General features: G+C 39.5%; 2 protein-coding genes, 1 long non-coding RNA gene and 3 pseudogenes across 3 annotated transcripts; 3 read left to right on the forward strand and 3 right to left on the reverse strand.

Moving 5' to 3' along the window:
- Nucleotides 1-4023: 4023 nt before the first annotated feature.
- Nucleotides 4024-12865, reverse strand: LOC129152100 (40S ribosomal protein SA-like). The gene is made up of 2 exons (XM_054729351.1): nt 12714-12865; nt 4024-4945 (listed from the first exon to the last, which is right to left on the reverse strand). The coding sequence occupies exons 1-2, from the start codon at nt 12863-12865 to the stop codon at nt 4024-4026; spliced, it is 1074 nt and encodes a 357-aa protein (XP_054585326.1).
- A 9500-nt stretch (nt 12866-22365) lies between these two features.
- On the forward strand, nt 22366-243369 carry LOC129152101 (atherin-like). The gene is made up of 4 exons (XM_054729352.1): nt 22366-22405; nt 22684-23029; nt 110415-110453; nt 243287-243369. Exons 1-4 carry the CDS (start codon nt 22366-22368, stop codon nt 243339-243341), a joined length of 480 nt encoding a protein of 159 aa, XP_054585327.1. The 3' UTR covers nt 243342-243369.
- Nucleotides 58546-59501, forward strand: LOC129152015 (40S ribosomal protein S2-like; annotated as a pseudogene).
- Nucleotides 77489-78088, reverse strand: LOC103289620 (60S ribosomal protein L15-like; annotated as a pseudogene).
- Nucleotides 132118-132284, reverse strand: LOC114232958 (U2 spliceosomal RNA; annotated as a pseudogene).
- LOC129152017 (uncharacterized) lies at nt 153794-170197 on the forward strand. The gene is made up of 4 exons (XR_008558732.1): nt 153794-153855; nt 162277-162357; nt 164069-164144; nt 169723-170197. It is a non-coding gene; the product is annotated as an uncharacterized LOC129152017 (long non-coding RNA).
- Nucleotides 243370-243793: the final 424 nt, after the last annotated feature.

Genomic DNA, 243793 nt, shown 5'->3' on the forward strand with positions numbered 1-243793 from the left:
GAAGCATTAACTTTTAGCACCTGGTCTTTCCTAATACAAGTATTAATATCTAAAATGACTCTCATAACATCACTATTGTTGTATCCTATAAGCTTTGTTATATACTGTTTTAATTTTTGAACATATTGAATATAGTAAAAATAACTGTTTAAATGTGATTTTCTGCTAATTCTAACATCTATGTCAGCTCTACTTCATTTCCAGTTGAGTTATTTTCTTCAATATTGGTTGTATTTTCCTGCTTCTTTGCATGCCTGATAATTTTTTACTGTGTCAGACATTATGAATTTTACCTTTTTGTGGGCTGGATACTTTTCTATTCCTATAAACATTTCTGAGATTCATTCTGAGATGCAGGTAACTTCCTTGGAAACAGTTTGATCCTTTCTAGTCCCGCTTTTATAATTTGTTGGGCAGGACCAGAGAGCTGTGTTTAGTCTAGGGCTAATTATTTCCCATTTCTGAGGCAAGACCCTTTTGAATACTCTTCCTCTTATCTCAGAAATTATGTGGTTTTCTAGTATGGAAGTTGGAAGCAGACACTATTCCCAGTCCTGAATGAGCAACAGGTACTATTCCCTTTAATCCTTTTTGGGTGATTGTGTCAGGGTTCTCCAGAGAATTAGAACCAATAGAATGCATATATGTATTATTTCATGCAATACAATAATATAGTGTACAAAATGATATAATAATAGCAGGACCAATATAATATATATGTCATATTATATATAATATTATTATAAGGAATTATAATTATCATTGTATTGCTTAATTATATTATTACTAGAGGCCCGGTGCACGAATTCGTGCACGGGTGGGGTCTCTCGGCCTGGCCAGCGATTGGGGCTGATGGGGCTGTTTCGCCTAGTCTGGGGGGAGGGCCGCAGGAGGTTGGCGGGCCAGCCCCAATCAGGGCCAATCGGGCAGCCAGCCAGGGGGAGGGACTGTGGGAGGTTGGCTGTGGGAGCGCACTGACCACCAGGGGGCAGCTACTGCATTCAGCGTCTGCCGCCTGGTGGTCAGTGTGCATCATAGCAACCAGTCAATCGGTTGTTCAGTTTCTTAGGCTTTTACATATATAGACTAGAGGCCCAGTGCACGAAATTCGTGCACTGGGGGGAGGGGGAGTCCCTTAGCCCAGTCTGCACCCTCTTGCAGTCCGGGAGCCCTCGGGGGATGTCCTAAGCCATCAGTTGGACATCCTTAGCACTGCTGCAGAGGACAGAGAGGCTTCTGCTACTGCCACTGCCCTCGCCAGCTGAGAGCCTGACTCAGGGCTTCTGGCTAAGCGATGCTCCCTCTGTGGGAGTGCACTGACCACCAGGGGGCAGCTTCTGCATTGAGCACCTGCCCCCTGGTGGTCAGTGTGCGTCATAGTGACCAGTCATTCCTCCGTTTGGTCGATTTACATATTGGCCTTTAATTATATAGGATATTACACTAGAAGCCCAGCACACGAAATTGTGTGGCCCCACCCACCTGCACGGCCTCGCCTTGCTCACAGCCCCACCCACCCGCGCCGGTCTTTGGTCGTTAAGGTGTTAGGGCCACAGGACTTTTATAATATAGATAATTATATTATTATAAAGCATTGGCTCATGTGATGATGGAGGCTGAGAAGTCTCAAGGTCTGTAGTCAGCAAGCTGGAGACCAGGAGGTCAATGGTGTAAGTTCCAATCTGAATGCTGGCAGGTGGAAACCCAACAAAAGGCCACGTTTAAGTTTAAGTCCAAAGGTAGGAGAAGACCAAGGTCCCAGCTTCAAAGGCAGTCCGATGAGAGGAATTCCCCCTTATGTGGGGAAGGCCAGCCTTTTTCTACTCAGGCCTTCAAATGATTATGCGATGTCATGGCCATTAGGGAGGGGCATCTGCTTCACTCAGTCTACCATTTCAAAAGTGAATGTCACCCAGAAACACCCTCACAGACACATCCAGAACAATGTTTGATTAAATAGCTGGTCACTCCAGTGGCCCAGTCAAGTGGACACATAAAATTAACCATCACAATGGTTCCTTTCCTACCCTCCTATAGTTTCCTCACATACAAGCACTGGCCAGTGCTCTCAAGAACCCTTGATGGAGACCTTCTGCAGATTTCTAGGGTATTCTGTACATCTCTCGCCTCCCCAGAACTTGATTCTGTGAATGCTAGCCACGTTGGTCTCTCTCCCTGGACTTTCAGCTTTGTCTCTTCAATTCTAATGGCCTCGGTCTGGGTCTCCCCTCCCTGTACCACAGATTAGAAATGCTCTCAAGACAGAAAACTGGGACAATCAATGGCCCCGCTGGATTCCCATCTCTCAAGGTTCACTGTTTTAAGTTGCCTGATGTTCAATGTTTTGAAAACTGTTTCCTATATTTTATCAGTTTTATTATTTTTTTGGTTGTGTTAGGTGAGAGGATAAATTCAGTAAATGTTACTCCAAGCTCCAAAGCAGAAACCTCTGCAGTGTTCTAGCTTTTATTTTCAAGTGTCCAGTATGATATTTTTTTCTTTAGCCAGAATTATTTAGAAGTGTGTTTTAAAAATTCATTTATTATTTTTAAATTAATTTTTAAACTTCAAACAGAAAACCTATTTTTTATGGTACTTCATCATTAATTTTGTTGATTTTTGCTTTTTGGCTTAATACAGGATTAATTTTTATAAATGTTCCATGTGAATTAGAGGAGACTGGGTATTCTCTAATCTTCTATATAGAATTATATATACAGTCATTAAATTCAGCCTCATTAATTGTGTTGTTAAGATTCTTTATCACTGTTGAATTTTTGACAGCCACTTCTATAAAGAGTTGAGACAAATGTCTTGAGATTTCTCATAAAAACAGTTGGATTTATCAATTTGTACCTGTAATTCTATCAAATTTTATTACTTTTCTGTGGATATTTTATTATACACTAAATATTTAATTATGCTATCTCTTCTTCGTGAATTGCACCTCTAATCATTATATAGTAACAATATTTTTTTCTTAACAATGCTTTTGCTATTAAAGCCTATATCAAAACTGTCTGATGGAAATATTCTGTGAGATATAATGTACTTTTCCAATTTTCTATTGGCTGCATTATAAAGGTAAAAGAAACAGGTAACATCAATTTTAATAATATACTTACTTAACTTAATATATTAAAAATATTAATTTCCCTGGCCTGATAGCTCAGTTGGTTAGAGCATCATCCTGATGCACTGAGGTTGTGGGTTCGATCCCCAGTCAGGGCACACACAAGAATCAACCAATGAGTGAATAAGTAAGTGGGACAACGAATCAATGTTTCTTTCTCTCTCTGCCTTCCTTTCTCTCTCAAATCAATAAAAATTATTTGATTTATTATTCATTCACAAAAAATATTTATTTGCTATACAGGCATAATTTTACGTGACCTCTGTGAGGCATTCGATACTGTTTGCAAAACTTTTTCTTTTGAAACTGTTTTAAGAGACGAATCCTTCCCAACATCAGCCTCTCTGTAAGTGGTTTTCCTCTTAGCACTGGTTCTGCTTGTAGGTCTCCTTCACTGGCTGATTTCTTTCTCTCCATCATAATTCTCAGAGATTCATTCTGGGCACCCTCTTATCACTCTATTCTGTTTCCTTGCATGGGCTTATTGAACCCCAAAGTTACAGCTACCACCTATATAATGTTTGCAATTCTCACCTCTCTTCTGAACTCCAGGCTTAGTACTTTACGGACATCTCCACCTGGAGTTCCCACTAGCATATAATCTCATCAAATAGAGTTTCTCCATTTTCAGCCACTCCAGAATTTCAATGTTGATTTTAACTGACAGTTTTCTTCCCCAGCCACAGCTAATGCAGCATGTCCACTTTCCTTTATTTCCATTCTTACTGCTACTCCCTTAGTTTAGGTTCTCATCAATTCTTAAGGCTTTCAATAACTGCCAAACTGATTGTCCTCTCTCCAGTATCTCCTCAATCTCCGCAGCCATGTCATTACTTTCCTTAAAATTACTCAGCAGCTTTCCATCACAGAGATAATATAACATAAACCTGTTAGCATCCTATCCCACCAGGCTGAGCACTCCAGTCTTCAGTAGGAAATTGCTGAATGGGTACAGAGGGCACCTGCACGCCTTCAGACCAGTCTGCAACCTCAGGCTGAGCAGCAGTGAACTCAGGAGCAGGAGCAGTCCATTCACCCTGAAATTCCTCCTTGGTCACAGCCTTTTCAGCAGCGGCCTGCTCTTCCTTTTCAATCTCCTCAGGATCTCTGTAGAAGTATAGATCAGGCATGACTTCCCACGGGTGTTCACGGGAGATGGTGCCACGCATGCGTAGTACTTCCCGGGCCAGCATCCACCACATCAGACCCACTGAGTGAGCCCCCTTGTTGTTGCAAGGGATGGCAATGTCCACATAGCGCAGAGGAGAGTCTGTGTTACACAGAGCGATGGTGGGCAGGTTAACATAAGACGCCTCTGTGAGAGGCTGGTGGTCAGCCCTGGGGTCAGTAACCACCAGAAGTCTTGGCTCCCGGAAGGCTGCCTGGATCTGGTTGGTGAAGGTTCCAGGAGTGAAGCGCCTGGCAATAGGAGTGGCTCCAGTGGCAGCAGCAAACTTCAGCACAGCTCGCTGGCCAGTATTCCTGGACGATATGACACTGACGTCAGCTGGGTTTTCGATGGCAACAATGGCCCGGGCTGCCAGCAGAAGCTTCTCCCAGGTCCTCTTCAGATTGATGATGTAGATGCCATCGCTTTTCCTTTTGTAGATGTACTGCTCCATTTGGAAGTCAAGGTTGGTGCCACCTAAGTGGGTTCCTGCTGCAAGGAATTTGAGGACGTCCCCCTCCTTCATTTGCAGGACATCAAGGGTCTCCGGACATTGTGAAAAGTTTCCCTTTAAGTTACGTGGGAACCGAGAACAACGCCATATGGAACCCTCCCTGGGTAGCGCGGAAAGCCAACTTGTGATTCTTTAAACACGTCATATTGCATTCTCCCTATGTCTACCTGCTTCGTTGAGTCTACACTTTGTTGAGTGAGAAGGATCAGCAATGTTCTGGCTAAGAGGAGGAGAAAGATTTCAAGTTTAGCTGGTAGAAATGGAAGCACTATATTCTATAATTTCAAGAGAAACTGAAGGTCAGCTAGAACATGAGAGAGAGCAGCCTTATGGAGAGGAAGGCAAAACAAGGAGAGGAAATAGAACTATTCAAGTTTCATTGTCCATTATCCAATCCTGGTTGACCTGGCAATAGGATCATCATGTTACGGTAATTACAGCATAATAAGAAAACCAAAATGCAAATAAAATAAACAGTAATAGGGACCTTGCACTAGTTAGCATTTTTGAAAGTCTGGGGATGATTTTGGGATGAGACTTCGCTGTAAACAAAGAATGAGTCATGAAGGAGAAGAAAATGTTTTATGTATATACAGGATTAACTTCATCCTGTGCTCGCAAAAGCTTTCTGGTAACACACACCTGTGTTTTCCCCACTGTTTTTGGTTTCAGAGTCAGTGGAAACTAATAAAGTATGTGGTGCCCGGCTGGCGAGGCTTAGTGGTTGAGCATCGACCTATTGACCAGGAGGTTGCAGTTCGATTCCCAGGTGGTGGGCTTGGTCCCCAGTGTGGGGTGTGCAGGAGGCAGCTAATTGATAATTCTCTCTTATCATTGATGTTTCTACCCCCCTTCCTATCTAAAATTAATACAAATATATTTAAAAATTATGTGGTAATAAATGTCTATCATAATCCATTCGTGTGTTTCTATTTAGAAGGAAACCTCAGAAATCAAGATCCTAGACTGGAGAAATGGTAGATACTATCTACCATGCATTTGAAACAACCTAGGCCAGTGGTTGGCAAACTCATTAGTCAACAGAGCCAAATATCAACAGTACAACGATTGAAATTTCTTTTGAGAGCCAAATTTTTTAAGCTTAAACTTCTTCTAACGCCATTTCTTCAAAATAGACTCACCCAGGCTGTGGTATTTTGTGGAAGAGCCACACTCAAGGGGCCAAAGAGCCTGCATGTGGCTCGTGAGCCGCCGTTTGCCGACCACTGACCTAGGCAGTTAGCTCATTGTTTTGCTCTTCCTGTCCTTACCATTACTAAGCAAGGAGGGGATGGAGAGGTGGAGAGGGCAGAAAGCTTTTTTATGTACCACATGGTATCACCTCCAATACACTGTTAAACTGGGGGAAAAAGATACTGTACATGAATATACTATGTTAGCTTTTGTTTAATAAATGGGAAAAATATGAATACATGTGAAATCTTACCATTTGCGATAACATGGATGGACCTGGAGGGTACTATGCTAAGTGAATTAAACCAGACAGAGAAAGACATATACGATACGATTTCACTAATATATGGAATTTAAAGAACAAAATAAATGAACAAACAAAATTTAAAACAGACTCATAAACAGAGAGAGCAGACTGATGGTTGTCAGAGTGAAGGAGTGTTGGGGGACTGGTGGAAATAGGTAAAGGAATTGAAAAGTACAAATTGGTGATTACAAAGTAGTCATGGGGATGTAAAGTACAGCATAGGGAATATGGTCAATAGTATTGCAATAACTATGTATGGAAATATTGGGGGGAACACTTTGGAAAGTATATGATTGTTTAACCACCAGTTTATATACCTAATACTAATTAAAAAATAATATTGAATGTAAACTATAAAAAAAATAAAATAAAAGTTTTCAAAAAAAGAATATATTGGAGTATTTGCTAATCCTATATAATAAAAGGCTAATATGCAAATTGACCAAACAGTGGAACGACCAGTCACTGTGATGCGCACTGACCACCAGGGGGCAGATGCTCAACGCAGGAGCTGCCCCCGATGGTCCGTGCGCTCCCACAGGGAAGCACCGCTCAGCCAGAAGCTGGGCTCACGGCTGGCAAGTACAGTGGCAGTGGCGGGAGCCTCTCCCACCTCTGTGGCAGTGGTAAGGACCCCTTGGCAGACATCCTTCAAGGGTTCCCAGACTGCTAAAGGGCGCAGGCTGGGCTGAAGGGACACCCCCCACACCCGAGTGCACAAATGTTGTGCACCATGCCTCTAGTATTTGTATAACAACACTGAAGAGTTACATAATGACCTAATTAATATAATTTCCTATGATTGGGAAACATGGTGAGTAAGCACTTTACAAAGATTATTAGGCTAATTATCAGAAGAACATTATGAGGTAAGAGTTACTAGATTTTTGTTCTGTAGGTAAGGACCCTGAGGCTTAGGGAGGGTAAATACCTGGCCCAGGTCACATTGATAGTACCCAATGGTGAGGGTGGTCATAAACTTGGACAGTCTGACTCCAGAGCTTATGACCTCACCATTGTATTATCACATTTTATACTTATCTTAATTGGGCTCTTATCTCACTTTGTTATAACTGTACAATTTTGGCACCCCTGGTGCTCTCTTTATTCTCTGCAAACTAACTCAGTGCCTGGATTTTTGCCTAAAACGAGATGTTTATTGGATAAGTGAATAAATTAGTTTTAAGCTGAAGTAGAAGTTGATGAGCTTTAGTGGCTCTTTGCATATCTATAATAATGAAAGCATGATACGCAAATGGACCAGACTGCCAAACAGTGGAATGACCATCTGGACGACCTTCAGGACGACCTTCTGGATGAAGCCGGGGCTGTGAGGGCCATGGCAGCTGGGGCTGCGAGGGCCTACTCTTGCACGAATTTCATGTATCAGGCCTCTAGTTCAATATAATCTTGTTGTTTGATTCCTTTCTATGTTGCCTATCAGGAATATCTATCTAATGTGACACATTGCTGTGAATTCCACAGTTTTGACAGTCATGCATTCCTGTACTATGTAGTTGAGAAGTAATTTTTTATTCTATCACTAAGTTTGTCAAGGAAAATTTATGAAAGATAAGTATTGAGTGCCTAGCTTGTAGCAGGCTCTGTCCTGGGCACTGGCTGTACAAAGATATTAGAAACCGGATTGTAAGAAACGCATAGTCCAGAGCAGAAGTCTGGGGAAGTGTCCCCAGTAATCACACTTTTACAATAGAGGTAGAGGAATACACACGTCACCAGAGAGCTGGGAGGAAGGACAGCTCTCTCCGACTGGGAGTGGCGCATTCTGGAAGACTTCCCAGAGGAGGTGGCAGTGACTGAGTTTGAAAGGATTCAGTAAAACCGACAGTAAGGAGTAAACAGAGAGGTATATCCAGGCAATAGTTTTAATAACAGGAACTTGATGTCAAGAGGACTAAGTCAAGGCAAGCCCATATACAATTTTGAGAAAAGACTTCTCTCAGAAGAATTCTAATAATGTATACGTGGACCAGTCAAGTAAGGTAGTCTGGAGAATGGGGATTTAGTAATTGTGTGCAAAGAGAAGCATATGTGTGGGTGCACATAGGCAAGCCTAGATGAATGTGCAAGACGAGAGAAGAAAGGAAGTTATGTTTAATAGGAAACTAAGTCTTATTTCCGATCACATCTTTGTTTTCTGAAATTCTTAGCAGTAATTGCAGTAATTGTGACTAGGCCAGTCCCCTTTGCGTTGGCTTAGGCACAAGAATTCCTTTCACTGACTCCAGAGTAATATCCTCATTATTACGCATTATTCAGTGACCAGAAAAATTTAACACTCTTCAAAATTAATTATTTTTTACCCAAGGGAATTGTAGCCCTTGTGATTTTATCAGGCTAAATAAATATATGACCAAATATATTCGTAGCATCTCTTTCTAATTCTGAAACTTCTTTAAAAACAGGGAGGTCTGAAGGCTTGTCCTTCAGGGTCTCCAGAGGCCCAGAGGCCAAAGCAAAATTTCTCCCAGTGCTCCAGGAAGTGACCAGGTGGGGCTCCAGGAAAAAAAGGTCCTGAAAGAGGACTGAGTCAAATCACTCAATTAAAAACAAAGCCAAAAACCCAAACCCTACAACTGCTTTAATTTTAATTTATAAAAACCATCCCCCCATTTTTAAAAAATTCAATTACTTTGCTTTACAATTAAGCAATAAGTAGGAAAATAAATTACAGATTAATTAAATTCCAGACAAGTTTAATTAAAGGGTTAAAAAATTAAGACAAACTTAGAAATGTTACCCAACTCTAATTAGAAGAGCCGTAAGAGTCTACAGAGGAATAATAATAATAAAAAAAGTTGTATTTTACATCTTCACTACTAATTAAGTGGGCAAAAAGGGGGGATTATATTTAAGGATGAGAAGTTGGGGAAAAATATATCAGAGTTGAGTAAAATCAGGTTTTTATATCTTCTTTACCGTTAGTGAATTGAATTTAAAACTCTCTTAATTGAACATCTGGTAGCCGTGGGCAATTCTGGGCAGGCAGTACATAGATCTTTATGTTGAATACACAATGCTTTCTTGGCACATATTAAAGGGAAAATACTAGCCTCTTGGATGTCTCATTAAACAAGGTCATGGGGAAGTACATTACAGGGCTTCTTTTTATGAGGAATAGGTTTTACTTTCATTTAACAATGAAACGGTACTGATGATTCAGGATGGGTGTGATTTGTGTTTGGCAGTCAGAGTGGTTGGCTAAAGAGTACATTTCCATCCCAAAGCTATATGTGTCCTCTGGTACCACTCCCTTGCAAGGCTGGCATCGCTGATGTGAAGATAGCCATTGCCCCCACTCCAGAAAAGAGCTGGGAGAAAGTAACTGGATTTTAGGGCCCCAAGGTCCTTGGGAGGGAGGAGATTGGGGGTTGTCTATCTGGCCTGTTTACTGTATGCGTGTGACTACAGCTGCTAGCCTGAGAGTACATGGAGCCCAGCAACCCCACAGGCATGATTTTCTCTTCTGTGAGCCCACCCATCAGTCTTTAGCTCTGTCTGTGTCAGCACCCCCAGGTCTCCTGACCACTTATAATTGCTCTCAGTCACTCTGATTAAAAGGTACAATTTTTGCTGCCTGAAAGCATGGGTTTTCATGAGGAAGCCTGAGATGAGAGCTGTCAGGACACCTTACCCTAGAGCAGCATTTCCCCGACCTCGGCACTACTGACACTGGGAGCCAGATGACTCTGTGGAGGGGTGTCCTGTGCACTGTAGGATGTTCAGCAGCACTCCTGGTCTCCGCTCATTAAATGCCAGTTGTGACAATAAAAAATGTCTCCAGACATTGCCAAATGTGTCCTGGGGAACAAATAGCCCCCATTGAGGACCACTGCCTGAGACCCATGTCCCATCAGGAGAAATTTCTGCCTCTGGTAAGTCTGAAGAGTACTAACTAGTATATCGTCTCTCTCTTCTTTGTTCACTCCGTGACCTAAGAGGAGTATGGAATCCTCTCTAACTGAACTGCACACCCCTCAAGACTAAAGGGAACTGAAGCCAGCCTCCAACAGGGGGCTCCTAATTGTTTTTTCGCCAGTTTAACAAATTTCAGCTGGTGTCACCCAATAACTTGTCAGTTTCTCTTGTAATGATTTTGCGGCTCAGACTCCATCATTCTTTCCTTATACTTTTGTTCAAAGACAGAACCTCAAAAAAATGTTCAGGTCTCTGGGTTACTAGGAAGGAAGACATTTTTGTTGTTGTTGTTAATCCTCATCTGAGGATATTTTTTTCCATTAATTCTTAGAGTGCAAGGGAGGGAGGGAGGGAGGGAACTGGGAGAGAATAAACTTGTGCTGCTTTAGGCCCTCTAGTTTGCAGTAATGTGTTCCAGCAGCCATAGGAAGCTAATACACCAAGCTCAGATCAGCATGACACGCCCCCACTTCCCCATGTGGAAGCTTTCGACAGGGCTGACTACAGAGGTAAATGGAGGTCCATCTCCCAAGGAATCACATCACCTACACTTGTACATTAGAGCCGCATTTCTTTAGGTTTTAAAGAGTTTCAGGACTATCTATTCAAATTGCAGGCCCTCTGACAGGCTCTGTGCCGTAGTAGTTACTGGGTGTAGCCCCAGGCTGGGCATACCATGGGTACTTCCTCCTAAATGTTACTGGTTGACTGCCAGCTGTGCACAGGGCACCATGACAACAGGACCTAGAGTTGGGAGACGGGGCGGGGAGCGGGGGGGAGGGGGGCAGGTGGAAGGGAGTTGTCTGGGAGTATGCAGAGTGTCTGGCCAAGCCTACTTCTTCGGTTCCCTGCGTTCCTCCAAGTTCATCCTAGGACTAGATACGCGTCATCTCACCAAGGCCCTGGAAGGACATTTTTGTTGCTGTTGCAGGGGAAGCTCCATGATCTGTCATTTCTGACTCCACCATTAGTCCTGTTAGCCACAGGGATCCACTAATGCATCAAACACAACCTGTGTCTTCTTGGACCTTCTTTGGCCTAATTGTCCCTGGCAGCTGACAGCCATTTCCCCCGGCTTTCACCAGGAGTCCACGGTGATCATAATAATCATGAGACCACTGATCCCTGTATCTCTAGTTACTAAGCGATAATGAAAAGTTGGTACTATTATAATATCTTCTTATGCATAAGTTAACTGAGGGTTAGAGAGAAACTATTTTAACCCAAATCTCACAGGTGATCAGTGATGGAGCCCAGATTCAAACCAGGGTCCGCCGGATGCCAAAGGCTTTCTCTTCTGTTACATTGTTTCTGACCACAAAAAAAATGTGCCCCAAATACTTAGCATAGTGGTTGGCATATGGTAAGGTCTTAATTAATGTTCGCTTTTATTCTTATCGTTGTGTCTGTGGCTACAGCTGCCAGCCTGCGTGTCCATGGAGCCCAGCAGCCCCACAGGCGTGGAGATAGCCCCTTTGGCCTTTCCATGCCCTTTGTCCCCGGAGAGCTTCAAAGTCACACAGACGCTCTTTGGCTTCTTCATCTCCATCTTCCCACATATCTCATTGTTTCCAGAAATGGGAAAATAAAGGAACCACAGTCAAAGGGGAACGAGTGGGGGAAATATATGCACGGCGAGCCTCTCCTAGATTGAGCCCCTCTTTATCTCGCATCCTGCCCAGTGGATTCCCTTTCTTCCTCCCTTTATAGGCCCCTATGTAGACCTCTATGCCTGCACTGATACCACCCCAGAAGCCTCCACATCCTCACCTTCAAACACACACCTGCTGCTGTCTGAGAAGCAGGGTAGCTGAAGGGTGGTGGGATTTGGGGAGAAAGTGAGAGATCCCTCTCCTTAAAATACATTTTTTTCTCATTTTCTTCTCCCATATTGGCACTAGAACACCTCAGCATTGGCATAACTTAGGAAGGTAATGGGATGTGAGAACACGTAAAATTTGAATTGGGGCAAAATGTTCTTGTTATAATGTTGTAAACAGGTCTCTGAGAGCTCTGAGCAGGTGAGGCAAGCATGTAACACACATGGTCCTTTACCCTTATTTCTGACTTGTGACAGGCATCACATTGATCATGGCACCTTCTCCATTGACCCCAGACCAATCAATTTGATATAACATATTAGGGGACAATCATTGGTAATGGAATGCCTTTGAAGATGGGTTGCTTCCTAAGTTGTGAATCCACTTAGCAATTCCTGAATTTCTACCCACCTGTTAATGCCCAGGTCCCATCCTGTTCATTTGGGGAAGACTTCCCTACCCATACTGATATTTGTCTCCCCTGTATTCCTTTCCTTTGATATCGATATAGCCAGGGCAGGATCCAGATTTCATGGGAACAAAAGCTTACCAACAGCGTTGTAATATTTTCTATATAGAAAATGGAAAGATAATTCAACTTTCCCTCTAGTTGACTTAAATTTGTTTAGAAAGTTTACTTTGGCTTCATACTAACTATTGATAATGCCACATAAAATTTCAGGGTGTTCTGTACTTTGGGAAAACCATGATCAATTTTCTGCCGTGTATAATCAGAAATAGTCCCATGTTTGATGGCATTGGTTGACCAGATTGTGTTCAGTGTTCTCATGTCATCAAGTTTAGTTCTAGGAAGGATGCATCTAAATATCTGAAAGGGTTGCGGCTGACCCATTACACTGTGGCAAAGGAAACTTGGCAGCTCCCTTGGAGCACCAACTTAGGAATGTTCCTTTCTGAGCACTGTGGTCAGGATCCCCTCAGTGTGAGCGAAGCCACGTTCCCTCTGAAGCAGGAACCAGGCTTGTAGACGTGTGCCCAGAATCAGCTCTTACCCAGAAAGTTGGAGGCAGAGCTGGACTAGAACCAGGTGTACATACTCCAGGCCTCTCGCACGCTCTCCCATCGCTTTAGAAAGCTCAGGACACTCTGGCTATTTAAAAAAAAAATACTTCTAGGACTCAGCCCTTTCACTACATCTAGTAAAATACCTGTGAGAATTTAAAAATATAGTTTTTAATTAATGAATGAACAAATGGACAAGTGAGTGAATGAAAAACACACAACCAAGCTTCTCCAAAAAATTTGTTTGCTCTTTTTTCTATCACGGTGTATGTACTTCGATGGCTCATTTAACTGAATTTCAGGCTTATCTTTTTGTCTGCTTGGATTAAAGTTGTGGTGAAATCATAGAATGTTAGCATTGGGAGAGATCCTAAAGATCACATAGTTCAATTCTTTTTCATTTTTAATGGAGAGGGAAACTGAAAATGAAAATGTTTTAGTTATCGTGTAGGGCCTCAGAGTAGCTCTTCTAAACCCTGATCCCAACCTCTGACACAGCTATACTCTTTAGTATTTCAAAACAAATGCTTATTGCTTCCTTTTAACAGGCTCAGAATTCAGAATCCTTTCACCTGCCTTGAAATCAATCATTTCCACATTTTCCTGCCCTCCTTTACTTTTATTTAAGACGTGTGTTCAACATCATGGGCATGCAAAGGAACATGGTCCGTACGCTTAAAGAATTTATAATCCAGTTAAGAGGAGGAACACCTAAGTGATCTTTATCACGGCAGGACATAATTATGGGGAAATTCCTGTTGATTTCCCCTGAACTCAGTGTGAAATAAAAGTTCTTTCCCCTTTGGACGGTAATTTTTTTATTTTAATGAGCCCTTTGAAGAATTTGTTCAGCAAGGCTGTTTATCTAAACAATAGAATTTTAGTCACATAAAAATGGGACTGTTACTTTGAAGGTTAGTGCTCTTTAAATGGAGCAGAACGTTGTATTTGGTCATTGAACTAACTGGCCACACATAGTTGGTGTATTTTGTTTTTGTATGTTTTGGGGGTTAAAAGTTAAGAGATGTGGCTGGAACAACACCAGCCAAATGCTTCCCCAGCCAACTTCTATGACACCTCCCATGAGAAATAGCCTCAGCCAGTCCTGGGAAGAGGTAAAAATGTGATGAAGAGTTGTTACAAAACATTCATTCAGCTGATATGTATAAATACTTCTTGGATTCTTACTATACGCCAAGTATTACTGACGATTCTGATGATAAGGCTGTGAATAAGAGGAATAGTGGTCCCTGCTTCTATAGAGCTTACATTCTAGTGCAGCAGACAGGCAATGAACAATAGACTAGAAAACTTGCATAGTAATGAGTGCTATGCTGAGGAAAAAATAGTTGATGAGAAAGCATAGACTGGAGGATCAGGGAAGTCTTCTGGGGAAAAGTGTCCTTGAGGCTGAGACCTATCTGACAAGAGGGAGGTGCCTGAGAAAGACTTGGAGGAAGAGCAACGAAGATGCTATAGTCAGAAGGAGCATGGAGTGGAGCGGCTGTGAGGCCATAAGGGTCTGGGCAGTCTCAGAAACAGGGCCCGGGTTGTGTGGCTGGGGCCTGCAGAAGGGTGATAGGGCAGGGGGTGAGGTCAGAGAGGCATGCAGGAGCCAGACCACATAAGTAAAAAGTTTGGTTTTTACTCCTAAGGCAGTAAAAGCCACTGAAGGGTTTTGAGCAGGGAAGTCATGTGATCTAATTTACATAAAAAACATTGTTATACCCTGGAGAGACGGAATTATATGGCCTGGAAAGCCTAAAATATTTACTCTCTGACCATTTACAGAAAAAGTTTGCTGACCTCCGATCTAGATTGTAATGAAGAGGAGGAGGAATGTAAGAGATGAACTATATCTGTGCATTCAGAGAAATATTCATGGCACATCATACACTGTATTTTTCAAGTGCTCTGCCAAAGAAAAGGCCCCAGCTGTAAAGAGGTGATTCATAGAAAGAGGCAATTGAAATAAATTTCAAATGTCATTGTCACATAAGCCAACGAATAATATCATGCAACATTTATGTAGTGTCTCTATATTTCCATTCTATTCATCAATAATTTTATTAAAGTAATCCACTATGGATTTATGAATTCAGTGTAAGAGAGGGTAAGTAATGGAAAAGATACATATCAATAAGTTGGAAGAGCCATAAAAAAAATACAGAACTCAGCCAGGGAGTCAAACAACATTAATTTAACATTAATAATATGCTAGTCCAATGCCAGGAGCTGGGACACGCAATGGTAAACATGAATGTCACTGTCGCTTGCCCTCGCCGTGTGGTTCAGTTGGTTGGACACCATCCCATGCACCGAAAGCTTGCCTCAGGGGTTGCCAGCTTGATCCCCAGTTGGGGGTGTGTAAGAGGCAGCCAATTGGTGTTTCTTTCATTGATGTTTTTCTCTCTGCCTCTATTTCTAAAAAAAAAAAATCAATAATAATTTTTAAAAAACATTAAAAAAATTAAAAAGAAAGTCACCACCCCTGCTTTCCTTGGGCTTGGAGTTTCATGTTTCCTTATGGGCAAGACCTGCAGGACTGTGTGTAAGTACCTTTGTATGAATAAAGAAAGACCTTTTCTCTTTTTTTCAAGACACTTTATCTCCGTCTGTAGGAAACACTAAAAAATATATTGATTTTCTTAGGGCCTTAATTGCTATCTGCCGAAAATGTTAATATAAATCTTCAAATCCACTCTAACTGTGATGTGAATGGTGCTTTGATAAGAGACCTTTTTGCAGTATAGAAACGTGTTTAGTTATATGTGCAAGCACCAAAGATATATGTTCAGAAGAAAAACGATGATACTATAAAGAAGAACAGCACTGCGCTGAGAGATTATGAAGATTGCTTCTCTAGTTATCATTTTTTACAGTACTAAGTCAGTGATCCATAATTATGGTTATAGCAGTATCCTGAGAGTGTACACAAGAATTTCATATGCTCTCCAAAACTTTCAATGTGAAATTTAAGCAAGCTTTATACTGTAATTGAAAGTGTGGGCAAGGGGAAGAGGGTGGCAAAATAAAGTGGTCAGATATAGGGCATCCAATGACCAGAAAGTTTGGGTACTTTCTAAGGGTGCATTTGAGGGGAGTGTTGGGGAGTTGTGTTGATGTGTTTTTATTTTAATTAAATCTAACTTATTTATTTTCTTCTTGATTTGAATTTAGAAACTCAGACTTGAAGTCCAAGGTCCTATATCACATAGTGGTGTACAGTTAGAATTCCTAGGCACAGAAGTCCCACTTAAGGCCATAGAAACAGCTCTATAAAGCACAAAGACAGAATCAGGCAATTCCACTGGAGCTGGGAGCAAAGCATGCACGGGCTAGGTCAAGAGCTTGTGATTATTTTTTCCCTGAGTTTGGGACAAAGATGAAAACATATGTGAACTGAGAGGCTGGTTCTGGTTTAGCAGAATAAGAATGGGGAAGAGTAAAGGAAGCAAGAGGGAACTAGGAGTGTGTAGGAAGAAAATATTTTATTGAAAATCTGTTTTTCTTTATTCTTCCAATTCTTGTCTTAAGAAGTCACTTTCTTTTATTCCTTCCCACCATGTCTTAAATTCTATGCCAATAAACAAAATTAAGTCTTTCCTTTTTCGTTCATAAGCACACTAACTAGAGTCAACACAGTTCATTTCACTGGGAATGTAGGCAAGGGTAATAAAGTCAGCTTTTCCTTATTAATATGTGACTGAGTTACCAATTTCTTTCCCATTGCTAATTAGTTCTGCTTTATGGTAACCCTTTAAGTGTATTTTTTGAGGCTGATAGTACTATTATTCATGTTACCATCACTTTATATGTTTTTGAAGTCCCAGACTAAAGTGAGTAAGAGGAATTGGTGAAAAGTTATTGTAATCAAAATGGAGATAAAGTAGAACACATACTGATCTTTTCTCTTTTGTAACTTTGCTATGAAGTTGATTATTATTATTATGGTCATTTTGCTATGAAGTTTATTATCCCATTTCATAAACTACTTTGTGATTGGGTTTTAAAAGTCACTAATTAGTTGTCTCAAATAGGTTGAGTCAGACAGTGTTTCTTTTTCCATAGCAGATATCAGAATAATCTAAATTTCCTTTCAACTGTTTAAGAAATTTAAAGAATAAATTAATAGAAGTAGACACTAAAATAAGTTATTTAACCATATTTTACATGGGATTACAAAACTTACTCAATATATAAACATTACACTCTCATTCCAGTTGACCTTGATAAAAATATTGCTAAGCCATCATTTCTATTGTATATTTAGAAGTATGAGTTTCTACCCACTTGAGGCCATAAATGGGGAGAAAGGCCAAAAGCCACAGAGAGAAAACATTTTGGTTCAACTTTGTGCTTGGTGAGCTGTTTTCCCTCATAAAATTTACAAATTAAGGGAGATATTTCTATATACAGTCACAGTCCCCATGAGTAGTGGTAACCAAATATATATTTCTCTTATTCGAGAAATGCTCTTACATTGCTTATTTTATTAAACAAACACATATTCATTAATCATAATCTCCTGAAATGTTCTCACAGGTGAAAACTTTCTGTATTAACTCTTGTTTCTTTGTTTATTGCAGATTTTATAGACACCATGAAAGGAATTAGCTTTTCCCTCTTGCTAATGGTCAGGTGGAAAATTCCTACTGCTTAAACATAATAATGAGTTACAGACTAAGTTGGGTAGATACTACTCTGGCAAAATTGAAGTGTCTAATTGAAGTTGTGGAGAAATACAAATGTAGAAGCAGAGTGAGGGGAAAAGAGGAAAGTTCATTCAGTCCTCCTTCTACTGGTAGTTCTTAAGATAACATTAGGTGGCTTAAGAACAGGGCATTAAATAATATTGCATTATGTAATAAGATACTTCCTTTCTGTCCCTTTTCAATCCTTCCGTAACGCTGAGGAGAAAGTACACATCTAGTGCCACTGTTTGTGCCTCCTTAATGTGTGCTAAGAACAAAGAGACAGTCTCAGGTGGAATACAGAATAAAACAAAGAATTCACCGATTTTGTTTGCATCATATCTGCTTAGTGCAAGTGAATATGATTTTCCATGGACATGTAAGATAATGTTTCTTTTAACAATAAATGTGTTTAGGTAAAAAGTAAGTTAATTTAAATAAAGAAGAAGAAAAGGTAAATTGCAAATATGACAAATATTGTGAAGAGGCTGAGTTTGGGATATTAGAGTCCTCTATATAGATTAAGTTATCTTCACCCAGACTTCTTCTAGTCTTCTTTTTGTTATCTTCCCTCTCTCCCCCTCTGTTCTTTGCTACCCTCTATCATTCAACAAAATGTAGTGAGCCAGAATAAAATGTGCCTCGCCTTGTGCTGGGCACTGTGAACCCAGAAATACAAAGATTACATCATCTTTGCTTTCAACCTGCTCAGTCTCACTGGAGACACAGATATGCAAACAATTACTCCACAGTGAGAAATGTGATGTGTGTGCAAGGTTTGGTGTAACCCAGAGGAGGGATAGCCATGCGGGAAGCAAGAGAGGTGTCAGGTTTCGACCTTGGGAGTCAGTCCTATGAAATTTGGTCCAAGTTCATAAATATACCCTTAATTTACTCAGCAAACCTCTATTGAGCCAGGTATTGCATTAGATATTGGGTATTTGGATGGAAAAAGATACAGTTGAAGCTTCAAGAAGCTTTTGATTTCAAGGGGAGACAGACAAGAAGAGCAATGGTTATGCTAGTATAGGTTTATATTCTTTATCTGAAACCCCTGGAGGCAGATGTGTTTCATAATTCTGAATTCTTAGGACATTAATATGGTGCACACACTGTATATTACATAACCCTTGTAAAACTGTCTGGGGAAGTACCCCATAATTAAAACCTATCAGTATTCACACTAAATGGAATAAACACTATACAAAGCCCACATCAATTTCATTTAAGTTGTTTGTTTTTGTAATTTTTAAGACTTCTAAATTGCAGAAAACTGTGGACCTATTCTTTAAAATAATTAGAAGTGTGCTGTAGGGTACTTTTGAAGGACAAAGAAAGGGCAATGAACCACACTTTAACAGAAAAGCGGTCAGGGAAGGTTTCCATAAAGATGTATTTTCTGAATGAAGTCTTGCTGGGTGAATAGGAGTCCACTCCACAGAGATGGTGGAGGAGGCAGAGGACTGGAGAATGGGGAGAGGGCTTTCTAGGCAGTAGGAACAGCCCATAGGAAGGCAACGGCCTTGGTGTTCAGGGGATGGGGGGGAACTGCAAGTAATTCAGAACCGCCGTGTGTATGGTGTGCCTGAGACAAGTGGAGAAGAACATGGAAATGCTGATGGAGAACAGTTGAGATCAGGTGGAAGAGTGGACAGGGACCCTTGCTCAGTTTAACCTTTATCCTGAAAGATAAAGAGAGTTACTAAAAGATTTTTAACAGTGTGTAGTTATGTGAGTAGATTTGAAATATAGAAGAATCATAATACTGGATGAGAGAGCTAATGCACTGTACCAAATTAAGAGGTGATTGTAATTGCTTGGATAGGAGATTATGAGAAAATGCATGTTGCTGTGGTTTGGAATATAGTAATTTCTCAATAAATTGTAGCAATTAGAAGGTCAAAGATGGGGCTGGAGTGGGGATGAATAAGAAAGAATGTTAAAGATATTCTAAGGAATGATTTTGGACTAAGTATTGATTGGACTAGGAGGGAGTGGGGCACAGTCTCCTCTCTTTCATGACCTTCAGGCCTCTTCCTCTGGCTTGGAGGTCTGTGTTGCTTGGCATTCCATTTGGACATGAAATGCGGGTTTGAGACACAGGGAAATTGTCTTAGTTGGAGTCATTATGTGATAGCCAAAGCCTTAACGTGGATGAGATCACAAAGACAATGCATTGTATGAGAAATCTTTCTAGACTCAGGTCACAATCCTAGAAAATACGGGGAAGAGAAAGTCACTGACAGCCATGTTACGTGCCCTTGAAGGTCAACTGAGATAAGGTCTGGAAAAATCCGTAATGGATGTGTCCAATAGGAGGTCAGCTGCTATTTGAGAAGAACAGTTTTAATAGGGGGGAGGGGCAGAAGCCCAATTCCTATGAAGAATGGAGTGTGCATGTGGGAAAGTCTGTGTTGACTGCTATCCTTTTTAGATACTTGGCTGTGAAAGGAGAAACAGAAGGACAGAACTAGAGGCAGTCCTGGGCTACGGGCTGCACGGGCAGGTTTTTGGTTTAGTTTTAGATTTTCAAGGTAGACGCGGTGCTGCCAGATGCCCCGTTCTGACTTGTAGTCAGCTTTTTTGGTTGTGTTGCAGCCTGTCTCTGGAGGGAACGCGTCGTTAACCTGAACACAAGTGTTTCTCAGAAACAGCCGGCCAGACAAGCGCTGGGCTGGAATAGCTCCGCAGGAAAGCATGTCTTTCTGGGCCGTCTCCCAGGTGCTGCTTCTTGTGCTGCCTTCCCGTAGAGCTTTTGCACTTTCCTCCCTCTATTGTCTACCGGACTGGCTGTTTGCCACTTGTTTAAGGCTGGGCTTATGGCTGCCTAAGTGCCACGGAGCTGGCTTGTAAAATACCTGTATTTGCGTAGGATTTACTAAGGTGATTCTCTCCCCAGCCACCCCACCTCTTCTTGTAGCCTGTAGGGTCCACTTCACACTTCATTTAGCTCAACCAATGCCTCTGAGTGGCCAAGGGGATACAGCGCCAGGCTAGGCACAGTGGAGGCTGAAGTCAGGACATTTGCCCCCGTGGACCTTATAATCCAAGGGGTGCAACTGTATTGTAAGTAATGATAACAGTGGTACTTAAACTTTAGAGAAGTAGATCTCTTTGAAAAGCTGTTGAAAACTGTGTATCTCCTCCCCATGAAAGAGCACACAGAATTTAATATAAAATTTCTGCCTTTTTGGTGTGTGTTTTTTTTTTTTTTTTGGCTTGTTAAATTCTGAAGTAGTTTAGAAAACTCAAATCAAGGAATACCCAAACTGTAGAGCCATTAGTCCTCTAAGAGTGACCTCAGCTAAATGAAGGTTTCTGAGACTCAATTTCCAGATTGTGCTGCCTGCCTTGCAAAGGTTTTGTGAGGACCAAATGAGATAATATGAGCCCAACACAGAGCTGATGCCCAATAAGTGTTATTTTAGCTTTATGATATTATGAAGTAAGCTAGGTGTTAAATTGCAGGCACAGCTAACTCACTGGTCTCTGCTTTGGGAGTTATTCTGCCTTTGGTGGCCTCTAGTTGACTAAACCATTGTTGGCCGTGTTCCATATTTCAGTCGTTTCCTCTCTACTTCTAGAATTTCTGCTTTATCTATTCCCATTTGAGCAATTGCTATCTTTTTTTTAAATGAAATTTGGAAAAAAACAAAACACCTTACATATAGTTGCTTAAAAAGGAAACTGGACTCCTACCATGAATAGAAAACATGCGTTCACTTGAAAGTAACAGTAACAATAAACAGTGAAACTGAACAATAAAAACTTAACAGTGCTATAAATTCTAGTTAGATGCCAGTGCCTACCTAGGGTTTTGAGCCTGGAGCTTGCTCCTTGAGAAAAAGGAGGTTTAGTGTTTGAGAGAGAGAGAGAGTACTTTCTTCTTGTAATTAGAATTGAAAGAGAATTGAAAAGGGAATAACTTGCACTAGCTGGTTTGGCTCAGTGGATAGAGCATCAGCCTGCGGACTGAAGGGTCCTGGGTTCGATTCTGGTCAAGGGCACATGCCCAGGTTTCCAGCTTGATCCCCAGTAGGGGACATGCAGGAGGCAGCCAATCAATGATTCTTATCATTGATCTCTCTCTCTCTTCTCTCTCTCTCCTTTCCTCTCTGAAAATCAATAAGAATACTAAAAAAGGAAAAAAAGAAAAGGGAATAACATCTAGCCAATGTGATTCGCTGTCATTTAACGCCCCAGCCCTACTCCATGGACCGACTAAAGGCATCTCCCATGACCTCAGTGAGAGGCTCTCCCTTGGGGAGACACCATGTGAAGGGTAGTTACCTTCCTCCCCACCCCTTCCTGAAGAGTAAATTCTGTGGGGCAGCAGCCTGAATCCAACGGTCCCTCCGCCTCGGCCTGGACTGGAGTTCCGCAAAGCCTTGTCATTTGAGCTCCTGGAAACAAGGACACCCAGAGGTCCTGCCCCCTGGTTCCTTGCTGGAGCAGGCTCAGTGTCTACCTCACACCCCAGATGGCTCCAGGGTTTTATTTTTTATTGGGACAGGTAGCCAAAGGCAATCCAGGTGCTGCTGGACATCGGTGGGGTGGCAGGGACGCTCTCAGCATGGTTCCGAAACTGTGCGCCTGGCGAACGCTGCTTCTACGTAGATTGCACACTACAGATGAATAATAAAAAAAGCAAAAGCAAAGTTGTCCAAGATGATTGTATTCACTTACGCTTGAACAAGCCTCGATTAGTCCACTAATCAGCGATGATGATGATTATTTTGTTATCCTGGAGGTGGCTAACTCGGCAGACCGCAGGGAACTGGACTTGCCCTCCCTCCCCTCCGGGAGCCACCTCCCTCCCCCCCCTTCCCCAGGTGAGGCCACCCGCCCCTGAGCCCTGCCCCTCCTCCCCGCCCCGGATCGGACCCCCGAGCGCCGGCCGATTGGGCAGCCAGCGAGGGCTCCCGGGCCGCCGCGCCCCTACCTGCGCCGGGCCCGCCCCCCGCGCACCGGCCCGGGCGGGCACCTGGCGGCCGCTGCGGGCCCGGCAGGGGGAGGAGACGGCGCGCGGGGCGGGCGGCGCGGGGCCGCGCTAGGCGTTCCCGAGCCGCAGCCGAACTTTTTCCCCCAAGAAGTCCCGCGCGTTTGGGGGCCGGAGGCACGAGGCGGGGAGGGGAGAGCGGAATTCCTGGAAGGAGCAGCCGCCGCCGCTGCCCCACAACATGGCCTCCTCCACCTCTTCTGCAGCCGGCGCCGAGGGCACCCTTCCTCCTGCGCAGGTGAGCGCCCCGCCGGCCCCCTACCTGTGGCTTCCTGCCCCGCGGCTGGGCGCGGGGCATCGGGCGCGCGCGGCCGGCCCGGGCGGAGGGGGGTCTCGGAAGCCGTGGCGGCGCCGTGGAGCTGCCTGGAACCCTGTCTTTCTCGGGGTGCCGGGCGGCGCGGAGAAGGCGAGCGGAGGGGGGGGACCCGATCGCTGCGGCTGGTGCGGGTCCCGCGGCGCCGGAGGGCGCTGGACTGAAGTTGCAGCTCCGGGTGGAGGCGGGAGCTCCTGATCTGCCCCAGCGCCCCAGCATCCCCTCCGGATAGAGGAGGGAGGGCCCGCGGACTTGTGCCTTCGAAACGGGTGTCTGGCAGAAGAAAAGCGTGGCCCAAGGCTCGGGGCGTCCTCACCTCCGTCTCCGCTCTGGGGGCTGCTCTGTTCTTGGCTCGTCCCGGTAACTCCGTGCCAGGCGGAACCTTTCGTAAGGACGGGACCCAAGCCGGCTGCATGTGGGGCGGGGAGGAAGGCAATCACCTGGTCCTGAAAGTTACCTTCAGTTAGGCTTCTTCTTTTTGATGGTGAATCGAGATACTTCATTGAACCCAAATGAGAGTGTAAGATCTAAACACGGGGGCACAGAAAAAGAGCAGGCCAGTGCGGATGCAGTGGCAGTGCCGGGGGGGGGGGGTGGCTTGCAGTGGGTTTACCTTCTCCCCTAATCTTCTAGCTCCTTCCCTAGGCATGCAAGAAAACACACACACGAAGTTAAAACCAGGTGCGTGATGTGCAGAGTCGCAGCTTTAAGATAAATCTCCTTCCTTCCACCGCCCGCCCCCCTCACTCCCCAGCAGACGGCCACCTTTAAGCCCAGAGGCGTTTAGTAGCAATTTCGCAGCTGCCACTGTGTGTATAATAGAGGATAATTGGTTTAAAACACTCGCGTATGTTTGCATGTGCATAGAATGTCTAGGAAGGCGAATGCAAGAGACAGCAGTTGTCCTTGGGGAGGGACCTGGGACCAGTGGGAGGGAGGCTTACTTTTTCACATATCTTCTTTTCTTTTCTTTTTAAACCTTGTGTGTGATACATATTTTAGAAAAAAAAAAGAGAAATATTACTTCTTAAAAAATGAGGCAAGTTTGAGAAACCTTGAAAAAGAGTAGTTTACCTAGTTTTACATAATATAGAATTGCCCTTCAAACACACAAATCTCCTAGCCCAGACCACGTATTTCCTTTAGCTGTCATCTAAAAATCCTTGGGGAATCAAGGGGAAGTCTTCAAAAGGAGACTCGAGTTGGAATACACTGTTACAAAGTCAGTGGGTAGGGTCTTATTGCCACCTTGATGCTGTTTTAATGTTGCTTGTTTGAGAATGTGTGGCTTGTTTAATTTAGGAAGAGACCACTTTCTCTTTAAAAGCAGGCTTCAGGAGCCAGTCATCCTAGGGTTATACCAGAGCTTATTCCAGCAGGAATAGGCCATCGCAGGTGGGCTCTAGTGGGAAGACTACAGGGAGACAGGCTCGGAGTGGACCCCGATTGCTGCCCTTAGCAGTTCAGACATCCTTATAATCTGCTGACCTGGGCTCAAAAGGGTTCATCTTTAAGGAAGCAAATCTTAATATGGAAAGTGAATGTTAAGTTAAAACCATAGCTATAAAACAAAAAGTGAAATAAAGCAGTTTATTGGCTACCTTTAATCAGTTACGAATATCTAGAAGGCCGGTTTAATTCTTAAATCAGAGGAGGATAAGTGAATTGTGAATCTGGACTGTAGTTACTAGTAGATGGTTATTTATGATGGGCCATTTAAGATGGTTCTCAGTGTTCTTTTTGTAAAAGCATAAACAAATATCTATTTCATAATCTGCACAACAATGTGTTAGGCTCCATAGCAGAGAATGCAGTTCAATGTCCCTAAGACAGTATCAAGACCAGTGGTGTGTTTTGGAATCCAAGGCAACATTGTGGATTCTGAACTTGTTTGCATTTTTGTGGCGGCAGTTACATGAGAACAGTGGTTTTCCTTTATTTAGTATTACATTTTTTTTCTCTTTCACATTGTTAATGGGTTTACAGAGCAAGTGTGTGTACTCAATTCTAAAATAATATTTTGGTATTTGAAAAGAATGTAATTGTTTTGAACTCTCAAGGGTTGTTCCTAGTTGATGTCCAATTAGTAACTTCTTTATTTAAAAGTTACCCATTTTTTAAATGCACAAAGTATTTGAATATTTTTTGTATAATGTGTTACTATAATGATAGGAAATCATTATAATCCGAATTGGAGGTCATGAAAATTCTAGCCTATAGAAATGGCAATTTTACTTTTTAAAGGTAAACTAAACACCTGAAATCAGAAATACCAACTTCCTGATACATTTACACAAGAACAATTCCGAGTTAATGAATTTTAATTAGAATGTTTAATCTTGGTACAATGTCTCCAAACTTGGTAAAGTCTACCCTTCTGGAAAGATCAAGGTTACTGATGACCTAACCAGATCGGAAGAAACCTTTCTCTGTTGGTGTTGACTGTGCTCTTGTTCACATAACTGAACCTGTGGAGCTTGCAGATGTGAATAGCAATGAGATGTTGGGTTAATGCTAAGGTACCAGAGACAATAGGTCCATTTAATTGCTTTTTCATTTTCATGCCAACATATAAAAACCGCATAAATTTTTAAAATTGCCTTCTATTTATGATATAATTTCAAAGTTATTTTGATATTGTCTTGTTTCTATTAGACTTTTTTTTGTGTGTGTGTGTGCACGAGAAGCCCAGCTGTGGCTAGTTATAGACCGAAAGTTCTATTAAAGTTAAGTGCAATGTCTGTTTGAGTATCTTTTTCCTGACTGGACCCTAAAGGATATGGTAACATCTTCAAAATCTGTATTCATGGTTGAAATACACTCTGGACACTTATCCCAGTGCATTTGAAAGAGGGAAAACTGTATCTTCCAATGGGTTTGTCTGTTCAATAGGACATAGATTTTTCTAGGAACCAATCAGGCTCCTGTTGACCACAGGAGTGAGATCAGTAGCCCCCAAATAGAACCAATTTTTTGATGTTTTATATAAATTACTCCTGAACTTTCTCTCTTGGGAAGATCTGTATAGAGAAATTAGTAAGTATCTTTTTCTCTCTTTTTTAAAAGATATGTTTTATTGATTTTTAGAAAGAGAGGAAGGGACAGGGATAGAGATAGAAACATCGATGAGAGAGAAACATCATCTATTGGCTGCCTTCTGCACACCGCTTACTGGGGATCAAGCCCACAACCGGGGCATGTGCCCTGACTGAGAATGGAACCAGTGACCAGTTGGTTCCTGGGTTGATGCTCAACCTCTGAACCACACCAGCCTGGCTGTAAGTATCTGTGTGGACAGGAAGAAAACACATGAAAGTTACGTGTTTTCAGATCTGAGTAGATGGTACTACTTAGTACATTATCAGGTACTTCTCAGAATAAACTGTCTTTAGTATTTGATAATGTCTATTAATAGAAATAGCTAAGTGAACTCATGTTTGGAATTAAAGGTTTAAAATGTGAAAGAGCCTAACTGTTTTGGCTTGGTGGATAGAGCGTCAGCCTGCGGACTGAAGGGTCCCAGGTTCAGTTCTGGTCAAGGACATGTACCTTGGTTGCAGGCATGTCCCCAGTGGGGAGTGTGCAGGAGGCAGCTGATTGATGTTTCTCTCTCATTGATGTTTCTGACTCTCTGTCCCTCTCCCTTCCTCTGTGTAAAAAAAATCAATAAAATATATTTTTTAGAAATGTGAGAGAAATTATGTTGGCATGTCTTTCTTAGATGATGCTTAGTTACTGCTATTTCCAGGTAATATTAAAGGAAGGGAAATAATGAAAAAAATGTCCCTAACATACATTGTTTCCTGGGTAGGTCATGAATATTTGGGCTTGGCCTGGTAGAGGAAAGAGGCAGAATGGAAATTAACAGCCATTGTAGAATAAAGAACTGTGTTGCTGATTTGGAAAGGTTATTTCCCAAAGTGTTTAACTACGATGATTCATTAGTAGCGATTTTGTGCCTCCAGCATTGAACTACATTTCTGCACTGTGCAACTTCTCTGGGTATGCCACGGCGGGATGCCAAGGCTCTGCCATGCAAGGGTGGCACTTTTCTTTCCCCCCCTTTTCCCAGGTCATGGCATTTTATATGAAATCTGGCAAAAAAGGAGCTTGGTGACTGCAACCTTTGCCTTTAGCATCAAATACAGGGCTTGACATACAGTAGGCCCTCAAGTAGTATTTGTTGAAGGAATGATGGAGTAAATGATGAGAAGATTTAGAAGCAGCTTTAACCATTCGAACGAGAACTTTTGAGCTCCTTTCATGAGAAAGGAAGTCCCAGTTATACAGAGTCTTGGTTTTTACTCTCACGATGTTCATTATCCAAGTCACACGGAGTTTACATAGTACAAGACTCACAGCGAGTCGGCACCAGACGTTTTTCCATGCCTAGAACTTCGGTACCCTTTAATCATGTGCCTCAAATCTAGTGTGGGCCTTACTATATAATCAAGGAGGGGAAATGCAGACTAAAGCACCTAAGAATTTAAGGAGAGGTGCATCAGGAAGCAGAGAGACCTATACTTCCTAATTTCCATACTGAAAAGTACCACGGAATAAAAACATGGGCAAAAAGGCTCCGAGAACTGTCTGGAAAGTTGCTCTAATTATTATTTTTAATGGTAGCCTAATATTTCCACTGTGGATAGACCATAATTTATTTACTAATTTCCCTGTTAATAAACATTTACCTTGTGGCTAATGTTTAGCCCCTACAAACAATGCTACAAATGAGCATCCTTGTGCATTAAAAGGGCAAGGATGCCCTTTTAATACCCCCCAGTGGGGTAGAGAAGACATATAAGTCTTTAAAAATAGCAGCCATAATTTTGTAGGCCTCTCATGGTAGAGGCTGTATATTCAAAACATACTGTAGGGTAGGTGTTAGTACCCACTCCATTTTATACGTGAAGAAACTGAGCTTCAAGAAGGCTATGCAAGTTGCAATTTGGCAAGAGCTGAAACTGGATTTGAACCCCTCTCTGCTTGAGTAATGGCGGTGAGATCAGAAGGCCAAGGATGGAATTCCTATTCTTTGACTAAACTAGCTCTGTAACCTCAGACTCTTACCATCTCTTGCGCTACAGTTTCTCCATGGAAAAAGGAGGGAGTTGGAATACACTGTTACTAAGGTTATTCCAGCTAAGACAGTCTATGATTTAAAAAAAAAAAAAGTAAATGCTAGGTATAGATAATTTGTAATAAAGTGGTACGTTTTCTTGTTTCTTAGAAGCATCCCTACCCCCCTCATATTTTGGCATTCCTGATGTTAGGATAATTTTCCAAATGTTGGGGAAATTTTAAGTTTATTTTATATTGTTTATTTTAAATGATTTATTTTTCTCTGAAAACCTGATTTTAAAGAAATTGTGCTTTTTTGCAATTAATGATATCTTACAGCGTAAGAAATTTATCAGTTTTAAGGGGAAATAGCAAGAGGACATCTCGGTGAGTTTGGGCTGGTAAGTGAACACTCATCAAAGACAAAGGATTTAAATGGGATGTAAAAGAATAGGGACACTTTACAAAGTAGATAGAGAGCAGGTGGGATAATTGCGTGACTTCTGTGGGTCCTTTAGGTCTGTCTGTTCTTTCTTTAATTTTCCCTCCCTTCCTCCCTCCTCCCCTTCCTTCCTTCCTTCTTTCCTTTCCTTCCTTCCTTCCTTTTTTCCTTTGAGACATGATCAATGTTATGCTGGTTAACTGGCTCTCAAAAAAATGCCTAATTTTAGCGTTTTTATAGCATTTTCCATTTCTGTGCTGTGATGTAAGGATTCTGGTTACCAATTCCATTAGGAGTTTGGGGGAAGGGTTCCCCCTATACCAGCAGTGCTCCTGTACCAGCTGGGTGTTCTGCCATTCAACTCAGTTCTGACACAGCATCAGATCCCACAGGTTATGGGCTCAGTCCCACAAGACTGGCCTGTGTCCCCCTCTTTTCCCCACTCTGGATGCCCGTCACAATCCCAGGTCTATCTGACCAACTGGCTGTAAATGGAGGTTCCAATGACCTTCTCCTTTGGTTCAATTGATTTGCTAGAGTGACTCACAGAATTCAGAGAAATATTTTACTTACTGGATTACTGGTTTGTTATAAAAGGATATAACTCAGGACTGGCCAGATGGAAGAGATGCATGGGCAAGGTATGGGGTAAGGGGTGCAGAGCTTACACGCCACTCTCCCCAAATCTCTATGTGTTCACCAAACTGAAAGTTCCCCTCACCCAGTCCTTTGGGTTTTTATGGGGACTTTATTACATAGCTATGATTGATTAAGCCATTAGCTTTTAGTGACTGATTCAAATTCCAGTCTCCCCCCACCCCTTCCCCCGCCCCAAGGCCCTGGAGGTTAGGGGGTGGGGCTGGTTCTGGTTACCAGCCTCCATTCTTAGGTCTGGTCCAAAAGTCACCTCATTAACATAACAAGACACCTATACTGATTTCATCACTTGGGAAATTCCAAGGGTTTTAAGATCTCTGTGCCAGGAGAGGTTGAAGGCCAACTATATATTTCTTATTATAAATCACAGTATCACAAAATACTTCCATCGTGGCTGATTTCAAACTGCCAATGGGAGGTGAACCTATGGAGTTGGGAAGAGACGCCCATTATTGGCTTTCTTGCAAGCTGGGATTAGCTGATTCCAGCACACCACTTACATACACTGAGATGCACCGCAGTTTTTCAGTTGAAACCAGAATTTGTTTATCTAAGATATATTTGGCACTTACCAGATAGCAGGTACACATGGGAAGCACAGATAAGTAAGAACTAGTTTTTACTCTCCCAAATGTCATAGTCTAGTGAGCTGGTTAAATGAACTTTTAAGTAAAGAAAGGAATCTAGTGCTGAGAATGGTTGATTAGCTCTCTCTTTTATTCCACTCAGAACTAAAGACATAGCAATTAGATCCTCAGCGATCTGGATGAGAAAAGAGAGAACTGAAGTTTGTAACTGAATTATTAGATTTAGAATGGTGGAGCAGGATTTTTTTTTCTTTTTACTTTTTAAAAATTTCTTTATTGATTAAGGTATTACATATGAGTCCTCATCCCTCCATTAACCCTCCAACCGCCCCACCCCCCACACTCATGCCCTCACCCCCCTGGTGTTCGTGTCCATTGGTTAGGCTTATATTCATGTATACAAGTCCTTTGGTTGATCTCTCCTCCTTACCCCACACTCCCCTACCTTCCCTCTGAGGTTTGACGTTCTGATCGATGCTTCTCTATCTCTGGATCTGTCCCTGTTCATCAGTTTATATTGTTCATTGTATCCCATAAATGAGTGAGATCATGTGGTATTTATCTTTCTCTGACTGGCTTATTTCACTTAGCATCATGCTCTCCAGTTCCATCCATGCTGTTGCAAATGATAAGAATTCCTTCTTTTTTACCGCAGCATAGTATTCCATTGTGTAGATGTACCACAGTTTTCTAATCCACTCATCTGCTGATGGGCACTTACGCTGTTTCCAAATCTTAGCTATGGTGAATTGTGCTGCTATGAACATAGGGGTGCATATATCCTTTCTGATTGGTGTTTCTAGCTTCTTGGGGTATATTCCTAGAAGTGGGATCGCAGGGTCAAATGGGAGTTGCATTGGAGCAGGATTTTTAAAAGCCTGTTTCTATGGAGGTCAAGTAAAGTATGATAGATTTTTCTTCCCCTTCTGTATGTGTTGGTGTGTGTGCATGATTTTTAATCACCTTTATTGAAGTACTAGAGGCCCGGTGCGTGGATTTGTGCACCAGTGGGGTCCCTTGGCCTGGCCTGAACCCTCCTGCAATCTGGGACCACTCAGGGGATGTCAGACTATGGGTTTTGGCTCGATCCCCGCAGGCCAGGCCAAGGGACCCCACCGGTGCATGAATCTGTGCACCGGGCCTCTAGTATGCATATAAGATCTTTGGTTAATCTCTTCCTCTCCTCCCCCTCCCCTCTACCCTCTGAGCTTCATTAGTCTGTTCCATGTTTCCATGCCTGTGCATTGAGTGCCTGCCCCCTGGTGGTCAGTGCGCGTTATAGCTTACGGTCGACCGGTAGTTTAGGCTTTTATATATATAATTTATACACAATAAAATTCACTAAATTTAAGGGTACAGCTCTACCAGTTTTACAAATGTTATACCCCATCACAACAGAATATTTATTATCCTAAGTTCCCTTATGTTCTTTCCCAACTCCCTCCAACCCATCAGGAAACCACTGTTCTGCTTTCTCTCGCCATAGATTAGTTTTGTATATTTTTCTTTTGTGCCTGCCTTCTTTCTCTCAGCATAATGATTTTGTTATTTATCCATGCTGTTTTAAATATTAATATATATTTTTTCTTTTTATTGCTGAGTAATATTTCACTGTATGAATGGACTAAGGATTGTTCATCCATTCATCATACATTTTGAATTGTTTTCAGCTTTTGGCTATTATAAATAAAGCTGCTCTCAACATTTGTATATATGTCTTTTATTGACACATATATGCCCCCCTTCCTTTTGAGGGGAGCATAGATACCTAGGAGTAGAATTGTAGCATCTAAAGGTAGTGTGTGGGTAACTGTACAAGAAACTATTCATGTCTTACCTCCCATGAGGTAATGGTCTCATATCAGAATAGGAGGAAAGAGAAAGTATATTGGGGAGGTTTTGTTCCTTTGGCATGTACGAATATGAGAATTTTTGGAAATACAATTTTAACTCTGGATGAAGGTGGATATTGGAAAAAATGATGTTAGGTAAGACTTTACAAGCTTGTAAAAGAAAGTATAGTTGTAAAGACAAAACCATGAGTGTTTTTTTTTAACAGTTTTATTGAGATATAATTTATATACATAAAATTAAGCCAATAAAGTGAATAACTCAATAAATTTAGGTATGATAGAGTTGGAAAACCATCACCACAATCTGATTTTAGAACATTTCTATTATCTTCAAAGAGGTAGTTAATTTCAGTAAAAAACCATGGTTTTAAAGTTAGGAAGACCGATGTTTTAGTCTGAGCTTTACTAGTTAGCAACTGTATTACCTTGGAAAGCTAAATCTCAATTTCCACACCTTTGAAATAGAGATGAGGACATTTCCTTTACAACACTTTCATGAGAACTATAAATAATGCACAGGAAGCACTTGGCAATAATAAATGTTAAATAAATGGTAGTGTTTATTGTTGAACTGTGCCTGCATCTTTGTAATTTTTGAGATATTTTGTTTGTATTCTTATAGCTTCTACAATAGTGTGCCCTTTACTAAAGATATCTTGAAGCATATCCTTTTAAAGGAAATTAAGTAGAATGGAAAGAGGAAGTACTCTAAAATACTCAGGTTTTCTGGTTCTACCATTTAATTGCTCCATTGGGCAAATCACTTTACTGTGTCTGTTTTCTCATGAGGAACTAGAGTAATAACATCCACCTTGCAGGATTGTTTTGAGTGTTTGAGGAAATATACAGGACATGTTGACATGTTGATATAGTAGTTGCTCAACACATTGGAACTGTTATTCTATGCCATCAGGAGCTACCACCTTCAAAGTAGTTACATCAGGAATAAAGTTTATGTACAGCCCTGGCCAGTGTAGCTTGGTTGGTTGAGCATCATCCTGTGCACTGGAATGTTGCCGATTAGATTCTCGGTCAGGGCACATGCCCAAGTTGTGGGTTTGGTTACTGGTCGGGGTGCATACAAGAGGCAACCTATTGATGTTTCTCTCTCACATGGATGTTTCTCTCTCTCTCTCTCCCTCTCTCTCTCAAATCAATAAAAACATATTTAAAAAAATTATGTACAAAATTTCAAGGCCTAGATGGAAATTTTGCTTATGTACCATGTGTACATTTGCTGTACAAATTTTTATATTTTAGTACTAGTGCAATGCTCCATACATAGTCCTTACTAACATATTTGATTAAATAAATGCAGAGATGAGTAAAAAAAGAAGAAAAAGATTTTTTTTCCCATTCTGTTCCAATCTCCATGAATATTTAGGTATCTGGGAGGAAGTTTCATTTGCTAAGCTTCAGGTTTATTCACTTACCTTCTCTCATTTGGCAGGTTGGGGGTGGAGTGAGGTGGAGAAAAATTAGAAATGATCCTAAGGACAAAAATTACAACAATAATTGCCTACATTTGTAAACACCTATTTATATATTTTAAAGTACTTTCATGTTATTTCTTTATATTTATTTCTTATGATAAGCATATCAGGCAATTGGAGTAAACAGTCTCATTTTGGTGAAAGGAAAGCTAGGTTCAGAGGTGAGCTTGTTCATGGTTCTTATGGAGCTAATAAGTGGCAAAGCCAAATGAGGGAATAAATAGGTAAATGTGTGTGTGTGTCTTGTGAGCATAGACTGGGGCACCTTTTCTGGAAAGCAGTCTGGCATTACTTAAGCAAATTAACTAGTTGCTTACTCTCTGACCCAACCACTCCATTCCTACAGGTGAACACGGGAATGTGTCCCACAGGCTGCCCAGGAAGATGTGTCCAGTTATTCACTGTTGGGTTACGAGTGGGGGAGAGGAGGTATCTGGGTGACCATTTCTTGGGGGAGGCAGAGATAGAATGGTGGATGCACATCAAGCAGTTGTCTATAGTTAAAAGCAACAGATTAGCCCTGACCGGTTTGGCTCAGTGGTTAGAGCATCACCCTGTGGACTGAAGGGTCCCAGGTTCAATTCCGGTCAAGGGCGTGTACCTTGGTTGCGGGCACATCCCCAGTAGGGGGTGTGCAGGAGGCAGCTGATTGATATTTCTAACTCTCTATCCCTCTCCCTTCCTCTCTGTAAAAAAAAATCAATAAAATATATTTTTAAAAAGCAACAGATTAGATAAAAGCAACATGAATGGATCTTAAGAATATAGTGCTTGGTGACAAATGTAAGAGTGTGGGGTACATGTATTCTTTATGTGAATTAAAAATTCATAAACCTAGCACAGTACACATCTTGTAAGAACCCGTACATTAAGTACTCATTAAGCACATTAGAATGGCTGCCTGTGGGGCCCAGTGCATGGGAGTAGGTTATGGATATAAAAAGGAATAAATAATTAAGGAACAAAATGATAACGTGCCACGTACCAGTAAATATGGCTACCTCAACCTTCTGAATGGTGATGTTAAAAAACAAAACAAAATAACACACTGTTACCTGATATAGTTTGAATACCTTTTATTGATCAGCTCTGTTACTACTACGTTTAACCAGAGACCCTGACGTCATTATATATGGTGAAAGATGTTCCATGTGAAATAAAGTTTGGAGTGGTTTCTCAAGACTCAAGTTAAATTTTGCACAGAAAGCAACATCTTTTTTTTTTTTTTAAGATTTTTAGTACGGTACACTTGAGTTTGTACAATTTAAACATGAAGTTCCTTTAAATGTTTATGTTTTGGATAATAGACACGTGTCATGCAGTACTATTAAGTTTTTACGGAATTAAAATGCAATCTACTAAATATTTAACCCTTTGCACTTGCTTGCTTTTTCTCGATTCCTGCTACCGATGCTAACCGTGTTGAGTCACACTCGACATCTGAGTGCAAAAGGTTAATTCTAAAATGATAAACTATCCTTATCATTCATAGATTCACAAGGTGCTCAGTATCCTATTATATCTAGAAACTAGAGGCCCAGTGCATGAAATTCGTGCACGGGGCGGGGGGCTGTCCCTCAGCCCAACCTGCACCCTCTCCAATCTGGGCCCCCTAGAGGGATGTCTGACTACCCGTTTAGGCCCGATTCCAACATCCCTCTCACAATTCAGGACTGCTGGCTCCCAACTGCTTGCCTGCCTGCCTTCCTGATTGCCCCTAACCGCTTCTGCGTGCCAGCCTGATCACCCCCTAACCACTCCCCTGCCAGCCTGATTGATGCCTAACTGCTCCCCTGCCAGCCTGTTTGCCCCCAACTTCCCTCCTCTCCCAGTCTGGTCACCCCTAACTGCCCTCCCCTTCAGGCTTGATTGCCCCCAACTGCCCTCCCTTGCAAGCCTGGTCCCTCCCAACTGCCCTCCTCTGCTGGCCATCTTGTGGTGGACATCTTGTGTCCACATGGGGGCAGCCATCTTGTGTGTTGGAGTGATGGTCAATCTGCATATTACTCTTTTATTAGATAGGATAGAGGCCTGGTGCATGGGTGGGGTCCAGCTGGTTTTCCCTGAAGGGTGTCCCGGATCAGGGTGGGGGTTCCCTTGGGGTGTGGGGAGGCCTCGGCGAGGGGCATGTGGTGGTTTGCAGGCCGGCCACACTCCCCAGCGACCCAAGCGGAGGCCCTGGTATCTGGGATTTATCTTCTACAATTGAAACTTTGTAGTCTGGAGCAGAGCCAAGCCTTCTGCTCACTCCGTGGTGGCAGCCATTTCTGTTGGAATTTATTTATCTTCTATAATTGAAACTTTGTAGCCTTAAGCAGAGGTCAAAGCAGGCCAGGGCTGCAGAAGCTTGGCTTCCTCCATCGCTGGGGGCAACCCTAGCCTCCTGCTCTCTCTAGCTCCGTGGCTGCTGCCATTTCTGTTGGGATTTATGTATCTTCTATAATTGAAACTTTGTAGCCTTAAGCGGAGGCCTGGGCCGGCCAGGGTGTGTGGAAAACTTGGTTTCCTCCATTGCCAGGGAAACCCAAGCCTCCCTCCTGCTCTCTCTGTGGCTGCAGCCATCTTGGATGGGTTAATTTGCATACTCACTCCTGATTGGCTGGTGGGCATGGCTTGTGGGTATAGTGGAGTGATGGTTAATTTGCATATTTCTCTTTTATTAGATAGGATAGTTGTCTGCATGTATATTCTCCTTAAAGGATCTAAATGTGTGATTATTTTTTGCAGATATATCCCCTTCTATTGTCTTATTTGCTTTCCAAGTTAAAATTGAAGTATAACACCCCATTTTCTTTGTGAGTGTGTGTGTTTTTTGTTTGTTTGTTTTTTGGCATAAGACCATGCAGATTTACTGAGTTGCAGTTCTAGAGGTTAGAATTCCACAAAGGTTGGCAGAGCTTTGTTCTGGAGGCCCCCGGGGAGAGCCCTGTTCTTTACCTTTCCAGCTTCTAGAGTCTGCCTGTGTTTCTTGGCTCTTGGCCCCATGTCATTCTGACTTCTGCTTTGATCATCATTTTGAATAGATTGCCTTTTAATTTACCTTCCCTTTCTACTTACTATTTGTGATCCTTCTGAAATGATAGTTATATAAGATGGTTATAATTATCTTTTGCACATATTGTACATTTCTGTAACAGCAACTACCCTGCCCATTTAAAAGAGTCCCAATAGTTAAATTCAGCTGAACATTATCAACTTTGGAAAGTATTCATCCATCTCTTCTGTGGAGATGCTGCTGGTGGTATTCAGTAGGCACACTCTGCTGGGACAAGAAGGTCACGGAATTATTTTAATGACAGGTATAGAAGTTGAAGAGAAACTGATTACACCCTTAGTGATCCCAGGGCCCACCTGTTTGTGAGTGTTGTGCTGACCAGAGATTCAGGTTCACCTGTGACATGCAGAGGAAGGCCTGGCTCTTGTGTAAGAGTTTCCGTCTGCAGAACCGTGCAATAAAATGTTGGCAACAAAGGCTTGATTTTAACGTTGTGTTTCATCTTTCTCAACAACCTAAACAAAATAGTGGGGAAAGGGAAGCTTTGCTATCTAGTTGAAGGGATGCAGACAGAGTCAGATATGTGAAAATGTTATTCATAAGTGTGATTCTGAACTGTTCTGCAATTTAGTTTCCTCGTCTACAAAATGAGGATAATGGTATGTCTCCTTTATGCCTCTCAGAGGATCAAATTGTATGATTAGGTAATTTATTGAATTCAAATTGCTTAGTGCATTATGAATATATTGGTGTGGTTATTTTACATATTATTCTTTAAATGTACTGTTCTCTTCCAGGATGATAGCTTTTCTACTGAACTAATATAGCATCTTCCAGTAATATCTCTGGTGATTGGACATTTTACAGTTGATTTATTAAGATTGGGAGTTTTAGTATCTCTTTGAGGTTTTGGCAACTTTTAATCTTATTAAAGTTTTAGGTATGCTAGAAAACTGTGCTCTTTTCATTTACTGGAACCAACAGAGAAGGTCTTAAGCAGTCATTAAAATCTCCTTGCATCTCCATGATTATTGCAATTTGCAAAGTGTGATTGGATTGCAACAGGGTGTGAAATGGCATGGCTTAGATTGGTGTGAATGTCCAATTAAATCCCCATTGAATCTCTCAATGTGTGGAACTCATGAGCCTAAAATTCTACAGGTGTTTGAAGAATCAGTGTAATGAATTGCTCTCTGAGTTGGAAAAATTTGAGTTCAGTCTGTTATTTAGAATGTGTACACACTTGGGCATATCTTTACTTCCAGAGTATCCTCCTAACTGGTAAGCTTTCTGCCTGCTTCAAGATTCTCTATGCTCTGAGATCCAAACTGTGGTGAGGCTGTCAAACAAAATTAGTACATACCATTTTGTAGAACCTCTGAGTGAGCTACTTCTAAGCTGTAGATTTGTCCAGAAACTGATGAAGATTCTGGAGGTTTGAGTAAATAACTAAAGTACATTTACATGGATTTCTGAAGAAGCCTTTTATCTGTGATCATTGCTTAACCTGAGTCATTAGTGAGGCTTTCTCCCCCTTTCATGTAACGAGGTACAAATACTTTCAATTCTGCCCACACATGGCTTTTGAATCCAACCATCTCTCCCACTCTATGCCACTGATTTGATATTGATTACTATCTTTCACCTGGGCCATTTGAACATTTGCCTAAATTGTGTCCTTGCTTCTATAGACAGCTGATCTCCCACATATCTTTACAAAACAAAATTATGATACAATTCCTCTGTTTAAAAACCTTTTATTGATACCCATTATAAGTAAGGTAAAGTCCAAACATCTTAGGGTTGTGCAGGTCTTTTACCATCTTGTCCTAGTACAACTTACCATTATTACTCTTAGTTTTTTTTCTGAAACATCTGATCTTGTGACCATGCTATACTTATTTCTCCAACCTTTCCCCAAATGGACTATGCCTTTGCATTCTTCCATGTCTTCTATATGTTTTCTCTTGCTAGTATGTGCTATTCTCATTTTTCCTGGAAAAATCCCTGCAACTCCTTTAATACCTAGTTCAAATATCCCCTCTTCTAAGAAACCTTCCTAGACTTCTGCAGGTCATGACAGTCTTCTATAGTTTTAGCACTTCAAGTACATTTGACTTTCATGGCATTTGTCTCAATTTATTGGAATTATTAATTTCTTTGTTTTCCTTAACTAACGAGACAGTGGGATTCTTAGAGTGCGTAGTTATTCCTTTTCTCCATTTTCTTGTCTGCCTCCCCCGACCTAGGATCTAGTATACCTAATATGGCTGTTGAACAAAAAGATACTCAGCAGTTGAACAGTGTTTGCCAACATGGTCTCCTGTACAACAGTGTTGAAATTACTTTGACCTTCGAAAGTATTTATATTTAAGTAAGATGTAGATATATGATATTAGAAATACATCAGAAATTTGGCAAAGGTATGCATATATGATAATATCTAATACTATTTTATCTTGTTAAAGCAAAAAATCATGCAAATGTCACTCATTTGATGTCAGTCTCTCAGTCCCTTAATAACTTTCACTCAAACTAATACTTTCTGTAGAGTAGTAATGAAGGTGAAGTGCTTTTAGAGTCAGACTCTGTTGTATGAAGCAATTGTTACTTAAAAATGGGTTTTACTAGTGATCAGTTGGATGTCAGTGGGGAATAACACTACAGAGAGGCCCATGAAAGTGAAAAAGATTTATTACGTTTATTTGAGCCCAAGGCATGAGCATATCACATTGGTGTGTTTGAATGTCCCTAGGTCACAGTAAGCGGAGGGCAAGAAAGGGAACTTGTGGTAGGGATCAGCCTTATCACACAGGTATGCTTGAGTGGAGTATTCACAGACTGTGGGAATTTTGAGGCATCAAAAGAAAAAAAAAGAAGTTTAAACTTTGCAATCCACAGACAAATCTGCATTTCCATCACTAGAGCTCGTTGACTTGTATATCTTAGTTTTCTTATCTGGAAAATGGGCATAATAATAGCACTAAGCTACCATTGGGTTGTTGCAAGCACAAAATTGTAAAGCTCAGTGTTTGGCCCTAGCTGGTTTGGTTGGATAGAGCATCAGCCTGTGGACTGAGGGTCTTGGATTCGATTCCAGTCAAGGGCACATGCCCAGGTTGCAGGTTCGATTCCTAATAGGGGGTGTCCAGGAGGCAGCCGATCATTGATGTTCTTCCTTCCTCTCTGAAATCAATAAAAATATATTTAAAGCTCAGTGCTTGGTTTCATAGAAAGTTCTTTTTATTTCTCAGTTAAAAGGTTTCTTATATATGTATTGTTTTTACTGCACAAGTAATGCATGTTTAATATAGAGATGTCAGTCACTATGCTCCTGAACCTTTTTATAACATGGCACACTGGGGTCAAAGGACCAGGCTGCTGCCAGATGAAGGTGTTGCTATGAGCCTGCAGCCATAATAGACTCTTTCACATTTCCATAAAGATTGAAGATATAATAACCATCAATTCCAAGATCATGAAGGGCTGATAATATGTTTCTAGGAGTGGAACATGCACTAAGGATGTGGACATTTTCATATCCTTTTATTTTTGTGACAGCCAAATCTTCCTTCCAACGATAGGTTATACCAACTTATATCTCACCATTTCCCGAACTCCCCACAGCACAGTATTATCACTTTTTTTCTTTACTGTTCTTACTGTGATTGGCGAAAAGTGGACTTACTTTGTTGTTATACATTTTTGATCAATGTAAAAGTAAAATATGGAATACTAGCTTTAAAAATATCCTCAAGGGACAAACTGATGGTTGCCAGATAGGAGGAGTGTTATGGGTTAGTTAGGTGAAAACGGTGAAGGGATTAAGAAATACAAATTGGCAGTTACAAAACAGTCATGGGGAGGTAAAGTACAGCATAGAGAATATAGTCAAGGATACTGTAATAACTGTATGTTGTCAGGTGGATACAAGACTCATTGGGGGCATTACTTTGTAAGTTATATAAATGTATAACCATTATGCTGTATACCTGACACTAATATAATATTGAATGGCAACTGTAATTGGAAAAAAATAAACAAAATAAACATACATATGTGAAATAAAATCCTCAAGGAATAAAGTGCAGAGACTAATATCTAACAGCCTATAAATCACTCACTGGCTAAGAAGGTATTGTTGATCTCTGGTCTTTTGTCCTAGGAGCTCAGCTACTCACATTACATCATATACCTTGTGTTTCTGATGACAGTGTATATTCTGTTATTAAGTTGAGATTCATCATGGAAGTCTCCATTCTGAAAAACTTTCCCTTTAATATTGTTGAATGTAAATAGTGAGGGTATATAGAGGATAACCCACGACTTGAGTTGAGGGTTGAGCCTTATGTTTCCGGCCAGAAATCCAAAGAATTGTCCTTCCTTTGTTAGAAATGTTCTCCCTTAGCAATATTCAATTGCATGTTTACTTTGGAAATATAAAGTTTGTTTCTCCAAATGCTTACTTTCTTTAGGAGATGCTACACTTATTTGCAGCAATTACTTTTTTTTACACTTTTTTTTTATTTTCCCTTACTCAGCTTTTCTTAAGTGATTGCAAAAAAAAAAAATTAGGAAATTCAGCACTTAGATTATTCAAATTTCTTGTATTTTGGTTTTAAAATAAACATTTAGTGGCATGTTGTATTAATGAGTCTTGAGAGCTTATCATTTTGATGTCATATTCATGTCTTTTAATAGGTGCACAAAAAAACCTTGAATGCATGAATATGTATTATATGTAGCAATAATGTATGGTCCTTCAGAGGAGAATATGAGATTTCTAACTTACCATCTGAAGAAAATTTTCTAATGTTGCAGTTAGATTTGCTTTAATCTGTGTGTACACTTTTCTAGTTTTTCTTGCACAAGACATAGTCTTTTGTTAAGGAATAGAGCCAAGCTAATTTGGTCAACATGACCGAATTCAAATCAGGACCTTACTGTCTTTTGGCCAAAAGTCATTGCAAAGCTTAAATAAAATAGAAACAAAGGAAAAGAAAAAAGGAAAATCACCTAAACAAATCATAACATTCATGCAAGGACAGAGGTGCAAATATACAAACGCTATCAGTGAAGAATACATTTTTGTAAACTGTCAATAAACTATTTAAGTGTAGTGTCTAAATAACTGTTCTGGCCTTGGAAAGAAATCCAAACAGAAAGTCCCCAGAATTTGCCCTCTTGCTATTAGCAAACACCCTTCACCCCTCCTGTCTCTGTGCTTTTGTTCACAAATTATTCTCTGTGTCTTCTACCCACCCTTGTTTACCTAGGAGGGGTCTCCTGTACTTGATGCTCAGTCTTTGAATATCACCTCTTTTGTTAAAGCTTCTTGCATTTGTGACTGGGTCACCACCAGATGTTATGTGTGTTTTCAGAGCTTTGCGTGCCTTTGTGTCTTATAACCTTTAATTTATCTGACACTGACACACCTCTTTTTGCCAGGCACTCTGCTTGGTACTGGATTTGAAAATGGCAAATAAAGTACCATCTTTGCTCAAGTACCAAGTTAAAACAAATGAAAAGACTTTATTTTCTAGAGCAGTTTTAGGTTTACAGAAAAATGGAGTAGATAGTATAAACTCTATTCACAGATTCCCCCATCATTAACATCTTGCATTAACATGGTACATTTGTTACAATTAATGGCTAAATATTGATACGTGATTATTAACTAAAACCTATATTAGTGTTCACTTTTTGTGCAGTGCAGTTCTATGAGTTTTAAGAAATGTATAATGTCTGTATCTCTTCAGAGCAGTATTATACTAAAAATCCCCCATGCTCCATTTATATATCCATCTCCTCTCCTCCAACCTCCTGGAAACCAACTTTTTTTTTTTATAATATATTTTTATTGATTTCAGAGAGGGAGAGGGAGAGTCAGAAACATCAATGAAGAGAGAGAATCACTGATTGGCTGGCCCCTGCATGCCCCCTGCCCGGAATTGAGCCTGCAACCCGGGCATGTGCCATTGACCAGAATGGGACTTTTCAGTCCGCAGGCTGATGCTCTATCCACTGAGCCAGACCAGCCAGGGACCACCAATCTTTTATTGTCTACTAGAGGCCGGTGCACAAATTTGTGCACAGGTGGAGTCCCTCATTCTAGCCAGTGATCGAGGCCTATTGGGGGGCCGGCCAGCCAGGGGAAGGGATCCCAGGAGAGTAACTGGCTGGCCCCCCAATTGGGGCCTACTGGGGGCGCCAGCCGGGCAGGGGGGCGTGGGAGGTTGGCTGGCCAGGGGGTAGGGGCCGCGGGAGGTTGGCTGTGGGAGCACACTGAACACCAGGGGGGCAGCTCCTGTGTTGAGTGTCTGCCCCCTGGTGGTCAGTGTGCATCGTAGTGACTGGTCGTTCCGGTCGTTGTGGTCATTTGGTCATAATGGTCGCTTAGGCTTTTATATATATAGATAGATAGTTTTGTCTTTTCCAGAATGTCATAGAGTTAGAACCAAGCAGTATGTATCCTTTTCAGACTAGATTTTTTTTCACTTACCAATATGCATTTATGGGCCCTCTATATCTTTTCATGGCTTTATAGCACCTTTCTTTCTAATGCTAAATGATATTCTATTATATGGATTCACCACAGTTTATCCCTTCTCCTACTGAAGAACAACATGGTTGCTTCCAAGTTTTGGCAAGTATAAATAAAGCTGCTAGATTCATTCTTATGTAGCTTTTTGTCTAGATATAGTTTTTAACTTATTTGAGTAAATGCCAAGGAGCACAATTGCTGGATCAGATGGTAAGACTATATTTAGCTTTGGAAGAAACTACCACTGTCTTTCAAAGTGGTTGTAACCACTTTGCGTTTCTACCAGCAGTGTATGAGAGTTGCTGTTGATTCTTTGGTGTTTTCTATATAACCATTCATGTCATCTGTACACACAGACAATAGCTATGAGTTTCAGTGCAATGTTGTGAGTACTGAGAATGGTCATCCCTGCCTTTTTCCTGATCTGATGGAGAAAGTGTCTATTTCTCACTGTTAAGAATGATGTTAGCTGTAGGTTTTTTTTGTAGATTTAAAAATCAAGTCTAAGAAGTTCTCATCTGTTTTTAGTTTGCTGACATTTTTATCATGAATACGTGTTGGCTATTTTAAATGCTTTTTTTGCAACTATTGATATGAACCAGCCTTGCATACCTGGAATAAAGCTCACTTGGTTAAGATATATAATTCTTTTTTATACATTATTGGATTTGATTTGCTAATATTTTGTTGAGGTATATATATATATATATATATATATATATATATATATATATTCACAAGAGATATTGATGGATTTATAGTTTTCCTATAATTGTAATGTCTTTTTTCTGGTTTTGGTATTGGGTTAATGCTGTCCTCAAAAAATGGGGTAAGAAATATTCCCTTTGTTTATATTTTCTTGAAGAGTTGTAGAAAACTGATATAATTTTTTTCTCAAATGTTTGTAGATGTCAATAGTGAACTAATCTGGAAGGTTATAAATTATTTATATCTGTGAAGGTTATTATTTATTGATTCAATTTTCATGAGCATACATTGTATCATTTCTTTTGTCTAAATTTGTTAAGGTGTGTTTCATGGCTCAAAATGTGACTTATCTTGGTAAATATTTCATGTGACCTTGAAAAGAATGTGTGTTCTCATGTTGTTGAGTGAAGCATTCTACAAATAGCAATTAGATCCAGTTGTTTAATAGTGCTGTTTAGTTCAACTGTGTCCTTACTGATTTTTTGCCTGCTGGATCTGTCAATTTCTGATAAAGGAGTATTGAAGTTTCTGCTATAATAATGGATTCATCTATTTCTCCTTATAGTTCTAGCAGTTTTGCTTCACATATTTTGATGTTTTGTTAATAGATGTATACACATTAATGATTGTTATGTCTTTTTGGAATATTAACTTTTCAAATTATTATGTAAGGCTTTTCTCTTTTATAATTCTCATCCGAATTTATTGGTTTTTTAAACATTTATTTTACAGAGAGAGGAAAGAAGAGAGAGGTATGTGAGAGAGAAACATGTATCTGTCCAGTTTATCCAACACCATTTATTGAATAAACTGTTTTTATCCCAATGCATATTCTTTCCACTTGGTCATATATCAATTGATCATATAGGCATGGGATTATTTCTGGGTTTTCTATTCTGTTCCATTGATCTCTGTGTCTGTTTTTATGCCAGTACCATGCAGCTTTGATTACTATAGTCTTTCAGTGTAGTTATTTCTCAAGATTGCTGTAACTATTCATTGTCTTTAGTGATTCCATATAAATTTTAGGATTATTTGTTCTTGTTCTATGAAAAATGATATTGGCATTTTAATAAAGATTGCACTGATGTATGGCTTGCTTTTGGTAGTATGAGCATTTTAACAATGTTAATTCTTCCTATTCATGAGCATCATAGATGCTTCCACTTATTTGTATCTTTTTCAGTTTCTTCAGTGTCATGTACTTTTCTAAATTCAGGTCTTTTACTGTTTTGGTTAAAATTATTCCTAGATATTTTTTGATGCAGTTTTTAAATGGGATTATTTCCTTAATTTCACTTTCTGATAGTTTGTTTTTGGTGTATAAAAATGCAACCAATTTCTGATAATTTTATATTCTGTTACTTGACTGAATTCATTGATCAGTTTTAATACTTTTTTTTGGTGGATTCTTTAGGGCTCCTTCTATGTAATATCATGCAATCAACAAAGAGTAATAGTTTTCCCATTTGGATGCCTTTTATTTCATTTCTTGTCTGATTGCTGTAGTGAGGGCTTCCAGTGCTACGTTGAATAAAAGTGATGGTAGTGGACATACCTGTCTTGTTCCTGATCTCAAGGAAAACTCTTTGAGCTTTTCACCATTGAGTATGATGTTATCTGTAGATTTGTCATATATGACCTTGATTATGTTGAGGTATGTTCCCTCTATTCCCACTTTTTTAATGCTCACCCAAGGATATGTTTATTGATTTTAGAGAGAGGAAGGAAGAGAGAGAGAAAGGAGAGAGAAACATCTATGTGAGAGAGAAGCATCGATCAGCTGCCTCCCATATGCACCCTGACCAGGGATTGAACCCATAACCTAGGATGTGCCTTGAGGGGAATTGAACCCACAACTCTTTGGTGTATGGGACAGTGCTCTAACTGAGCCACCTGGTCAGGACTCCCTCTAGTCCCACTTTGCTGAAAGTTTTATCATAAATGGATGCTGGAATTTTCAGTGTTTTTTTTATTTTATTTTAATTTTTTTTCTTTAAATATTTCATTCCACCCTCTTCTTGGTTGTATGGTTTCTGAAGAGAAATTTACTGTGACCTTCAAGATGTTTCTTAACCTTTCTTTTCCCCCTTAAGTGAGACCAGAAGCCTAGGGCATGCTGGACTTCAGTCTTTCTTTTCCTCAGAAATCCAAGTCAGTTAGGCTCTGGCAAATTTCCCTTTAGAGCCAACTTTTGCTAAGGGAAACAGCTCTGAGTGTATTTCAAAATTGCTACCTGCCCCCTCTCCCTGCCAGAAACATGGGAAGTATTTTCTTCAGTCTTTACCTTGAGAATCTGGTGGGGTTCCTGGAGGTGAAAATCATGAAGGGTAGGGACCCTCCTTAGACTGGGACCCCTGGAGTTTTAAACTCTCAAGCCTGTCCACACGGACCCTTTAGCAATTGGTAATCACAGCCTAAGTGTTTCCTACTGACACTGGCTTCAGAGTTGGCCTTCTGCTCCAGGAAGCTGTGATTCTCTGTATTTGCTGCTCTCCAATTTTGGGAGGGTTGACTTGTCTTATAACATCAGTTCTTTGATGGGTCTTAAAAAGTGCTTGATTTTTATTTTTTTCACTTTTTTCTTGTTTTGAGGACTGGAATGATAGCTTCCAAACTCTCTCCATGTGCAACCATTAACTGGAAGTACCCCTATTGTTTTTAATATTTGTCTTATGTGTTGGAACTCTTAAGAAGGTAGAAAAATATTAAAATTTTTAAAATAAATAAGTTGTACTTGGGTTTGGCAAAAATCATGATAGTTGGTGTTCTCAGCATAGTAGTTAGCATATATTAGCAACTTATTTGGGATTGGAATTGAATGAAAACATTCAAATATAAAATGCTCTTTTAAAATCATTCTTGAATAATTGTTATTTAAGCTTATCCCAAGGTACTTTTAGAGTGGTTCCTAATACAGGTAATAAATATCATAGAAAATAAGGTAACTCTTCGGTACAGGCTTACTGGGCATAGGAGTCAGATGTGCTCTGCCTTGGTTGAGGCAGTGGGTTAAGGCCGAGAATGGTAGGAGTGAACAGATAAACTGAGCTACCATGATCACTTTTGTCTAATTTGTTCTTCATGTACCCAATTTATCAGATGAGGAATGATCATGCAAGACTTAGTTTGATGGAGGAGTGATCTATAACTCTGTCAGCATGATGTTGAGTCTTCAGTAGAGTTTATGTATCTGAGAATGAAGGCTTTACTCTTAGCAGCTGGATGTGTGAGTATTGACAGATCGATCTTAGGGGACTGTTTAAGTTTTTTAAAGTATTTTATTCTGGCTATGTGACCTAGAACCCCAAGGTGTGAACCTGGCTATTTTTTACCTAGATTAGAAGTACTAGAAGATAAAAGTAAGCATGTGACACGGAGCCATTTGATAAGGTTCCCAGGTTATGGTTATCTCATTTTGTTCCACCTTTCTTCTCTGTACAGAATTTGGGCAGCTACTTTGCTAAGGGACACTTTTAGTGTAGGGTCCACCAAGTGACTTTATTTTGTGTATTGTTTTTCTGGCATCTCCTGGGTTCCTTGAATGCAGCTTTTCCTGTCTTGTGTTCTTTCCAAGGAAAGAACATAATTATCTAGATATTTAAATTCCTGACTCCAAGTGACAAAGGTAATTTTTAAAACGAGCTCATTTAAATTTGCTACATTCCCCTCATTTTCTTAAAAAATGATAAGAACTCACATTTATTGAGAGTTTACTATGTACCAGCTGTGGTTTTAAGATCATTAATTGTATTAAATCATTTGATTCTATCAACATTGCTACAAGATAGGTACAGGGGAGAGCAAATGTGGGCTTATAGTTGTGAATACACAAAACACAGTTTACTCATGTGTTATCTACACTAATAAAAGAGAAAGATGCAAATTGACCATAACTTCACGATGCCCACCAGCCAATCAGGAGTGAGTATGCAAATTAACTCAACAGAAATGTCGGGTTAATGTGCATACACAGGTGCTGAGCGGATGGGGCGGAATGCTTGCATCATCACCATGGCAACGACGTAGGCGTTCCGCACTGCCCCAGCTGCTCTGGGCCTCTGGGCAGCATGGGAAGGCGGAAAGGCGGCTCTGGCTGGAGCGAAGGCAGGGAAAGGAAGGCCCATTCTTGCACAAATCTTCGTGCATTAGGCCTCTAGTTATTTATAAATTATTTTATCATTTATTTGTATTACTGTAAATCTACTTTTGCCCACCCCTGTATAATTTTTGATCCCATTTTATGGATGAGGGAGTAGAAGACTAGAAAAATTAGAGCAATGGGTTAAAGTGTTAAAGTCTCCAAACTAAACTAAGTTTTTCCTTGATGTAATAAGACAGATTCAGAAAATAATGAAAAAAAGTAACATTCTCCCTATGTGATTCAGTATTTATAAGCCCTTTCCTTCTGTTTCACTGGCATTGAAGAAATTACTTGACTGTTAAATTTATGCATAAAATGCAGCAATGCATCATTCATCACACATAAGTAGCCTTTATAGAGTACATGTACATGTGCATCATATTGTTCAGTGAGTAGCATATATGTGCACAAAAATTACTTATAAATAGTAACTATTTGTTAAAATTCAGACGTCCTATTATGTACAGGGACAGAATTTTTTAAATAACTGTTTGGATTTATTTTTAGATTAACCTATCCCAGAGAGAGTTCCTCATTTTTTCTCTCTTGGATGCCTCATTCTTCCTCACATACACAGCACTTTCTTTCATCTACCTAAACAAGAAAAAAACAATAGACCTTAAATGTCCCCCACCCCCATTTAAAAAAAATGCTATGTTTTACAATTATTTGGCACTGCTCATCACTGCTGATACAGCACTACCTGGGAGTAGGGGAGATAAGGGAGCGGAAGGAGGTGTAGATGTGTGCACATTGTGGGCTCTGAGGGAGTGACCGTTTATGCTGCAGATGGGACTCAGTGCTGCTGAAGTTTTATTCTCTCCACCCATAGCCCTCTGTTTCCTTGAGTCACATACATTTTAAAAATGAACATTCTTATTTTTTTTTTATGATTAAACTAACATTTATTGTGGAAAGTATAGAAAGTCTCGGCCAAGAGAAAAGTAATCCTGTCACTCAGAAGACCACAGGCCTTCTTGAAGGAGTGGTGTACACTCGCTGAACACTTTCTCACTATTCACTCGCTCAGCTGCTTCGGCCTGCAGGCTCTCTCCCAGGCCTGTCTTCTTAGTGTCGGGGAGGAACAACCTTTCCTCTGCCCGCAAGGTTCTTCTGGCTGGTCTAGGAATCACGTCGACATGAGGCAGATTGGCAAGAGAAAATAACCAAAGTTAATACATGCATCTGTATGGGAACCCCGCATACATGAGAGAGTCAGAGACCCCCCAGGCAGGAGAGGTTCAGAGACAGGAAGGCGGTTGAGGTATGTCAGACATCCTGAGTTAGGGATGAGGTAATGCACCTGGGGACCTTCAAAGGGTCATTGCCGGATGATAAGGAGAACTCACCTTTAGTAAATAGAAGTTTGCTCTGCCCGAGAGTCAAAAGAAGTTACCTCTGATAGGCTTTTATTAGGAGCAAGGCCCCTGATTCAAGTTCTTCTAGGTAGCTAAAGGGAGGGCCAGAGTGTCTCTTGAATCTGAATCGAATACTACCTTTAGCTCAAAGTTATCTGCATACCACCGAGCCACATCTTGGGATGGCTCGTTCTGCACCCCTGCAGTTGTGAGGATATTACTACTGTCTATACTGCAGCTCCCTCATCTGCAAGGGTGGGGTAACGATGTGTCCTCATAGTGTCACTGTGAGCGTGAAATGATGGGATGCATAGAAAGCATTAAAAATAGCGTCTAGGAGCGTAAGCTCTAAATCAGTGCTGGCAAACACAGTGCTGCCATCAGGAAGATGGAATGTCTGCCCAGTGGTGCTAACTTGTGTCATTATCTCCAATTGCAAAGGCCAGTTTCTGCCCGACTCTACCTTTTGCAGTTCGACTCATTCTTCAGGGCTTACCTAAAATGCATTCTCCTCCGTGAGTTGCCGTTTTGAACAGTCCTTCCCGTGGAGCTTTTTCCACCTTCGTTGTTACACCTCCGGCATTCTGAAAACATGGAATGCATTGAATTATAATCCTCTTTTGTGTTTTGACTGGCAGCAAAGGAACTTGGGACAGATGGGAAATTAAGCTGTGGCTGGTTATTGGAATTCTGTACATGACCAAGGCTTGGCAAGGTTAGAGTTAAATATGATACAACTTCTGGGATGGAGTTAGTGACTGGGAAAGAAACACCATTAGCAAAATGTACAATTGCTAGCTTTTCTAAAAACTCATAATATGCACAGAAACTATTGTGTAATCAACTTGAATATCATTTAAGTGGCACTTAAAATTTTATAATCAGGTCTAGTCATGTCTGGGTGTATTAGAACTGTGCTCTGTGGAGTCTCAGGAAAATTTGCTATGCTGGCCCAGATCGAGATACCTGCAGTCCTGTCACGTTCTAATGTTTAACATGCCCTCTTTTAAGTGTAGGTTTTTCTAGTAACTTTAGAGGATTCAAATAGCAAAAGTGAAATAATTTAATGTAGCCTGATAATAATTGCATATTAGAGCCTCTGTCTAAAGTAGATTTTAATGATCCAAATTGTTATTCATAATACTGATACTGACTAGAAGGATAGGGGTTATAGTGTTGGTTTGTTTTTAAAAGTGACATATTAAATATTGATCATGAGCTCCTAGAACTCATAATGAAGGAATACTTACATATGTGAACATCTATATATTATTATTAGGTGTGAAGCTTATATAAGTACTAGAGGCCCGATGCGGGAAATTTGTGTAAGAGGCTCGGCCTTCCAGCCCCGGCTTCGTCTGGACAGTCGTTCTCTTCTTTGGTCTAATTAGCATATTAGCTCTTTATTATATAGAATATATATATATATATATATACACACACACATATATATTTATATATATATTCACACTCAAAAATATTTACTCCTATAAGTAGTGTCTTCATTTATGTCTCTCCAGTACCACAAGAGTTTTTATTTGCTTTGGTTTCAAATATATAGTCAAACTGTTTAAATATTTCAGTGAGTAACAAGTACAAACTAGTTTACAGACCTGAGTGTATTGTGCTGTAAGTATTTATTATGCGCTCTATAAGCTATTTGATTTGATTTTGTCAATTAAGTGTAGTAAAACCAAACAGTGTGTCCACCAGAATCAATGGTAGTAATTGTGACATTTTGAGAATAAGTTCATAGAAAAAAAATGCATGATTTGCTGTCCATGAACATCTAGTGTTTTAGTAAACCAATTATCGCCTACTACATTCTAAATTATGAGAAAGAGTGAAGCAGTGTTCAGACTCTCGCAGAGTCCCAAAATCAGAGCCTCTATAGAAAACAGAACTGGGAAGATAGTAACGATACCAGAGAGGAGACACTCTTGTGCTCCGTGACAGCGCCGGTGATGGCTTTGGCCTGTGGCATGTGCTTGTACAGGTGCTTGCTCCAAGGGATGTTTTGTGTTTTGTGTTTCCATATTTTGTGGGGGAAATGCCTGTGTAGTTGTTAACTGCACACCCCGTCTTGCTTCCCCAAATGAAAATGAGTTTGAAGTCTGAGTGGAGTAATAACTGATGCATCTGGATTCCTTCTTTCATTCACACTCATTTCCTCCGGTGACCTTTGTACTTCCTCCTTGTGGAGTTCCTTTGTTGGAAAAGGTCAGGAGGACAACGTTATTAAAATTCTTTAGATCTCTCTCTCTTCACCAGCATAACCTATTGCTTTTTCGAGGCTATTTTTCTTTTGCGTTTCAGAATAAAGGGTGTTTACTCTAAAAGCTGTTTTTTTGGTCCTTGTTTTTTGTGTAACTACACTAAACTTCTCTCAGAGTTTAGGCTTATGCTGATTGCTGCTATTTATGCAGGCTAAGTAGTCAGCACTGATTAAAATGCATTGTGGGGCTCAGGTATTTTTTTTATTCCATCTGGTATTAAATTGAGATACTGTCCAAAGAGAAACAAATATTGATGTGAAATGAATTGATAAAACACTGTAATGGACATTTGCCAAATATAGTCACTAAAACTTCTTAACAGTACAATGTTTACTTTTTATTTAATCTCTATATTTGTAGGCTTACACTTGTTTTGATAATTCAAAAGTTAATTTTTGGAGAGGCAGTAAGATGTAGGGGTTGAGAGCATAGGCCCTGGAATCAGACTGTCTGGGATTCAAGCCAGGCTCTGTCACGTGTTAGTTCTGTGACTGAACATGTCAGTTACTTAACGTTGCTAATCCTCAAGAAAATGGAGATGATAGTACTCTACTTTTTATCCATTGTTGTTATTTTAAATTTTTACAATATCTTCCACTTCCTTGGGATTCACTGGTCTGCAGATTAGATCCCAAAACCAGCGCTGATTTGGAGCTTTGCTTGGACCTCACAAAAACTCATATGAGAAATGTCAACCTTTATTGGTGAACAGCAGTCAGATATTAAAGAAAATACCTGCCCTACAATTATATGGAGAGAATGATATTAATGTGTGATAATTATTGGCACTTAGGGTTTCTGAGTATTCACTCCTAGAAGTACTTAATGCACCTGCCATTTTTTTTTTTTATAACTTAGAAGGCATGTTTACAATGTGTTTTCTGCATGTACCTGATTTCCAGTGTATTTTCCTTTTTCTTCACCTCCTCATGTCAGTCTGAGGTTATCTCACACTGCAAGGAAGCCATACCTAACACACTCCTTGGACCCGTTTTAACTATCATCTTCCCATGAGTAAATGAGTTCAAATGATGTTGTAACCACCCTCCCCGCGCCAAACTCATTCTTTTCTTCTATGGATCAGTTTGTCTGATGGCAGGATAATGAGTGCATGTTTCTCTTGCTGGACTTTGTTTTTGATGGCTTTTCAAGGTTAGTCTCTGCCTTGTTCCTGTGGGTCAGAGTCTCCTATATATTGTTTTGCATCTACATTCATGGATTTCTTTGCTACGGGACACATTTGGTAAGTAAGTTTATGGCAAGGGTCAGCAAACTTGCTGCAAAGGGCCAGATAGTAAATATTTAGGCTTTGTGGGCCGTAGGGTTTTTGCCACAATGATCCAGCCAAAGACAGTGCACATAGATAATACATAAATTGATGAGTGTGCCTTGTTTCAATAGAGTTTTATTGTGGACACTGAAATTTGAATTTTAAATAATTTTTGTGAGTCATAAAATAGTCTTCTTTTTTATTATTTCCCACATTTAATAAAAATGTGAACCCATTTTTGGCTTATTTGGCTAAACAAAGCCAGACAGATTTTGTGCATGCATTGTTATATGGGCACCCTGGTCTGGTATACAGTAGTAGAAAGGTATCCAAAAATAGTACACATTTTTACTATGACTATTTGCTCCTTTAAAGTGCTTTACTTTATAAATAGGTAGTAAAAGTATAAGACATGGCGTTCTGGTTATTTATTGTTTTGTAAAAAATTCTTAAACAAAATTGCTTAAAGCATTTTTCTTTTTAATCTCTCCTGGTTCTCCTGGTAGACTTGGTTCTGCTCTCTTGGAATTTCTTCTGCAGACAGTGGCTGGGCCTGGGCTGGAGTCACCAACTGCACTGTATTGCCAGGATGACTGGCTCAGGTGGCTGACTATTGATGTTGATGCTGGCTTAGAAGGGCCTAGAGCTCAGTCTACTCATGGCCCTTCATGAAATCTGGGCTTCTCAGTGTAGCAACAGGGAGTGACCGAAGAGCAAATGTTCCAGGAGACCCAGGTGGAAGTTGCCAGCCTTTTCATGACCTGCCCTAAGAAGTTTCACAGTATCAGTTCCACCATATCCTGTGGATCAGGAGCAAGTGTGAGGGCCAACCCCAATAGAAGGGCCTATACAAGGGCATGAACACCGAAAGCTGTTGATCATTGGAGGGCTATCTGTAAAGACTAGATCCCACATGAGGGATTATTCACCACTAAATCCAAAATAGTGTTTACCTTTGGAGAAGGTATGGAGTAGTGGACAGAGGGAGAAATGTAATTGAGGAAACATACCTAATGTAGATACATACCTATTGGTTCTGTTATTTCTTATACTTTTTGGTGTCTTTGAAATATTTCAAAATAAAATTACAGTATATATTTTAAAAAATGTTCAGCAAAAATAAAGTTGCTATCTGGAGGTAGAAACCAAAACCTTTGATTAGTTTAAGAATATTTTAAAAATTTATTATAATTACAGTTTATATTCAATATTATTTTGTGTTATTTTCAGGTTTGATTAGTTTTTTTTGTTGTTGTTGTTAATTGTCACCCAATGATATTTTTTCCATTGATTTTTAGAGAGAGTGGAAGGGATGGGGTGAGGGAAGAGAGAGAGAAATATCAATGTGAGAGAGACACATTGACAGGTTGCCTTCCAAATATGCCCCAACCGGGGCTGGGATCGAACCTGCAACCCAGGTATGTGCCCTTGACCTGGAATCGAACCCATGACCCTTCTATATACAGGCTGACATTCTAACCACTGAGCAACACTGGCCAGGGCTGATTATTATAATTTTTTTAAAAATATTTTTTATTGATTTCAGAGAGGAAGGGAAGAGAGATATAGAAACATCAATGATGAGAGAGAATCATTGATCGGCTGCCTCTGCACGCCCCACACACATGTGTCCTGACCAGGAATTGAACCTTTACTTCCTAGTTCATAGGTTGATGTTCAACTGAGCCATGCCTGCTGGGAAAATATAGGAATATTTAAAAAAAAAAATTTTTTTTAAGGATTCTAAAAATATCCACACATTGTGATTGGTTGATGTATCTCTTGACCTTTAATCTATTGATTTCTCCTTCTCTTTTTCTTTTTCAATTATTTGTTAAAGAAGCTAAGTCCTTTGCTGATTGCATCCCTATGATATCATTGAATGTGTTCTTTTATTTCCTGTAAACTGGTGGTTGGATTTAGAAGCTCTATAAGATTCAGATTTTTTTAAAATATTTTTTTGGAAGAACTTAATAGGTTGTGTTATGTTCTTCTGTGTGCAGGCAAACTAATGAATGCTTGGTTGTCTGCTTATTGAGGAAAAATGCATAGATCCACTAATATTTAGGAAGTGCAAAATAGTATTCTGATTCTAGAATTCATTCTTCTCTTCTAAATCTATCATTTATTTTATTTTATTAGCAGAAATACTCCCATAAAGAAAAAAATCCTTCCATCTACTATTTGCTTTTCATTTGATACAGTTCATAAAGGAAGTTTTCAAAATAACAAGTTAATTTATTTATCTCCTCCTATCTAACATCTGTGTCTCTTTTTTATTTTATTTCATGAAGAATTAATTTCATAAGGCCTTGAAATGATTAAAGTAGAATACCAAATAATTACTCTTTTGATTTATCTCATAGTACAGCCATTCACCACTTAAGGAAGGCAATACATTCTGAGAAATGCATCCTTAGGTTATTTTGTCCTTGTCCAAACATCATGTGCACTTACACAAACCTAGATAAGTATCGCTTACTGCACACCTAGGCCAGCGATTTTCAACTGGTGTGCTGCAAGAATTTTTAAAACATGCAGTACCTGACTATTTAGTCAGTGGCACTGACCTCTTTTCCCTTAGATTGTCAAATAAAAAAATGACAACAGCCAACACAACAATAGCCGTCCAGTGTGAAAGAATCAAAAATTATACCTATTTCTTTTATGTCAAATTGGGGAAAAAAATAATATATTTTTTGGTGTGCTGCAGAATTTCAGTAGTTAGCTTTTGTGTGCCACGAGATGGGAAGGCTGAAAACCGCTGACCTAGGCTACAGGGGATAGCCTATTGCTTGTAGGCTACAAGCCTGTACAGCAGCATGTAACTGTACAAACCAATACAAGATTAAATCAAACACGAGAGAGAAAGATGCAATCAAGCCACACTGGAAACAGGAGATGCGAGAAGCTGCTGATGGCATAGCATTACAATGTGCTTTACAGCAAACTTTTTTTTTGTAAGTAGGAAAGTACACTCTAAAATAATGATAAATAGTATAGCAAATATATAAACCAGTAACATGGTTGTTTATTATCACTATCAAGTATTACATAATGCACATAGACTGTATGTGCTGTACTTTTATAGGCCTGGCAAATGCAGAAGGTTTGTTGACATGAGCATTACCACAAACACGTGAGTAATGTGTTGTGCTCTGATGTTATGTTATGACGGCTGTGAAGTCACTAGATGATAGGAATTTTTCAGCTCCATTATAATCTTCTGGGACCACCATGGTATCTGCAGTCTGCTAGTGACTGAAATGCAGAAGTTTTGCAGCGCATGACTGTATACACTCAACAGCCTCAAAATAGCAGTGCCAGTATTAAAATCAACCACATGATTACTGTAAAATGTGTCCCCCCCACATTTTTTTTTTTTTTGTCTTGGTGCATATCTCACTTTGGATATACAAATTACTTGTTTTAAAATCATTTGGCATAGTCTCTATAGCGGCCACACATATAAGTTTATTTGCTTCATTTTATTCTTGGCTTTTAGGAATTCTTGCTTTAAAATTTAATTGAATTTTATAATTATGTAAATTATTTGTCTTCCTTCCCCCTATTCCTTTTTGTTTTTTTCCTTTAAGGAACCATTTTAAAGTTTATGGTTTAACCGTTTGATTATTTTTAATAAGCCATTTTTGGTAAATATTCACATACACATTTCCATTTCTTTTATTAGAAAAATGATAAGTGTATTATACACATCTTACTTTTCTTTGTACTTAACGAGGCGTCTCTGACATTACTTCAGAACTGTGGAGAACTCTGTTCTGTTAGTGTACCATCATTTTAGTTGGTTTGTCATCCCTCGACGGACATTTGAATTATTTCCAGTTTTTTTTGCCATTTTATATAATCCTGTCATGAATTGCCTTGTTTTTTCTTTTCTTCTTTTTTTTTTGCCAGTATATGTCTTTTCATGCTTTTGCTGGTGTATCTTTGAGATAAATGTCTTAAATGAGATTGATGGGTCAAAGTGTAAATGCATATGTGATTTTGTTGAATAGTAACAAATTCCCTTTCATAGAGGCTGTACTATTTTGCATTAGCACCGGTGTATCGCAGCCTCACCACAAAGTATGTCATTAAACGTTACTTTTACCAATTAAGTGGGTAAAAAGTCACTAATTGGCATAGTTTTGATTTTTATTTCTCTTACAAGGAATATTGAGCTTTTAAAATTTGATTAAGAGTTATTTTCCCTTATTTTTCAGTCAATTGTTTATTTCACAAGCCCACTTTCTGTATTATTATTGGTCCTTTTTTCTCTATTTTAAAGAAATTCTTTATATGTAACTGATATTCCCTTAGTGATAGAAAGTGTAAATATTTTCCCCATTTTGTCATTTTACTTATCTTGTGATTTCTCTTGTCAATTTGGTCTATTTTTTTTCTTTCCTCTTTAGTAATTAAGTTTATCTGTCTTATTGCTTTGAGGGTATGAGTCCATAATTAGAAAAGTTTTCTCCATTCTTTGGTTATAGAGAAACTGACTCAGGTTTTCTTCTAGTATTTATATGGTTTCATATTTTTACATATAAGTTTCTGATCCATTTGGAGTTTATCTTAGTATATGGTATGAGGAATGGATCCAATTATATATTTTTTTCTATTTAGTTATTAAAATATCACCCCTCAATGAGAGCTTGTCTTTATTAAATATTGCATTTACATTTGTAAATGAAAGTAGATCTTGATTTTATGTTTTGCTCGATTGGTCTACTTATTCATGAGTCAATATCCGGACTTTTTAAATATTAGAGACTTCATAATTTTTTTTAATATCTGGTACAGCTAGTCACCCCCGAACCATCTTCTGTTGGATCTTGCTTCGTATGTTTGTTTTTTCAAATGGAAATCATAATTGACTCCAGGGGGCAAATGGTATTTTTATTGAGCTTGTTTTAAATTAATAAATTAACTTAGAGCTGACATCTTTGAGATGTTGAGTCTTACCATGTTGAGTCTTCCATTTCCAACTCAAGTCTACTTTTGTGATTACGTGAAAACTTTAATTTATGAGACATCTCATGAAACTTACTGTATTAAGCAGAAAAATTGAGAATTATTAGTTTAATAAGTTGTATTTTCTCTGTGTTGGAATTATGTTTGTCATTAATATTATTTACAGTAGATATTTTATATTTGTATTCAGATTCTTTATTTCAATTAACTTTTAAAAAAATAAATCTTTAATTGTTGAAAGTATTACATATGTCCCCTATTTCCCCCCATTGACTCCTTCTTGCCTGCCCCCATGCCCCACCGCAGCCTTTACCACCCTATTGTCTGTGTCATGGGTTATGCATATATGCATACAAGTTATTTGGTTGATCTCTTCCCACCCACCCACTCAATTAACGTCTAATGCACCTATCTTTAGGAAGCAAAAAGCTTTATACCCTGGTCCAGTAAAAGAAGAAGAACAATAACAACAACAAAACAAAACAACAAAGGTTGCCTGTGCGAAGGAGTGGGCATGGGAAAGAGAGGGAACTGTACAGAACCCTAGGCTGTGATGTGGGTGGTGTCCACACTTAAGCACAATATTTATATGAACTTCTAACCTTGTAGTCTTTGTAGCCCTTCAAAGAATTAAAAAAAACTATTTGCCTCTTTGTACATTTTTTAGTTGACAGCTAACATTTAAACTGTTGTAAATAGTGTGATTTCTTGTAGATGGCAAATATTGTCATTTAAAAATGATACCATTACATCATTCTTTTAAATGTAGCCAATGAAATTGAAACACCATTGCAATTTTAAGACATCTGGTCATCCATTAAAATATAAACAAAAAATATAAACAAGATCTTTAATAGCCGCACTTTACATTATCCCTTTTTTTCTTCTCCTTGAATGTGCATTTCCTTCCCCTTCCTGCAGAGAATTACATGGTAATGAAGTACATTTTTATGCTAAATTGCTTGTTTTATCAATCACTACGTCATATTTCCTGGCAATAAAAATGTATATACAATTAAAATAATAATTTAAAAAGTTCCTGTGTCCATAAGGCTTTATTTAGGTGTTAAGAAAATTTCTACTGGGCTTCTTTTCCGACGAAACACCGAATGGCGGATGACGCCGGTGCTGCGGGAGGGCCCGGAGGTCCGGGGGGGGGGGGGGGGCCCGGGGGCCCCAGAATAGGAGGTCGCCGCGGCTTCCGTGGAGGATTTGGCAGCGGCATCCGGGGCCGGGGGTGGGGGCCGGGGTCGGGGCAGGGGCCGAGGCCGCGGAGCTCGTGGAGGCAAGGCCGAGGACAAGGAGTGGATCCCTGTCACCAAGCTGGGCCGCCTGGTCAAGGACATGAAGATCAAATCCCTAGAGGAAATCTATCTATTCTCCTTGCCCATCAAGGAATCTGAGATCATTGACTTTTTCTTGGGGGCATCCCTCGAGGATGAGGTGTTAAAGATCATGCCTGTGCAAAAGCAGACACGTGCTGGCCAGAGGACCCGGTTCAAGGCTTTTGTCGCCATTGGGGACTACAATGGACATGTTGGTCTGGGTGTTAAGTGCTCAAAGGAAGTAGCCGCTGCCATCCATCATCCTGGCCAAGCTCTCCATTGTGCCCTTGCGGCGAGGCTACTGGGGAAACCAGCTCGGCAAGCCCCACACGGTTCCCTGCAAGGTGACTGGCCGCTGTGGCTCTGTGCTGCTGCGGCTCATCCCCGCCCCCAGGGGTACGGGCATTGTCTCGGCCCCTGTGCCCAAGAAGTTGCTGATGATGGCTGGTACTGATGACTGCTACACCTCCGCCAGGGGCTGCACTGCCACCCTGGGCAACTTCGCCGAGGCCACCTTTGATGCCATCTCTAAGACCTACAGCTATCTCACCCCGGATCTCTGGACAGAGACTGTGTTCACCAAGTCTCCCCATCAGGAATTCACTGACCATCTTGTAAAGACCCACACCAGAGTGTCTGTGCAGAGGACCCAGGCTCCAGCTGTGGCCACCACATAATTTTATACAAGAAAAATAAAGTGATGATAAAAGAAAGAAAGAAAGAAAGAAAGAAAGAAAGAAAAAAGAAAGAAAGAAAGAAAGAAAGAAAATTTCTACTGGATTAAGTTACTATTATAAATATTAGCAGAATAAAATTTATTTAAGCAGTACAAATGTATTAAAATATTTGAGAATCATGTTTTTTTAAAAGCTCAATTTATTAGAAATTCAGTATGTCTTATTGTTTGAATATTACCAGAATAAAACAGGGTTCAGCAACAATTTTACTCCTATTTTTGTTTTGATAGCTGCAATCTTGAGAAACGTGGTTCACATGAGTAATAAATGGTAATAAAAGGAGTTTTATTATAACAGTGTCATCCAGTTCTTTTACCTGCTTCTGTATCACATGCCACGCTCACATAGCAACCTAATATCAGCAATTACTTTTAAGGCTCAGCTGGCAATTGGAGTATGCCCTTCTCTGGTTTTGTTCAAAGCAGAGGCCTGGAAAACAACTGCATTGCCAAAAAAATGTGTTAATCAGACAGTAGAGTCACTTTCTCCAATGGACTGCAGTAAAATTCCAGCTGCCCTTGTATTTGGAACCCCAGTGATGGTTATACCCTGGGGCCGTGTAGTTTCAGAGTTGGAAAGAGGTTTGCCTTTTTTTTTTTTTGTAAACTGGGAGGAGAGGGGGTGCTATGAGGAGAGAAAAGGAAGAAGAAGAGGAGAAGAACTGGTGCTCTCACATATGTTTAGGCAGATTAGATCAATTGTAAGAGAGTCAAAATGGAAATCAAGAATCTAGTCATTAATATATATATTAGAGGCCCAGTGCACGAAATTGTGCACAGGTGCGGTCCTTGGGCCTGGCCGACGATCAAAGCGCGAGCATCTGGCATGGATGGCAGGTCCTAGCTGACCTCTGGGCCATGGGCAGCACCTGGGCCCTTGGGCCCCTGCGCACCCCCCCTCTGCCTGAGTCATGGCTCCTGAGTCCCCACGCGGAGGTGCGGTGAGCACGGCCAGACACTGCGGGCTGGGGCACAGCATGGGCCTCTGGGCTGCCCACTGGCACCACACAGAAGCCAGGAGGGCAGCGCGCTCTCTCCTGGGCGGCCTCACAAACTGGCTCCTGCACGAACCCATGGGGATGGGGAGCCCGACCAGCCCCTGTGGTCCCCGCGGCTGCAGCCCGGCTCACCTGGAAGAGGCCATGCGGGTGTGGGGTGGGCTCCTTGCGGGCGCCTGGCACCTGAGTGCAGGGGCTTCCCCAGTGCAGAGCCCTGGTGTCCCGGGGGAGGGTAGCAGGGAGAGTGAGAGCGAGCTCAGTGGACACCCCACATTCCCACTGCACCTCCATTCCTGTCACCCCCGCCCCCAGGTAGCTGGCGAGAGGTCACAGCCCCCGGCCCAGGTGCCACAGGGGTTGGTCTCCACCACCCATCCCCAGTTCCCTGTCACAGCCCATGGCCCAGCCCCGATCACGCGATCAGGGCCTGCTGGCCACTGGTCGCCGTCTGCGGGGTGATCGGTTGGGGCCGGGCCCCCTGCTGCTGCTGCTGGTCACTGTCTGTGGGGCAATCAGCGGGGCAATCAGGCCCCCACTTGCACCCACCTTGACCTGGCGCCACCTGCTCACCTGCTCCCCCATCCTGCTGTGGTCCCGCTCTTGTCGGGGCCCATCGGGGCCAGCAGTGCCTCCACCGCTGCCTGTTGCCAGCATTGCGTGGCCGACACCCGCCATGTTCCACACCCCCCCCCGCGGTGGTCAGCGCACATCATAGCGAGCAGTCGAATTCCCGGTCGAATGACTGCCCAAGGGGACAATTTGCCTATTAGGCTTTTATTATATAGCATAAATATCCTTGTTTCCGTTTGTCATCCTGAACCTCGTGGAGGGCACGTAGCCCCAGTTTGAAGACCCCCATTCTAGGTATCCCAGGAGAGGAGGGCCAGTACCTTGGCCTACATTGATTTCATCTAATAAAAGGAAGCACCACAGCTGGAGGTCAGCAGAGGCAGTGCTGCCATGCCCAGGCCAACTTATGCCAGAACTGCTTATGTAGGGGCGATGCCCGGTGTATTGACGTGGTCTTCACAAGATGTTTTTCACAAGGTAATATGTGGTCAGGCAAAGCAAAACAGAAACCCTTAACATCAACAGACACTTCACCCAAGAAGATAAACAGTTGGCTATTGAAGTTTCCCCCCCAGCTTCATTGAAGTATAGTTGGAAAAAGAAAAATTGTATATATTTAAGGTGTATGACATGATTTGATGGGTATGCACATCTTTCACTTCACCAGATAGTGCCAGATTGCTTTCCAAAGTACTAGAACTAAATAAGAGTATAGCCCCTGCCCCCAATCACTCAAGTATGTATACAAGATGACATTTCTCCATATATTTTCAATCCTTAAAATTGTGAGGTTTTAAAATTTTTGTCAGTTTTTGGTTAATGAAATGAATCTCATTGTGGTTTTAATTTGCTACATTTCCCTGATTTCAGATGAGGTTGAAATATTTTTATATGTTTATTGGCCTTTTCAGTTTCCTCTTTTATAAATTGCCTCATTATATTCTTGACACTTTTTTTTTTTTTAATGATAAGGTTCTTTATGTTTTTTTTTTCATTGATTTCTTGGCCATCTATCTATATTCAGGATCTGCATTCTTTCTGTTTGGCTTGCACACAAGCTTTTTCAGTCTGGCATTTACTTAAATATTTTTTTTTCTTTTGCTTAAATATTTTTTATAATGTCTCTCGATAAGTAGAAGTTTAACATTTAATTTGGTTAAGTTTTTTTTTTTTCTTTATGGTCTGTGCTTTTTAAATCCAGCTTAGGAAATTCTTTCTTACCGGAAATTCACAGATATATTCTCAATTTCCTTCTAAAAGTATTAAACTTCTTTCTTTTTGACATTTTATTCTTTAACCCACCAGGGAGGGATTTTTGTTGATGGAGTAAAGTTGGGATACCATTGTATATATGTATATTTTTCCTATTGGCTACTCTTATTTGGTTTTTCCTCATTTATTTTAATTCTGTTTGGTCACATAGCAAATTTCTATATATGTACACTGAGTGACCAGATTATTATGATTTCTGAATGCATAATAATCTGGCCACTCAGTGTATATATTTGGGTCTGTTTCTGGGCTTTCTGCCTGGTTTCGTTAGTCTGTTTATTCCTGTTTCAATTCATACTAGAGGCCCAATGCACAAAATTCGTGCAAGAGTAGGCCTTCGCAGCCCTGGCAGCCCCGGCTCCATCTGGAAGGTTGCGCGGGCTGTCGTTCTGCTGTTCGGCCATTTGGTCGATTTGCATATTACGCTTTTATTATTATAGATTGTCTTAAATACTATGGCTTAGTAAATATTCTTAATATCTTAGGGCAAACTCTCCTAATTTAAAATGATCTTAGCTATTCATGCATGCTCTTCTACAAAATTTGATATAATTTTGCCGATTTTCATGAAAAAATATATTTTCATTTTGATTGGAATTGTTTTGAATTTAATTTGGGGATAATTAATAATGCTATTAGATTTTATCATCTATGAGATAATTTTTACTTAGGATATATTTTGCTTTATTTATATGATGTTTGGTCTATAATTTTATTTAATCTATATTTTTAAAATGTTGTTTATATATTGCTTTCCATTTATATGTTTGGAGCAGATGTGTTAACTGGTGGGTTTATGTCTTTATTCGAAGCTTCTGTTCTTTCTTTACATATTCTTCAGAGATCTCATTGGCTTTCAGAGTCCAACATACACCTCCATGCAAATGAATCTTTAGTCTCTCTTCATAGTTTATCTAGTCCTGCTCTTAATTCCCTAGGTCATCATTCTAGGCACTTACTGTCCATTCCCATTTTCAATGACAAATAACATTATATTCTAAAACATATCACCAATGCTTTTTAGATGAGCTGAAGTTTTGCCATGCTTCTCTTCATTAGTGTGGATTATTTCTATAAAATAAACATGCAGTAGATCTTTAGCAAATGCTAATGACTTAAGATTGACTATACTTTAAAGCCTCTTAGACTAAAGTTGTTACAGTTACAAGGTCTATTATCAAGGGAAATAAAACAATTTCGACATAAAATGTTGTTGGCCATTTTGCCTTTACGTTGGTTTTGGAAAGGGTGTTTGGTTATTCTGCATCATACACAGATTAGACTTTCAGACCCATCTCTGAATTTTTATATTAAAGAAAAATACAAACAATATACTTAAGACTGTAATTTGTATGTCTATTCCTCAAGATGATAGAACTTCTTTTGTGTTCTTTTCAAGGCAGCTGTGGCTTATCTAAGTGGATGGAGCTGCTGCATTTCTCTGTAAGGACTTGAGAGCAATCTTGCCAAGAAAAATCTAAATTATTTAAAACACACTCTCACTCTGGAATGTTAACACGCATTTTCTAATAATGGATGGAGGGGCATTAAAAACCATGCTACATCTTTTAATGTCTTGAACTTTTTGTTCTGGCAGTACTCTGCCAGGAGAATAATCCTATGTAATAAAAGCCTAATGTGCTAAGTGTCCGGTTGTCCGGTCATCCGTTCAACCAATCAAACCAATCAAAGCATAATATGCTAATGATATGCTAAGGACACTCAACTGCTTACTATGACGTGCACTGACCACCAGGGGGCAGGCGCTCAATGCAGGAGCTGCCCCCTGGTGATCAATGTGCTCCAACAGAGGGAGCACTGCTCAGCCAGAAGCCCAGCTTATGGCTGGCAAGCACAGCTGCAGTGGTGGGAACCTCTCCCACCTCCATGGCAGCGCTAAAGATGTCCGACTGATGGCTTAGGCCCACTCCCCGTGGGCCTAAGTGGGAGCGGGTCTAAGCTGTCAGTCAGACATCCCTTGAGGTCTCCTGGACTGCGAGAGGGCGCAGACTGGGCTGAGGGACCCCCCACCTCCAGTGCACTAATTTCGTGCACAGCACTGCTAGTAGTATAATAAAGAGGATGAGTCTTAACCAACAGTAAAGATTATCATGTTTATCAAACTGCTTCCCTCTGTTCCAAGAGAGTGATTGTTAGTTCACTCTTTCTTTTATATTTTTTTAATCAGCTTCAAATTTAAATTCTCTCTTTATTTAATACTTTTTATTTTTTGCTGTGTCCATGACTGCACGTTTATTTTAACCCCGCATCATGGCTTGATACATAGTTCTATTGTTTAGCATTGACTACACAAATACACAAGCGAAAGTAATTCAGGTCACATATCTTAAACATATCCATAGGGAGTTAGGGTATTTCCATGAATGTTAAAGAGAAAGTCTATTTGAGATAAGTGTGTCATGTTTTATTTTTCCTAATGAAAGCAATGTCTCTGTGATTGCAGTGACATGGGACCAGAAGACCTGGCAGGCAGTTCTGGTTTGGCCACTTTTATTCTCTGAGCCTCAAGATATTACTTTGGGAAATGAGTCTGGTGCTTATGGAAACTACATAAAGAAATGGCTGTAAAGGAGTTTGGAAAAGTACAAAAGGAGAGCAGTCTGGTAGATTTTGCCCTTCATAAGTTCCAAACGCACTTCTGATAGCTTTCTGGTTTTTAAGGTGAAGTTGGGAAAGGTACACTGTGTGTTTCTAAAAGGAAACCCCGCTTGTGAAATATCTTCAGAGTGAACTTCAGGAGCACGTTTCTAGCTCATCCTCCCTTTTGGGGATAAGGACGATGGTAAGGGTGATATTGTTGCAATTAGCCCCCCTTTAATTAGCCAGATTTATGCTGTTGGTTTGGCTTCTCCTACTACTCTGTCCTTGCCAAAATGGCCTGTGCTTGGTTCCATGAAGTAGGAGCTACTTATTCCCTTTTTATAGATGAGAAAACTGAGGCATGGAGAGATGAACATTCTGCCCCAGAAAGTGGTGGAGCCAGAATTCCAACCAGGAAGTCTGAGCCCAGAATTCTGGCTCTTAAACATTGCCCCCTACTGTGTCTTATCACTAGGGAAGATGAGTTCAATTTTGATCATGCTTAGTTTGAGGTACCTTCAAGACATGCAATTGAAGAGATGTAGTGGTTTGGGGTTTAGAAAAGACATGGATTTGGGGGACATATTCCTGTACTTGGTAAATAAACTGTGAAAGGAAGAGGAGGTTGAGTAAGAAGAGGAGGAGAAGGTCTCTTGGGAATACCATTTCTAAAAAACTGAGATTAGGCAAGAATAGAGTTAAGAAGAAAAATCAGGAGAATATGGGCTAGATATTTAGTGACATCTTCAGGGGGGTAACTGGTTTTAAAAGGACTTCAGTACCCCTTCACACTCCTTCCATGACTTTGAGCCACTGGCCATGCTAGCACTTACTGCCTTGAGGACACTCGCATCTTCTACTGTGCTGTGCCATTTCTGCTCAGGCCCCATTACCGGGATCTTTCATCTCAAAGTTCGATGTCTGCCCTGTCCCATGCATCACTTTGGGTGTGTTAGCACGCATGCAGACTGTGGCACTCATTCATCAGTTCATTGCCTTCCCTAGTTGTATAATGCAAAGACTGTGATTTGTTTTTGCATGTGTGTATATGGGAGGAGGGGGTTGTGGGTTGGATTTTATTTTATTTCATTATTTTATATACATATATTTTAGAGAGAGAAGGAGAGAGGGAGAAAGAGAGAGAAACATATATGTGAGAGAGAAACATCAATCAGTTGCCTCCCGCACATACCCCTACTGGGGATCGAACCTGCAACCTGGGTATGTGCCCTGACCAGGAATTGAACTCATGAGCTTTTGGTGCACAGGACGACCCTCAACCAACTGAGCCACATGGCTAGTGCTGTATTTTAACTCTATATCAGGCTGGGGACCCTAAAGTTCCCTATCTGGAACACTCTCCTTACCAACTTTCTCTCCTGTTCCCCAAACCCTGTGCTCTGTGATCTCCACCCTTGCTTTTCAGTTTAAATTATCTTCTGTGATCAGCAAACCAACCCTTTAAAACCTAGTCTTTAGACGCCATCCTCTCATTAACCTATTTCCGTGTCCGAGTCCCAACACTGGGTTAGGCCAGTGGTTGGCTTATTCCTTTATTTTCTTGTTCTGGGCCTCAGACTTTATGGGAAAAAAAACACAGAACATTGATTCAGCCTCCCAAAAACCTTTTTTTATATTTATGAAACTTTGAAGTCCTAATCATGTCTTTAATTTTGTTTTAATATTCAATGATCCATAAATGAATAATTTACACACATATTGAATAAAGCAGAATAAAAGAATAAATGTTTGTTAATAGCCTGATAGCATTACTCGTGATAGCTTTTGTAGATTTAATTTAGCAATAATGTTGAATATATATTCTAGTAAATGAAGCATTTTGTAAATTAAATATTTTTAAGTATATATTTTTTAATTCCAAGGAGAAGAAAGCCACATTCAGTGTTTAAGCTACATAATAAGATGTTTTGTGCTCTGCTTAAATATATCCTCTATGTATACTTAGGCACAGTGGTTCTAAGGCTACTCTAGACATTCTCATTTTTATTCTTCTGACTCAATGTTTTGAAATTTTGCCCACTAGATTGTTTCTTACATAATCATCTGTTTTCCCATTTTTTCTCCATGATAAAGTCAATATAACTGTCAGCATGAGAGATCTTGTTTCGCTAAGCTGCCAATTTAATACACACAAAAGCCTTATCAATTTACTTTCTTGTTAGGTTCTGCAACCTTAATATATTTTAAAATACAATTTCTCCATCATGGTTTTTGAAATATTAAAATGAACTCTCAGAGCTATTTGTGTTGATGGAGAGTAAGACATTATTCTGCAGTGACACTGCTTTTTTCTCAGCCTGTGCTTTCCATCACTTGTTCTCCATCTGGGAGGAGAAAACCACTGGCTCACAGATAACTGCCTCATTTCCATTTCTTTGCTAACTTAGTGTGGTCAAGTACTGTCTGTAAGTAGGGCAGTTGGAGTGGGTTTGGAGAGCTGGGATGCAATCTAGCTTCTGTGACAAAGGACCAGTAGAAGTCTAGCAGAGTCTGGCATTTGGAAGGAGTATTGTGCTTCATCGTGTAAGGAAAAACTCGCAGTGTTTGGTGTCTTTTTTCTTTCTTTTTCTTTTTTGGTAGCTGGGAAAGGATTAGTTTGGAAGTCAGTCTCTAGGTGTGGTTGTGAGAAACAGCTTGGAATTTGAGAGTCTCTGCAGACCAAACTTAATGCTTGATTGAAAAGACTGATGCTTTCATCCTTCATAAATATTTTCAAATCCTCCATAACTATTCCCAAACCTGAGGCATTCAGATATTCCAAATATACTTTTTCTTGAACACTGAAATGGTAAGGTTACAACTTGGTAAGCTGCTTATTTGAGTAGGAAAACAAAATAAAATATTTAAAATTAGTTTTTAAAACTTACTTCACTGCAGCCTCCAAACCAAAGATTTTCTTTGCTTGGTAAATTTTAAACATTTAAATGACACGATGTATGCCAATGTCTTTGGACAGTAACGTGTACCGATTGAAGTCTACTACTAGAAGTGATCTTTTTACTTCCATGTAACTGGAAATACTTTATAGTCGCTCTATTCTTTTTTTGTCTTAGCTTCTCCTCCATGTGAACGCCTCACTGTGTGTGTCTCATTATACAGGGTGGGACAAAGTAGGTTTACAGTTGTTCAAACAGAAAATAATACAATAATTAATAATAAAATTATAAGATTAAACTCTGTGTTTTGTGTACTCACAACTGCAATCCCACTTTCCCTCCACCCTGTAATGGAGTGAGTAAATTCTTTGAAGGAACAAGATAGAATGCTGCTGCTTCTTTGATCTAATCTGTTTAGGGGTTTTGCAGATCGTTTTCTCTGGACTATCTAACTTCCCCATTACACGCAGGGCTCCTGGTCTCAGCCAGCCTCTGCCCTGGGAGCCTGTCCTCCGCCGTGAGGAAGCATCACAGTGGCACCACTTAACCTGCAGACACTTTCGAATGGATCAAGGATTACAGGGCTGTATTCTTCGTCACCTTTAGTTCTCAACATTTTATACACTCTCTAGTTTTTCCTTTTTCAACATGACACTGACAGAATCATCCTCATTAATGATTCTATAATATGTGTTATAGCTTGAAATTTGGAATTTATCTTAGTGTTTTATAACTGATGAGTATTATTTTTACGGTAGAAATACAGAGATGGATTCTACAACAAATAGACTTGTTGCTATGTGTCATGAACATAGGTTAAGGAAAATATGTACTAGTATTATAGAAGTGAATTCATAACTCTGTTAGCATATACCTGTAATGATTTAAAGAAAATGTAGATTAATAAGCTTGTATGTGACAGTGATGGTCTAATCCATATTTTAAAATTTAATAAGCTTTGAACACACATGCGTTTAAGCTGATTTCTATTACTTTCATTCTGTTTTTATTGATAAAGGATAAAATATTTTTAAATTGCTTGTAAGAATTATCTGCTGTTAGTTTAATTTTTTAAAAAAAATTATTTTAAAATTGAACAGCAGTCCTAGCCGGTTTGGTTCAGTGGATAGAAAATTGGCCCTTGGACTGAAGGGTCCTGGGTTTGATTCTGGTCAAGGGCATGTACCTCGGTTGCAGGCTTGATCCCTGGCTCCAGTCAGGGGTGTGTACGGGAGGCAACCGATTGTCATGTCCCTCTCACATCAATGTTTTTCTCTCTCTGTCTCTTCCCCTCCCTTCCACTCTCTCTAAAAATCAATGGGAAAATATCCCTGGATGAAGACTAACAACAATAACAACATAATTGAACATCAACTATTTTGCTTTGCTATAGCATTTTCACTTATTTTATTGGCTCTTTTATTATATTCTTTATAAAAAATAATCCTTACCTTTTAAAAATATGTATTTTATTGATTTCAGAGAGGAAGAGAGAGGGAAAGAGAGATTGAAACATCAATGATGAGAGAGAATCATTGATTGGCTGCCTCCTGCACACTCCCCACTGGGGACCGAGCTTGAAACCCAGGAATGCGTCCTTAACCGGAATTGAACCTGGGACCCTTCAATTCACAGGTCGATGCTCTATTCACTGAGCCAAACTGGCTAGCGCTAACTAATCCTTACTTTTTGTGTTAGTCATTATTTTTCAAATTTCCAGTGTACAGATGAAGTAAAAAAAAAAAAAAGAAGAAATATTCTGTTTTTTAGTTGCACTTATGTTTAAATATATAAATGGTGCAATTTAACTTTTATATTACTGTTTCAAATATGGACTCTGTTTTACCAATTCTCCCCCGCCCCCCATTATCTTAATGTTTCAACAACTTTTTTGTTGGCTATGTTCATGGGTACGTTGACCACAAATGTATAGAGAAATGTGATGACTAATTGACCTTTCATATCCTTATGATTTCTTACCATTTTTTGGGGACTGGAGTTCCATTTGATATCTAAAGATAGCTATGGACCTTTTCTTGAGAAAAATACATATTTATAAACACAAAATTTAATATACATTTCTAGACATTTTATCCACTCTGGCTTAAGAACTGCTGTCTAATTTTAGAAATTAAGTACCCAAATTTAGACTATGTTATTTAGTATATGTTATTTCCCCATTTCTACAGACTACTTTGCATTCATTTGAAAAATATTAATTATCAAATTTGTGCATGTTATAGAATTTCTGTGCTGAGAAGAAGCCAGGAATTTAATTATCAAGGAAACAAAAATTTATATTGTCTGCTGTACAAATTTAGAGAAGGACAAATTGTGTGGGCTGAAATGTTTTTGGGTACATTGGGTTGAATTAGGCTTAAGAAGTTAGGGAAGACAGGTGGAAGAAAATGGGTCATGCTATCTGTAGACTAAAGCAGTGTTTTTCAGACTCAAGCAATGTAATGACTCATTTTAAAAGGAAAAATAATTATTGTGGCCTGTCAGTGTTGACTTCTTTTTTTTTGAAATGTGATATTACTTAAATATGCAAAAGCACATTTCTGCTTATGACTCTTATGCAACTGTCAAACTCAGAACTGTTCTACACATCCCACACAAACAAGATGACACAAACAATGATAAGGGTATGTTGCTGCTGAAGTGCCACTTCCAACAGAAATGTGGAACTGGTCACCAGCCATTATGGCGTAGGTTCTTTTGAATTCAACATGCCCATGCTACTAGGACTTAAATGTATGGTTTATGCTTTTTTTAAAAAAATTAGCTCAAAAATATTTAAAGTAGTACTCTCTGATGTCAACTTGATTGTGAACATAAAATGGGCATAGTATTCAGTTACAAGACAGTTATTCAGATGATTCAGAAGGTCTTTGTATTAATTTTTAAAAGATTATAATTGGCATGGTGATTTGAAACAGACATTTCTGGGATGGTAGAAACTTCTTATATCTCGATTTGGGTATTATTTTCATGGGTGCACACTTTTATCAAAACTCATCAAATTATAATTCACTATATGTAAATTTTACCTTGATAAAGAACAATTTATAATTGGAATAAAAACAAAATTTTAAAAAATTTGCAAGAATTCTCATATTCTGAGAATAGGTCCATGGACTTGGACTTTGGGACCCACCATCAAGGACTCTCCTGGTCACCAAACAACATTTATGACTATGTACACTTTGGTCCAGACCCCTATGCTATTTTCTACTAGGTGAATAGAATTTGCCCGTGCATAAGCAGTGAAGACGCTGTGTGCCCAGAGTACAGACAGTCTCAGCAGTGTGACTTACACCAACAAGTCCCTTCAGTCATCTTGATTCCAACTCAGCCTTCGAATTCTCTAATACTCCTCTGAGAAGTCTTCATTCCACCTTTGTAGCCACATGGGAGAAGTGAGAGGAGGGTAACCTGAATAATACAGAAGGAAAGGGAACCAAGAAAGTAGCAATCAAAGGAAGGTTAGAATTTATTAAATGATTTGTCTTCAAAATTTTTATTTTCACATTGAACACTTGTGAGAGAAGTCAACATTTTTAAAGTTTAATAAGCAGAGATCAAAATTAGTTAGACCCCTGATCCTGTGAGTTATTTCCTGTTCTTGTGGTTTTTCAGCTTGTTGAGGAGGAGGGTTGTGACCTTATAATCTCTCATGAGTGCCTTTTTCTTCTATGCCTATTAAAAAAAATTTTTTTAGAGCGAAACATGCTTGCAGCACAAGTTTTAAAAATTTCAAGTTATTTTACCATCCTTTCACATGAGCTCTTCCAAGTTTTTAGATAGGCAGTCCTCAGAAAAATCCAGGGTAATCTAAGACCCAAGCTTCTATTGATTCATTCCTGAAGGTTGCATCATGGTCTCATATGGCTGCTACAGCTCTAGCATTATATACTTGCTCTATACAAGAAGAAGAAGGAAAGTCAAGGACAAAATAGGGACCTCTTCCCAGCTAATCAGTTCTTAAATAGCCATCATAGAAGTCCCACTCCACATAGACCTAATTGTCCAGAACTGAGTCTTATAGACTTCAAGAAAGAGTGTAAAATTTATTTTGGGTGAAGAATATCCAACTAAATATCATGTCCCTCTTACTCAGTAGGAGAAAAAATGGATTTTGGGTCAGGCAACCAACAACCTGTGTGACAAATGGAAAGCCACCAAAGGGTTTAAAACCAGGGAACAACATGATGCTTTATAAAAGAATACTCTGAGCATGTTTTCCTATGTCTCTTGGCCTTCCTTATGTCCTCTTTCGAAAAGTATCTATTTAGATCCGTTGCCCATTTTTTTATTGGGTTGTTTATCTCCCTTCTATTAAGTTGTATGAGTTCCCTGTAAATGTTGGAGATTAAACCCTTATTGGAGATAACATTGGCAAATATGTTCTCCCCATGCAGTGGGCTTTCTTGTTGTTTTGTTGATGGTTTCTTTTGCTGTGCAGAGCTTTTTATTTTGATGTAGTCCCATTTGTTTATTTTCTCTTTATTTCCATTGCCCTAGGAGCTGTATCAGTGAAGATATTGCTTCGGCATATGTCTGATATTTTGCTGCCTGTGGATTTCTCTAAGATTTTTATGGTTTCCCATCTTATGTTTAAGTCCTTCATCCATTTTGAGTTTATTTCTTGTGTATGGTGTAAGTTGGTGGTCTAGTTTCATTTTTTTGCATGTATCTGTCCCAATTTTCCCAACACCATTTATTGAAGAGACTGTCTTGACTCCATTGTATGCTCTTGCCTCCTTTGTCAAATATTAATTGAGCATAGTGGTTTGGGTCAATTTCTGGGTTCTGTATTCTATTCCATTGGTCCAGATGTCTGTTCGTGTGCCAGTACCGGGCAGTTTTGAGAACAGTGGCTTTGTAATACAGCTTGATATCTGGTATTGAGATCCCTCCTATTTTGTTCTTCTTTCTCAGGATTGCTGCAGCTACTTGGGGTCTTTTTTTATTCCAGGTGAACTTTTGGATAGTTCGTTCTAGGTCTGTGAAATATGCCGTTGGTATTTTAATGGGGAGTGCATTGAATCTATAGATTGCTTTGGGTAATATGGACATTTTAATGATGTTGATTCTGCTCAAAGTCACTAATCATCCGAGAGATGCAAATCAAAACGATAATGCGGTACCATCTCACAACTGTCAGCATGGCTATCATCAACAAATCAACAAATGACAAGTGCTGGCAAGGATACACTCGTACCATTTGCAACAGCATGGATGGACCTGGAGAGCATTATGCTAAGCGAAATAAGTCAGTCAGAGAAAGATAAATATCACATGATCTCATTCATTTGTGGAATATAATGAACAACATAAACTGATGAACAAAAACAGATCCAGAGACAGAAGCATCGATCAGACTGTTAAACCTCAGAGGGGAGGTAGGGGAGGGTGGGGGTAAGATCACCCAAAGACTTATATGCATGCATATAAGCATAACCCATGGACACAGACACCAGAGTGGGGGGTGAGGGCATGAGTGGGAGGGTGGGGGGGGGGTAAGGAAGGGCTAAGGACACATATGTAATACCTTAATCAATAAAGAAAATTTAAAAAGAGAGAATATAATTAAAAAAATAAAAAGAGAGAATACTCTGGCCCTTGTGGAAAATTGCTTATGAGAGGGAAACAGTGGAAGCAGGGAGGCCAGTAAGGAGTCTGTTGAGGAGTTCAAGGACTAGATAATGGGCTTGGACTAGGTGGGTGGCAGTAGTGGTAGAGTGGATAGATCTAGGCTAGATGTCAGAGTTCAGATCTACAGGTCTTGGTAACAAGGGAGGTGTGAAGGAAGAGGAGGATTCAAGAATGAACTCCAGGTTTTCTAGTTGAGTAACTCTGAGGATGATGGTGCAATTTATGGAGATGAGGAAGAGAATGAGTTTGTAGGGAAAATGAGGAGGTTAGTTTTAAGTATGTTAGGGTTGCGATATCTATGGGAGGTTTTGAGTAAGCAGTTCGATATATATATTTCAGGAGTTCAGAGAGGAGGTCAGAGTCTATCCATTGGGTTTGTAGTTTTAGGGATGTTTACCATCACCCAGGGAAGGTTTAGAAAGGGACGGGACTCCCAAGGGGCACTAACATTTAGAATTTTATAGGGAAGGACATGTCAACAGAAGAAAGTGGAGAGGCCAAGGAAAACCACGGGGTGCCATATTTTGGAAACCTGGAAAGGCAGGGCTTTAGGGTGACATGCTCTAATTGCCCAAGGCTGCTGAGAGGCTGAATAAAATACAGCCGGGAAGATATCCAATAGACCTGGAAATCTGGAGGTCACTGTGCTCTTTATACAGATGTTTCAGTGGAGTGGTGGGGATAGATGCAGGCGTGGAGTGGGGACCAATAGCACCCACCTGCTGTATATAGGCTGCAAGCCTCTGAAAAGCGAAGCGTACCTCAGGAAACCCCAAATCCTCAGTGGATAATTGGAGGAGGTAGGATGGAGCCCATACAAGGAGTTTAAGCTGCTGCCTGCTGGTGTGTGGCTGCAGGATAGCTTTGGGGACAAAAGAACAGTTTATCAACTTATTGAACATTCACCTTTTGTGCCAACAATCGTCAGGCGTGGACATGATTGTGAGGAAACGGTTCCAGAAAAGTGTTCTTCTCTGCTCGAAGCTCACAAGTACAACAGATTCTACCAGGACCTGGAAGGAGGAAAGCCTGTTGGACGTGCATGTGGCAACAACACAAATCTGATCAGTGTGGCTCCTTGAAACCAGGAAATCATAAGCAAAGAAATTGTTGACCCTCCCTTCCCCCCGAAGATACAGCAATGTGATTTCTTGTGTTTAAAGAGTTTTTAAAGAATCTTGGGCCAAACTTTCCTGATGGGAACAAGCTGAGCCTGGCTGATGTGCCTGCCTCTGCATTGAAACCGTGTTTTACAGCGGAAGGTCCTCCGTGTTCTCCTCCCATTTCTTCTCTGCAGCAGGAGTGAGTAATAATATCCCTGTAATTAAAAAATGTCTGGCACCTGGAAGCCAGAAGTGCCCACCCCCTGCTGTCAGTGATGTAAAAACAGTCCTCCAGCTCTTTATATTGTGAAGCTAGTACTTATTTATATCTGTGAGTTGGTCGGCCTCTGTGGGTTGCTGTGTCCCTTAAGTACTATAATCAATGCCACACTGCAGTGGTCCCCAGTCCTATGAATAGTCACTTCCTAAGTAGTTCTTTCATTTCAGGGACACCTTGTCTACTCAGAATCTTAATTTTGTTATGAGTAATTGGGAGAGGAGGCAGGCCAGACTTGAAGTTAAACCCTTCATCTGGTGAGTTATTTATGGCTTCTGGGGACAGTCCATCGTGCTGGGAAGGAGAGTGAGAATTTACGTTCCCTGAGCTTCCTTCTTCCTCTTTTCACAAAGTGAAGTAGGGTTACAGGCCACGGAGCAGGTCTGCACACAATCCCTAATGCAGGGGTCTTCAAAGTGTGATCCCTAGACCATCATCAGTGCCACCTAGAATCATTAGAAATGCAGTTTTATTCACTAACCCAAACCTGTTGTATTCAAACTGTCGGGTGGTTCCCAGCAGTGTGCGCTTGAGCAAGCCCTCTGTGATTCTGTCACAAGCGTAACACTGAGAAGCACTCCCCTATCAGGAAGGAGAGAGATTCAGGGCCATTCCAGAATAGAAGAAAAAATACAAATTAATGGGGATAACACTGGACCTATGGTTGACTATATTACGGAGCAGTACAAATCTATAGGTTTGAACTCTCTCTCCGAGGCCTTGGAGATGTCCCATCTATCCATGTACTCACTGGAAAGGAGGGAAGGGAAAAGGGAGGGAGTCATGCTGGGAATGTGAATTGGAGTGGAAGAAATAGAGGCAGCTTGTGTAAGAGGTTAGATTGTAATGGGAAACAGAAAAATGACAGGGTTGTAAAGCATAAAAATATACATACAAGGTGTTTCCAGGAGATGGTCCACTTTCCTGTATCTAAGACTTTGAGGTGTCTTTACAGATTGAGGACTTTAATTTTTATGACATTTTTTTTCATATTACTGCTTTGGTTTACTTTTTTAAAACTCAAAAAATGGTAAGAATCATTCTTTGCAGCAAAAATTTGCTTTGAACATGCTAATGTGTTATTGAATTCAACAATATCTCTAACATTTATTTAAAATTTGTGGTTAAGAACATTCTTGTGTGACTATAATGCTCAGGAGGGGACCTTTCTACATCCTCTGAGTAGGAAATGGAATTCCTTTTTATCTCTGACATCTGGCTCATCCTTGGTGGGGTGGTCCTCCCTCCCCTTACCCATAATGTATGGTAACCACACAATAGGATGTGTGTCCTATTTCCATGGCTGTGACCAGATCTGAACCCCACTCCAGTTCTGCAGGGGCATATAACAAATGGTGCTGCAGCGTTTTTTGGCTTTCTTTTTTTGGTTGGGAGGAGAGGAGGGATGCATATCCTAAAAGCATTTTCAAAGTGCATAGGTAATGACATGAGATCTCGAAAGATCTTAATAACTTACCAAAGAAAAAATAAATTGGCAAATGTACATTTAAAAAATTTTGAAAGTGGACTTTGATTTTATACCCAGAAATTCAGTCCACAGCTAATAAGACATGTGAAGAATATGAATTCTTTAAAAATATGCAAAAGCAAACTTGTTTTATTGCTAAAATAATATGGCATTTTATATCTCTGCATCTCAGTGTGAGTAGTGTTATTGCACCCTCACCTTCCTGCCTTTGATTTCCTGAGTGTAACTCTTGTGTTAAGAGCACATCCATCACTTTCATGTGCAGCATAGATGATTTAATTTTTTTCTTTATGCAAATTTTTACAAAATTAAGGAGAAACTGGGGGAGGTTTGCCAGATTTAGCAAATAAGAATACAGATTTCCCAGTTAAATTCAGTTAAATAATACTTTTTATTTGTTTGTGTTTGTTTTTTAGTATAAGTATGTCCCAGGTGATATTTGGGACATATTTTCATTAAAAATTTATTCATTGTTTATCTGAGATTTAAGTTTAACATGGTTCACTGTATTTTATCTGACAACCCTAAATTGGTAATAACTCCAAAATTATAACTTCTGAGCATTATAGTCATTCAAAATTACCCAGCTATTAACTAAATTGCCTCAGATAAGAATATCTATACCTGGATATTCTTGGGTTATATCTTATATCTGTGGGCTATGTACAGTTTTAAGTCACTCTGGAGGAGATCCCAACCTCCTCCTCAAGAAATCACATCAGAATGCAGTGAATGTGAGCTATAGACTTATAGGGATAATCTTGAAGACATCCTACCTTTCTTTTCCAGTGTAATTTTTAAATAGGTTATACACGCACATTTCTTTTTTCCTCTCATAGGTTTTCCAAATTTATAATAAGTGACCTTTTGGTGCATTAAAAAAAATTGTGATGAAATACACATAACTTAAATTTTATCACCTTAACTATTTTTTAATAGTCTTCAAACATTATTGCACTTTAACCTTCATAATGTGACAATGCATGCATGAAACGATCTGCAGACTAGTTTTAACAAATCAAAGAACACTTTTAAGCAGACGTGACTGTCCTAAATTGTGTATTAGGTAAGAATTTTACAAACATTGCTTATATTAGCGGTAATGCTGGAGCTGGAGAGTATTGCACCTTCTCCAAGCTGCACATTGAGAACCACCAATAGTATGGTGGGACTTGTGGCCCTTCCCAGGGGCCTGCAGATGTGGGCCCTTGCATCTTCCTGTGCTTGTGGACTGGTTTGGTGATCCACTGGGTGTCAGGATTTCTTCTGAGAGCCTTAGGGAATGGATCAATGAAGATAACCTCAAAGAATTTGTATGTGGAATCTTCACCAACCCAGTAAGAATTCAGGACTCTTAGAGCCCCACAGTGGCATCCAGCACGCTCCTCGGCAACAGACTGAAGACTTCAGGCAAACTTTAGTGGTTAACCCCATGATGGACAGGCTTGCCGTAGGTCGCACCCTCAGAACAGAGTTTGCGGCCACCACGGTGCACACGAATCTGATATATGACATAACCTTGCTTGGCCTGGTACCCCAGCCTGCTCGCTTTGTCAGGGCAGATGTGGAGCACAGTCAGCTGGCGGTACTGCCAACAGTGCAGCCTGAGAAGGAAGCGCATTACATCCGACTGCTTCTTCCTCCATAGCTCCTGGATGTACTTGTAAGCGCCCATCTTGGTTTACCTGATGTTTGGGGCTAGATGGAAAGGAAGAGCCTTTCTCCTACCTCATCTTAACTATTTTTAAGTGTATAGTTCCAGGGCAATAAGTAGTTTTACATTCTTGTACAAATATTATCAACATTCATCTTCAGAACTCTTTTCATATTGCAAAACAGAAACTCTACCCAGTAAATAGTAACTCTTTTGACCCCTCCCTCCAGCTGCTGACTCCACCTCCTCTAGTCAGTGATCTCTGTTCCCAGGTTTGACTGGCAGCAAGCACCTTCCCTACATCCCCCGGATTTCCTGTCCATGTGCCCATCTTTCCCGTTGTCCACTCCCTTCCCCCAGTAATCTGCAGGGAATGGACTGGTGGTTCCCTGGGGAGTGTAAAGTTGCAGCTTCCTGGTGAAGCTGCCCAGATGGCCATGCTTATAATGTTTGGTCTCACTTTTGCACCTTTCCTGTTATTAATAACCAGCTAATTACAACTGTATCACTATGATTGTCTTAAGGCTTATTATTTTTTAAATGAATTGCATATCTACACTAATAAAAGAGAATGATGCAAATTGACCATACCTCATGATGCCCACCAGCCAATCAGGAGTGGTTATGCAAATTAACCCAACAAAGATGGCGGGTTAATTTGCATACACAGGTGCTGAGCTGCCAGGGGCGTTCCACACTGCCCCAGCTGCTCAGGGCCTCTGGGCAGCGTGGGAAGGTGGGAAGGTGGCTCCGGGGCCAGAGCGGAAAGGCGGTGCTGGCAGCCAGGGAAAGGCAGGCCCATTCTTGCATGAATCTTCCTGCATCGGGCTTCTAGTTGGATATAAAAGTAATTTAAATTTCTCATACTCAGTTCTCTTGTATTCTGCTCATCAGCATTTGGCATCTGTGGACTTGGAAAATATTTCAACTTCTTGAACGTTATCATATTTGTGGCATGAACCAAATATCTCTGCAACAGCATTTGAAAATATTTATAGCTACCTTATTTATGGAGGTCCCTGTGGGAATTTTGAGTTTTATGCTTTTAAGTGGATCCTGGAGTCAATGATTTTTTAGATTTTAGGTCTGTCTGAATTCCTGAGCATGCTACTAACCATTTGGCCTGCAGGGGTTACTTTTAAGCTAATTTATTCTGGTTTCTCTCTGTGTTTTGAGACTTTAAATGGCTAACTTTGCATGAAACAAGCTTACACTAGGACCATCTGGTGTATCAAGGTGACCGATTCTCAACTCATTTGATTAAATGTTTCCTTCTCGAATGCTCTCTCTTAAATATGTACACACATATATGCCTTTACCTGGATATCTTGGGCTGTATCTTAGATTTAACACAAGGTCATTGTTTCGCAGTTGTTGGCTCCTTGTCTCACAAAAGGTGATGACAACTTGTCATTTCAGGTACAATTATAAAATCATGCCATAATAAAACCTCTTTTGTACTTCGCCCTAATTTGCCAGTATTAGTACAAGAAATTCGACACGAAATTCTTCTCATTTATTAATCCCAAACATCAAGGTCCAAAATCCTTGGAAGCGCTGGATTGGATTTTAGGCTGAGTTCCTGTCAGGGTTTGTGCTGCTTCCTTCCTATGGCTGCCCTCCTCCCTGATGGTGCCATGGGAAGCTGGGTGTGTGAGCGTTAGTCTGCACTTCTGTTCCTAGCAGGGCGGTTTGTTTGACCTCATGAGCCAGGCAGGGTACAGTGGGGAAGAGCACTACGTTAAAAGGCAGATGACCCAAGATATATTTGGTTTTAAGTAGGCCCTCAATTTCTCTTCATTTCCTTATTTTAAATTGTAGTGTTTGCCTGTTCCAGCTACCTCACTGCCTACTATTGCAAGGATAAATAAGATATGATTTGTGAAGGCTCTTTGTAAATTCAAAAGCCTTCTCCAAAGGAAAAATGGGTTCATGTACCACATATTTAAGTTGAAAGAATTAAAATAATTGACGTTCAATAGGATTTTTACTGCTTCAAGGTGTTTTTACCAATAGGTCCCATTTGATCAGTTTAACACCTTGTGAAGTAGGAAGAACTGCTGATAATATCAGACCTATACTGGGAGAAAGGACACTGGAAGGTTTGGTCCCCTTGCCGAAGTCAGGACACCCAGGGTTAAAGCCCCTGGGTTTCTCTCCAGCCCTGGTTCACTGTCACCACCGGCACTTTCCCTTCATGCTCCCGAACAGGAATAATAAATTCATCACTTGACAGTTTCCTGTTATCCCCTTTCAGCTGAGCCCTGTGACACAGGGGAAGGTAGAGCTGTGTGGTTTGTAGCAAGAGACAAGGAGCTCAGGGACCAGTAGGTTCAAACTAGGAGCCATTAGAGTGGACTCTGTCTCTGCTTCTCCCGGTGACCGTTCCAGGGAAATCAGTAGCCCAGTAATTTCTTGAGTAAGAATTTTAAACTTCCCAGTGGCTAAGAATATAAACCTAGGAAGGGCTTAATGGCAGCAATCTGATTTGGGGTGGGGAGCATGTGTGTTATTTGCAAAGCAAACACATTAATTTTGGGTTGCTCATTTATTTTGGGGTGACTTGCTGGGGGGAGTTGCTGGAAGGAGGAGGGGGACAGGAAGGCTTGGCAGTACCACAGACTCTTACATCTACAGTGTCCTTCAGGAGGTTTCAAGGACCTTATGTCAGGCTTATTTGCATATCTCATGATGTCCTACACAGGTGTTCTGTAAATACCTGAGTGACCAAATGAATAAAACATGGAGGAAAGTCCTGCAATAGTTTATCTGAAGAGCCGGTTTAGTAGTGGGATGTATTCTAAATATGTTCATTCATTTAACAAATATTATTTTGAGCACCAGCTATATACTAGATACTGTTCTAGGGGCTCAGGATAATGTAGAAATAAAACAGGCCCCTATCTTGGGGTTTGTGTTTATATTTTAGGTTAGAAAACATAGATGGAAACATTTGGAGGGAATTAATTAGTTGAGGTGTATATTCTAATTACAATTTGCTTGAGGAGATTGTCATTATACTTTATATATGTACTAGAGGCCCAGTGCATGAAAACTCATGCACTGGATGGGGGGGTCCCTCAGCCCGGCCTGCCCCTCTCACAGTCTGGGAGCCCTCAGGAGTGGGAGGCGACTGGGCAATCAGGGGAAGGCAATGACCATCACACCTCTGCTGCTGCCATTGCCAGCAGTGCAAGCCTCAGCCAGCCCTGGTTACCTGAGCCTCGGGCGACCCTGGGCAGCTGGGCAGCCGCCATCAGAGGATTGCCTGCACCTCGGGCTGGCCCTGGGTGGCTGAAGGGCTGAGGGGAGTGGGGGACTCTGGAGGCATGCCTGCCACCCCAGTGGGGCTGAGGGGACTGGGTTCCACCATCTTGTGGCTGTGGGTGCCGCCATATTTGAAGGCAGGGCAGTCAATTAGCATATTCTCTCCTTATTGGCTGTGGGCGCCGCCATATTTGTGATGGTGTGAGGGTCAATTAGCATATTCCCTCTTTATTAGATAGGATGTTAATTAATTAATTAAAGCATATGTATGAAGTGATGACAGTCATGAGTGTGTGTATATAAATATATATGTGTCTTTACTAGTAACATAGATTGATAAGATTTGGTTCTAGGAATAATTCAGCTTTAATTTTTTCAAATTTTTTGTCAGAAAGATTGATAATGGATATGTTATGTTTTTCTATGATCTTGTGTCTTTAAAAATTTTTTTAAATCCATTTTTAGAGAGAGAGAAAGGGAGAGGGAGAGAAACATCGATGTGAGCGAAACATCCATCAGCTGCCTCCTACACACACTCTACTGGGGATCAAGCCCACAACCTGGGATGTGCCCTGCCTGGAATTGAACTGGCAACCTTTTGGTGCACAGGACAACACCTAACCAACTGAGCCACACTATCCAGGGATCCTGTCTTTAAAAAAAAAATCTTTTTACTGCATAACAAATATATTCCTCAGATGTGAATTAAGCAGACACTAATATAACTTTATATTTCAATATATCATTGGAACAGTTAAAAACATTTTGGATTCCTTCTCATTGCAGGACAATCCCACAATTAGAATGGACTAGCATGTCATCACTTTTCTCACACTTTTATTTTTTTCTTCATTTTTCTCAAAATAAGCTAAAAAAAACCCCCAACAACAATAGGTGAAAAGAATGTTCATAATTTCCTGAATTTGTTTATAATTCATATTCTTTTAGGATATCTTCTAATTGATTTCATCCAAAAATTCCACTGGATTGATATAAGATAGTCTCTTTAGCCTTGGTTCCTACTCTTTTTTTTTTTTAAGGTTTTTTTATTGATTTTTAGAGAGAGAGACACACATCGACATTAGAGCAAAGCATCAATTGGCTGCCTCCTGCATACTCCACACTGGGGACTGAGCCTGCAACCTAGGTATATACCCGGACCAGGAACTGAAACATCAACCTTTTGGTGGATGGGATGACACTCCAACCAATTGAGCAACCTGGCCAGGCTCCACCAAAGTTTATTTTTGACTCATACGTTCTGAATAGTATGACAGGAGATTTCTACGCATTCTAGACACCGAGGGACCCAGGTTGATGGGGACTTTATCTGGACATGTGCTTCCATGCAGGAAAGGAAGGGAAGGTGACAAATCATGAACTCTCCTTTAAAGCTTCCATCTGAAGGTGACACAATACAGTAGCTGAAACAAGTCCTATAGCCACACCTAACTGCAAAGGGAACAGGATGATGCAATCCTATCGAGAAACTAGATGGAAGATAAATGGAATATTTGTGAACAGCTCAAGAAATCTCATGTGGGATATATCAGATAAAACATGAAACAGCATGAAAACTATAAACTCCAGTTGTTCAGTCTGAAGCTGGAATGGGGTGGCTAGAAACCCTCCCCGAAGGCACCCTAGGGGTCTCCTAGAGCTCCATAGGTTATACTAGTAGTCGGAAAGCCTCTGCTCTAAAGAAAACCACCAGCCTAACAATTGGGAGACCTAGACCTCGGTTTCAAAGGTGTGTACCAAAAATGGATCTAGCTCAATGGGTTGCACATCACATCGTCATTTTGGGAGCAATTCATTGACCTTGTTGAACTCTTATATGAATCATTACCCTTGGCATTTAATCTTAAGAAACTTATCTAGGGTATTATGGAAAATACTATTACTATAAAAATATTGATGTTATCTATGCTTCAGTAGGTTAAATGAGTACTATGGTAAAAAGGTTACACTGGTAAAAGAACTTTGGATAGTGCTCTTAAAATATATATATTTTTATTTTTTGTCAGTGCATTCTTTATAGCTTTACTTAGATTAAAAAAGGTATATAAAGTGCACATAATTAATGTATACAATTTGGTGAATTTGCATATAGGTGTACACTCATGTTACCATCACCACAATTCAGGGAATAAATATATCCATCACCTCCAAAAGCTTTTTGTGTGTCCTCTGTTATTGCTGTTGATTGTGGTAAGAGCATTTAACATGAGACCTAGCCTATTCACAAGAGTTTAACTGCAAATAATTTATTGTTAAATAGAGGCAGTATGCTGTGCATTGGATTTCTAGAACTCACTCCTCTTGTATAACTGTAACTCTGTACTTCTTAATCTACATATTGGGGTTGGTGGTGATATGGATGGTATTTTGATGGCAGGGCTCACCCATGCCCCAATTCTGGCTTGCTCTCTGCTCTTCTTCCCCGTAGAGTTCCTGGGATAGCCCATGTCAGAAAGTTGACAATCTGAGAAGCAAGGATCCATCTCTTAATAACTGGGAGACTGTGTTGGACTAGCTTGAATCTGTGCCTTGGGACCAGCAGGGTTAGTTGGCAGTTCGGCACAGAAAGTTAACCAGGAATGTCCATTTCTCAAGAAGAATGCTGAGTCCCGATGCACAGAACCAACCAGAGAGACGTGGGAACATGGCTTTGTACCTTGTTCAGGTACACACACCCCTGCCTGGTTGGTTATGATTACCCTGGGCCAATATAATTAACAAGTTCTCCTGGGTTGGGGAAAGCAGGGTCAGGTTGAGCTTGGAAATAACGATGGGAGGTATATCTAGTGGGGGAGGAGGAGCAGGAGTACCTCCCAACAAAAACTTTAAGAAACTCTCCCCCAAAGGCAAACTATTTCTTTCTTTTAAATTTCTAAAACCTGCTTTCAGTGAAATGGGGAAAGGGTTTCCTTTATCTGTGATATGTAATGAGCTTGACATATTTTTGTCCCATAATTTGTTACCTTGTGCAACTGATCATTACGACAGTAGTAGAGATATTTTTCCTCCCTTTCAGAGTCCACATAGTACTGCTATAAACTTGTGATGACAAGCAGGGTTTTATTGTGGTTTTTTTTTAAATTCTCACTGAGGATATGTTCATTGATTTTAGAGAGAGAGGAGAGAGGAAGGGGGGGAGAGAGAGAGAGAGAGAGAGAGAGAGAGAGAGAGAGAGAGATGTGAGAGAGAAACATCAATCAATTGCCTTATATATGCACCTCACTGGGGATCAAACCCACAACCTAGGTATGTGCCCTGACTGAGAACTGAACCACAAACCTTTTTGGTGCACTAGACAACCAACAGAATCTGGATGTTTTTTGTTAAAATTTTTAACTGCTTTTGGACAGTATGAATTTGGAAATGTATTAAACTGAGCTTCTTTTGTAACCTATACATGTTTGTATTATGTTTAAATTTTGTTACATGACATTTATCAGATATTTTACTGTCCCAATTATTAGGCAATGGAGTTGTCTAGTGATAACTCTAAAAAATTGTTTTAAAAATTCAGAGAACAGCCAGTAGATGGCAGCATGGTGTTATCCTTGAAATCTCTGCAAAAATCACTGTATTGCAGCTGCAATTTGGCATTATTAAGGGAAAATGACTTCATACTTCATTTAGAAAAACTACACTTTTAAAAATCCTCACCAGACGTTATGTTTTTATTGACTTGAGAGAGAGAGAGAGAGAGAGAGAGAGAGAGAGAGAGAGAGAGAAATATCAATCAATTGCCTCCTGTATCTCCTGTATGTACCCCGACTGGGGATCGAACCCACCACCCAGGTATGTGCCCTGACCAGGACTCGAACACCCAACCTTTTGCAATATGAAATGATGCTCCAACCAACTGAGCCACCTGGTCAGGGCTAGAAAAACTATATTTTAACCAACAAGCAAAGAGCTTCTAAGTGAGTTCTGAGCAAGCAATTTCTTTCTCACTTTTGATCAGTATGATATTATTTTAGGTATATGTGTTAGGTATGTGTTGCATTCTGAGGCTAGGAATGACATCTTGTACCTCTATCTCTTTTATCTCTTTCCACAATGCTCAGCACAATAGTGTTAGGCATGTAATTGTGTAACTACCTGATGAGGAGTGTGTTAACTCAAAAATGATTATAAAGTTTTACTCGAATGCTTTCTATTAAAAATATAACCCTACAACATCCTATATAGTCTGTAAAGACTCACATACGTGCCACACATACAGATACACCCCGTGACCATGCTGCGTCATGTCACTGGATATTGAAAACTTCACTGTGTGAGCTCTGCTTCTACCTCATGTCTCCTCAGCCAAACTCAATAAAAGGGCCGTCTCCTTGCCCGTGTCTATGCTTCTTACCTCCACTGACTCTGCCATCAGTTTGGCATTTGCCCTCATCCTGTCTTCAAAACTGCTCTTGCTAAGGTTACCAGGGATCTCCACGGTGCTAAATCCAAGGGACACACTCCCTGGCTCTCAGCGACTTCCCACACGGGGCCCCTGCTCTTCCATTTTCCTATTTGCCATTCCTCCTTCAGCAGCAACTGCTTAGTGTTCATTAAATTCCTCCTCCTCTTCTGTCTGAGCTAAATGTTGAGGTTCCTGAGGTCACAGTCAACTCTGACATCCTGCCTTCATGTTCCTCAGTCAAACCACCTACCTCTCTTGTCACTATGGCTCCCACCCGAGGCCAAGACACAAGGCCTTTGCGTCTGCATCACCCAGCCTCCTTCAACTGATTTTCTTCTGTCCAGACTACCTTCCCTCCAATCCCTTCTCATTTCTTCAGAAAGCTTTCAAAAGCAGTCTCACTCCTCCTAGTGGAAACACTCCCAAGGCTCTTTATTGCTTTTAAGAATAAAGGCTCAAACCCCATCACCTCACTGTGTATTCTCACCCCACCTGTCTTTTCAGCTCATTCCTGAGCCATTCCTCTTTGCTCGGTGCGCTCCAGCCGCAATAGCCTGCCTATTTCCACCGAAGCCTCGGCTACCTGCCTGCAGACACTGAGCGTGTTCTGTTCTCTGCCAGGTTCTCTCTTTGGGGCCCCGCTTAGTGTGACTTGAATGCCTTTTCCTCAAGAACTCCTCCCCTCTTCCCACAGACCACATCAGGCCTTCCTCCTGTGACAAGTTCTCATTTCATGTGGCATTTATTTCTGGACCTTTATCACAACTCTCTTCATGAAATTTTATATAGTCACGTGTTCCTTCCTAGATTTCAAGCTCTTGTTACCTGGTTCTCTGTTGTATCCTGGTTCTTAGCAGAGTTCCTGGAACAGACCGGGCTAGTATAAACATGATAAGCATGTAATAAATGCTCCGGGAACTTCGGGAACATTTCACTTTTAATTTCTAAAGCTTAGCTTTTCGTTGTCATAGATTACATATCAACTTATTAGACCGATAAGGTTGGTAAGAATGTTGTTACTAGAAACTTGTTTAAAATTATTCATGTCAAAATGAACTTTTTAGAATACCAAGTGTATTATTAAGAAGCAGTACAGTGAGTTTTTATTGGGGGTGGGTGTTAAATATCAATATTTTAAAATTTTTTATTTTGTTTTGTGTTTTTTGTAATTGTCCATCACTGTGGGCAGTATTAATTAGATAATAAAAGATTTCAAATTGCATCAAGAAAACCTCATTAGAAAAAGGGCCATTTTAATTGTATTTAATATATATGACAATTCTATACATCCTGGCTATATTTCCAGATGTATTCTAAAATAAAATGAAAAAGGCATCAAGATATTTGTATAAAAGCCCCACCATTTTAAAAGTAAATACAATTTTAGTCCTAATCAATCTTGTAGACCACAATTACTTCTAAAAATATACCCACGTTTTATGTCTAAATTTGAACACCAAGGAGAAGCAGCAATGACTCATCATTATTACTTTAAAAAAAGCACACTAAAACCAGCAGTAATCCAGGCCTGAATCTGAGAGCTCTTTCACACTAAATCAGCTTCCTTGGATAGCTTTCTTACTGATTTTAAAGTTGTCTGTCGGTGTAATAGTATAGAGTACCTCCCTGCTGCATTACTCACAATGAGATTTTTTGTAAGATCCATGATCTCTTCTACTTTCTAATCTAGTAGAAGAGGAAGGGAGTGGGGGAAGAGGATCCTTGTGTGGCTCAAGGAGAATTATTTGCCAAGAATAAGAACCCTGTTCTGATGATTGCACTCACAAATCTCTGCTACATTTCCCCCCCATAGGAGACCTTTGGTACTTTTAAAGATAATTATTGCTTCCTTTGGTTCAGAGAATAACTCCAAACCCTCTGGCTTCTGTTGAGTAGCATATTTAATATTCACTTAGAAATCTCTATAATCTAGAGAAAAAAATCATCATGGCTCTATAAAGGAAATTTTAAAAAACTTGTTTCGTGCTCCATGAAAGCATTTTAATGATGAGTAGAAATATATTTTAAAGATTGAAATAACATTTAAAAGAGTCTACCTTGTCTATTTATTGGTTTTTGGAAGATACTATGCTCTCCTTACATTTAATGCCATTGTGTACGTCGTAGAGGTGGTTTATTTCCTCCGGAAGCTTATTTCAAGAGATTGGCCAGGCCTGATAATCCAGTGCCAGCATGCTGGGCACAGACAAAACCGAGAAAAGGGAAGTCATTTTATATTTAATACTCTTTTCTCAAAAGAAAAATACAGAGAAGCAAAACAGAAGATAGTTGAAATAACTCTTTTACATGATTTTTTATTAGTCAGGGTTCTTTTGGTTTCCTCTGGCAGAATCGAGGGGTGGGGGACACTGATTACTCTGCCAGAGTTGTGGGCCCTCCAATTGAAAGCTCTACCATGTGAGGAAGGATGGTTTCCAGAGGGAAAATGGGGGCTCTCTTCCCAGATCCAGGCAGGATTGAGAGACAGAAGCAAGCTGGAGCCAGGGCACCATTTTTATTAACATTTAGTAGGTGCTTGTTGAAGAAAAAATTGCAAATACAGAAAAGTATTTTCTGGGAAAAGACAGATTTGTAATCTCATCATCTAGAGAAAAAAAAACATTTGAAAATATTACGTGTGTGTGTGTGTGTGTGTGTGTGTGTGTGTGTTAAGCAGTCACTTATAATTTAAAGCAGATTAAACGCCATACACAAAAATAAACTCAAAATGGATACAGGACTTAAACATAAGACGGGAAACCATAAAAATACTAGAGCAATCCACAGGCAGCAAAATCTCAGACATATGCCAAAAGAAATTCTTCACTGACACTGCCCCTAGGGCAATGGAAGCTAAAGAGAAAATTAACAAATGGGACTACATCAAAATAAAAAGCTTTTTCACAGCAAAAGAAACCATCAACAAAACAACAAGAAGGCCCACGGCATGGGAGAACATATTTGCAAATGGCATCACTGATAAAGGTTTAATCTCCAACATCTACAGGCAGCTTATACAACTTAATAAAAGGAAGATAAATGATCCAATAAAAAAATGGGCAACAGACCTAAATAGAAGCTTTTCAAAAGAAGACAGAAGGAAGGCCAAGAGACACATGAAAACATGCTCAACGTCACTAATTATCCGAGAGATGCAAATCAAAACAACAATGCGGTACCATCTCACACCTGTCAGAAAGGCTATCATCAACAAATCAACAAACGACAGGTGTTGGCGAGGATGCGGAGAAAAAGGAACCCTCGTACACTGCTGGTGGGAATGCAGACTGGTGCAGCCACTGTGGAGAACAGTATGGAGTTTCCTCAAAAAACTGAAAATGGAACTCCCATTTGACCCAGTAATCCCACTCCTGGGAATATATCCGAAGAAACTAGAAACACCAATCAGAAAGGATATATGCACCCCTATGTTCATAGCAGCACAATTCACCATAGCTAAGATTTGGAAACAGCCTAGGTGCCCGTCAGCAGATGACTGGATCAGAAAACTGTGGTACATCTACACAATGGAATACTATGCTGCCATAAAAAAGAAGGAATTCTCATCATTTGCAGCAACCTGGATGGAATTGGAGAACATTATGTTAAGTGAAATAAGCCAGTCAATGAAAGAAAAATACCACATGATCTCACTCATTTATGGATAATAAAGAACATTATAAACTTGAACAAAAAGATAGATACAGAGAGAGTAAAGCATCAAACAGACTGTCAAATTACAGGGGGAAGGTTAGGGAAAGGTGGGGGAGATAAGAGATCAATCAAAGGACTTGTATGCATGCATATAAGCATAACCAATGGATGCAAAACTCTGGGGGGGTGAGGGCATATATGGGAGTGGGATGGGGGTGGCAATGGTAAGATATGTACACATATAATACCTTAATAATTTAAAGCAGATTAAAGTATTTAAAAGTTAACTCTTATATCCCCATCATATTCACCACTCTGGGCATTCTTCATTCCTTTGATTAGATCTAAATTTCAATTTTTTAGAGAAGATCTAATGGTGATGAATTCTCAGCCCTCGGCCTCTTCCTTCCTTCCTTTCTTTTATCTTTTTTTGATCTAAAAACATCTTTATTTTATCTTGACTTTTGAATGTTATTTTAGCTGAATATTGACTTTCATGTTAATAATTTTCTCCTTTCAAAACTTTGAAGCTAACATTACACTGTCTTTTGTTGGCTTAGTTTCTGACCAGAAGTCACTTCCATTCTTATTTTTGTGTCTTTGTGATTAATATGGCTTTTTACCTCTGGTTGCTTTTAGAATTTTCTCTTTATCACTTTATAATTATCAGCAATTTGGTTATGATGTGTCTCTCTCTGTGTGTTTTTTTTTAATGTTATTCTATTTAAGATTCATTGAGTTTCTAAAATCTATAGACTTACAGTTTTCATAAAATTTGGAAAAAATTTGAGCCATTATTTCTTTAAATATTTTGTATTTCTCTCTTGGAACTCGAGTTATACGTATGCTAGATGACTTGACATGGTCTCACTGGCCACTGATGTTTTGTTTATTTTTTCAATCTTTTCTCTCTCTATGCTTCATTTTGGATAGTTGCTATTTCTGTCTTCAAGTTCTTTGATCTTTTCTGCAATGTCTAATTTGCTATTAATAGCATATTTTTTACTCTAGAAGCCATCCAGCATATTTTCATTTGTATAAATTCCATCTGGGCCTTTATATATTTTTCCATTTTTCTCTTTATTATGGTTAAATTTTCCTTCATGTCTTTGAGAATATTTATAATATTTACAATAGCTTTGTTAACTTTTATTTATTTATTTATTTATTTATTTATTGTATTTTCTCCGCCATTTCTAGGTTTGTTTCTATTGATAGATTTTTTTGTTGTTGTTAATGAGTCATATTTTTCTACTACTTTGTATGCCTGGTAATTTTTTATTAGCTCTCAGACATTCAGAATTTTACATTGTTGACTATTGGATATTGTTGTATTTTTAAAAGAAAGGGTTGATTTTTTTTGTTCTGTTATGCAGTGCAGTAACTGGCAGATTAGTTTAATCTTTTGAGGCTGCTATTAAGCTTTGTTAGAGTGGGTCCAGAGTAGCCTTTATTCTTGGGCTAATTTAATCCCAACTACGAAGGCATGACACTCCTGAGGACTCTACCCAATGCCTCATGTATTTACAAGGTCTCTTTACTCTGATAGGAGCACGAAGTATTTCTAGTTCTGTGTAAGCTCTAGGAATTTTTTATCCTGTTGGTTCTTCCTTCCACCTCATAGAGTTTTGCCCCAGGCATATACATATCTGTATTCATTAAAGAGTCAGCGAACCTCCATGCCGATCTCTGAAGCCTGTTGTGTAGCTCCCCCTTCTCTTGTACTCATGCCACAAATTCTGTCTAGTTCCTATAGTTGGCAAGACAGCTATGCTGTATTTGGGTTTTCTCTTCCTGAACTTGGGCTGAAAGTACCCCCAGTGACTGAGTTGGGACAGTTGTAAGGCTGAACTCTTCTTTTCCCTTCATTCGGGTTACATTTCAGCCTGATTATTTTCTAACATTTGAAAAATACTGTTTTATATATTCCATCCAGTTTATAGAAGAAAGGGAATTCCTATGGCAAGTTAATCCTTTAAGTGTAGAAGCAGAAATAAAAAATTTTACATATTTGAGTTCATTTTGTAAGTGTATATGTCATTTAATATTTTATCATAAAATTTCCCCCAGGTTATTGGGTAAAATGACCTACTATTCCATCCTAATGATGATCCATAATTTATTTAACTCCTCCTTTATTTTTGGGATATTACACTTGTTTCAAGTTTTCCACTATTTCAAAGAAGGCTATGTTAAACATTCTTATATGTTCAGTTATATATTTGTGATATATTTGTTGAGGTGGAATTATTGGGTTGAAAAATTTAAGAATGTTAATATCCTACAAATATACTTTCTGGAAAGGTAGTACCAATTTCCCATTGATATTTGTGTGAGAGTGTTCACTTTGCTACACCCTCAACAACACTCTGTATTTCATTCTTTGTGTGAACACATATTGAATGCAATTACAGTGTGAGATCAATTGGATGGAAGAATAAAGCATAGCCCTTTCCCCAAAGGGCTCATAGGTGAGTGATAGAGAGGGACCATAAACTCATCACCAGAGTATGATAAATTTTGAAAGGGTGATAAGTTTTGCCTAAGAAGAACCCATGAAGGTGAAGTTTTTATTAAATAGTTGAGGATAAGCATTTTGTAATAAGGTCAAAGAGAGTAAAATGTTAGAAGGGTGAATAGGAGCGGAGGAGAAGGGAAAGGAAGAGATTAACCAAAGAACATAAATGGGTATATGCACAACTCATGGACACAGACAATAGTGTAGGGAAGGCCTGGAGTGGATTGGGCGTTGGGTGGGATGGGGGCAAAAGGGAGAAAATGGGTGACATTGGTAATACAGTCAACAATATAAAAAGGAGTGGCCCTAATTGTTATACTTCTAGCTTTTCAAATTCTATAGAGTTTTTCATTAGATATGTTTGCTGCTCTCACATTTGTTTTGTGGATGTTGTTTTGTTAATCCTTATCTGAGGATATATTTTTCATTGATTTTTAGAGAGAATGGAAGGGAGAGAGAGAAACATTGATGTGAGAGGCACACATCGGATTGGTTGCCTTTGCACATGCCCCAACCAGGGCTGGGAATCGAGCCTGCAACTGAGGTACATGCCCTTGACCTGAATTGAACCTGGGACCCTTCAGTCCGCAGGCCAATGCGCTCTCCACTTAGCCAAATGGGCTAGGGCTGCTCTCACATTTTTATTGACTGTTTCTAATATGATTTGTGCTGGGACTCCAGTTCCTGGAATTTATTAAAATTACAGAAAAATCAGGAGGTGGTAGAATCTGAGGACGCCTGAGAAAGACCACCCTCTCTGGTGGGTGGACAGAATTGGCATAACCACCATTTTGAATGATGAGAGGTGTTTCTACCAAGACTGTACCTGTATGTGTGGAATAGAGTGGAGAGGTGAAGAGAATGGAACATGCTTCCTGTGTGAGCCCTGGGTTATTTGTATTTAGGAAAGCCTGAGCTCCCCAAATTATAAAACTTTGTTAATATTCAAATGATCACACTTGTTACTGGTTGATTTTTCTACTCAGGCTGTAAATCATTAATTAAAATTGTGTGGGTTTTTTTTTTTTTTTTTAAGAAATTTGGAATACTTGATAATCCCGTACTATTTTCCTTTTTTTGTTGAATTATGTACTTTTAGAAATTTTAACCCAACAAAACAAATCCCAAACAAAAACAGCCAAAGTAATTTCAAAGATTCTTTAGTTGTAAAGAATTATAGCTTGTTATACAAAATGAGTGAATAAATTGCAGATAACCACTCCTCATTAAAGTAGTTATAATTGAACTTGATACAGACAGATGCACATCTCTTATTTAGATTGGAGCACTAGAGTGTATTCAAGTTCCATGAGACTCATGTTCTATTTTTTTGCTCATTTTATGTTGAATTATGTCCTCCTTTGTATTTGACCCCCAGGCAGTAAGCATTGGCAACATTTGTTAGGCAAAAACAATAGCCAACCGTCAGTGAAAAGCATGGGTGATTCAACTCAAGAGAAAATGAACACTTGAAAGTTAGAAAAAGGTAGAATCATATCTGTGTGCTTCAGATGACATGGACTTTTAGGATATTGGTCTGCCAATGAGTTTTTATACCATACTAGAGGCCCAGTGCATAAATTCGTGCACGGGTAGGGTCCCTAGCAGCTGCTGGCTGCCGGCCGGGACCTCCCTTCCCCTGGCTGCCTGCTGCCACTGCCGGCCAGGGCCTCCCTTCCCCTGGATGCTGGCCAGGGCCTCCCTTTGCACCCACCTTGGCCTGGCACCACCTGCTCACCTGCTCCACCATCCTGCCACAGTCCCACTCTTGTCGGGGCCCATTGGAGCAGGCAATGCCTCCACTGCCTCCCGCTGCCAGTGCTGTGTCGCCAACGCTCACCATGTTCTGCGCTGCCCCCTGGTGGTCAGTGCATGTCTAACTCTCGGTCAGTCGAACGCCCACCCGTAGGGACAATTTGCACATTAGCCTTTTATTATATGGGATTGTATGTTTATAAATATCACCTACAGTTCCCCAGAAAAGCACAGAGCTAGAACATCATTGCCTCTCACCATCATAGCTCAGTTACTTTTTCCTTATTCCGGTTCATTGGATTGGCCAGCTAAAATTTAAAGCAATAGATTATGACCATGTTTTGGGTTGTATTCAGATATGTACATTTGTTTTGATTTGCTTAAAAGTTTATGCCCATTTCATAAGTTTACATGCTTTGAAATTCTCTAGTCACTAGTATTTCCTTTGCATTAATAAGTTTTTTATTTTAACACATTATGTGATTCATTGTATTTGCAAAAAAAATACACATACACAACAACAAAAAACAACAACTTCCCCCCCCCCTCAAAAAAAACCCTCCAGCAATCTATCATTAGAAAATAAATTATTCCTAGCCATAGGATAGAACTTAAAAATACTTTTGAGTCTTTGTGATTTCCCTTTTTTTTTCTGTTTGGGAGAATATATTATCAGCATTTATTTTATGTGCAGTTATTGCATGAAATCAAATAGCTTAAGCTTTTCTGTATTTGGTTCTTTCACTGGTCATACTAATGATTATTTCAAAATGATGTTATTATGACTGCATTCTTTTGCATACCTGTTAAAACTGGATTTAATCTAGGTAGAAATCTCATTTGATTTTGTTGCTGATAAACCCAATGTGAATAATATTAAACTTCTAAATATAATTTTTATTTGAATTTATTAAATTGATCTTAGTGTTGAATCTATATACACTATTTTTTATCATGATATATTACCCTCTACTTGCTTTCCCCCCTTTAATAGACTGGATGATTTGTCTTGAAATAAGTAATAAAGATTATAATCTCAAAATAAAATTCCCATAGCTTAATTTGATATAATAATAAAATTTAACTATCACAGCAACATTATGTAGCCTTTAACGAAAATATACTGTCTTAAACATTATCCTTTTTCTAAGCCTTTTATTATCTTTTCCTTTTGTTAACAGTAGAGGTTTTTAAAAATCAAATGTTTTGAACTCTATTGAATTGTAATATAGAATTTTAAATACTATATGTAAACGTCTTGTAAATAAATTAGAAGAAATTGAAATAAATTGAAGGGTTACTATCTTACTGGTTATAAGAACAATTTGGCTTTCATCTAAATGAATATGCAGTGTATGAATATAAAGAAATATAACACTAAGTTTAAATGGTGTTTTAAAAAAAGAAAGCTCGCCTTATTTGAGTTGAACATCTAATCTTGTAGATACAGAGTCTGAAGTGGGCAGTTGGTGGCGGGGGACTGGCTGTGGGGAAGCCTGACATCACTGAAGGCTGGCCCAGCCCTCCCCAAGGACCTGTTCCATCCTGATGTTTGCAGTTAGATTCATGGCCAAAACTAGGCTCTGAAGCACTTGATGTTATCTAGGTATGAATGTGTATTACCCCATTAATTTAAACAGTTTTGAAATGTATATATTAATTTTCAATAGCTTTATCAAAAACTAATTCAACACCGAAAGATAAAAAATTAGACTTATAGTCCCCAAAATATGCACAGGATTTATCTCTGGATGGTAGACTTAGAGGTAATTGTAATTTTCTCTAAACTTTTCTATATTTTCCAAAATTTCTTCAGTGAATCTGTATTAGTTTTTATCACAGGAGAGATAATTACTTCAAAGTGTATTTACTTAGATATATTCTTTCCTATGTTTTCTTTCAATATCATACAGTTACGATTAGCCTAAATCCACTTAAAAAATTTTTTTTATTGATTTCAGAGAGGAAGGGAGAAGGAGAGAGAGATAGAAACATCAGTGATGAGAGAGAATCAATGATTGGCTGCCACCTGCATGCCCCCTACTGGGGATCTAGCCCACAACCTGGGCATGTGCCCTTGACCAGAATCCAACCCAGGACCCTTCAGTCCACAGGCCGACGCTCTATTCACTGAGCCAAACTGCCTAGGGCCTAAATCCACTTTTACAATTTTGATATATATAATGATTTTACAATTTTTGTGTATAATTTTGATGTATGTTTTGAAAGAAGAGCTTATGTTTGGAGTTTTATAAGTTTTGTATAATGGGCACTAATTAATGAAATAGTCTTAAGTATTTATAAGGAAATCTCTGACTGTGTATAGGGAAACTGTTTAATGAGCAAATCAGTACAAAAATAGAGCCTTTACTCCTGTCCACCACTTCCCACCACCCCAAACCTTTCCATCCCCTCAAATTTTTTATAGTAGATGATGGTATGTATCATCTGTTACCCAGTTGTTTGTATCAGAAATTTAGGAGTCATAATCGATTTCCTCTCATCCTTATATCCTATACTAAATCCATCAGCAAATCCTGTGCTCTCTTGTTTAAAATATATTTTTATTGATTTTTATAGAGAGAGAAAGGGAAAGGGATAGAGAGATAGAAACATCAATGAGAGAGAAACATCATGGATCAGTTGCCTCCCGCACACGCCCTACTGGGGTTCGAGCCCGCAACCCAGGCATGTGGCCTGACCGGGAATCAAACTGTGACCTCTTGGTTCCTAGGTCAATGCTCAACCACTGAGTCACACTGGCCGGGCTCCTGTGTTCTCCTTCTTCAAAATGTATCTTGTATATGTCCATTTCTGCTGTCATATACAAATCCTGGTTCTCTTGTTTAAAATATGTTTTTATTGATTTTTAGAGAGAGAGAGAGAGAAAGGGAGAGGGATAGAAACATCCATTTATTCTGTACTCTTTAGCCCCACTAACCTCTGTGCTATTTTGCCAATACATTAACCACGTTCCTACTTTGAGGCCTTATGATCGCTGTTCCCTATACCTGACTGTCCCTGTCTTTCCATAGCTCTTTCTCACCCTAGAAGTCTTGTTTCTTAGTTCTTCCTTCCTCGGGGAGTGCTGACCTACAACTTGACATAAACGAGCCCATCTCTTCTCACAAATCCTTTCCAATCACTGCACTCTGATTACTTCCTCTGTGACACTTCACAGTTCTGAGTCATCTTTCTTTCTTTCTTTCTTTTTTTTTTAAATTTTAAAAGCTTTATTGTTGAAAGTATTACGTATGTCCCCTTTTTCCCCCCATCAACCCCCTCCAGCCCACCCCTACCCCCCACCCCAGGCCCTCACCACCCCACTGTCTGCGTCCATGGGTTATGCATACATGCATACAAGGTCTTTGGCTGATTACCTCCCATCCACCCTCTCTCCCCTGCCCCGCTCTGCTAGAGCCTGAGTTTTGTGAATGCTGGGATCTATCTGTCTTGTTCTTTACTGACACCAGCAACTGGCAGCATAGTAGATGCTCAATTAATAATTGTATATCAAACTAGTTTGTAATGTGCATGGATGTTTATGTGGATCTTTATATGAACTCCTATGTTTTTAAAATAAAAATATAAAGAGGAACATTTTAGTTTTTTTCTTTAGCTAAGACAGTTACTTAAATTCCCCCCCTAGAGTGCTGCTGTATATCTAGTGCATTTTGTGGCAAATTAGTAATGAGGAGGAGGCAGATATCATGCCCTTTGACAGGTAAGAAACTGACACTCAGATGAAATGTTTTGTGCACCTTCATATGCTGGTAAATGCTAGAATAGAAACCATAGAAGCTGTAGGGTCCCTTAACTAGAGCATTCTTTTGGGAAGGAGAACCCAAGGCTCTCCCAGGTTAAGTGATCAAGATTACAGCTGGAACTCTTGAGCAAGAATAAGAACTAGGGAAAGAGTGAGATCTAAGCAAAGTGCTCCTTAGTTACTTCTAGGGTTCACTTTGCATTTGACATGTACCGGTAAGTCTTCTGCAGCGGGGAAAATTATATCCATTTTTATAAAAGTGTGATTCTGTGTTTTAAAAATATGTTACATATTTTCACATTTAATAGTACATTAATGTGAATTCTTTAAATACCACAGGCTTTAGTTTTGTTCCAGAAAATATTTCAGATATGCCTTTTATATTTCCTAGCTAATACCTCTTTGAACACAGGTATTGTTTATAAAATACAGGAAGGCATCCATAGCGTTTGTGATAAATGTAACATGAGCTTTTTGGTTTCCAGACATAACCTCTTTAACTCTGTTGCTATGGATTTTCATTAGTATTCCATGGGGCCTGGGTTGCCATAGAAAATGTGTAGTTGTAGAGGAGTTACCATGGCAACAGTCTGCCATTATGTATTTTTCAATATTAGCTAGCTAGAGATGATAGTAAATATGAATGGTATTTGTTTGTGAGTCCAATATTGAAAAATAAACCAAACAGAATATTTTAATGTCCTAGTTATTTCCAACAGATATTTTAAATATGATGCCTGCTATCCTTTATACAAATACATTATAGAAATGAGAGCTGCTCTAAAAACTTGGTTTTAGCAGCCATTTAATTTGATCTCTGGAGATACTAAAATTTTAAATTGCCTTAAATGTTTGATGTGCATGTAAACTCCCATATTACAACGCTCCTTGCCAAATAAACAGGTTTTGTTTTAACCGTGGCTCCGTCATGACCTTGAACAATAGCAGCTCAGGTACATGTGAGAAGACAAAGAGGAGGAAGAATCTTTTTTCAGTCTTTGAAATGGAACTCAGAAATAAAGGAAATCACCTGGTGACTCACTGCTCAGTGTAGCTTTACAAAAGCAAGAAAATAGCAGAGGAACTATTTTCAGTAAAATGGCAAATCTCTTGTTTGAAGAAAGGTTTTAAAAATACTGTTCAAAAACATTTTAGATATTTCCAGCCCTTTAGCAATCATTTGGAAATTTCTAACCTATTAGAAATGTTAGGCATATTATGTCAGATGTCTACAAATAGCCTACATTGTTTTTACCATGATAGAGTGACACATCATTATTTTGTCACAGGGACAAGCAAAAAAAGTGTTATGATAATAATTGGGCAAATTGGATTTATCTGTATATTTGAGATTAAAACAGAATGAACTTCAACTTTTATAATTTTAATTTTGCGATCTGCCTAATTTTTAAAAATTGCTACTATAGTCTGAATTTTTATATTCCCTCCAAATTCATATGTTGAAACGTAATGTCCAATGTAATGCTGTTAGGAGGTGAGACTTTTGGGAGGTGATTAGTTTCCTTGTAAAAGATTAATGCCCTTATAAAGAGACCCCAGCGAGCTCCCTTGCTCCTTCCACCTGTGAGGACATATGAACACACTGTCATCAGACATCAAATCGGCTGTTGAAATTGACCTTCACTTTCCAGCCTCCAGACCTGTGAGAGATAAGTGGTTGTGGTATACAAGCCCTGCAGTCTATAGTGCTGTTATAGCAGCCTCAGTGGCCTGGGACAATCGCCACGCCCCCTCTGAAGTTGTGGGAGATGTTGGGACTCCTTGTTTTTGTTTTCTGGAAGCAGTGTCAGATGGGAGCTCTCCAGCAATCTTCCCCTGCAGCTTTTCTCGTGGGGCATGTGCCGCTGGCCCCTTCTACAGCAGAGTAGAGGCTCAGGATAGAATCACGGGGTCACAATTCACAACTTCAGACAATTGGCAAGTATATGCCTGGCTCCTGGATAACCATGGGGCAGCTGAGAGAAAAATGTAAAACCAAACATTGTTTCACCAAGTGCAGGTGCATGGAGGAAGCCTGTAGAGTTTGGTAGAAACATTTACAAAGCTGATCTTCTAATCCTTGATGTTACTGTATCAAGTAAGCCTCTTGCAAGGAGTAGCTTCAAGTAAAATTGAAAGTGAAATACTCTGAATAGCCAAGCTGTAGAGTTCTCAAACAATGATGTTCATTTATACATGGCATTTGACACATAGTCCTTATATTTTTTACAGATGAGGGAATTAACAATCTAGGAGGGAGTATTGAGTTTAGGAAAAGAATACAATTAAATACTTGGCATTTAGTGAATTCAGGTTTATTGCTGATAATGCACTCACAATATTATTGTGTGCACCTCTTTTCTCTGCCACAGGATATTGTAGAGCAGTGGGCAACAGAATGCCACGATTAAAAGAATGGACTGTGGAGCTAGACTGCCTGCATTAGATTCCTGGCTTGATCAGCTACCAGCTCTGTGGTATTCAACAAGCTAATTAATCTCTTGAGCTTCAGTTTCTTCATACATATAATGGGGCTAATAATACTTACGTTATAGGTTGTTATGGTTATCAAATGGACTTACATTTGTAAAGTGCTTGGGACAGGACCTAGTACATAGAAAGTGTGATTTAGATGTATGTTAATTAAAGTAGAAAAATGTAGGAAGGTTGGGGTTCAGGGTCACCCAGCTGATGACAGCTGATCAGAGACAAACTCCAAACCAAATCAAAGATTAATTCATGTTAAAGAAGTCAGATAAGCAATTACACAAATAATGAGCTTGTTTTCTTATTTTCAGATTTAAAATAAAATGGAAGACTTTGGCATGACATTACTAGCCTTTACACTGTAAACCAAAGTTACATTTGCTAGCAAGCACACTCAGGCTCAACAGGGCTTTATTAACCTTAATCTTTATAATCTTCAGTCCTTCAGTCCCTGTATAGAGGTATCCGGCAGCACAAAATAGGTGTCTTTTTTTTTTTTAATGGCAGAAGATAAGGAGGTTCAGTAGAGTTTTTCTTTATCATGATATATTACCCTCCGTTACCTGCTTTCCCCCCCTTTAATGGATTTTGAGTCAATACAGAAAACTTAAGTTGTAGATAATACCGTTTTTTCTAGAGGTTGCAGTTTTATTCAAAAATTTCATGCTATAGGTAGTTAAATTGCTTTTATGGTAATAGATAAGGCTCTGTATTTAAAATGAGGATCATAGTCTCTTGTATCCTTAAAAAATTTATATATATATATAAATAGTGGCCCAGTGCATGAAATTCGTACATGGGGGGGGGGGATTCTCTCAGCCCATCCTGCACTCTCTCCAATTGGGGACCTCTGTTCGGTCATTTTGGACGTTACAGACCCTGGATCTTTATATACTATATATATATTATTGATTTCAGAGAGGAAGGGAGAGGGAGAGAGGGAGAGAGAGAGAAACATCATTGATGAGAGATGAGAGAGAATCATTGACCAACTGCCTCCTGCAGGCCCCCCACTGGGGTTCGAGCCTGCCACCTGGGCATGTGCCCTTGACTGGAATTGAACCCGGGACCTTTCAGTCCACAGGCCAATACTCTATCCACTGAGCCAAACTGGCTAGGGCAACTCTCTTGTTTCTTATCTCCTACTAGAAGCCCGGTGCACGAAATTTGTGCACGGAGGGGGGTTGTCCCTCAGCCCAGCCTGTACCCTCTCCAATATGGGACCCCTCAAGGGATGTCCGACTGCCCGTTTAGGGCAGTTGGACATCCCTCTCACAATCCAGGACTGCTGCCTCCCAACTGCTTGCCTGCCTGCCTTCCTGATTGCCCCTAACCGCTTCTGCCTGCCAGCCTATCACCCCCTAACCACTCTGCTGCCAGCCTGTTTGCCCCCAACTTCCCTCCTCTGCCGGGCTGGTCACCCCTAACTGCCCTCTCCTGCAGGGTTGATCACCTCCAACTGCCCTCCCTTGCAGGCTTGGTCCCTCTCAACTGCCCTCCCTTCCAGGCCGGGTGCCTCCCAACTGCCCTCTCCTGCTGGCCATCTTGTGGTGGCCATCTTGTGTCCACATGGGGGCAGGATCTTTGACCACATGGGGGCAGCTATATTGTGTGTTGCAGTGATGATCAATCTGCAGATTACTCTTTTATTAGATAGGATAGAGGCCTGGTACAGGGGTGGGGGCCAGCTGGTTTGCCCTGAAGGGTGTCCCGGATCAGGGTGGGGTTCCCTTGGGGCGTGGGGCAGCCTGAGCGAGGGGCCTGTGGTGGTTTGCAGGCCGGCCACGCCCCCTGTCAACCCAAGCGGAGGCCCTGGTGTCTGGAATTTATTTTCCTTCTACAATTGAAACTTTGTAGCCTGGGGCGGCAGCCATTTCTGGCAGTTAATTCACCTTCTACAATTGAAACTTTGTTGCCTTAAGCGGGTGAGCCTGGCCAGGGTGTGCGGAAAGCTTTGCTTCCCCAGTTGCCGGCGGCAACCCTGGCCTGCTCTCTCAAGCTCCATTCTGCCGCCATTTGTTTGAATTTGTTTACCTTCTATAATTGAAACTTTGTAGCTTGAGTGGAGGCTTAGGCCTGCAATGGCTGGCAGAAAGCTTGGCTTCCTCTGTTACCTAGGAAACCTTGCTCTCTGTGGCTGTAGCCATCTTGGTTTGGGTTAATTTGCATACTCGCTCTGATTGGATGGTGGGCGTGGCTTGTGGGCGTGGCTTGTGGGTCAGAGGTATGGTCAATTTGCATATTTGTCTATTATTAGATAGGATGGCCCTGGACTGCATGAGTGAACCATTTACTATTTCTCATTCATTGCTTTCAAATTTTTCTTTCTTCATTCCTTCACCGTTCCCCATACATTTGGTAAATCTCAAGGCTCTGATATTCTCCTATCATTTTAGCTTTTTAACTTCCCTCATCCAAACTGATGGCCCCACTTTTTCTTCTATGTGGATGTCTTGAAAACCATCTAGTCATTATCCTGCTCTCTTTCTAGCCTGTCCTCAGTCTGACTGGACCCTAGTGTTTACACTTGAGGGCCCTGCTTTCAACTCAAAAGGTCATGTGACCCAAACCCTTTGTACTTCTTAACCCTGCCCACTTGACCCCTTAACCGTATTTCCAGTGTCTTTTAAAACCAGCGGCTCCTCTTACTTTTGAAAATGCCAAGGTTACTATTGTCTCAAACGCCAAGGCTCAGTGTTTGGGAAGCTCTGTTAAATTAGTAGTGTAATTGACAATAGGCATGCCCAATGCTTTATTGCCAGGGATTTTAACCAACTGGCCGGGGAGGAAAACTTATAAGGCCCCTGAATTTTGATGGGAAAAAATTACTTCATTTCAATAATATCTTAAGTCAGAATTTAGCTTTTCCTTTAATTATAAGTATAGGTAAGAAAACTGCAGTAGCATCAACAGTACCTGCTGACAATTAAGATTAATTGTCAGCAATATATAATTATGAACATTTTCATATTATGGTATAATGGTTGAAATGTCATTTCTATTCAAACTACTTCAAAATTGCAGTGGTTATTAGACCTGCCACTAGATTGTACAATTTAATGCATAAATATAGAAGCACTTATTTTCATACATTTGTTTTTAAAAACATTTTGGTAACTGCATTTCATTATGTTTGGTTTATTTTGCAACCCTATTTTATTTTATGCCTTTAAAAGTCTTATTTTGAGATGGGCTCCAGAGGCTTTATCAGTCTGCTAAGAGGTCCATGTTCCAAAACACGGTTGTTTTTCTATAACGTACTCATACAAAATCTGACAGTTGTTATAAACTTTGAATGGTACTGCTTTAGTTTCTTACATCTAATTATGTCTCCATCCACTTTTGTTTGTTTTTCTCTGTAGTGCTCTGGCATTCATGGCTCTTCAATGCCACCACTGTTTTCTAGGCTACCATAACTTCCTCCCGCACTGCTATGGACAGTGTTGTTTAAAAAAAAAAAAATATATATATATATATATATATATATATATATATATATATATATATATATATATTTGCTGATTTTAGAGAGGAAGGGAGAGGGAGAGAGAGGAAAATATCAATGATGACAGAGAATCATTGATCTGCTGCCTCCTGCACAGCCCCCACTGGGGATTTACCCACAACTTGGGCCCTCCTGGTTCATGGGTTGAAGCTCAACCACTGAGCCATGCCAGCTGGGCTGGACAGCGTTCTGATTGGTTGTTTTAGAGTTTTGAACTCCCTAAGACCACTCTCACTTCTGCAACCAACTCCAAGTGTGGGTTCCCAAGATCACCCACTGGAAAGACTCCCAGAACTCTGAGAGCTATTAAACACAGAGTTAGGGTTTGTTACAGTGAAAGGACACAGATTCAAAACAGTGGCGGGAAGAGGCGCATAGATCAGGGTCAGAAATAGTTCCACTTGCTGTGCTTCCATTGTCCTCTCCCAGGGGCGTCATGCAGATAATGTTTACTTTCCCAGTTCTAACACACAAGTATTGCCAACCATACAAATCAGTTCAGCCAGAGTTTTCACTGAAGCTAGGTCACCCTGACTTGGTCGGTCACAAAGACACTGTTGGCTGCTCCTGTGGATTTTAATTAGTTATACTTATTCTTCAGTCCCTCATGAAACTGAGCTAATAAAACGGGGATACATGCATCACTCCCCCCCACCCATTATTCACATTAGCATAGCCTCTGTGTTAAGACCCAAAGCCCGAGTGATAAACAAAGTTACTCTTAACAGGCAGGGTAGTTCAAGGGCTTAGAAGGTCACTTCCCAGGAGTGAGGGCAAAAGCTAGACCTCTCTTAGGCAAGGTTAAATTTTACTGTGGAGTTACTTTATGTCTTTCCTTCTCCATTTTATCTAATATGCTCTTGCCAGATAAATCTTTCTAATAAATAGCCTTAGTCATGTCACTTTCCTGCTCAACAACCTATGTTGTCTTCTTATACGTTTCTCCCTATGTTCTAGACTTTACAGGTGGTTTTGATTATAAATATTCTCTTTTCTTGGCCATGTAAACCAGTAAAATATTAAAGTGATCCCAAATTACATAATCACCCTATGTTTCCCCAACTGGCTTTTCCTTGCTGTCTTCTCAATCTAAAATTCCCTTGTCTATTCAAAATCCTTGTGGTCTCATCCAGTGCCCCAGTATCATAAAGCCTTAATTCCTTAAAATAGATTTATTTCATTCCCCTTTGCATCTCTGTGACACTTGCTGTGATCTGCTTTGCATTGAAGTTATTTTTGTTCATGTTTCATTCTCTTTTATATACAGCAACCTCCCTAAGAGTAAGGATTGTGCCTTATTTCTCTTCATATGCCCTGTAGAGGCCAAGATAATGCCTAGAAGCTGGCAGGGACAGAATATATGCAGAATGTGATTCCTGTCTTTTGGGGGAAGATCCAGTAAACTTTCCACATCACAAGAACAAACACGTTAAAGTGGTTGCTTGTATACTGGACTTAAATGCAAAGTGAACATCATGGAGTTTTGAATTCATACCTAATTCTTGGTATCAAATTAATATCTTTTGGAAGCTGCAAGTTATGGAAATTCTGTGGACAATGGAGCCACACAACCTGGGTTAAAACTAAGTTCTATTATTTATTTATTATGTACTTTGGGGCAAATTAAGTACTCTCTCTGGGCCTCAGTCCCTTATATGTATAATGGAGATAATAAAAGTACCGACTTCATAGGGTTGTTAGATGAGGATCAATTGAAATGATACTCGTAAAGCTTTTTGAATAGCACATAGTAAGTATTATACAAAGATTAACTCATTTTATATCAGTAATTTTCAACCCATGTGCTGCAAGTATTTTTTTTTTTTTTTTAAATATATTTTATTGATTTTTTACAGAGAGGAAGGGAGAGGGATAGAGAGCTAGAAACATCGATGAGAGAGAAACATCGACTAGCTGCCTCCTGCACACCCCCTACCGGGGATGTGCCCGCAACCATTGTACATGCCCTTGACCGGAATCGAACCTGGGACCTTTCAGTCCGCAGGCCGACGCTCTATCCACTGAGCCAAACCGGTTTCGGCTGCAAGTATTTTTGAAATGTGCAATACTTGACTCTTTAGTCAGGGGCATTAATCTCTTTTCCCTTAGATTGTCCAATAAAAAAAATGACAATAGCCAACACAATAGCCATCCAATGTGAATGAATCAAAATTATACCTATTTTTCGTCAGATATATACATAAGGAATATGTCAGTTTTGGAAAAGTCACAAATTCAAGATCTTCTTGGAAATAGAGCCATTATTTAAAAGAAACTATTCATAAGGTTGTATACAGTTATTATAAATGATGGTCAATCTATTTTATTTAGCATTTGTAGCAATATAATAACCTCCAATTCTGCCTTTATAAGCTCAAGTATGATGTGACCTACTACATTTTCTTGCTTGTTTCCTTAAGAGATTGTTCAGTCAAGGAAGAAACAAGAATTGTGTGGGACAGTCTTGAAGTAATTGCCCTGGATTTGAGAACTGTCTTGTTAGAGAACAATTGCTGAGAAATAAAGCATGTTTGCCTCTGTGGCTCTAATAGAATTATAAAAGTTTAGTAACCAATGGTTCTAGAGACTGTGGGAGTCAGTATCAGGGAACAGGAAGAATTTTGGATTTGACAACAAAAGTCCTGGGTTCAAGTCCCGTTGCTGCCTAATTGAGCATATAACTCGAGGTAATTTGCTTGTTTCTTTGCTCCTCAGTTTCTTCTTTTATAAAATAACAATTTTAATGTCATCTCTGCTGTTCTCACAGGATTATTTGGTAGGACCAATAATATAATGTGATTGTACCTTTCATTTTTATTAATGTCAAGACAAGAGTGAACAATAAGCCTTTTTGTTTCTCAGTGGAGCTATGGACACATGGTTAGGCTGTGAGAAGAGAAAAGGAGATAGGGTATTTTGTATTTAAGTTCTATTGTACAAAATTTAATTATAATTAATTTAATTTACTCTAGCTGCATTTAAATATATCACTTTTCTTCACTGCATATGATTTTGACTTGTTTGGCAGAATTAAAACAGGGGAGGAGGAACCTGGCTAGGCGCTGGGTTAAGGGAGAGGAAGGGTCACCAGGAAAAGGTGTGAAGGTGTGTGTGGCTGAGTTTGGTCAAACCTTTGTCATCCAGATGAGGTCTTAGCAAGACTCGCAGAGGTTTTCTGGAGAGAACAGGGGAAAAGGTGGTAGGACCAGTATGTATGTGTTTTTTCCCAGTACAGAGAAGTTTGGGAGGGGCACCTGGGGTTCCTGTTAGAGAGAAGGGATAAAACGGGCTCCGACAGAAGCTCTCTGAGAAGGGCAGCACAAATGACCTAGAGAAAGACGATGGCCTGGGTAATTCCACTCTAGGAAACACTAGGGCCACCTTTGATGGAAGTTTCTAGAAACAGAAACTTTCTTCCGATCTACAATTTCCTGTCAGTTTTTCAGCAATTGCTAAATTTAAGCTATCCGAGAGCAGCAGAGACAGACACGTATTTATTTAGGTTCGGGCCCAAAGAAGGGAAATTTGCCTTTCCAAAATGACAAGTCCATGGTCAGAGGGAGGGGGAACATTTGAAGGAAAGCAGATGGGGCAATCTTCTATTTAGTGTTTGCTGTAACAGGCACTCTCAACCCTAATGGGCCTATGGAGAAGAAGGAGGTCAGGAACTGCCACTTAAACCCTCTAACCTGGCTTGATCCCTCTGCCCTACTTTTTACCACCATCTCCATCTCACCTGCTAACTTCCTTCAAGAGTTTCTCTTTGGCTTCAAAGTCCTGCCCTTTCCTACCTCAGGGTTTGTGCCCTCTCAGTAGCCCCAAAGTTGTGGAAGTTCTTTGTTCTCTCTGCCTGGAGGGGATGACTAGAGAGGAGTCCCAGCAATGTCTCTGGTATCTCCTACTAAATTCTTTTTCTCAATAAACACGGATAAACACTGACATATTTCTGCAGATTATAATGGATGATCTACATTTCTTCAAATTGGCTGGGAAATTAGCCATTCTTTATCATGTCACTTTTATAAGAAGATGCTTTATATGGTCTTAATGAATTCCTGTGGTTACATTTGGGACAAAGCACATTGCTGGGTTGGAGATGGAATGTTTTACAGGGTGGTATCATGGTTGCATTGGAAAATAAAAAAGGCATTGAAACCAGACAACTTGTGTGTGCATTTAGGCCCCACTATGTACTGGCTGTATGACTTCGGGTAACTTACGTTATCTTTAAAAGTTAGTTTCCTCTGTGGGATGGAGATAACAATAATTGAAAAACTAAGAATAGAAGGATGATTCTTTAGTATTCTAAAGACTACCTGCTTTAAAACTATAGCCAACTCAAACTTAATGATGAGATTCTAGAATCTTAACTATTTTAATCTGTTAAAAAGTATCACTTATAAACATTGTTTTGGAAGTTTGGGGCTATGTAATTAGGCATGCCAAAAAGAGAGCGAGAAAGAGATAATTGTGGGAGAAAAAAAGCATCCTAAGAATAACTGAAATGAAAAGTGATTTGGGCTCATGTAAAGAACAAACAGGTGAGAATAGCCAGGACATTTTTGAAAAAGTGGTTGGAGATATTTCTCCTACCAGATATTATATGTTCTATCCAGTTCACACTATGAGTACAAGGATTAACAGGTGGATCAAAGGGGAGAAATAGAGAGCCCCGAATTTGGTATTCAGCCCTTGACTTACTGAGCACATGCACTGTGCTAGGCGTAAAGTAAGTGCTGACTGTAAATTACCTAGTTTAATCCTTACAACAAAACTGTACGGTAAGTATCGTCATCTCCAATCTGAGAGCTCAGATTGTACCTCAAAGCAACTGCTCTCAAAGAGAACCTTCTACAGATGAACCAGGAAGGAATATAGATGTGATTTTACCAATTGTTTTGGGAAAGCGCTGAGAGAGGGAGTTATCAGAAATCTCATTAAGTACTCACCTCATACCATACCTACAAAAGATTCTATACAGATTGAAAAAAAAATGGAGCTAAGGGTAAAAGATTGTGGCAGGGGTTGGAGGGCAAGTAAAAGAAAATATAAGTAGCTATTTAATTGAAATTGGACAGGGGAAGAACTTTCTAAGCATAGAAACCATACAAGAAAAAAAATAAATTATTGGTATGTTTACATAAAATTTAAACTTCTGTGCATCAAAAACCATGAGAAACTAAACCTAAATGCAAATTCAGACTGGGAAGGCAAATGAAGATATTTATACAATTATGATACATGCATTATTGATATCTATATTATAAAGAGTTTTTCAAATTAATAAGAAAACCACAAATTTCCTAAGCAAAAATGGCCAAAAGCAGTAAGATAAACACCATAAATTAAAAAATTATTCAGAAGTAATGATAAGAAAAAATAATGAAAATTAAAAGTAGACACCATTTTTACTATGAAATAAAAAGTATTTTATAAAAATGTTAAGACACATTTGTGGATATTTGAGAAATAGGAACCAAGTTACCCTGCTAATTGTCCTTTTCGTGGGCAGAGTATAAACAGATGCTCTGGAAAAAGTTTATGCCTTTTCTTCTAAGTTTTATTTTGGTGAATTTCACTTAAGGATAAAATGTCACAATTTTTGTACACAGATATTATTATGATGTTAGATGTACTAGACAAAAACAACAAGTAATAAATACTAGTAAATGTTTAAACAGATGTTTCACTTGTGACTATGAAGATTGGGATGCAATGATTAAGATTGTGTTTTTGAAAACTGTTATGTATAAAGATGATTCAATGTTAAGAGAAAAAGACAATATATACTGGATATGTGGTATAATCCTAATCTTGTTTAAAACACCGTGTGTGTGACTATGTATATTGAAAGGGAACAACAGAAGATATTAATTTTGTTTTAAGTGGTGTGATCATGATTGGCTTTTATTTTCTATATGATGCATATTTTCTACAATGAATACATATTGCTTTTATGGTTAGAAACATTATTAAAGTTATCATTTTAGAAGTTGTTGTGAAGGTTAAATAAGAAAATATGGCTGAATACTAAGAATAAAGTAAGGTTTTAGATATGTTTATTTTCTTTTATCAGAACCTCAACTAGAAATTTCAAGTTTCAGATTTAATTTTTTATTTGGTAGTGGATTTATTAAAGCTCTCAGGATCAAATAATTTTTGTGGTGTCAATTTATATAGCTTTGGTTGAGTTGAATTAACTAATGCAAGCATCGTTAGAGCTAAAGGTACAAAGTAGAATTTTCCTTTCTTCACATTCTACATATTTAAACTTTGATACCAGTTGGAATAATTTACACTTGCACATATTACTGTGTCTTAGTAAACAATGAGCTAAATGCATTCCCTCCAGGTATAATAAAGTTAGCACTTTATAAAAGCAGAAAGTCAGCCCTAACCTTCATTGTGATCCTTAGTTTCTCATATTTATTCCTTAATAAAGTTATAGGTACCATATCATCTCTTACATAATCAGGTTTTTGGCTTTTACATGCCTTGTTTTTCTGGACCTTGATAAGCAATATTTAGGGTAATGAAGTTTGAGAGAGAAAATGGGCTTCTCATAATAACTGTGATGGAAAATGGCTTGGGCAAGTGTTTTACTATGCCAGCGTTTTCACCCAGAGGAAAATTGGTTTTGCATTATCTTTATTATAATGATTAGAGTTGTATGTCATGGGCATATTCATTTTAAGCTCAGGGTTATATTTTTTATGTATTTGACACATCTTCATTAAAAAAATTATCCAGATTATCAATACCGTTGATTTGATGTGCGTATATCTGAACATTTCTTTATTGTGTATATATCTAAGCATTTTCTGCAGACTTCTTTTACTATAAGCCATCATACTTCCTGTTTTTCTTTGTGGTCCCCTTTAAGGCACTTCCTATGTTTTTAAGTCCATTAATAATAAGCATTTGTAAACTGCCATGGTAAATATACGGCATTCTTTCCTGTTTGCTAAATGTTTGTTTCTTTGTTTTTAGGGTGACTATGGATCCTACTATTCACGAAGCTCTAGAAAGGTAAAGGAAATAATAAATCAAATATATTATTTTTGGTTTCCCTTCTTTGTAGTAATTATAAACGTGGACCCCAATGAATTTTTGTATGTGGTGCTACTTTTTAACCCGTTTGTTATTTTAAATTAAATTATAAAACAATTTGAAAGCTTTTACAGTTTTGCCTAGAGGGGCCACGTGGACATGGTAGGATGGTACCTTGAGGGTTTTCACTATAAGCCACATCTGGTCCTCAGCTGTGCAGTTTGTGGCTTGATCTTATGGCATATAAGCGTAGCCATGTTCCTTGGAGACGGATAGAGCATCGATTTTTCCATTTAGAATGCCATGAAAACAGAACGTTTGGTTTAAAACATTAGTACATTCTCTTTCTTGAAAAGGCTACATGGAAGTCCAATTGTGATCAGTCATTTGCTTTGGATCTGGAGTTAGAACAAGGGGAGCCAGTTTGGTGATTATAATAGTGAGATAGTTTGTAGCCATGATAAGCTGATGTGTCTGTCTCACCTGGAGGGGATTCTGCTCAGTGAGCTGTGCAGGTGCCTTTCCGCTAAACAGTGATGAATATATGCTCCAACTCTCCCCCTCAGTTTCCCATTTCCTGGGAGTCTCCACCATTCACCTCTCCATATGTTCATAACATCCACTACTCTTCATGCTTTTAGTGGTAGCCATTCTTTTCAACTGGGAGGCCAAGGTCAGGGTTAGGGCAGACTGCATTTGAATGTCAATTCTGCTGGGCTCCATGGTCTTGGTACTAAACTGTACTATGCTTCATTTTCCTCATTTGAAATGAATTAGTATTAGTACCTACCTCATCAGTTTGCTGTGAGATAAAACATTTAACTCAGTGACAAAAGAAGTGATAAAATAATACAGATCATGTTTTTATGGCTTAGTGTTTTTTTTCTAAGGTGACTTCTGCATTCATATATATCTATAATAATAAAAGCATAATATGCTAATTAGACCAGATGTCCTTCCGGATGACCTTCCAGACGAAGCTGGTGCTGCGAGGGAAGCCCAGGTCCACCAGAGGAAAGCCAGTGCCAGCAGCCTGGGGAAGGAAGGCCCACTCTTGCACGAATTTCGTGCATCGGGCCTCTAGTAGATTCATATGCAGAAATATGATGGGATTCATATCAAATATGATAAGTCTATATGTGAAATTGCCATTTTTGTATGGCAAAAATAGTCAAATACCAGCTTTTTCATATGACCAAACCCAATAATAATTAACTTATGATTCTATTTTCTATCTTTGAAAAGTTTTATTATTTTTTTTCTTTAACACTTAGTACTTTAATTCTTTGAAATATAAGTGCACTTTATTTTTCTACAATGATGTTACTTTTAAATTGTTATTCAGTGATATGGTAGAGTAATACTGATTTTTTGTCATGAGCTACTAAGAATGATATTGCAGTCTTATTGAGATTTTTACATTGGTTCAAAAAGCATTTCTCATCATGTCACCAGCAGGATCCAAGCTCTGTAGTGTGTTTCATGTTGCTGATCAGTGTTATTTGTGTTATTAGTGATAAGCAAAAACCAGATTCATCTGAGTCCTACACTTAATCCCATCTCACCCATGTATAATATGTCTGATCTCTTGAAGAATGTTTGCATTTTTAGAGTATATTTCCTTTTTCTAATAATTTTAAGAGGTAAAAGCGTAACTATCTTTATTTTCTAAAGTTAAAAGTTGAATCAAATGTAAAATTATTGGACCAAGACCATAAATCTAGTTAGTGACTACACAGAGTTCAGCAGAGGTCTTCAAAATTCAAAGCTAAGATGGCCTTTTATATGTCTGACCCCAAACTTTCGCTTTATATAGTTGGGTAAATACAAATCTTAAGAGGTTGTCTGAAATAATAATGACAGAATTGCAAGAGAGATGGGTATGTTCCAGCCACTCGTTACTGTGTTTCTAGGGTTCTATGGCTGCTCAAAAGCATTTTCTGACCACATTTTAGAAGTATTTAATTTTTTTTAATGTGATTTACTTTTTAGAAAAAATTAAATTCTTTATTGTTCAAAGTATTGCATATGTCTCCTTTTTCCCCCATTGATCTCTCCCCAACCGCTCCCGCCCCCCAGCACATATCCATTGGTTATGCTTATCTGGATGCATACAAGTCCTTTGGTTGATCACTTACCCTCCCCTACCCATCCCCACATACACACACACACTCCCACCCTTCCTTGCCTTCCCTCTGAGGTTGGACAGTCTGTTCGATGCTTCTATGTCTCTGGATCTACTTTTGTTCATTAGTTTATGTTCATTATATTCCACAAATGAGTGAGATCATGTGATATTTATCTTTCTCAGACTGGCTTATTTCACCTAGCATAATATTCTCCAGGTCCATCCATGTTGCAAATGGTAGGAGTTCTGTATTTATTTTTTTAAAAACCTTATGTGAGAATGAAACAACTCTTCATGTGTGGATTTTGGACTTTCTTGTTCTGTTCTGATCATGAATTTGTGTATTTTTTTAAAATATATTTTTATTGATTTCAGAGCGGAAGCGATAGGGAGAGAGAGATAGAAACATCAATGATGAGAGAGAATAATTGATTGGCTCTGCCTTCTGCACGCCCCACACTGATGATCGAGAGAGCCTGCAACCTGGGCTGGGACCTCCTGGTTCAATCAAACCGTGACCTCCTGGTTCATAGGTTGATGCTCAACCACTGAACCAAGCCAGCCAGGCTGTATTTGTGTATTTGACCAACCTTCTTTATCTAGCCTTCAGCCAAAGAGCTTCTGCAATGCATGTGTGCTTATGCCACCTTCTGTAGGGATCTTCCAGTGGTTTAAGTGCTGTCTTTACCGAAGTGCTGACTTGGTGCCTGTGGTGGGAAGACATGAGGCAGCTACTGGGATGCAGACTGAAATGATTTCTCTAGGCTCTAACACCACCACTCAGCGAGGTGAATGATTGGAACTGACTGGGGCAAAAAGAGGCTGGGCGTTGATGCCTTTTATCTCCAATGTGAAACGTTTCTTCTCTTTTATACTTTTGGCATCTTGGGAGCATCTCTTCTCGCCTCTCTCTGGTTTTGTGTATAAAACCAACTGCCTTGGTGCTTTGGAAAGCTGGACTGTTGGCTCAGTTTGCCTTCTTTCTTGTCACAGTTTCAAGGAAGTCAGAGATCTGAACTCTAATGAGGTCCCTCATTGCTTGGCATCCACCCCTGCTCCTCTAGCTCCAAGCACCCTAATCACTTCGCCAGCAAAATTATGTTTGGGGCCTCAGGAGGCAACACAGAATCCTTGTTATTGAATCCTCTCACCCAGTTAAAATATTAAAGTGCTCCTGGGAGTAGAGATGAGGAGATATGACATCATAGTGCACAAATGGAAGGGGTGGCTTGGATGAATTCTGAGTTTAATGAGGTAAGAAGAGTGTCAATAAAAATGAAAGGAAATCCATTTATGATGCCTGGTAACTGATTCTTCATCCCCCCCGCCTCACCCCACTACCTTGATTATGTGTTTTTATAGAATGTGAGTCAAGTGGCAGCATTTAAGAAATCGAGATCACGTTTAAACTCTTGTACGCCAAAGCCAAGCCTGTGATTTAGATGTTTGTGAATGCAAGCTGACATTTAAAGATGCGTGTGCTGTCAGAACTTTCGATTGACTTAATATAAAGGATGAAGGAAAGCGTGAGCCTCTCGGATAGAATTCTTTTGTCTTTGAACTCTGGACTATGAGTCATCAGGAACAATGCTGCCTCCTGCGAGGCGCAGTCTGAATCCTAATGACACAATTCTAAGAACTGTCAGAATTGACTCATGCCCAATTTAAGGGTATAGGTTACAATGAGGCTGACTAAAAATACCTGATGATTCCTGCTGCTGGCAAAGGTTTGTTTTCACTTTACATCCAGAACAATCAGAACTACCACAATGCAGACACAATGCCCTGAAGGTCTTTATGTGGAGACACTGGTTTATATCAGGTTCGGAAGTGAGAATGTGCTGGCTGGCGGCATTCGCTGTCATTCATTTTGCTTCGTCTCAGGATGGATCTGACAGCTCAGACGTGTCTTTCTATCCTCTTTGCTGCTTCACGTGGGATCCTCTTGAATGTGTGTGGCCAGTAGGAAGAAGACTCCCATTGTCTTTGGAATATCAGTTCCAAAACATTTTTCTCTGACATTCAAAGAAGACATGTTTGCTTTGTATTCTAAAGAGAATAATGTTATTTTTGGCCCTTTAAAAAATGTGTTAGGAATGTGTGTGTGTGTGTGTGTGTGTGTGAGTGTGAGAGAGAGAGAGAGAGAGAGAGAGAGAGAGAGAGAGAGAGAGAGAGAGAGAGAGAGAGAGAGAGGCTTATTTGGAAGATTAAAAAATTAGTATCAGTTAATCAAAATCATTATAAAAGTATATAGTTTATCTATATTAAAAATCATCTTATAAATATCAACTCATTAATAACATCTAATTATCACATGCAAAAAAACCCATGAGCTTAGTTAGAATCCTGGCTCAGCAGACCAAAAGCTCTATAACCAGAAATTGTAAATCTCACAAAATGCTCTCACAAAATGATGACTGTTGTTCTGCTTATGAGAAAATCTAATTTCTCAACTGCCCCTCCTGTGTTTTCCAGAACCACACGAAGTTGCTAAAGGTTTCAGAAATGAAGTTTAGCATTTTCTCCCAGACAGCCAATGCTGGTGTTTACTGTCTCCCTGAAGGTGGAGGGATAATCTATTTTATTTTTTTCTATAAAAATACATTTGGAAACCAACAATGGAAATTGTACTCAGCAAAAGAATCTGTCTACAGAAGGGTTCCGTCCAACATTGCATTTCTTTGATCACTAATGAGATAGATCATTTTCCCCATGCTCAGTAAACATTTAACTTTTTTGTGCATTGTCTATCTGTCTTTGGGTATTATTTTATTAGAGTATTAATGTTTTCTCATCAATTTATATGAGCTTTTTATGTATTAAGATTATTAGTCTTTTAGCTCCATGAGTGCCAAATATTTTTCTAGAGTTTCTTTACCTTTTAATTCTTTTTATTCTGTTTAACTTGCAAAGTTTAATTTAAAAATTTGGTTTAAAAAATCGCACTTATTTTTTAACTATGTTGGAACTGTGAACTGTAGAATTATTTTAAAATGTTTAATTTTTAGAAAATATGTTTGGGCACAATTTCAGATCACATTTTTATTCAAAAATCAAAAAGGTGGTAAATATGGCTGAAAATGTAGGCTAGAGTCTTGCCAGGGGCTTTGAATTCTCTGCTAAGGAGATAAATCTAGTATAGCCATGCTTCATATCACATTGGATGCAGTTGTGGATGACGATATGCTAAGGTATCAGGGCATGTTAATCTCTGAAGTAGTGAGGGAGAGGCCAAGCTTCCTGGACAGTGCCATGTTATGTCACTTTACCTTTTTTAATTCTTTTCATAGTTTTATCCATATCACATCCAAACCCATGCTCATACTTATATGTGAACATCTCTTAATTGAGTCTCTAGAACTCAAATTAGTACCCTGACATTATAAGGTAAATTCATGTCTCTAGCGCTCCTATTTTTGATGAAAAGTATTGTCCTAGCTTGGGTAACATTATGGTTCCTGATCACAAATGATCTCCTTTTGGAGGGCAGGATGGTGCAGTAGTTGGAGTCTGGCAGAATAGTTGCTAGTTAGGAATTGTGAACAAGTTGCCTGAATCCTTTATCCCTCCATTTTCTCGTTTGTAAGCGGGTACTTAGCTATTTGAGTTATTGTGAAAATGAAATGAATGCACCTTTCTTAAGAATGTTTTGGTGGGTAGCTCAGTCGATTGCAGTGTCATCCCGTACATCAAAAGGTTGCGGGTTTGATTCCAGGTCGGGGCATATACTTAGATTGTGGGTTCAATTCCCAGTCAGGGTGCCTGTGGGAGGCAACCAGTCTATGTTCCTCTTTCATCAATGTTTGTTTTTCTCTCTCTGTCCCTTTCTCTCTCTTTAAAATCAATAAAAAGCATATCCTTGGGTGAGTGAGGATTAAAAAAAAAGTTCTGGTCCATTATATGTGTTTGGTAAGTGTTAAATATCACCATCATCAACATGCAGATGCCCCTTGCTTTTTCCTTTTCCTCAGTGGATGACATTCTAAGCCCATCTTCCATGTAGTACGTTTCAAGAGAAGATTAAAACCCAGAAAATTATGAGGACTTAAAACTCTGACTAGTGTAGTAATGAAGCAGTAGACAAGCAGTTGGTGGTGGGTCCAGGAAATGGTGTTTTAAAATCCAATTTCATAATGGTCAAAGTTTCTTGCCATGGACAGTTCCCTCCCCTCACATGCCACACAGCTCCATATCCATTGGTGATATTCTAAATGTTGGATCAAAATAGGTGAAACAGGATTGGGGAATGGTAATCTCATTTTTGTCTTTAATGCTATATGTTTGTTTATTTAGCTAATGTGTGTATTATTACTATGTGTATATAGATATTACTGTATATAACATATATATGTACATACACATGTGTATGCATAGTGTATATAATAAGTTAGAACTCTAAAAATATCTCAATAATTCCAGATCCCTACTTAGCCTCTTTTTTAAAAAAAAATATTTTATTGATTTCAGAGAGAGGAAGGGAGAGGAAGAGATAGAAACATCAATGATGAGAGATAATCATCCATCAACTGCCTCCTGCATGCCCCCTACTGGGGATGGAGCCTGCAACCAGGCATGTGCCCTGACTGTGAATCGAACTGTGACCTCCTATTCATGTGTCGATGCTCATCCACTGAGCCACACCAACCAGGCCCTACTGACCCTCTTGATAGGAGTGACTCTGCTAATTCATCCCCAGGGGTGGAGCTTCAGTGTGACAAATACTGTTCAAGCTACAATGATGGGTTTCTTTCTTCAGGATAGAGTAGAATGTATTATCATCCCCTGCTCAGTCTCTAATTCCCAACTCAAGAGGTTATTGAAATGAAAAGTGATTTTCTCTCAGGCCGTAAAGAAAAGAGGCCACATAGTATTCTTTCTTAGATGCAGGAAAGAGAAAATAACTTCCTGAGGTAACTGATTATGATTTGCCTTTTGAGCCTATAACTAGATGACTGATTCTTATGGCACAGTGAAAGAAAGGAGCTAACATCCATTGAGTGGCCTGTATGCGCAACATGATGTTAACTCATTTGATTCTCCAGTGACTTCGTGAGCCTGGTTTAATTACCCCAATTTATAGATGGGAACTGAGAGGTGAAATAGTTGATAAATAGGAGAACTTGGATTTGAACCCAGATCCAAACAATCGCCAAAATCATGCTCTTTCCAGGGCTATGCTGTCTGCTGATACATTGGATTCTGAATCAGGGAGAGCAGGAACATTGCTCAGAGAATTTCAGGTGTGACCTTTCAAGTACTGGCTGTGGTTGGCCACCCCCAGGGAATTCAGCTGTCGCTGCTGACAATAAGAACTGTGTGGCTGGTTTCCCCTCAGCTGTAAGCCCCCCTCTCTCTGTTCTCTGCACCTCTTCTCCAGTTTTAGGGTACCGATTGCTCTTTACCTCTGCTCTCTGACCTCTAATCCCTCCTACCTTACACTAATGTTTTAACATTCACTACAGTTGCTTCCTAGCTACTAAAGCCTTATTGGTGACAGTTATTACTTCACTTATTTATTTCAACGTTGATCCAGTGTGTTGAATATCTGGCTATAATTGGAGGCATGTATAACTTCCTGAGAAAAGAGTCAGCAATTAAGATGTCAGCCTTGTCAGGATTCCTGGGCCCTGTGCTGATAGGTACTTGGAAATAATATAGATGGAACATATGCTAAACCTTCTGGCATATAAATATGTTGCTCTTTAACAGAAAGTTTCCAGGATTCAATAGGCAGCCTTTTGCAATGACTTAGTAACTCAAGGTTGGATTTAGCCTTTCTTGGTAAGATTAAAAAAAAAAATTAGAAATAGAGGACATGTGTGGTGCAAGGAAAGTAGGTGAGCCTGAGAGTCAGTTGTGGACACTCAAATTTTAGTCCCATCCTCATTGTCTGAATGTCACACAGCAAGACGCTGTTCTTCTTGGAGCTCTGGTTACTCATCTCTGAAGTAAATAAGGTGCTTACTCCCTGGGTATTTTAGTAACCTCCGGTACGGTGCCCAGCACAGGGCATCACTGAGAAAATATGAGTTCTCTGCATGTAGACCTGGAAGGGAATGCTTTTTATAAGTTCTTGCCTTAGGGAAGGCAAAGACTGTATTTCCTTTACAGTTCTATATCTGTTCCATTTCAAAGAAAGGTTTAAGCTCTCTTATTTCCCTGATACCTCTGCATGAGCTGAGACTTTGAACTCACTACACAACAGCTTGTTGGGTGCATTCCATACATCTGTTGGGTGCATTCCATACATCTGTTATGTGCAAGTTTTCTTCCTGCCGGATCTGGGGTGCAGTGAGTTGAGAGTCACATTCTGCTGGTAGACTTAGCTATTGATGATTCCAGCACGTTTATCATGACGTAGGTGATGCTTCTGAAATTGTGGAGGAGGCTGAAATGACTAATGTGGCCGGTCAAGGCTTCTTAGTTGGATAGGGACAGTGTTCCATCTCAAATTCTGCGCCCCCCTCTATCTCTCCTCTGTGCTCCCTGATAAAGACTGGCCTCTTTTACCTGCCTGCTTTATTAAGTAAACTCAACAGTTTCTGCAAAAGATGTTATATATGCTTAAACAAAGGTTGACAGTTCATGAGTACAAGCCTAGCAAGGTTTTACCTTAATCAGCTATTAGACACTCTTCGGTGTCTAAAATTAAAATTGACAACTATTCACTTTTAATTCAACAGATATATGAGTGCTTTTATATACAGGGCATACTTTTTAATGAAAAAGTAAATATTTTTAATCACCAAATGAAGGAAGGCTTTTCTCTCTATAAAAATACATGTTTTAGAAACATTGATGTGTACTTTTTCTAAATAATCTCATGAGACCAATTAATTTGATTAGTCAAAAGCTTTTAAATGGTTTATAATATTGTACTGTTATCAGTATTACAAAAGAAAATGTTCCCTGGCCCAATTTATAATTGTGTTTATTTTTGTCCTAATTCAGCCATTGAAAAACATAAGAAATGCATCATTTTTAAAAGTCAGGAGTATAGGGAACAGAAGAATGACTACCTTTCATTTTCTATATTCCTTTCCTAATTATCAATATTGCTACCCATCAGCAGCTGGCACTAAATTTTCTGCTGGTTTAAGATCTAATGATAGGGTTGCATTTTTGTATTTTCTCAAGTACTTCTATTTAGACAGAAGTAAGCTGAAATATGTTACTCTCCACTAATAGTTTGGAGCTATGGAGATATTCAGTAGCAGTATGACAGCCCTACAATATGGCTTGTGGAAGCAAGAAGTGGGCAGAATATACTCAGCCAGCATGGCTCAGTGGTTGAGCATTGGCCTATGAACCGGGAGGTCAGGGTTCCATTCCTGGTCAGGGCATATGCCTGGGTTGCAGGCTCCATCCTGAGAGTGGGGCATGCAGGAGGCAGCTAATCAATGGTTCTCTCTCATCATTGGTGTTTCTATCTCTCTCTCCCATTTCCTTCCTCTCTGAAATCAATAAAATACATTTTTTAAAAACGTGGGTAAAATCCGAAAGAATATTTGGATAGAACTTTGTATATGTTTTCTGTTACTTTATTTGACATTATTTGATTTGTGGACCATTCTTGTGAAATGGGCAGGAAAGCTCTTCTGAATTTAACTTGAGAGATCAAGAAACAGAAGTTGAGTTTCTATTACTTATACTAGTACAACACCCTATGATTGACCTACCTGGGACTGGAACCCAGACCTTGGTCCCACTTGGTTCCACTGTCCCACTATTCAACTCACTTATTTAAGAGACCACATGACCCATTTATATAATTTCCCTGGGAGAAGTAGGCAAGCCCTGTTCCTGGGTGGCCTGGACATAAAACATCCAATGGTTAGAGTTTGTAAGTATAGAGAAACTAACGCCAGTCCACCAAGGCATGTAGGCCTCTACTTTTCCCTTGTTTAAGAGCAAAAACCATGGTACATTTACACCGTGGAATACTATACAGCAGTAAAAAAGAAGGACTGATTACCCTTTGAGACAGCATGGAAGGACCTGGAGAGTATTATGCTAAGTGAAATAAATCAGTCAGAGAAAGACAACTATCACATGATCTCACTCATATGTGGAATCCAATGAACAAAACAAACTGATGAACAAAATAGGTAGAGACATAGAAACATAGAACAGACTATTGAATCTCAGAGGGAAGGCGGGAGTAGATGGGAAGAGATCAATCAAGGAACTTCCATGGATATGTGCATAACCTATGGACATAGACAATAGGGTGGTGAAGGCCTGGGGTGGGGACAGTTGCAGGCTATAAGAGGTCAATGGGGGAAAAGGGACATCTGTAATACTTTCAACAATAAAGATACCTTTTTTTTTTTTTTAAAGAGCATTTGGGTCTGGACTCATCACACCTGGTAGAGTGTGTTTATTTCTTCCTCTGTGCACCCTGGATGGAGACAGACTGAAAGCTAGTCTGTCCTACCCGTTGTGCTGATGCCGGTCAGTTTACTGATTATGTTCACCAGGCTCTAGCTTTTAAGATGAGTCTCCATGGGAATGAATCACTCATTTTATGGACTTGTCAGTGCTGCGGTCAGCCATATTCAAGGATTGTGAAAGATGCTAAAAGAATAAGTCATAATAATGTGTTTATTGGAAAACTGTGACAGCAAAACCTAAAATAAATCTTGTTCTGTTCAATAGCGATCCTGGGAACAGCATAGAGAGTGGACTGTGAATGGTGGTACTTTTGGAGTGAAGGCACCGTTTACCTTCTTACTCCTGAATGTAGTGATTTCCTTTTATGGAGCGCGGTTATTTTGTTTCAATAAGGTGTAGTTCCTATGGGTGTTAGAGCCTTTCTTTCCCATTTGGGAGTTGTCTGCTTAGAGTAGAAGTGGTGAGGAATTATTGTAGAGGGGCTCAAAGCATCAGAGACCTTCCTTCCAGACTTTTGGTTCTAGAAACCGCAAGGGAATTATTCCATCTTCCTTTTTTCTTTTGCGTATTCAGGTAACCTTGAAAAATATACTGGGTAGTTAGCTTCTATTCCACAGTTCTCCCATGGAAATTTCTTACAGGCTAGAACTGCTGCTTAGATGGTTGCTATGCAACCAGGAGAGGCGTTCACAAGCTTTGTCACAAGCCCGCAATCAATCAAGAGACATTATTTTCTTTGGATTCTGTATTTTTAACACCAGCTCTTGTGTATTGTGTATTTACATCATTTGGGGAGTTTTTATTTGTAGAAATGCCTTTTCCAGAAAAACTTTTTTTTGGTTTGATCTTGCTAGAAGATTAAAAAAAAAAAAAAAAAGAAAGAACAAAAGGACAGACCCACCTTGTAGCCAGTAGGTGTTGTAATTAGGCCTTGAGGAAGATAAAATAATTCTGATAAAAACATGATGAAGTCAAATACTGCTTTAGCCACTCTTTTATTAAGAAAACATACACGTAGCTTTGCATTCTCCTACTTCTGGTCTTTATTTATTTTGCACGTCTCTGACACAAATCGGTGGCTTTGAACCTGCACTAGCTTTCCCTCTCTTGTCCTAGAAAGTCATCTCTGAACAGAAGAGCGGAAACCTTTGTCATCGGGATTTATTCTGACTGAATTCTTTGGAGCCATCTTTTATGTAAATCCTCTTGACCTTCACAGATTTTGTCTTTCAAACACCAGTCAACCAGCTTTTAAACAAATGCTGGGGCAAAGGCTTGTAACCAGTGTTTATGTTTTCAGTGATCCATTTTTAATTCTTCATTGGTGTTTATTGAGTGAGACTGAGAGGCGAGCCTCAGAACTCTTCTCGGTCCTCTTACGGGTGGAGCAGGGGATATGGGAGGGTAAAATGATACAGATTTCTGCCAGGTCCCACAGGAGAAAGGGATGGATTGTAGCGTCTGTGTATCAGCGAGCTTGATATTGATATCTGGCAACATTGCAGTCTAGGTTATTGAACGAATAGCTTGTGATGAGTAAGAGGAAGTGGTGATAATTAGTTGCCAACGTAATTTCACTAGGAAAATCTCATGTGAAATTAAACCTGTTTTCTTTCTGATGATTTAACTATGCTGGTTATTCAAGCAATACTATAGCCACTGGCTATGGATTTTAGTAACACATTTGATGGAATTTCTTATGATAATCAACATCTCATCATTGCAACCAGTAACTTTTATGCCTTAAAATAGCACTTAGCATGTTTTTTTTTTCTTTTTTCTTTTTGCAAATGGCTCTCTATGTAAATTATTTGAAGATAGAAGTGTTTTTGAAATTCAGGGATATGATATAACATTTGCATGTAAACATTATCATTTGCATTGCCCCTCATAATTTGGCCTACTGTGAGAAATCATTTGCTTTTTATCGTTTGAAGTCACTGTTTTGCATTGTATTGCATGAGGCCATGCTCACCTTTTAGGACAGAGCTACTGGAAGCATTCAGGATGAGCTTATACCATCTGTGTCCTTCCCAAGCAAGTGGGGATCCAGTGCTGGCCTTGGTCATTGCTGAGGTTTTGTTTGTGAGGTGTCAGTGTGTCAATGACTATTGGAAAAAGGCCCGATACCTTGTCTCCAATTCCACATTCCCTTTGAGTTCTTTGTAGAAAATGGAGAGTGAACTATTTTAAATCACACATAAAGCATTAGTTAGGAAAGCTGGCTTCTTTCATTTCGTCAGTGCACAGACATTTGCTGAGTAGGGTCCTCATTGGTTTGAAGACAAGTGGGGCAGGTGCATTCCTATTACATGCTAACCTCCTCCTTGACCTTTTTGAGAATATTTGGCACACTGATGAAGCCTGGGAACCCCTTCTCAGAAGACAATTTTAAGTCTGTAAAATAAAATGGTGGATAAGTTAATTATGTTGAAATAGTTATCTAAAGGTTAAAAATTCTGATAAAGTAATAGGCATACTTAATGCATTAGGTAATAAGGGCTAGCAGAGGGGTTGATATCAGTTGCATATTTGAAGTCATGATGAATTTAAGCAATGTCATGAGATAGCTGCTGAATTGTAGTGTGATAACAAAGTAACTGTTATTTCTACTGGTGTCAAAGTCACAGGTACTGCAAATGCTCTGTGGCTTGTATCATGCATATATTTATAATCCAAGGAGATGCTAGATTTCAGTTAGATGTGAGTGAACATAAAGATGTACTTTTCCCCATCCAGGATCTATCCACAGACCCATGGGGAGGGGTGGTGTCCATATACCCCAATTTTAGAATACAAATTCTCAAAAATAATTGTTTTAAAAACAAAAAGAAAAATATCATATTAACATAAGGATATTACCATTCTTTCCAGATGGTAAACTCTCTGGAGTTAGAATCCTTGGGGATATTCCAATTAATATATATAGCTTAAGCTATATTAAACATACGTGATAGCAGAGACAAATGAGTTTCCAACATGGTATATTGTCTATGTGGCCTAATTATCAATAGAATAGAATGATAAATCTTTACAGAAGGTATTAAATGGCTGGGCCCTTTGCCACACTTTCATTATATTATTGAAGAAGCATAAAAAGTAAAACCACACTTTAAATGGGGAAATTTCATCTAAACAGCCTCTAAGAGGTCAAGGGAAAATGCCCAACTCATTTGTGAATAATGCTAGTAATACTGAAAATCTTTTATACTAATAATAGCCTTGATTTCATAGGTAATTGTGAGTTAGTACATGGGCAATACTCAGAGTCATGCCTGACACATAGTAAGCCCTTTGTTAGCGCTATTATGATTGTTCCAGCATGTTATTACTACTACGTTCTACACATAGGTTGTGAAGGCCATGAAGCTTTGTTTCTCATTTCAAAGAACCATGTTTACATATAAAACAGTAATACTTTAGGTCAGGCGTCCTCAAACTACGGCCCGCGGGCCGCATGTGGGTGTTTTTGCCGTTTTGTTTTTTTTACTTCAAAATAAGATATGTGCAGTATGCATAGGAATTTGTTCATAGTTTTTTTTTAAAACTATAGTCCGGCCCTCCAACGGTCTGAGGGACAGTGAACTGGCCCCCTGTTTAAAAAGTTTGAGGACCCCTGCTTAGGTCCTTATCAGCTCCTGATTGTGAGATGATATCAGGGACATATTTAACTTTTTAAAAATAGGTATTAGGTGAACATTACATAAAATCTTAAAAGCTCTAAAAGTGTAGATATAGGAAAAATAAATCTTGGCTTCTTTTTACCTCAGCCATCCAGTCCCCCTTCCCAGAGATAACGCTTTACATAAAAAATAATAGATTTATCTTTACAGGAAGATTTTATGCATATACAAGTTTTACACACGCATGCATAGTCTTTTTAATACGGAAAAGAAAATGATTTTATGCTATATGTATTTTACTTCACTCTGAGTATATCAATAAAGAACATGTCCTTGAGGTCATTCCATGTAGAGTTGCCTTCTTTTAAATACACTCTTTATGTTAGAATAATTTTAGACTTACTTTGAACAGTTGCAAAGGTAGTTCAGAGTCCCTGTACTCCATTCCCCGTTCCCTAATGTAACTGTCTTACATCACCATGGCACAAAACTGAGCAGCATCAATACATCACTATTTACTAAACGACACTTTATTTGGATTTCACTAGTGTTTCCCTACTGTCCTGTTTCCTGTTCCCAGCTCCATGTTACATTTAGTCATCTGTCTCCTAGAGCCTTCTCCAGCCTGTGATCGTTTCTCAGGTTTTGATGACCTTGACAGTTTTGAGGAATGCTGGCAAGGTATTTTGTAAAATGTCCCTTTATTTGAGTTTGTCTCCTGGTTAGACTGGGTTACGGCTTTGGGGGAACATGGCCACAGAGGTGAAGTCCCCTTCTCATAACCACATCAAGAGTACATGCTGGTCTGGCTCAGTGATAAGAGCGTCGGCCTGTGGACTGAAGGGTCTCGGGTTCAGTTCTGGTCAAGGGCACATACCTGGGTTGCAGGCTGGTCGGGGCATATGCAGGAGGCAACCAATCGATGTGTCTCTCTCATGGGAGCCACAATGTTTCTCTCTCTCTGTCTCTCCCCCTCCCTTCCACTCTCTCTAAAAATCAATGGAAAAAAGTATCCTTGGGTGAGGATTAACAAAACAAAACAACAAAAGAAGAGTATATGATGTCAACATGGCTTATCACAGGTGATGCTGACCTCAGTCCCCTGTACAAGGCAGTGTCTGCCAGGTTTTGCACTAAAAAGTTCCTTTTTATTCCCTTTCCATACTCCTCTTTTTGGAAATAAGTCACCAAATGCAGTCCACACTTAAGGAGTAGGGACAGAAGTTCCACTTCCTTGAGAGAAGGCTGCCATGCGCGCGCGCGCGCGCGTGTGTGTGTGAGTGTGTGTGTGTGTGTGTGTGTGTGTGTGTGTGTGTGTATGTGTTTAATGGCGTTGTCATATTCCATTAGACTTTATGTGACATGTGAAAAGTCTATTTTTGACTTCTATTAATTTCTCCCACAATAAAAAGCAGATCTAGAGCCCTTTAAGCTGCTCCCTCCAATCTAACCATTCTCTTTCTCTATTTTTTTATTTTTGGGGATCTTTCTGTAGCTGCCCAGAGACCTCTTTTTGTTTATAATTTTTTTTGTTTATACTTTCCTAAATTTGGTTAGGCTTGTGTAGAGAGCTGAATTAAAAATAAACAACGTACTGCTTTGTTGGCCCTATTGATATTCACAGACAATAATTGCTAAGGTTCTTACCTGACAGCATATTATTTGCTCCAGGTGACCAAATAAGCCGTTCTTCATGGAGCCACAGTTGTGAAATTCTTCATACCTAGGATGCTGCTGTCTTATCAAAGGCTAATTATAACTCTGCAACATAAAACTTCTGTATGTGCTCATATATTGCTGGGGCTCTTTATTCAGCTAGCAGATATTTATTGAGCTTTTGCCATGTTTCAGCTATGGTTTGGTGGTAAAGCAAATGAGGTGCCTGGCATGAGACAGATCATGTTTATAGTGGGAGACACAGACAATACACACATTAAAGATTAATGGAAAAGATCGTTTTAGAGAGTGGTAAGTGCTGTGGAGAAAATAACCAGGGTGACGTGCTAGCGAATTACTTGGTCATGATGGTTATGTAGGATGCGTTTGGTTCTGCGGCCAGTGAAGTCCCCGGGAACCAGGCACTGAGTATTCCAGCAAAATCTGGAGTTGGAAGTGGGCTTGCTGAGTGCCAGGAATAAAGAGAAAGGCAGAGCAGTAGGGAGGGGCTGTGGAGGGAGGGAGGCCGGGCCTGGTCCACGCAGGGCTGCCCAGGCAGCGTTACATTTAATCTGGATGGTTTTAGGCGGGGGGATGTGTTGTAGTTGCCGTGTGGAAAATGGATTGTAGGGGACAGAAAAGGAAGCAAGAACACCAGTTAGGAGACCATCATAAGTGTCCATATGAAAGAAAGATGATGGCTTTCACCAGGGAAGTAGCAAGAGATGGATAAACGTGGACAGATGGGGATATATGTATTTTAGGGATAGAGCTGCCTGCATTTGCAGATGAATCTGATTAAATTATTACACAAAGGGGGAATCAACAGGAAAGATAAAGTGCTAATGCCATAGAAGCTGCCTCAAATATAGATCATCTTTCATGCTAGAAAATTTGGCATAAGAAGAGTGTCATCAGCATTCTATTCTTCACGATGCTTTAAAAGAAGACAGCTATCAAATATTGACATGAACACTCTAGGAATGTTAAAAAGACATGTCCACTATAATCTACACATCATGACGGGAGAGGAAACTTGTTTATCAAGTTAATGAACTCTTAATTTTTATTATCTTATAAGTCTACCATAACTACCAAGGCCACAATAGTAAGAATTTGTCTTTAGGGGTTATTAACAAATTAGGGGAGTTAATCATCATTTATTTGATCATTACTACTCCAGAAATTCTCATCTTAGTAATAATATTTTTTTATGTAATGGTCACTGTGAATTGCTTTTATGTCATAATGATTGTAATATTTAGCAAAACAGAGCAAGTTTACATAAGATATTGATATTTAACTGTGAAATCACTGAGAAAACATTTCATTTTGGAGCTGTTACTTTCATGAAAAATGCTTTTTGATATAGGAATTTCTTTGGAATGAATAAATGTAGTCCTAGTTTTGATATTTTGACTTTTGTATCAAAAACAATTTATTTTATGAGAAATTAGAATTTAATTTTATAAGAATTGGTTTTAAGTTTCCAAGGTATTATTTTCTTTGCTGTGTGAAGAAACATTGCTATTAATATATAACAAACCTTAGTTGTGTTCAATTTAATATTTTTGAGTTATGTAGTCAAGACAGGAACAGTTTATTTTTGCAACCTAGAAGTAAGGGTTTGCTAAGGAACTGATGAGGTATATAGATAAGGGAAATATTTGCCTCTAATAAAGTTTTAAGGAGTATCACATAAATAGATGACTATCACAAATGGGTGTTGTAGATGTGTTAACTTTACATGGTTCTTGTCTCTTTATTAGGGTGGCTATAGCTATAGTAGTTTAATATAACAGCTAACTTGTGTCCAGTGTACCAAGTATGTCTGCATCACTGTTGTTTTTTTAAGAATAATATGCTATATGTTGAAATGGGCTTCCCTATCAGCTTATAAGTTAGTTTCAAACAAAGAATTCTGCCCAAATGTATCAGTTGGAGTATACTTAACTCAAATGCTGAATCTTCTTTAGTATCATTTCACCAAAAGTTTTAGGAGTATTTCAGTAAAGTCAAGTCTAGAAATAAGAACCAAGCTTTGTGAACCACTTAAAAATATACACTTTAAGAATTATGAAAATAAAGAAAAAATTTAAATTGCTTCAGTCCTTATAAGGAATGTCTTGCTATTTTATTTTGTTATTCTTTTTTAAAAATATATTTTTATTGATTTCAGAGAGGAAGGGAAAGGGAGAGAGAGACAGAAACATCAGTGATGAGGATCATTGATCGGCTGCTTCCTGAACACTCCCAACTGGGGATCGAGCCTGCAACCAGGCATTTGCCCTGGACTGGAATCGAACCTGGGACCCTTTAGTCCATAGGCTGATGCTCTATCCACTGAGCCAAATCAGCTAGGGCTTTGGTTATTCTTAAGAAAGAATTGTGGTTCTCATAGTCCAAGGAGACTTTTTCTCAAAGCAGCATAGACCAGAAGTTGCCATTATGAATTAGATAGCTCCTTTGGTGAAATTTACTTGGACATGGAGGAGCTCTGTGGAAAGCGGCGTGATAGATACAACGATGACATTGAAGCAGTCCTTTTCTAAAGAATTTCTGTCTAGTTGTGGAGTAAAAGTCCCACTCATGTTCTATCTTGAATTCTTTCTGTGCATGCCCAGGAGAATGAAGACAGCATGCTAGGCCAGCCTACAGTAGGACAAAGTCCAGACACAAGAAATTCCATGGAATCAGGCCTTCAAAGTGATTCTTGAGGGAGATGCAGAATTTAAACAGGTGGAAAGTGGTGGAGGTGGGAAATGACTGCACCCATTCTGGCTCTTCTGTGATAGCCAGGGGTTGTACCTGTCACTTTACTGGTCACTAGGCAGCTCACAAAGTGCCCTGAACAGAGAGGCTGCTGAGCCAATACAATGACATGGATGGATAACATATTTGTACACTGACAGTATTCAGATGACTGATGTGTGTTTAAGTCAATTAATTAAACAAGGTAACACAATCCTATAACCTCTATTCACATAATGATATCTTGGCAGTCTGTTTTATTTGCTTCTGTTCTGATTTGCAATTCCTGATTTGATTGCTACAAAATCAAAAGGAGAAAAAACGTCTTTGGTAGGAGTCATAATTCATAAGGATTTCTCTGAATAAATGTTGATAGACATTTCTGAGATGAGTTTTTGGGTTTCTAGTCTCTTGGTCTATAAATCTCTAAAAAGACAATTGTTTTAATGTTTCTATTTTCCAACATTTGGAGGCCCACTTTAGTGGAGGGGAATGCTAAGAATGTTAAATGGACACATTTTTTTAAAAATTTAAATTGATCTTTATTGTTGAAAGTATTACAGATGTTTCCCCTTTCCCCCCATTAAAATGGACACATTTAAAATGGCTGTATTTTTTTTAATCAGAAAAATTTCATATTCAGAGTGAATCCTTTTAGGTGTTATAGAGTAAATTTTTAATGTAAATAGTCTTTTCTTTTTTTTATAACTTACTTGCTTATATCTTATCTAAGTTTTGGGTTTCTAGTCTCCTGGTCTGCTAGGACTCTAAATGAATAGTTGATTTAATGATTCTATTTTCTTCTATTTGGAGCTCATTTTAGTGATAGGAATCCTAATAAGATTTTTAAAGAATACATTTAAGTGGCCTTATTTTTTAAGGAAGAATTGCATACTTAGAGTGAATTCTTTTATATGATTCGGATTTACTTTTCAACTTAGTCTTCCTATAATTTACTGGTCTCAAAAGTGTTGTACATTTGTATATTGCATTTGATTAAAGTGAGGCATGTTCTGTATCCTGTTGACTTTATATTAAGACCGTTAGAGCAACCAATAGAAAAACCTGTGGGTACCTGTCATCATTTTGTTCTAAGACCCTAACAGGTTTGGAAGATAGAGAATCTGGAAAATTATTTTTGACACAGTATAAAAATATGAGTTTTCTTGGCTTCCACAATAAGCTAATCACTGTGAAAGAGTCTGCTTCCATGTGTGATTAGAGCAAGCATTTTTGACATATAAAATATTGTTCTTATTAATGATCATAACAATGGATTTTGGGGGCAGATTTTAATTTCAGTTTTGATGTTTCATTATGTTGAGTGTTCAGCCATTTCACAGCCTGTTAAAGATCTATTTCAAGCATTGTTTTTCCCTTCTGAACATTTTCACACTAATTATTAAGAGAACACACAGTATGTAGGACAAAGCCACATGTGCAAAACTGACAAACCCAGAAGTGTTATATTCTTATTTGCATTACCTTCTTATTCATGTCGGGTAAAATCCATGTATTTCCCTCAAATTTCTCTTCTTTTCCTCATTGAGCCTCATAGCAGGGATGCTGTACATGATATTGCAGGCATGCTGTTAGGAATATTAAAAAGGCTAAGAACCTCATGCCGAAGAATTGCGTGGATGGAAAAGATTCAGCATGAACTGTCAATCTGTCCTCTCTCCTCTTTTAGTTTCTCTGACTTTCTTCTTGGCAATATGTTGGGGGAAATATGGAGCTTTCACCTGTCATTTAAAAATTTTGATCTTCTAAGGATTTGAGTTGACAAGCCCTATGCTTAATATCCAGGTCTGAACATTTCTTTCTTTCTCTAGAATGTTCCAGTCCCTCAGGCACCAGAGCTTGTTGGAAGTAGTAACAATCTAAAGGATGCCATTCGGCCAAAATCAGCCTATGATTGAAATGATTACCTAAGAGGAGCAATTACCATTCTCTATAAGGTGATTGCAAAGAAGCCAGAGAGCATGTGTTTCTCAGGCAAAATCAAGGACTAATCCTGTAAGCTTCTAAGACCTGTTCGTAGTGAACCTATTGCTATGCCATCCTAATCCAAACAAAGTTATAAAAATAGGCTTGCTATGAATATAAATTTTCTGCAGATAAAATACAGGCTGCAAAATGCCAAAGATCTGTAAAAATTCTGTGTGTTTACATATTACTCATACATATACCTGTGTCAGAAGAAAGATATATATATATATATATATATATATATATATATATCTTTATCCTTGTAGGTAAAATGCAAAAGGTATGATCATGATTATGTTAATAATATTGGTTTATAATAACATTGCAAAATGTGTGATAACAAATGAGCTAATAACATATGTTTGAAACACAAGAGACTGAAGAAAATCAGATACATGTTGTGAGCCAGTCTCTTAGAAAGAGTGAGTCTTCAACTGACAAAGAGATTTATTTTTAAAGAAAGTGTCAAAAGAACCAAATAGAATACACTGAATTATTAAATGTTGCCTCATTTGATAGAAGTGAAAGCTGTAGCCCAGGACTTAGTCTTAGATTGTATGTCTTTCCATGGCTGTAGCCCCTGCTTTAACTATCTCCATGTAGAAAGATAGAGAGGATTATAGGAAAAGAGACAGAAAGGGAAGTTCAGATCTTTTTATAGGTAGATGGGCAGGTTAGAGAGAGAAAGGGGAAAGCGGAAAAGATTGTTCTCATGCTCCATATACTTTTAAAGTGGATAATTTCTTGATAACTTTGTGTTATATAAACCTCCTCTATGGATATTAGTCATTTACCCAATGCCAGGATGTAGGGAAGAAAGCCTCTACAGGTGACTTACCCACATTTGTTTTTTTAGGGCACATGGAAAGTAGATGTTGGTTCCAGGTCATCTATCTTTAATGTATAAGTAAGTGCTTTCACTCTAATAGCTTTTGAGTCAAAGGTTAAAGGCATTTCACTCACAGAGATGCATGTAGACACCTTCATTTTTTTTTCATTGTCTCGGTTTTGAGTCAGCAGAAAAATAAAGAGATAAATAAAACTCAAGTGAGGAAAACCTGGAATTCACCACAATTCCTCTGAATAAGAGTATTTTTCTTAAAATATTTTAATGACGATTATCTTTAGTACATACTTAATTTTATTGTAGAAAACCCAAATTTGGCCAGCCAGCCGTAAAGATCCTGAAGGAAATGAATAAATACTTGTGTAAATATTGAGAATGCCCAGAAAACACACTTGATCTTAGCCAAAAGGCTGAGAAGTGATCCAGAAAGCAATGGAAACCTTAAAAATTATGATTTTTATATCACGATCCTTTTCCTGATTATGGATTAAAGACTTTTCCTTGCTACATGAAAAGGATTTGGAGCTGCCATTTCCCCTAAAGCTGCCTTCCACACTTACTTCTACAGTACCCTCAAGTACTTATTCTCTTTACAGTGAGTTCTTGGAGATCAAGGAAAGACATCCTGGGAAGGAAATCGAGGAATAACATTTTATATAAGGCAATACTTCATGTGTTTTGATTAAAGCACATTTTGTGTTTCACTTCCAGGCTGCTGAATAGGCATAAAATGTTTAAAAAGGGTAAGAAAAAAAGTTATCATCAATTCCTTAGGTTTGGGCATAACTATAATGGTGAGAGTTAAGTAATCAGTGCATAAAACTCCTTAGGATTAGTTGTGTTTGCTTAAAGTATCAGTTATCTTGCTAGGCATTGCTGTGGCCCTTGACAACTTTAAAAATGTCTATATGGTGTTGATCTCGGCACAGACATGGGATTCATTCATGCTGCTTGACTAATAGAAATGCTGTGTAGGTTCCAAACAGAGGGAAGCAAAAGGAAAAGAGCCCCTCGTTTTCTTTCTGCCCCTTCTTGCCACCAGGATCTATGCTTACAGAAAGAAGGTTGGGGAGCATTTCCCCTGAATTACTGTAGTTGGGGAATGTTACCTTCAGCTGTAGCTTCTTGTAGCATTTAGGCAGTCAGCAGCCCAGATAGCCTACCATACTGTTGGAAGGAATATTTGAGGGGGACACGCTCAAACTCTTATCTGTCTTGAAGTAGTTTAGTCCAAATTTTGAGTAACTCAGCCACTCGATTATTCACTTGACTCCTCTCCAACCTCTCTGTGCCTGACTTTGCATGCTGACTGAATATGGTGTGTGCCGAGGCGCCATAACGCACAGTGATCTTTGTGCTTTTCTTTAGTTTATTGCCCCATCAATCCTATAACCGAAAATCATTTAGTATATGGTACTTGTTTGCAAACAACGAACTGCTTCTAGCTAACTTATGCCGAAAAAGAATCTATCAAGGGCTGTCAGTCAGCTTGCAGAATTGAAAGGAAGCCTGAAGAGCAAAGCTTGGAGTTATGGCAGAAGTGGAGCAATGTGGGCAAGCAGAGTGGCATAGCCAAAATCATGCCACAAAAAAAATTGCCTGGTTAGGAGTTTACCAATGGAACTTGTCATGATCACTGCCAGGCACTAAACCCTATCACCATTCCTGTGAATAACCTGCTGTTGCCCCTATGCGTTGTATCTCTTGCTTTCTGGCACACATGTTTTGTGAAGCATCCAGGGTAACTGCTGGATCTTTAGGATCTGTCAGTATGATGTCAGCAATCTCCTTAACTGTTGTGGTAGCCTGGGGCTTTGCAAGATGGTCAACGTTCTTGCAGACTAAGTGGTGGAATACGGCCAAAGAGTAGATGTGATTCTAAGGCAAGACATATGGAAGAAAGTGTTAGAGCCATCCTTACTAGGTAAAATAGACTGTTGCTGGTGTTTCTGCTTTATAGAGTCCAGTATTTGTACAGTCAGAGGTTGCAAAGTGGGTTCCAGGAGCTGAATCAGCTTATTCTTGTAAGCTGACCATGTCCGGAATGGCAGGTAGACATCCATTCATCCTTGATTAAGCATATAGTAATTTGTTGCTATTCTTCAAGATCCATTTGTTCTATGCACGTATTAGAAATTACCATATCTGCGTCTCTCCTGTCTTTTATGCTGTTGTTAACTTCTGCCATTCCTTCAGGGATGTTGTATTACTTTGATTATGACTTTGATCACAAGGAAAAGAAGCTCAAAGAGCTTCCGGTTGGCTGGTTCTACCAAAATAACCTTGTCTCTTGGTGCAGTGGGATTGTTTTCTTAGGATTATCTCTAATTCTGCAATCGAGAACTGCAGAAATAACCACAGCATGGGTTTCAATTGCCACTGGGATTAATGTGAAGCAACTTCACTTATAACTTGACCTCCAGAAACTCCTTCCTGACTGTTAGATTGCAATGTTATGTGCTCAGAATTAATTTTGGTTCACAGTCAGTGCCCAATGCCGGGTATCCCCCCCAAAAATGTATACATACTTTGAATAATTATAAAGGCAGTGTTTATTAAAATACATTTCATTTTCAAAATGTAATAGAATCAGCTGTTAAAGTGTGTATACATTTTTTGGGACACCCTGTATTTTCCTTCCTCCAATGCCCGTATCTCCTAAATGGCCACAAAGTCTTTTGCAGAAGGCTAGACAGAGACTTGTGAACTGTACTTATGATGTTACTGAAGATAAATGTAACTTTTATTAATGTCATTTGTCACTTTAAAGTTGATCTTAAAAATATAGTAAAATAGAACCATTAAATGTGAAATTCTCAGTTCATTCTTGTTTGTGTGAATTGACCAACATTTTCAATTATCTAGGCCAATCTTCTTTTCCCGTAGTTCTTAACAAGGGAACCTACTTTCACGCTGTCCTAGAAGAGGCTGGAAATGATACACTCAGTCTTTCCTTTCCTTCATCTAAATAGGTTGATGGACATTATGTTCAGGGGAGGTGTGCTTTCCATTCCTGGCAAACAAATAAGAAACCAGGACGAAAGATGGAAAACTGCCTCGCTGTTTATGTTAATTTTTTGAGTTGCATCTACACAATGATGAGTTATTATTACTTATATTATCAACATACTCTAGAGCAGTGGTTCTCATGACCCACAGGTTGAGAACCGCTGCTGTAGAGCCTAAGACCATCGGAAAACACAGATATTTACATTATTATTCATAACAGTAGCAAAATTACAGTTATGAAGTAGCAACGAAAATAATTTTATGGTTGGGGGTCACCACAACATGAAGAACTATATTAAAGGGTCGCGGCATTAGAAAGGTTGAGAACCACTGCTCTAGATCCTTAGATTTGAGAGGCAGGATTGCATGTGGCTAAGAACTAGGCCAGACTGCCTGGCTTTGAACACCAGTTCTGTTGCTTACTATTCTTGTGACCTTAGAGAAGTCATTCAATGCCTCTAAACCCTGTGTCTTCATCTCTAAAATGGAGGGAATAGTGCATGTCTTGAAGGCTTGTTATATGGATGTAATCAGAAAATAATTGTAACACACAGAGAGCATTAAGTAATATTAGCTAATATATTTTTAAAAGCTTATAAATTTTAAATTATAGAAACAAAAACTAAGTAACACCAGATGTAAATGCTTTTATCTTCCATGTTAGATCATCTTTGCTGCTCATTTCCTTAAGAGCACATTTATCCTGCATACATTTCTTAAATGCTCCTCTGAGCAAGGCCCCATGCTGATTTTTACAGGACATGCTGTCCCTGCCTTCAGGGTGTTAGTTGGCCATTGTTAGAGGACACAGAGTTTTGGAGAGCTTTGTTGGTAAAATGCTGGGCACGTAGAAGTTATTTCTTTTTTTTTTTTTTTCTTATATGGGTTCCCTCCTATCCTAACTTCCTCAGTGCCCTAAAATTTTGCCTGTATAAAATCTTCTTCTACTAAATCAGCATTGTTCAATCAAAATAGAATGTAGGGCCTGCCGGTGTTGCTCAGTGGTTGAACTTCGACCTATGAACTAGGAGATCATGGCACATGACGAGGTTGCAAGATTGATTCCCAGTAGAGGTCATGCAGGAGGCAGCTGATCAATGATTCTCTCTCACACTGATATTTTTTTTTATCTCTCTCTCCCTTCCACTCTGAAATCAATTTAAAAAATAAAAAAATATTTTAAAAAATAAAATATTTTTTAAAGGAAATAGAATGTAGACCACAAATGTTACATATATAATTTTACATTTTCTAGTAGCTTCATAAAGGAATAAAGTGAATGAGATATGATTAATTTTAATGTATTTGATTTCATTTAATATATCTAGAGTTATATCATTTATTTCAACCTATCCTATCTAATAAAAGAGTAATATGCAAATTGACCATACCTCTGCTACACCCACAAGCCACGCCCACCAGCCAATCAGGAATGAGTATGCAAATTAACCCAACCAAGATGGCTGCGGCCATGGAGCGAGCAGGAGGCTTAGGTTTCCCTGGCAATGGAGGAAGCCAAGCTTCCTGCACACCCTGGCCGGCCCTGGAATCCACTAAAGGCTACAAAGTTTCAATTATAGAAGATAAATCAATCCCAACAAAAATGGTGGCAGCCACAGAGCTGTAGAGAGCAGGAGGCTAGGGTTGCCCCTGGCGATGGAGGAAGCCAAGCTTCCTGGCCTGCCTTGGCCTCTGCTCAAGGCTACAAAGTTTCAATTATAGAAGATAAATAAATCCCAGATACCAGGGCCTCTGCTTGAGTCGCTGGGGGGTGTGGCCAGCCTGCAAACCACCACAGGCCCCTAGCCCAGGACACCCCATGCCCCAAGGGAGCCCCCACCCTGATCCGGGACACCCTTCAGGGCAAACCAGCCGGCCCCCACCCGTGCACCAGGCCTCTATCCTATCTAATAAAAGAGTAATATGCAAATTGACTGTCACTCCAACTCACAAGATGGCTGCCCCCATGTGGACACAAGATGGCTGCCACAAGATGGCCAGCAGGGGCGGGCAGTTGGGAGGGACCAGGTCTGCAAGGGAGGGCAGTTGTGGGTGATCAGGCCAGCAGGGGAGGGCAGTTAGGGGCAATCAGGCTGGCAGGGGAGCAGTTAGGCATCAATCAGTCTGGCAGGGGAGCGGTTAGGGGGTGATCAGGCTGGCAGGCAGAAGTGGTTAGGGGCAATCAGGAAGGCAGGCAGGTGAGCAGTTGGGAGCCAGGAATCCTAGATTGTGAGAGGGATGTCCGACTGCCCATTTAGGCCCGATCCTTCTGGGTTTGGGCCTAAACGGGCAGTCGGACACCCCTATTAGGGTCCCAGATTGGAGAGGGTGCAGCCTGGGCTGAGGGACAGCCTCCCCACCCCGGGCATGAATTTTGTGCACCGGGCCTCTAGTCATAAGTATAAATAATTATGGACGAGGAATTTTATACCCTATTTTCACACTAAGTGTTTGTAGTCCAGTATGTATTTTGCTCTCACAGCATATCTCTATTCACAATCACTACAATTCAGGTGTGCAGCCACCACATGTGGCTCGTGGCTGCTGTAGGGGACAGGGCAGGGCTATACTATGCTACTGGATTCCAAGAGTTAGTCATGAGTTATTCCTTCAACAGCTTTGGACTATGCTCAGTTCCTCACTTGGAAGTAGAAATATAGGAAGAGAAAGAATGAATTGAAGTTATCTATATGTGCATTTTCAATATGTGAACTTTTTATAAAGTTCATCCAGGGTAAACATAAAAAGAGTTTGTGGATCAAAGACCACTTTGGCTATTTTCAGAAATCCAAATAGCAGTTAATAATTGTTAGGGAAGAGCTAAATTGCAGAAAATTAAAGGAAATTTTTATCTTTATTATTGGTTGGGAGGAAAATTAGCAGCTCTTTAGACATGCTGAAAGGAAGCTGGTTGAAATACTAAATTTTAAAAGATGACTGTGGTAAATTATAATTGCCAGTGAAATCTGAGACCTTTTAGTTAGAACATGATATTTGTCAAAAGGGAGAAATTACAGGATTTTTTTCCTTTCTGAATGGTAGTGCCAGTCTCTTTTTTTTTCCTTTAAGCCAGTTATATGGTCTACTATGGAATGAAATCAGCTGTATGGAGATAGGGGCATTCTCTTTCATGCCATTCGTTTCCAGAGTTTTTATCATGCTTGATGCCACAGTCTGTGACTTCAGTTGTTATCCTGTCGTTAATGATCCAAGTCAATGTGCCACCTGAAACATTAAAAAAGTCTATTAACAGCTTAGTTTATTATAGCTGTCACACAGACCACAATTGTGTGATGCTATTACATATAGAAACATAAACATTTAATTTATTATGCATTTGAGGTTTTTAAAAATTTATTGTTGAAAATATTACAGATGTCGCCCTCCCCCGCACCCCCCCCCCGCCCGCTTTACCCCTCCACTCCCTCACATACCCGCTAGGACTTTAAAACACTATTGCCTGTGTCCATGGGTTATGCATATCTACCTAATAAAAGAGTAACATGCTAATTGACCGTACCTTCGTGATACCCACCAGCCAATCAGGAGTGAGTATGCAAATTAACCCAACAAAGATGGTGGGTTAATTTGCATATGCAGGCGCCGAGTGGCCCGGGGCGGGGCGGGACACTTGTGTTGTCTCCATGGTGACGACGCAGGTGTTCTGCACCACCCCAGCAGCTCTGGGCCTCTGGGCAGCGTGGGAAGGCAGAAAGGCGACTCTGGGCCAGAGCGTAAAGGCGGCTCTGGCCAGAGCGAAGGCGGTGCCCACAGCCGGGGGAAGGAAGGCCCATTCTTGCACAAATCTTCATGCATCGGGCCTCTAGTATGCATATAAATTCTTTAGTTAATCTTTCCTCCCCCAACCTCCCCCACCCCTGCTTTCCCTCTGAGAATCATCAGTCTGTTTCATGTTTCTATGTCTCTGGATCTAATTTGTTCATAAGTTTATTTTGCTCATTAGATTCCACATATGAGTGAGATCTTGCATTACTTATCTTTCTCTGACTGGTTTATTTCATTTAGCATAATACTCTTCAGGTACCTCCCTGCTGTCTCAAAGAGTAAGATATCCTTCTTTTTCACATCTGCATAGTATTCCATGGTATAAATGTATTACATCTTTTTTATTGACTCACATACTGATGGGCACTTGGTCTGCTTCCAGATCTTAGCTATTTTTTTGGGGGGTAGACTCATTAAGGATTTACATGAGATTCATATCGTATTGTTATTTGGCCTGAACTTTTTTTAAAATAAAAATTTATATATATGCAAAATTAGAGAAAACAGGATGATAAATTCTATCCCCATTTACCTGGAAGCACCATTTCAGAATCATTGACAATCCACCAGTAATTCTAATATCTTCAGTAGCATACCATGTCATGCCTAAAATTTAATAACTTTAATATCTTCAAACACCCAGTCAGTGTTCATATTTCCACAATTGTCATTTTTAATAGTAAGCTTGTTTAGATCAGCATATAGTCAAGATATATATATATATATAAAGTGTCCCAAAAAATTTATACACACGTGAACAGCTAGTAACTGTTAAATGAAAATGAAATGTATTTTAATAAACACTGCCCTTATAATTATTCAAAGTGAGTGTATATGTTTTTGGGACATCCTATATATTGCATTTGGTTGATAGGATTAATCCATAGGCTTCTTCCTCTCCTTCCCCTCCTACCCCCTTATGATACATTTATTGATATAAGTTCCATGTGCACTTGAAAAGAATATGTAATCTGCTGCTTTGGGTTGAAATGTTCTGAAGATATCAATTAAATCCATCTGCTCTAGTGTGCCATTTAAGACCACTGTTTTCTTGTTGATTTCCTGTCTCTCTCTTTGTATTCATCAAGATTTACTTTACATCTACACAATGAAATACTATGCTGCGGTAAAAAAAAAAAAAAAAAAGGAGTTCTTACTATTTGCAATAGCATGGATGGAACTGGAGAGCATTATACTAAGTGAAATAAGCCAGTCATAGAAAGATAAATATCACATGATCTCACTCATTTATGGAATATAATGAGCAACATAAACCGATGAACAAAAACAGATCCAGAGACAGAGCAACATCAATCAGACCATCAAACCTCAGAGGGAAGGTAGGGTAAGGTGGGGGTAAGGGGGAGAGATCAACCAAAGGACTTGTATGCATGCATATAAGCCTAACCAATAGACACAGACAACAGGGGGGTGAGGGCTTGAGTGGGGGTATGGGAGGGTAATGGGGGAATAAGTACACATATGTAACACCTTAATCAATAAAGAAATAAATAAAAAAAGATTTGCTTTACATATTTAGGTGTTCTTTTGTTGGATGCCTAAATGTTTATAAAGGTTATGTCATCTTGTTGCATTGACTCCTTTATCATTATGTGGTGTCCTTCTTTGTCTCTTATTATAGCCTTTGTTTTAAAGTCCATATTATCTGATATAAGTATTGCAGAGGGGGGCAGTTGGGGACAACCAGGCCGGCAGGGGGGGCAGTAAGGGGCAACCAGGCTGGCAGGAGGCCAGTTGGGGGCAACAGGCTGGCAGAGGGGGCAGTTGGGGGTGACCAGGCCAGCAAAGGGGGGCAGTTGGGGGCTACCAGGCCAGCAGGGGGGCAGTAAGGGTGACCAGGCCAGCGGGCGTGGGCAGTTAGGGGTGACCAAGCTAGCAGTGGGGGGGGGGGCAGTTAGGGGTGATCAGGCCAGCGGGGGGGCAGTTAGGGGCGATCAGGCCGACAGGCAGAGACGGTTAGGGGTGATCAGGCTGGCAGGAGGGGGCTAAACCGGCAGTCGGACATCCTCCAAGGGGTCCCGGATTGGAGAGGGTGCAAGGCTGGGCTGAGGGGACCCCCCTGTGCATGAATTTCGTTCCCCGGGCCTCTAGTTTTAAATAACAACCTTGCTGGACAAAGTAGTGTTGGTTGTATATCCTTTTCACTATGAATATTTTATGCCAATCCCTATTGGCATTAAATGTTTCTGTTGAGAAATCAGGTGTCTGTGGTGTGGAATGACTCAGCACAGGGATCCTAGCAGCTGTCCCTTCAGCTGTCTCCCCCAAACTACAAACCCCAGTCTCTTCTCACAGAACTCTAGTCCGTTCCACCATCCCTTTTGCTGGAGCCCAGGGTGAGTGGCTGCGAATGAGATTTTGTGCATTGGCCCTTTAAGAGGATGCCTGTGTCTCTAACAGATTCTCCTCTCCCTGGGGAACAGTGCCTCTGCTGATTTTCACAGCCAGGTGTTATGTGGGCATCTCTTCCTGGCTCTTGTGCTCTGGGCAGGGAAGCCCGGGAACTGTTGCAGCTCATCAGTCCCTCCCGCTCCGGAATCTCAGCTGAGGGAAACTGTGCAGCTGAGCTACTCTTCTGGAATCTCAGCTGCTGCCCTTTGGAGTGAGACCAGCTCTTTTGCATCTCTGCCCTTCCTACCAGTATCCATGTGGCTTCTTCTGTAAACCCTTGGTTGTAAGACTTCTGTTCAGCTGGTCTTCGGCTAGCTATTTGGGGCGATCATTCTGTATTATAGTTGTAATTCCAGTTTGGTCCTGGGAGGAGTGAGTGTAACACTCACCTACTCCACTGCCATCTTGCATTCTTAAAGCCTGGAGTTGGATAAGTTTGGACAAGTCTGGGTTGGAATCGACTTACTACTTATGTATGAAATTTTTTATTTTACTAGACTTGAATTCTCCTTTCAGTCGCTGTAAGCAATTCCCTGTTCATTGCTTTCTATGAGCCCTTACCTGTATTCACTGGATGGTTCGTTCTTATTCATTTTCATACCTGTCCACATTTGGAGTGGCTAATGAAGACCATGCCATCCTTGGGAGCTACAAAATGTTTGCAGTCCACTTCCTATTCTTACAAGTTGGAAGGTAGCCTTGGAGATTCAGAGTTTTTTGTTTGTTTGTTTCAAATGCTGTAAGTCTTTTTTAAAAAAAGAAAACAATACAGTTCTTTCAAAACCTTGGTAGCGTCATGATCTATATCTTCCAGTTAGTTCCATATGCCAGTAACCTCATCCACAGGTCTGTCAAGGTATAACTATCGAACAGTTTTCTTTGCTCCTCAATTCCTTTGGCTAGATCTCTCATTTAGGAGGTGCTGTTAAGAGGCCACCGGCAATAGGTCGGATCTTTACCCTGAGGCTGAGTTTTTTTGTTTTTTTTTTTAATTTCTTTATTGATTAAGGTATCACATATTTGTCCTCGTCCCCCCATTTCCATCCCACCCCCCTCCCCACACATGCCCCCACCCCCCTCTTGTCCTTAACCACTGGTTGGGCTCATATGTCTGCACACAAGTCCTTTGGTTGATCTCTCCCTTTATCCCCACCCTTCCCTACCCTCCCCCCGAGGCCCGACAGTCTGATCCATGCCTCCTTGTTTCTGGGTCTGTTCTTGTTCATCAGTCTATGTTGTTCATTATTTCCCCTAGATGAGTGAGATCATGTGCTATTAGAAATACACTTATAAGAACCGAAAATGAGACAAGCAATAATGGTTATGGTGACAGGCAAATGAATCGGTCTATAGTGAGTTTCTTTCTGGGCCAACAGTTCTTTTGAGACCCAATTTCAATGTCACACAGTTCCTTATGTGTACATGTCAGCACTGACATTTCAGTTCTGGATGGTGGACAACTGGTGGTAATGCAGGTCCGACTCTGTCTGGTTTGGTCCTGGGCGATCTGCAGTGATGCACAGCTGCTAACTGCTAGTATGGGAAGGCCACATCAGCATCTTCTGTCTCTGGACTGCTTCTCTTCTGTCTTCATGGCTGGAGTAGTCCTGTCGATTCTTCTCTTGCTAGAATCCACATGGTCTCGGAGTTGTTTTCTGAAAATATACAAACATATTCTCGACCAAAAGTTAATAAAGGAATATTTTCTATAAATTTGACTGGGGCTCCTTTTTCAATTTTTGCCCAAATGATTTTCCTCTGGCTTGTTTTATCACCTTGTGTGTTTTTCATGGGTGTCTTGCTTTTAGCCTTACAATTAATTTTCTAAAGTATTAATTTTCTAGATGTAATTTACTTACAGGATATTTTTCCTTACATGATATTACTCTACTATCCCCTCCTTTTTTGATTTAAATGTTAGGAGGCTTTTGAAAATTTTATAATGTAGTCTTGATGGCTTTTAAATTTTAATTTTTTGTACTATAATATTACTGTTTTAGGTTCATTACATGGTGCACAATTTTATCGTGAGATGAAGTACCAATAAAAATTTTAGTTGACACTTTAGGAACACCTTTTTGTCCAGTACAATTATTTTTTCTAGAATATTCACTTGTTTCAACTGGCCAATTTAAATTTGCCTGAAAACTTGACTACTATTTTACTGTCAAATTTATTACTCTAACAATAATCTTGTTTTACCCTGTAAATATTGGTGGAAGGGATTATTTGCCTTCTTGAGTAGGTCCTGAGCATTCCTGGTGGTAGGCTGGATTTAGATATCATAAACCCACTTCCCCACAACATGGGTACAAGACAACTCAAACAATTCTTGTTGGAGTGAGAGGGCAGCTGCTGTCGGCCAAGTCTCTGTCGGTCACCTGGGTCCTGATCTGAGCTGGGCATGGGAAGCACAAAGCAGCCATGGGGGCAGGAGACCTCCCTCAGAAGGGGCTAGGATTCAGGCCCCTGCAATGTTGGGGGGGTGAGGGTCTGTGTCCCACCTCTGTTGATCCCCAAATTCTCTCCTGATGGCCCCTCTGCGACTGTGCCTGTCTTAGGTTGTTCCTTCCTTGAGGAATCTTACCCATCTCTGGCTAACCAGCCATCCTCCGGGGCCAAGCAGGGTGACGTGAGGTTCAGTTTTGTCTCCTTGGTAGCCTATGCCCCTGTGGCCTCCATGCCCAGCTCCTGTCTTGGGATCCCCTCGCCTGCTGGCGGGGCCCCAGCACTGATCACATATCTTTTGGAACCCGGGTTTCTTCTCCAGGGGGGGCTCAGTTTGCCCTACTGGGTGAGAGACAGATCCATGGCACCAGCCATAACGAGACTTCAACCTCGACATGAACAGAGAGCTCATGCAACAGCTGTGAGCAATTGAGTTGTGTCAAGAGGGTCTCTCTTGGCCTAAAGGGTAAGAGGGACCAATATAGAATGCTCAGGTGCCCTCCCAGGAGGCCTGAGGCTGAGTTTTAATGGGACTTGGTCCCTCAAAGCCTTTCTCAGTCTTCTCTCTTACTGTTTGGGGTCTTGAGAGACTTTCAGGTCCCCAAATTTCTGGACTTCCTCCTCTATCCCATTTTATTTTTCCCACAATTTTTACCTACGCTCATCTCGTTTTTCTATAACTTTGCTAAATGCTGCTAATAACCAACACATGTAAAACATACAGGCATAGCAAGTCTGCTTTTCAAGTTACCATGGGTGAGATTTACCAAGCACTTCATTCACTGCATATACCAACAGTCTCCAGGTTCACTGCCTCCAGCATCAGTTTCCTTGTTACCTGCTGCCTGACTGCTGGGCCAATTTTAGATATTTGTTATGGCAGCCCCTCACTTGAAGCTACTAATTTCTGTATTCGTTAGGGCAAATGCTAGCTGCTGTAGTAGAGATTGTCACAGAATTAGAGAAGTTTAGAACTTAAAAAAGATTTTAGACATCATTCAGTACATCCAACTCCTCTTCATTTTAGGAATCGGCAACCAAGACAGGAAACAGCTGAGGCTTTCCCAGAGCCACACCGTGACCTGGAGGCCATACAGGCCTGACTGGGTTATGGCAGTCTTTGGCCCTTCAGCCATTAGCTTAGCATACTAGAGGCTTACTGAATATTTTAAAACTAAATTGGGACCAAAGATCAAGTCTAACTCTATGATGGCATCACTGAGGCTCAGACAAAAAGAGAAAAATTCAGGAAACAATTGGAACGTCAGTAAAAATGTCTCAAAAAGAGATATAGGTTAGAAAAACCTATATTGCTATGTATCTTTTGTACATTTTCCTGCTTTAAATCAAAATGCTAAGAACATATCGATGGCATAGTTTTTAGGTAGTGATTTTCATATGGTCTTAGTAATAAGCCATTTAATATTTAGCTTAAAAATTCTACCGAATAATTACCACCCCCCCAGCCTGGTTCCCAGTCTTCCTCTCACCATCTCTGAGCTTCTAGTGAGTGGCAGGGGGTTGGTGGGGTCATTTTTGGGGTGAGAGGGGCCAAAGTTAAGGAAAGAGGTGAGTTGAGGAAATAAAAACCATTATCTTTATATTTTGATGCTGTATGGGAAGTAGCCTGCTGAGGTTTCCATCAATGCCCTCTCCCACACCACATCAAAATGTAATTCTGTGACAGTCTCTATTACAGCAGCTAGCATTGCCCTAACGAATACAGAAATTAGTAGCTTCAAGGGAGGGGCTGCCATTTTAGATAGCATAACACTTTTAAAAAAAATATATATTTTATTGATTTTTTTACAGAGAGGAAGAGAGAGGGATAGAGAGTTCGAAACATCGATGAGAGAGAAACATCGATCAGCTGCCTCCTGCACACCCTCTACTGGGGATGTGCCCGCAACCAAGGTACATGCCCTTGACCGGAATCGAACCTGGGACCCTTGAGTCCGCAGGCCGACGCTCTATCCACTGAGCCAAACCGGTTTCGGCTAGCATAACACTTTAAGTATAGGACAATGTCCAGCATGCTACAGGGCTCCATCATTCTGTCACTCGTTAATCCAGGTGGTATTTATGAAGCGCCTGTTCTGTCCCAGGCCCTGTGCTGGCACTTAGGACACACACACAATATGATACAAGCATTGTGCCAGGATCTTAGAGGTGATGTAATTTATTAAGTTTCAGAATGTCGTACTGGACTATAACATTGGGCGTAACATTTTTGAAGGTGATAAAAGTTTTCTCGGACATAGATGTGACCTTCTTGAATACTCACTCTATCTTCTGCCACAGAGGCAGGGGAGATGAGCTTAGAGTCAATTTCTTTGGGAATTTTTCCCACCCTCAAGCCTGATCAGATGGGCTAGGCCACATTCACTGTGAAGGTGTTCAGTATTTGGGGATTTTTTTTTTTTTTTGGATGAGCATATCTTTAGTTTTTAAAGTCAAAGTCAGCATAAAAGTTGAATCTGCTCTTGTGGAAATGGTTTTACAAACTGTTACAAGAGCTGAATAATAAAGAATGCCTGTGCCCTGGCCCGGTAGCTCAGTTGGTTAGAGCATCATCCTGATACACCAAGGCTGTGGGTTCCATCCCCTGTCAGGGCACATACAAGAATCAACTAATGACTGTATACATAACTGGAACAACAGATTGATGTTTCTCTCTCTTCTTTTCTTTCTTTATCTCTAACAACAACAAAAAAAATCAATAATAGTAAAAAAAGAATGCTTGCACACCAAGATTAATTCTTTAGAATGCTTTCTTAATAACTTTGTAAGATGTGGTGAGTAATCCCAGAGAACATACATTCTTATGCAGAATCATACTATGAGGATGAATTGTGTCACCATAACTTTAATTTATATGGGAAAATCCTTGTTCTTTTAAACATTTTTATAGAGGGGGTTAGGAAGGAGCAGAACTTGGACATGTTGATTAGTGCAGTGCTGGGTTTCAGTTAAGTAAGGATGTCATGCCAAAAAAATGGTGTGTGCTCCGGCAGTCATCTGAATAGGACTTTTTAGAAACTGATTTAGGTGTTTTATTTTGATTTAGAGTAGTGGCTGTGTGTTTCTCTGATTCTTAGACCTAGAAAGAAACTCATCTTCATTTTATTATCCTGATAGACTTGAGTACAGCCATGAAAATAAAACTCACAGAATGAGAAATGAAAGTGATGAGTAAATATGAAGAGAGTCAACATTTCTACCAAGCAGGGAAATGTGAATTAAAACCCAGCATGATAATATTTTTCCTTTGTCAATTTGGCAAATATTACAAAAGACTGATGCTGACTTAAGTTGGTGAAGGTGTGAGTAAACATCCTTAGACACTGCTGAGGAATGATTAGACTGATAATGAGTGATAAATTCTGGAGGAATGTCATCCTTATGGCTTATCCTGATGTGACTTTCTGAATCATATTATGTCTTGAATGTACAAACCCTTTAAAATTAGAGGTGTATTTTTATGCCAAAAGTATCAATACAAAAATAATATGAGGAGGATTCTGACAGGATTGACGTTCCCCGGGATCCCTCACTTCAAGAGGAATTTGTGTTCTCACTTATTTGGTTGGAGGAATATGGGTAAAGGACCATGGCAGACCCAGAGTATGTGTGGCAACCAATAAAAACTTAAAATTAAGAATATACTTTATAATTTTTTACTTCCAACTAACCTGGGGATTCATCATGCTCTGATGAAAACATAATTGGCTGGAGCCTAGGCCTGGCTTTAATTCCAATGTGGTCATGATCATGGGGCTCAATGAGGCAACATCCTGGTGAGGCCGGAGGCTCCTAGAACAGCTGTTATGATCTTTATTCCACACACTCTCTGCTTCAATAACCAATTCCTCTTTTACTGTAGTTTCTCCTTTATGGTTTTTATTTTTTGCTGCTAGAAACATCTCTCAAGTCTATTCCTTCTTTCCATGAACAAATGATTTCAGTCATTGGTGCCATTTATTATTAAGCAAAATAAGGTAATACATAGAAGGCATACAGACATATTTGCCACTATATGGTTTTAATCAAGGCAGCATTAACATTAGTATCAAATTTTAATATACTCTGAGATCTAGCTTAAGTTAAAAGATTTTAAAATCTACTTTTTTCCCTTACCCCTTTATTTTAGTAGGTGAAAAAATAAGGGTCTCAATATTTCTATAGTGATTGAATGTGGAAAGTTGAGAAGCTGCTGTTGTTGTGGACATTTGATGAAAAAGAACACCAGTAGAGCTGTGTCTGACCACTTTTTGCATAGTATTTTCACAACAATAAAAGAAAACCCAGCGCTACCTGGTCTGGCTCAATGGATAGAGTATCAGCCAAAGGACAGAAGGTTTCCAGGTTTGGTTCTGGTCAAAGGCATGTACGTGGGTTGTAGGCCAGATCATGCGGGAGGCAATCAATGGATGTATCTCTCACGTCAATGTTTCTTTCTGTCTCTCCCATTCCCTTCCACTCTCTCTAAAAATCAATGGAAAAATATCCTTGGTGAGGACTAACAAAAAAGAAAAAAGAAAACCCAGCAGAACTACTAATGCCACTTGGGTGTGGATCCAAACATAAGCATCATACTTCTTAATCATTTTAATATTGGAGATTATCTTTTACAAAGCAAGGGAATGTCTTTAGAATCTGTCTCCATGGTTTTATGATTTAAAAAAAAATCATTTAGGATCTCCATTGTTATTAAGTAAAACACATGGATTTGAGGAAGATCAAAAGAATGACTCACAGAAGGATGGGTATCTGGCATGTAAACATCTCTAAGCCTCTAAAGAGAATTGTTATCCTAGTGAAAGAAATTACCCTGCTCAGAAAATCATACTGATGAACACGCAAAGATTCAGGGAAGAAAGTAAACAAAAACCACGCCACCCATTTACAGGCTGTATCTTTTTGAACATTTGTCTCTCTGTTTCACTAATCTACTGTGATTATATCATTACATTTTAATGGGCACATGGCTGAATAATCAGGAAAGAAAGAACACCCAGAACAAAGCAGGAAAATCCTGCTATGGACCTGCCTGAAGCATTGTCAAAATGGAACTGGCTCATCAGACCTGTAATGTCACAGATAATGTTGCTTAGAGCAAATCTAGGCTTAAGGAATTCTATTAAAAATATTAATGAGTGGTACCGATAGCCATTACACATCACTAAAATCATGTGGGTATTTGAGAATGGGCTGAAAATTGAGTCGATTCCTGGTCTCATTTTACTTCATCTCATGCCCACACTTGGCTGAATTTTGAGTTGCTCTAAGCAGATGTGCAAATGTTACTGTATGTCATTTTTCAATCTGACGACTCAAAAAAAGACTAGAAGCTTGAATACATAGAGTGTGTTTATTCAGATGTTTTCACTCACATTAGAAATAGCAATGACATTGCATAAAACATAATGGCTTTGATACATAAAACTACATTATGATATGTTTCCTATTTATAAATCATCACTAGGGATGGCCCAGGAGTTTCGGGGCTCCTGGACATCACTTGAAGTAGTGGGCAAGCAGGAGGATGAAACAGTAGTGTGGAAGAAACCCAAGGACCAGCTGTAGCCTAAGGCAACCCCAATTCTGTGGGATGAAGATTGACTGTGGGCTCAGGAAGCAACCAACTGTTCTCTGTCATACTCTTTCTCTTGTTTCCTTCTTCCGTCCTAGCATTCACACAAAATAGGGCAAGGTAAATACCGGAACCCCACAGCGAAGGTTCCATTGAGATGCACCCAATGAACCCTCGTTGTATGTAATTTTCTAATTTAAGGCAAATGCATAACTGTTGAATACAAGTTTGCTTACCGTTGATTATGATCTCAAACCGCACTGTGGGTTGGTGTTCTCCTCTCTGGAGTTCCCCGTGTAGGGGAAGAAAGCTCTTCAGAGGAGGAGTCAGTACAAGTGCTCCTGGTCCCAGCTCTGCTATTAACTAGCTGGGTGACCTCAGGGAAGACCTGTCAGGGCCACAGGTGGTCAAAGCGGGAACAACGCCTCACTGTTTCACTTGGCTCTCTGAAGAGATTTGTGGAGAAGCAGCTTACTGGCCTCTAGTTTTGTCTTTAACTGTACAAGTATTTTAAACATTAAAGACTAAGGAATGGTATCAAGGGAATGATTTAGATTTAGCAACTACTTTAGCTTGCCAACTAGCCGTGTTACTTACAGTAAGTACGTGACGTCCCAGCCTTAAAAATAAAATTTGCCTATTCATGTAGGCATTTCTGCTGAACTTACATGGAAACCTTTTTCCTTTTATCACTGATGTTGTACTTTAATTTTTGTCAAGGGATTATATTCAGTGATAGGGTTTTCAAGTGAATTTTATGCAGAATATATTTTTTAAAATTTGCTTCCCGATAATCCTAGACCAGTTATTTGCCTATGGTAAGCTACTTTCATTTTAAAAATAGATCTGTTCTACGAGACTTAACTTGGCACTGGTTGATGTCCTCTTATCCGAGTTATTTAATTTAAAAATAGAACTGTCTCAGTAGATCTGTATCAACTAGTTTATGATCGTTTCTATCCGGGGTAAACTCTAATTAGGCAGTCAGTTCTACGGAGTCATGCTTGGGAGCAGTATAATCCAGTTATCTTTCCTTTCTGGCATCCTGACCAAATAGAGTTTTGTTTCCAGGTTGGTAATTTCAGTGTATTTAGCATGTAAGTTTTTTCTTAGGCTAAATTTAAGTTTCTCAAGGGCTGAGGGAATTTTATAATTTGGATGAAAAAGAGATTGCCATTGAAAAGTAGTTAACATTTAACATTTTGAGAACAAGTAATCAGCCCTAGACTGTTTTTAGATCAATCCAATTACTCTTTTACCCAGAGCAATTTTAATTTGAAATGCTTTGCTACACCTTTGGGTATTAAAAACAATCAGTATTTCTGTGATTGCATATTTCTAGAGCACAAGTGTTAGAAACACCATTAAATAATAATAAGGGATAGGTTTTCTATTGTCTGAATTGTTTTAATTTTCAACCTTTAAATGAAATTTGATGTTAAGTTTTACAAAGTGAAAATGTTTCATATTTTTAGAAATTAAATGAATATTGATTTTGTGATGTCTTAAGCCCTCAATTTTAACGCAGAAACTCTTTTAACCTTCTAGATTCGTAGAAATGTAGTAATTTATTCACTCTAAAAAGTCTAGAACTTAATAAGTTACTAGTACAGAAAATAAAAATAAAATATCTTATATCTCACATACTTTTATTATTAAAATAGCTTATATATTTTGCTACTTAAATTTGATATTTTAAAATTAATTTTCAAAACTGGGCTTTCTACCAGATCCGATTATATAATGTGACATCTTGAAGTATATTCAATCAGATTTATGAGCTCCTCATCAGTAAGAATAATTCCTTCCTAAAATGATCATTTGTAGAATTTTGCCATCTAATTCTTTAAATCTCCTGTGTTTTTTTTCCATCCAACCAGCAGAGAGCACTTTAGCTTACAATAAAAGCATTGTGTATATATAAGTGAATAGAGTCAGGTTCATGCTTTATCAATGAAATGGGCAGATAAGTATCTTCAGTCATAATCTCATTCATATCCTGTCAATTCATTTACTTCACCAATTTCCTAAAGTTTTCATCAATTTAAACACTTTTATAGTTTAAAAAGTTACTATAATGATATTTTCCCCAAACACATTCTTTGCTGTGTACTTGGCCAGACATTTTCCTGTTAGTTTCATTTTGTAGATTTAAAATCCTAATTAATTTTACATTTTTTATGAATAAACTAAATTTAGTTTCAATTTTATGCACCTTTGATTTAAAAAAAAGAAAGAAAAGAAAATAGGTTCACACTCTGTGGCTATTCAGTAAAGAACTGCCAAAGACTTTTCTGGGGAGGTGATTCAACTTAGTAATTCTTTAGACACTAGGAATCAAAATATCAAAACTCTTCTATAGTTGGAGGCACTATCTCGTTTGCTTGACTAATGAATGATGCAAAGATTTAGATAGTCTGACTCTGTCCACCTGCGTATATCCTTTACCTTATACAGAATTTTTATCCTTGTGCCTCAGAAGGTCCACCACTAACAAACCCAGGATTATCTGATGGAAGTAAATGGATGATAGAGGTGGTACAAGTACTGCTGGTTCCCTCAAGTTCCCTGAATTTTGAATATGAGGAAGAATTGAATCACGGAGGAAGGTGAAAGGTTTATTCTGCCACATTCTGATTTTCTACCTTTTATTGCAAGACCAGAGGAACATGGTGGAACAGTAGCAGAAAATGGGAACTGGGGGTGGGTAGCAGTTTAAAGTCTAAACCGAAACTTGGAAGGTGAGAGGAGAGGCCTGACACCATTTAGAATTCTGGCCACACCAGACGTACCGTGGTGTGGAGATGTATGTCACTGTAATTAACGAGTGTGGCATCTCACAGTGGAAAAGAAGCTCCAGCAGCTAACCCACAGTTCATAAAAACCATGCAGCTCTTTGTGGGGTCATTCGCACCCCTGTCCCTGGCCTGCGGGGCTGTGGGGAAGCCATCTCAAGGATCCCTCGTACTCAGGCCTTTCTGGGGGACTGGTGGTTCGAAGAGTAGGGAAAGGAGTGTGTTGGTTGCTTATTCTGTAGAGACAACCCCCCTTTGTATATAATAGGTAAAGAATGGGGAATATTTTAGCATAAACATCTGTCCTTTTGGCTCAATATTCTAAGCATTGTTTTCCCCAAACAGTGTCAAATCCTTTGGCACACAGCACTGAATATTAGCCTTTGCTATGTCTTTTTTCCCTGTAAGGCTGTGCTTTATATTATTTTAACCCAATTTCTCCCGAATGCAAATGTTAGCATTGGTTTTAACCCAATACCTCCTGAATACAAATGTTAGAGTGAGGAAATAGTATGATTTTTTCCCCCTGAATTCAAGGCCCACAAGGGTGAAACTGAACATTTTTCCATTTTCTTCCCACTTTTTCCTCCTTTCCACCTGTTCCTGTCTTCCTTCTCTACACCTGTGTCAGTCATCTGCTCAGAGAGACTTGTTTTGATCTTAGTGGTTGTCTGTGGCAGCTCGTACAACCTTGTTCCTTCCTCAATCAGAATGTACCTGGCACTCTTCAAGAGATGCTTAAATGACAGCTTCTGAGGATAACTCAGCTACGTTTAAATGGATAGAAGGCTTGGTGAGGGAGTTTCCACCCAGGTGTGAACCCCCCTCCTCCCAACACACACACACACACACACACACACACACACACGCACACACACACGCACACACACAAAACATCCTGAAGCCCAGGTCTCAGGATGGCATGAAGCATGGAGTGTATACCTTGACCTGAGAGTGGCACTGCCCCAAACATAGTCAGGAAGCACAGAACGTTCCTTCCACTTGCTGTTAGCATTTCCTGAATATTCTGGAGGGTTTCTGGTTTGTTGGTTCATTGGTTGGTTGGTATATTCATGGAAGGCAACCAACAATTAAAAATGATAGCAAATTAGATATGGGGCCTTCTGTAATTAGCCCTGCATTAGAAATCTTGAGCTGAAAATTGGCCATTTGCCTACTGCTTATCTCATAAAAAAAGTAATAGAGAAAGTATAATCTTGGCTTTCTCTAGCTGTAGTAGGGCTCTTTATTGTTTGAATCATGGAGTGTTTTTTACCAACCAGTAACCTGATCTTTTATCACTCTCTGCACTGCCTCCTCCTCTGGTATGCCCTGATGTATTCACCACATGTGCTCATATGGGAGGCTCACAGCACGGAGAGCAATTTACATTCGGCTTCTCAGCCTGCGCGAAGCAGCAAATCAGCCTCTGGGAAGGCTTGGGAGACTTGTCAGCAGTCTGTAGCTTATTTCTGTGTGTGAGAGGGTGTGTGTGTGTGCGTGTGTGTGTGTGTCTCTCTCTCTCTCTCTCACCATTTGCAGGCTGGAATCACTGTGGAGGAACAAGCAACAAAGTCTTGTCAAGATTTTATCTCAGGGTAATGATGAGTCAAAAATGAAAGACTAAACTATTGATTTTCGTTAGAGGAATTATTGACCGTTTGATGTAGAGAACACCCAGTTTCTGCCTGAGGAAAGCTGAACAGGCTACATTAGCCGCCCGCGGCTCTGACAGCAGCAGGGCTGGGTGTAAGCAGAGGCGGCTTGCCTGGGAGCCCCGTAAATGGACTTTGGTCTAAATGCTTTGACTCTTTGTCGTGGTTTTGGATGTTGGAATACGGGCAGTGATCTCCTGTCTTTGATCAACTCACCTGATTTAAAGGAAAGATGAGTGAAGAACCAAAGGAGAAAAGTGCAAAACCTGCTCATAGGAAAAGGAAAGGAAAAAAGGTAAGAAATGAATAAGCAACATGTTCTCTGTATTGTTCTCTGGCTCTGGGAGGAAGTGATCTTCAGGCTGGATTGTGCAGAGACTGGATTTGAAGAAGCTGCTGGAATGAGAATGCTTTTGTTTTTCTGGTCTATTAATGGGTGTGTTCTGTGTTGGAGAAAAACATCACAACTCGGATACATTGCTAAAATATTTAAACTATTTAAATATAGTCATTTAGATTCACTGAAGTGGTGTGTTTTTCATACTGATATTCAGGATTATTAAGTAAACACATGTCCTAATTATGTGGGTGGATGTGTTTTTCTATTCCTTAAATTTTTCCAGAATGCTTGTTAATCAACAGGGCATAATTACTAATGAATATTATTATGCTATAGATGTTTAGCTTTAACACATATTTTAGGCAAACTTAGGGAAACCTGTAGTTACACTTTAAGATTATGGTATGGAGGTGAACTCCATTTTAATTATTGATCAGCTTGTGGCTGACAAATCTCTGATTTGCAGTTGACTCTGCAGTTGTACAGCCATATACCTAATTTGTTTATTATAATACATGAAATTAATTTTGTTCTCCATGTAAATGGAAGAATCTTCAAAATATAAATAGATGATTATTGTAAACCTGTATATTCATTTTGATTTTCTTGAATGTGTGTATCTTAAAATGTGCTCCTAACTTTTTAATGCATTTTGAAATGGGGGAGGTAATTCCCTAGGTCTAGCATTTGCTTTTTATTCATTGTGGTGTATACTGGCTTTCACAGGGCGTGCCACCAGTGGAAGAGACAGTTGTGTATCTGTAAAACAAAGAAAACAAATCCTGAAAATAGGATTATATTTCATAGCTACGTAAGGAAAATGTGTACTACATTTTTTAATCTATAATCAAAATCTTCAGATATTATATTTTAATTACTAGGGCTGTTATATGTCATTGGGGCCCTTTAAAATGCTTCCTTGACCCAATGTAATGTATGCTCTTGTCAATGGACACGTAGAGAATGGCTGGTTGTAGTAGAGAAGATAAAGATTTCAACCATTCATTGAATTGTCAGGCACTTAAAATATTTTCACAATCTGTTTATTATTTATGAAAGATTCATTTGAATATGGTATTCTTAAAGGAGCTACTATCAGCAGACCCTGAGGATACGTTTATGAATATGCCAGCGTTCTAGGGCAATGGTTCAACATCCTACAGATGGGGAGGCTGTGCAGACTGGCTTTCAGTCAGTCTTGACTTCTTGAATATTGTCTCAGCAGGGGTTGATGATGTTGTAAAGGTGCTATTCTGATTTCCCAAGGGGGCAGGCCACAGCTGCACAGCAGGAACCATTTGTTTTGTGCCTGGCGTAGTGGTGCTGGTCTCAGGGAAAGCTGTCAGCTTTGCTCATGTTTATGAGATATGGCCTGAAGTGTCTGACAGGCTCCACCATGATTCTGCACACGGAGTGTCACGGGGAGCCCAGGCAGACATCATGAGCCACGACAGTGCAATCCAGATTAAAGTGAGCAGTGGCTGGGCCAGTTGTAAATCATTGAGCTTTTATGTAGAATCCTTTAACATGGACATTTTTTCCTCTCTTCTTTGAAATTTCCCCAGCTGTGTTCCATTTCTCCTCATATAAAGTTATCCTACTCAGAGCACAATATTAAGTCAGTTGCTTTGAACCCTTCTCCCTTCCATTCCCAATGGCTGCCAGGGTACACTTTATGAAAACCTTCATCATCACACCGTGCCCCCATTACCTTCCACACTCCCTGCTGCCTGCTCAGTGAGGTCCAAATTCGTGACCACTGAGCTTGAGGCCCTTCATTTCCACATTCCAGGCTTTCCCCCCTTCACCATCTACTTCATTCACATCGGACTCCATCCAAAGTAGATTCTTATCAGTCCTTGAGTTAATCTCTTTCTTCAGATGCTTGTTCCTTGTCCCTGGAGAAGGCGTTTCTATGCCAGCCTGCTTGGTGGAATCCTACCAAGCCCTGAAGGGCCAGCCCAGATCTTACCATCTTGACATCTTCTCTGGTTAGAATTCAGTCAGTCTTCTGCATTGACCCAGCACCTTGTACTGTCAGGACACTTGACACATTCTGATTCTTTCTCAGGTTATCATGTACCTGCTCTAGTCCCCTGTTCTCGTTGAACCTATGGTATTCACATCAGGAGGTACTCAGCATGCTCTCTGTATGCAGTTGACACTAAGTAAGTGTCTCATTGATTTATCTCTGCCTTTTACTGACCAGAATACACCAATAATTTTCAGTGTTAGAGCAGATATATCAAGGAGATATCTTTTAACTTAATAGGCCTTTTCTTCTCACATTTATTGGATAAAGCATATCATATTTTGGGAGATATATATACACATATATACATCTCTCCCTCTCTCTCCCTCCTTCTCTCTCTCTCTCTCTCTCTCTCTCTCTCTCTCTCTCTCTCTCTTTCTCTCTTTCTCTCTTTCTCTCTCTCTCTCTCTCTCTCTCTCTCTCTCTCTCTCTCTCTCTCTCTGTGTGTGTGTGTGTGTGTGTTTGTGTGTATTCCTTGTCCTTCTGAAGCAAATATTTCAGAAGGACTCTGGGTGTTCCAGATGACCTACACTTCATGCAGCATTGGTAGGTGTGGTCAAATGAAAGCATTTCAGGTGGGAAATTGATGCAACCTGCCAAATTCTATGGCAACAAGCTCCCTAAGTATTTAAAATATTTCCTAGTTATTTATGGAATTATTGATATAATATTAAGTGTGGAATTCTTTTTGTATAGGAATATATCTCAAAATTGCCTTAAAATTATGTGTTGGTATTGAGTGTTTTCTGAACAGATCACATGCTTAGGTGTTTGGGTATAAAGTCTCTCATGAGACATATTTAATATTGGAGTCAGTGAGATAAATGCGATGAAACCATTATGTTACTACTTTATTAGCACGCAGTAAATATTCATATTTTGCTCAGAAATATAAGGATTTAAATTGATGTTAGGAAATGTTTTTCTTCTAATAATTTCTAGATCTTGTTTTGGAATGTGGAAAGGGTATGTGTGTATGTCCACACCTTGTAACTATTTATCTCTCCTTATTCTCTTTACAAGAAGGGACTTACTAAGTCAGGTGACTTGAGTTCTACTCTAGTCCTGCTTCTAACTTGCTGTCTTGTCTTTGAAAGGACAGTCAAACTATCTGTAAATGGGGATCATGTACCTGGTACTGCTATTATGGTATCTGGTTTCATGAGAGTAAAATAAAAATCACTAATAAGACTATATTTTCAGAAGAGGTTTTAAAATGATACTCCTAACCTCATAGAGGTTGTCATCATGGAATTTTAAACTTACTATAGAGTGACTGATTCTCTAGTAGAAATAACAAATGAGGATATATTGTCCACGTGGTATTATAATGCCAGAAGTGCTTGGTCTACCTAACCACTAAAAATTAAGGGTAAAAAGTGACATTTAATGATTTTATTTATGTAGCATCTGGATTCATAGCTAAGGATGTGTGGCTTAAAAAGCCATAGATTGGGTGGCTTAAACAATAGGAATTTATTTCTTCACTGTTCTGGAGGCTGGAATTTTGAGACTAGGGTGCCAGCCTGGTTGGGCTCCAGCGAGAGCTCTTCCTGGCTTGCAGATGGCCGTCTTCTCGCGGTGGCTGTGTGCTAACATCGCCTTTCCTTGGCATAGGCAAGTGGAGAGAGAAAAATAACTCTTTCTCTCCTTCTTCTTCTTCTTCTTCTTCTTCTTCTTCTTCTTCTTCTTCTTCTTCTTATTATTATTATTATTATAAGGCCACTGATGCTGTTGGATTAGGATCTCACCATTAGACCTCATCAAACTCTACTCCCCAAAGCCTCATTTCTTTACAGTCATGATGGGGTTAGGGTTTCATCATATGAATTGGGAGAGATTTGCAATTCAGCCCATAGGAGCATCTAAAAAAAGGCCGTGTTGTCCAGGTTCCCAACTTAAAGATGCTTAATTAAACATGTGATGGTGATTGAAGTACTTTCAATTAATTTAATTATTCAGTGGATGCTATGTAGTGGAGAGCCTTCATTTCCTGGGCCAAAGCCAGCTATGCTAAACCAATTCATGCAGAAAGCATTAAAGGCACCAAACAAAGGTGAATTCAAGTTCCAAAGAATCTGAATGTGTCAAGTGTCCTGACAGAAGAGAGTGGTAAATTCTATTTGAGGATGATGTTAGGAAAGGAGAGACAGAGGGAGGCATGCTTGAATTGATGTTAAAAGGATGTGTGTTTCCCAAGGTCCCCCAGAGGGTCAGATGCTTCCAGAGAGTGTGGGATGAAAGAGGGAGAAAGACTTGAAGCAGTCTGGTTTGCTCAGGAATCTAAACATTTTTTTGTGTGGTTGGAGAGTAGAGTACAGAGTTGTATTATTGCCAAGATGCAAAGAATGGAGAAAAGACAAGGACCATCTCAAAAGTCTCTTTTTAGTCCTGGCATTCGCCAAAATGCTTTGAGGAGATGAATAGCCAAGTTAGATTTGCTTTTGAGAAAAACATCCCTAGTATTTGGTAGGGATATGAGGTCATTATTTTATTTTATTTTATTTTTTTAATTTCTTTATTGATTAAGGTATCACATATTTGTCCTCATCCCCCCATTCCCATCCCACACCCCTCCCCACACATGCCCCCACCCCCGTGTTGTACTTAATCGCTGGTTAGGCTCATATGCTTGCACACGTTTGGTTGATCTCTCCCCTTTACCCCCACCCTTCCCTACCCTCCCTCTGAGGCCCGACAGTTTGATCCATGCCTCCTTGTTTCTGGGTCTGTTCTTGTTCATCAGTCTATGTTGTTCATTATTTTCCCCTAGATGAGTGAGATCATGTGCTATTAGAAATACTCTTATAAGAACCGAAAATGAGACAAGCAATAATGGTTGTGGTGACAGGCAAATGAATCAGTCTGTAGTGAGTTTCTTTCTGGGCCAACAGTTCTTTTGAGACCCAATTTCAATGTCCAACAGTTCCTTATGTGTACATGTCAGCACTGACATTTCAGTTCTGGATGGTGGACAAATGGTGGTAATGCAGGCCCGACTCTCTCTGGTTTGGTCCTGGGCAACCTGCAGTGATGCACAGCTGCTAACTGCTAGTATGGGAAGGCCATGTCAGCATCTTCCATCTCTGGACTGCTTCTCTTCTGTCTTCATGGCTGGAGTAGTCCTGTCGATTCCTCTCTGTTTCTGGAATCCACATGGTCTCGGAGTTGTTTTCTGAAAATATACAAACATATTCTCGACCAAAAGTTTATAAAGGAATATTTTCTATAAATTTGACTTGGGATCCTATTTCATTTTTGCCCAAATGATTTTCCTCTGGCTTGTTTTGACACCTTGTGTGTTTTTTCATGGGTGTCTTGCTTTTAGCCTTACAATTAATTTTCTAAAGTATTAATTTTCTAGATGTAATTTAGTTACAGGATATTTTTCCTTACATGATATTCTTCTACTATCCTCCCCTTTTTTAATTTAAATGTTAGGAGGCTTTTGAAAATTTTATAATGTAATCTTGATGGCTTTTAAATTTTAATTTTTTGCACTATAATATTACTGTTTTAGGTTCATTACATGCTGCACAATTTTATCATGAGATGAACTACCAATAAAATTTTAGTTAACACTTTAGGAACACCCTTTTGTCCAGTACAATTAATTTTTCTAGAATATTCGCTTGTTTCAGCTAGCCAATTTAAATTTGCCTGAAAACTTGACTACTATTTTACTGTCAAATTTACTACTCTAACAACAATCTTATTTTACCCTGTAAAAATTAGTGGAAGGGATTATTTGCCTTCTTGAGTAGGTCCTGAGCATTCCTGGTGGTAGGCTGGATTTAGATATCGTAAACCCACTTCCCCACAACATGGGTACAAGACAACTCAAACAATTCTTGTTGGAGTGAGAGGGCAGCTGCTGTCGGCCAAGTCTCTGTCGGTCACCTGGGTCCTGATCTGAGTTGGGCATGGGAAGCACGAAGCAGCCATGGGGACAGGAGACCTCCCTCAGAAGGGGCTAGGGTTCAGGCCCCTGCAATGTTGAGGGGGTGAGGGTCTGTGTCCCACCTCTGTTGATCCCCAAATTCTCTCCTGATGGCCCCTCTGCGACTGTGCCTGTCTTAGGTTGTTCCTTCCTTGAGGAATCTTACCCGTCTCTGGCTAACCAGCCATCCTCCGGGGCCAAGCAGGGTGACGTGAGATTCACGAGGTCATTATTTTATATAATTATTCCATCTGGTAGGAATATATGTCATATAGTTTCATTGCCAGTGATTACTGTAGACTTGGTCCCTTGAGTGTGTCATTCAGTGATTTTTTTTTTTAATGGCAGATTGGAGAAAAATACTTAGATATTTATACCCTGATAGATAATGAGTCCCATAGCAGTGAGTTTGCTTATTTTCTAGGGAACTTCAGTAAAGGCATTTTCACCATTTCACTTCAGTTGCCTTTTTCATCTTAAAAATCCAAAATAGCTTACTTTATTTAAGTTGGTTTTTATAGTTTGTGGGGTTTTTTCTGAGGGCGGATTTTACAACTTTCTCTCTTCCCTTCCTTCCTCCATCCTTCCCTCTCTCCCTCATTCCCACTCTCCCTCCCTTTTTTCTTGTCTCTCAATCTCCCTCTTCCCATGTGTTTGCCTTATGTGTGAGAGCTGTGCTTGTTTATGCTCTGATAAAGCTTAAATTACACAAATGTATATTTGTTTTTTAAGGGAGGGTCAAATGAATGTCTATTTCTGATTTTCATTCATTATTTCTAATGATGCTGCTGTTCCTTTTTTTAAATTAAATGTATTGGGGTGACATTAATTAATAAGTGCCGGGGTTTCATTGTTGGGTTCTTCTTTGGTTCTAGGCACTTTGATGAGGGTGCCTGGAGTACATGGTGTCCTCTTGTAAAATGATGGTGTGCTTGAGCACCCAGCACATGCGTTCCCTCTAGTTTTCATTTGTGTGTTTGGCCACCACTCACATTGCTCACTTTGCTCTACAAGCAAATAACCTCTCAAAGTCTTTCCTTGGTGAGCAGGCTGAGTTATTTAAATGATCATTCGCTGAGCATGATCACATGTCCAGTGCACTGTGACTTCTGAGGGGCTAATGGTGGTACCCTGCAGGTCCAGTGCCTTTTATATACTTTCCATTTCACTGTATGTATCACTGTCAAATGTTTTTTCTCTTAATCTTAGATAGCTAGAAATTTAAAGATTTTAAAATTCTCTATTATCCTTCCTCTTGATTGTTACCTTACTTTTACAAATGCTATCAACTTTTTAGTTTAAATATGCATGAAGCAGTAATTTTGACTCCTGCAAATAATTAACTTGTAATGGTATTTTCTTGAATTTAGTATTGGCATTTGCTCATTTTAGTATTTGGGTTTCCATGTTGTCTTTGCACAGGGTGTTTGTGGGTTTGGAACTTCCTTTTTGTAGGGAGAGATCAAATGGATTAAGGGAACCTGGGAGATTACTTCTTGATTTCAGAATTTCATAAAATAATAGACTCTCAACATAATACTGCCTTTTAAAAATCTAATTTAATGAGGTATATTTATCCTGAGATTTTCTTCAAATTATTTATTAAAAAGAGAACAGAAGAAACTTGATAAAAATTTATTTAAGGTAAAGCAGCCATTGGGCACGAACTCTAAATGTGGCTTTTAAAGCGAGGCACTGATGATATTCCACTGTTTTGAAATCCCTTCTCCATAATTCCGTAATCCAAATGAAAATCTGATTATTTTTCCAAACTTTTTTGACCTGACCTGAACTCATTTGGCAGCAAAACCTGTTCCGACCTTATGTGAAGCTATTTATAGTCTTTATTTATCTTACTTAGTGTGAATATTTCTTTGTTTTGTTGCAGAAGTAAACATTCTTGGCTCCTGGAGCGCTGTCCCAGGGCACTTCTGGGGATGTCCATAATATCATTATATCCCTTTCTAAATCTGAAAAGTTCCGAGTTCCAAAGCTCTTCTGGCTGCAAGGATTTCAGATAATGATTGCAAATCTATACTGAGTTCTTAGCTGGGACTGGTGATGAGCTTGTATGACTAAAGGTTAGCTTGGGGTGAGAGGGCTTGTATTTGCCCTTTAATAAATTCCAGGTAGAGTGGTGCTCTGTAATGTCAGGCACTATATCAAAGGTTTGTATGCAGTTCTCAGTCTGTAGGAGAAATTATTTCCAGAAGCATTCTAACAGCTATCAGTTTGCTTGGTAATAAATCTGAACATTTGGACAGGGTGGTTTTGAAGATGATATTTATAAAGCCTGGCTTTCCGGTTTGTTTGTTTTAAAGTAGTGAATTGTGGCTTATCTTAATTTTTGTTGTTCATTTGATGAGGTTACAAAAAAATAACTCAGGTTTATATTTTTTGAAAGAAGACATAGAGACCTTGGGGAAATCATCATTTGATTGAATCATTGTGCCTACCTGCCAAGAAATTGTTCATCATGTGAAGGGTAATTAATTTTCCATAATTAGCACATGAAATTACTTTCTCTGTCATCCATCTTCAGTAAAAATTCCTATTTGTTTAAAAACTTATTTTTAAAATGTTTTCTTATATTTTTCTCTCTGTTACACAAAATTGTAAATATAGAGAAAAACATTACATGGCTATCTAATAGCTTAAAATCTGGAAGTTTCTCTCAACTCCTTATTCCTTTATTAATTTTATAACTTTAGTCATTGAAATCCATTGGTCTGCCACCACCAGGGAAGTAATAGGAACAAAGCATATTAAATACTGCTGTTTAAGACGTCTCATTAATATTATTAGATATACTGGTGTCCTTAAAAAAAAAAACTCTAAATCATTTATGAAGTTTTAATGCTTGAGTGGAGTTTAGATTGTGAAACTCAAAACATAGTGAACCAATTTGTTAAATGATGGCTGTCTATAGATGGCCTCAAAATTTTCATCCTTCACCCCCAGCTCACTAGTTGTTTAAATTATATATTTTATAACACACAAGACACATTGGTTTGTCATTTCTACCACACGCGTGTGTGTTTGTGAATATATTTTAAAGTAAAGTATAATCATGCAAAGTTATTTAATTGTTCTAGTTCATCATTTTGATTCTGCCTCAATTCCATACCATTCATTCTTACAACAAATATTTTTGAGCACTTACTTTTCTAGGTGCAAGCGATTTATCAAGGACCAAAACAGGCAATAAAAATACCAAGTGGATAACTAGCAATAAGTCGGTATAAAAATTCCACAAGAGACTGCTGTAATGGAGAAAGATTAGAGAAGGGGTAACCCCTAGAGCTAGGGTGGCAGGGAAGGCCTTCCTGAAAAGGTTACCTTTGAGGCGAGCTTCAGCGCAACAGGGCCTTGGCCAGCTCTGGAAAGACGACATTTTAGACAGAAGAAACAGCTTGGGAAAAGGCCCTGTGATGTTTGGGTCCTAAGGAAGTAACATCACTTTAATAGGCTCTCCCATTTGGCATGAACTTTGACTGTTTCTACACAGAGATCTTACATGTCTTTTTCCTCTTGGAATTCAATCAATATTTGTGAGTTTTAAGGGTAGGAAACAAATTTTTAGGGAGTCAGTTGGGGATACATAGAATCTGAACAGTCTAGTACCCAGTGAACATGTGAGAATAGTGAACTTTTATTCTGCTTTTCACTTTCCCTTCAGTGCTACTCATTGTTAAGTATAGTGAGGAATTTTAAAACTTCTTGCAGAAACCCACATCTCTGAAGCCTGCAATTAACAATTACTTTCCCCCTTGGAACACAGTCTACTCCATAAATTAGAAATACACAATGAAGGCACACCAGAAACTGAAGGATTCTGCACAATAATTTTTGTAAATAAAATATATGTAGCCTATGAAATATGCATTGTCTTAAAATATAGGCTCTACAATTTGATGCGTTTGTGTCATATTTGATGTCAGTCAGCATTTTGTGAGTACTTAAATGAAAAATTAGTCAATAATTATAGCAAACCAAGCTAACTCATTGACACAGAGCTTAACCTCTAGATAATTAATCTGAGAACATTGTGTAATTTTCCTGATACTGGTGTATTCAGTCTTTACATGCAGTGATTTCATCACTAGGTAATTTACCTTGGCATTTTACAAAATTGAAAAATATCTTTGGAACATTATCATGTTATATAACTGGTGGTTTCACCATTTTTAACCTAGTTCATGTTAACACAGAAGAAACATCCAAACACAGAAGTTGAACCACAATCATCTGAATAGTAATGCAAAAGATTTTGTAAGTAATTACAGGTAATTTACTGAATCATGTGTACCAGTAAATATAGGGTGGAGCAAAAGTAGGTTTACAGTTGTGAATATATAAAACAGTGTTTATTCTTGTATTGTTATTTATTAATTATTATATTACTTTACAACCGAACAACTACTTTTGCCTGTATTTATGAATAACTTCAAAGTTTCTTGTTAAAAACAAAAGCAGCCATAGTTATAATTTTATAGATTTCCCACCCCCCCTCGCCCCCACAGAGATGTTTATCAGAAATTTAATGGATTGCCTCCTCCTGTACATGAGGGGTTATTTCACTCAATCTGTTGTTTTGGACAAATAGAGAAGCACAGGAAACAGCTTGGCTTCAGATATTCCAAGATCCCTGTTCTGACCTATTAAGCTCATCCTCCTCAACTCTTTTTTATGTCTTAAACTTAGAAATAAAATGGACAGAGAATTCATGAAATTAGAATAGCAATATGATTCTATCCTTTCTTTCGTAAAATTTGCTAGATATGGTTTTTGATGAATTCAGTGATGTGAGTGTGCATGGATAGGTGTTGGTAACTTGCAGCAATGCATTAGTACTTAGGAAGTTTTCACTATATTTCACAGAATTTGCTATTTTAGGGGATTTTGAAAGCAAAGCTCTAAAAATGAAGGGAGATCCTCTATATTATCTGTGTAACTACTACAGAACATTCATTTTAATTACTTAAATTAGTGACTGGTTTTCTCTAAGTAGTCCATCTGATGAAATGCTTTTAAACTCATCCCCTATCTCTCTGTAAAAAGTCTTTTAGGAGGCAAACTTTAGGCCCTATGCTACAGTACTTTGTGTAAATGACAATATGGCAATTATAGTTTTGTCTTTAGAAAATAGACATATGTACTAACTAGAGGCCCGCTGCATGAAATTCGTACAAGGGGCTTGGTCCTCGCAGCCCCGGCTTCGTTCAGAAGGTTGTCTGGAGGGTCGTTCTGCTGTTCGGTCTAATTAGCATATTAGCTCTTCATTATATAGGATGTAGCTGCATTGAATTAATGGGTCAACATGTGCTTCTACTTTTAAAACTTTTCTGTAATCTTTAAAGTGGAGGTTCTCCTTAAAATATTATGCTCATAGGCTTTGGTCAAAGGAAGGTCGTCTGCATGGTGAACTGGCAGGAAATGGAATCATATACACCAAGGTTCGTATTCTTGTTCATTAAAAATTAGTCAAGTTGCTTACATTTTCTAAACCCATATTTCCCAGGCTTTAAAAGTGGGGATAATTTACTTATGTAGAGGTTTAGCATGAGGATTAGAAATAGTATATGTCAAGTGGCTACACAGCTCCTGGCCAAAAGTGGGCATGAGGCATAGAGTAGCTATTAAAGTGGTTGAAAGCATTAAGATTAGTTTTGGTACTACTTATTACCTATGAGGAAAAGCGAAATTTGAAGGATATAATTATAATTCCCTGTCTACCTGAATCAGAATTTTGTGTATCATTTTAATATGACACTTGTTCTCTTTCCTTCTTTACAAATCAGACTAGCTTGTTTCATGATGGTAACATTAATGTGTAATGTTGATTTCCTTCCCCTTTGATTAGAAAATTAAAAATTCATATTCCAAATATAGCAGTCTGTTAAAGTATCTTTTGAATTGTTTTAGAAAATTACATATTTACTCTGTCTCTAGTAAAATTTTGATTTAGAAACAGATTTATGGAACATACTGCATTATAATCATGAAAATCGGCAGATACATTTATACATTACATTACATTTGTGTAATGTTAACTTCTGAAGGTACTTGCCTGATAGGATTTGGACTATTAACATTAGTATCCTATCTAATAAAAGAGCAATATGCAAATCGACCATCACTCCAACACACAAGATGGCCACTCCCGTGTCATCATAGATGGCCGCCCCCATGTGAACACAAGATGGCTGCCACAAGATGGCCGGCAGGGGAGGGCAGTTGTGGGCGATCAGGCCAGCAGGGGAGGGCAGTTGGGAGGGACCAGGCCTGCAAGGGAGGGCAGTTGGGGCAATCAGGCCTGCAGGGGAGGACAGTTGTGGGGGGACCCAGGCCTGCAGGGGAAGGCAGTTGGGAGGGACCAGGCCTGCAGGGGAAGGCAATTGGGGGGGGACCAGGCCTGCAGGGGAGGGCAGTTGGGGGCGACCAAGCCAGCAGGGGAGGGCTGTTAAGGGTGACCAGATCTGCAGGCAAGGGCAGTTTGGGGGGACCAGGCACAGGGGAGGGCAGTTGTGGGCAACCAGGCCAGCCAGGGAGGGCAATTAGGGGATACCAGGCTGGCAAGGGAGGGCAGTTAGGGGTGACTGGGCCAACAGGAGAGGGCAGTTGGGGGCGACCAGGCCTGCAGGGGAGGACAGTTAGGGGTGACCAGGCAGGGGAGGGCAGTTAGGGGTGACCAGGCTGGCAGGGGAAGGTAATTAGGGGTAATTGGGCCGGCAGGGGATAGTTAGGTGTCAATCAGTCTGGCAGGGGAGTGGTTAGGGGGTGATCAGGCTGGCAGGCAGAAGTGGTTAGGGGCAATCAGGCAGGCAGGCAGGCAGGCAAGCAGTTGGGAGCCAGCAGTCCTGGATTGTGAGAGGGATGTCCGACTGCCCATTGGGATCAGGCCTAAATGGGCAGTTGGACATCCCTCTTAGGGTCCCAGATTGGAGAGGGTGCAGGCTGGGCTGAGGGATATAACCCCTCCCCTCTGTGCACGAATTTCGTGCACTGGGCCTCTTGTATTAGCATAGTAGTGTATGTTTCACTGTTGTATTTGTGCTCTAAAAATTCCTTGTACTCTGTATTTTATTTAACCATTTAGGATGAGATGGAACAGAGTGCTACATAAACAATGCATTATGGGTTTTCTTCTTGGCTCTGATGTACAGGCAACAAGAAGTGGTATGGTGGAAGGAACATATGACTCAAAATCAGCTGATATCTACATTGAAGACATTTAAGACAATATAGATAAAATTGTTATAATGTTTAGTGAGTTTACCTGTGTGATATTGAACTGAAACTCCACAGTTTCGAATCTCTGAGATGTAGTTGAACCAGTTGATACTTATGACACTTAGGTATTTTAAGACACTACTTTCTAGCAACAATATTAAATTCACATTTTCAAAGCAATAGTGCAGTAGGTGAGAGTTGGGGCAGTGCCTGTGTGTTTGCTGAAGGGGAACAAAGGCCTAAGAGAACCTCCTCTGTGTAGCTGTCATCTTCTGTTCAACATCGCTGACATTATTTTGTCTCTAAAAATACAGCCACCTTATTTATTAACTTGCACTCCAGTTGTTATCTATAATAATAAAAGTGTAACATGCTAATTAGACCGGACGTCCTTCTGGACGACCTTCCGGACGAAGCCGGGGCTGTGAGGGAAGCCCGGGTCCCAGGTGCTGGAGGGAAGCTGGTGCCGGCCGTTGGGGGAAGGAAGGCCTACTCTTGCATGAATTTTGTGCATCGGACCTCTAGTATTTTTATAATTGAAGTGTAAAGAAAACAAGGAATGTTTCCTAATATTTTCTCTTTCAAGTAGGATCTCAATTGCCATCCTATTATTATATTAACAATACCACCACATGAAACATTCCGAATTTAAAGTGTGGGATCCAAAGTAGTTTGGAAAGAACACCTTATTTAATGGCAAAGTAAGTCCTTGGCCTCTCACTCCTGGGCATTTCATAGAAGTCCTTTCAGAAAAAAATTGTGCATTGTTTACATCTAGATTATGAACGCTTTGCCACTTTGACTTTTTATTACTACAGTAAAACACTAATAGCATAAAATTTAGCGCTGTAACCATTTTAAAGTGCAATTCAGCGGCATGAACTACATTTACAACGTTGTGCAACCATCACCACTCTCTAGTTGCAGAACTCTTCATCACCCCAAATGGAAACCCTATACCCATTAAGCCATCACCCCATTACTCTCCTCCCCCCAGCCCCTGACAACCACTAATGTGTTTTCTTTCTTTACTGATTTGCCTATTCTGAATATTTCATTAGAATGGTTTATGGTTTATAGAGTATGTGTGGTTTTTTTGTTTCTGATTTCTTTCACTTGGTATATTTTCAATGTTTATCCATGTTGTTACATGCATCAGTACTTTATTCCCTTTTTTCCACTGAATAATATTCTATTGTATGGATATTCCTCATTTTGTCTATCCAATCTTCTGTTGAGGGGATTGGGGATAGTTCTACCTTTGGGCTATTGTGAATAGACTGCAACAAACATTTGTGACCAAGTTTTTGTTTGAACATCTGTTTCCATTTCTGTGGGGTTTATACCTAGGAGTGGAATTGTTTGGTCATATAGTAATTCTATATAACACTCTAAAACCTTTTTAGAAACTGTCAGAAAGTTTTCCTCTGATTGGTTTTTATAGTGTAAAGTTTGTTGTATTTATATTTCTATGTCTTATTGGGAGTTTTCTGAGTAAAATATAGTGAAAATTTGTATATTCATCATAAAGAGATGGAGATGATGGGAGTGGGTTTGTGGAGAATGACAGTGACTTTGGCCTAATATAAATAGAGAGAAGAGCCACTTATGAGCTTTCAGTAAATGGCAGCAGCTATATCCTAGCACACAGGAGAAAATTGAAATTATTGTGGTAACATTCCTGATGAGGACTTTTATTTGAAATATGAACTTCGAACAGTGGCTGAACTGAGAAGACTTTTCAGTGTGTGTTATATCCTTCAACACAAGTCATTGACTAGTGCAGAACAGAGTGGGTGAAATGGACTCCAGTCTTTTCACCAGGCCAGGAAAATAGATGGTGCGTTTAGCCACATCTGGCTCAAGGTTTCTCCCAGAGAGAAGTGATTTAGAGGCTTACAATATCAGACACCCTCTGTGTTGCATATGTGTATGGTTAACTGTGGAGCAAATAGCATATAATTCTCATTTCATAGTGTAACTTCAGTCATTCTCAGCTGTTTCTCTTTTAATATCTAGAGTGAGAGGATGCCCTTGGGCAATGTTACAGAGCGGTTTCTGAAGCAGGTGGGCTGTGACTCACAATTGTAGCCACTATTTTGGTCAACTTTTTTGGGCAAAACCAGGTGAGCTGCACCACTGAGAGTTTCCCTTAAGAGTTACTGAATATGGGATGTTAATGAGAAGGTTGACATTCGAATAAACAAGTGTTAACTGCTTTGCTCTGTGGTAGACATTGCAGGAAAGAGAAAAGTATTGGAAAGGATCTTTCCAGAAAAAGCAGGAAAATTCCAGAGGTATTCAGCTCCTCTATCTCTTGTAGGGGGGTAGAGTTTTCACAAATTATAATAATATCCTTAACAAAAACATGTTTGTACTATGTCATTATACATAAAACATTAAAGCTGGCAATGTTTATATTTATTGTTGTAATAAAAGCATTTTGTTGAAAACTAACATATGTATATTTTAGTTGGTTGTGAATGCTCAGGCATAGATATTTGAAAAGTGTTATGTACTCAATCTTATTAAATACTTAGTTGAGAGCACACAAATTATCTTAGATTTTATAATTATAGGATAGGAGATGTATAAAGACTCCTATTTCTAATTGCAGATTAACAAGAAACGAATATGAATGTTGTATTTCCTCGGTTCTAGCAACAACATGTCTTACACATTTTAATGTCTCTGCATTTGGGGTGCATCTTACAGTCCATGATGTCTTATCCTTGCTGTTGTCCACACAGCAGCTCTGATGTAATTGTCATTGCCTGCGGGGTGCAAACTTGGTTGTTATTCTGGATGACATGGCAGCAGTGTCTCAGATTTTCAGTCAACAAATTATTTTAGATTCCTTTGGGGGAGGAATTTGCAGAAAGGGTGACTGGGTTGGGAGAAAATCTTGGAGCGATTTGAGAAATGCTGCATCAACTACCACCTTGATGGCGCAGAGATTGATCTTGGCATGTGAAAACGCATTGAAGACTTAACTTCAAAGCATTGGCAAAACAGACTTGTAAGACTGTGAATGTGCCAAAGTTTTAAGAATACCTTAACTAGTTTATTTCACTTGTATCTTCCTGTTTTGGTGTGCACGAGGGTTATATGTGATAACAGTGTATGTATCAATGTGTCTAATAAAATTTTCAAGAAGAATTAGTTTCATAATGCATTGTCTTACAACTTAATTTTCTTTATCTTACATTAAAAATAGTGCATCTCATAATTAATGACATCTTAGATTGTGAAATACAATAGTAAATAATTAACGATATACATGTATAAAATCCAAAGCCCAGAAAAAGTTTGTATTTTTACATCTGTAATTAGAAACTTAATGGTGTTAAACTTCTGCTATATACTATAATAATATTGTGGTCCTAAATTATAATTTTAAGGGTCTTATTTAGTTTGCGAAGATAACATTTTTCTTTAAGGTTAAACCAAAGTCAAAATAAATATATGAACTATATATATCTTCTTTTCAAGTTCTTTCACTTTACTTTGTAAATGGCAGCCCAGGTGTCTGCAGTGTACAACAACTTAAACTTGTAAATAAGATTAAATCAAATGTAAAAATGTAATTGAACGACTTGGAAATTAGTTGGCTCTCACTTAAATTCTTTCTGTAAATATGATTTCATCCATAATAGCCCTATCTTTTTCTTTAAATCTAATTCTTATTACTTTAAACATAGTTGCATTTTAGTCAGTTTCTTGAACATATTGGTCATACATTTTAATTTTCAAAGCACAATTTAAAAGTATTTTGGTGTTAGATGTCCTTGAATACTCAGTTCCTGTATTAAATATTATTATGTTAAAAACACAAGCAAACAAAAAGTCCAAGCCAGAGAATTTACTATGTCATATAGAGAACCAGTGTCATGATATTGGTAAAATATGTGATTGAAGAAATAGAAAATGTTTAACTTGGTGTGCAGGAAATTTTTGATAAAGATACTACTGAACCTTCTCTTAAACTGCAGATCTACTGAAGTGATGTGACTTTACTTCTGATGAGACACAGTATATAAGTGATCAGAATATTAAGCAGAAATACAAAAAGGCATAATATGCAGTGTATAATTTAAAAAAATTAAAGCCCAAACAAAATCCTTGCCAGTTTATAAAAATGCCATAGAGTTATAAAGTAAAACTCATTTCACTACAGTAATGACTTCTCCAAAAACAGATGAGCTGCTGTAACATGCTACACTTATGCTTTTCTGCTGGATATAAAAAATGGACACATAAAGGTGTAGTAAAAATCATTTACTTTAAAATACTTATATTCGTATTTTTCAGTATGCCATTTTGTTTTGTTGATTTTTATAGAATGTATTTTATTGTCGTTTAAGAATACAAATAATACAATTTGTTCTGTAGATATCAGAAAATATAAAAAAGCAAAAAATAAAATGAAAGAATGCTATATAAGCATTTAAAATTCTATTTTATATTTTTAGATTTTCTAGAAATTCTCATACTTTCTAGACTATTTAGAAAATTCTAACACATGTATTTTCCCTTCTTATAAAAATAATATATTTGCCTGAAATTTTTCAGAATACATTTATACCAAGTAAGTTCCTCTTAGTCTGTTACTTACTGGAAAGTAATCTGTTAATGATACAATTAAAAGCTACTTAAAAATAAAGGTGCTCATTTATCTTTAATCTAACCTCTTAACACACAAAATGCTTTTATATTAAAAAATAATGCAATATATAAGATATAAACTACATTTATATATTAAATACTATGCATATATACATATAGATAATGTTTTGTAAACCTGTAATTACTAAGAAAAATGTTATGGTAAAATTCACACAAGATTTTACTATTGTGATTTTTAGTTTTAATAATTTTTTTCATAAGCTATGGCAGATTACTGAATGGTTCTGTTTTAATAATTCTAGTTCATTTCAACACAAATGAAATTTCTTTATTAAAGCATAGTAAGTACTCTTGCATATTTCTTTTTAAAAATATATATTTTTATTGATCTTAGAAAGGAAGGGAAAGGAGATATAAAAACATCAATGATAGGAGAGAATCACTGATTGGCTGCCTCTGCACCCCCCCCCCCCCCCACACACACCCACACACACACACTGGGGATCGAGCCTGCAACCTGGAAATATGCCCTTGACCAGAATCAAATCCAGGACCCTTAAGTCTGTAGGCCGATACTCTATTCACTGAGCCAAACCAGCTAGGGCTCTTGCTTATTTCTTTAAAGGCATTCCCTGTCCTCTACTACCTTGATAACAACTCCTTGTAGGTACCTGTGCCCAGAGAAACATGCCACCTAGTGACCCCGTAAAGAATTCCTTTTCCACTGAACAATCTAGCTTGCCTTGAAGCCATTTCTTTGTCAAAATGCTTCTGAGTGACACCTGTATGTGTAGAAAAACAATGTCAACATATAATTTCGTTCTGACCTAATAATAAAAGTGATAGTTCTCACTTGAATCCAAGTGAAATGGCCAAATTGCCCAGAATTCTGGACAGGTTAATCTCCTGTGTCCTTGGAATAAAGTTTAAATGAGTCAAAAAGACACTGTATGCATTAATTCAACTAATTATGTACCATAGGGAAAAGTATTAGGTCCCTTCCCCAGTGGAGAAATAGGAGTTTTAGTCTTAGACTTACACATCAGTGATAAGAAAAATATGTTGTTATTATAATAGTTACACGCTTGAAGAGCAAGAATAAAATAATAAAACATAGTATATTAATAGTAAGAACAACATTTTAATGATATTCCAGAACATGATGACATTACTGAATAATAAGTAATTTTAATGATATTCCAGAACATGATGATATTATTGAGTCATAAATAAGCCAATTATTAGTTATTAATGTTTTAACTACAGTTTTAAAATCTATTTCAAAGTTTATTAAATATTTTAAAATCATGGTGTGTAACATCTCTTGGAAAAAAAATGGTGTTTCTGTCTCCACACCAGTCACCATAGTGGTATATAGGCACACGTGTGTGTATGTGTGTGTGTGTGTGTGTGTGCATGCACATGCTTTTGAATGAGCCCTTCTCTGTCGATCATATGTGTGGCAACATTTGATTAGCTGATTTTCTAAAGAATTGTATTATTCAGAAGGACTAATCATAAAGACTTGGTTTCTTTTTTATTTTGGAATTAGAATACCCATGAACTTGTAATTAGCAAATTTGACAAATATTCTTCCTGTTATGTGTGTGATTTGTCTTTCAGTATGATGAGTGGATTAGAGGAACAGAGCTATAAATTCTGATGATAGAATGTCCTGAACTCTCTCAGCTTTAATTTCCTCATCCATAAAAAAAGCAGGGATAAGATGAAGTCTTGTCTGCCTCATGAAACTGTTCTAGGAATTAAATGAGATTATGGATATGTTCCATGGTTTATAAGTGTAGAACAATAGTATAAAATGTGAATTACCATAATAATCCTATACTATAGTATTTTAAGAATCAGATGTATGAGAAATGGAGTGATAAAAATATTACAATCGATGGGAACTAGTACAATATATTTAACTACTTAAGTCTGTAAGGGAAGGATGTTAATAAATTCTTTTGAGCTATCATACTTAACGTTGTTTAGGAGATATGTAAAAGTGGGTTTAGACTTGGTTTTGAGACTCATGGATTATATAAAACAGGTGGAGTGATATTACCTAAAACTCTGTATTATTGTCAGATTTTGTGAAATGTATTCTGTGAATATTTTCAAATACTTACTTGGGAAGTTTTCCTCTTGGGAGAAAATGATAAGAACCTGTCCATAGGGCAAATGGTGCTCATTGTGCCAATTCAAACTCGTGTGTTCCCTTTACAGTGCTTTGTAATTTTACTAATACTTTAGTTGGGGGTAAGCAGGCCAGCAGGCAGATGGTTAGGGGCAATCAGGCAGGCAGGCAGGTGAGCAGTTAGGAGCAAGCCGTCTCGGATTGTGGGATCGGGCCTAAACTGACAGTCGGACATCCCCCAAGGGGTCCCAGATTGGAGAGGGTGCAGGGGTGCAGGCCAGGCTGAGGGACACCCCCTCCCCAGCCCCCATGCATGAATTTTGTGCACTGGGCCACTAGTTTTAAAATAAAATATTAAAAATTTTTAAATATTACAGTTTACATTCAGTATTATTTTGTATTAGTTTCAGGTGTACAGCATAGTGATTAAACATTTATATACTTTACAAAGTGTTCACCCTGATATTTTCAGTACTCACCTGGCACCATACATAATTATCACAGTATTATTGGCTATATTCCCTATGTTGTACTTTACATCACCATGACTATTTTGTAATTACCAATTTGTACTTCTTAATATCCTCACCTTTTTTTGCTCTATCTTGTTTTTAAACACATTGTTAATCTAATAAGGGCAAATACACACACACACACACGCACACACACACACACACACATTTCTGGTTAACTGCAAAAGTTGTTTAAATAATTTAATTGAAGGAACTGGTAAAGACTATAACAAAGAAAAGGCAGCATATGGATGAGGGGGTCAAAAGGTACAAACTTCCAGTAATAAAATAAGTCCTGGGGATGTAATGTGAAGCATGGTAACTATAGTTAAACAATACTGTATTCTATATTTGAAAGTCGCTGAGAGAGTAGATCTTAAAAATTCTCATCACAAGAAAAAAAGTGTATCTATGTGTGGGTGATGGATGTTAACTATACTTATTCTGGTCATCATTTTGCAATACTATATACATGTATCAAATTATCATGTTATACACTTAAAACTAATACAATGTCATATGTTGGTTATATCTCAATTTTTTAAAAAACTCATAAAAAAGGCATTATGCATGTAAGTGTTTAAAAGTATGCCTGTTTTCACACCTAGACTCTGGCATTTACCAGCTGTGTGATTTGGGACCGATTACTTCCCCCCTCTTTGTGACTCAACTTTATCTTCTGTAAAATGGGGATACTATTATCTGCCTTGTAAAGTTGTTACCAGCTAAAACATCACCTAGCACACAAAAGCACTATGTGAGGGTCTGCCAAATAAAGTGGCTTATACTGTACCGTTTCTTGATCTTTTCTTCTGATGTGATTATTTACTCTGCATGGTTTCAGTTTTGAAATTATTGCTTTTCCTGTTCTGTATGTGTTCTACTTCTTGCATTGCTGCAATTAAGTTCAGTTGCTTGCTACAGGAGTGGCCATGTGTCTAACGGAGATGAAGATAACACATGAATAAATAGGCAGCCGAATGGAAGAGAATGTTAATTATTGCAAAGTTACAGCCGGTACAGGACACACGCGGATATGACAGTTTACCCCGAGGAACACAAAGCTCCTTGTGTTTGTCTTACATTTTAAATGGGCGGTCATTTCTGTGGATCCTCTCACGTTCAGGGAGAAGCTCTAGTGAAACACAACTGCTTCCAGGGGATTAGAAAGGGAATTGAGGATTGCAATGATATTGCGTGGTAATTAAATTTATGAATGTGGAACTACTATCAAGATGTTAGTTACTCTATCTGTTATCTCTTTAGCCTTCTGCAGCGAAGCCTTGCTGTCTTCATCACAGGCTCAGCTGTTGGTTTGCAGATCCTGTTGTCAGTCTCTCTATGCTGAGGCCTCCTTATGAAAACTCACTATAACATCACCTTATAAGTGGATGGAAGCGCAGACCAAGGCTTGTGCCATTTGTATAATTTTAACGATATCAACGGAGGCAATATTGGTATTGTACAATGTCCTTAATTTGAAGAAGTCTAAAGATCATATACCTAGTTCTTAATTAACAGTGCTCCCCCTATGTCTGTCCTGATCTTTGACCTTGTGAGTTTGCTCCGATAACAGTATCCTTTACTTAGCGTGATGACTGCTTCCCGCTAAATCTGGTGCACTTTCTTCCATTTTCAAAAGATTATCTACTTCCTTATAAAGGTGAATTCACTAGAAAATCAGACAGTTGCACATCTATCACAGAATTCCTTGAGGATTTTAAATGAAGTTGTGTTAAAATATTGCTTGTTGATACCAAGCAGTATGGAACTTTGTGCATCTGTAATGAATATTTAGACTTCTTCGAATGCCCTAGGATAAGCAGTACTATAGATTAAAACAAACTGGTCAAGACAGCCTTATAAATGAGGAAAAAAATGGCCACAATGCACTTATTTCACATCATATTGGTATTTGCAATGTGTTTTAGATTAAAATATAAGTCTGTTGGTTTAGAGTGAATTGTCTAATAATATTTTTATATTTGTAACTGCCATTTAGAGATAACTTGAAGTTCAGTACAGTCATTTATTTTTTAAAGGAGGAACTTGTTAACCTGTCAGAGTTGAAGATTATTAATAGTGACTAAATATGAGAGAAAAATGGAAAGCAATATTTCAGTTGAAGTCCTGAAAGAAGCAGGGATGTGGTAAGAGTGGCAAATGAGAATGTTATATTCTTAGCTTATACATTTAGGATTTAGTACTCATCTTTTCATTACTTTAATTTCTCTTTCAGAAATTGTAATGATATTCTAATTTAAAATTCTAATATAATGGCATTGAAATTGGTCTGTTGAGTTAAAGGTTAATATTTCAAAAAGGGTTGAAATATACAAGGCTAATATTCTTTCATGCCAGGACATGTTGAGTGGGCTCTTAGAATAAAGTATATGGATATTTATTGATGTTTGCCCCATACTCTGGGTTGCCTTTTAGAAATTGCCTTTTACCCAATATAGTTTGCTTTTTGTAAACTTCTGGGCATACAGCTTGCACATGTCTAGAGTATACCTGTACGTTTTGCACTGAAGAAAGCCACAAAGAGAGGTATAGACAAAGCCTTTTCCCCCAGCCCATTGCCCTTCCCCTCAAGGAGTGTCCATTCTTATTAAGAAGATGAAAAATTAAGCAACAATAACAACAGACCTAGTTGTATATGAAGCATAATGGAGGCATAGACTCTATGTCCTATAGAAATTTAGAAAAAATGAGAATTGAGTCTGGGTAGAGTGGCCAGGGGAGAGCTCAATGCTGAAGCTGGGATTTGAACTGAACCTTGAGGGTTTAATAGTTCTAATGAAGTAGATGTTAGAAAGTAGACATTGTGAGAAAATGAAATTTGTATTAACAATTAACAACTGAACATTGTTGAATTCATGATTGGAAATTTTAGATAAAATTTTGAGATTAAAAAAAGACATTTATTTAAGAACTAGAGGCCGGTGCATGAATTCGTGCACGGGTGGGATCCCTCGGCCTGGCTGGACCGCAGCAGCAAACTAACCTTCCGGCTGAAGCATCTGCCCCCTGGTGGTCAGTTCACATCATAGCGACTGTTCTCAGTCAGACACTTAGCATATTATGCTCTTATTATATAGGACTAGAGGCCCTGGTGCACAAAATTCATGCATGGGTAGGGTCCCTAGGCCTGGCTGGTGATCAGGGCCTATTGGGGCCTTCCGGCTGCCAGCCGGGGCCTTCCTTCATTTTGCACCGCCCCCTGGTGGTCAGCGCACGTCATAAGGAGCCATCAAACTCCCAAGGGCACACTTTGCATATTAGGCCTTTATATATATAGATAATTAATACATGTACCTGAGATGAAAATTCTAATTGTATAAATAATGGGTACACACACAGTGATAAGAATATTCCTCCCTCGAGGGACAGTCACTGTTAGCAGTTTCCTTCCAGAGACAGTCTATGGATACTCAAATGTGTGCATGTGTGTGTCTACCTGTCTGTCAATGTCTGTATTTTCTCCTGGACCTGTGTTTTTCACACAGAGATACCTTATTCTTTGCTACAGCTCATCTCATTATATGAAAGTTGCCTACTTCAAGTACTTTAATTGTTCACCCATTGATGGCTCAGTTTTACCACTTCAGCTTTTACAAATAGTGCTGCAGTAAATATCTTGTTCATTTATCTTTACACGTATGTGTCCATGTGTCTGTGGAATACATTCCTAGAAATGGAATTCTGGGAGCTAAAAGATGCATGCATTGTCAACTTATAGATACTGCCAAATTTCTCCCCATAGGGCTCCTCCCATTTTATCCCATATTTTCCTATCAATAATGTATTGGGGGGGGGGGGTTTCTTGTCTCCCCAGAGCTGTGCCATTACACAGTGTTGTTAGACTTTTTGATGTTTGTCCACGTAAAAGGTGGAAAATGTATGTCACTATAGTTACATTTCTTAGTTTCATAAGATTTTAAGTTAAACAGCACAGTTCCTCATGGACTATTTAAACAGGACATTTAAAAAACTGTGTTGTCAATTTTTCACTAGAAGGATTACTCACTGGATAAAGTTTCAGTAATAGCTAAAAGGTCATACTGAGGGCAAACTGGATCATGTTGGATAGATGGGGTGCAAATTACATCTATATTTTTCTGGCTTCCACAGTTTAAACCCCATTCACATCAGCAAAGGGGAATGTATGTAGTATTTCACACCTCAACCTGGCTCTGACTGGGCTCTCAACTCCATGAGGGAACCACCCAGGGACTTAATGAAAACCTTAACCTTTAGAAAGATGAGATTTCAGAGGTTGAAAAGACAAACCTTCTGTTCTAGTTTTATTCTCTAGTCATCTAATTATTTTCATGCTCCCCACCTGAAGACTAAGTTAAGGACAGAATGAAGGAACACGCATTATATTACCCTTGGTGTCCTGAAATCGTAAGTAACCTACTTTATTGATAAAATGATAAAATGACTCCAGGTTTCTTTGTGTGACACCCCCCTCTTCCCCCCACACCTCCTTACACCCATAACTGCTATGAAGCATTTTGTATCTTAATAAAGCAGTGAGGCTTATCTTATTAGTAAAAAAAAGAAAGAAAGAAAGAAGGAAGGAAGGAAGGAAGGAAGGAAGGAAGGAAGGAAGGAAGGAAGGAAGGAAGGAAGGAAGGAAGGAAGGAAGGAAGTGAGGGAAGGAGGGAGGGAAAAAATACTGCTTGTGAGGGAGAATGTAGCCAATCCAAATATTCTTAGCATTGTTTCCATGCCGTGCCCGGTGTATTGAAGGAAATGCTGTCCCCAAAGTTAGTGAGGATGAAGGTAGGGTTTTAGGGTAAATTTCTGCTGTTGAATCAGTGATATGGACCTCAGACACAAGAAAGGAACAAGACAATTGCTGGGGCGGGTGGAGGACCACTTGTATTTTTTTCCTAAGCACCATCAGATGAGTCCAAATTTCATAGGAGGGGGAGAAAATAAAATTTTTAAACATTCCAGCCAAACAGTTGGATTGGGATGTGGTGTTCAAGTGCTTGAGGGGAAGTGAGAGGACGTTTCTTGGCACGATTGCCGTATTCCTAAATAAACCACACATATGTTTACAAGTGAAGAGCACATTAGACTGTGGCAGCTCGGTTCCAAGGACATGGATTTGGTGGTGCGCGCTCACAGGTGGGAGGCTCCTGCATGGAGCTCTGCCTGCTGGGCCAGACAAAGGCATTCCCACAAAGGAGGCAGCACTCCAGTCACCTGTTCCTGAAGAAGAGTCTCGGCTTTATTTTTAACCCGAGTACAGTGATTCCCAATTTAGCCCTTTGGGAAAGCCTGGCAGGGTGCTCTGACAACCCCATTTTTCCTTCCCCAAAGGAGCTCCCTCCTTTGCCAAAGCCAGATTCTAGCCTAGAAATTAGTGCGACTTCCTCTCCAGCCACTGTCAGGAGTACGCTGGAGTGCAGGGGTGTTATTCTTAAGATATTTATAGCAAAGGGAGTTAAATGAAAGCTGGGTGCTGTGGTGCTGCGGGGTTATTTTTAGCACTTTCCACGGTTTTTTGCCTTTCTAAAACTGCCAGCTTCTATGAGCAAGATATAAAATCACTAGATTTTTTTCCCCTTTTTTTACTGGACTGTAGTACAGTTTTTATAAAAAAAAAAAGAGAGAGAGAGAGAAAGAAAAAACTTATATTCTCTCACATTTCTAAATCTGTGTGTTTGCTTACCATTTTCATATAGTTGAACATATCTTTTATTTTCTGCATAGGCATGGATTGAGTGTAATCTGTTTATTGGGTCATTAATTAGAGGAGTGATGCCATCTTGTGAAAATCTTAACAATGTAGAAAACAACAAATCAGAAAATGAGAATCTCCCTGTAATCCCAATCTCATAAATCTCAGTGAAGAGTTTGGAGGAGAGCCTGACAGATTTTTCTTTGCATATTCTGATTACATGTGTAAGTGGACACGCATATATGCTTATATTTTCAAACCTAGGATAATACTACATGTTCTTTCCTGAAGCTTTCTTTTTTCTATTTGTCACTATAATTTGATTAACATTGCAAGTCAATACAGGTAGAGTAACCTAATTACTTTTTAACTATTTGATGTTTCATTATGACTATACCATACTTTAGTAAATCAATTTCTTTTGATATATATATATATATATATATATATATATATGCTATTCCCAATTTTTCACTATTAGAGCTGCTGCAGTAAATATCCTTATAGATGTAAGAATGCATACTCATGCAAATATTTCTGTAATATGTTTGGAGTGAAATTTTTATATGCACGCTAAAAAACTGAAGACTTTATTTATTTATTTATTTTTCTTTTTTTATTATATTTTATTGATTTTTTACAGAGAGGAAGAGAGAGGGATAGACAGTTAGAAACATCGATGAGAGAGAAACATCGATCAGCTGCCTCCTGCACACCCCCTACTGGGGATGTGCCCGCAACCAAGGTACATGCCCTTGACCGGAATCAAACCCGGGACCTTTCAGTCCGCAGACCGACGCTCTATCCACTGAGCCAAACCGGTTTCGGCAAAACTGAAGACTTTAAAATGAGGAAATTGGCACTGTTATCATGTGTTTTTCAAAAGTAGAGTTACTTTAGGAAACCAGGTTGAGCCTAAAGCCAGTGGCCACATTGGTGATAAGTCCTGTTGACTCTTCATTCAGGGGTCCGTGATGCAGGAGTGTGCTCCATCTTCTGCGTTTTAGAGAAATTCTGAGCTGTACTTTGGGTACCTATGTGGAGCTCTCACCATGGTGTCCCTTCGACTCACTGTCATCCATCTCCCTCTCATGTACCTTGCATTCTATTAGCTGAACGTGTTTAGGATTACTTTGATAAATGGATACCAAGTGTGCTTCCAGATGGAACTAGGATAGCAATTTAACCCAGTTGTAGTAACCCAATTTTAGAAAGATAAACCCATTCGGACCACTTCAAGCAAAAGAAGTGAATTTATCAGAAGGCTCCAGATGGACCTCATGGCATTAAAACACAGCTGTACCTCAACAGAGACTAGAACCAAGAACTGGGAAGCCATGTAGAACGGAGATCACTCCATCGCTGCAGGAACATGTGGGTTCTCATTTTTACTTGTGCTCATCTTCTTCATTCTTTGAATGGTCAATGGTCTTGGCCCATCAAGTAGCAACAAGCTATCCAGGCCATCTTTACAACACTGCCTGGGTCAAGCCCTTTAAAAGATATAGTCTTGACATCCTGATTCCAAATTACTAGGCCAATACTTTATTGTTTGGCTCTGTCATGTGCCCACTACTGGAATAGGGAATGAAGGTGAAGGAGCATCAACATACCAGAAGGTTTCTTCTTATCATTCACTTCCTCAATCTCAGATGTTTCCATCTGAGAGTGCTTTCCTACCCACTCAAATGGGCCCCCTGGGCATGACTTTCTCTCTCCTAATCATGCCTTATCATTTCATGACACTTGATATTGAGTTTCTTTTTCTTTTTCTTCCTTTAGAATGTTAGCTTTGTGGAATAATGTATTCATTGCTATAATTCCAGGGCTTAAAATAGTGCTCAGTTCACAGTAGGCACTTTGCACATTTTGTGCAATGCCAAACTCTGAGTAGGTAATGGATCTCATTCGGGAACCCAGGTCTTCTGGTTCCTATGCTAGGGCCAATCTCAATATTTCCTAGCTCCGGGGATTAATTATTTGGAGTTAACAAGAAATTTTTAGTTCAGACGCAAAGGTGCTGTTTTCAAGTAAGGCAAAACAAGGCACCATATTTAAAAAGCATATACTTAAAAAAAATTTCCTGTGGAGTCATTTTGTATACATAAAATTTCTAATAGTAAATGTCACATTTTCATAAATTTCTATTTTAATATAGTGTCAGTATAATTACATTTCAATTGTAAAGTGTTAGTTTTATGATCACCTGTTTTATGCTTCCCTTAGTTATAGATCTCTGAGGATGTATTACCAGGGGACAAATGCTGTGATACTGGCATTTTGTTTCATTTAGCTTTTGCCACTACTCATTCACTCACTGTTAACAGAGAGATTACTGTGTTGTGTATCAGGAACTTTAGGGATATAACTTGGGTCAATGAAATGTATAAAACCAACAATAAACACCAGATTGAAATGTATGTGTTAAATGTTTCTATTAGAAATTACTGTTTTGATGACAACACGGAGATTATAGTTGTAAATATACCATTTCTTCTTGGGAAAGTAGTTCTATTGGACACTCTTGGTATGTATGTGTCGCGTCCAGCAGTAAATGTATCTTTACTACTTTCTGTATGGCAGAGGATAGTCCCTGCCTTTGGGAGTTTTAAGTATGGAAGAAAACATTACCTTAAAAAAATAACTGAAGAACCACACTGTATGTTAAAGGTGTATGAACATTTCCTCTTTGTATTTGCCCCAGGTCTAGATTTTATAACATATAGAATAGACTATGTCGATGTTTGAATGACTAAATAAATGAATGACTGAATGATTGAACAAACTTCCGAATGGAGTGGTCAAAGTAAAAGGCTTGATGAAGAAAGAGGAAGTCTTTTAAGAGGCAATGCAAGGGCCAGGAAGGGAGTTTTTTGTTCACAGGGAACTAATGTGAGTAATGATTTCCTCTTCCAAGAAAAAAAACGATATTGTATTGTGGCATAAAACCTGCTGACACATCATTAAGACTCTTTTATACTAGATAATAGGACAAGTATAGTTTACAAGACTTTTCTTAAGTGGTAGACAATAGGTTGTTTTAAGTTGGAATTCTATAGAGTAAATTTCCCCTTATCTGTTATTGTTGTTCACCATTGGTTCTTTTTTTTTTTTTTTTTTTTTTGCCGTACTTAATTCAATCATCTTCCTGAAATGTCTACTCTAAGTCTAAAAACAACCATCAAAGGACATGTGACCCAACCCAAATATGACACCATGGTTGGTGGCCTCATGGTTAAAGAATAACATAAATTAAGTGTAACCCCATTTGTCCTGTTCACAGTGAAATAGCATTTATCTGAAAGTATTTCTGATCGGTGCAGATTCCTTACCTTTTTTAAAGCTTAAATTTATTTATTACGCTAATACATTTAAAATTCCATTATAAGAATGACTCATCATGAATCGTACATTATAGGAGCATCTTAGTCATTATACACAAATGAAATGGTGACACACAAAAAAATGAAATGTCACCTTGTTTGTTCCATGATGGTAGTGTGGCTTACAATTCAGATTTTATTTGAGGTCATATCATGTAGCTAATGTAATTACAATTTTATCATATTTTTGAAAATCAAATATGAATTTTTTATTTCTGTAAAATAAGGTTGCTCAAAAATATTATTTATTCCATTTAAATAATACTTTATTTTCATAATATAGACAGTCATAAGTACATTTTGTTTCCATAACCTATATTGATTTCCATTTTCTTTTGCAAATTTTAAAAGTAAACTATTTAGGCCAGTGATTTGGGGCATTATGAATATAATACAGCAGTATATATTAAGAGTGACTGTTTAATTTGGTGGTATATAAGGTAGAAATTCTATTTACTGCCATTACTTCCTCTATTTTCTGTGTATGGGATGGTTTGAGGTTCTCGGTTGAAGATTATCTCCATTGTTCTTTTTAAAAAGTACTTTCATGTCATAATCTGAAAATAATTAATATGTCCAAGAAATAAATGAACAATTTCAAACTAGATGCACATCACATCAAGTTGCTGACTTGTTTAACACATGACTTTTTAATTCCTGCCCCCCAAATCTTATATCAACCATGAAAATGCCAAACAGCTATAACATGCCATTTCAGAGTGTAAAATACCTGTTTCTGATCTACAAAATGACAGTCCCCTAATGAAAACAAAACTCTTGTTTATGTGAATGTGGAATTTAAAGTCCTTCCCCCAGATTTTCATTTCTTACAAGTCCTTCCATTTATAAGTGATTTTTTTTGTGTGCCATTTTTTTTTTTTCTGTATAATTCTTCTCGGAGCTGGCTATCAACATTAGCATTCTGGCTCTTGCTGAAGCAGACATTTAGGTTAATGCTTCTGCTGGCTTTGTTTCAGCCAACTGAAGACCTTTGATTGTAATTATTGGGATTACTTTAATTTAGAAGAGTGCCAGTCCCTTTTTGTGAGCATGATTTATTCGTGCATAAATCAAATTAGAAGTTTTTATGGCCAGCAGGCCTATCTTCTTATTCTCAGATGGACTGTGACTTCAAGAGAACAAACTGGAAGGAAGGAGACATGACTTGTCTTTAGAAACGAGACAGATTCCGTTGTTGAAGTCTTTGTCACCAACTGACCCACAATTAACTAGTTGGAAGCTTTTCACTTACCCTTATTTTTAATTGCAGAAGTAGCTATTTTTTCTTTATATAATTTATCTTTTTTGAAGTAGCATGAGGAAATTCCAGAAAATGGAATTTGGTGCATAAATTCATTTTGGGTATATTTCAGATATTAAAAAATGAATATCCTTCTCCTTGAATATGAAATGCTTGAGAAATTTACTCTGTTATTAATATTTTTAATGAGGGAAGTACATTTATGATTAGCATATAGAATTTTGTTTGAAACAATTTTTTGGGGGAAGCAAAGTTGCAGGTGGCATTTGTCTCGTTTTTGCTATTACATCATTTTAACAGTACACAGCTTGTTCAATTTTTCATGCATGCTTTTGAAATTTGTGCATTATTCTGCAAAATGAGCTTTCTGGAGTTTAACGAAAGGGATGCATATTACTACATCTTTAAAATAAATTTATAAGGATTTTCCTCAGCAATTATAAAATTATCTGTGATTCAGATTTTGACAGAAGATAATTACATATATTTTATTATAGGTTTAATAAGAGAGAGAAATAGTTTGTAAATTCCCGAAAAGTGACATGATCAACTTGTTGAAAGCACTTTTCAGTCATTCCTAACAAGATCACAAGCATTTTGTAAAATATTTGTAACCCTATAGATCTTTTCTGCTTTATTGCAATTTACAATGGCTTTCCTCAAAAAGAAAATAATTTGTGATTGAAACCTTGAATTTAAACAACAAATTGTTACTTTCAAAATAATAATTGTGATTGTTTTGGCTGGAGGTTTCAAACAATTGCTTTGCCAACATCTACAGCAGTGTTTTCCAACCCTTATTTCATCGTTACCCACTCAAGGAGCCTCTTAGTGTTTTTTCCTAATTGCCCCACCCATGAAATTGTAATCTGAGAAATATACTGTATATCTCTTTTCATGCTGTATGTATATCTGTGCTTTATATTGTGTGCTTTATATTCTAACATAAAATGTGATATCTAAGACCCAGTATTTTCTCTGTGGGGGCAATACTGCCCCACTAAGAATGCCACGTCTAGAGCAGATTCCACTCAGCCCCGAGATCAGATCAATATCAAACCAAGAAAGTAGGGCTCCTTTGTGGACATGCTACGTGGAGACTACCTACTCTTCTTCCTTAAAACAAAAGGCTTCCTTGTCATGTGACTCCATTACATGTAGCTAATCAGTATTTGCAACCTATGATTCCAAACAAAAATAATGATGGTTTCCTCAAATCAAGGGGCTTTTTGAATCTTCTAGAGTAAAGGAAGTCTGTATCCAGGGAGGACAAACTAGGTTGGATATCACTGAATCAGAAATTTTGGATGACCTTATTGTCTTCTGCTAATAAACTAGAGAAATGAAGAGTAAGGAATTCCAGTCAGGGTTTGGTTTACATAGTTCACTCATTTAATATCTGGGCTAAATCTAAAAGCCCACGGGAACCCAGTGATTGTGAAACGGCAAACATCAGAGCCCCACAAAGGTTTTGTCATTTTTAAAACTACACATGTTACGATTTAAGGTCAGCAGCCTATAGGGACCTCTATTTCTAATGGTAAGCTGAGTGGTTTGACAAGAAGAGGCATGTGTGCAAGGTAGCAGCTCTGCTGCCCTAGCCAGTGAGCACAGCCAGCCTCCAGCTGTCCTGTGGATATTCACCCAACTGTTAGGAAACTGGGTTTGGTTTTGAGGATCTATGAAGGCTTAACAGTGGGGGCTGATTGACACTGGTTGATCCCGCTGAGGTTATTTGCTGAATTTGTTTCATTGCTGAAAGACTAGGGAAGTACTTTTCCATCCTACAGCATTGGCACTTTAGTCACAAACCAGTAGTTCACCAATTGCAGTAATAAGACACATGCATTTTCTCCATACTTGAAGACAGGGAGTTGCCATTTTAACTGTTATGACTGGCTTATGGCTATGATTTCAAGACTAATGATAGTTTTCTCAATATACTATTAGGTTCTAATTTAGAATTTTTTAAAATAATCACCCTCCCAGGTGGAACTGACAAGTGTCTGAGAAATGGAAGCTTTGTATATACCCTGGAGCACATTTAGGTTGTTGCAAATTTAATGCCCTGACCTACTATAATGAGATGTATTATTTTTCTTGAGTGCTTCTGTATTTTATCTATAGGACTCCTTGAACAAATTTCAAGCTGGAAAAAAATATACATCTTGAAAACTCCTTTGACTTGTCATTGCAATTTAAAACACCCATTTATCTTTCACTTGTATAGTTGACCGCTGACCTTTGCAGATTTCACAGCATAGTCCCAGCCTTTCCCAAGGGGTCCCAAGTCATCTGTAATTTTGCTGAGAAATTTTGCTGGGAGTTCTGGAAGGCTGGTGTGCAGAAGCAAGGGACTTGGTGAGCAAGTCCATCCATCCACCCAGGGCCTACTGCCCATTGCACCTTATTGCCCTCTATTCCTTGTTACTTACACATGTGGAGGAGATTACATGCAGAGGGAATCCAGAATTCAGGGAGCCACAGATGTCTCGCTTTTCCAGTTATATGTATCAACACTCCATTGTAATCATTGCTCTTTTGGAATATTTGAGCTGCGACTTTTCTTACCAACTGGAGATTCTAATATGACTCTCCTGAGAATCACTTCCATAGTGATAGGGTGTGTCATAAAACCCCAGGGAGGTCAGGGCAGGAAAGAGAAGTTGAGGAAAGAAACCAATTTGAATGAGGCTTGACATATAACAAATAAAAACTCAATTTCTGCCCTAGCTGGTTTGGCTCAGTGGGTAGAGCATTGACCCTCAGACTGAAGGGTCTCAGTTTCGATTCTGGTCAAGGGCCCTGGTCGGCTCATATGGAGGCAACCAATCAATGTGTCTCTCTCACGTCAATGTTTCTCTCTCTCTGTCTCTCCCTCTCCCTTTCCACTCTCTCTAAAAACCAATGGGAAAATATCCTCCAGTGAGGATTAACAACAACAACAAAGCAACAACTCAATTTCATATTAAATATTTTCATATATCCAGTGCTATTATATTAAAAGTAGAAAACTTGTTGATATTTGAATGGATAATAGAATGATTTTTTAAATTAATTCTTTAATTTATTAAATATTTTCATATATCCAGTGCTATTATATTAAAAGTAGAAAACTTGTTGATATTTGAATGGATAATAGAATGATTTTTTAAATTAATTCTTTGAATTATCAATGAATCATTAAGAATCTAATTCTTGATTGGATAAAAGTAGAACAATGTAAAGGGGGCCTGTGAACAATTTAGCTCCTCCTCTCCAATTTCCTCCTCCCCCAGCTATTTTTAACATTATAAATTTACCTTTGGAATACAAAACAACCACAACCATTTCCTAAACATAATTCAGCCCAACTTATAAAAAATAATATGCAATACAAATAATGGAGTCAGAAACTAATTCAGGTTTTTTTCTGTACTTGGTTCCCCCCTCACTGCCCACTCCTGGTTGCTTACTACAATGTCAATGACACTTCCCCTATAACCCACAGAAATTTCTTCTTAACTCCACCTCCTGGGATATTACTTAGCCATAATAGCCTCTAGCTTTGTCTGTAGTCCTGAGAAGCACGTACTGATATGTGTGAGTGTTTGAGTGGGTGAGACAAGGAGAGCACCTGCCCTGAGCTGCAGAGAGCCCAGCATGGGGAGAAATGGAGTCTCCCCACTGGGGAGTTGCTGAGCTCCTCACCTGCTGTAGTTTTTAGCTTCCTCACTGTAAAATGTTGCCTTAATAAATTCTATCTATCACAGGCACTCCTTCATTTATACCGCCAGGGAGCCCCTGTGTGACTGGTGTCTGGTGCCGTCCCCATTTGGTCTCATCACCCAGTCCAGATTGGGCAGGAAGGTCATCGGCAAGGATGGGTGGGAGCTGTGCTGATGAGAGTGGTGGTTTTCAATCTTTGGAGTTCAAGGATCAATTTCACATATGATAAATGTTCGAGGAACAACTTCAGGGATTAAATTGCATTCCTACGAGTTACACTCTGTTTTATGACTTTTCTGCTGGATGAGAAGAACTGTTTGCAGCGCCCCCATACTCCTGAGGGTGTCTGTTAATTGTTTAGCTACACCTCTTATAGCTACAACTCTCATTAATTACCCTCAGCAGGTGCACCCTCCCCGACACTGGACAGCTCAAGCTGCTCAGCTCAAGTTCGGTCTCATACCTATACCCATCACATTTTGCATCTTTAGTTACAGCAAAAATTACTATACAGAGGGAACATATTTGAGAGCATCCTGGTTGAGAAACAGTGGGCTAGAGGGAGAAGTGGTTCTGAAAGTGCTCAGACCCGACAGGGTCCCCAGCAATATCAGCTGGAACTTGTTAGAAATGCAAATTATCAGCTCCTTTCTCCCCATTCTACTGAACAAGAGACTCTGCAGTTGGGATAATGTAGTTTGTGTTTTAACAAACTCTCCAGGTCATTATGATGCCTGCCCAAGTTTGAGATCCACTTTGCAAAGAGAATTATTACCACACTTATATTCAACAGAAAGAACTAGCTAATCTTAAGTGGACATGGCACTGCGTCTCTTCAGACTGCATATGCAAATTAATCTCAGTAAGACCTCTGCATTGATCACAATCACAGCGGACTTTAGTTTTAGGGAGTGATTCTTAAACTCTGGCGATGTTTCAGATTTAGGCTTTTGAACAATGGACATCCTTGTGTTTTACCTAGGATATTGTAGAGTCTAGGATAGGGCCCAGCGTCCTGTTTTCAACAAACTCTCCAGGTGTCTACAGCCAGGCTGGGAAGTGAGTGTGAATTACTGCTCTAGACCTGTGCTTGTGAGTGAGCATTAGGATCCCCTGGAGGGATTCTTTGAACAGATTCTTGCCCCCACTGCTAGAGATCTCTCTCCAGTTGGTCTGGGATGGGACCAAGAATCTGCTTTCCTAACAGGCTTCCAAGTGATGCTGGTTTTGGACCTGATAGCACCTGTCTGGACCACTGCATTGGTGATCTCTGAGCTCCCAAATAGATGTCACCCTTGACTTACATACGGGCACCATAAGTTATAATAATCACCGCCCAGTCTTCTACTTACTTTTATTTTTCTTATTTTTGAAATAGATATATTCACATATATCAAAATAAAGATCTTAAAAATATAAAAGGATATGTAGTATATCCCTCCTTGGCCCACAGCCACTGATTTTTCTCATCAGAGGCAACTAGTATAACTAGGAAGTGGTGTATCTTTGCAGAGATGTTTACATTTACGTGGGCATGCATACACAAGCTTGCACATACTGAACCTCCCTTTTAATGACAGTGCTGGCATTCACTGCTCTGTACCTTGCTTTTCTCCCTAACGAATACATCAATACATGTGTGACTCTTTCCATTTCAGTGCAGGAGGGGTCCCCCATTCCTTGTGTGCGGCTGTGAAATACTCGTAATAGGGTTGTCCAATAATCTATTTCCACAGCCTCCTACTGGTGGGCATAATTTGGTTTCCAGTCAGGAGTCCACAATTAATCCAAAAAGCAGACAGCCAAAGTCCAAGACCCTCATGTCTGAGCAAATTGCCTTCTACTCTTCATTAGCTCCCTAAGAGATCACTTTCTGGTGTCATCCAATAATTATATTCCCATCGACTCTAAATAAACAAGAACAAAGTTTCCCTTTGATCAGTCAAAATGTAATTTTTTAAAATGGCCATTTAAGTAGAAAATGAAGAGTTTTAGTGGGTAAGGAAGGGTGGAGAGTAATATTATTGTGTAGGCCTTGGGGGCCAGGCTTTTTGACTAATGTTCTCATACTCCATTGTCAGGAGGCAACACTTGGGTAGATACCATGTTTTTTTCACAGAGGTAGCATCTGGCTCAGAGAACTTAAGGTTTATAGCTAGTAAATAGTGGATGTAAGGTGTTAAGTCATTTCTTATTAACATCAGCACCCACCTGGCTATCCTTAGATTAGTGGTATGCCTAAAACCATGAGGGTTCAAATCCCAGACCCAGCACTCCCAATCTCTGTGGCCTCCTAGCTTCCTGGGTGAGGTGATTGAGGCATCCAGGGCAGAAAATTTAAGGAGGGGTCATGCACTGAGCCTTACATGCTTCCTGGGCCTTACCCTCAGCAGACCCCAGGCCTTAGTTTCCTTATATGTAAACTGGGGATAAAAATTGCACCATATAGGGTTTTGTGCATGTGTGCGCATGTGTGTGGATTAATACAATTAAGGATTAATGGAATTTGCACACATAAAGTATTTAAAACAGTGCCTTATCTGCAGTAAGCTCTAGTTAGAGTTAGTTATAATTAAAGTTCAGTTTCTTGATTATTCACTTACATAGAGCAGTCATAATCCTGCTTAAATAACTGGAACTCTGGAAGCTAAAAAATTTTAAAGAACAAAAGAATATTTTTATGGTTTTTAAAATGAGCTTTCTTTCATGATCTAATTTAAATAGGAAAATCCTGACATCTCCTTTGAAGTCCTCATCTTCTAAGGATCTATGGGAAAGAAGACATGGTCTGGGCTCTGAGGGTAGCTTCTGTCTCAGGGGTGGGGGCTGGAGGGCAAGGGCTCTGGTGAAGCCTGGTAGGCACCAGGGTCAGGCCAGGGGCAGGCTTTCTTGTGACTCACGTTTTGTTTTCTTCCCCTTCAGAGGCAAGAGGTGGGATGGGGGAATCCCAACGCCTATTTAATGCCAGCTTTTACTCAGTCCTTTTGAGAATTCCCTCCTTCCCACACTTCCTCCCACTCAATACCCAAAAATATTAATGCCTAAGAACAAAAGCGAATTCTGAGTCTTTTAAGTAAGTACTTCAAAAATGTCTGTCCCCGATCTGTATGTATCTGTAAATTGTTCAGAATGTCACGGGCTGGTGTTTGTGTGTAGATGGCACTTCTGTCTGATGGCCACGTTGTCACATCTTATATATGCCAGTGCTTAATGGGAACCAAGCTGAACTGGTCCATGATTAAAAGCTGTTTACCTAATGTTTTTAAGGCATTTTTCCCCCTTTAAGAATGAATGTGTCTGCGGGGGCTGGGGGACACCTGTAATACTATCAACAATAAAAAAAATATATTTTTTAAAAAAGAATGACTGTGCCTTCAGCCCACATGAGTAAATGAACATGTTTGAACTTTGCCATTTTTGCTTTGGACAGGAGGAAAGGGAACTCAGTTAGCCCTGGATGTATATACATACATACCCTGGAGTGTGTGCACGTGAGCCCATATGTCATCAATCTTAATTTTCAAAAATCACTTGTATTGATTAAACCTCTCTCAGTGTGTGGGGGTGGCACATGGAAGATCAGTTTGTGAATAACAGCCTCTTCCGCCATGTGCATCTGGGAAGTCAGTACTTTGGCTCCTGATTGCAACCTCATCGTGTTTATGACTAAGCATTTGGGAACATTTTGTGATCCAGTGTTAAGAGCCTTCTGAAAGCCTTTGCTTGGAAGAACCCGGGCGTGACGGCTGCGTGCTAGTCTGGTCTCTCTGTGACTGCTGCTTCTGGGCTTCACGGATGTGTTTTCTCTCACCCTTGTTGTCTGCCCCCAGTTTCACCGGGAGAACAGCTGGGTCTGCATTTCCTTGTGAAGGGGCCTTTGCACATGCATTCTGTCCCTGGCAGGTGCTGTCATGAGTATCCTCAGTGGTAGAATGCAGAATTCATGCTGATGAGGGCCCTGTCTTAGCTTTAACGGATGGCTCAAATGAGAAACTCAGAAAAATGCCCGTATTGGGTTAGCATCTAGGCATTGTTATAAATGCTGATGGCAACCATTCCTCCATTCCTGTTCTCTAGGCCACTGGTGTCCATACTATTTTGATTATTCACTCTATTAGTGAAAACATCAGCACATATACACTAAGTGGCCAGATTATTATGATCTCTGAATGCATAATAATCTGGCCACTCAGTGTGTGTGTGTGTGTGTGTGTGTGTGTGTGTGTATGTATGTATATATATATATATATATATATATATATATATATATATATATATATATATATATATATATATATATATTAGAGGCCTGGTGCATGAACTCGTGCATGGGTGGGGTCCGGCCAGCCTGGCCAAGGGGAGGGGACATGGGCGGTTAGCCAGCCTGCCTGCTGGTCAAACTCCTGGTCGAGGGGACAATTTGCATATTAGCCTTTTATTATATAGGGAGAGGATATACACTGAGTGGCCAGATTATTATGCATTCAGAGATCATAATAATCTGGCCACTCAGTGTATATTCAATATATAGCACTGATTGTCAACAGGGGATGACTTTTACCTCCCTGGGAACAATCGACAATGTCTGGAGACATTGTGTTCCATCTGGGTAAGGGGGAGGTGTATACTGACATCTAGTGAGTACAGGCCAGGGGTGCTGGTGAACATAGTAAATGCATAAGACGTCCCACCAAAACAAAGAATTGTCTGGCCTAAAATGTTGATCCAGATATACAGGTGGAACCACATGAAATTTTACACAATTTTTAATTATACATATTGGGTTGAACCATAGGCAACTGCTGATATTCCATCAATTTTCATTTACAAAAGTGGCATTTCCACGCATTTCAACATAATATGTATAATTATAAATGTCTGAATGAACTACCCTACCAATAAATTATTTACATTATATAATTCACAAAATCCATAGCCTCTTTTGAAGAGGCTATTAATGCAAATCTACAGAGAGCTCTAACGTTTTCTTCTTGTGTCCCAGCGGATCATTTTGTATGTATGCGCTATGGAGAGTCCTCCTCTAGACTTTAGTTTAACCTGGAGTTTGAGGTGACTGCATTGCTTTACCAGGCTAATCTGTATTATACTGTGCACTTTGGTACAGTTTGGAGTTCTTTGGTGGTATCTGGGGTGACTGGCTGCTGCTTGTAGGGCAGACCTGTAGGAATCTGGGCTCTAATCCTGTTTGCCACCTCCATCAGAGCATCTCTTCCCAGCAAAGGCTTAGATATCCAGCTTCCATTTAGATTGCATTTGAAGAGAGAGTTTAGCAGGAAAAATCACACTTTAAAACCCACTGCACTGGACAGTGACCTTCTGAAGGGCAAGGACTATCACCTTTCTCTATTCTCAGTATGAACCACATGGTAGCTGCTCAATAATTGCTCTTCGGAATGAATTCCAGAGGACCTTCTGCTTAACTTGAGGAGGACTGTGAATTGAGGAGAGAGTTTTCTCTTAACAACTTCTGAGATAATCTGATTTCCCCAAGGTTTCTATTCTTAGGGAGGATTATATACTATCGTTTGCTTTAGCGGATGGTATTTATTAAGAATTCATGTGGTATGGGTGTTTCTGAACCCCCCCTTCTCTTTTGTATCCTTTACTTTCTTTTTTGCAATGAATGTGGGTTACTAACAACAAAAACTTCTCCTGTATATGGTTGCATAGTGCATTGATCTTAGGAAGCTTGTTGAAGAGATTCAGTGCTTATCATTTTAGCATGTGAGCAATAAACGTTGGCCTTACCTAGGGAGCCTTTGAAAATGCAGATACTTGATCTGGGTTAGGCCTAACATTAGTATATTTTAAATGGTCCTTAGGTGATTCTAGCTTTCATTCAGAGCTGAGAGCTACTGATTTAGAAGATAAGTATAATTTGTTTCCTGAAACTTCTTTTTAAATATAATTGCTTATCTAACACTTTATGCAATATCTATTTTTAGATGCTCTCGATAGTAAAGGATGAAGTCTGCAATATCTATTTAAGTGAAAAAACAAGATATTGATATATGTTATATGCATACTAGAGGCCTGGTGCTTGGATTCGTGCACTGGTGAGATCCCTTGGCATGGCTTATGCCCGCTCACAATCCGGGACCCTGCAGGGGATGTTGGACTGCTGGTTTCAGCCCGATCCCTGCAGGCCAGGCCGAGGGATCCCATTGGTGCACAAATCCATGCACCAGGCCTCTAGTATGCATATAAGATCTTTGGTTAATCTCTTCCCATCCTACTTCCTCCCCGCTTCCCTCTGAGATTCATCAGTCTGTTCCATGTTTCCAAGCCTGTGCATTGAGTGTCTGCCTCCTGGTGGTCAGTGTGCATCATAGCTACCAGTCAAACGGTTGAATGGTCGAACTGTCGTTTAGGCTTTTATATATAGAGATAGGTGTATACACACACTCATGCATACATATATTCAGAAAAGCATTTATGGGGATATGTACCAAAATTTTTAGTACTTTCCCTTGGATGGGATTTGGAGTTTGTGTGGAAAGGAGATTCACTATTTGCCTAGTTTGCATTCTTCCCATGAGCATATTTTAAAACTACAAAAGCAAAAACAACAAATAGCACTCTTACCAATCTACATTCTTTATTTCTTTATATTAGTCTTTTTCTAAATACTCTACTACAAACCTCTCATTCCTTTTCCACTTCCTTGACATAATTTCTTTGGAAATCTGTTGAAGAAAACAGTAATTTGGCATTGGAAAAAAGCTGGTTATCTGCCTCCTAATAGCCTCTTTAGAAAGATTCGGATGTATTCCTATAACAGTGCCTTTTTGTTTCAAATTCTTTATGGGTAAGCATGTTATATTAAAGAGCAGTTTAATCGCAATGATCTGGAACAATCACTACTTTTTATGAGACATTTTCACGAGTCACCACAAAATTCAAAGAATGTCTGTCTGATGGAACACACAGTAAAAGGACTCCAGTGTATAGAATCAGTGTCAGGAGTAATGTTATTCTATGTAATAAAACCCTAATATGCAAATCGACCTAATGGCAGAACGACCAGTTGCTATGATGCACACTGACCACCAGGGGTCAGTGTGCTCCCAGAGGGGAATTGCCGCTCAGCTAGAAGCTGGGATCATGGCTGGCAAGTGCAGTGGTGGTGCAGGAGCCTCTCCTGCCTCCGTGGTAGTGCTAAGGAGCAGCAAGCCAAGCGGTAAGGAGCAGCGAGCAGGCGGGTGGTAAGGAGCGAGGGGTCCTGGACTAAGAGAGGGATCCTGGACTGCAAGAGGGATGTCCAACTGCCAGCTTAAGCCCAATCCCCCCAGGCCTAAGCTGGCAGTTGGACATCCCCCAAGGGGTCCTGGACTGCGAGAGGGCGCAGGCCAGGCTGAGGGACACTCCTCCCCGCCCCCCCTCCTCCCCCAGTGCATGAATTTCATGTGCTGGGCCTCTAGTATATTATAGTTACATCAGCTGAGATGGATAGGAATAATGTTATATATTATAGTTACCTCAGCTGAGATGAATACTGTCTTTAAAATTGCTACAGGTATCACTGTTTTGATAACTTTGATGAAATCATTCTAAAGAATTCACCTTACAGTTATCTGAGAACAATTGATTAAATCTATTACAAAGCAAGGAAACTAAGAGTTTTATAAGCCTTGCATACCTTTTTGAATATGTTTACACATATGTGTGCATATATGTTATTTGTTAAGCATCTGGTAGGTTTTGTGCACTCTCTTATTATAACTTTTTTTGTTTGTGGTGGTGACAAAAGAGTACCTGACCACATCTTTTATCAATAGAAAAACATATGGCCCTAGCTGGTTTGGCTCAGAAGATAGAGCATTGGCCTGTAGACTGAAGAGTCCCAGGTTTGATTCCAATCAAGGGCACATGCCGGGTTGTGGGCTCGATCCCCACTAGGGGCGTGCAAGAGGCAGCCAATCAATGATTCTTATCATTGATATTTCTATACCTCTCCCTTCCTTTCTGAAATAAAAAAAAATAAAAAGAAAGAAAAGAAAAACACATGTCTCAGATAAATTACTTTTGGTAAATAAATGTTTTAATTCACAAAGCTGTTTTGCACAAATTTATTTATGTGTACCCCAGGCAGGATCATAAAAGACTTTTTAATGGGCAAAAAAGACTGCTGTGTGACCTTTTAGTGGAATACTAGATGATGCCTACTGTATTTATCTGAGTTATCTAATTCTCGAAAGGTGTGTGTCCTCCATTATCTTTAACATGGGTTGTGGAAAACGGATAGTAAGGCAAATGAATTTTGTTGTATGATGAGTCAGTTGACAGCACCCCTCTTCTTTGTGGAAGAGGCTGGTTTAGTATCTGTTCATCCATTTTATCATTCCAGATTGCTTGTACATGTGTCTGCTCTTTGACCTGGTGATAATATTTCACTGGTCCCTTCATGGATTTAATAACTTTAATGAAATTTTGGAAACACGTTATTTATATTCATACTAAGAATCATCACTTTCATATCATTCTTATAAAGCCTTGAGAGGGTATATAAAATGGCATTATTATTTCCACATAAGAGATGAGAGAACTGATCCAGGGGATGGGATTCTGAGCCTCCAGTCCTCCAGATGAGGTGGATGAGTATTTAGGAGCTTCTGGTTATGCTGGACCAGAGTGGAGGCTCAGGCCAGATCCAGACATGGGCAAAAATGCAAAACCTGGGCTAAGGATGGGATGTCAGGTGTCAAAGATGTAAACAAACCACAGTTGAGGGATATTGGGCAGGTGAGCTGAAAAATTTGAATCTAGCAAAGGGGCTAGAGCAAGCATGTCAAACTCGTGGCCAGCGGGCCTCATGCCTCGTTCATTTGGCCAGTGTTAGCCTTTGAGTTTGACATGCTTGGGCTAGAGAGTAAGGGGCCTGTGATCCAAGAGAAATCTGGCCAGAAAGCATGCGTTGCTTATGAAAAAATATGTCTCGATAGGGAGCCTTAGCAGACCCTTTGTGTCAGGGCCATTATGGGGTCCTGTGTCAGCAGGAAGCAATCCCAGCCTGGCATTTAAACTAAGCATAAAATTGGAAACACCTGGCCCAGCAGAGGAGCTAGTGGGTGGAGGTGGGGGGCGACTCCTGGAAACGAGGTAAGGACAATGAATGGCCTTCAGCTGGGCTCAGCTGCGAGGAAGTGCCCTGATTTTTAGCCATGTGGTTTATTTCAGAAAACTGCACACATTCCCCAAGTCCCCACGGAGCTGACATTTTCTTACCACTCTGATTAATCAAATTGTGTTCAAAGTGAAAAAACCTCTTTGGCAAGCTATTTTTAGTCCTTTTGATGGTAGGTAGCAACGGTTACCTGGTCTTTTTTTCTTCATTTTAAATTATTTCTGAAGTTATGTTTGCTGCCATTCTAATTTGGAAGCAAGGTAGGTATTTTGCTAGCTTTGATTATCCGCTACAGAGAATCAGGACATGGTGATTTAGGAAATGTGGAAATTTTGTAATTACTTTTTGGGGTAGGTCCATCTTTAGATTACGACAGCCCTCCTCACTGCTTTGATCAATTGCATTACAAAGGAAAAAAGTGATTCCAGATTAGGTCCTGCATGGCTTGTAAGAAACCATGAATGATGGTTTAAAATGTAAGATGTAATAAAGTGACTTCATGCTTTATTCCACACCATATCCAATGACGCAGCCACTGTTTTACATTAATCTCTCATTTTAACTATGAGACCTTGCAAACTTAACTCATCATAATTACAAATGGAGTTTAATCAGACTCGTCATGAATTTGCTAATCATCCACCCCCCCTCAACCCCCCACCCCCGGCGCTCTGGATTTTAACCTCTTCTCAGAATTCCAGGCTTTATGTAAACTCTAAGATACTTAATACAATCATGCTTTCCCCGTCCCAAACCCCAGTCTACTCTAATCAGGAACCTAATTAGCTAATGGCTAATTAGTAGAGTACATCTTTATATAGATACATTAGCTTTTTGCATTATATAATGTATAATACATTCCTTTATCTGATAGAAGTCTCTGTTCTAGATATTTTTAAACATCACTTGCAGTATAATCCATTCTTAAAATAATACACTGTGACTTAATGCATAAGGCAGATACATTAGAACTCAGGAGATGTAAACATGTTGGTGGTCTCCTACAAAGAAGAAAAATAATCCTTTTATAGCTGATTTACAAAGAAAATGGTAAGTGCATGATAGTTCACAGGCATGGCTTATATTGCCCCAAACAGTTGAAACTCCACTGTACTTGCCAAAGGACTGTAACTACATTTACTTTTCAAACAATCGATTTTGTAGAAAAGAATGGCTGGTTTACTGCTGAAACATGGTACTCACGATACAGTGTTAAGCTGGTTTGTGAATAAAATTTTGAAAAGCGAAATATTTTAAGACAAAATTGCAAAATGGAACAATGATTAGGACTTCTGTGTCTGGTGTGAATTCAGAGAATTTGAAACAGGCAACTCTACCTGTAATTAGCCTATTAATATCTAGAAACTGTTTGGGGTTTTTATTTTTGCCAAGGGGCCATATCATGCAAGTTTCAGGAGGATAAGCTTTCCCTTTGCTGGTCAGTATGATTTAAGTGGCAGCAGTGGGCAGAAACTCCATAACAAGTCTGCTGGGAGTAACTCAAAGAATAAAACGACCTGGCCTGCACTGGAGGGTTTTATGATCTAGATGGCAAGGCAGAATACGCGGACAAAACACAGAGGAAAAAAAAATATTAAAGGACTGTTAGTAGACTGGAAATTGTGTCTGAATTGGGCAGATTCTTAGATCTCTTGGTTGAAAAAATTTTTTCATCTTCATTTGTTTTACTCCTTTGAAATGTCTTTTAATTTCATAATCTCTTTCCATCCCTGTACATGGTCAGGAATGGGATTTGAAATCAATACACCTGGGCTTAAATTGTAGGCCCACCATTTTCAAACGAGTTTATATGATTGTGTGTGTGTGTGTGCGCGCGCGCTTGTATTAACATTGCTTAAGTAGAGGCCCGTAATCAGAACAGAACACATACTTCATGACAAAGAAATTTCAGTAATCTTATAACCAGTTAGCCCTTTCACCCATCTTCCAGATATTATACACACCTTGAGCTTTGATGTTATCCATTTTCTCCAGTGGTATCTTTATGAGTCTCTGCCTTTGTGCTACCTGTGGCAAGGTATAATAAAATTAACACCAAATTATAAGCTTCTTAAAGGCAGTGATTCAGTCTTTTTTACTCTGTATGCCAATGCCTAGAATATAGTAGCTGTTTCATATACATTTGTTGACTTACAACTAGAAAACCGGAGAGGAATGCCCAAGCTTGTTCTTAGCTAATTGCCAAGTCTCTTATCTTCTCTGAAAATCCATTTAGAAACCTCAGAATTTAGAGTGAGATGTAAAAGGAAGGACCAGAGCAAGATCAATTTCTCCAAGGTGATTGCAATTCAGTTAGTAAAAAATGGATTCTCCCTCCTCCAAACCTCTATGACATACGTTCCCTTATCTTCCTTTTATTAATGTTTTAGCCATGGTTGGACCAAGCTCCTTCAGTGCAGGAATGTTGTATGAACATGTATTATATTTCCTATAACCACTGCCTGGAGCCTTGCATATGTAAGACATTCTGGAAGGGTGTTTTTTTGTGTGTGTGTTTGTTTTGTTTTGTTTTTGCGATTAGGTAGACAGCAGGACTTGTCTATTTTGCAAAAACTGCCCTGAGGCACACAGGCAACTTCCTTGTCCGTCTCTTTGCTGGAGTCTGTCATTCTCTAATGCCTCACCCAGGCGCAGGGCATTGGGCCTGGGCCAAGGACGCCTCTCAGCTCCTCAGGTATTACAGTCTTGCTTTTTAAAATTTTCCTTAAGCCTACAACGAAGAGGGAAGCAAAGGCAAGGTTCTCTCACTGCCTTCTCCACTATATACAGGAAAGGCTTTTAGGCTGAAGAGGGGAGAAACCTTCATTTTCCATCCCTGAGGCCGGAGGGAGCCCAGTGGAAAGGAGACGGGAAGTGAGCCAAGGGTGAGACCGGGAAGCCACCCAGTGCTTCCCAGCAGCTGTGGGATTGGGGCCTTGCTTCCTTTTGGATCAGCTACAAAGCACCAAAATGCCTGCAGGCATTGTACAGGCCCGATTCGCACGTTGGCTTGGATCATGAAAAGCTGTTTTCTTCAGCCAACTTGTAGTCAATCCATTGGTAGTCTTCAGGTGAAAATAGTCTTTCTGTCTTTAAGGTTAATCGGTGTGTGTGTTTATCTAGAAAGCTGTAGAGAATGGTTTTACAAGGAAGAAGACTGGGGGTTGGAAGGGAGAGGGAAATGGACCCAAATAATGATTTATTCCTAAATAAATCACTGGGTGTAGTGTATCCCAAACAGCCCCGGTCATAAGACTCACTTGGGGTATGCATTCTCAGGGCTGGCCATGGAGATTCAGACTCAGGAATTCTGTGGTGTGGGCGGGAATCTGGGTTTGCCACGTGTCCCAGGTGATTCTTATGATGGGTGAGTGAGAGACGCTGCTGGGTGCGCACGCCTAGGTATTTAAGGAACCCAGTTCCACGGGAGATGCCGGGCGCACGTGGCCCGTATGGCGCCCAGAGCAGCCCGGTACAGCCTTGTTACGCGTCACGCTGAATGTCTCTGCTTTCGGGAAAGAGGCGCTTGCTATTTTTTCCCTTTTGACATTTGCCCATGTGCACCATGTTACTTGAAGATAGGAAAAGTAAGTGGATTTCACATAAATTATTTGATGACGGCACCAGAAACGTCTGGCAATGTGGAATTGCTTCAGTGATTTCTTTCTTACTCCAGGCTTTAGATTTCGATTTGGCTCAGGCGATCTCTGGGGTGGTGGGTGGTGCTCAAGTATCCTGGGAAATCGGGCAGCTTGCTTGAGGGTGCACAGCGGGCCAGTGTGGTGGTTTTCTGGTTCCTTAGCCTTGCCCTTCACCAGTGTCCTCTGTTGTATGTTGGGGAGTCTCCAGTGGTTGGTCCATGTGTACCCATGGGGGTCATCGTTAATTGTTGTCTTATCCAGGGTGCACTTCTCTTAAATTTTTTGTTAAAAACAGTTTCTCACATGAGTCTATATTTCACAATTTACAAAGTACGTTCCAATGTAAAACTGTGGGTGATCTTCACAACAATCCTAAGGGACAAGTTTTATACATGAGAAAACTGAGTCTTAAAAAGGTAGAAACTTGTCTGGGGTTGCAGTGACTTCCTTTATTTTACTGTTTTTGTCTTTTTTAAAAATTAAGCTTTTGGGGCAGGTAGCAAATACAGGTGGGGCAAAATTCACTGGGTACAGAGGGAATGTTAAAAGCCAGCTGCTGTTTACCGGTCTGGATCCCCAGTCACCAGGTTTTCTTCCTGAGGCAAAGCCGGGGCTGGAAGCCAGCTCTGTGGACTCCACCCTTGGGTTTCCTCACTGCTCCCGAGCCCTCTTATGTCTGTAGCTTTCGCTGCAAAGTTGGACTTTGATTAGTCGAGTGCATAATATTTTGATAGACTATAGCAATTTACTCCTATAGATGAAGATAACACGGTTCCTCTTGCTTAGGCAAATCTTTTGTCACCACCTCTACTCTCCCTCACCAGGCACCAACACGCCAAACATGTAAGTTTAGCTGTCACTAGGTGATCACAAGGCAGAATTTTCCTTTCTTAAAAAAAAAGGGGGTGGGGTTGCAGGATATGCTGTTCTTATAGCTCTGATAACTCAGGAAAGTGTATTCAGTGGCAGGATTTTCAAATGGAGCTTCTCCAGGCTTGGAGTCTCTCAGCTGTGCGTGGTCTTGGGCAAGTAGTCTGACTGATTTCTGATCCCGTTTCCTCACCGGTGCAACTGGTAGGACCGAAGGCAAAATGAAATTTACCGGAACAAGTCCTGACTCTTAATACTTGTTCCCTCATGTGAAATTGTCTTAGAAGTACTTTTTCCTCCGAGTTCGCCAAAAGGTACATGATACATTTTTTCCAGAACCACCCTTGTAGACATTTGATGATTTAAGATAAAACAGTGCTCTCTTACTTCTTCAGTGTTGTGGAATTGAGTCCTTTGACTCCTCAGCCACCCCAAGAGGTCCCTCCCTCGTTCCCCATTATTCTTGATCACGGTTCCCTGTGGATTACATCATCCCTGCCCTTGTGAATTTCACTCAAAGATTGACCACAGTTGGTAGTGATTGGCACATTTGTTGGCTTCTTTGCTGGATGTCTATCTCCCCCATCAGATTGCAAGTTTTCTGAAGACAGAAGACATACTCCATTCACTGGTGTCTATCCAAACCCAACGCAGTGCCTGGCACATACTTGGTCCCAAAGATACCAGGGGAACGAATCGTTGTTGCTCATATAATGACCAGTGTTTAGCTTTCAGTGTTTGACAGTTGGTTTGCTTTTAGTTTTCTCTGTTGGGCTGCTTTCTTGGACTTGTAGCCCTAAGCAAGACAGTATAAGGAAAGAGGCATCTCTCCTGTTGCAGTGCTGTAGCCATGAATCCTCTAGCCATTTCCTTTGAGAATAGAACATGGTGTTGATAAGGGACAGTGGTGGTTCCAAAATCTCCTGCTGGTTGGGAGCCACTGGGATACACACAGCCTCATGTAAGTCCCAGCCACTGTTATTCTAATAAACAAAGCACTCTATTAAAATGAACAAGTTAATATGCCTATCCTGGGCCTTATTTGGCACCGATTTATTTTGAAAAATTATTTCCCTTTTTCAGGTGGGCCAGAAAAGTGCTATGTGAGCAAGATAATCCTTTTTTTTTTTTTTTTTTTGATATATCACTTTTATTAACTCTTAATTTCATCTCCATTTCAAGCCGGACCAGACTAGACCAGACCCTGCTTAATGTGCACAGGCTGGAACCACAGGGGAGGATTTACCGTATGGCCAATGCTTCCTATAGTCGCACTTTATTCCCTAAAAAAACTGGAAATAGTTGATTTAATCATTTCTGCCCTTGTTTGGCCTATGATGTCAGTTGCCTTCTGGAAGTATTCGTATCTGCATCATCCCAGAATGTCTAGCGTAATACATGACCTATTGTAGGCATCTAGTCGGAGTGTTTTGAATGAATAAATGGTATTTGTCTAATATTCTTATTAAACCTATTATAGTTTTAAGCTCAACATATGCACATTTATCTAACAGTGATAGTCTTTTTTTTTTCTTTAAAAAAATTACCAATCTTGTTATTTTAGAGCCTATATAGAGTTCTTTTTACTGTCATCAACCAAGGATACGGCTCTTCATAATAAGTTTTGACATTTTTACATGAAATATTGAGAGAAGCAGCTCACTAGATGCATCTTTCATTTATTTGCTGGGTTTTTATTAAATAAAATTTGTTTAATGATGAGACTAGGAATGCCCAAAGCTAGGAAATTACTGGTAGCATCCCAGGCCCACAGCTAAATCATCATCTTTGTGTTGCCGTGAATAATTGATGAGGGAGGCAGACACATGGTTTAGTGAGGAAAAACAAACAGAAGTATGTACTTCAGAATTCTGATTTTTTGTCTGGTGTTTCATCCCTTATCCCTTGAACTGAGACAATGCTCTTGTTCTTAACATTCAAATTGTTAATGATTAGTAAATTCCTCAGTGCAGGTTTTCAATGAAAATTAATAAGTATGAATTATTTAAATTTTGGAAATAATTGTTCCTCCTTATTGTCTTTATTTTTAGTTTAGATGAATTCCTAGGTGGTCGTGCCAATATAGCTTACCATTACTGCTATTTCCCAACTGTTCCCGCAGTACTTAATTCTACTTGGTCATTAAAAATATATATTCCATATAAATAACAGAAATAATTTTCTTATGCCCAGTAGTTCTCTGTTCTGCATCAAAACCATAGTTAGTAACATTGTTATATAAAATTTTATCCTCTCAAGGACAGTTTTTCCAAGTTGTCAGAAATCTTTGAAAGAAACATCCTCCCATTAAATTAAGAGACTAAAAATGTCTAAAGCCAGGAAATTATTGATAACATTCTAGGCCCACAGCTAAATTGTTTTCCTTGCCCCGCAATGAATAATTGATTTTGCTTAAGAATTTTCTTTCCTGCTGTGGAAAGATCTTTTTGCTATTTCCTCAGTGTGAAAATAACCCCTGGCCTATACACCATGACACTTTCCCACTTGGTGGTAACTTTAACCTTTAAAACCAGTAGGTTTTTTTTTAACTAATTGGATGAATATTTTCTTTCAGATTCTTTAGTCTAAAAAACATTCTAAGGAATATTTGCGTTGCTCGGTGCAGGGGCCAAAAAGAGCTCAAGGTATGAGTGAGTGCTGGTTTTCAGTCGCTGCCTTAAGACAACCGATGCAAAAGGACCCTATTGAATTCTGTCTTTCATGGTTTTTGTTTTGTTTTGTTTACTTCCCTGTCTTTGCGGAGGTGAAGATGACCTTTTTATTGCACAGGATAGACCTAGATCGATGTCTGCATGTTGTGCTTTTTTTTTATTTGATGGAAGAGGTTCAAATTCTCTGAAACTAGTGACCTGTATCTCTGCCCAGGAAAGGTGATTTCCCCACATGTCTCTCTGTACTCTATGGAGAGCGGCCGATGTTTCTAGAATAGAGGTAATTCCAGGGTAGCTATGCCAGTCTTGACTCAGTGGGCCTATGCTTGAGATTTGTTTACATTGCTGGTCGGGATCTTTAAATGTTTCGGAAATTCTGTCACTACCAGGGACATTAGAACCCCCCTTTAGAAAGGAAAATATTCTGTATACTGTCAATCCCCAAAGTCTCCTTCCATTAAAGAGAATGTGTTTCACCACAGTCCTGCTGATGGTTAAGTGAAGGGCTGGGGAAGTGGCAGGTAAAAGCAGGAAGGCTGTCTGGCCCTGGGGGAGAGGGAGCTTGGTTTACCTCCATATTCTGCAAGAGTGTTGAGGTCTGGTCTCTGAATGAATGTGCATAATATGCTGGAGGCCATATGCAGGCATCTGTAAGTGCTTTGAAATAATTTTCTGAGACATATCAATAGCTATTTGTATAAAATAACTCCTTTATTAAAGAAATTCTCTATAAAAGGCATGAAGCAATTATTTTACCATTAGCTGTTAATAGTTTTTAGTATGCAATTCTAGAATGGAACTTTATTAGGAGGACAAATCACAGATGTATTAGTGCTATTTTTCTACCACAACAATTACCTTCTAATCTTGTGGAATTCACAGAAAAACACAGTAACTTTTGGAGCTGCTTTCTCTAGTCTTTAGTCCGACTCCTTGTCTTATTCCCCCTGTAATTCCCCAACAACTAAAAGTTATAACCATGGTAACAAAATACTCATCCCAGACATATTTCAATGGCTAGCATTCTCTTGCTAACAAATGTAAGGCAGGAAAGAAAAGGTTTAGACCATTTCAATCATTTCCGTTTAAACTGAAATTGGCTTGTTAAGTGAACATACGTGCTTTAATTTCCCTCCAGAGTTCAGGTTGTATCCAGAACAGGCAATATGTGCTGGACAGAGGTCTAAAATATAAATCATAAGAAAGAAGGTGACTAAGTCTGATGAATGTTTTCTTCATCTTAAAGAAGAATATTCCCACTCCGCCACATCTCACATTATCCTTATAAAGAGGTGATGATCAGTGATGCAGTTCTATGGAAGCAGGTGGTCCAAACATGTCTGGTGTCTTGGAGACCTGGGCCAGAATCCCAGTGACTCGGCATGTTGACTTTGGGCCTGCTCATTTCTGTTTCCTTATTTGTAAAACAGGAATCGTATCTTTTAAAGAGGATTCTTACTAAAGTAAATTCAGCTAACATATGTGAAAATGCATAGCATTGTATTTGGCACATTGCTAGGTAATCCGTGACTATTAATTGAATCGGATCCTTTCTACGATTGGCCTCAATGAGAAGGTCATTAGTGGAGGGAAAAAACAACATAAATGCCAGAACAAAGGAATGTTTTGCCCTTCAGAGTATTCACTCTGGAAAGTACTATGTGTATTCAAGAGACACTTGCCTTGAGGTAGAGATACATATGTAACCTGTATTTAATTATCAATATCATCTGTCTACCAACCTGCCTATTTGTGTTAAACTTCATGGCAGCAAATAATTTTCATGGGTAGATTTGATTCTTGTAAATGCCACTTGGCACTGGGGAAAGGACTACTCCCACCAAGTAATGCTATTTATTTATTTATTTATTTAGTAATATGGGTTTTGTCAAAAAGAAAAGGTTTCTGTCATCATAAAGTAATGAGACCCTTATCTTAGGGAACTCCTGTGTCTGAGTGCCATTTAAGAAAAAAGCGTTCCAAGAATAGAGAAATGGCTGCTGCAGTGAAGTAATAAGCACATCACTTTCCGGTAGGGGTGCGTTGAAAGGAGGCGAGACACATTAAAGATAAAAGGTTGTGTTTACATGTATTTACTATCCTACATTCTATTCACCATGCTTCAGTCCTATGAACAATCAATCCTTGAAGGAACTTTTGTGAAGCCAGTTTTATAGCATCAGCCTTATAGCATCAGCCTAAGGACAAAAAATGATTTCATACTTGCAAACTTTGATACACTGAAGCATCTTAATTCTATAGAGCACTTATTTTTACTAATTTATTCTAAGGGAATGTTGCACCGTCTTAATCCAAAACAGCTGTAAAACCACATTATTGCCATTTTGATTTTTTTTTAAGTGCACCATTATAGACTTCCTCAGTCTTTCAGTAACATGTCAAAACGAATGCATGAGGAAGTGAACTTGATGTTTTGACTCAGAAATCTGGGCTCTAAGTTGGTAATAATAAAAGAGTACATATCTTTTTTTTCCCTAGCTTTGTCACTACTGGCCATGTAGCTTTGAGCAAGTTTCTTAATTTCTGTTTCTTCCTGATCTGTAGAAGATGAGAATAGCACTAGTTGTTGCCTCAAAGAGTTGTTTAAAAAACAAAATGACAAAAACAAAAACAGACTCAGAAACAGAGATGAAAGGAATGGTTGCAGAGATGAGGGGGTGGGGGGATGGGGGAAATGGTGAAGAAGAAAACAGTCAATAATATTGTGATAAGTTCGCACAGTGACAGATGATTATTAGAATTAGTGGGGTGACCACTTTGTACGGTATAAATATGTCAAATGACTATATTGTACACCTGAGGTTAATATAACTAATATAATACTATATATCGACTATTTTTAAATTTAAAAACCAAAATGAGTTTGCACATGTCAAATGCTCTTGAACTTGGCACATTAGAAGAGTTAAAAAAATATTAGGTATTGTTATGGTTTTAGGTAGATAGATACAGATATAGAAATGTTTCATTTAATGTTTACTTTTTTTTTTTTTGCTAGTTATGTCCCTGGTGCATCAGTATTTGGATATTTCCTATGCTTTGAGACAAGAGGAATGTTCATGCTAAAACATACCTCTGAGAATGTGTGAGAATGTGCACACTGAAATATATAAGGGCAAAATACTTCAGGGTAGCAAACAGTGATGGTGTTTGCTGCTCTATTTATAGCTCCTGTAGCTGTCAGTTGCCTAGGAGATCATTGGCAAGATCCCAGCAGTAACTAGCAGCATTTTATCCTATAAAGAAAGAGGTGCAACTGATCTAATGACCATCATTAGGCACTTTCTGGGGAATCACCCTCAAGATCTTAGGAGATTTCTATTTCTGTCACCTGCTTTATTGTTACATCTGCCCTTCAATATACTGTGAAGGAATTATTTATCAACTCATAAAGAAAATACTGACCTCACTTTTGCATCCAATTAATTTGTACCTGTTAAAGAATTCATAGTTTATCCATGGCAAGAAGGAACTTTTGTTCTTAAACAGTGTTGTGAAAGGCCACAGAGTTATATATGTCAATTTTCCATGATCACATAATCTGCTTTAAGCCAAAGCTAATTAGTAGAGATGTGAGGAGATGATTGTGCCCTCATGAATAGAGTGTGTTAAATCTTTGCTTTTCCCTTTGCAGGTAAGTGAACATGACATTGGGCGGAGTTCATTATGCTTCCTGGGTGGCTCTTACTCGTGTCGCTATTTTATGGACTAAAACTCAAGAAGGCAGTTAGAAAAATACTGATATGCAGGTACTGTGGATACTGCTGGAGTGTGTGTTCTAAGCGATGGTAAGTGTGTTCATTTTTTTCCATACCTCATGATATCAAGCTGGGCAGCCCCACTTCTGCTCTCCTCCTCCCAGCAAAAATGGCTCTGTTGGTTTAATAAGCATCTCTAGTTGGCACAGCTAAATGAATGAAAAATGAGATTTGCTTTGCAGTCCTGTTGGATATGCTTTTTGGAGGACCATTTTTACAAAAGCCTGAAATCATTGGGCATTGTTGGTGTTCTAAGTCCGTGCTTTATATTTCACATCTGGCCAGTTTGGTATGAAATTTAGAATATTGTGGTACTATAGTGATGATCATGACGTGGTCCTTGTAGCTCAGAGAACAGAACTCTAGGCTGAAAGAGAAGTCTAAAGTCCCACCCTGAGTAAAACATTCTGAATTAATAGTTGCCTAAGGACTAGAGTATTCTTAGATCTTTTTAGAACTCACAGTTCTAAATCAAAGAAGTGTAATTGGAGTTTCCTTTTTAAATATTTGAAGACTGTACTAGTATTTACTATGTAGATGTTCAAATATTAGATCTATATTTAGAAGGAAATCTAAAAGCATTTGAAGCTAAATAGAAATGTGAATCCCTATTCAATTCACTATTGAAGACATACAATGTCATTAAAGACTTTTTAAAGTATTCAGGAGCTTTTTAATATTTTAGGATTGTTCTAGCTAAATCCTTTAAATATTTCCATTGTTGTTACTTCTCTAGAAGTTAAAAGTCTAGTGACAGTTTTGCTTTTTTTGATTTTGTTGAAATTTGGGGTTCTGTTTACTAGCTGGCTATTTATGTTAAGAATTACTTTTCACTGGTTAAAAATTAGACTAGAAATATAAATTGTTGGAGTTCTTTGTTTTTGCTTGTGGTTTTCATTTATTTTTATTGAAAAACATTGTTTCATCTGGGATTAATGAGTAGAAATATTGTCATTATCTTTGCAAGTTTTATTGGAGAGGCTCAATGTTAAGAACATTCCACATGCTGACCTACTTTAATTTTATTTTTCCTAAGAGGTTACTTTTTGATGCTATGTATTTGAGAATGATTCTTTTAACTATTGTTATATTGTTGTGACACATTAATCTTTGAGGAGGATTATTGTAATAGAAAACAAATTCCCTCTCAAAGCACCAAGTTTCATACATCTAGTTTCTAAAGGCTGGGTGGCTGTGTGACTAAATCCCATTTTCTGATGGTGGTTTTTTCTTGATAAAGTGTTATCTTTCACATTCACAAAGAGGGGAGCTATGATTTATAAATAGAATGTTACTTTACTAATTTATTTGCAATATAACTACTTTTATTGCTAATGGGAAATGTCTTTTTTAAAAAAAGACATAATAGAACTTTTTCGAAATGAGGCCCTTCAGAGAATTGGGCATGAAGCTCAGACCTATGAAACCTTCATATTACCTTCTTCTGGACTCAAATCTTACATGTTGTAAGTTTTATGACTAGTTTATTAATCAGAAATAAAAATCTCAATCGGCATTATGCTTTGAGCCAGCAAACATCATATCAGACACTGGTATCTCGGATTGCCCTGGGACATTCAAGTCTCACGAGTTTTCAGTTCTAAATAAAAGCAAAGTCGTGTCTGCATCACCAAGCTGCTGAAATCCGGAGCCTTTGATCTTGGGGAAATCGGGGGTTCCTTCAAACACTCTGAGAAGCTTAATGGTAACTGAAAATACTCGGTAAATTATGTTTATGTTTGGTGTACATGGTTCACACCGTATCATCTTGTTAAGTCTTAAGTGCCACAGCAATCGCTTTCTCTTTAACAGAAGTTCAGTAATAGCCAGTTGTTCATGCCCAGTGAGCTCTCTCGAGCCACTTTGGAATTTCCTGGAGTGGTTTTGTGTGTCGTGTGTGTCATTTTGCACAGTCCTTTACGTGGTGCTGATGGTGACCAAGCTGCTTTCCCGGTAGGAGCTGTATCATGCTGGTGGCTTTTATAGCAGGACAGTGCCTTCCTTTATTATTACAATAATGCCACCGTATGGAAAAGCAATAAATACAATTTTTTTGCACGTTTTCCTATGCCACTGAGCATTCTCATCAATTTTATTGTTTCACATTTGAAATAATCACCCAGGCCCTTTTCTGCTCTGCTGTGCTCTTCTGAGGAAATGGGTCTTGGGGTTGACTATGAACATGAGTAGCTACTTACTTAACGGGATGAGGAAACGTGTTCCAGGTGGCTGTAGAAGCAGGTTGTTTTTGAAGGTTGGCGGGATAAGTTTGAACTTACCCCATACGGTGACATTCATCTTTTCACTATGGGAACCAGAAGGTGGCTTGATCTCTTAAGGCTTATAATATATTTTTTTTATTGTCATTGGAAAATACCATATTGCATCTTTATAAAATAAAAAGAAATACTATTTTCTAAGACTTCTAACTCGCTTCAGAATTTTCTGGTATCGATGCTGGAAATTCAGGGATCCAAAAAGATGCTGGAAGATTGTTAATCAGTGGTGGTGAGGAGAATAATTAGGATACTAATTTTAACCACACCTTGGACCCTGCCTCTACCTGACCAATTTTCCATCATAAGCAACTATACATATTGCATGTCAAATAGCTATCAGTCTGGTTGAGAATGTCAGTAAATACAAGGTTTAACTCATAATCCTGACAAGGAAGAACTTTTAGTTCTATTTTCCTAGTAATTTTCCAAGAAGAATAGCTAATGCTTATTTTGAACAATAATTAGCCCTCCACAGTCAAATGTTAAGGATAAACTAATGGAAAAATTGGTCGACAAAACAAAAAGATTAACATTCAACAAACTTTTAGTCAAATGACTTAATTGACTTGTTTTAGTCTGTAAGTAAAATACTATCTCTTTCAAAAGCAATCTTATCTCTTTAAGTTATAATTATCAAAGATCATGCATTTTATAATTCATGTTCATCCCAAACAGTATTTTGTACATTTAGAATTCTAGATTCTCTTTTTCATTTTTATGTTAAATTTTTTACAAATGTATTGACTTGACATTAGTTAATAACATTATATAGGTTTCAAGTGTACAATTCAATAGTATATCACCTGGATTGCATTGTATATCTACCATTCAAAGTCAATTCTTCTGTCACCATATATTTGACCCTCTTCATCCATTACTGCCTCCCCCACCCACATTTTTCTGTGTTCTGTGTCTGAGTTTTTGTGTCTTGTTTGTTCATTTGTTTACAACTTACAACTTGATATCCCACATGAGTGAAATCATATGGTTCTTGATTTTTCCATCTGACTTATTTCCCTTACCATGGTATTTTCAAGATTCATTCATGTTGTTACAAATGGCAGTATTTGATCTTTTCTTAGTGATGAGTAGTATTCAATTGTATATCATACCACATCTTCTTTATCCAATCATCTATTGAAGGACATTTTGGTTTCCATGTCTTGGCCACCATGAATAATGTTGCAGTGTACATAAGTGTACATATATCTTTATGAACAAGTGTTTTCAAAATTTTGGGGTAGATATCCAAAATGGGGGGCTGCTGGGTCATATGGTAACTCTATTCTTAATTTTGTTTGAGGAACCTCCATATTGTTTTCCATAATGGCTATACCAGTTTACATTCCCACCAGCAGTGAATGAAGGTTCCTTTTTCTCCACAACCTCTCCAATACTTGTCTTGTTGATAATAGCCATTCTAACAGGTGTGAGGTGGTATATCTCATTGTAGTTTTAATTTTCATTTTTCTTTTAAAGTTAGCTTTTTTAATTTTTATTATTATTTTTTAAAATATATTTTAAAAACTTTCTGTTTTTTGATAAGTATCATAGCTATCTACTTTATAATAGAAGGCATTTAAGTTAGCGTAAATGTTTCCAAAAGATGTTTCTGAATTTTTTAAAAATATATTTTATTGATTTTTTACAGAGAGGAAGAGAGAGGGATAGAGAGTTAGAAACATCAATGAGAGAGAAACATCGATCAGCTGCCTCCTGCACACTCCCCACTCGGGATGTGCCCACAACCAAGATACATGCCCTTGACCGGAATCTAACCCGGGACCCTTGAGTCCGCAGGCTGATGCTCTATCCACTGAGCCAAACCGGCTAAGCTGTTTCTGAATTCTTTAAAATTAAATTGTAGCTATGTGAGTGGGAGGGATTGCGAGCAGTCTGGCTGAAACCAGCTTGTCCTTATGCTGATAACCAGTAAAGCTAGGTAATGGGTACAGGGTGGTTAATTATACAAACCTTCATATGTCCTGTGTGTGAGATATCTTGTGAATTGAAATGAACTTAAAACATTTCACTAAACTTGACCAAGCTCTTCTTTTTTCTGTCTTTGAATTAGTCCCTTGGAAATGCTCTGATGTTTTCAGGGTCTCTACCCCTTTGTAGGCCTTGCCTGCACACTGCAGGCTGAGGGTACGAGGGACAGATGTACCAGCGTTAGGGGAATATTTTGCTTCAAACAGCCTCCCTAAAGGTGGTGTTTTCCCTCCATGTCTCTCACAGTTTAATCTGCATAGAAAAGGTCAAACCAAACTGTTGTTTTTTGGATATTTGACTACTTGATTTTGGCATTTTATAATGTCTCATGAATTGTATATAATTTCCAAAAGGGTTGAACATTGTTTTTGTTTTTCCTTTTGACTGTTTATGAAAATGTGTTGCATATATACTTAGCACTGCCAATCATATACTTTATGGGGGATTGTTAATTGCTACTCACAGGTGACCAAATGCAGCTGAATAGAAGCTATCTAAATTTTTGTTGCATGGCATACTAAAAATAAGATTTTTTTCAGAAAAGATTTGTGTGGTTTTATTCATGACCTTTTTGAGGCTTTATTTTTATGAAGTAACCAGGATACTGACTAATTAATTTGTATGCAGATCTAGGCTGCTAGATCCTAGTGAGGACAGAAATATATAACTTAATCTGTCTTTTCTCCCCTGCAACATCCTGGATGACAATGTAACCAGGACTTTGACTATAACAAAATGAATAAATGAACAGTGCTTAAAAGAACTGCCACTTTACCATACTCTGATTAAGAAGAGAACGTGACTGAATTGTTTTAATTAATCACTTGGTACGACAAGCGTATGTTCATGAAAATCAATCATTTTCATTGGGTTAGTGTGAAGCTTCTGATATCGTTATCCTTAGCCTGGCCATAGTGATCTTTTTACACATATATTTTATTGGCTATTCTGAAATTGGGTATTTTGATGGCATACAATGATAACTAGCTTTTTAAATGATAGTCTACCTGTCAATCAGTCAAAGATGATAGAATGGGGTAGAATGTTGAACAAAAGAGCCGATGCCTACATTGCAAAACTTACTGCTAAATGTGAAAGGAAGCTAACTTAAAAGTTTCAGTTTCATTCCAAAACATTCTTTTTTAAGCGGTATTATACCCAGATTCAACATATTTAAAGAACTGCACATGACAGAGAAACAGTGCTTTTAAATGGGAGTTTATTTTTGTATAGAATTCCCTGAACTACAAAAGCTCAAGAGTGTGTGAGAAGCAATTGTTCTAATCCCACATGGAAGGCGAAATACTCCCTGTAGTTGAAGGAGAAGAAAGGAGAAACAGGTCTGTGTGCAGAGAGGTGGAAATGGGAAAGAGGCCGAGGAAGAAATGGGCGGGGGGTGGGGGGGGGAGAGAAAGAAGATGAGAGGCACTTTGGAGGTGTAGGGTTGTGGGTGGATTGTCAGGAGTCTGATGGGGAAATGGATGTTCTCCCCACCAGGGGAAGACACAACTGCAGGTAAAAACCTAAAAGTATTCTCTTTTCCTGAGAGATGCTGAAAGTTCTGTCGTCTGAGATACAGGGGTGGAATTTTATTAGTTAATAACACCCATATTTTGTCTGAGTTTATTGTACTTCACCTGTTAGTCCTTGTATTATCATTTAGGACAGTGCTTTTCCAACTTTGCTGTGCATCTGAATCACCTGGGCAGTTAGTTTAAAGCTGTGAAGGGACCTGAGCCTCTGATTTAAATCTATGCCTGCCATGCTAATCAACTGAACAGTTTTAGTAGGTTAATATTATGCCCCAAATCCCAAGCCAGGGAGCCTTCTCAGAAGCCCATGTTGTATTAAAAGAAAACGAAATTCTTCCTGCAAGAAGTCCTTTCTCAGAGAGAGTTGAATTGGAGGTGGTAGTCTACCTAAATGTTGGCAGGCCTGACCTGCGTGGCTCAGTGGTTGAGTGTCGACCTGTGAACCAGGAGATCACAGGTTCGATTCCCATTCAGGGCACATGCCCAGATTGCAGGCTCAATCCCCAGTGGGGAGCATGCAGGAGGGAGCCAGTCAATGATTCTCTTTCATTATGGATGTTTCTTTCTCTCTCTCCCTCTCCCTTCCTCTCAGAAATCAATAAAAATATATTAAAAAATAAATGTTGGCAGATTATTAGGAGGCAAAGATGTGATACAAATGGGTGAGAAATAGGAGATTGGTTCCCATTCCTTCTCCTGCCTCTGAAGTACCTCCCAGCCAATCAGTTTAACCTTACCACGCCTTGTGTCTTTCTTCTTGGATTTATTATGTTTTTGGCCTCAAAAGATTGTATAAGTAATACCAAATGGGAGTTTCTTGTTTTGGGAGGAAGGCTCTCTTGCCTTTGAAAGTAATTAAAGTTGAATAAATTGAGCCATAATAATAAAAAGGGAAGCTAATGTTTACATGGAAAATGTCCTTCTTAAAGTCATTTTGGAGAAAAGTGAGCAGATTAGACTTCCCTAGAGATGGAATACTATGCAGGTTTCTAATTATGAAGAAATAATTATGGAGAAAAGAGCTTTGCTTATTTTAAAAACGGTGTTTCAAGCGTGTGTTTGGTTAATTTGTAGTAATCAAATTTTCAAAACATGCAAATTCATGATTCTGCCATATGTGTGTAATGGAGTCTGCTTAGAGTATGTTGGTTTCATACATGAAGAGCTGGAAGTCAGTGTTTATGTCCCAGTACTCATTGCCATGTTTGGTATTAGTTTCTCAGGGAAACTCTTGGGCTCAGTGGTTGACTAGAGAGTACAGCAAGAAGAGGTCGAGATTGAACCCTTGGTGTTGCTACTGGATCCTACACGAAGAATACACCACTCATCAAGGGAAGCAAAGAATAATTGTTGTTTGCATGTGTTCATTCAGTATTGAGCTCCTGTATGTGCCAGTCCCTAAGCGGAACCTGGACATACAAATAGGAGCAGGCAGGTTTGCCAATTCTGAAATCTGGGGGGTGGGGGGGCGGGATGGGGCAAAGAAGAAAAAAAATAAAAATGAAACATGCACACACCATGGATCTGCCCTTCATTTAGATTACATCAGTTTATAAAACCACCTATTAAGTGCCTTTTGGAATAGGGATTTGCAAAGACAAGTTAATTATTAAAGACAAGCCTCTGGGAGCCATCTAAAGAATTCATAACTAACGGTTGCCTCTCTGCTTGAGGCTTGATGTCTTTTAACTCTCTTTGCCTCACTTCATGTTATAATTATGTAATTGCAAATTTATTTTTTTTCTTCTTCTCCCTCCACCCCTTCTGTTGGAATTTGCAGTAAGATCATAGAAATTTTCTCTCAAATCTAAGTATTAAAAATTACATCCAGTGCTTTTCACAGTACTTAATAAAAAGGCAGCTCTCATGTCGTTGTTTGGTCTTGAATTGGACTGTTGGCCTTTTGCTTTTTGCTGGAGCCCTATGTGTGCAATGAACAATTAAGCGCTGCATTAGGATTCTCAGACTGACTATCATGAGTCATGGGCTCCCAATTTCTTCCTTTCTCCTTCCTTCCTTCCTTCCTTCCTTCCTTCCTTCCTTCCTTTCCTTCCTTCCTTCCTTCCTTCCTTCCTTCCTTCCTTCCTTCCTTCCTTCCTTCGCAAACAAAAAGAACGAACTTTATTTGCTTCAGCTGAAGCTTCCTTAGGGCATGTTAGGCCAGTGGTCGGCAAACTCATTTGTCAACAGAGCCAAATATCAACAGTACAATGATTGAAATTTCTTTTGAGAGCCAGATTTTTTAAACTTAAACTATATAGGTAGGTACATAGTTATTAACTTAATTAAGGTACTCCTAAGCTGGCCTTTGCTAAAAACTCAAGGGGCCAAAGAGCCGCATGTGGCTTGCGAGCCGCAGTTTGCCGACCACTGTGTTAGGCTATTGATTAAAAAGTTGAGTGAAAGTCTTCAGATCTTGGACTGCAGGGAACCTTCTCTTTGACTGTTAGGTGGGACCTTCCCTCAATGCAGACTGACAAGGTAACTGTTCGGTGGTAGCTTTACCGTGGCAAATGCCGGTTGTAAAACGGTGTTATGTACAGTGGGGAGCCGTTTCAAGTGGTAGAAGGTCATTTTGTTCAAACTGCGTGCCTAGGGCAGGTTAGCAGTAGGTTTAACGGGAGAAAACGGACTGTCCAGGGGGATTAGGACAGTGCTTTCTGTTTTGTATGTATGAACCCAAGGCTGAAGCACATTATTTTATTGTGGAGAGCGGCTACAGTGTTTGGACAGGTTCAAGCCTTGGACTGATGGGAGGGCACAGCCCTCTCGTGGCCACGTGCAAGTCCCAGCCTGGAGGGCAGAGCCCTCCCAGCACAATGATAGCCAACAGCTGTAGTTGTAAGCTTGAACCTATGGTCCGAACACGTGGCCCCACGTGCCTGAGTGATATAGGCTGCAAGTAAACACAGCTTGATCAGGTGCATGTAATTGAGTGGGATCAAAACTCACGAGAATGCTGTAAACATCTTGACCATGCTCTTACTTTGTCTCGTGGCATCGGCTATAAAATAAAGACACGGCTTGTGGTCCGTGGCGCTGGCGCTGTCTCTCAGAGAAGCAGCGTCCCACTGAGACCCAGCTTTCATTCTCTTGTCTGTCTTGCCTTTCAGCCGCCCCCACTCAGGTTCACCCTTGGCCGTGCTGGCGCGGCACATTTTACAAATGACTATTTTATTGTCTGGAAAGGCTTGTCGGTAAATGGTTGATTGACCAAAGTTTGAGTCGAATGCCTGGTTTTGTCCTTTATTCCTCTGAATTATGTGAACATTATCATGTTTGTGAGGTTAAAAATGTATTTAGGAAAATGAAAATCTCCAATGAGCGCTGAAAATCCAAGTTCACAGACTACACTTATCACTCCATGAGCGTGGACCAGCTTGAATTCTGGTTTCTCATTATCTGGACACGTGTTTGATGTGTTACCTTGGGTTTTGGAGGATAGCAGGACATTTACTGATCTCTCTGACCACAGTGCAGACAGATTGGATTTCTTGACTTTTATTTTTAATCTTTATTGTTGAAAGTATTACGTATGTCCTCCTTTTCTCTCCCATTGTCCTCTCAGGGGCTCTCAATCTCAATTGAGAATTTAAGTGTGCTTCTCAAACTCCAGCGGGTCTGGGTGGAGTCCACAAATCTGCTTTCAACTCACTTCCAGGTGATGGCATTGGTGCTGGTCCGTGGAACACACCTTGAGCAGTCAAGTTCTACAACGATGGCATGAGCCTTACCCTCAGGTCTTAGTATAGTTTTATTGGACATTGACCTTGAAGTGAAAAGCTTTGGATAGGACATCTAAAATTGCCCCAGTGGTCGGCAAACGGCGGCTTGCGAGCCACATGCGGCTCGCGAGCCACCATTTGCCGCTCTGTTGACTAATGAGTTTGCCGACCACTGGTCTACACTATAAGACAATTGCCATTTGTTATTATCTGAATGTTTTGTTACTTTGTGGACATTTCTTATAGAACATAATAGTTTATCTTTTACCGAAGACTGAGAAATGAGGATTTCCATGTTTCTTCTTGCCTTCAGCTATTAATCTGGTCCTTTGGTGGAGAAGGCATTGTTAGATTTTTCAGTTACTTTGAAATCTAGAGTTATCCAGACTTAAAAATACTACTTTTGCTAATCCCTGTAAAGTTCATCTTATCCTCTGGCAGTATTTTAGAATGATAAACTCACTGTTTGCATTAGGGGGTATCCATATTTTTATGTTTATGCCATCAAATCTATATTATAATCATGCACAATATTAATTTTAAGTGCCAATATTTAAAAAATTTCTTTCCCTACAGGTGTCAAGATTTTTACATTTTAAAGTGTGTATTTATTGAATGTAATTGTAAATAATTTGAAAATCACATTGATTAAGTTTTTAAAAAGAAGCCTGAAAACACTTAAACTTATTGCAACCAATTTTCATTCATCCTGCAAATATTTATTTTACTGCAAACTATATGCCAGGCATCAGGTTAGACTTTGGAGAGAGAACAGGTAAATATTTAGTATTTTAATTCTGAATCACTCATTTTTAATGCAGTGATAGAGAGAACCTATGTTGAGGTAAATAGGAATATATATCAATGTTAAGAATGTTCCTATATGTATATACACATGTATTCATAGATCATATATCTCTTATGCTTGTCTCTCCATATTGAAGTGTGTTTTTTTCTCTTGAGTTCAGTAATAACACTCTTCTTTCCATTTCCACTCTAAGGATTTCCTTCCATCCCAGCGTGGATACCTTTTATCAGTCAGGGTGTTTTCTACTTGAGGTGATAGAAATCCTGAGTCATCGGGCTCACACAGTAAAGTTATTTTCTCACACAAAGGGAAGTCCAGAAGTAGGACAGACTTCAGATCTGGTTGATACATTAGTTCAGCAATTTCATAAAGGTCATGTTCTTCCTTCTCGTATAAAGAATTCCGCACAATTCTCCCACTGTGCTTCTCTTTGGCCTTGGTTAGGTCCATGTCTATTCTGGTTACTAGCAAGGAACATGAAGTTATCATGATTAACATGCTCTGATCAATTATACCAAAGGAGAATGAATGTTGGTATTCAGTATCCTCTTTTTCTGCCAAATGTAAAATATTACATTCCATGGGTGGGGGAAGTGCTCAAAAAAATCTTACATTTCTAAGGACTGTGTTTGAGAATCTCTTGCATTCTTCTTATATACTCCGTGTAATATTATCCACTCCTATGGCTAAACTACCATCTTTGTGTGTCATAGTTTCCACACTGTATATTGAACCAAAAACATTTGTAGAATTTTATATCTATATATCTAATTCCTTCTTGGAAAAGTCAACTTGAAATTGCCAATAAAATCTCAGACTCAATGTAGTGCAAAAGTGAGCTTATCTTTACCTAAAAAATCCCAACTCCTCTGCTTCCAACTTGGCAAGAAATTTAAGCCAAAACCTCAGGTGTCATCTTTGACCACTGAATCACTCAGGAACCAAATTCTATTGATTCTTCTTCTGTATCTTCTCTTGGTCTGTCTTCTTCCTTCTCCTTTTCATGTTGTTACTGCCTCACTTTGGCTCTTGTCATTTCTGGTCATGAGTGTTGTCTCTTAAGTGAGCTCTGCATATCAGCTCATGCAAGCTTCTCCCGTTTGCAATGTATTCTTTACATTTACCAAGTCAGCTTCCCTAAGGTATATCCCGTCATCATATTCCCTCCTTATAGTCAGCAGCTCCTCTTTGTCAAGTGAAATTCTTTCCTATGACGTGTCAGGATCTTCTATATCTTAGCCTCATCTCCTTACCTGCCTTTCCTAGTCCACTTGTCTTTAATAATTTGCATTTCAGTTAGCTTTTCTTACTACTTTCCCCCCAGCCATGCAGAACTGTTCCTGACAGTGCTTGTATTTATGCTGTTTTATTTATTTACTCGGGGCCCAGTGCACGAATTCGTGCACCTTGAAAGGAACTGTGGGCTGCGAGCCTGCGGTAGGCACAGGGGCGGATCTCCTCTGCCCCCCTCCCGTTGTGGCTCTGGGTCACATGTCTGCCTGCAGCCCCACTCCCGCTGCTGCCACTCCCATGCACTGACAGTGCTGGCCCTGCTCGCACCTGCTGAAGGCACAAAGTGATTGGGGCTGGCAACAGCAGCAGGTGCGAGTGGGGCCAGCCCCGTTAGTGGGTGTGAATAGCAGTTGCTGCCTCCATTGCCCCACAGGAGCAGGGGGAGTTGAAGAAGCCCTGAGAGGTGATTAGGGCCAAGAGATGCTGCTCACACCCACTGATGGTGCTGAGTGATCGGGGCCAGCACCCGGCAGTGGCAGTGGGTGTGAGCGGGGCCGGCGCTAGCAGCAGGTGCAAGTGCCAGGAGGGACCGCAGGGCATGGGAGCAAAGAATTTTCAGTAACCACCAGAGGCTTGCCCCCATGACCGCAACCGGCGCCCCACCTTGGTCTGGCGCCCCCGCTCACCTACTCCACCATCCCACCGTGACCAATGCCTGCCATGTTCTGCAGACGCCCCCTGGTGATCAGCACACATCATAGCAACTGGTTGTTCAGCTGTTCCGGTTGTTCCACAGTTCAGTCGATTTGCATATTAAACTTTTACTTTTATTTATCTTTTATGTCACAGCTCAATCATTATCCCCTTTTGATTTTTTAAAAAGTCTTTATTGTTGAAAGTATTATATATGTCCCCCTTCTCCCCCCTCCTCCCACTGACCTCTTTCTAGCCAGCCCTGCCCTTGCCCCAGGCCTTCACCTTCCTATTGTCTGTGTCCATTGATGCATACAAGTTCTTTGGTTGATCTCTTCACACCCACCCACCCTCCCCACCTTCCCTCTGAGATTCCACAGTCTGTTCCATGCTTCTATGTCTCTGGATCTATTTTGTTCATCAGTTTATTTTGTTCATTAGATTCCACATATGAGTGACCTCATGTGATAACTTGTCTTTCTCTGACTGGCTTATTTCACTTAGCATAATACTCTCCAGGGTCTCTCCAATCATTACCCCCCTTTGAAAGACTTCAAAACTGTTTTACTCTCATTACAATCCCAGGAAAACTGAAGATGATGACAATGTGATGATGATGATGATGATGATGATGATGATGACTAATACATATTTTGGTATATAGAAATATATATAGTATCTAATATATATAGTAAATGTATATAGTATAAAGTACTTAGAACAGTGCTTTTATTAATCCATACAGAACCATTATGAGGCAGGCACTGTTATATCTCTGTCTCATAGATGAGGAGACTGAGACACAGGGAGATGAGGCAACCTGCCCAGGAACTCAGCGGCAGGAAGCTGACACAGGATTTGACCTTAAACAGTCTGGCTCTCGGATCTGTGCTCCTGGGGACTACATTGTACAGTGTCTCAATCATTTGATCGGTCTTTTCTTGGGCAGCATTGTACTTTAGACATATTTTTTATTCTTGCACTTAAAATATTTCACCGCACTGTCTTTCCAGTCTAATCTCCCCAGTTATACCAAAAGTTCTTTGAAAGCTGCATTCTTATTTACATCTAGTCCTGAACACAGTAGACACAAAACATTGTTAGGGTGAGTATGGAAAGAATGTTTGATATAGTAGTTATGGATAAGGAAATGAGTTGTACATTTCTCTCAAATACTTTAAAACTGTAACTCAGCTTTGTACTCATAATGGCAGGGTTTCTGATTGAATAGTCAGTGCCCTTTGTTTGTTTTGTTAGTCCTCACCCAAGGATATTTTTTTTCCATTGATTTTTCTTTTGGAAAGAGAGGAAGGGGGGGAATGCGGGGGCAGAGGGGGAGAGAGAGAGAGAAAACATCTATGTGAGAGAGATACATTGATTGGCTGTCTCCTGCACAGTCTCCAAGGGCGTAGAAGGTGGGGAAGTGGCGGGGATTAAACCTGAAACCCAGACACATGTCCTTGACCAGGAATCATACCCGAGACCCTTTGGTGCACGGGAAACACTCTAACCATTGAGCCACATCAGCCAGAAAGAGGTATTCCTGCATTTTTCTGAGTCTGAAACATTAAGAACGGGTCATTTATTTAGGACACATAACCCAGGTTTCTCACTGTATATGCTTCTTTATCAAAAGCAAATTAGTCTACAAAATGACTTATACACCACTGTTCATTGTAGCCCTTATCCTAATGTAAAGAACTGGAACCAATCCAAACACCACCAACAGGTGAATGGGTGAACATAGAGTAGTGTATTCATATAATGGAATGCTGCCCAGCAATGAAAAATAAAAAGGAGTAAACAAATGATATCATGAAACAACATGATTGAATATGAAATGCATTATGCTGAACAAGAGAGAGAAAACACAAAGGAGTACATACTGTATGATTCCATTTCTGTGAAGTTGTACAACAGGCAAAATTAATCATAGTTCCATAAATCAGATCAGTGGTGGCCTGAGTGGGTGAAGTGGAATTGATTGAAAGGGGGCAGGGAGTAATTTCTTGGGAGATGGAGATGCTTTATTTATTTATTTTTGGGTGGTATTTACATGGGATTGGGCAGTTATCATATTTACTAATCTGAACCCATAGAATCTGTGTATTTTATTGTATGTTAATCATACCTCAATTTTTTCAAAATGTTGGCAGTAGCCCTGGCTGGGTGGTTCAGTTGGTTGGAGCATTATCCCATACACCAAAAGTTTGCAGGTTTGATTTTTAGTCAGGGCACATACTAGTATCTAGCGTGTGGATTCGATCCCCAGTCAGGGCACGTACGGGAGGCAACCAATTGATGTTTCTCTTCTCTCTCTCCCCCTTCTTCTCTTTCTAAAAATCAATAAAAATATATCTTTGGATGAGGATTTAAAAAATGGTAGCAGTAGCTAGCAAGGGAATTGTGGGTCAACAGGAGTTTAAGATGGGAAAAATATCAAGTTCATAGGCTAGTGGAAATGATCCAGTTGAAGAAAAAATATTGACGAATTAAAGAGTGGAGAACTAGTGAAGTGGTGTACATGAGTAGGAGAGAGGATGGGACCACGTCCCCAAGTGGAGGGACTAGCTTTAGGGTGTATAGCTGCATCTGATGGCAGATGGTTGTTGGTTCTGTTGTTCCAAGACTACACAGTCCTCTTTGATTTTTTTTTTTTTTTTCTGAGAGAAGCAGGAAGTCAGGACAATAGTTCATGGTGAGGGTAGAGGAGGAGGTTTGAGGAATTGTGGAGCAGTGGTTGTCATACTTTAAAACAAATGTGTTGGGCCCCACCCCAGAGTTTTCTGGTTCAGTAGGGCTGGGGAAGAACCTAAGAATGTGCCAAGTTTGTAGACAATGCTGATCTGGACAAGGCTCTGAGAACCACTAGTGTAGCGCTTTCATTTTTATTGCTGAGACAGCTGTACTTGGAATAACAAAATGATTCATCTAAGTTGCCAGAACTGTGATGAGTAAGTAGCCCAGGCTGCTGCCTCCTGCCAGGGTTATCCTGTACGCACTCTCTGATCTCACTAAGGGCGAGCAGAAGAGAGCACGGGGTGCCAGAGGGAAGTAGGGGTGCACACTAGGAGGGAAAGTTGGAGAAAGCAGAGACCGGGATTGCCAAAGCATATCTTGTTAAGGTCGGTCACCTTGGTATACTGTGCCCTGGACCCTATGAGTGAATGCTTTTGCCCTGTCCATTATACACTAGCTTTGTGTTTTGTTTTCTACCTGCAAAGGTTTGCTTTTAGGAAGTTCATTAATGCGGTTATTACTACATTTTTTAAAAGATTGGTACTTATTTCATTTACAAGCACATGGTTTTCTTCAGTCCTAGTGTATATCTTGTATGTCATGCATATATTATGAATAAGAGCATGTGACTGTGATTATAAAAGTATTGTCCATGAAATATTGAAGGCCTTTCAATTATATATATAGAAAAGCAATGGTGAAATGTGACCTGAACTATATATGTAGTATACCAATTAATATACCTATTTATATACAGTAAAGGCTAGAAGGAAATGTTCTAAATATTACCTGTGGCTTTTCTGAGTTTTCTTAGATAACTTTAATTTTTCTGGTTTTTCATGCTTCTAAAATAAGTGTAAGTTATTTTCACCAGAAAGTTATATAAAAACAAATATCTATACTAATAAAAGGGTAATATGCTAATTAGACTAGGTCAGTGATGGCGAACCTATGACGCGCGTGTCAGCACTGACACGCGTAGCTATTTTTGACACGTGGCCGCTGAGGCGGCCGCATGCCGAGGATGAAACATTTGCTGCTCCTGAGGATGAAACATTTGCGACTAGAGTCTTGGAGTTAGTTTTTTCCTCAAAGTGACACACTACCCGAGTTATGCTCAGTTTTTTGGCGAAGTTTGACACACCAAGCTCAAAAGGTTGCCCATCACTGGACTAGGTTGACCGGACATTTTCCGGTCGTCCTTCTGGACAAAGCCATGGTGGTGGGGGCCAAGGCAGAGGCTGTTAGGGATGATCAGGCCAGCAGGGGAGAGCAGTTAGGGGTGATCAGGCAGGCAGGCAGAGTGGTTAGGGGTGATCAGATAGGCAGGCAGGTGAGCGATTAGGAGCCAGCGGTCCCAGATTACGAGAGGGATGTCCAACTGCTGGTTTAGGCCCAATCCAGCAGGGGTCCTGGATTGGAAAGGGTGCAGGCTGGGCTGAGGGACTCTCCCCCTCCCTGCTACACAGTTTTTGTGCACTGGGCCTCTAATTTCATAATAAAGAATATAATACCATATAATATATAACATAATAACTAATAACCTAAAAAACTGACTTTTTTTTTTTTTTTTAGTGTATTGGCCTTGAGTGGTTGGTTTCTATCTATAAATGAGTAAGATGTCCCTGTCCCTTAAGAATTTATACTTTGGGATATCAGTGATTAAACTCACTGCACCTTAGTGAATGGGTTGATCCTAGTGGACAGTTTAGCACATGGTAACTGCTGATTTAATTTTAGTTTAAACTTATTCATATTTGTCCCCTTTGGATTATAAATATATTGACTATGGCCATTGTAGAAATTATCATTTGTAATGAGTGCTATAATTTTGCCTAGAATAAATTATTAAACATATTTTGGCAGTATAAAATATCCTACCTAATAAAATGGTAATATGTAAATTACCATCACTCTGCTGCGCCCACGATTGGGCCAGCGGGAGGCGCAGGGGGCAGGACTCGGGGTGGCCGGGGTAGCCGATTGGGCCAGCGGGACGCTGAGCTCGCGTCGCGATGCGAGCTCAGCGTCTGCGCCATGGCTTTGCTGCGGAACAGAAGGGCCTCTGGGGCAGCGAGCTCACGTCCCGCCACGGACCATCAAAAGCGGGGGAGCTGGGTGCCTGTCTGCTCTGGCACCAGGCCTTTCAGAAGCCTCCGCCGAGCCGGAGGCTTCTGAAAGGCCTGGTACACCAGCAGACAGGCACCCAGCTCCCCCGCAATCAAAAGCAAAAGCGTGTAGGGGACCCTATACGTGCATGATTCAATCATGCACTGGGCCTCTAGTAGTATATAATATGCACTTCTGGTTTGAATCTATTCATACATATGAACATAAAATTGCCAAAAATATGTTTCGTAGTGTTAAATCATATAAAATAGGATCTCTTCTTTGATTCCAACAATTTAACAGCTTCCAGCATATGGTATATTAGTTTGAAACATGAATAAATAAAGGTGTTCATAAGAATTCTTCCTTTGTAAATATTTGGTTTAAAAATACAATAGGATCTCTTCTGTAATTTCAACAACTTAATAGCTTTCAGCATATGGTATATTAGTCTGATACATGAATAAATAAAGGTGTTTATAAGACTCCTTCCTTTCTAAATATTTGGTTTAAAAATACATTTTTTTCCAAAATAAAAAGGATGAAATATATTCTATGTGCTACAGTGTCAATGAACCTTGAAAACTTATGGTTAGTGAAAGAAACCAGGCACAAAAGGCCAATATATTATGCCATTTATATGAAACTAGAGGCCTGGTGCATGAAATTTGTGCACTTGCGGGGGTGGGGTGTCCCCTCAGCCTGGATTGTGAGAGGGTGCAGGCCAGGCCGAGGGACCCCACCAGTGCATGATTGGGGTTGGGGAGGGACACGGAAGGTAGGCCAGCCAGGTAGGGACTGTGGAAGGACTCCAGGGTGTGTCCGGCCCATCTCGCTTAGTCCTGATCAGCTGGACCCCAGCAGCAAGCTTACCTACCAGTCCGAGTGTCTGCTCCCTGGTGGTCAGTGCACATCATAACAAGTGGTTGAGCATCCTTAGCATATCCTACCTAATAATAGACAAATATGCAAATTGGCCATACCTCCGACACGCCCACAAGCCACGCCCACAAGCCACGCCCACCATCCAATCAGAGCGAGTATGCAAATTAACCCAAACCAAGATGGCTACAGCCACAGAGAGCAAGGTTTCCTAGGTAACAGAGGAAGCCAAGCTTTCTGCCTGCCCTTGCCAGGCCTAAGCCTCCACTCAATCTACAAAGTTTCAATTATAGAAGGTAAACAAATTCAAACAAATGGCAGCAGGATGGAGCTTGAGAGAGCAGGCCAGGGTTGCCGCCGGCAACAGGGGAAGCAAAGCTTTCTGCACACCCTGGCCGGGCCCATCCGCTTAAGGCAACAAAGTTTCAATTATAACCCCAACAGAAATGGCTGCCGGCCTCGGAGGGAGCCCCAGGCTTGGCTCCGCTCCAGGCTACAAAGTTTCAATTGTAGAAGGAAAATAAATTCCAGATACCAGGGCCTCAGCTTGGGTTGCTAGGGGGCGTGGCCGGCCTGCAAACCACCACAGGCCCCTCGCTCAGGCCGCCGAATGCCCCAAGGGACCCCCCACCTGATCTGGGACACCCTTCAGGGAAAACCAGCTGGCCCCCACCCCTGCACCAGGCCTCTATCCTATCTAATAAAAGAGTAATCTGCAGATTGCTCATCACTGCAACACACAATTTAACTGCCCCCATGTGGTAAAGATCCTGCCCCCATGTGGACACAAGATGGCCACCACAAGATGGCCAGCAGGAGAGGGCAGTTGGGAGGCACCCGGCCTGCAAGGGAGGGCAGTTGAGAAGGACCAGGCCTGCAAGGGAGGGCAGTTGGAGGTGATCAACCCTGCAGTTAGGGGTGACCATGCGGCAGAGGAGGGAAGTTGGGGGCAAACAGGCTGGCAGCAGAGTAGTTAGGGGATGATCAGGCTGGCAGGCAGAAGCGATTAGGGGCAATCAGGAAGGCAGGCAGGCAAGCAGTTGGGAGCCAGCAGTCCTGGATTGTGAGAGGGATGTCCCATATTGGAGAGGGTACAGGCTGGGCTGAGGGACAACCCCCCTCCATGCACGAATTTCGTGCACTGGGCCTCTAGTCATTAGCATATTATGCTTTGATTAGTTGAACAGACGACCAGACACTTAGCATATTAGGTTTTTATTATATAGGATATTCAGAATAGGGTAATTGATAATTAGAGAAAGTAGATTTCTGGTTGCCCAGGGCTGGGGGCTAGAAGGAGACAGCAGGGTATATCTACTGTTGGGGGTGGAGTTTCTTTGTGGGATGATAAAATGTTCTAAAATGAATTGTGATAATGGTTACACAACTCTGTGAATATATTAAAGCTGTTGAATTGTACATTTTAAATGGGTAAATTGTGTGGTATGAATTATACTTCAATAAAACTGTTATAAAACCCTGTTTCTTAAACATTGCTCAACCTCTTTTGAGGAGCTCTTCATCCAAAGTGTGACACACCTTTTTCTTAGTCAATGATTGATTTATGGCACCTGCATCCTTTCCCTCTCGCCTTCCCCTGCACTTCTATGGCGTGTGTAAACTTGTCTGAGCACTCATACTTTGAAGTGCAAGAAAACTTGGCCGAATGGATTATATTAAACTGAGTTACTTTTGGCAAACATTTTTATTAGATGATATGCAAAACAATCCAGATGGTATCTATCTCACAAAGTTAAATGCTTTAGCTAACTTGTTTCTAATTCTCTCTCTCACACCTCTTCTCCCCCCGCCCTTCTCGGTACTTTTTTTGATGTAGGTTAAAAAAAGCATTCAATACCTGAATTCTGTTCCGAGGTATGATTTTTCTCATTTCATAAGAAGAAATTTTGATTAGATACCGAGAATTTTCAAAGGATAATTCATGAAACAGCAGTATCAGAATTATCTGGGGAATTTATTGAAAAATGCATCTCTTAAGTCCTATTTCCAGGTTCTTGGGGGTCACAATACATTTTTCTAGTCAGAATTCCTCAGCTGGCACCTGGAGATCCACACTTTACCAAGTACCCCTCCCTTTGCTCCCCAGTGACTTGCATGTGCCCCAAAATTTGAGAATCACTGCCAATTAACTTATTATAGGTCCTGTCCATCTATGATGCTGAACTACTGTTCATGTCTTCTCTGTCTCATTTGGCTTATTCTTTCTGGGTATTAGGTAACCTCTTTGCTTTAATCTATGCTTAATGAAGAGTTGGGCCAAAATGGTTATGAGATATTTGATTTCCTCTTGAAGATTGCTTCTGGAATGTCTGTGGCCATTGTAGAAATTGTCATTTGTGATGAGTGCTATAATTTTGCTTAGAACAAATTTAATTTTGGATGAATTTATTTTTATACCTCTTCCTGTTTCTCCTCTTTTAATACAACATGTTAGTTGATTCCAGGTGATGTGTTGCTAAGTACTAAATGTTCTGGACATCCCAGGATGAATAAAATACATGATGTCTTCAGAGACTTATAGTAGATTTCTCACCACATAATTAATCCCCCAATTCCCTCTGAAGAGTTAGGTTTGGAGGTTTTTTTTTCCTCTTCTTAACTGCTCATAGTTATAACCTTTAGAACAAGTAATATATTTATATCATTAAACTTGGGAAGAAATACATGTGGTTCCACAGATTAAAAATTGGAGCATTGATCATAAGTAGCATGGAATTCTAGTAAAGAGAAATTTAATTTTGTTTATAAGACTATCCTATATAATAAAAGGGTAATATGCAAATTGACCAAACAGCGGAACAACCCATCACTATCACGCACCCTGACCACCAGGGGCAGGCACTCAACACAGGAGCTGCTCCCTTGGTGTGCTCCCAATGGGGAGTGCCACTCAGCTACAAGCCGGGCTGACGGCTGGCGAGCACAGCAGTGGTGGCAGGAGCCTCTTCCATCTCTGAGGCAGTCAGACATCCCCCAAAGGGCTCCCGGACTGCTAAAGGGCGCAGGCTGGGCTGAAGGGACACCCCCCACCACCACCACCACCAAGTGCACGAATGTCGTGCACCGGGCCTCTAGTAAATAATAATATAGATTAACATTTGCCATGTAATTTCAGGAATTAAAGTCTACTTTGAGAAGCATCTTTTGTGAATGCTGCCAAAAGTTGGGAAGATACATTTCTGTCTTTGTGTCTGTATGAATAGATCAAAAAGTTATTAATTTAGTTTCTTTTATATATTTTGTTAATTTTTTCTTGACATTCTATGGCTTTGAGGTATTTTAAGAGTAAAGTACTGACTGCAAAGGGATTCCAGAATAAAATCAGAAAGTTTGAAATTCAAATATGCTTATAAAATTTGATCATACTTGGCATTACTATTAACTATACATTTTAGTTGAGGCTTAATATTTTATTTAAAACTGATAAGCAACTTTTGTTTATTATTTTTATTGCTTCTAATGGGGCAAAGCTCTTGCAGATTTGCACAGCTGGTCACAGTCTACGTGACAAGATATTCCATTTTTTTAGATTAATGTTTTTCATCTCTGAGTAGCCCTCTTTCTTTAAGTGCCCCCATCCTGCTTCATCGGTTTCCTCTTCTTTTTTCCCCCTTCATTTTGCCAACTCCTCCTTCTTCCTATAGTCACTCTTAATTATAACTTTCCCAATCACCCCTCCTCTGTTAGTACCCCAAAAGTAGGTTTTAAAATCTACTTATAATTTGCAACTGCTTTAGATAGAATGTTCCCTATGTCCAATCATGTTCACATTCTTCATGTCATCTTATGTTATCATTACTCTCCTGGAAAACGCAAGTTAAGAATGCCAGCCACTATTCTGAATGCTGGAGGTACACCATGAGCCCAAAATCCACAGGCTCTGCTCCAGCAGCTCACACAGCTAATCATAAATCAGGATGGCAAATGCACAGAGATTGGTTCCTGGGGACTGTGGGATACTGGGTGGGGACACCTAACCACCCTGGGAAAGCTGTGATCAGCAGTGATTTATCAGCAGCATCTTCTCCAGGGATTTTGTGCCCCTGGTTGGTGTCCCTAGAACCCCCTCCTACAAATCTGTTACAGAACTGAGTACATCATACACTCTTCCCGGAGGATAATCCCTGCCAGATGACCTGGACAGAACTCTAAGATTCCCTGCCTGTTTGCATAGTTTCATTCACATCCGATGAGAAAGGCCAGAAATAGACTTCTCTTTGCTGTTCCGTCAGCTAGACTTGTTGAGACCTGGAGCCTTCCTAAAATTGGAGGTGTCATAATCTGTGGTGAGCACTGGGTTCCTGAACAGGTGTAGACATGGGGAGAAACAGATTTCAGCCTGTAGGATGTTGGAACCAAGGGAAACTTGGATGGCGCGTAATGGAATCCAGTTTTAGTACAGATGGTGAAACTGGGACTCAGGGTTGAGTGACTTGCATGAATTTACATACTAGAGTGTCTACACCTCCTCATTCCTCATTTATCCTGGTGCTCTTTCTTCCATACTACTTTCTGAAATTAGTGGCTCACCATTATTTTTCTTCGGTGATTCTCATGGGTGGTTATATGACACTATACCAGTAAATGATAATAGTGAAGTAAATGTCATTTTTACAAATTTAAAAATGTGTGTATAGTTTCAAACACTATTCCAGTAAATGATAATAGTTAAGTAAATGTCATTTTTACAAATTTAAAAATGTGTGTATAGTTTCAAAAATCATTATTTTATTTGATACAAACATAAGGGGAAAGTAACATTGGAATCATCTTAAATGAATTGTTAAATGTAACCATGTAGTAATTTCTGCAAAGCTTAACTTAGAGTTAGACATTAAAAATAATTCTATAGCTCATTGTGTAATAGTTGGAAATTTCTTGGCATTTGTGTTTTATTTGTACAACAGTAATACTAAGTCTATCATTAGGGGAAAATAATTCCTTTCAGCTATTTAGACATTCCTGTTTCGCTTCATTGTGTTCCCTAAACCCTTTACTTAATTCTCTGCTAATGAACAGCCTAGACTTTTTTTTTTTTTTTTTTTTGAGAGAGAGAATAATCTAGTGAACCACTGCTTACCTGTCAATCCAATTTACCAGTTATTTCATTTTTACTCTTGGCTCATTTGTGTTTTGTATCAAACATACTATTTGTTTACTTGTTTTAGGAATACTTTAAAGCAGTGATGGGCAACCTTTTGAGCTTGGTGTGTCAAACTTCGCCAAAAAACTGAGCATAACTCGGGTAGTGTGTCACTTTGAGGAAAAAACTAGCTCCAAGACTCTAGTCGCAAATGTTTCATCCTCAGGAGCAGCAAATGTTTCATCCTCAGCATGCGGCCGCGTGTCATCAGAAATGGCTACACGTGTCAGTGCTGACACGTGTCATAGGTTCGCCATCACTGCTTTAAAGCAAAATCCCCAAACATCAAATTATTTATCCATAAGTATTTTCCTTTGTATCTCTAGTAGATAAGGACTTAAACTATTTTCAAAACCCATCATTGTATATAAAACAATAATCCTTTGCTATCACCTAATACCCATGCATTTAAATTTCCCCGATTGAAAGAGCCAGGATTGGAATAGTGAATCCTGGACTGGCTCCTTTTGTTAGTAATCTGGTAAGGTTCTACTCTCATTGTGTCCTTGGCTTTGGAAGTCTGGCTGTCACAGTCATCACTTGCAGTAGTTTCTCACTCTTCTCCTCACTGACTTGCAGTTTTCTTTGTGATCTCTTTTCCAAATTTGCCCATCTTAGATCTCTGTTAAATGCCTTATGCATATTTACTGCCTCCCTAGTTAGCACCGTTGGCGGTGAATGTTAGTTCTGTAAGCATACAAAGAGAGCTGAACAGAGCCCATTGAGTCAAAGCTCTGTTTTACTCGACTTTCCAGGATGCTAGACGTTATCTTTGAAAGAGCATGCAAGTGAAGAAAGCAAAAGATGGGCAAGGAATGGAAAAGGACATACTGCGGTTCACAGACCTGTGCTTTCAATACCATAGTTATATATCTGGCAAAGATTACATGGGATACTACCTGTAAAAACATTCTGGAAACATTATTTAGGTATTTCCAGAATTACCTTTTTGTGATAGAGATGTTAGGACAGAAGTGTCCTTGCTTTCTGTGAATCCTGATTTTTTAAAAATATTTCTCCCCCTGGAGACACTGTGTTTCTGGGTGACTGACTCCAGGATCCAGCCTTTCAAATAGACCTTGCTTCAAACCCTACCTGCCACTAACATTTCTCTTGGAACTAACAAGATACATAACTTTGCCAAATTTCAGTTTATTCATCTACAAAATGGCAAAACACTTCTTATAAATTGTTAAAGGATTAAACAAGCTAATGTACCTAACAGTTTAGCACAGACATATGATAAGCACTAGAAAGACATAGCTATCATGTGTCCTTCCTTGATGCTCAGGTAAGGATAATCCTATGATTCATTCTTTAATTTTTCTCAATAAGCATAGTTCTGTTACATGTGTGGGGTTTTTGTTTTGTTTTGTTTTGTTTGGATTAGAATCTCTTATCCTTCATAATAAAAGGCTAATATGCAAATTGACCAAACAGCTGAATGACTGGTTGCTGTAATGCATACTGACCACCAGGGGGCAGACGCTCAAGGCAGGGGGAGCACCGCTGAGCCAGAAGCTGGGCTCAAGGCTGGCGAGAGCAGCGGCAGTGGCGGGAGCCTCCCCTGCCTCCGCAGCAGTCAGACATCCCCCGAGGGCTCCCAGACTGTGAGAGGGCACAGGCCAGGCTGAGGGACACCCCCATCCCCAAGTGCACGAATTTTGTGCACCAGGCCTCTAGTCTTAGATAAAATCTTAAATATTTTTATTTTTACTTCACTTTAATAAATGAGACGTCTTAGATATTGGTAGAGGGTAGTTGTGTTTATTCTGATAAGGTTTCTGAGAATAATGCAAGTCCAATGAAGGAGATTTTATTTAAAATAGTTGGGGATGAGATGAAGGAAAACCTAAAAGTACTTTGGGCTTGGAAATTAGGAGATCCGGGTTCTGCCAGGACCTAGTTTGCTGACTTCAGGCAATTTGCTTAATCTCTCTGGACACCAGTGTCCTCTGTTATGAAGGAGGGGTTTAGAATAGGTGATGGTGCAGATGCTTTTTGTTTCAATATCCCATGACTATTGTTGGGCAGGTAGAGCTGTGCCATTTGAGTCAGAGAGAAAAACATGGGAGCAGGGTTATAGGTGGGAGTTGAGAATGAAGGCGTAACAGGGGATAACAGAAGGCATTACTTTTCAGAATGAAGGCAGCAATCTGGGGAGTGGGAGGAAATAAGCGAATTGAAGAACAGGAAAGGAGAGCAGTGCCAGGACTTCAGTCTGACTTTTAGTTTTTGAATAATGCCAGGGTTTTGTAGCAGTGTCCACTGTTGCTTCTGGTGCATGCTTTTTTAAGGGACTGTCTTCCAAAGGGTGTGTACTCTAAACCCCAATTTCAGAGAAACCCTAGGTTTTTGCAGCTCATTGGGGATAAAGCCATTATGTTTGATGTCTGTACTATAATGCTACCGGAAGTTTGAAATGGTGGCTTTTCTTCTCAGGTTAAATAGGAGCTTCAGATGTGGCTTATGTTTGTAGCCAATAGAAACCGTGGAATGTCACTCAAAAGCCAGGAAGCAGGATATACGGTAAAGCATGGCTTTGGCTAGAGGTCTTGTTATTAGCCATGCTGACAGATATGATGAAATCTCTTTAAAAACACATGCTCACATTGCCTTGTGCCAGTCTTTCTGTAGAATTTCCAAAAATTGTCCCCATGACAATTTGGGATTAGACATAGGCAGCTAGAAATATCAGCATTTAGTAGTAAAGTACTTGCTACTCTTCGGCAAATAGCATCCTCTTGTGTTCAGGCATCATAAGGTCACTTTGAACAACCTTTAAAGGAAAGTGTCGTAGTTAGAGGTGAATAACCAGTGAGATTGGATGGTTACTCAGGCAGAGCTTCTCAAAACAGCAGTTCCTCAGTGAGGTCATTAGCTTCTAAAATCTGGTGCTAAGCTTGGGAGTCCAGAAGCATCATTGGTCAGTGCGTTCATTGACAGTCTAGTTCAAGGGAGCTGATGGTAAGAAACCAAGTCTACAAAATGCTGATGGGTGTAGAAACCAATATGACAATGCTAATGAGATACATGAATGGACCCAAAATTATGTCAACTATTTTCTGTCCAAAGGAAAATTTACCTGGAAAAGCCATTGCTATCAGAGGTTGGGGATACAGTTGAATGACCATGGCCAGTATTACCAAGTTGTAATATCATCTGTAGCTCAGAAACAGAGACAGAGATCAGGCAGACAGCTCTGGTGAAAAGGGGAGCTAACTGGAGGGGGGGCGGGCAGTGGAGGGATTGAGCAAAAAAAAGAACTCATGGACATACACAACAGTGTGGTGATTGTGGGGAGGGAGTAGGTGGAGGTGGAAGAGAGCACAGAGGGGATAAATGGTGATGGAAAAAAATAAATTTTTAAAAAGAAAAAAAAAAATAAAGCTTTGAATTTGAACTTTCAATAGGACCGTGACCTAGGGCCGGGTTAGGGGTGGGCTTAGAAGAGGTCAATGGGGGGACAAAGGGGACATATGTTAAATACTTTCAACAATAAAGATTTAATAGAACATGAAAAAGGGCCCTATTAGATCAGACTAATGACCTACCCACGTTCATTTGCTGAGAGTGTTGCCTGTTTTCACAGATTGATTCTTTAGAAAATCTCCTGTCCTAAATGTGATGTCCCAGGAGAGAAACTCATCTCTTTGGGGATTAATAGTGAATTGATTCTCCCCAAAGAAGACTGGTATTTCTTTTCTCACTAAAAGAACATTTTACTTAGTAGGTAATGATAGTTGATTTCTTATATAATTATAGAGTGTGAGTTTCACACTTCACCTTCCTTCATATTATCCCGGATGTCCTTCCTGTGGGATAATTATAGATTGCATGAAACGGATTCAACCTGTTCATTTTCAGCCTTAATCTTGTTTTTGTATTTTGGAAAGAATGGGAATATACACTTAGACTTCCCTAAACGGTTTACAGAATGATTCTACTGTCCTTTTTTTGCTTACCTGATGTTGTTTTCAGTCATTTTAACAGTTTTCATGTGGAAATTTCCTGAGCTTGCTAAAAGCTTTCTACATGTATGTACTTTTGTTCATTTAGATTGAAGTGACCTAACTGGAGTCAGCATTCAGCATCTCACTGATCTTTGTTTCATGGATTTCTCTTGTTTCATTTTGCTGCTTATTTTATATAGTAATTTGGGTATTTGGCCTTGCAAAGTCTTGTTCCTATTCGAGTTGAGCATTATGATTTTGCTTTTCCCAAACAGAAATTGGCTGTTCCCTTTATGCTTCTTATTTGTTGTCTATTTATCCCCTGGCAGCTAAGTCTCATAATCTTGAAGTTTCCAGGGGGAAAAGTTTTTTATTTTTAAAGATGGTAGCATCAAAGCCCTTCTGTTATCCATCTCCTTACCTCTTCCCCCATTCTTGAAATTAAAATGTGTGCTTCAAGTAGTAGTTCCCTGTGGTGTGCAGAATTATGGAGTTGCATATGTTGCATAAAGGGGCTGATTTGAAGAATTGAGTGACCTTTCTTGACGAGTGTTCTAAAAGATTTGCAGGCCTAACTTTCATTAGTGTGCTCCCTTTAGCAATCTTGAAACTCAAAGTTGCTCATAAATAAGCTTCCATATTAATTTAGGAGAAAAACATGCTTTCCATTCATGGTAGTGTTAGGTTTGCCAACTGGAGATGGAAAATGAATGGGTATTATTTTTTATTTACACCCATAATCTAACTTGATTTTTAAGCGCGGACCTCATTTTGCAGATAAAATAACTGGATCTCCAGAGATTCGTGGACTGGTTCAGGTTGATACAACTTATAAATAGCAAAACCAAGATTCAAATCCAGACATTTGAGTACAAATCTAGTATTTTTACCACTGGATCAGCGCTCCAGTTTTGGAAATTTCTCCCTTAAACTTCATCAAAAGCATATGTTGAGTATCTACATAAAATTTTGGCATTGCATAAAATAGTTTAAAATAGCAGAGTAACTACCCTTAGGAGCTTATAGTTTTATATGAAGTTCTTTGTAGTTGGGACAAAACAGTTTTTGCCTACTTTTCATTGTTCCTTGATCAAGTTAAATTCATTGAAAGAGGGATGTCATAAATACGCAAAGCCTGGAGAAATTACATTACTGTTTATCCCCTATAGACAACTTAACATGATCAAATCCCATGGGGACTGTCAAACATGTTGAATATTGATGGGTCTTAAGTTTACTCCTTTTGTTCCTTCAACTCGACTACCTCCCTCCTCATTATGAAAACTGCTCTGGAGAGCAAATGTAGAACTCCATTGTTGTCTTTTCCTCCATTCAAGTTCTTTCTAAAATAGCTTTTATTTATTCTTTTGTTCTAAGATCCTCATCATCAGATTGATAACATCTAGATATCACATTATTTCTCTTAGCTTCTGACCTTACAGCTGAAGACAAAATATTATGAACACAACAACAACAAATCATGGAGATGCACTTTCTGTTAAGTCCTGTTGTTTTAATTTAGTAAGAAAATTTCCTTCAGTTTTTTTCTCTGCACATTGGACAGAAGTGATATGTTTAGGATTGTAAACAGCTTTAAAGCTGCTGCTTTTAGGTTGAGCTGGACTATCTATTGGCGTGCTGTCTGTGTGTCTTCAGTGCTTTGTGGCTACTATGAAACCAGATTTTTTTAAAAAGCAACCACCTGGCCGAGACCGGTTTGGCTCAGTGGATAGAGCGTCGGCCTGCGGACTCAAGGGTCCCAGGTTCGATTCCGGTCAAGGGCATGTACCTTGGTTGCGGGCACATCCCCAGTGGGGGGTGTGCAGGAGGCAGCTGATCGATGTTTCTCTCTCATCGATGTTTCTAACTCTCTATCCCTCTCTCTTCCTCTCTGTAAAAAATCAATAAAATATATTTTTAAAAAAAAAAGAAAAAAAAAGCAACCACCTGCTCTGAGACCAAAGTAAATGTGACAAGATGGACAGATGCGCTGGTGAGATGTGGCCAGTCTTTGAGATGGGCTCTCTGATGAGTGGAAATGCTCTTGTGTGTAATTGGGATTGCTGAGCACTAACTATTCTTTTCGCTTCTTTGAGGAGAAAAAACAAAGTCATTCTAAGCCTTATAACTAGGCTTTATTAACTGGCGAGATACTATTTCAAAATTATATGGCCTCTTTTTTAAAAACAGTTTTATTTTTTCAGATAACATGTGTTTGGTCTGGGAAAAATGCACATATAGAAATAAAGATACTTTGTCTCTTAAATTGGTAAAAGCTGAGTTCTATTCTCAATTCAGAAATAGGACTAAAGCATGTCTATGGGGCTGATGTGACAAACAGAGCCAAAAATTTATGGACATAGCTAGCATCAGCAAACAGGAAATGCAACTCTTATCTACAATTGGTAACCATAGTTACAGTGTGATTAATTTCAACTTGGATTTTTATAAAACGGAGAGATGGTAGAGCTTGTTTTGTCATCTTATCATAGTTTATCCCATGTGTATTTTTCTGATAAGGATTATGGTGGGTAGGATGGTTAACAGTGGTGTCCTTTAGCTTTTATAAAGAAGGTTTTGCCGAAACCGGTTTGGCTCAGTGGATAGAGCGTCGGCCTGCGGACTCAAGGGTCCCAGGTTCGATTCCGGTCAAGGGCATGTACCTTGGTTGTGGGCACATCCCCAGTAGGGGGTGTGCAAGAGGCAGCTGATCGATGTTTCTCTCTCATCGATGTTTCTAACTCTCTATCCCTCTCTCTTCCTCTCTATAAAAAAATCAATAAAATATATTTTTTAAAAAAAGAAGGTTTTACCCATGGTTACATTTTCATTCAATAGCAGTATATAGTCCTTCAGTACCTTTGAATATGTCAATGCTGCCATCACATTTTATAAATTTTTATTTACATTTCTGATTGAATTTAAATGGTAGCTCTCAGTGGATGAAAATGAAGGTTTGGGCTTCTATAACAATAACTAAATAACAATATATGTGATGGAAAATTTCTCTTTTAGATATTTTAGATATAAAAACCTTTCAGAAAAACATTTAAATGCAGAACACTATAAAGAAAAGATTAATCATCCAAGTAACTAGTAATCATATAGTATGTACTAGTAGCCCGTTTGCACGAAGATTCGTGCAATAGACCTTCATTCACCTGGCTGCCTGCACCAGTTTTCTGCCAGCACCGGGGACCCAGGCCTTGGCTGTGGCCACCGCCTTCTGCCTTCTTTCAGGGTCCGGGCTTGGCCCTGGGCGGTGGCCTTGGGCTCGGCTGCACCCAGCGTCCCTGCTACCCGATCGCAGGAGCCGACCTCCAGTGGTCTCCTGCGATCGGCGCAGGCACCCTGCTGGCGCCCAAGGCCGGGAAAGCCTCGGGCGGCTTTCCCGGCCTTGGGCTCGGCCGCACCCCAACGTCCCTGCGACCCGATCGCAGGAGCCCCGCTGGCGCCCAAGGCCGGGAAAGCCTCAGGCGGCTTTCCCGGCCTTGGGCTCCGCCACACCCCAACGTCCCTGCAACGGTTTCCTGGTGGGCGTGGTTGATGGGCGTGGCTTGGTTGGTGGGCGTGGCTTGGGCATAGCGAAGGTGCGGTCAATTTGCATATTTGTCTATTATAAGGTAAGATGTGCTAAAAAAAATTACATACACACACACACACACACACACACACGTTTCTTTTAAAATGAGCAAGGAATATTTTAAAACGGTATAATTGCACATATAATAACTAGATTTTAAATTTATACAGGAAACCCCCACCCCAAATCTTAAAGAGCCTCTCATTAAGTCACATTGTAGTCTGAAATCCTTTGAAAGCCCATTGCTGGAGGCCAGAATATGAACTCAGATCCTGAAATGATAATGATCCAGTCTTACTGTCTGCAGTTCATTCCTGAAGTGTTTAATCTGGATCCCTGGCTGGGTGGCTCCGTTAGTTGGAGGAAAATCCCATATACCAAAAAGGTGGTGGGTTTGATTCCTGGTCAGGGCACATACCTAGCTGTGAGTTCGATCATGGGTCGAATGATCGAACACGTAGGGGAGGCAAAAGATCGATGTTTCTCTCACATCAATGTCTCTGTCTCTTTCCTCTCTTTCTAAAAAAATCAATAAACATATCCTTGGGTGATGTACAAAACTAAAACTGGGAAATGTGTGTTGCATTCGCTCACACCCACTGTTCCTGATACTCTCACTTTCAGAGAAGCAAAGCCATCCTTAGCCCACCCTCGTTGGCTGCCTTCTCTTCAGTGACATGTGCAATGTAAAGAAATGTTGGCCCTCCTCCCGTAACTAGAATGCCCTAAAGATCAGAACTCTGCCTGCGCTTTGTGGGAGGAGGAGTATGTCACCCTAAAGAAGTGTGTGCACCCCCATCCTCTCTGGGAGTATATTCATCTTCCTTTCCTGCACTCCCCTGACTTTTTGAAAAACTCCTAAAAGATAGTCAATTTATATCCATCCCAGACTTAGCAAGCTTTACATGTCTTTGGAGATTTGGGGAATTCTCTTATTTTAGAAGATGATGTAAACCTGGCATTCTGTGTTATCCTAAATCAGCATTTGTTTTGCAAGGATAATATGCCAACCCTTTACCACCCATTCCTCCCGGGGTTAAAAAGACACTCCAGGAAGATGTCCCTGGATTTTTTTACTCCAGTCTCCTCACCTCCAGCTGTGTACTTGAGGTTAAACGCCACCGAAAGCATTCATGCAGTGTTCCTGCGCGAGCACGGTGGGAAAGTGGTGCCTTTTCTTAAGGGGACCGTCCTTGTTAGTTTTGCAAAGGGTCACATTTGAGCCGAGAGTTTTATCACCTCAAGATTTTTCTGAGTCATGTTAGTAAAGACGAAACCCTGAAGCTATATTTTTTGTATTCAAATAGAGAATCTGTAGACAAAAAATACTCAGGCACCTGGAAAATTTGAAACATTGGAAAGTAGATTTTTATCCTGGTTTTCCTTTATAAAATGAATACATGTAGGCTCTTTTGTGGTTATTTGTAAAAAAAAAAAATGTAGAATAGAGAAAATATAAAAGAAAAAAAATCAGTGGCAACCCCATTCCTCAGACAAAAATCATTTCTTAGGCATTTTCTTCCAAAAATTTTTTTCCTTTCAAATATGAGTGTGAATGTCTGTGGGTTATTACAAAACTGAAATATGTTTTAATATTCAGTTTTGTATCCTGACCTTTTTATTTGATATTAGATTGTGAGCATACATTGGTGTCATTATGTCTTCTCTAATTGTGCTAAAAATATTCCCAATTGTGTACCTTATGACTTATGTATAAAAAATGCCTACCTTGGAGCTGTGTGTGGGGACAGGGTGGGGACTGGCACAGAAGGAATGCTGCTGGCGTGGTGGACAGTTGTCGCTCCTGTTAGCAGGGTTTTCACGTTGCTTTCCAGAGCTTTCTGTGCACAGTGTGGAAGAGATAATGCCGTCATCAGCAATGAATGCTATGCTTTTACAAGGTGGGATACATTTAAAAGCCCACTTTTTCTTACTTTGTAATGGTGAGTTATTCACTTATCAAATATTTAGTGAGTTTCTATCATGATCCAGGGAACACGTGAATAGTAGGGAGAGTGTGACACAGTCCCATCCTCAAGGAATGTGCAGTTACGTGACCCAGTCTCTTGAAAACAATGAGGGGAGACACATTCATTGTTGCAACTGTATGTCTCTCTTGCAGTCTCAGAGAGCTTATTGAGTCTCTAAGAAGTCTTGCCACAGATGGGGGTAGGGAGACTGAGGAGGGCATACCCAAACTCTATTTAGCTTCATTAAGTCAAGCATTTCCTGAACCTACCTAATCACAAAATCTTTCCACCAACACTCTAGGATTCTCCTAATGAATATAGTAAATTATTTAGCCCCACAATATTTTGTGGTTGCTTCTATATGTTTATGAAATCATTTATTTGTTTTAGGTCTGAACTGGGTTGTTACTGGAAAATCAATGTGGTGATAGACATTACCACTACATATTTTTCTTTGTCTTGAGTTAATCTATAATAATAAAAGTGTAATATGCAAATTGACCGAACGGCCTTCCGGAAGTCCTTCCAGACGACCTTCCAGACAAAGCCGGGTCTGCAGCTGCAGGATTGAGGCAGCCACCGCGAGGGATCGAGGTAGTCGCAGTGGCTGCGAGGGAGGGATCAAGGCAGCCTCCAGGGCTGCGAAGGCCTACTCTTGCACGAATTCGTGCACTGGGCCTCTAGTCTAAAATAATAGCATAGGGACCACTGATACCAAATGCTATTCTGAGATCTCAGTGCTGCTGGATAATTATAAAGGGAATTGCAATGGTGCTCAACCATGTGCATGTGCTTGAAGGTAGTTCTGTAAGTCTCTTCTGTTATTGGACATCTGCCATAAGCATGGCTTGAAATGCGGAACCAGAAGCCACTTGATCTGATAAGATCTTAACTCTCCTTCTCTAAATCTTTTTCTATTAAATTTCTCTGAAATAAATTCTAAGGGTACAAGGGCTTTTACTGATGACTTTTATCAAATGTTCCTATTATGGAGGACTGGCTACTTTTTGTAATTTCTCTCGGGAGGTTTGTTAACAGTACAGGAAAGCCCCAGTGTCCAGTGGGCACACCATTTAATGAAAGCAACATTGACAGGTCCTGAAAGGTCACATTTCCATCTCAGGTGACTTGTTTATTTAGTGTCCATATGTTTTCTGGTTCAGTATTTTAGAAATGTATTCCGTTGTCAGGCCATGGGTAAAAAAAAAAAAAAAGTATTTTGAGGTACACAAATCATGAGAAAGCTGGTAGTTTCTTATACTGTTGATGGGGGTTTCAAATTATTTTAACATGATTAGAAGACAATTTTTTAATAGGCAAAATTTATATAGTCTTCGAGCAATTTAACTGCTAGGAATTACCTAGTGAACAACCTCATTAAAAGAAGCCTTGATGTAATGTACAAAGATAATCAATCAGTCATTTCAGCGTTGTCTTCCTGTAAGGTATTAAATAAATGTTGTTATATTCATGAAATTAATACCAGGCAGCCATTAAAAAGTATAAGTATGTCTGCATGGGAAGATCTCCAGCATATAATTGTAAGTGGATAAAAGCAAGATGCCAGATGGCCTAAAAGAATAGCTTTTATTTAAAATTAATAACACTAACAAAAGGTTATACATACATACACATAAACCCACATGTGTGTGTATGTATATATGTATATATAGGTGAGTTGTTTTTTTCAAGAACTATACACAAGAACTAGGCTATGTTTCCATTGGGGATAGGTACTTAAGTGGTTTATATTTTGCTTTTTATTTCTGTATTTGAAATTCCTACATTAATTGCATTTATTATTATTTTTTGTCAGTAGGGGGTCTTCTTTGTAAGGATTAAATGAGCTAACACATGTGAAAAAGCCTAGAGCCGTGTTAACATTACTATTTCAATATGATTTTTAAAAATGACATAAGGGCCCCAGAAGATGAAAGATAATATGCCATGGAAAGTCGAAAGGAGGGACACTCAGGAAGAAATATGAAAAGGGTTTGTTTGGGAAATATGGGGAAAGGTGGCTGTTTTGAACTTTACCAACTATATGTGTTTTTTCACTTTTAATTCTTATTCTCTCTGGACAGCTTCTTTATGATTGGATTACATCACTGCTCTGTGCTGTTGACTCCCAGTCATTAGCCAGTGTGGCTCTTTGTTGTTCTCTGAGGTTCGGACTGCAGTGAGGAGCAGCGATTTGGGTGTTGTTACCAGGTGGACACCAATGTTCACCATGTGTTTGCCACTGGCAGGCCACATGGCTGATGCCTTCCACCAGGCTAACTTCCTATAATGTGCACTTCTCCTTATCAGATCAACTAATTTTGACATGGTCTAGCAATACTTTAGGAGACAGTGAATTGCTGTGGTTCCCCCCACCCTCCCCCCCAAAAAAATGCTCATGAAATTGCTTAACCACGATACTTCCTTAATATTATTGGAAAATTCAAACTATTGCATGATAGAAGAAAATGTTGACTTGTGAGAAAACGTTGTGGCTTATTTATTGTCTTGATTTTCTAAATTAATTTACCAAACAGAGCTCCCCTACAGTGTGATTGTGTCATTGAACGGCTAAGGACAGCACAGTTACC

Source organism: Eptesicus fuscus, chromosome 17 (assembly GCF_027574615.1).
Source record: "Eptesicus fuscus isolate TK198812 chromosome 17, DD_ASM_mEF_20220401, whole genome shotgun sequence".
In the NCBI taxonomy this organism is placed as follows: Eukaryota; Metazoa; Chordata; class Mammalia; order Chiroptera; family Vespertilionidae; genus Eptesicus; species Eptesicus fuscus.

Coding starts and splice junctions, on each gene's coding strand:
- LOC129152100 (XM_054729351.1), bottom strand. CDS start 12,865: ATGAGAACACTGAACACAATCTGGTCAACCAATGCCATCAAACATGGG. Junction 4,946..12,713: donor ATAGTTAGTATGAAGCCAAA/GTAAACTTTCTA, acceptor ACGTGTTTAAAG/AATCACAAGTTGGCTTTCCG.
- LOC129152101 (XM_054729352.1), top strand. CDS start 22,366: ATGGTTCCGAAACTGTGCGCCTGGCGAACGCTGCTTCTAC. Junction 22,406..22,683: donor CTGGCGAACGCTGCTTCTAC/GTAGATTGCACA, acceptor CGGACCCCCGAG/CGCCGGCCGATTGGGCAGCC. Junction 110,454..243,286: donor ATTCACGAAGCTCTAGAAAG/GTAAAGGAAATA, acceptor CTCTCTGGACAG/CTTCTTTATGATTGGATTAC.